This window comes from Mus musculus, chromosome 17 (genome assembly GCF_000001635.26).
Source record: "Mus musculus strain C57BL/6J chromosome 17, GRCm38.p6 C57BL/6J".
NCBI lineage: Eukaryota > Metazoa > Chordata > Mammalia > Rodentia > Muridae > Mus > Mus musculus.
This window is the reverse complement of record NC_000083.6, coordinates 21346798-21599845: the sequence shown is the minus strand read 5'-3', so window position 1 is coordinate 21599845 and position 253048 is coordinate 21346798. Positions and strand designations below refer to the sequence as shown.

The 253048-nt window shown below is 39.8% G+C and overlaps 6 protein-coding genes, 2 long non-coding RNA genes and 2 pseudogenes across 26 annotated transcripts; 2 read left to right on the top strand and 8 right to left on the bottom strand.

The window, feature by feature from the left end:
• Positions 1-10521: 10521 nt before the first annotated feature.
• Positions 10522-34030, bottom strand: Zfp948 (zinc finger protein 948). Of its 3 annotated transcripts, NM_001357347.1 has the most exons (7): positions 32601-32868; positions 30719-30797; positions 25890-25989; positions 22389-22549; positions 16704-16816; positions 14940-15066; positions 11147-13141 (listed from the first exon to the last, which is right to left on the bottom strand). In NM_001357347.1, the coding sequence occupies exons 5-7, from the start codon at positions 16731-16733 to the stop codon at positions 11295-11297; spliced, it is 2004 nt and encodes a 667-aa protein (NP_001344276.1). In that variant the 5' UTR covers positions 16734-16816; positions 22389-22549; positions 25890-25989; positions 30719-30797; positions 32601-32868; the 3' UTR covers positions 11147-11294. The 3 variants fall into 3 exon arrangements, with proteins under 3 accessions (XP_030105719.1, NP_001344276.1, NP_001002008.1); XM_030249859.1 differs by lacking the exon at positions 22389-22549 and having other exon boundaries at positions 10522-13141; positions 30719-30830; positions 32601-34030; NM_001002008.2 differs by lacking the exon at positions 22389-22549.
• A 2453-nt stretch (positions 34031-36483) lies between these two features.
• On the bottom strand, positions 36484-66121 carry Zfp52 (zinc finger protein 52). Of its 2 annotated transcripts, none has more exons than XM_011246426.3 (5): positions 65666-66121; positions 61176-61273; positions 44771-44861; positions 42585-42711; positions 36484-39797 (listed from the first exon to the last, which is right to left on the bottom strand). In XM_011246426.3, exons 3-5 carry the CDS (start codon positions 44798-44800, stop codon positions 37780-37782), a joined length of 2175 nt encoding a protein of 724 aa, XP_011244728.1. In that variant the 5' UTR covers positions 44801-44861; positions 61176-61273; positions 65666-66121; the 3' UTR covers positions 36484-37779. The 2 variants fall into 2 exon arrangements, with proteins under 2 accessions (XP_011244728.1, NP_653098.2); NM_144515.2 differs by lacking the exon at positions 65666-66121 and adding an exon at positions 64013-64307 and having other exon boundaries at positions 37245-39797.
• 9330136K24Rik (RIKEN cDNA 9330136K24 gene) lies at positions 63968-71650 on the top strand. The gene is made up of 3 exons (NR_131123.1): positions 63968-64023; positions 65375-65418; positions 69275-71650. It is a non-coding gene; the product is annotated as an RIKEN cDNA 9330136K24 gene (long non-coding RNA).
• Zfp53 (zinc finger protein 53) lies at positions 66645-110912 on the bottom strand. Of its 6 annotated transcripts, XR_003952122.1 has the most exons (8): positions 110581-110911; positions 108530-108620; positions 99544-99635; positions 94739-94865; positions 90942-91859; positions 77171-77254; positions 71780-71906; positions 66645-69569 (listed from the first exon to the last, which is right to left on the bottom strand). XR_003952122.1 is itself a non-coding variant. In XM_030249809.1 (7 exons), exons 2-6 carry the CDS (start codon positions 108588-108590, stop codon positions 71818-71820), a joined length of 1287 nt encoding a protein of 428 aa, XP_030105669.1. In that variant the 5' UTR covers positions 108591-108620; positions 110581-110911; the 3' UTR covers positions 66645-69569; positions 71780-71817. The 6 variants fall into 6 exon arrangements, 5 of the variants coding, with proteins under 5 accessions (XP_030105669.1, XP_030105666.1, XP_030105667.1 ...); XM_030249809.1 differs by lacking the exon at positions 77171-77254; XM_030249806.1 differs by lacking the exons at positions 66645-69569; positions 71780-71906; positions 77171-77254 and adding an exon at positions 103563-103664 and having other exon boundaries at positions 85670-91859; positions 110581-110912.
• An 8313-nt stretch (positions 110913-119225) lies between these two features.
• Positions 119226-126032, bottom strand: Gm52290. Its single transcript, XR_003952268.1, has 2 exons — positions 124719-126032; positions 119226-120154 (listed from the first exon to the last, which is right to left on the bottom strand). It is a non-coding gene; the product is annotated as a predicted gene, 52290 (long non-coding RNA).
• Positions 126033-134254: 8222 nt separating this feature from the next.
• Zfp51 (zinc finger protein 51) lies at positions 134255-149472 on the bottom strand. Of its 3 annotated transcripts, none has more exons than NM_009558.4 (5): positions 149425-149472; positions 147319-147409; positions 143458-143549; positions 138059-138185; positions 134255-136474 (listed from the first exon to the last, which is right to left on the bottom strand). In NM_009558.4, exons 2-5 carry the CDS (start codon positions 147344-147346, stop codon positions 134376-134378), a joined length of 2346 nt encoding a protein of 781 aa, NP_033584.3. In that variant the 5' UTR covers positions 147347-147409; positions 149425-149472; the 3' UTR covers positions 134255-134375. The 3 variants fall into 3 exon arrangements, with proteins under 3 accessions (NP_033584.3, NP_001295252.1, XP_030105614.1); NM_001308323.1 differs by having other exon boundaries at positions 149439-149472; XM_030249754.1 differs by lacking the exon at positions 149425-149472 and adding an exon at positions 149139-149416 and having other exon boundaries at positions 134266-136474.
• Positions 149473-164461: 14989 nt separating this feature from the next.
• On the bottom strand, positions 164462-176619 carry Zfp54 (zinc finger protein 54). 7 transcript variants are annotated; one of them, NM_001379356.1, is made up of 5 exons: positions 176285-176602; positions 172475-172514; positions 172018-172109; positions 169525-169651; positions 164688-166443 (listed from the first exon to the last, which is right to left on the bottom strand). In NM_001379356.1, exons 3-5 carry the CDS (start codon positions 172045-172047, stop codon positions 164843-164845), a joined length of 1758 nt encoding a protein of 585 aa, NP_001366285.1. In that variant the 5' UTR covers positions 172048-172109; positions 172475-172514; positions 176285-176602; the 3' UTR covers positions 164688-164842. The 7 variants fall into 7 exon arrangements, with proteins under 7 accessions (NP_035890.2, NP_001366285.1, NP_001366286.1 ...); NM_001379357.1 differs by having other exon boundaries at positions 176529-176602; NM_001379358.1 differs by having other exon boundaries at positions 175057-176351.
• A 23961-nt stretch (positions 176620-200580) lies between these two features.
• Positions 200581-216139, bottom strand: Zfp677 (zinc finger protein 677). Of its 3 annotated transcripts, XM_030249620.1 has the most exons (5): positions 215826-216139; positions 207295-207385; positions 206544-206670; positions 201332-203006; positions 200581-201247 (listed from the first exon to the last, which is right to left on the bottom strand). In XM_030249620.1, the coding sequence occupies exons 2-5, from the start codon at positions 207322-207324 to the stop codon at positions 201175-201177; spliced, it is 1905 nt and encodes a 634-aa protein (XP_030105480.1). In that variant the 5' UTR covers positions 207325-207385; positions 215826-216139; the 3' UTR covers positions 200581-201174. The 3 variants fall into 3 exon arrangements, with proteins under 3 accessions (XP_030105480.1, XP_030105479.1, NP_766074.2); XM_030249619.1 differs by having other exon boundaries at positions 200581-203006; positions 215826-216138; NM_172486.2 differs by having other exon boundaries at positions 200581-203006; positions 207295-207380; positions 215826-216098.
• On the top strand, positions 204729-205768 carry Gm18519 (predicted gene, 18519; annotated as a pseudogene).
• On the bottom strand, positions 223498-225208 carry Gm18269 (predicted gene, 18269; annotated as a pseudogene).

Below are 253048 nucleotides of genomic sequence, written 5' to 3'. Positions count from 1 at the left end.
AATTGTTGCTCCCTTTTATTTTTGTTGTTAGAGTTGGCATTCTGTTCTTGTGGCTGTCTTCTTTTTGGTTTGTTGAATGATTACTTTCTTGGTTGTTCTAGGGCGTGATTTCCGTCCTTGTATTGCTTCTTTTCTGTTATTATCCTTTGAAGGGCTGGATTCGTGGAAAGATATTGTGTGAATTTGGTTTTGTCGTGGAATACTTTGGTTTCTCCATCTATGGTAATTGAGAGTTTGGCCGGGTATAGTAGCCTGGGCTGGCATTTGTGTTCTCTTAGTGTCTGTATAACATCTGTCCAGGCTCTTCTGGCTTTCATAGTCTCTGGTGAAAAGTCTGGTGTAATTCTGATAGGCCTTCCTTTATATGTTACTTGACCTTTCTCCCTTACTGCTTTTAATATTCTATCTTTATTTAGTGCATTTATTGTTCTCATTATTATGTGTCGGGAGGAATTTCTTTTCTGGTCCAGTCTATTTGGAGTTCTGTAGGCTTCTTGTATGATCATGGGCATCTCTTTTTTTATGTTTGGGAAGTTTTCTTCTATTATTTTGTTGAAGATATTAGCTGGCCCTTTAAGTTGAAAATCTTCATTCTCATCAATTCCTATTATCCGTAGGTTTGGTCTTCTCATTGTGTCCTGGATTACCTGGATGTTTTGAGTTAGGATCCTTTTGCATTTTGTATTTTCTTTGACTGTTGTGTCGATGTTCTCTATGGAATCTTCTGCCACCTGAGATTTTCTCTTCCATTTCTTGTATTCTGTTGCTGATGCTCGCATCTATGGTTCCAGGTCTCTTTCCTAGGGTTTCTATCTCCAGCGTTGCCTCGCTTTGGGTTTTCTTTATTGTGTCTACTTCCCCTTTTAGTTCTAGTATGGTTTTGTTCATTTCCATCACCTGTTTGGATGTGTTTTCCTGTTTTTCTTTAATGATTTCTACCTGTTTGGCTGTGTTTTCCTGCTTTTCTTTAAGGGCCTGTAACTCTTTAGCAGTGCTCTCCTGTAATTCTTTAAGTGACTTATGAAAGTCCTTCTTGATGTCCTCTATCATCATCATGAGAAATGTTTTTAAATCTGGGTCTAGATTTTCGGTTGTGTTGGGGTGCCCAGGACTAGGTGGGGTGGGAGTGCTGTGTTCTGATGATGGTGAGTGGTCTTGATTTCTGTTAGGAGGATTCTTACGTTTGCCTTTCGCCATCTGGTAATCTCTGAAGCTATCTGTTTTAGTTGTCACTGTTAAGAGCTTGTTCTTCAGGTGACTCTGTTAGCCTCTATGAGCAGACCTGGAGGGTAGCACTCTCCTTAGTTTCAGTGGGCAGAGTATTCTCTGCAGGCAAGCTCTCTTCTTGCAAGGCAGGTACCCAGATATCTGGTGTTCGAACCAGACTCCTGGCAGAAGTTGTGTTCCACTCACTAGAGGTCTTAGGATCACGTGTGGAATCCTGTGTGGGCCCTTGCGGGTGTCAGGCGACTCAGCTGGCAAGGTAGCCCGGGGCTCTAGTGGAGTGGAAGGGGGTTTGTGCCCCAGATCAAGCCCGGGTAGCCTGCTTCCCTATGTACCGCAGTCTCAAGTTCCGCGAGATTGGATTGGGGCAGGCGCTGTGTTCCACTCACCAGAGGTCTTAGGGTCCCGTGGGGAGTCCCGTGTGGGCCCTTGCGGGTGTTGGGCAAGACTCTGCTGGCAAGGTAGCCCGGGGCTCGAGTCATTCTCTTTGTTTCTAATGATTGATTTCAGTCCTGAGTTTGATTATTTCCTGCAGTCTACTCCTCTTGGATGTGTTTGCTCCATTCTCTTCTAGAGCTTTTAGGTGTGCTGTTAAGTTCCTTGTATAAGATCTCTCCAATTTGTTTTTGAGGGCACTTAGAGCTATGAATTTTTCTCTTAACACTGCTTTTACAATGTTCTATAAATTCTGAAATGATGTGTATTCATTTTCAATGAATGTTATAAAGTCTTTGATTTATTTCTTTATTTCCTCCCTGACAAAGTTATCATGGAGCAGAGAGTTATTCAGGTTCCACAAGTATGTGGTCTTTCTGTTGTTTTTGTTGTTATTGAAGTCTAGCCTTAGTCCACAGTGATCTGATAGAATGCATGGTATTATTCCAATCTTCTTATATCTGTTGAGGCTTGTTTTATGTCCAATTATATGGTCAGTTTTAGAGAGGGTTCCATGGGGTGCTGAGAAGAAGGTATATTCTGTTTTGGGGTGGAATATTCTGTAGATACCTGTTAAATTTATTTGGGTCATAACTTCTGCAAGTTTCACTGTGATTCTGATTAGTTTCTGTTTCAGTAACCTGTCCATTGGTAAGAGTGGGGTTTTGAAGTCTCCCACTATTATTGTGTGGGGTTCAAAGTGTGTTTTGAACTTTAGCAAAGTTTCTTTTACAAACGTGTGTGCCCTTGCATTTGGGGCATAGATGTTCAGGATTGAGACTTCCTCTTGGTGGATTTCTCGTTTGATGAATATGAAGTGTCCTTCCCCATCTCATTTGGTAACTTTTGGTTGAAAGCCTATTTTATTAGATATTGGAATGACAACTCCAGCTTGTTTTTTGGGACCATTTTCTTAGAAAACTTTTTTCCAGCCTTTTATTCTGAGGTAGTGTCTGTCTTTATTTCTGAGGTATGTTTCTTGTATGTATCAGAATGCTGGATCCTGTGTCTTTTTATTGGAAATTGATTCCATTTATGTTGAGAGATATTAAAGAAAAATGATCGTTAGTTCCTGTTATTTTGTTGCTAGAGGTGGTATATGTAGATTCAATCTGAATATACACTCAAGAACAGCAATTTAATGGCAAGGTCAAGCAAATTATGCCTGCCATGTTCAGCAATCCACAGTGTGCTTAAATCTTTAGTATTAGGAAGCAAGTATTGTTTAGGATTAAGAACCAAAATATAAGTCTCTTCCAAATCCACACATTTATAAGAAGTTGTGGAAACTACTTCATGTATTTCAATATGCATTTTATAACCATGATCAAAGGAAATGTGACATATCCCACAAATAGCATATGTAGCAAATGAGCCTTCATGCAATAATATTTAAGAATATTATTAAGGCTATATAACAACTAGGTACCAATGTATTTTTTTGCTCATGTGTCACAGTGAAAATATTTTCAAAATTACAAGTCATAAGTCCATGTGTAATATTTGCCCTAAAACGGGGGTGGAGTATAGGAAGGACAGATTTGAGAAAAGAGCCATAGGAGATATGGAATTATGGAACTATAGTATATAGCCATAATCATAACGACAGTCTGGTGAGGGCACAATAATAAATAAATAATAAACAGGATAATAACAGGGCAGGACAAAGGACCCAGAAAGAAAATGAGAAAGCTATGTTTATTTAATATTTAACAAAGAAGGCAAAAAGATACATCTCAAAAATATAGTCTTCTCAACAAATGGTGCTGGTAAACTAGATCCAATAGGAGAATAAAACTAAATTATTATTTCTGACTTTGGATAAAAATCCATTCAAAGCTGACCAAATACCTTATGAAAAGCCAGACACACAGAATGCTAAAAAAAAACCATAGAGAATATCCATCAGGATACTGGGATGGGCAAGAACTTATTGAACTGAAAGAATGCCAACAGCACAGGAATTAACCTCAAGTATCAACAGATGGGATGACATGAATTTAATGTTTCTGTCCATCAAAGGGAATAATTAGCAGGGCACAGAGACACCCACAGAATGGGAGCGAATCTGTACGAGTGACACTCTCGATAGGAGCTCGTATCCAGAATTTTCCAATAATTACAGAAATTAACTTCCAAGGGAACAAAACTGACAATCAACAAATGGGCAAATGTACTGAACAGGAACTTTGAAAAGAGAAAAACAAGCAAGCAAGCAAACAAACAAACAAAAAACCAAATGCAAAAAGGGTTCAAAATCCCTAGTATGCCATCATAGAAATGTAAAATGAAACCACTTTGATATAGTGCGTCACCCCATGCAGAATGGCTGTCATCAATTAACCTGATAAGAAATGTTAGACAAGAATGTGATACGCTTATTCACTGTGTGTGTGTGTGTGTGTGTGTGTGTGTGTGTGTGTGTGTTGGTTATGTTTGAAAATTAATTCAGCTACTGTGAAAATCAATTTAAAGATTATTTAAATATTTAGAGATTTAACTATTAAATGAGCCAGCTATTTCAGTCCTAGGAATATATCTAGAGAAGTCCACAATCTGCCCTAAAGATACTTGAACCCCATGCATACAGTTGCTTTATCCACCATAGGAAAGAATTTGAATCAATCTAATTGTCTACCAAGAGATGAATAGATAATAAAAATGGTATACATATATATATATATATACACATATATATATATATATATAATATTATTCAGCTAAAGAGAAAAATGTAATCAAATTTTGTAGGAAAATGGTTGGACTTAGAATGTGTAATATTAAGTGAGGTCATATGCAGAATCTAGCCAATAACATATCTATATGGAAACAATGCATATATAAGCACTATAGAAAATGGAAAAAACGGAACAAGAAAGGTTAAATACCAGGGGTAGAGATAGGTCTGAATGCATGTAATGGCCACCAGTTATGAAAAAAGGATATAAAGCTAATTGCTTTTCTAGTTCTTTTACAGGTTTTTTTTTTTTTTGGTGGTGGATCAGTACATAAAAATATAATCAATCTTGCAAACTTTATATGCCTCAACACAGGGGAACGCCAGGGCCAAGAAGTGGGAGGGGTAGGGGAGGGGGGAGGGTTTGGGGGATTTTGGGGTAGCATTGGAAATGTAAATGAAGAAAATACCTAATTAAAAAAAATAGTCAATAGTAAAAACAGAAAATCACATGTGAGGCTCCAAAGCGTCTTTACTTTAAGTACATAAAAGTACATTGAGTTGTATAGTCTGCAGGTTGGTTAATTTATGAATGTGATTTTTGTTTCTTTGTTTCCAATGTGTTTTAGGATAAAGTTTTAAAAAATTAGCAGAAGCACAAGATTAAAGGCGTGCAATGTCTTAAAATAGAATATTTTTAGAAAATGAGTGGACATGTTACATAAAGAATCAGCCATTTTTTGCATTTTCTCTTCCTTAATTTTCTCTTTCAGGAATAATAAATAGCCAGCTTGTGGCCCTTTACTATCAAGGAGGCAAAAATAAAAGACAAAAATTAATACAGAAAGATGTTAAAGAACTATGTCAAACCACATGAAAAGATCCAAGAAATAGAATACTACCTGGTATCTGGTTAGTGATCCCAAAGCCAGGAGAGCATGGGATGACATTTAAAACTTGGAGAGAAAACCACCATCAATCACATTGTTGCACTCAGAAAAATACTCTCTCAAAACTGATGGAGACATAAGTGTATTTGAAGACGGTCACAAATCAACGCAATTGATTTCACGTAGTAAGTTAGAGGTCAATCATACACAGAAGAATCAGAGGAATTATCTATGAAAACAATGAAAATAGCCACTCACAGCAAAGAAAGCAAACCACTAATTCTCTCAGAAAAGGAAAAATACTATCAATCATCCACCTAGCAACAACAACAACAACAAAAATTAGCAGGAAATAAAAGGCTATATGAGCAAACAACATCCACTCTGAAAATCATTACAATCTCCAGTTAAATAAACAAACCCTCAAGTTAAATAAATCTAGCACATGTTGAAACTGTTCCACTTCTTCGATTATCATACTCCACAGATACCTTATCACTCAAGTTCATTGCTGCTAAATTCACAATAGCTACAAATTGAAACAACCTAAATGACCTTCGCCTGACAAATGGGTAGTAATATGGTACATACACACTATGGAATACTATTCAGCTGTTATGAAATTTTAAAGCATGAAATGAGCTCTGCAGATCATTCATAAATGTATGATCATTCTATGGTCAGACCTAGAAGAGTCCTGAGTGAGCTAACCCGGACCTAGAAAGACAGGCATTGCATGTTCTCTCTAATAGGAAGTTCCTAGCTCCAAACCTTCAGATGTGAGTACACTAAATGGAGTAACTGCAGTAACTAGAAAAGTAAAAACAGATCATGGTGGCATGTGGGGGAGTAATAGACAGGCAATAATAGGGAACAAATAATTCAAAGGGGAAAATGGAAAAACTGGCAGGAATTTAATCATAGAGCAGGGACAAATATAAATACACACAAAAAAGTATGGTAAATAAAATAAGAATATCTAAAAATGTAATAATGAATCATATTATTATCCAACTATGAAAAATGCCTATAAGACACAAAAATCTATGCAGACATATACATTTAGAATATGAATAAAAACTTCCTGTCTTGGATGATAATGTTCTATACAAGAGCTATAGATGTTTTTTCAAAATTATTAACACCAGGCATGAGAAGAATGCTTTCAAATAGTTGGTCACAGCTGTCCAAGAGATTTCCAAAGCATTACAGGCTATTGTTGCTCATGGTTTCCTCCTGGAGGAAGAAGGTGAGTCTCTTTTTTTGAAGATGCCATGCACTTTGGGTGCAAAACCATGGGACTCAAGATGGATCTAAATGTAAAGCATCCTCCTTGGGGACTGTCATGGTACCAGAAGGCAACATGCAAGTTTCCTATGGAGAGAGCCAACCAACAGTCCTACCCAGCTATGACAGCTATGAACCACAATGATGATCTGCACTGCGTGATAAGCCAAGGCTGCAAGAGTGGCATACATACCATGGTGGCAACCAAACCTTCTAATAGGCCTTAAGACCTCAACAACAGGTATATCACACCTGGTACTGGAAACCTAGACATTATCCCCTGGACTTATGAAGTCATGGATCTTGGAGAAGAACCTACAACCAGTGATTTATAAATCACCATAATCCCAAATAGCATTCTACATATTTATCCTAATTCCCATATATAAATGTACTCCTGACCCCTCATCAAGGAAAGTTCTTTCTGGAACACATGAATATTATACAGAAAACTACAGTCAGTCAAAATGCAGAGCTCTGACAGTCAGTCTCAACTGACACATAAGTAACACAAGTCCTGCATCTAAAGTTCACAGATCACCGAAAAAGAGGGCTTAGGGCATGTTTGGGGATGGTGGTGGTGGTGGTGGGGAGGGGAGGAAGATATTTTAAGGGCCAGAGGAGCAGGATGTTTGCTCCGAGATTATGTCTCCTAGAAATGTCAGAAAATGCCTGAAATCCTAAAACCGTGATTGTCTAAACATGAACAGAACAAGGACAACACCAAGAAACATGCTAACATAGAAGGGATAAGCTCACTTGGCCTCAATCCTAGTTAAACATTAAGGAATTCAGTGGAGAATTAGTTGGAGAAATAGTCTTCCCAAGAAAATAGAAAATTGTATGACTATCCAATACCAACTGCTCATCCTAAAAACATACAGAATGAGTAGCTTGTATTTTTATCTTAAAAACTCCACACAAGGTCTTCATGGTTAAAAAGCATTGACTGCTTTAAAAGATGTCTGGAGCTCAATTCCTAGCAACTTCATGGTGGCTCACAACCATCTGTAATGGGATCTGATGCTCTCTTCTGGTGTACTCAAATATATAAAATAAATAAATTTAAAAAAAACAATCCACACAAACATACAACAATTAAAGGAGAAATTATTAAAAATAATTAATGCATGAATAAACTGAAAAATGTGTAAATTCTACATAAAAATGATTACAAGGCATTAGACCATTTTCTATTATTGCTAATGAACATAAATAACAATTAATATGGGGATAGAGAGATGGCTCAATGGCTGCCACTGTCTAGTGTTCTTGCAGAAACCCAAGCTCCATAACTAAAATCCACATGTGGTTCCCAAATGCCCATAACTCCAGGTCTAGAATGGATATGATGTAAGCAAAATACTCATCTACATAAAACATAAATATCTAAATGGGAAATATTACAATGCTTGAGCAATTCCAGTGTAATTCCAGATGACCAGTGTAAGACAGCAGCAGACCCAGAACCTGTCCAATAGCAATGACCAGGTGAATGCCACTAAAATAATACCAACACATGTTACACACTAGACAGCCTCTTCAAGCAGTAGTACTGGGAAAAGTATCTATCTGCATATAAAAATATGAACATGAGTCCAAGTCTCTCACCATGCAAGGAATCAAAGACCTTCATGTATGACTTGAAACAGTGAATCCTGCAGAATAACAAGATAATGACACTTGATATAAGAGCAGGAACTGACAAATAGTACTGTGTACAATTAAAATATCCAGCGTAATACCGATAATTAATGTTTGAAGAGACAAACTAGATAAAAAAGTAGATAAATGTGTTAGCTTTCTACAGTATGATGGATAAAACCTATCAAAATTATAGAGGAAGCAAACAATAATGTAATCAATAATTATGCAAATTAATCAAACAGAGCATGCTCAAGAGCAGATGAAATGTTCAATATCTACATATTAAAAAGCTCTACATTTTAGGTTATGATACAAGGCAAATTTACTATACAGGTTCCAATTTTGCATAGTCAGTGTCCACTCAGAAGTTCCTAAACAATAATAAATGTATGTGTTTCAGTAATTTAATGAAATGTAAATGGATAATAATCTCTAAGCCAAAGATGTAAACTGTTTCAGAAAATAGAAAAAAGATAACAACAACAACAACAACAACAACAACAAAACCCCACAAAGTGAAAGCTAAGATTAAAAATATGTTTTCTACCAAAAATTCATTTCATATTGACAGATACAAAATACTGAGAAAGAAGGAATCTTTTTTAAATGCCATGAATTTGGAGTTCAGTAAAGACTGATGATCATAATTATACCAGTGACAGAAAATTAAGACAAAAGTATTAATATACAAAATAAGAGTACTAGCAAATGGTCCATTAGATAGCAAGTTCTTGACCAACATGGGTGCAGGTTACAAAACCCAGAATGCAGACATCTGTAACAGACTACATAAAACATGTGAAAACAGGCACACTGACCATGTGCTTCTCAAACATGAGGAGACAACTGAAGAGCTGCTGAATAATTCCTATTAAAATCTTATTTGCATGTTTTACAGAAAGTAATCCTGAAAGTCCCAAGGAGCTGCACAGAGCTGGAAAATGCGAAGAGGATCACACCTAGAGGTGATCTCACAGTATATTACAATCACAGCAATGGAAACCACTTGGAATTGTCATGACAACAGACAATAGGAGATATTCATGGGAAAACAGGATAGACAGTGTTTAACTATCTCCAAATATGGTTCCTGATTCCCATCAAAAGTCTCTTGGCATTATTTTCAAGAACAGAGAAATGAACACTAAAAAGTAGAAAAGGTGCTAGTATACCAAAAAGCTCCAAAAAACATTAAATATCACATCTAGAGGTATTAATTTTTATAATTTTATAATATATTAAATCATAAAAGTGAACACCATTTAATATTAGTATGCTTACTCAAGTAAAATTTTATCTGAGGTTTGGACTGGAAAGAGAGTGTGGGGCCGGGGTGGGGGCCCAGGGGGAGGGGCTGCGATAGAGCTGTAAATAAACTACTAAAGAGAAATAAAAGTTTAGTTATAAATGCTAATGTTTACAACCATACCTATGTATCTTGCAAAAAATATACTTTCACTGTGAGTCTCCAGGTATAAGAGGGGAGTTAGAGTGGATGAATGCAAATTTCAAGAGCTCTTTCTTTTCACCTCAAAAAAGAGAAGGGGTTTGCAAATAACAATAGATAAATTCAAATGTTCTACTACAGTATTCTAATAAGAATATTTGGCAATTAGAACATAAAAAGATCAGGATTAATCCAATTTATGTGAGCTAAAAGTTAACGAGAAGGGAAAACATCCACAGCAGAATTCCAGAGCCAGCTTCCTGATGAACAGAAGAGAAACCAATCACACCGTGAGCATCGCTGACTGCTGACTTTCCCAGGATGCCCTGTGCAGCAAGCTCTGTTACCGGTAGTTTTAGCTTCCCTCGAAGTCTCCGTGTCCTCTGACCCCAGGTCTGCATCACTCGATTCCCCACGGTGCAGACCAGAGAGCTCTGGAATGGAATAGGTTGTTGGCACTTCTGGCTTTGGCTCTTTGTCCAACTACCAAGGCCTCCCACATCTGGTTCATAGCTTCTGTTCACATCATTCCTCTAACTCCTCCCAATTAGAAGAACTTTTTTCAACTCCACTTAATATCTAACATCCTCCCACCTTGTTTCTAGGTGAGTATCTCTGTCCTGAGGAGACCCCTCTCTTCTATTCAATCTCAGGCTGCCTTCCACACAGCCCTAGCTGTCATGAACCCACTCTGAACAGCCTTCCGTATGACCACTGCCAGCCTAGACCAGAACTGTATCCTGTAGGACCTGCACCCACTATCTGATCCTGACCCTGGGTTCTGAATCTTTCAGATCCAAGACAGACATCCTAAAACCAGCCTCTAGGCCACATACTTCAAACCAAACAGTAAGAGGCTAAATTGAGAAGCCAGAGTCCCCAACACACAAACATAAGAAATCAAAACCAAATTCTGAAATTCTGAAATTTTTACTTCTGGACAGACATTCAAAGAACTTGGATTTTCAAAACACAAATAAGTGTCTCAAGAAGTGGTCAGGCCTTTGCTAACAGCCTAGAGTACAATGCATCCTGCAGTGCTCTGCTTTACCGCGATTGGGTTCTTGTCATTTTACTAACTCAGGAGTTTGTCTTCTGTGACTCATGCACAAGGTGCTTTTCTTTTTTCTTTGTTTTTGTTTGGTTGGTTGGTTGTGGTTTTTTTTTTTTTTTTTTTTTTTTTTTTTGGTTTTTCGAGACAGGGTTTCTCTGTTTAGCCCTGGCTGTCCTGGAACTCACTTTGTAGACCAGGCTGTCCTCAAACTCAGAAATCCACCTGCCTCTGCCTCCCGAGACTCATGCCTCTTCTAGATGTAGAAAATAAATAAAATACATGGTTTTAGTCCTAATAAAGTCAGTTACTCCATACCATCTCTAGCTTAGGGAACAAGGAGGAAGAAGCAGTAGTTAGGAAATAAGAAGGGAAAGAGGAGGAAGGGGTAAGACACACCATTTTCTAGACTCCATACAACTATTGTAATCAGTGCAGGCCAGGCATTCATGAACATAGAAAAAGAAAAAAAAAATCTTTCCATGCAGTTACATTTACAGAATTTTTATTTTAATATAAACTTTGTTACATTTTTAAAGACTTCAATCTTCATTACAGGATTTCACAAACTTGTTATCTTTGTGAGTCTACTACTTATTCCCTTGTGATTTGTAAGCAGGGAACACCACATAAATGTTATGTCATATTATTTACAACAGTATGTTTTTCTCCAGTATGATTTTTCTGATGTTTTCTAAGATTTGAAATACACACAAAGGCTAAGTCACAGTCTTTGCATTTGTAAGGTTTCTCTTCAGTATGAATTCTCTGATGCTTTCTAAGAAGAAAGCACTCAGTAAAAGATTTGTCACATTCCATACATTTGTAAGGTTTCTCTCCCGTATGAACTCTCTGATGTCTTTGGAGATGTGAGTACCTGATAAAAGATTTGTCACATACAGTACAATTGTAAGGTTTCTCACCAGTATGAATTTTCTTATGTGTTCTAAGAGTTGTGCCTTCACGAAAAGATTTGCCACATTCCGTACATCTGTATGGTCTTTCTCCAGTATGAACTCTCTGATGTATTCTAAGAGTTGCTCCCGTTGTAAAGGACTTGTCACATACTGTACAATTGTAAGGTTTCTCTTTAGTATGAACTCTTTGGTGTGTTCTTAGATATGTGAGCTGGGTAAAGGACTTGTCACATTCTACACATTTGTAAGGCTTTTCTTTAGTATGAATTTTCTGATGTTGTCTAAGAATGGAGTTTCTAGTAAAAGATTTGTCACATTCCTTACATTTATAAGGTTTCTCTCCAGTATGAACACTCTGATGTCGTCTAAGAAGTGAGTTATGAAGAAAGGATTTTTCACAATCCTTACATTTGTAAGGTCTCTCTCCAGTATGAATTGTCTGATGTTTTTGAAGATGTGAATACTGGGTAAAGGATTTGTCACAGTCTCTACATTTGTAAAGTGTTGCACCAGAATGGATTTTGTAATGCCTTCTAAGTTGTAATAATTCAGTAAAGGACTTACCACATTCTTCACATTCATAATCTATTTCTGAAGAATGAGTTTTTTGATGAATTCTAAATAATTCATAGTGGGGAAAGGATCTGTCACACTCACTGCATTTGTACGGGTTCTCTCCAGTATGGAGTCTGTGATCGCTTTTAAAGTGTGAAAGCTGATGCAAGTCTTTACCACAATCTGGGCCAGTATGTTTCTTAGCTCTATGAGTTTTCTGATGTCTCCTGAAACTGGAACAGTGGGCAAAGAATCTGTCACACTCCTTACATTTGTAAGGCTTTTCTCCAGTATGCATTTTCTGATGGCTTTTAAGTGCTGACAACTGAGGAAATGATTTTCCACATTCTTTGCATTTGTAAGGTTTCTCTCCAGTATGAAGACGTTGGTGTGTTTTAAGAGTTGTACACTGGGCAAAGGATTTGTCACAAAAGTTGCACTTGTAGGGTTTCTCACCAGTATGAATTCTCTGATGTATAGTGAGGTTTGCGGAGGTACTGAAGCATCTCTGGCATTGCCCACACTGGTATCGTTTCTCTCTATTGAAGATTGCTTGTTGCATGAGACTGTGTGTAGAGCTGAAATGGCCACCATGTTTTTCCTGTCCCTGTTCTTTGTTTGCACTGTTTGTTCTCTGATCTTGAGCAATGCTGGAAGATTTGAGACTGTGTGTAGAGCTGAAATGGCCACCATGTTTTTCCTGTCTCTGTTCTTTGTTTGCACTGTTTGTTCTCTGATCTTGAGCAATGCTGGAAGATTTCTCACAGTCTTTATATTCACAACGTTCTTCTCCAGTGTGCACGCTTTTAAGTCTATCTGGGTTTGAAGAGTCAACAGAGGCATCCTGGTCATTACAGCATCTGTAGTTGTTAGAGGTTTCTGTAGTGTCACTTGTATTATAAGGTGCACAGTTGGTGGGTTCATGAAGCATTTCACCAAGTTCATTACACTGACGAGACTCCTTTTCAGTCCTCACATGTTGATGGACAGTATCACGTACAGAATATTTCTCTGAAAATGAGTACAATTCAGATCAATAGGGCTTGTTCCCAGATTACACATGTGATAAATGTCTGTCTCTGTAAGTTCCCCTTTAAGATAATTCAACCTGCAACTATTTAGAACAGAGCTCCCAGTAGTTGACACTTTTCATTCACTGTAACTGTATATAGTTCTTCAGGTGACAAGCTGCTTTTGTGAGGATCTATACAGAAAGATCTATACATGGGTCAGTGATTTCTAATACATAACTCATCTTTACTGAAAATGTCCAACTTGGCATTCTCTGAATTGTGTAAAAAGTTTAATCTAATCTCAGGCTCACACTGTTTGTACCTCATTTGCTCCTGGCAGGTAACCAGGTCTACTCTGCACACAATAATCCATGTTTTCTGTGAAGAAACCTATGACCAATGCTAGAATTTTGGAAAAAAATACAGATGTCTGAGACAGTGCTGGGCTCAGTACATGAGAAGAACACAAAATAGGGGAAATATAGGAATGAATTCTCAACTACTATTTCCAATTACAATCTGCAGCATATTGTGGGAGAATTTTCAGTTTGCACATCTTGAGTTCTTCTTACAAGTAAAACAATGTCAATTGCAATGATGGCTATGGAACTTTAAGATATGGGTGGAAACAGTATGTGCTACTGAATTTCTGAATGAATCTTCAAATCAAAATCAAGGGTACATGGCACCTCTAAAATGGTAAATGAAAAAAAAAAAGTAAATATCATGGAAATGTTTTCTTTTACTTAACAGTTCTTTTTGTTCCCCCCTGATTCTCTGGAAATTCACATCACGCACCCCAAGTCCACTTGTTTTCAGAACCTTCCCAATCTACCTTGCACCTTTGTAACCTACACCTCAAAAGACAATAAAAAATAAAACTTAAAATTAAAAAAAAAATCTAGCCATTGCTCTGGCCAACAATCTGCTCTTGTATCAACAGTTTTACTTGCAAATATTTGTGGCAATGAGTCATTGGTCTGGTTCTAGGTCTCTGGCTTTTTCTACACCACCAATTCTGGACCCTTGTAGAGGCTCCTCTTAGATATCCTGCTGTTGTCATGAGTCACTGAAATCCTGCAGCTTTGGTTCAATAGGACTGGCCCCTCCACATGTTCCAGCAGTTCATAAATGGGGTAGATATTGGGATGAGCTAAATCAATGTCGTGAAACTTTTCCTGGGTAGTAACTAAGGTAGTCGGCCCTCCAGTTCTTCTGCACACACATGCCATGTAGGCCAGCCCTCCTCTGCTGCCTAGGTGAGGAGCAGGTAAAGCTCTCCCAAGTAAAAGTCTAGGTTGCACCACCAGGAGGTTGCTGATAAGAGGCAGAGCCAGCTTAGAAAGTCCCTAGGACATCAATATGGCCTCAGGGAGCAGCCCAGACCACAAAAATCCATATGGCCTGTAGTGACACATGGGCTGCAGACATTGATACAGACCCATAGTGCCAGTGGGGCCACAAACCAAGACAAGGCCTAGATATCACCATGGCCTCAGGTGACAGGCAGCACAGGCCTCTCACATCAGGCTGTTCCTTGCTGCAATCAGATCTCCACTTCCAGTTCTTCATAGTGCACAAACACTATGCTTCCTTTGTCTCTACTTTCTCCAGCTCATAGTTGCTCATAATAGTGGTGCAATCTGGCTATCTTGGAAAATTTCTTTTTCACTACCTAGACTTCTGGTTTGTTTGTTTGTTTTTTTTTCCATGGCTGCTTACTAGAGAGTTTACAAGCTATAAAGTCAGTAGTTACAAAGGAAGAGTTAGGAACTGTAGAAGAAAAATGTTCTTACCCACAAACACCAGGTTGCTATAATTCTCCACCATCACGTCAATGTACAAAGCCCTCTGAGCAGAGTCCAGGCACTCCCACTCCTTCTGGGAGAAGTCCACGGCCACATCTCGAAATGTTAACAGATGCTGAAAAAAAAGTTACACTTTGACTAGTGTTACAAGGTAGAATGCTTTCTTGGATATACAGAGACAGAATGTAGATGAGTGAAGAACATTGTTATTGGACACCATCAAAAAATTAAAAAATTTTTAAAACAATCAAAAAATGATTTCCAGTATAGTTAGTCACATTCTGTAGTGAATGTTCAAACTCTGTGAAAGGAGGATGACATGTTTTATAAGTAGTATCCAAGAAACAAGACACAAATTTAAAATATTGACATAGTTATCTACTTCTTATGTATTCTGAACTCATGTGCCCCAGGATCACAATGTTCCTGTCTCAGGACAGGTCATGATGAGGAATGTGCTTTTAAATGCTCTGCCTGAAGATCATCCTAAAATGCATACACTGAGTCAATCTTCTCTGTATTTGGGCCTTGACATAATCTATTCTAACAGGCTCAGGTATGATTTTTAAACTATAATATTTAACACCACATGATTAAAAAGCAAAGGGGTAGGTATGGAAGGCAGAACTCATGAGTCCTTTTTAGGCAAAGAATTATGTTATTTTTCCACAGTAGCAAGCTTGTTAAGAATACTACATATTGATAATTTTAAGGGTAACATATAAATCAACTATATAGAGACAGAGATAGAGATAGAGATAGAGATAGAGATAGAGATAGAGATAGAGATAGAGATAGAGATAGAGATACAGATAGATAGCTATTGGGACCACTAACAAGCAGATGGAAAAATCTGCCTTAGCCGCATTTAACATGATAGAAACTTTTCCTGAGCATGTAAAAGAGCCATCTTAGACAAATAACAATTTCAGAACCCTACAGCTGCAAGGTAGGATTGAATAGCTATCATTCAAGTAAAAAGTAACTAGAGCAAAACCACGATGAGAGTATTTTTTTCATATCAAATGTCACTAACAACTTATTCACATCCATCAGTCAATGCCCATAAGACATTTGTAAGGATGCATTCCACATAATTCTACACAATGAGGTCAAGCCCAAGTGTTCTGCTAGGTGGGATGTTGTCTGAGATACAAACAAAAGAAAAGAAAAAAAGTAAAAAATACTGATCTCTCTACTCTGGAAAGTTACCACTGAACTTCTTAGACAAGTGTGTGATTCTCCTGAGATAAACAGATATGAGGTGCTAACAAACATGTAGACACATCAACACTAACATGATATTAAACACCAAAGAGAAATAAATACAAGTAAAATATAATCTCAGCCTACACTCAAGAACATCAGTTTCATGGCACAATTAAGCCACATATACCTGCCATGAAGGTAATGACCACCTGTTATAAAAAAAAGCTAAGTGCTTTCCTTCGTTCTACTTCTGTCACAAATTTTTTGGGGGTCTGGTGTTGGATTAGTACACAAACATATATTCGATAGTGAAAATATAAAATCACATCTGAGGCTCCAGAGCTTCTGTTCCTAGTGAATATTGATTGCATAAAAATGCATTGTGTTGTCTAGACTCTAGGTCTGCTGAATTGAAGTTTGTGATTTTGTTGGTCTGTTTATAACAATTTCAAAATAAATATTAAAAAATTACCAGGAGCAGAAAATTAAGGTCTTGTATCCAACTACAACACTTTTAGAAATAGACTGGAAATTACTACTGACCTTGGACATGTTTACTGGAGATTTAGCCATTTCTTTCTGTGTCTCTTCTTTGATTTTCTCTTTGAGGAAGAATGAATAGTTGGCTAGTGGTCCTTTAATATCAATGGGTCAAACTGGAAAAGTAAAATTAATACTGAATGTTGTTAAAAAAAAATCAATGGGAGATCACATAAAAAGGCCCAAGCAACAAAATACTACCTGGTGTCTGGTCAGTAATCCCAGAGCCAGGCGAGCACGGAAAAATATTTAAAACTTGGAGAGAAAAACACCAGCAACTATATTATTGCACTCAGAAAAATATTCTCTCGAAAGAGGGAGACAGAAGTGCATTTGAAGATAGTCATGAATTAACACAATTCATTTTACTAAAGCAGCATAGCACATAATAAATTAGAGGCAACACATACACAGGAGAATTTGAGAAATTATTTAGAAGAACATGGGAAATAATACATTTCATATGAAGAATAGATGAATACAGGAGAATAGGGAAGTAATCAACCAAACTCAAAGGTGCAAGCCATTCTTTCTCACATTAAAGAAAGAAGAATTCTACAAATATTCTAACCAGCAACAACATTTAAAAAAAACATAGGGAATAAAAACACTATAAACAAAATAATAGCCATTCTATAAATCAATATAAAGAATTGTCAGTTAAATAAACAAACCCACAGGTTAAATAAATCTCGTATGTAACCCAGTTCTTCTACTCCTTAGAATATGCTCAAAGGGCTCAACACCCTACTCCACAGATATGCGCTCAACATTGCACATTGACGCTAGAGTCATAACAGGTACCAAATGGAAGAACATAAATGTCCTCCAATTGAGAAGTAAAAATGTATATGTACACTAAAAAATATTATTGAAGTGTAAAGAAAATTGAAGTCACGACATTTGCAGGTAAATGTGTGGACTTAGTACAGATCACACTGAGTGGAATAAGTCAAACCCAAAAGACAGATACTGCATGTTCTCTTTCATAGAAAGTTCCTCCCTCCAAATCTTCAAATGTGAGTTCACAACCTGGAATAACTGCACTAACCAGAAAAGTAAAACTGGGAATGAACGATCTTAAGGAGAAAATGGAAAAAGTATGAGAGGCATTTATTTATAGAGAAGAGCAAGATATAAACACAGCAAGAGTAACATAACAGAAAAGATTTCTAAAAACTCATGAGAAATTATGGTATTATCCTACCATAACATATGTCTACCATACATATCAGTCTGGGAAAGCATACACATGTGAAGTGTAAATGAAACTTCCTTGGGCTGACAATGTTCTCTACACAAGCCATATATTTTCTACCAAACCACAGTCACACCACTGATTGTCAACAGACCACAAAATAAAAGACAACAGTTTGAACATTCCTGCTGGTGCACAACTTTAATGTGAGCACTGAAGAGATAGAGGTGGGTGGAAATCTGTGAATTCCAGGTCAGCTTGGCCTACATGGTGACTTCTATGTAACGGTTTGGCCATGTGTCCAAGTGTCCATGAGCAGAATGCTTTTGTTGAATCAGGAAGACAAGAAGATTGCAGATGCTTTTTTGATATAGTTGAGTTATCATAATTATTCACAAGATGCTTCATAATATTATTTCTATTATATGATACCTTTTAATTTTGTTCCTATCTCTCTTCCTTTCTTTCTTTTTTTCCTCCAAAACAGGGTTTCTCTGTGTAGTCTGGCTGTCCTTAAACTCTGTAGATCAGACTGGCAGAGAACTCCAAGATCTACCTGCTTCTGTTTCCTGAATGCTGGGATTAAAAGTGTGTGCCACCACCACAAACTGGTTTATAACATCCTTTCTAACTGTGAAAATACTGTGACCCGATTCCCTCAAAGAACATACTGTGATTTCCAGACTCTAATTTACAACATTAAGAACTCAGTACAAGACACATTTCTTTTTTCTTTTTTTCCTTTTTTCCCTCCTTTTCTTTCTTTCTGTCTTTCTTTCCTTCCTTCAATCCCCCCTCTTTCTTGTAGTTACTTTTTTTTTCTCCTTGATTTTTGAGACAGAGTCTTACCATGTAGCTCTGCCTGTCCTGAAATACTACATAAACCAGGCCAGCCTACAACTCATTGAGACCCAGCTGCCTTTGCCTCTTGAGTGCTGAGATAAAAGCAGAGCCTCATCAAATCTGGTTGCACACTTCTTACAACACTGTATTTACATCACAGATTACATACGTTTCAGATGGAAAATTAATGATGGATAGACAGTTTACTTTTAAAAGTTAGTATTTACATCCATACCTGTAGAACTCACAAACTGTATTTTAGATTCAATTAAATTTGCAGGAGTTCCTTTCATGACTCCTATCTAAAAGCTCTCAGGAAATCCAAGTCCCTAGGTACATATGCCACTCTCTTGAATAGGGAAGTGGTAGATCACAGATATTATAATGGATGATTGTAAATTTCAAGCTTTGTCCTTTCCACCACAGCAAAGAGACCGCGTTGCAAATATCAACAGATAAATTCAAATATTCTACTGGTTTATTCTTATAAGCATATCTAGCAGCCATAAGATTGATTTAGAAATAGTATTATTCCAGTTAATATTATTGAAAATTTATTGACAGCAAAAATTTAGAGAGCTGTCATCTTTATGAACAATAGAGAAAATGATCACTCTCTCCTCCCTTCCTGCCTGTTCCTGTAGTTCCTCTGATCTAGGAGGCTCATGGACCCAGTGCATCTATTCCCATCTATATGGTTGCAGACTGCTGAGTCTCCCAGGATGACCCACTTGGCACCTGCAGCTTAGGGAAGTGTTTGGTCCCGAGGTACCCCTACTCCCCCACCTCCTACCCCCACCCCCTCAAGTCCTCTGCAGTCAGGTCTCCACTATATGACTGCCCACGATGCAGCCCCCCCCCCCCCAAGAGCTCAGTACAAAATCAGGTTCTTGATACTTCTGTCTTTGACTCTTTAGTCCCACTGCCTATGAAAAACACACATTGTTTCCCAGTTTCCCTGGCTTCATTCCACTAACCCCACCTACACTATACCCTTCCTCTAAACTAGGCCAATATGCCACAGGGAGACTGATCCCTCCTACTCAGTTTCATGCTTCCTTCAACACAGGTTCAGCTGCCAAGCTGCCCTGTACTTGCTCTGCACAGCTGCGTGCTTGCTCCCAGCCTAGACTCAAGTGGATTGGGTAGGATGCTGCATCCCATTATCTGACCCCCATTGTGAGTTCTGAATCCTCAGATACCAGATAGGCAACCTCAGACCTTTATCTGACTATCAGCCTCTCGGTCACATACTGGATACCAAACAACAAAAGGCTAAAATCAGGTGCCAGAGTCCCATCCCCCAAAAACAAACACGAGAAGAAGGGAAAGGGAGCAATCTCATGTAGCCAGTGGTTGGCCCACAGCTATCAGCCCAGACCTGAACTCATCCCACTGTACTACTTTCACCACTAGATGGCGGTCTTGTCAGTAAACTAAGAAACAAGTTACACTTCTGTGACTCGTGCAAAAGTGAGAAAAAAAAACACAGTTTCTTCCTCTCTCTCTCTCTCTCTCTCTCTGTCTCTCTCTGTCTCTCTCTGTCTCTCTCTCTCTGTCTCTCTCTCTCTCTCTCTCTCTCTCTCTCTCCCCCCCCCCTTTCTTCCTTTCTTTGCTTCTAACGGAGTGGTAAACACTGAAACTCTTGGCTGTCCCAGATGCATAAAATAAGTAAGGTCTCAAAAAGTCACCTACACCATTCATCTCTAGCTGTGGAAACTCCAAGGAAGAAGTGGTTATGCAATAAGAAGGGAAAGAGGGGAAAGGCTAAGATACACCATTCTCTCGACTCCATACAACTATTGTAATCAGTAACCAACAACAACTGGGCTTTATCTGTACTGGCCTCACACAAGACCACAGTCATTCTAGGAAAGGGAACAACAGCTCACTTTACCTCTCAGACATTGGCTATGGATAGATTCAAGGAGAAGAGTCATGGCCTTTAGTTGTTATCCTGTGCTGAGCACATCAGGCTCCAAACCCACAGTCTCACAAATGGCTCTGGTTCTGAAAGAACCTAGTGGGGAAACCCCCACTCAACTCTCGATTCGGCGTGCACCCAAGAATCACAAACAGAACAGAACGCCTTGATGTAAATACACGAAGTAGTTTAATGACAGAGCTCCGGACCAACATGTATCTCACACAGGAGATAACAGATGTAGGCCCCAAGGCTCAAAAGTTAGGGGTTTTTATGGAAGAAAAAGGGATAGGGGTACGAGGAATTTCAACAAAGGTATGGGATTGGCTCATTCAATCATTAACAGAAAGATTACATGTCAGCAAAAGGGCATCAGGACTTTGTTCCTGTGGGCTGGGGGCTTATCTTTGTTCACATAGCAACTAGTTGATGTATGACTTTACCCCGCGTCAAGGGGCAATAGACAGAGGGGAGGTTCCGGCCAGATGGTGTTGACTCAGACAAGATAGCCCTGCTTGTGTCCTTGCATTCCTTCAGTTCATCTCTGGATTACAAGCAGTATGAATAGAGATGAACACAGTAGAGTGACTGTTGGAATTGTGGACCAGGATAGTGGAGAGGTAGGAGGTAAAAATGGGCAGTATTAAATGTGCCCATACAAATGCACATACACACATACACACACACATTCTGCATCCATATGCGTATGTTACACACATATGTATGTCAGTGTTAAATAGCTAATGATAGAAGTTTGAGAGGACCATTCATTCATTCAAGACAGGGTTTTCTGTGGAAATGTGTGTTTAAAGGCATGTGCTACTATGCCCAGCTCAAATACTGCTTTTCTTTTTTTCAGATTTATTTTTTTTATGCATGTAAGTACACTGTTGGTGTCTCCAGAGACTCTATAAGAGGCCATCAGATCCCATTATAGGTGGTTGTGAGCCACCATGATATTAAAAACTAGAGAATCGCTGGGCAGTGTTGGTGCATGCCTGTAATCCCAGCACTTGGGAGGCAGAGGCAGGCGGATTTCTGAGTTCAAGGCCAGTCTGGTCTACAGAGTGAGTTTCAGGACAGCCAGGACTGCACAGAGAAACCCTGTCTCAAAAAAACAAAAACAAAAACAAACAAAAAAACCAAAACCCAAAAAACTGGAGAATCAACTTTTGAAGTCAGTCTAGATGCCCCGATAAATAAATGAATAACTGAAAGAAAGAAAACTTCTATGTGACCTAATTACAGCACTAATGTGTGATATTATTCCTGTGGAAACAAGAACAATCATCTACTTATCCCAGATAAGGAAATAATAATAAATCAATGTTGGGGAACCAACAAAGTCCACCTTAACGAACCAGTGTGGTTTCTTTTTTAGTCGTGTTGTCTGCATTTATGTCTGTGTATGATATGTGTCCCTCGTCCTCGCAGAGGCCAGGAAAGGGCATTGTAGATTCTGGAGTTGAGCTGAGAGATTGAGCGCCCATGTGAGGATGCTGGGAAAATAAAGTGAATCTTCAAAGGAACACACAGTATTCTTAACCCCTGGGTCATTTGTAAAGCCCAGTGGATTACTGAGTTTTATTGGGGTGACTTATAAAAACGTGGGTGAGGGGGTTTCTGATAGAAACAGAAAGGATTCAATGATAGCTGCCACCTGTGAGAGTCATGGATAATAAAGATGGAAACCTGGGGATCAGTGCAGTTCCATGCATCTCACCTGAGTTGAGAAGTGATCTAATAAGCCACTTCCTCCATGAGCGTGCCTTGTGCTCCAGAGTCCAGGCAGCTTGACCAGTGTCTGCTTCATGGCTGGTCTGAGCATCTTCTGTAAAACTCATCTTGTATGACCCTGTCAGCGGTCCTTGCCAATTATGTAAGCTTGAGGCAGAAAGGCGATAGTGAATCTTGCCAGTTTCTGAGACTTCCTAAAACTATTAAGTTTCCTATTTCTGAGCATTGGGGAGAGTCTCTATAGGTTGGACAGTTCATGGCCCATTCACTCCCTAGCCTTTAAGGCATCCAGTTAATTTTCCTTTCCTATAACACCCTATTTTTCTACAGAGTATCCTTCAACATGAAAAGGTTCAACCTTAGAGAACTCTGATACACAGTAACCTATCTTGGTTACTCCCTATCAAATCCAGGGAGTTTCTATCTTACCAATGATCATTTGCCCATCATGTTCTTCTTGCTTTATTCACAATGTCTAGGCCTGCAATCAACTCAGTTATCCATCACCTGACACATAGGCAAATAAAAATTTTTTATAAAAATATGATATGTATCTATAGAACATGGTATATTATTCAGTTGTAAATAAAAATGAAAGTGTGAAATCTGGATGTAAATGTAGGCAATTGGAAAATATGGAGACTTCTGCCAACTAATCCCCAACAGTCAAACAGCACACATTTCCTCTCATATGTGCATCTTAGCTTTAATGTTTCTGTTTTATTTGTTGAAATAAGACTGCATGTAGATGCTAGGAAGTTAGAAATGGACCAATAGAGGGAGACTCAGAAAGAAAGAATGGATAGTAGGTTATGGATGATATGAAATTAGAGAAGGCGAATACTGGGGAAGAATGGTTCAAGTACACAGTGAAGTAGTGGAAAGGAGAAAGGGCTGCTGAGTGGTGAACCCAAAGGAGACGTCTATAAGGAAGATACATAGGCCCCTATCATTTTGCAAACAAACTAAAAAATTTATAATGACAGGATGGTATCACATGTGACATGAAAGAACTGGGCATAAAGTAAAACATGTTTTAAATATGAAACGGGGGATGGGGCAGGAAGAAAGGAGGAAGAATGGCTGGAGTAACCAAAAGGATATATGAAGTTTTATGAAATTTGACTATTTTACAAGTTAAAGAAAATATCACTTATAAGCCTTTTTGACAGAAGTATCCCACATGGGTAAATGATGCTCCTTCCAGACAACAGGGGTACTGAGTGAAACTCTCTACCAGGTACCTATTATCTGCCTAAGATTACTAGTCAAGGAGTCTCCAGAGGCACTCCAAACAAAAAAGGCCATTGCCAGTCCTTTTGCTGGCAATCATAAGTACATGGAGTTGCTGAAGACACCTAAAGCTTTGGGTTGGAGATACTGAGAGTACAATCTTGAAATCTATATCCTTCACTATCAAGTTACTGGGTAACAAGTATGCATTGGAGCTATACTGGCATGACTGCTTAAGAGTAGCTAACCTCTCTCTTGACCAAACTTGAAGCCTGAGCTAGAGATGAATTCATGCCATGGCCAAAACCCAAGTCTTGGAAGTATAAATCCAAGGGCACAACTTATTGATGTTTTCTTAACAAATACATTATTAACCTGCCATCTAAATATTCAGATTTATAATTAACAGTTTGCACTACTTTCCAGTCTGGTAAAAGAACCCTCCTCTTCTTGTAGGAGGTGGATAATGAAGAGACCCATAACTGTGCAGAAAGTACTAAGAACGAGGAATTGTGTAAGATAGGACCGATTACCATTTCATCATAGTTAGCAGAGGATCCTCTAGTCTTGTTTACCTCAAGGGGTGTGGGGAGGACTGGCTGTTAATGGCAGCTATACGATTTTTAATTTAGAGTATTGGTTAATACTTCCCAATTTTTCTTCTGTAGTGTAAAATGAATTTCTTTATACCTTCAGAGATTTCTTCCTTATTTTTTTAACCACTTTGGTTTTTCTTGCATGGGATTTTTCTGTGTAGTCCTGGCTGTTTTAGAATTTGCAGTGTAGACCATGCTCACCTTGAACTCAGAGATCCACTTGCTTCTGCCTCCAGAGGGCAGGTACTAAAGGTTACACCAGGAAGCCCAGAATAATTGGGGATTTTTAAGCTCTGTCTGAGCATGCCTGTGATGTCACATACATATCTCATCTACATCTTCACACTTTCTTATCTTCTTACTATTTGTAAGGTTTGACTCTACTATGATGATTTTGAAGATGAATGAGAAATGATACTTTATTAGAGTACTTTTATGTGTTTTCTCTCTTGATGAATTTCTTTTACGTCAGCAATTTCAGCACTAGATAAAGGCTTTGTTGAATTCAATGCACTTGGTGGGTATAATTTTCAATGGGAAGCAAGACTTGGAGATTATATATGACATACCTTTATATGGATTCTCAGAAGTATGACCTTTGTGATTTACAACACAATTAGAAGTCTTTAAAACTTATTTAATTACCTTTTGTCATTATTATTTTTTGAGATATGGTGTATATATAGTTCATTCAGGGTATCCTAGAACTTGCTATGTAGACCAGAGATCTTGCCTTTGCCACCCAAATACTGGAATTAATGATGTGTCCCACCTTGCCTAGAATTATGAACTTTTGATGCTAAACAAGATGAATATTTTTACTACAGCTTTTCCCAGGAGCTAGAGAGATGGCCTAGTGGTTAAAACCACTGGCTGCTCTTATGGAGAGTATTGGGATTCACCTCCCAACACACATAGCAGTTCACAACTCCCTTTAAGCATAGCACCAAGGGATCTATCTGATGCACCCTTTAGTCCCCACAGGCATCAAGCATGCATGTAGTACACAGTAATACAAGCAGAGAAGTACCCAGACACACACACACACACACACACACACACACACGAGAGAGAGAGAGAGAGAGAGAGAGAGAGAGAGAAAGTAACTTCACACAGTTCAATTTGCAAATCATTGTTTTAACTGAGACTCATATTTTCTGAGGTTTAAAGGCTAATTAAAGGCTTTCTCATGTTTCTTATTCTTATGGTTTTACTATGAATATCATGGGATTTATAAGCAGAGAGCATACTGGATAAATGCTATGTTACATTATTTAGAATGGTATGTTTCTCTCTAGTGTGCTCTAAGGTGAGAGCACCTAATCAAAGATTTGTCACATTCAGTACATCTGTAAGTTCTCTCTCCAGTATGAACTCTCTGATGTGTTCTAAAACATGAATCTTGGGGAAAGAATTTCTCATATTCCATACCCTTGTATCAAATCAAATGAGAGTCTCTAGACTTTTTGTTCCCAATGACTAATGTAACCAATATAAAATTTCATTCAGTTGGGTAGACTGGGTCTGATTATTTTCAGTGTTTGATTCAAATGTGTTTTATAATAAAGTTAAAAAACAAATTATCAGAAGCAGAAAATTAAGGTTTGTAGTGCTTGAAAATATAACATTTCTAGAAAAATGTGGACATGACCACTGACCTGGGACATGTTTACTGGAGAATCAGCCATTTTTTTTTGTTTGTTTGTTTCTCTTCTTTAAATTTCTCTGTCAGGAATGATGAATAGCCAGCTTGTAGTCCTTTCATGTAAGGGGTAAAAAAAAAAAAAAAAAAAAAAAAAGAAAAGCAAAAATCAATACTGAAACCTATTAATGAACAATGTCAAACCACATTAAAAGATCCAAGCACAATAATACTACCAGGTATCCTGACAATGATCCCAAAGCCAGGAGAATATAGAACAAAATTTGAAGGCTGGAAAGAAAAATCACCGACAGCCATACCGTTGCATCCAGAAAAATAGTCTCCTTAAATTGATGCAGAGATAAGTGCACAGTCACAAATATAGTTTCAAGATAGTCACAAATCAACACAATTCACTTCCCTAAAGCAGCATAGTACATAATAAATTAGAAGCAAGATTTACACAGGAAAAATAGAAATATTATCCATGAGAACACAAGAAATAATAATACATTGCCTGTGAAGAAGAGAAATATGGGAGAACTGGGAAGTAATCATCCATGGGTAAGACAGTCAACCTCTAATTACCACAGAGAAGGAAGAATACTACCAACAACCCAACCAGCAACAACATAAACAATAGAAGCATTGGGAATAAAAACACATGAAGAAAAAAATGTAGCCACTATGGATATCAATATGGAGAGTCCTTAATTAAATAAGCAAACCCTTAAGTTAAATGAATCTAACACATGACACGGTTCTTCCATTCCTTGGAATATGCTCAAAAGACACAACATCCTACTACATAGATACATGCTATACCCATGTGGCTCACAATGGCTACAAATCAAAACAACCTAAATGACCTTCAACTGACAAGTGCATAGTGAAAATGTAGTACATGTACAATATGGAATACTATTTAGCTGTTATAAAAATTCAAAGCATGAATGAGCTTTAGAGGGAAATGGGTGGACCAAGAAAAAAAAAAATCACACTGAGTGAAGTAACCCAAAACCAGAAAGACAGATATTGAATGTTCACCCTCAAATGAAGTTCCTAGCTCCAAACCTTCAGATATGAGTTCACAACATGAGCAATTGTTGTAACCAGAAAAGTAAAACAGACCATGGTGGGATGAGGGGGAGTAATGGATAGGTGGTAATAGAGAACAAATGATTTGAATCAGGAAATAGAAAAACAGGGGCAGGGATTTAATTATAGAGAAGGGAGATGGTAAAATAAAATAAGGTTGTCTGAAAGAGCAATAAGGAGTCATATTATTATCCAATTATGAAAAAACTGCCTACAAGACATAGGAGTCTGTGTAGACATATCCACTTAGCGTTTAAATGAAAACTTCCTATCTGGGCTGATAATGTTATACACAAAAGCTAAAGATTTTTCTAACAAAACTACCAACACCAAGCATGAGAAGAATGCTTTCAAATTGTTGGTCTCAGCTGTCCAAGAGATTTCTAAAACATTATATGCTATTGATGTTGCCCTTGGTTCCCTTCCAGAGGTAAAAAGTGAGTCCCTTTTGTTGAAGATGCCCTGTACTTTGGAAGCAAAACCATGAAATTCAAGATGGAGCTGAACGTAAAGCATCCTCCCTGGGGACTAGCTCTCGTGGTACCAAAAGGCAACATGTAAGTTTACAAAGGAAGGAGCCAACCAACAGTCCTACCCAGCTATGACAGCTATGAACCACAATGATCTGCACTGAACCATAACTCAAGGCTGCAAGTGTGGCATACATACCTTGGCGGTAACCAACACCTTCTAATTGGCCTTAAGACCTCAACAAGAGTGAAATCATGCCTGGTATTGCAAACCTAGACAGTATTTCCTGGGCTTATCAAGTCATGGATCTTGGAGGAGGAGGAGAACCTACAACCAGTAATTTACAAAACCACCATAATTCCAAATAGCATTCTACATATTTATCCTAATTCCCATATATAAATGTACTCCTGACCCCTCATCAAGGAAAGTTCTTTCTGGAACACATGGATATTATACAGAAAACTACAGTCAGTCAAATTGCAGAGCTCTGATGCTCAGTCTCAACTGACACATAAGCAACACAAGTCCCGCATCTAAAGCTCAGGGGTCACTGAGAAAGAGGGTTTAAAGCAAGTTAGGGTTTGCAGGAAAGGAAGTTTTTTTTTTTTAATCAAAATAATTTATTTAATTCTGTGCTTTTCAAATGTCTGTCTAGTTTGTCAAATATTATAAATATTTCATTCAAATAGGCCAAAACCCCAATATCCTGAAAACTGTAAGAGACCCTAGGTCCTGAGGGTGTTCGATGCCCCAGTGAAGGGGAATGCCAGGGTGGTGAGGCAGGAGTGGTTGGTTGGTTGGGGGAGCCCCCTCATAGAGGCAGGGGGATAGGATAGGGGGTTCCCGAAGGGGAGACTTGGAAAGGGGAAAACATTTGAAATGTAAATAAGGAAAATATCCAAGAAAAAAATAGGGGGAAAAAAAAAAGAAGGAAGATATTTTAAGGGCCAGAGGAACAGGATGTTGGCTCTGAGATTGTCTAAACATGAGCTGACAACACCAAGAAACATGCTATATGGAATGGAGAAAACTCACTCGGCCTCAACCCTAGTCAAACACTAAGGAATTCAGTGGAGAATTAGTTGGAGAAATAGCCTTTCCCAGAGAATAGAACATCCAATATCAAATGTTCACCCCTGAAAACATACAGATTGAGTAGGGTGTATTTTTATGTTTGAGAATCCACACAAACATACAACAATATTTAAAGGAAAAATTATTTAAAATAATAAATGTATGTTTAAATTGAAAAATGTGTACATACCACATAAAAATGATTAGAAGGCTTTAGACCATTTTCTCTTATTCCTATGCACAAAAATTACACTTAATATAGGGATAGAGAGATGGCTCAGTACTTTCACTGTTTACTGTTTTGTAGAAATCCAAGTTCCATAACTAGGATCAATACATGGTTCCCAACTGCCCATAACTCCAGGTCTAGAATAGATATGATGCAAGCAAAATACTCATATACATATGACATAAATATCTAAATGGAAAATAGTACAATGCTTGAGCAATTCCAATGTGATTCCAAATGATCAATGCAAAAGTGCAGCAGATCCAGAACCTGTCCAGTAGCAATGACCAGGTGAATGTCACCAAAATATCATAAACATGTGTTGCAGACTAGACAGCCTCTTCACACAGTAGTACTGGGAAAAGTATCTATCTGCATATAAAAACATGAACATGGGTCCAAGTCTCTCCTACCATACAAAGAATCAAAGACCTTCATGTAGGATCTGAAACAGTGAATCCTGCAGAATAACAAGGTAATGACACTTGATACAAGAGCAGGAACTGACAAATAGTACTGTGTACAATTAAAATATCCAGCGTAATACTGAGAATTATAAAGCTTGAAGAGACAAACTCTCCAGTAGATAAATATATTAGGTTTCTACAGTATAATGGATAGAAATATAAAACCTATTAAAAATTATAAAGGAAGGAAACAATAATATAATTAATAAATATGCAAATTAGTTGAACAGACCATACTCAAGAGCAGATGAAATGTTCAATATGTACATAATAAAAAGCTCTACATTTCAGGTCATAAGAAAATGCAAATTTGCTATACAGAGGTTCCAATTTTGCATTGTCAGTGTCCACTCAGAAGTTCCTAAATAATAACAAATGCACTTGTTTCAGTAATTTAATGAAATGTACATGGATAATAATCTCTAAGCCAAAAATTTAAACAGCATTTCAGAAAAAAAAGAAAAAAAGGTAACAACCAAAAAACTCCACAAAATGAAAGCTAAGGTTAAAAATATGTTTTCTACCAAAAATTCATTTCATATTGACAGATACAAAACACTGAGAAAGAATCTTTTTTAAATACTATGAATTTGGAGTTCAGTAAAGACTGATGATCATAATTATACTAGTGACAGAAAATTAAGACAAAAGTATTAATATACAAAATAAGAGTACTAGCAAATGGTCCATTAGATAGAAAGTCCTTGACCAACATGGGTGCAGATCACAAAACCTAGAATGCAGACATCTGTAACAGACTACATAAAACATGTGAAAACAGGCACACTGACCATGTGCTTCTCAAACATGAGAAGACAACTGAGGAGATGCCGAGTAATTCCTATTAAAATCTTATTTGCATATTTTACAGAAAGTAATCCTGAAAGTACCAAGGAGCAGCACAGAGCTGGAAAATACGAAGAGGATCACACCTAGAGGTGATCTCACAGTATATTACAATCACAGCAATGGAAACCACTTGGAATTGTCATGACAACAGACAATAGGAGATATCCATGGGAAGACAGGATGGACTGTGTTTACATGTCTGCAAATATGGTGCCTGATTCTCATCAAAACTCTGTTGGCATTATTTCCAGGAATGGTGAAATTGACACTAAAAATTAAAGAAGGTGTTAGAATAATAAAAGATCCAAAAATTATTAAACATTACATCTGGAGGTCTTAATTTATAATTTTATAACATATGAAAATCATTGAAATGAAAATCATTTAATATTGGTATGTAGATCAGTGATATGCGTGGAATAAGGACAGCATCACTCACACGCACAGTCAAGTAAAATCGTATTGCCACCTAGCATCAGTTCTTCTGAACAAAGTCTTCTCACTTCTACAATAGGATAATCCTGAAGAGATTTTTGTCAGTGGAAGTCTCCAGAACTATTTCTAGTGAAACAGAAGGCGGCAAAACTGATTTCATGTCCCACTTCCACATTCACTTGAATCCCTTACCATCCCTTCACCAATCCTCCAACATACCTGGATCCTTAGCTACTGTGTTCTCCCTCTCCACCTTCTAGGTTTCCACAGATAAGCAGGTCTGGGTGATCAGCGAACCCTGTACATGAGAAAGTGATTCTTCAAAAAGCACCTGGATTTGTAACATAGTACTGTGATCAGTAGGTTAAGAGAGGATTGCACAATGATCCCCCCCAATTCTCATGCAGTTTCAGAATATTGAAAATATTTAGAAAGCATTTTTGGTTAGCATAAGTTGAACCTCACTTCTATTTATAGATCAGTGAAAGCTGGTGGGCAAAAATGAAATGGAATGATATGGATGAGAATATTATATACTAGGGAGGTCGTTATTTATCCTGGACTAAAAATGATGGACGCCTTATACCCCCAAAGGGATTAAAAATCCTTATACCCCCAAAAGCTTGCAAAATAAAACACCAAAAACCCTGAGGAGGAGCAAGGGAGGCTGGAAGCAAACTATTCTCACCCATACAAACCAGACGGCTGTAATTCTGCAACATCCAGTCTCTGTACAAAGCCTCCCCAGCATGGTCCTGACATTGCCCCTCCTTCTTGAAGAAGTCCACAGTCACACCAGTGGCTGTGAACTGACCACAAAGTACAAAACAGCAGTAAAAATATTTGTCTTGGTTCACACCTTTAATCCTAGCACTCAGGAGACAGAGTTGGGTGGAACTCAGTGACTTCCACTCCAGCCTGGTCTACAAGGTGAGTTTAGTCCAGATGTAGCAACAGAATGGGCTCAGGGATCAAACACAGCAAACAAAAGAACTAAAAAATTACAGTTTGGTTGTATGTCCATAGAGTCCTTTACTAGAAAGGAGACAAAAGACTACTATTGACATTTTTCTAATATAGAAGAGTTAATTTTTCAAAAGACGCTTTATAGTTTTATAGTTTACAACAATACGTTTCATTCGTGTTTTCATTTTTCTTCTCCCGTTTCCAATAGACGGGATTTCTCCATAGCCCTGACTGTCCTTAAACCATGTCTGTATACCAGGATGACAAGGATCTTCTAGACCTACCTGCCTGTTTCCCAAGATAGGGATTAAAGATTTGTGCTTATAATGTCCTTTCTAACTGTGAACTGTAACAGATGTGCAGCTTAGTTGTCATGTGGGCCCTGTAACAACTGGAGCAGAGCCTGTCTCTGACTCTGTTGTCTGCCTTTGGATTCCTTTTCCAACTGGGCAGTCTTGTCTAGCCTCAATGGTAGATAAGCCTAGTCCTACTGCAACTAGACTGGCTGAGCCACTGGACTCCTCCCCTTCTCTGAGGAGAAATGGAGGAGGAAATTGGTGGAGGAGAAGCAGGAGGAATGGACTGGGAGGAGAGGAAGTGGGGGGAGGGGTGGTGTTTGCGATAGAAGTGTAAAGTAAATAAATTAATAATGAGAAATAAAAGTTTACTTATAAATGTTAATGTTCACAACCATACCTATGTAATTTGCAAAAATAAAATATTCTTTCAGATTATTTGCAACCACTCCTTTATATATAGTATCTAAAAGATATCCGGGGATGCCAAGTCACTGTAAGTCTCCTGGTAAAACAGGCCAGTTAGAGTGAATGAATGTAAATTTCAAGAGCTTTTTCCTTTTAACCTGAACAAACAGAATTGGTTTTCAAAAATCAATACATAAATTCAAATATTCTACTACAGTATTCTAATAGGAACATTTGGCATTCAGAAGTCAATTTAAAAAAAAAAAAAAAAAAAAACAGGATTAGTCCGATTTATGTGAGCTAAAAGTTCTCGACAAGGGAAGAAAGACATCTACAGCAGAATTCCCGAGCCAGGTTCCTTAGAAGCAGAAGACAAACCGATCACACCCTGTTCCCTTCCCGCCCTTTTCCAACCCCACAGCTCCTCTGACCTGGGCGGTTCCAGGGCCGCCTGGCTCCGGTTCTCGCCGCTTTGCGACTGATTGCTGATTCCTCCAGGATGCCCCGCAAGGCACCCGCGGCTGCCTGGAGTTTTAGCTTCCCACGAAGTCCTCTGTGTCCTCTGACCCCAGGTCTGAACCACGCGATTCCCCACGGGGCAGGGCCGCGAGCTCTGGACCTGACAGGTCCTTGACACTTCTGGTTCTTCGTCCCACGTTTCCAGCCTCCCACACCCAGTTTCCAGCTTCCGTTCACGTCACTGCCCTAACTCCTCCCACTGGGAATACTCCTCCCACTCGGAACACTATGTTTTCCACCCCCACCTAATGTCTAACAACCTTCCACCATGTTTCTGGGTGAATATCCCTGCCCCGCGAACACGTCCCTCCCACTTTGTCTCAGGCTTCCTGCCATACAGCTCCAGCTGTCAGGCTGCTTCGGACCCGCTATGCACAGCCTCCCAGTGGCCACTGTCTGCCTAGACCAGAACTGGGCCTAATAGGACGCTGCACCCCGGTATCTGATCCCCATCCTGGGTACTGAATCCTTTAGATGCAAAATAGCCTAAAACTAGCCTCTAGGACACATACTTCATACCAAACAATAACAGGCTAACTTGAGAAGCCAGAGTCCCATTCCCAACACACAAACATAGGAAGCCAATACCAAATTCTGAAAATTTGACTATGGTACAGACATTCAAAGAACTTGGATTTTGAAAAAAAAAAAGAAAGGTGTCTAAAGAAGTCAGTAGTCATCGTTTTGTCATCAGCATAGGGCTGAAGTCATCCCGCACTGTACTGCTTTCACCACTAGATGTCATTTTACTAACTCAGAAAGGCATTTGTCTTCTGTGAGTCATTCACGAGGCTCTTTTCTCATGACAGATTTCTGGTGGATGCAGACTCTTGGCTAGCCCAGTCGCAAAAAAAAAAAAAAAAAAAAAAAAGTAAAGTACGTGGTTCTAGTCATAAAAAAGTCTGTTACTCTATAACAACTCCAGCTCTGGGAACACTGAGGAAGAAGAGTAGGTTAGGAAATAAGGGAAAGAGGGAAAAGGGCTAAGACACACCATCCTCTAGATCCCATACAACTATTGTAATCAGTAACCAACAGCAACTGTCCTTCCCTGCACTGGCCTCACACAAGACCACAGTCAGTCTAGGAAGTGGAACAGCTCTCTATATGTTGGCTATGGATAGAGTGTAGAAGAATCACTGCCTTTAGTTGTCATCCTATACTGAGCACATCAGACTCCAGCAAGGTCTCACAAATGACTCTGGTTCATCTCAGTGATCCCAGGCAAAAATGAATGGAGATGAACACAGTAGAGTGACTGTTGGAACTGTGGACCATAGTGAAGAGGTAGGAGGTGAGAGTGGCAGTATTTGAAGTGGGCACAGAAACACACAATGCTGTCATGTGTGTGTGTCTGTGTTTGTGATATATCTAATAATAGAAAAGGGGGGGGGGTATTTATTCATCCATTCATTATAGACAGAGTTTCTCTGTGTGTACCTGTGTTTAAAAGCTGGTGCTAAGCCGGGTGTGGTGGCGCACACCTTTGATCCTAGCACTCGGGAGGCAGAGGCAGGTGGATTTCTGAGTTAGAGGCCTGCCTGGTCTACAAAGTGAGTTCTAGGACAGCCAGGGCTAAACAGAGAAACCCTGTCTCAAAAAAACAAAAACAAAACAAAACAATACAAAACAAAACAAAACAAAAAAACGGTGCTAATGTGACCAGATCAATTGTTTAATTTTAACACCAGTGTGAGATTTCTTTTTGGTTGTATCACTATGTGGTGGGATTTTTGTTTTTTGAGACATGCTGGCCTGGAAGTCACTGAGATTAGCGTTCCCTGCCTCTGGAATGCTAGGATTGATTCAAGGCATACTCCACCATGGCAGGTTCAGTATCTCGTTTACTATCAGGTAATAGAGTTTAAGAGTCTTGATTGTTGTGTGTGTGTCAAGAAATATTAAGTGTTAAGCTGATTTGTTGTTAGTTCTTTGGAGTTCTGATAGACTCCTGTCATTCTACTCATGGAGTTCTTTTAAGGATGGCATCTTATAATTGCTTCAGTCCCATTGTTTCTCTTAGTTTTATTTATATTATTTATTTCACATTGTTTATATTTGGCATGTTATATACATCATTTCAATTAGAGTATTCTATTTAGTAAAATAGAAGTCTTTAATATCAGTAAACAGAAGATCTTATTAGCACATTTCTATCAAGTTAGTTGAGCCTTTACCTTGCGTAACTATCAGAACCTTATGAGCTGGGCAGTGGTGGCATATGCCTTTAATTCAGGCACTCAGGAGGTCTCTGTGAGTTCCACATCAGCCAAAGTTACACAATTGAAACCCTGTCTCTACAAACAAACAAACCAACAAGCCAATCAAACACATAAGAAAACAGTATGTATAGTCAGGCAAGGTCTTGTAAGCCTTCAAACCAAGCACTCAGAAGGCAGGAACAGGGGAACTCTGTGTTCAAGGCCCCCCTCGTCTAAATAGAGAATCTAGGACATCTTGCAATACACAGAGAGATCCTGCCTCAAAATAAAACAGACTCTTCCCTGAGGAGGAGCTTGTATGAACCCAGAATCAGCCTGCAAGCTTCCAAAGCAAGAATCTAACCAACAGTCTTACTCAGTTATGATGCCGATAAACCAAATCAACAATCATCTTGGCAGGACAACTCTAAGGGTGCAGTAACAACAAACTCATGTTGGTGGTAAACAACAGCTCTCTAGTTGGATTTAAAACACTCTTAACAAAAGAAAACCATGACTGGTACTGGAAACATAGCTACCTACTCAGTGCTGGTGAAATCAGGAATCTTACAGGAGACCAACAACCACCACTTTACTAAAGCAGCATAATCCCTAATAAAAATCTAAACATCTTTTCCTTGTACCAACAAATAAATGTAGGCTTCTTCCCTCATCAAAGAAACTTCTCTTTCAACAGAGACCACTACAAAAAAAAAATCCACAACAAATCAAAATGTAGAGTTGTGAAGCCCATGCCTAATGGATACATCTACAAAACACTTATGCATCTAAGGCTCAAGGAATATTTTTGAAGATGGGTATCAATAATCACGAGGCAGAAGACCAGGAAGTTTGCTGTGAGGCTGTTTCTCCTAGTAATGCCAGGAGCTTATCCATAAAATCTCAGCCACACAACTGTCCAAACAAGAGCCGAACAAGCACAACAACAATGGACATGCCAAGGTGGATGGGAAAAGCCCACAAGGCTGAGCTCAATTTCTACAGAGTGTACTACAGGCAACTGACAATGCTGGGAACAGGAGTCTCCCTCGGGGAGAGCATACCAACTAGTTATCCAAACCAAATGGTCAGCATTGGAAACATATACACAAGTAGCATAAGACAGACAGAAGAGGTCAGATTTAAGAATATATATGTATATTAATTATACATGTTGAAGTCTGTTTCTCTAAACTGGTTCCCTGGCATTACTTCTTATAAATAACTATAGGCATTTTGCTTCAGGCCTGCCATATTCCTAAGACTAAAAAAGAGAGCAGCCTGACTATAAGACACAGAACAGATAATTTGGCTCTGAGTGAGGTCAAGTTGACCATACATCCTGCTATGGTCAGAGGTTTGTCATCATATTTTGAGAACTGCTCTCCTTGGAAGGTTCCACAGCTGCATGGAGCCTTCACTCAGGGTCAAGAAAAAAAAGGTCAACTTGAACTGTTATGCCTGAGTTACTAAAGACAAGCAGAAAAAAGACTGATCACCCTACAGATACCCTGTATCTGCTTATGAGCTCATTATGTTTTTTTCTTTATATAAAGTGAGCCTGGATAATGTACAGACACGCAGATTTCAGCTCTCCAGTCTGAAACTTTTGCCACGATGATCAGTTTAATTGTGTACAATAAACTGTACATGTCTGACTGAGATTGGTGTTCATGTGGTTTGTGGGACAACTCCTGAACCCCAGCAATACATATCTTATACATACATACATACATATTATGCATACAATCACAATTAATAAAACGAGAAGCCATGACCTTAAAAGAAAGCAGGGAAGAATATATGGGAAAATTTGTCAGTAGGAAAGGGAATGGAAACATTTTGTATTTACACTAATATCTTAAAATTTTACAGTACAAAAAAAGCAGAAAAGATAAAATAAATGAAGGAAAAATATTTCAACAAACCTAAAGAAAAACTAAAATAAACAAAACAGTTTGTAAACTTATCAGTGAAATATATAAAAGAACTCCTATAAGCTACCATGCTGCCATAGCTACAGTGGCCATCCATCATCAGGACTAGAAATGATAATTCCTGTTGGCATAAAACAAGTGGTCAAATACTGCTGAGGGAATGAAAACCAACAAATCAACTTTGAAAAATCAGTGTCTATATTCAAAGAGAGAGAGCAGGCAGAAAGAAGGAGGGAAGGGAAAAAAAGAAAGGAAGGAAGGGAGAAAGAGAAAGAAAGGAAGGAAGGAAAAGAGAGAAAGAAACCTTTACATGGTTTATCAGAAGTATGAACTATATGATGTATAGTACAATTGCATATCTTTGTCAAAATTTTAACATTATTGCATGTTGTCCTTACTATGATTTTTTTTTTTTTCTGAGAAAGGGTCTATGTAGTTCGGGAAGTCCTGGAACTGGATTCACAGTGATCTCTGTCTTCTGTGTGCTGTGATTAAAGGCATGTACCATTTTACCTGTCATTATTATGAATGGTTGGATGTTGAATAAGCTATATGTTTTTGTTATAGCTTTTCTCAGGGATGGCAGAGAAGGCTCAGTAGTTAAGAGCACTGGCTGCAATTCCAGAGGATAAGAGTTCAATTCCCAACATATAAACAGCTACACACAACTGTATATAATGCCAACTTCAGGGGATCTGATGCTCTCTTTTGGCTTATACGTGCGCCAGGCATACATGTAGTACACAGAAATACTTACAGGCCAGGCATACATATTAAAAGAAATAAAAAGCTTTCCCCACAGTTACATTTGCAGAATTTTATTTTAATATAAACTCTGATTCATTTTGTAAGATTTCAATCCTCATTAAAGGCTTTAACCATCTAGTTATGTTATCTTTATGTTGCAATCACTTATCTCATTTGATTTGCAAGCAGAGAATACCAGATATATGTTATGTCACATTATTTACAAGGGAATGTTTTCCTCCTGTATGAATTTTCTGATGTCTTCTCAGATTCGAAATCCACATAAAGGATACGTCACAGTTTTCGCATTTGTAAAGTTTCTCTCCAGAATGAGTTCTCTGATGGACTCTAAGATAGGAGCACCTAGTAAAAGATTTGTTACATTCTTGACATTTGTAAGGTTTCTCTCCAGTATGAATTTTCTGATGTGTTCTAAGATTCGAAATCCACAGAAAGGATATGTCACAGTCTTTGCATTTGTAAGGTTTCTCTCCAGTGTGAATTTTCTGATGTCTTCTAAGACTTGAAATCCACAAAAAGGATATGCCACAGTCTTTGCATTTGTAAGGTTTCTCTCCAGTATGAATTTTCTGATGGTCTCTTAGAGTTGAACACTGAGTAAAGGATTTCTCACATCCTCTACATTTGTAAGGTTTCTCTCCAGTATGAATTTTCTGATGTCTTCTAAGACTTGATATCCACATAAATGATATGTCACAGTCTTTGCATTTGTAAAGTTTCTCTCCAGTATGAATTTTCTGATGGTCTCTAAGATATGAGCACCTTGTGAAAGATTTGTTACATTCCTGGCATTTGTAAGGTTTCTCACCAGTATGAATTTTTTGATGTGTTCTAAGATTTGAAATCCACAGAAAGGATATGTCACAGTCTTTGCATTTGTAAGGTTTCTCTCCAGTATGAATTTTCTGATGGACTCTAAGATTTGAGCCCGTAGTAAAAGATTTGCCACATTCCTTACATCTGTAAGGTCTCTCTCCAGTATGAACTCGCTGATGGACTCTAAGATTTGAGAACCAGGTAAAAGATCTGCCACATTCCTTACATCGATAACGTCTCTCTCCAGCATGAATTTTCTGACGTATTCTAACACTAGAAATCCGGAGAAAGGATTTATCACAATCTTTGCACTTGGGAGGTTTCTCTCCAGTATGAATTTTCTGATGTTGTCTAAGATTTGAGTGCTTAGTAAAAAATTTGTCACATTCTGTACATCTATACGGTCTCTTTCCAGTATGAACTCTCTGATATGTTCTAAGATATGAGCACTTGGTAATAGATTTGTCACATTCCCTATATCTGTAAGGTTTCTCTCTGGTATGAATTTTATGATGAGTTTTAAGAGTTGAATTCACAGTAATAGATGTATCACATACCTCATATCTGTAAGGCTTTTCGGCAGTATGGATTCTGCAATGCCTTTTAAGATGTGATAATTCAAAACAGGACTTACCACATTCTTTGCATTCATAATGTATCTCAGGAGAATGAATTTTCTGATGCCATCTTAATGATGCACAGTGGGCAAAGGATCTGTCACACTGCTGACATTTGTAAGGCTTCTCTCCAGTATGCCTTCTCTGATGGCTTTTAAGTGCAGATAACTGCACAAGTAACTTTCCACCTTCTTTGCATTTGTATGGTTTCTTTGCCGTATGCAGTGTTTGATCTGTTTTAAGGCTTGACCACTGATTAAAGGATTTGCCACAAATATTGCATTTGTAAGGTTTCTCTCCAGTATGAATTCTCTGATGGATACTGAGGCTTGAGGTGGTACTGAAGTATTTCCTGCAGTGCCCACATTGATATGGCTTTTCTTCCATGTCAACTGTTTCTTGCATGAGACTATATAGAGAGCTGAAATGGTCATCATGTTCATCCTGCTTGTGCTCTTTCTTTTCAGTGTTGAGTCTTTGATATTGCCGAATGTTGGAACACAAATTGAAAGATTTCTCACAGTCTTTAGATTGGCAAGTGTCTTCTTCTCCGATGTGCATACTTTTGTGTCTATCTGCGTTTGATGAGTCAACAGAGGCATCCTTCTCATTACAGCATCTGTAGTTGTTAGAGGCTTCTGTAGTGTCACTTCTATTATAAAGTGCACAGTTGGAGGGTTCATGAAGCATTTCGTTGAGCTCATTACATGGACAAGACTCCTTTTCAGTCCTCACAGGTTGATGGACAGTATCACATATGCAGTAGTTCTCTGAAAATAAGTACAACTCAGATTAATAGGGCTTGTTTCTAGATGACATTTGTGATAAATGACTGTCTTTATAAGTGAGGGTAAGAAATTAGCTTTGGAATGGAACTCACTCACTACATATATCTAGTACATGTGTCTCTATTTTTAATCTTTTTTCCTCAGAAATGGATGAAGACTTTCATCGAATCTTAGGGTCATAGTGTTTGTACTTTCTAATGTACAGCAACAAAGATTACTGTTCCGGAGTCACAATTACTTTTAAGATTGAAAGTTATTAAATAGCATCAAAGGTTTTGGTTTTTTACTTTAAAAAAATGAAAGGCATTAGATTACTCAAGAGTAATGAATATAAAGCAAATATTTTGCCAGATATTCAATGCTATAGATCTTTTGAGGGCTTTCATGGGCAGCTATTGCGCATGTCTTTTCCTCCATTGTCTGGGTTCCACACCCTGCTGTATTTCTTAACTTTCCTTATATGGTTATTCTCAAGTCTAATCTCTACCAACTCTTAAGATTATTTTCCAGAAGGATATCTCTGTATCCTCCACTGGAATGAAAATCAAACATGTAATATGAAGACATATAAGCTAGCAAGGCAATTACAGAATAATCCTACTTCATGGACTTACATTAGACTTATAATTTGTAAAATTATTCCAATCTGATGCCAACATAGTCAAGTAAAATTGTGCATTGTACTAGTATTAACTCCCCATATTCAGGTCTAATGAGTCACAATGTCTTCTAAGAGTTACAGTGGGCAGGATGCATGTTGAGGACAGGAGACTGTAGTAAGTGCAAGGATCAGGAGTCCTTTGAAGAGAATTAAGTACAGTAAAGGCAGTTTCAGCTCTTGCTTTCTCTTTCACTTGAATCCTTCACTGTTGTCCTGCTCATTCACTTGCCCTCCCAGATTTTGGCTACTACATTTTCTCAACCTTCCAGGACAATCTCATTTGCCCCAGATAGATGATCAAGCCTACTCTGCATACAATTTATCCAATTACTCTGTGAGGTTGTCCACAATGCATGCTATAACTTTTAGCAACAATACAGACATCTAACACAGAACTGTGCAAAGAACATGAGAAGCATATAAATTAGAGGAATCTACTAATGAATTCCCAATTATTATTTCCAGTCAGAATCTCCAGCATATTCTAGGAGAATTTTCAGTTTGCATATCTTGAGGTTTTCGTACAATTAAAACAATGTCAAGGAGGCTGGAGGCATGGCTCAGTGGTTAAGAGCACTGATTATTCCTTTAGAGGTCCTGAGTTCAATTCCCAGCAACCACATGGTGGCTCACAACCATCTGTAATGGAATCCAATGCCCTCTTCTGCTGAGTCTGAAGACAGCTACATGCTGAAGATGAGCTACAGTGTACTCATACACATAAAATAATAAATCTTTTTAAAAATGTCAATTGCAATGATGGTTATGGAGCTTTAAGGTATTGGTGGAAATAGTATATGCTACTGAATATCTTAGTGCATCCTCGAACTAATATCAAGGGTGCATGACACCTCTAATAATGAAAATGAAAAGAAAAAGCTAAATACCATCAAAATGTTCTTTTTTTTCTTAACATAATTTTTCCTGATTCTTTGTGAATTTCATATCATGCACCCCAGTTCCCCTCATTTACCAGTCCTTCCATATCTGCTTTCTACCCTTGTAAGCACCTCCTCAAATGAAATAAAACATAAAATTTAAAATAAAATAGTCTGGCCATGCCTTGGGACAACGGCCTGCTCTTGTATATACTGCAGCCTTCTCTCACACCTAGTTCAGTTGTTGCTGCACCAGTGCTATACAAGTACTGTACCTGTCCATTTACAAGTCCACTCTGCCATTACCTATTCAGCATAGTGGCATTTGAAGCTGTGGTATGTCACACTGTACACACTTTTGCACAAACAGTTTTCCCAGGAAAATGTTTGTTGCAATGAGTCATTGGTCTGGTTCTAGGTTTCTGGCTTCTGCTACACCATCAATACTGGACCCTCGCCAAGGCTCCTCTTGAGTAACCTGCTGTTGCCCTGAGTCATGGAAATCCTGCAGCTTTGATTCAGCAGGACTGGCCCCTTCACGTGCTCCAGCAGTTCATAGGTGGGGTACATATTTTGGTGGGCTAACTTAAAGCCCTGAACCTGATCCTGGGTGGTAGCTGAGGTGGTCTGCCCATCAGCCCTCTTGCACCTATACTATCAGGATCATCTCTCCCATCCTCAAGTCACAGCTTGCACAACCATGCAGTAGCTGACGAGAGGCAGGACCAGCTCAGGGAGCCCCTCAGTCATCAACATGTGCTCAGGCAGCAGCCCAGACCACAGTCATTCGCATGGCCTTTGGTAACATGGACTACAGATAATGACACAGACCCATGGTACCAGTAGGGCCACTGACCCAGACATGGCCCTCGGCAGTGGCAGTATGGCCCAGACATCACCATGGCCTCATGTGGCAGCACAGGCCTCTCACATCAGGCTGTTCCTCACTGAGCTTCCATCTTCAGTTCCAGTTCTTCTTCCGAGAGCACGAATCACTATGCTTCTCTTTGTGTCCGGTGTCTCCATCACATGCTTACTAGCTCATAGTAGTCACACCCTCTGGCTGTCTTCTGCTAGCGTTGGCAGCTGAACCTCTTGGAAAATTTCTTTTTAATTATTGAACTTTGTCTAGGCTTGTTTTTTTCCATGACAGCTTAATAGAGTTTACAGCCTATAGGGCCAGTACTTACAAAGAATGAGTTAAGAATTGTACAACCAAAATGTTCTCACCCACAGAGACCAGGTTGCTATAATTCTCTACCATCACATCAATGTACAAAGCCCTCTGAGCAGAGTCCAGGCATTCCCATTCCTCTTGGGAGAAGTCCACAGCCACATCTCGGAATGTCAACAGACCCTGAAATAAAAAATTATTGTTCAACGGTGTGCTACAGGGTAGGATGCTTTTCTGGATATAAGGAGACAGGATGTAGATGAGGGAAGACTATTATCATCAAAATAATCAAAAAATTAAAAAAAATCAAAACGTAGCCGGGCGTGGTGGCACATGCCTTTAATCCCAGCACTTGGGAGGCAGAGGAAGGTGGATTTCTGAGTTCGAGGCCAGCCTGGTCTACTGAGTGGGTTCCAGGATAGCCAGGGCTACACAGAGAAACTCTATCTCAAAAAACCAAAAAAATAAAAAAAATAAAAAATTAAAAAATAAAAACGATGATTTCCAATATAGTCATATTGTATAATAAATGATCAAACTGTGGGAAAACAGGATGACACAATAGTCTCACAAGCATATCCATGAAACAAGACACATACTTAAGATATGGGCATGGTTATCTATCTGTTACGGGTGTCATATTCTGTAGATTGCTGTCTGTATGCAGGTGAGATCAAGTGAAATATAAGGCTAGAGCCTGTGATTGGGCAATGAAAAAAGAAGGTGGGGCTAAAAGTTTTAGAGAGAAGGAGACAGAGGAAGGGCAGAGAAAGATGGAAGAAGACAACCAGATCCTGAAATAGCCATAGGTAGCTATGGATATCATAGAAGAGCAATAAAATAATTTAGGGCCCATGTCCAGTCTAGGTGGGCAGCTTTTATCAATATCACTTGAGTTTTGAATTCTTTGAGTGGGCATTTTGGTGGTTGAGAATTTACTGTTATAAATCTGACTAATAAATTACAAGCCTCTGGAGTCTTAATTATAACGGGTTAGGGGTTTAGAGCCAGCGGCCACCAGGCCCAAGATGGCCTGGGAAAATACAAGCGGTTAGGCAGCAGTGAATGGTGGGAAACTGGGCTGACTGCTGCATGGGGATAGCCATGGGCGTGGCTAGCCCGCGATGCTGGCGAGTAGCTGGCATTAGTTGTTTTTAATAATTACATGCTACAATATTCATGTCCCAAAGGATCACAATGTGCATGTCTCAGAAGCACAGTCATGATGAGGACATGTGTTCTTAAATTTTCTGCCTGAAGATCATGCTAAAATCCAGACATTGAGTCAATCCTATCTCTATTGGGTCTTACCTAATCCTATTCTAACAGGCTCAGGTATGATTTTTAAACTCAACATGCAATGCTACACCATTAAATAGCAAAGGGGTAGATATGGAAGGCAGAACCCATTGACTTTTAAGCAAAGCATTTTGATATTTTGCCACAGTAACAAGGATTGTAGTAATGCTACATACTCACAAGTTTAATTGTAACATAAAAATCAAGTAGCCTACCAAATTAATTTTTATAAGACTATTTGGGCCACTAACAAGCAGATAAGAAAATCTGCATAAGATACACTTAATAAAATCTAAACTTGTTCTAAGCATATAGAAGAGCCAACATAGAACAATATCAATTTCAGTACACTGCAACTGCAGGGTAGGCATGGAGTGCTGACATTCAAAGTGTCTAGAGCAAGGCCATAATGAGGGGATAGTTTCTCTGCATCAAATAACAGCTTATGCACATGTCAGTCAATGCCCACAAGACATTTGTATGGATGAATTCCACATAATTCTACACAATGAGTCCAAGCCCAAGTGTATGCATGTGGGACACAAAAAAGAGTAAATGAAAAGGAGTAAAAATACTGATCTCTCTACTTTCAGAAATAACCAAGATTGTAATTCTCCTGGGATAAAGAGATATGAAGTGCCAACACACATGTAGACACATCACCACCATCATGATTTAAATACCGAAGAGAAAGACAAGTAGAATATAATCTCAGTCTACACTCAAGATCATCCGTTTCATGGATGTAATGACCACTCATTATGAAAAAGGACATAAAGGTAATTGCTTTTCTTGTTCTAATTCCTTCACAGGTTTTTGGGGTTTGGTGGTGAATCAGTTCATAAAGATAAATTTTTAAAACATCATCAGAAGCAGAAAATTTAAGGTTTGCAATATATCAAACTATAATATTTTCAGAATGAAAGTGGACATGACCACTGACCTGGGATGTGTTTACTGGAGAATTGGCCATTTCTTCCTGTTTCTCTTCTTTGATTTTCTCTTTGAATAACAATGAATAGCCAGATTGTGGTCTTTAGTACCAAGGGGTCAAAGAGAAAAAGTAAAATTAATACTGAATTCTTTTAAAGAACAATGTCACACCACAAGAAAAGACCCAAGCAATAGAAAAAAACCTCGACTCTGGTCAATGACCCAAAGCCAGGAGAGGATGGAAAGACATTTAAAACTTGGAGAGAAAAATCACCATTAACTATATATACTGTTACATCAGAAAAATACTCTTTCAAAACTAATGGAGACATATGTACATTTGAGGACAGTCATGAATTATCACAATTCATTTTACTAAAACAGCATAACCTATAATAAATTAGAGGCAAAACATACACAGAACAATTAGAGAAATTATCTATGAGAACATAGGAAAGAATACATTTCATGTGAAAAAGAGGTAAGTACAGGAAAACTGGGAAGTAATCATCCATGCTCAAGACGGCAAACCACTCTCACAGTAAAAAAAGAAGAATACTATGAATAATCCGGTCAACAACATTATAAAAAACAAAATCATAGGGAATAAAAATGCATGGCCAAAAAACATAGCCATTCTGGAAATCAATATAATCTGCAATTAAAAAAATATCCTCGGGGCTGGTGAGATGGCTCAGTGGGTAAGAGTACCCGACTGCTCTTCCAAAGGTCTGGAGTTCAAATCCCAGCAACCACATGGTGGCTCACAACCATCTGTAACAAGATCTGACTCCCTCTTCTGGAGTGTCTGAAGACAGCTACAGTGTACTTACATAAAAATAAATAAATAAATCTAAAAAAAAATATCCTCAAGTTAAACAAATATATCATGTGACCCAGCTATTCCACTCCTGTTAGAATATGCTCAAAGGACTCAACATCCTACGCCACAGATATGTGTTTAACCATGCCCATTGCTGCTATATTCATAACAGCTACAAAATGGAAGCAACATAAACGTCCTTCAACTAACAAATATAAATGTATATATGCAGTATAAAGTATTATTGAGCTGTAGAGAAAAATGAAATCATAAGATTTTTCAGGTAATGGATGAACCTAGAAGAGATCATCCTGAGTGGAGTAACACAGGCCCAGAAAGACAGGCATTGCATGTTCTCTCTCATAGGAAGGTCCTAGGTCCAAATCTTCAGATGTGAGTTCACAACCTGGAGTCACTGCAGTAGACAGAAAAGTAAAACCAGACCACGGTGGGATGTGAAGGTGTAATAGGAGATAACAGAGAACAAGTCATCTTAAGGGAAAATATAGGAGAGGGGTTTTATTATAGAGAATGGATAAATATAAACACATAAGAAGGAGAAAAGTAACAATAAAGATGTCTAGACATCATAATGCTATCCATCTACCATAAAATACCTACAATTTAAGTATGTGAATGCATATATACTTGGAGTTTAAGTGAAAACTTCCCCATTGGGCTGATAATGCTCTCTACAAGGGCCATATATTTTCTAACAAAACCTCGAAGAAGTGCAAGGATCCTGCTGGGCCTGGAATGAGTTGAAGTGGGAAACAGCTTCAGTTGTAGAAGCAGCTTTAAAGACTGATGGTCTCCAGCTTTTTAAGACTGATGGTCTCAGAGGGAGCTTTAAGGACTGATGAGCTCCGGCTTTTTAGCTCTCTAACTACACTGAAGGCTTGATGATAACTTCTAAAAAAAAAAAAAATCCTAAAAGCTTTGCTCATACTGAGGGTTAAAAACCACTGGCTTGGGCAATTAACACCTGTAGCCTAACAGCAGGGGATTAAGTAAAGGATTAATTGCTAGGGCATTTTTTTCTCTCTTGCCCAGAAGGGAGAGAGGTTTGGGTCAATAAACTTTTATTGTACCAGGAGAAGAGAGTCATGCTACCAAAAGGAAAAACTTTCATACAAACAAATATGCATAAATTCAGATACAAATTTATACACCTCCATGCACACCAGCTGGGACCATCTACATCCTTATCTCTCTCTCTTTTTAATGTCTTTTAAAAAAATATTTATTTATAATATTTATATGAGTACACTGTAGCTGTTTTCAGACACACCAGAAGAGGGCATCAGATTCTATTACAGATAGTTGTGAGCCACCATGTGGTTGCTGGGAATTGAACTCAGGATCTCAGGAATAGCAGTCAATGCTCTTAACCACTGAGCCATCGCTCCAGTACCCCATACTTATCTCTTAATTACATACTTACACACCCAGATCCATACTTATATATGCATATGAAGCAAAAGACAAATCACCAGTGCAGAAAGAACTCACTCATTCTGGATGAAAAATGAGCTCCAATCTTTACTGCATAGAGAAAGAAAACGCTTCTACTGTTTTATTGCTAAATGAATTAAGCCCAAGTCTGTAAGAAGAAAGCTTTGTCCTCTTTAGTAAGACTAAGTCTGCCTTGCTATCATGAAAAGACCTGTTCTGTCCCATGGTGAGGAGAAGCCTGCTTGCTCTTTCTGCTCTCTGGGCAAATTCTTCTTTTTTCCTCTTTCCCTCTGCATTCTGCATATTGATTTCTTAATTTTTAAATTTGACTTATAATTTCTAAGTTATTCCACTGTACATTCTCCTTCTAATCTTTTTCTCTCCTTCTGCTCTGATGTAACTATGCCCTGCATGTAATCCATTCCTAGTCCTAATACTTATTCTAGGAGAATAGATAACATGGATTTTCCAGGCATCCCATTTTACAAACGTTCACTAGAACATCAATCATAAATTCAAATCATAAACTAAATAAGAAGTTTACAACAGAGATGTTTACATGCTTATCCATTAAGAGGAATTATCTGACTAAACATTCATTATCTGTCACTAGTGCTAAGGTTCTTGGAGACTTAAAGACTATACTAAGTTAGCATAGAAGTTTTGTATAGATAAACCTAGTCAATATTTTATCTTCTGACCTTGCACCCACAATAAGTTAGTTCCCTTTTTTATGACCTTTGGTTACTTGTTTTACAACTTCTTGGAACAAGCTCTAATTTGTAAATGCCTGCTTTCTTTCTCAGAAGCAATTAACTGGTGACACTTGAAGACTGGCAGAGTTCTCATTGTAGTTTTGACATCAGAAAGGACTTAATAGCAGTCCTATTATGAAAGGGCTTGATAATTACTAATATAATTTTAGGAATTCTTGTAGAATCATAATTAAGAATTGAGAAATTATCTATTTGTCTATGTTGCATCAGTACAAGACAGGTCATTTTTATTATTCTGAAGAAATCTATTCAAAAGGGTGAGCTAATACCTAGTGGTTTTTATACAGATTTAATAATAACAAGAAAAGCATATTAAGAGTCTGAACAGGTGAGAGGGTGCGCCAGAGAACCTGACAGCTTCTGGAACAGGCGGAAGCACAGAGGCGCTGAGGCAGCACCCTGTGTGGGCCGGGGACAGCCGGCCACCTTCCGGACCAGAGGACAGGTGCCCGCCCGGCTGGGGAGGCGACCTAAGCCACAGCAGCAGCGGTCGCCATCTTGGTCCGGGACCTGCCGAACTTAGGAAATTAGTCTGAACAGGTGAGAGGGTGCGCCAGAGAACCTGACAGCTTCTGGAACAGGCGGAAGCACAGAGGCGCTGAGGCAGCACCCTTTGTGGGCCGGGGACAGCCAGCCACCGTCTGGACCGGAGGACAGGTGCCCGCCCGGCTGGGGAGGCGGCCTAAGCCACAGCAGCAGCGGTCGCCATCTTGGTCCGGGACCCGCCGAACTTAGGAAATTAGTCTGAACAGGTGAGAGGGTGCGCCAGAGAACCTGACAGCCTCTGGAACAGGCAGAAGCACAGAGGGGCTGAGGCAGCACCCTGTGTGGGCCGGGGACAGCCGGCCACCTTCCGGACCGGAGGACAGGTGCCCGCCCGGCTGGGGAGGCGACCTAAGCCACAGCAGCAGCGGTCGCCATCTTGGTCCGGGACCCGCCGAACTTAGGAAATTAGTCTGAACAGGTGAGAGGGTGCGCCAGAGAACCTGACAGCTTCTGGAACAGGCAGAAGCACAGAGGCGCTGAGGCAGCACCCTGCGTGGGCCGGGGACAGCCGGCCACCTTCCGGACCAGAGGACAGGTGCCCACCCGGCTGGGGAGGCGGCCTAAGCCACAGCAGCAGCGGTCGCCATCTTGGTCCGGGACCCGCCGAACTTAGGAAATTAGTCTGAACAGGTGAGAGGGTGCGCCAGAGAACCTGACAGCTTCTGGAACAGGCAGAAGCACAGAGGCGCTGAGGCAGCACCCTGTGTGGGCCGGGGACAGCCGGCCACCTTCCGGACCAGAGGACAGGTGCCCGCCCGGCTGGGGAGGCGACCTAAGCCACAGCAGCAGCGGTCGCCATCTTGGTCCCGGGACTCCAAGGAACTTAGGAATTTAGTCTGCTTAGGTGAGAGTCTGTACCACCTGGGAACTGCCAAAGCAACACAGTGTCTGAGAAAGGTCCTGTTTTGGGCCTTCTTCTTCGGCCAGGAGGAGGTCCAAATACAAGATATCTGCGCACCTTCCCTGTAAGAGAGCTTGCCAGCAGAGAGTGCTCTGAGCACTGAAACTCAGAGGAGAGAATCTGTCTCCCAGGTCTGCTGATAGACGGTAACAGAATCACCAGAAGAACAATCTCTAAACAGAGTCAACTATAACTACTAACTCCAGAGATTACCAGATGGCGAAAGGTAAACGGAGGAATCTTACTAACAGGAACCAAGACCACTCACCATCACCAGAACCCAGCACACCCACTTCGCCCAGTCCAGGGAACCCCAACACACCTGAGAACCTAGACCTAGATTTAAAAGCATATCTCATGATGATGGTAGAGGACATCAAGAAGGACTTTAATAAATCACTTAAAGAAATACAGGAGAACACTGCTAAAGAGTTACAAGTCCTTAAAGAAAAACAGGAAAACACAATCAAACAGGTAGAAGTCCTTACAGAAAAAGAGGAAAAAACATACAAACAGGTGATGGAAATGAACAAAACCATACTAGACCTAAAAAGGGAAGTAGACACAATAAAGAAAACTCAAAGCGAGGCAACACTAGAGATAGAAACCCTAGGAAAGAAATCTGGAACCATAGATTTGAGCATCAGCAACAGAATACAAGAGATGGAAGAGAGAATCTCAGGTGCAGAAGATTCCATAGAGAACATCGGCACAACAATCAAAGAAAATGGAAAATGCAAAAAGATCCTAACTCAAAATATCCAGGAAATCCAGGACACAATAAGAAGACCAAACGTACGGATAATAGGAGTGGATGAGAATGAAGATTTTCAACTCAAAGGTCCAGCAAACATCTTCAACAAAATTATTGAAGAAAACTTCCCAAATCTAAAGAATGAGATGCATATGAACATACAAGAAGCCTACAGAACTCCAAATAGACTGGACCAGAAAAGAAATTCCTCCCGACACATAATAATCAGAACATCAAATGCACTAAATAAAGATAGAATACTAAAAGCAGTAAGGGAAAAAGGTCAAGTAACATATAAAGGCAAGCCTATCAGAATTACACCAGATTTTTCACCAGAGACTATGAAAGCCAGAAGAGCCTGGACAGATGTTATACAGACACTAAGAGAACACAAACTGCAGCCCAGGCTACTATACCCAGCCAAACTCTCAATTATCATAGAGGGAGAAACCAAAGTATTCCACGACAAAACCAAATTCACGCATTATCTCTCCACGAATCCAGCCCTTCAAAGGATAATAACAGAAAAAAACCAATACAAGAACGGGAACAACGCCCTAGAAAAAACAAGAAGGTAATCCCTCAACAAACCTAAAAGAAGACAGCCACAAGAACAGAATGCCACCTTTAACAACTAAAATAACAGGAAGCAACAATTACTTTTCCTTAATATCTCTTAACATCAATGGTCTCAACTCGCCAATAAAAAGACATAGACTAACAAACTGGCTACACAAACAAGACCCAACATTTTGCTGCTTACAGGAAACTCATCTCAGAGAAAAAGATAGACACTACCTCAGAATGAAAGGCTGGAAAACAATTTTCCAAGCAAATGGTATGAAGAAACAAGCAGGAGTAGCCATCCTAATATCTGATAAGATTGACTTCCAACCCAAAGTCATCAAAAAAGACAAGGAGGGACACTTCATTCTCATCAAAGGTAAAATCCTCCAAGAGGAACTCTCAATTCTGAATATCTATGCTCCAAATACAAGAGCAGCCACATTCACTAAAGAAACTTTAGTAAAGCTCAAAGCACACATTGCGCCTCACACAATAATAGTGGGAGACTTCAACACACCACTTTCACCAATGGACAGATCATGGAAACAGAAACTAAACAGGGACACACTGAAACTAACAGAAGTGATGAAACAAATGGATCTGACAGATATCTACAGAACATTTTTCCCTAAAACAAAAGGATATACCTTCTTCTCAGCACCTCATGGTACCTTCTCCAAAATTGACCACATAATAGGTCACAAATCAGGCCTCAACAGATTCAAAAATATTGAAATTGTCCCATGTATCCTATCAGATCACCATGCACTAAGGCTGATCTTCAATAACAAAATAAATAACAGAAAGCCAACATTCACATGGAAACTGAACAACACTCTTCTCAATGATACCTTGGTCAAGGAAGGAATAAAGAAAGAAATTAAAGACTTTTTAGAGTTTAATGAAAATGAAGCCACAACGTACCCAAACCTTTGGGACACAATGAAAGCATTTCTAAGAGGGAAACTCATAGCTATGAGTGCCTTCAAGAAAAAACGGGAGAGAGCACATACTAGCAGCTTGACAACACATCTAAAAGCTCTAGAAAAAAAGGAAGCAAATTCACCCAAGAGGAGTAGACGGCAGGAAATAATCAAACTCAGGGGTGAAATCAACCAAGTGGAAACAAGAAGAACTATTCAAAGAATTAACCAAACGAGGAGTTGGTTCTTTGAGAAAATCAACAAGATAGATAAACCCTTAGCTAGACTCACTAAAGGGCACAGGGACAAAATCCTAATTAACAAAATCAGAAATGAAAAGGGAGACATAACAACAGATCCTGAAGAAATCCAAAACACCATCAGATCCTTCTACAAAAGGCTATACTCAACAAAACTGGAAAACCTGGACGAAATGGACAAATTTCTGGACAGATACCAGGTACCAAAGTTGAATCAGGATCAAGTTGACCTTCTAAACAGTCCCATATCCCCTAAAGAAATAGAAGCAGTTATTAATAGTCTCCCAGCCAAAAAAAGCCCAGGACCAGACGGGTTTAGTGCAGAGTTCTATCAGACCTTCAAAGAAGATCTAACTCCAGTTCTGCACAAACTTTTTCACAAGATAGAAGTAGAAGGTATTCTACCCAACTCATTTTATGAAGCCACTATTACTCTGATACCTAAACCACAGAAAGATCCAACAAAGATAGAGAACTTCAGACCAATTTCTCTTATGAACATCGATGCAAAAATCCTTAATAAAATTCTCGCTAACCGAATCCAAGAACACATTAAAGCAATCATCCATCCTGACCAAGTAGGTTTTATTCCAGGGATGCAGGGATGGTTTAATATACGAAAATCCATCAATGTAATCCATTATATAAACAAACTCAAAGACAAAAACCACATGATCATCTCGTTAGATGCAGAAAAAGCATTTGACAAGATCCAACACCCATTCATGATAAAAGTTCTGGAAAGATCAGGAATTCAAGGCCAATACCTAAACATGATAAAAGCAATCTACAGCAAACCAGTAGCCAACATCAAAGTAAATGGAGAGAAGCTGGAAGCAATCCCACTAAAATCAGGGACTAGACAAGGCTGCCCACTTTCTCCCTACCTTTTCAACATAGTACTTGAAGTATTAGCCAGAGCAATTCGACAACAAAAGGAGATCAAGGGGATACAAATTGGAAAAGAGGAAGTCAAAATATCACTTTTTGCAGATGATATGATAGTATATATAAGTGACCCTAAAAATTCCAACAGAGAACTCCTAAACCTGATAAACAGCTTCGGTGAAGTAGCTGGATATAAAATTAACTCAAACAAGTCAATGGCCTTTCTCTACACAAAGAATAAACAGGCTGAGAAAGAAATTAGGGAAACAACACCCTTCTCAATAGCCACAAATAATATAAAATATCTCGGCGTGACTCTAACGAAGGAAGTGAAAGATCTGTATGATAAAAACTTCAAGTCCCTGAAGAAAGAAATTAAAGAAGATCTCAGAAGATGGAAAGATCTCCCATGCTCATGGATTGGCAGGACCAACATTGTAAAAATGGCTATCTTGCCAAAAGCAATCTACAGATTCAATGCAATCCCCATTAAAATTCCAACTCAATTCTTCAACGAATTAGAAGGAGCAATTTGCAAATTCATCTGGAATAACAAAAAACCGAGGATAGCAAAAACTCTTCTCAAGGATAAAAGAACCTCTGGTGGAATCACCATGCCTGACCTAAAGCTTTACTACAGAGCAATTGTGATAAAAACTGCATGGTACTGGTATAGAGACAGACAAGTGGACCAATGGAATAGAATTGAAGACCCAGAAATGAACCCACACACCTATGGTCACTTGATCTTCGACAAGGGAGCCAAAACCATCCAGTGGAAGAAAGACAGCATTTTCAACAATTGGTGCTGGCACAACTGGTTGTTATCATGTAGAAGAATGCGAATCGATCCATACTTATCTCCTTGTACTAAGGTCAAATCTAAGTGGATCAAGGAACTTCACATAAAACCAGAGACACTGAAACTTATAGAGGAGAAAGTGGGGAAAAGCCTTGAAGATATGGGCACAGGGGAAAAATTCCTGAACAGAACAGCAATGGCTTGTGCTGTAAGATCGAGAATTGACAAATGGGACCTAATGAAACTCCAAAGTTTCTGCAAGGCAAAAGACACTGTCTATAAGACAAAAAGACCACCAACAGACTGGGAAAGGATCTTTACCTATCCTAAATCAGATAGGGGACTAATATCCAACATATATAAAGAACTCAAGAAGGTGGACCTCAGAAAATCAAATAACCCCCTTAAAAAATGGGGCTCAGAACTGAACAAAGAATTCTCACCTGAGGAATACCGAATGGCAGAGAAGCACCTGAAAAAATGTTCAACATCCTTAATCATCAGGGAAATGCAAATCAAAACAACCCTGAGATTCCACCTCACACCAGTGAGAATGGCTAAGATCAAAAATTCAGGTGACAGCAGATGCTGGCGAGGATGTGGAGAAAGAGGAACACTCCTCCATTGTTGGTGGGATTGCAGGCTTGTACAACCACTCTGGAAATCAGTCTGGCGGTTCCTCAGAAAATTGGACATAGTACTACCGGAGGATCCAGCAATACCTCTCCTGGGCATATATCCAGAAGAAGCCCCAACTGGTAAGAAGGACACATGCTCCACTATGTTCATAGCAGCCTTATTTATAATAGCCAGAAACTGGAAAGAACCCAGATGCCCCTCAACAGAGGAATGGATACAGAAAATGTGGTACATCTACACAATGGAGTACTACTCAGCTATTAAAAAGAATGAATTTATGAAATTCCTAGCCAAATGGATGGACCTGGAGAGCATCATCCTGAGTGAGGTAACACAATCACAAAGGAACTCACACAATATGTACTCACTGATAAGTGGATACTAGCCCAAAACCTAGGATACCCACGATATAAGATACAATTTCCTAAACACATGAAACTCAAGAAAAATGAAGACTGAAGTGTGGACACTATGCCCCTCCTTAGAAGTGGGAACAAAACACCCATGGAAGGAGTTACAGAAACAAAGTTTGGAGCTGAGATGAAAGGATGGACCATGTAGAGACTGCCATATCCAGGGATCCACCCCATAATCAGCATCCAAACGCTGACACCATTACATATACTAGCAAGATTTTATCGAAAGGACCCAGATGTAGCTGTCTCTTGTGAGACTATGCCGGGGCCTAGCAAACACAGAAGTGGATGCTCACAGTCAGCTAATGGATGGATCACAGGGCTCCCAATGGAGGAGCTAGAGAAAGTACCCAAGGAGCTAAAGGGATCTTCAACCCTATAGGTGGAACAACATTATGAACTAACCAGTACCCCTGAGCTCTTGACTCTAGCTGCATATGTATCAAAAGATGGCCTAGTCGGCCATCACTGGAAAGAGAGGCCCATTGGACACGCAGACTTTGTGTGCCCCGGTACAGGGGGACGCCAGGGCCAAAGGGGGGGAGTGGGTGGGTAGGGGAGTGGGGGTGGGTGGGTAAGGGGGACTTTTGGTATAGCATTGGAAATGTAAATGAGCTAAATACCTAATAAAAAATGGAAAAAAAAAAAAAGAATATAATCAAGACAGAAGTTGGCCAATAAGGAAACATAGCAAAAGCTCTGTAAAAAAAAAAAAAAAAAAAAAAGTAGAAGGTGGTGTCTCCTGCCACCCCCACCCATGGTCACTGTCCAGGGGACTTCAGCACAACAGAATAAGATATTTTGTAGGGTCAGCTGGGCAGGGAGAAAAGAGGAGTAGGAGAAACATTGAAACCAAGTGACTTCCCTTCTAGAACGTGCTTCGCCCTCCTACCCTCCTGGAGGCTCCTTGACTGAAGAAAAGTGAGCAGTTGAATTTCATTTCCCTATACCCAGTTTCTTCCAGAAGCACAAAAATGAACACACAGGACAACACCTCTGTACACCTTCTTTTATTCACTCGTGTGTTCTGACATCTATCCATCCGAGTTGTTGTCTGCCTCTATAATCACTCTTTTTTTTTTTTAATTTATTTATTTTACGTATGTGAGTACACTGTAGCTTGCTCAGCCCCTGCTCACTCTGGCCCAAAGATTTATTTACTATTATACATAGGTACACTGTAGCTGTCTTCAGACACACCAAAAGATCTCATTACGGGTGGTTGTGAGCCACCCTGCGGTTGCTGGGATTTGAACTCAGGACCTTCGGAAGAGTAGTCAGTGCTCTTACCCACTGAGCCATCTCGCCAGCCCTCTATAATCACTCTTGATTGTTACACTCCTGCATGCCATTTTACAAATGCACCAGTTATTTTTTCCTGGTATCTAAGGTTTGGGTTATCTGTAGGTTCTTACAGACAGTGTTGCCATAAGCATTCTTATGTCTTTTTAATAAACATTTTCTAAGAGAAGAGGAGTAGGCTAGTGCAAGCTCTGTAATACCAGCTTTCAGGAGGCCTAGGCAAGAAGATTGCCACAGTGCAGGACACCATCAAACCACCACCACCACCACCTCCACAATAATCAAAGAAGATAAAAAAAGCATGCATATGCATTGTTAGTTTAGTATGTATGTAAAGGTACACATATGTGCATATCTGTATACATGAGTGATATTGTCAGAACAAAGGAAATAATTTTGGTAAATGATGCCATCGCCCTTAATCTTTGCCAGCAGTCACTTTTGTTAGTCTTTACAACTTAAGCTCATGTGGAGTATGCAGTGGCCCCTTCTTCTTGTTTCCATCTATCATTGCTCAGATGTGGCTGAGGTCTATTTTGGGCTATTTGATCCATCTTTTCAATAAAACGATTACACACAAAAAAAAAAAAAAAAAAAAAAAAGAAAAGCATATTAATAGCAGGAATCTTTCCTCAAATGTAATCTCCTTGGTCTTGCCTAATTTCTTAAACAGAATTCCAATGGCTCATATTCTAAGATCAAGAATTGATAAATGGGACCTCATGAAACTGGAAAGTTTCTGTAAGGCAAAGATCATAGTCAATAAGACAAATCGGCAACCTACAAATTGGAAAAAAAAAATCTGTACTAAACCCACGTCTGATAGAGGGCTAATATCCAATATATAAAAAGAACTTGAGAAGCTAACCACCAAAAAATCAAACAACTCAAACCAAAAATGGGGTATAGAATTAAACAGAAAATCTACAACAGAGGATTCTCGAATGGCTGAGAAGAACATTTAAAGAAATGTTCAAAGTCCATAGTGGTCAGAGAAATGCAAATCAAAATGACTCTGAGATTCCACCTTACACCAATCAGAATAGCTCAGATCGAAAACATAGGTAGCAGCAAATGTTGGTGAGGATGTGGAGAAAGAGGAACACTGTTCAATTGCTGGTGGGATTGCAAACTGGTACAACCACTCTGGAAATCAGTCTGGAGGTTCCTCAGAAAACTGGAAATAGATCTACCTGAAGATCCAGCTCTACCACTCTTGGGCATATACCCAAAAGATGCTCCACAATGCTACAGGGCACTTGTTCCATTATGTTCATAGAGGCTTTGTTTCCAGAAGCTGGAAAGAACCCAGATGTCCCCCAACAGAAGAATGGATACAGAAAATATGGTTCATTTACACAGTGGAATATTAGTCAACTATTAAGAACAAGGACATCCTGAGTTTTGCAGGCAAATGGATGGAACTAGAAAATAACATCCTGAGTGAGGTAACTCAGACCCCAAAAGACAGGCATGGTATGTACTCACTAATAAGTGGATATTACAAAAAAAAAAGTACAGAATACTCAGGATACAATGCACAGAACTCAAAAAGGTTAACAAGCTAAAGGGCACAAGTGAGGATGGCTCAATCCCACTTGAGAAGGAGAAGAAAGCAATCACAGGAGGGGGAGGGAGGGACTTGGGTGAGAAAGGGGACAGGGAGGGGAAGAGGGGAATTTGATCAGGTGGGGGGGAACAGCACTGAAGCACTGAGAGCCAGCAGAAAAAATGGAAGCAGGCAACCTCGGGAGGTGGGGGGGGGGGGGCTCCAGAATGTATCAGAGACCTGGGTAGTGAGAGACTCTCAGGACTAAAAGGGAGGGACCTTAGATGAAATGCCCTACAGTGGGGAGTGGGAACTTGTACAGACTACCTCCAGCAGGAAGACAGGGCATCAAGTGAAGGATGAGGTTGCCATCCCACAGTCAAAAACTCTGACCTGTAAGTGTTCCTGACTGAAAGAACTGCAGGGACAAAAATGGAGAGGAGCCTGAGGAAAATGAGGTCCAGTGACAGGGCCAAATTGGGATCCAGCTCAAGGGGAGGCCCCAAGGCCTGATACTGTTACTGGGTCTATGGAGAGCTCCCAAAAAGGGGCCTATCATGACTGCTCTCCGAAAGACCCAACAACCAGCTGAAAGAATCACATGCAGATATTTATACCCAACCAATGGACAGAAGCTGCTGACCCCTGTGGCTGAATTAGGGAAAAGCTGGAAGAAGCTGAGGAGGAGGGTGACTCTGTAGGAGGACCAGCAGTCTCAGCTAACCAGGATCCTGGAGACCTCTCAGACAATGGGCCACCAACCAGGCAGCATATACCAGCTTATATGAGACCCCCAACACATATACAACAGAGGACCGCAGGGTCTGAGCTCAGTCAGAGAAGGTGCACCTAACCTTCAAGAGACTGGATGTTCCAGGGAATGGGGAGGTCTGTTGGGGTAGAGGTGTGGTGACATCCTCGTAGAGAATGGGGGTGGAAGGTGGAAGGAGGTATGGGAAGAGGAACAGTCAGAGGGTGAACTTGGAGGGGGGAAAAATCTGGACTGTAAAAAAGGATTAAATAAAATTAAAAATAAAAGATTTGTGATTTTTTAAAGATTCTTATAAGATTACTTTTAAAGATAAAACAATTAATTTTAAAGATAAGAAAACAATTAATCCTTTCTTTGTAACTGTAAATTGCTGCCTACCCCTAAAAGACACTGGCTGAGAAAACTTTCTTGCATGCTCACACTTTGTTCATCTATAACAAGTTGCTTAGTTATGGAACAAACACTGGTTCTTGAGAATAATCACTCCCTAGAAGAAAATTAGAACGCAATCATATTGTAATTTTCTACTGCTTGGAAGATTTTGCTGGGATATGTAAACTATGGGAGAAAAAAAATAAAGTAATTGGGACCTTATTCCATCCCTCAAATCTATATACATGTATATGTGTAAAGTTTGTGTGAGAGTATATTGGAACCTTGTTCTAGCCATCAAAATTGTAAGTATGCATGTGTAAAGTTTGTATGGGAATATGTTGGAACTTTATTCCATCCATCAAAGCTGTATGTATGTAAATTATGTAAAGCTTCGGTGAGTGATTGTTGGAAGGTGTATGTGTATATTATCTATATATCTGCACGTGTGAAATGCTTGGAGCCTGCTTGTTGGAACATCATTTGTTCCACCCATCAACTGTTTACATATATGTATATGTGCATATATGTGTATGTGTGAAATGCTTAGAACCTGCTTCCTGTAGCTTTGCCCCAGCCATTCAATGTGTGAATATTTATGTCTGTCCATCCACCCACCCACCTTTGCTTCATCCACTAAATGTGTGTGTATATGCATGTGTGTGTGTGTGTGTGTGTGTGTGTGTGCATGCGCGTGTGTGCATGTGTGTACACCTCTGTGAATTTTCTCTTTCCTTTTCTTTCTCGCTGGCCCCTAAGAGTTAAAGAGTTCAGAGTTTTTTCTTTGGCACAAGGAGTGCCAGCTCCAGTTAATATAGCTGTGTACCCCGAGAGAAAAGTCTACTGAGTAAGTTCTCTAATTTTTGGCTGCCATGAACAGCAGCCCTGTCGGTATCAGGACCAACACCTCAACCCTCTGTCAGCCCCTCCTAGTGCTGAACCCCACCCATGTCACTCCTGGATGCCTGCCTCAGTTTATGCCCTATGAATGTGAAAGCTGGTCTTTCACATCCTAGACATTTTTTTGACAATTTTTTATAAAAAAAATCCATTTCATATTGTTGGGATCCAGGAGTTACCCCACAAAACAGTCTAATACTGATCTCAGTTAAACAGGGATGGTTATTGAACGCACACTCCAAGACTGATCAACCAGGGTAATAGTTCAAAGCTGTGCACTGGACATTTCTCAGGACCAGTTTATAAAGAATAAAACTGCAAGCATCACATTGAGCTCATACACTTGGAATGGATGGTGGAAGTGCTACCTGGTTGTTAGCCCTGACTCAAGCCATTTTGTACATAAGAGTTCGTATTAACCTTTAATTTGATGGGTCCTACATGAAACATTATAGTTGTGGAATTTCTTAAGATTAACAAACCTCATAAAATACAGAACACATCAGGCTTTCTGGTCAGCATGACCCTACTTGGAGTCAAGTTATTTTCTACATCATTGGCTGGCAGGCATATTACAGCAACAATATGAAATACCTGGCATGTATGCAATAAAATGGCCACAGCTATGTTAGGGGGGCAGGTCTCAACAATATTTAATGACACAAGATATATATTTTTTGAAACAGTAGTCTTAGCTGTCCTGGAACTCACTCTGTAGTCTAGGCTGCCCTTGAACTTATAGATATCTGCCTGCCTCTTCCTCCAAAGAGCTGGGATTCAAGGCTTGCACTGACACCATCTGGCCTAATTTTTTTTTTTAATGTAATGACTATAGACAGCAGTAAGAAGACTGATGATCACAATTATACTAGTGATAGAAAATCCAAGACAAAAGTATTAAAATACAAAATTACAAAATAAAGAGCATTAGCAAATGATAAAATGGACCATTAGACAGAAATTCCTTGATAAACATGGCTGCATGTCACAAAACCCAGAATGTAGACATCCCCAGCAGACATAAACAGGAGACTACATAAAACACGTGAGAACAGGCGCATTGACCATGTGCTTTACAAACCTGGGAGGACAACCTAGAAGAAGGTTTGTCTTCCTAGAAGCCACTCAATTCCTATTAAAATCCTACTTGCATATTTTTAAAAAAGTAATGCTGGAAGTACCAAAGAACAGCAAAGAGGTGGAAAACACTAAGAGGACCACATGAAGAGGTGATCTCACAGTATATTACAACCACAGCAATGGAACCACATGGAATTGTCATGACAACAGACAGTAGGAGATATTCATGGGAAACTGCCTATCATGTCTGCAAATATAGTTCCTGATCTTATCCAAAGTCTGTTGGCATTATTTTTAGGAAGAGAAAAATTAACGCTGAGGGTAGAAAATATGCTAGAATACAAATTTTCAGAAAACAATAAATGTGCCTAAAGTTATTAATTATTATTTTATAATACAATAAAACCACTAAAATGAACGTCATTTAATATTGGTATGTAGGCCTAGGTGATCAGTGTAAGGACAGCATCACTCGCACTCATAGTCAAGCAAAAGTTTATTGCCTCCTAGTATCAATTTTCTGCAGAAAGTCTTCTCATCTCTACAATAGGATAATCTTGAGGAGTTTTTTGTCCGTGGAAGTCTCCAGAATTATTTCTAGTGAGACAGAATTCGGCAAAAGTGACTTCATGTCCCACTTCCACATTCACTTGAATCCCTTGCCATCCCTTCACCAATCCTCCAACATACCTGGATCCTTAGGTACTGTCTCCTCCCTCTCCACCTTCTAGGGCTCTTTGTTATGTTTCACAGGTGAGCAGGTCTGAGGTCTGGGTGTTCAGTGAGCCCTGCACATGAGAAAGAGTTTAAAGAGAAAGCCCCTGTTCTAACAAAGTACTGTGCTCAGTAGATAAAGAGAAAAGAAATGAAGACTCTACAGTGACCCTGCAAGTGTCAGGCAATGTCATAATACTGAAAACATTTAGAAGCATTTTCAGTTAGCATAACTTGAACCACACTTCCATTCACAGCTCAATCAACTCTCAGGTGCAGAAATGGAGCTGAATGATTGGAATGAGAATACAATACATCAGTGATGAACTTCTCATGGACTAAAAATGATGGAAGCCTTTTACTTACAAAGGAACTCACACAGAGAAGAGAAAGAATTTCCTGAAATCTGTCTTTGTTCCTGTGAGGATTTCACCTTTCTCTGTAGAATGTGAGACTCATCCACACAAATCTCACATACCTGCAGTCTAATTTGCCAAGAACCCTAAGGAGGAGCAAGGGAGATAGCAAGAAAACTATTTTCACCCACAGAAATCAGAGAGTTCCAATTCTGCAACATGCAGTCTGTACAGAGCCCTCTGAGCAGAGACCAGGCATTGCCCCTCCTCCTGGGAGAAGTCCACAGTCACACCACTGATTGTCAACAGACCATAAAATAAAAGACAATGGTTTGAACATTCCTGCTGGTGCACAACTTTAATGTGAGCACTGAGGAGATAGAGGTGGGTGGAAATCTGTGAATTCCAGTCCAGCCTGGTCTATATGATGACTTCTACATAGCAATTTGGTCATGTATCCATGGGCAGAATTTTTTTTTTTTGAACCAAGAAAAACAAGAGGATTGCAGAGATTTTTTTTTCTGATGTAGATGATCATAATTATTCACAAGATTGTTTCTAATATTATCCTATATTATAATACCTCTTAACTTTGTTTTTGTCTCTTTATCCCCCTTCCCCCCAAACAGAGTTTCTCTGTGTAGCCCTGGCTATCCTTAAACTCACTGTGTAGACCAGGCTGGCAAAGAATTCCAAGATCTACCTGCCTCTGCCTCAGGAGTGCTAGGATTAAAGGTATATGCCACCACAAACTGGTTTATAAAATGCCCTGTCTAGCTGTGAAAATACTGTGACCGGATTCCCTCAAAGAGAATACTCTGATTTCCAGACTCTAATTTACAACATTAAGAATTCAGCAGAGGGGTTGGAGAGATGGCTCAGCAGTTAAGAGCACTGACTGCTCTTCCAGAGGTCCTGAGTTCAATTTCCAGCAACCACATGGTGGCTCACAACCATCTGTAATGGGAATCCAATGGCCTCTTCTGGTGTGTCTGAAGCCTGCAACAGTGTACTCACATATATAGAATAAAAAAATATTAAAAAAAAAAAAAACTCAGCAAAAGTGTTGGGGTCCAAGAGTTGCCCAACAAACCACACAAACAAATCCTGATCTCTGTAAGCCATCTGATCCTTGATGGTTTTTTGAAGGCACAACCTAAGACTCATAAGTCAGGTAGTAGACTTCAGGGGCTGAGCAACTACACAAATATCTTTTCCTGTAAGCTTATAAAAGGAGGAAAAAAACCCAAAGAACAGAAAGCACAATGAGATCACATTCAGGTGCAGGAAGGGCTCTGCTCTGACTCAAGCCATTTTAGACTAACAGTTCATGTTGACCTTTAATTTGATAGGTCCTACGTAAGGCTTTGTGGAAATTCTTAAGATTAACAAACCTCAAACAGAACATAACAGGATACGTGATCAGCATGACCTTGCTCTGAGTCAAGTTATTTTTCTGTGTCAGTGACTGGCAGGCATGTTACAGCAACAATCTGAAATAGCTGGCATGCATGGAACAAAATGGCTACAGCTATTCTGAGATGGGGCAGACCTCAACAAGAAGACACATTTTTTTTTCTTTTTCTTAGCTGGCTTTCCTTCCTTGATTGTTTGCTTTCTTCCTTTCTTCTTTCCTTCCTTCATTATTTATTCTCTCCTCCTCTTTTTTTTTTTTTTTTTTGTAATTATTTTTATTGTTTTGTTTTTTGAGACAGTGTCTCACCATATAGCTCTGGCTGTCCTGGAACTCACTATATAGCCTTTGCTCCTGAGTGCTGAGATAAAACGTGAGTGTCACCAAGCCTGGCGCCACTCTTTTCACAATTTGCATCACAGATTGCATACGTTCCCGATGGAAAATTAATAGTAGATAGACAGTTTACTTTTAAAACTTAATTTTTACATCCATACCAGTAAAACTCACAACAAACAGTACAATCAAATTCATTTAAGTTTGCAGGAGTTCCTTTCGTGACTAAAAGCTCATGGGGAATCCACCACATGCCACTTTCTTAAATAGAGAAGTGGTAGAATACGGAAGTTAGTATGGATGATTGTAAATTTCAATAGCTTTGTCCTTTCCGTCATAGCAAAGAGAGCTGCGTTTTCAAATATTAACTGATAAATTCAAATATTCTACTAGATCAGCCAGAAGGTCAATAAAAAGAAATAGTATTATTCCAGTTAATATTACTGAAAATTTATCGACGAGGGTCTGACATCCACAGCACAATTTTGAGAGTCGTTATCCTTATGATCAGAGGGGAAATTGATCCCGCTCTGCTCCCCTCCCACTCCTGCCCATTCCCCAGCCCCGCCTCAGCTCCTCGGACCTGGAAGGTTCGAGCGCCTCCCTCCCTTGTCCCCACCCCCACTCCCACTTCCTCTCCCCCATCCCCCGCTGCTGCCTCTGCCAGCTGCTAAACTGCTGACTCTCCCAGGATGCTCAAAAGGTACCTGCGGTATAGGTAAGTTTTCCGGTTCTGCGAGCCCCGCCGTTTCCTCCATACTCAGGTCTCCACCACGCGATTCCACACTGTGCAGCCGCTCTACCCCTCAACCCCAACCCCAGCTCAGTCTTGTACCGGATTCTTGACACTCCAGACTTTGACTTTTTAGTCCCACTTCCCAAGCTAACACACCTTGCTTCCTAGCTTCCCTGGCCTCAGTCTTCTAATCCCACCCACACTACACCCTTCCTCTACACCCAGCCAATGTACCACATCTTCCATCCTCTATTTCTGGGCGAGTGGGCCCGCCCAGCGGAGACCGGCCCCTCCCACTCTGTCTCAGGCTTCTTTCTGCCACAGCTCTTCCCTTCAGGTTGCTCTGCACAGTCTCCCCACACTCTTGCAGCCAGTCTAGACCAGAACTATATCTGGTAGGACCCTGCACCCCGATATCTGATCCCCATAGTGAATTCTGAATCTTTCAGATGCAAAACAGACAACCTAAGATCCCCATCTCACTATCATCCTCTCCACCACATACTGCATACCAAACAACAGGCTAAATTCGGATGCCAGAGTCCCATCCCCAAAACACAAACATGAGAAACCAAAACCAAATACTTCAATTTTGATTTGGAGAGAGACTTTTCAGGAACGTGGATTTGGGGGAGGGGGGAGGTTGTCTCAAGAACTCAGTGGTCAGTGTTGGGGTCCAGCAGTAGCCCTACATGCCACACAAACCCTGATCTCAGTCAGACAAGGACAGATAATTGGATGCATACCCTAAGACTGATCAGAATTTGGGGGCTGAGCTACAACCACAAACACTTCTCAGGACTGGTTTAAGAATGAAAAAAATCACAATGCGCTCATATGCAGGTGCAGGAAGTGCTGACCTGTGGTTTTCTCTGACCCAAGCTATTTTTGCTAGCCAGACAGAGCAGTTCTATCTGACCTTTATTCTGATTGGTCCTAAGTGGAGCATATAATTTTCAAAGTTCTTAAGATTAACCAACTTCAGAACACACAGAAGATAACAGGGTATGTGGAACACGACCCTGCTCTGAGTCAAATTATTTTTCTGTGTCAATGACTAACTGGCATATTACAGAAACAATGTGAAATAGCTGGCAGGCATGGAACAAAATGGCTACAGCTATGTTACAGGGACAGACCTCAACAGTCAGGACTGAATTCATACTTCATTGAACTTCTTTCACCACTAGATGGCGGACATGTCATTTTAGTAAAGCAGAAACAAGTTTGTCTTCATGATTCCAAAAGTGCTTTGAGATAAAACCTAGAACTAACTCTCTCTCTCTCTCTCTCTCTCTCTCTCTCTCTCTCTCTCTCTCTCTCTCTAGTACAGTGGTGTACGCAGAGAATCTTGCACGTCCCAGATGCAGAAAATAAGTAAGGTTTGTGGTCCCAACCCTAGAAAAGTCAGTTTTACAATCCAATGTCTAGCTCTGAGAAGCATGGAGGAAGAAGAGATGGTTAGGAAATAAGAAGGGAGAGAGGGGGAAAGGCTAAGAATTCCAAGTCTAGAGTTCTCTAGACTCCATACAACTACTGCAATCAGTAACCAAGAGCAGCTGTCCTTGCCTGCACTGGCCCCACACAAGACCACGGTCAATCTAGGAAAGGGAAAAGGCTTTACCTCTCAGGCATTGGCAATGGATAGACTGTAGAAGAAGAATCACTGGCTTTAGTTGTCATCCTGTGCTGAGCACATCAGGCTCCTGAACATAGCTTCAAACCCACAGTCTCACAAATGGCTCTGGTTCATCTTAGTGGGTGCCAGGCAATATGAATAGACATGAACAAAGTGACTGTTGGAACTGTGGACCAGGATAGCAGAGAGGTAGGAGTGAGAATGGGCAGTATTTGAAGTGGGCACAGAAACACACAATGCTGTGATATACATGCATTTTATCTTTGTGTGTGTGTATGTGTGAAATAACTAATAATAAAAAAATCGGGGCATTCATTCATGGTAGACAAGGTTTCTCTGTGTGAACCTGTGCTTAAAGGCCCGTGATAACATACCTAGATCAATTAAAAAAAAATCAGTGTGTAATTTCTTCTTAGTTCTAACAGTATCTGATGGATTTTTTTTTTTTTTTTTTTTTTCAGTTTTGAGGGCCAAGATGGCCTTGAATTCACTGAGATCAGCAGTTCCTGACTCTGGAATGCTAGGATTAAAGGCATGCTCCAACATGTCAGGTTTATTCATTATCTGGCTTAGTATCAGATAATAGAGTCAGGAAGTCTTGATATTTTTGTGTGTGTCAAGAAGTATTAAATATTAGTCTATTTGCTGCTCTTCAAAGTCCTGATAGAATTCTGTCAATTTGGTCCTGGGCTTTGTTTTGAAGATGTCATTTTATAATTGATTCAGTCATATTGCTCCTCTTAGTCTTGTTTATAATATTTGTTTCATGTCATTTATATTTGGTATGTTATATGTGCCTGAAAACTCATACACCTCAACTAGAATATCCTCTCTAGTACAATAGATGTCTTCAGTGTCAGTAGATAGAAGATCCACTTGTTAACTCATTTCTATCAAGTAAATTGTGCCTTTACCTTGGGTAACTATCAGGACCTTATCAACAAGGAAAGACACAAGGACAGGATGAAAGACTCAGGCTCTGAAGGCCAATCTTATCTTTATTTTAATCTTTGGGCAGAGGGCATGGAGAGGCAGAGGCTGGAAAAATTTAGTCTGAAGCCCTCCTGGGTTGCCTGCCATCTTAACATAGTATATTGTCTTATTGTAGCTCTGGGAAGGTGACTGCCCCGGTGGTTGTTCTTCTCAGTGGGCTGAGTGTGGCAGGATGGTGTCCACTCTCTTTACAACTTAGACTACATCAGTTCAGATCGGGAGCGAGCACTTCTGGCAGGAAGGGTAGCCATTTACTGAGCAAAATGAGTGACCAGGAGGCCATTCTACGATCTGGTAAAGGGAGACATCGGCCTCTCCTGCTTTTGTCCAAGCTTGAAGCTCTGCTCTTTGGGAACTCATGTCCTCACTTATGGAGATCTAGGTTAGGGCCGCGGGAGTCTTAGACCATTCTAGGGGCCGTGGACCCTTGTGTGCGCCGCTCGGCGGAAGGGGAGAGAAACGCGCCTGGGTGAGCCGCGGCTAATCGAGGGGTCGGGTCAGATTCTTTGTGCCCCGCCGCCTGCAGGGAGAGCCCCACACTGGGGTTTGAATCCCCGAGGAGCCCGGGCGCACCACAGCATCTTGTTGGCTGGCGCCGAGTAACTGGGCTCCTCTCCTCTGCCTGCGCAAAGCGGAGCGGTGCCACTCGGGTCCCAGGTTTTCCCCGCTGCCCAGGGCGCCGCGGTGGCCGGTAGGCTCCCCAGCGGAGTGACTGGGCCCCCGCCCCGGCGAGGCCCCACGGCCTTCCGCCCGAGGTGGGCTCAGCCCCGCGCGACTTCCCGCCGCAGCTGCGGGACACCAGCACCTAGGCCCGGGACTCTCAGGCTCCCTAAAGTAGCGAATCGGTCTGGAAAAGAAAGAGTTAAGCCGAGAGGCTGGGTGGGTCTTCAAATCGCTACAGCGTCAGTCCCTCAACATTCCTTAAAGTGACACACACAGAACAGACAACTATACAGCAGCTAAAACAAACAGGACACTTCCGCTCTGTCCTTCACTGACATTAACACCAGGGGCACTCTGTACCCCAGAATCTTTGGAACGACGCCTAAGCCCCCTTGGCTAGGATGTACCAGGGTGACCACCGCAGCCGGATTCTACATCCTCTTTTGCTGTTTCTTGCCAGGTAATACAGCTTTTTAGGCCTCTTCAGAACAGAATTACAGAATTATTCAGAACAGGATTATTACAGTATCACACAAGCACACATGGATAGACTCACAGACTCAGAGATAACCAGTGCCGAGATTCTCCAGGGTTGGGTCCTGGTGGCCTTGGAGTTCCAGGCCAATGCACCAAAATGTTGTGCCAGGAAGAGTTCATGAACCCCAAATGGCCACCAAGGAGCTGTTTCTGTTGGGTCTCTTTATTTCAAGTTTGGATTTGGGCTCTCCTCCAACCCAACCCTGACAAAGCAGGACCAGAAAGGAAGGCAGAGCAGCGTGCGCCACCACACCCGGCCAGAGCAGACTCAAACCCTCAGCAGGACAAGGTTTTATAAGGAATGGGAGTAAGTGAGGGGGCGTCCAGCCTAACAAATATCTAACTGAATGTCTATTGTAAGCTGACAGGTGGGTGCTCTGAAGCAAGATCATGAACAATCCCAAAGGGTCTGAAAGTACGTCTGAAAAAATCAGACTAATCTTTGATTAACTGTTGCTAGAAAGTAACTCTGGCCAAGGACAAACCATGGGGTCCTTCCTGGTACTTGGATGCAGCTTGGGTTCTGCTGCAGGTCAAGTTCTCAGGCTTTTTTATCTTTATGTTGGAGGCCGGTCCCAAGATAGAGTAGGTTTGGCCTTTCACTAGAAACAAAAACATTACCTCAAATGAAAAGTATCTTTTGGAGACTTTCCTGGTCTACTCAAGTCCTGTGTTGTTGTTCTTAAGAAAGATGGTGGTGAAGCCATAATTCGACCCTTATTATCTGTCCCAAAGTCAAGTGCTTCTTACCCAGCATGCAAACTTTACTCCTGCTGGTTTAAGGGGGTAATTTAAAATGAGCAGCCTGATCCTTCACCATCACTATGGTAACCACCATTGCTGCTGCAACAGGAGGGAGGTGAAGGGGGAGGGAGGGTAAGGATAGGGAGGCACGTGGAGCCCTATGGTCAGTGCAGTGAAGGGAGAGTAGGGAACCCAGCTCTCCCTGGGAGAACACAGGGAGTTCAGACAAATTTGAACAAATTTTTGTTTTAGATTCCATGGCACCCATCTTCCCAGCGTTTGCCAGAGATCCCAACACTCTAGAATTGCCTTCCCAATTGATAGTCTGGGATCAAACCAAAAGTGTGTTTGTGGGTGGTAGCCTCTGTATCAGAGGTTCCCCCAAAACAAACACCTGGTCTTTCTTCACATGGCTAACTCTGGTGCTACCCTGACTCAGCAGAGAAATCGAGGATTTGTCACAAACATTGCACTTGAAGGTTTTCTGTCCAGTATGAATTCTCTGATGGACAGCGAGGCTTGAGGGGTTACTGAAGCATTTCCTGCATTTTCCACTCTGATGTGGTGTCTCTCCAATGAAGATTGTTTGTTGCATGAGACTGTATGTAGAGATGAAGTCACCATCACACTCTCTTTACCTGTGCTCTTTCTCTTCAGGGTAGCATCTCTGATCTTGAGGAATGTTGGAAGACAAAGTTAAGGATTTCTCACAGTCTTTAGATTCAGAAGGTTCTTCTCCAGTGTGCCTGCTTTTATGTCTATGTGGGTTTGATGAGTCAACAGAGGCTTCCTTGTCACTACAGCATCTGTAGTTATTGGAGGTTTCTGTAGTGTCACTTCTTTTATAAAGTACACAGTTTGGGGGTTCATGAAGCATTTCACCAAGCTCACTACACTGACAAGACTCCTTTTCGGTGTTCACATGTTGAGGGACAGTATCCCATGTACAGTCCTTTAAAAACAAATCAGATTAATAGGGTTTGTTCCAAAATTAAACATTTGATAAATGGTTGTCTCCATAAGCTCTTTCTTACAATAAGTCAACCAGCAACTACTTAGATGTGTTTCTTTTACTGTAATTTTATGTATTCCCACAACAATGGCCTGACAGCCTTCAAGGGTCTGTGATTTACAATAGATATCTCATCATTATAGAAAATGTATACTGGCTCAAGATGGACCAAATAATTGAGGAGTTAGTAACTGGTTTTGGGGTGGAGCTCAAATGGCTGATTGTACTTAGAATACATGTTTCTATTCAGAAACTGGTGACAAATTTAATGAAATCCCAGGTTCACAGTGTTTGTACTCAATAATACACAGTAACAAAGATTACTGTCCGAGCCGGGCGTGGTGGCGCACGCCTTTAATCCCAGCACTCGGGAGGCAGAGGCAGGTGGATCTCTGAGTTCAAGGCCAGCCTGGTCTACAAAGTGAGTTCCAGGATAGCCAGGGCTACACAGAGAAACCCTGTCTGGAAAAACCAAAAAAAAAAAAATTAAAAAAAAATTACTGTTCAAGAAATCTAAATCTTTCTACTACTTACTTAAAAGCATCAACACATTTGTCTGTTTGGTTTTTTTTTTATTGTTTTGTTTTTGTTTTTGTTTTGCTTTGGTTTGGTTTGGTTTTTGGTTTTTTGAGACAGGGTTTCTCTGTATAGCCCTGGCTTTCCTGGAACTCACTCTGTAGACCAGGCTGGCCTTGAACTCAGAAATCCACCTGCCTCTGCCTCCCAAGTGCTGGGATTAAAGGCGTGTGCCACCACACCTGGATGTTTTGTTTTGTTTTGTTTTGTTTTTTCTTTAAAAAACACACTATATTATTGAAAAGTAATGGAAGCAAAGCAAGTATTTTTCAGATATCAGAGACTTTAGAATACAGAGCCTAGATTATTTGAGGGAGGGCTGTCAGGTGTAGCGATTGCTTATTTCTTTCCTACACTGTCTGAATTACATATATTGCCAGATATCTTTATTTTTCTTATATGGTTATTCTCAAGCTTACTCTGTACAATAATTCTTGAGATTATTTTCCAGAAGGGTGTTGGTGTATTCTCCACTAGAAAGAAAATGAAGGATGTAATATGAAGACATGCATGCAAAAAAAGTAAATCATGGGGGCTGGAGAGATGGCTCAGTGGTTAAGAGCGCTGACTTCTCTCCCAAAGGTCCTGCGTTCAATTCCCAGCAACTACATGGTGGCTTACAACCATCTGTAATGGGATATGATGCCTTCTCATAAGTCTGAAGACAGCTATAGTATACTCATATAATTACAGAATGTTACTTTGTGGCTTCATGTCAGACTCATAATTTTGTAAATTATTCCAATCTGATGTCATCATAATCAAGGAAAATTCCATTTTGTACTAGTGTTAAGTTGATAATTCAGGTGCAATAAGGCACAATATCTTCAACTAGTTACAACAAGCAGGATACATCCTGGAGGCACAATATTAAGCTAAATGATTGGGAATCATTTCAGGTGGAATTCAATGTAGCAAACATATTTTCAGCTTTTGCTTTCTCCTTCACCTGAAACCTTTACTATTGTCCTACTCATTCACTAGCTCACCCTAGTAGTGAACCAGATGAGGCTACTCTCTCTCTCCTCTCCACATTCCATGGTAAACTCAATTGGTCCAGACAGGTAACCAGGTCTACCTTGTATACAAAAATCCACATATATTCTGTGACCCATGCAATGATTTTTTTTTTTAAAGAATACAGATGTCTAACACAACACTATGCTCAGTCCATGAAGACAACACCAAGTAGAGACATCCAGGAATGATTTCCCAATTCTATTTCCTGTCACAATCTTAAGTTTTCTTGGGGAGACTTTTAAGTGTTTATATGATGAGTTTTTCTTCTCACAATTAAAATCCTGTAATTACAATTATGGACATGGAGCTGTAAAACATGGAGTTAAATATTATATGATAGTATGTTTCTTAATGCATTGTGAAAACCAAATAAAGGTTGCATGATTCCTCTAGAATGAGAAATGGAATGAATAAATCATATACCCTGAAAAAGCTCTTTTTTACTCTCAAACTTTCCCAGTCTCATGTTGTTTCCAAATAGCTTAATAGAGTTTACTACCATAAAATCAATATATAGAAAGAAGATGGAAGTTCTACAAGCAAAATTTTCTTACCAACAGAGACCAGGTTGCTGTAATTATCCAACATCACATCAATGTACAGAGCCCTCTGAGCAGAGTCCAGGCATTCCCACTCCTCCTGGGGGAAGTCCACAGCCACATCCCCAAATGTCATCAGACCCTAAAACAAAACAAACAAACAAAATATGTAATTTGACTATGTGTTATGGGGCAGTGTTTTCCTGGATATAAAGAGATGGGATGTAGATGATTGAAGACAGTTAATCAAAAAGATGATTTTAATACAGTCACACTCTATAGTATATGTTCTAACTCTTTAAAAACAGATGACACAATAGTCTCACAAGCATATCCATGAAAAAACACATACACATTTAAGGACTGGATACTGTTATCTAGCTGTTATGGATGTTGTCTTTATGTCTCACAGGATCACATTGCCTCAGAAATCAAATTCGTGATAAGGAAATGTGCTTTGAAATGCTGTTCCTGAAGATCATGCTAGAATACTGACTCTGAATCAATCCTGTCTGTTCTTCATCCTTATAGGTCTATAATGATATGTCTTCATGCTTATATGTCTTAAACATCCCAAGCTCCGTTGGGATGTTTAAACTCTAGGTCAAATCCATACCATAGAATTTATGATTGACTTTATAGGCAGCGTTTTGTTTTTTTCCCACGGTATCAAGAAGCATAACAACACTGCATACTGTAAATTTAACATTAACATATAAGATCAAGAAGCCATGAAATACATTTTATGAGAATATTGGGCCACTTCCAAGCAGACAAATAATCCATATCATCCACATTTGGTATAATCCAAAGTTTTCCAAAAATATGCGCATAAACCAACTTAGACAAATAACAATTGTATAAGTTTTGAAGAATATTTCATTCCCAAAGAGTTATAAAAATAGAGGATAGCCCCAAAACACATCAAGTAATATTTAGGTTGCAGTAATTGTGGATGTATTGAGTAGTGACATGGGCTTCCTGGGAGTAAATGACTGTACTAATATAGCCACAAATTGTGTGAGAATTATACTGACTTCTCAGTATTTTTTAAATATAGCTCAGAAAAATGTTTCAGGAGAAAATTTGAGCTATTGTGTCTGAATTTTGTAGTTCTTTTTTTTTTTAAGATTTATTTATTTATTATATGTAAGTACACTGTAGCTGTCTTCAACACGCCAGAAGAGGGCATCAGATTTCATTACGGATGGCTGTGAGCCAGCATGTGGTTGCTGGGATTTGAACTCTGGACCTTCGGAAGAGCAGTCGGCACTCTTAACCACTGAGCCATCTCGCCAGCCCCTGAATTTTGTAGTTCTTAATGTGTTCTTTTTGATAGGTATGGTGTATTGTCTAACAGGATTTTAGATCAGTAGTGTTTATGATTCTTCTTTCCTTTCTCTGAAAGTACAGAGATGTGGTGACATATTCTGACTATGAGTCTGGGATAGAAATGAAAATCTGCAGTCCAGAATTCATTTCCAAAATTTCCACTTTAACATACTGCAGCTTCAGGATAGCTGTCACTCTCATAAGAACTGACTAGAACAAAGAAACCATGAGGAATGCTCTCTCTGCATCAAATGTGATGCCTTATGCACACCTCAATGCACTCCAGATATTTTTAACTGATGCATTCCACATAATGCTATTCCACAGAAGGAGGCCCAGCCAGAAAGGGCTGCATAATTGTATCCTGTTAGGCAAAAAGAAAAATGAAAAATTCTGATCTCTCTAGTTTGAAAGGTTACCATTGAGCATCCTAACAAAGTAAATGATGTGAGAAGCAATTCTCCTGAGACAAACACATGGATACAGCATCACTGTATGAAATTAAACATCAAAGAAAAATACAAGTAGAGTAAAATCTGAATCTACACACAAGAACATCAATTTCATGGCAAGATCAAGCCAGATAGGCCTGCCATGTTCAGTACTCTACAGTGTGCTTAAATGTTAATATGAGCATTATAGTATTACTTCATATTAAAAAACCAAAATATGTCTCTTTTAATTACACACATTGCTAAGATTTTGTGACACCTGTTTATGTGTTTCAATATGCTCTGTCTATAACTATGATTCAAGGAAATAAGAGTCCACAAGTGCCAGGAGCCCACACACAATAATATATAAAGACATAGTCCATCTTCTGTAGCAATTAGGCAACAACATTTTTTTTTCTTCATGAGTCAATAGTTCAAGTGAAATATTTGCCCTAGGGAAATGAATAATCAGGGAAGGATAGAATGGAGAAAATTTTCTAAGTATGGATTTATGGTATTATATTATAGAATTGGAGTTATAAGGACAACCTGCCATGGGCATAGAAATAGAATGGAGGATAACAGAATAGGGCAGAGGACACAGAAAGAAAGCCATATAATTATGCTTACTTAGTACAAAGGAGGCAAAAGAATACATTACAAAATTTGGCCTCTTCAGCAAATGATGCTAGCAAAACTGGATCTAGCAGAAATATGAAATTAGATTCTTATCTTTCAACTTACACAAAAGTCTATTCAAAACTGATCAAATACCTTATTTAAAACCAGAAACCTAGAAAACATAGGGAATACCCATCCAAAAAAAACTGGGATAAGAAAGGACTTGTTGAATAGACAACAGCACAGGAACAATCCCCAAATATGAACAAATGGAATGGCATGAATATAAAGTTTCTGTTCATCCAACGGAATAATCAGGAAGGCACACAGACTCCTATAGAATGGGAGAGAATGTGCACCGGCAACACTCTGGGTAGGGGCTCATGTCTAGAATTCACTAAGAATTATAGAAACTAAATACCAAGGAAATAAAACTGCCAATCAACAAATGAGGAAATGAACTGAATGGACCTTGAGAAGATGGAAATAGAAATGGCCAATAAATGTTGGAAAAAGTGTTCAAGATCCCTAAAATGCTATCAGAGAGAGTACACAAATTAAAACTACTTCAAAATAGTGTCTCACTCCAGGAAAAATGGCTGCCATCAACCAATTTGACAACTAATGATAAAGACAATGTAGAAATAAAGGAACTTTTATCCTTCTTAGAACAGAGAACAAAATACCCATGGAAGGAGTTACAGAGACAAAGTGTAGAGCAGAGACTGAAGGAATGATCATCCAGAGACTGCCCCACCTGGGGATCCATCCCATATACAATCACCAAACTCAGATACTATTGTGGATGCCAACAAGTACTTGCTGACAGGAGCCTGATATAGCTGTCTCCTGAGAGGCTCTGCCACTGCCTGACAAATACAGAAGTGGATGCTCACAACCATCCATTGGACAGAGCACAGGGTCCCGAGTACAGGAGCTAGAGAAAGTAACCAAGGAGTTGAAGGAGTTTACAGTCCCATAGGAGGAACAACAATATGAACTAACCAGTATTCCCAGAGCTCCCATGGACTAAACCACCAACCAAAGTGGTGGGACTCATGGCTCCAGCTGCATATGTAGCAGAGGATGGCCTAGTTAGTCATCAATGGGAGGAGAGACCCTTGGGTCTGTGAAGGCTCTATGCTCCAAGGGAAATGCCAAGGCCAGGAAGCAGGAGTGGGTGGGTTGGTGAGCAGGGGGAGGGGGGAAGGGGTAGTGGGAGGTAGTTTTTGTGGGATAACCTTTCCTAAACCAGGAAAGGGGATAACATTTGAAATGTAAATAAAGAAAATATCTAATAAAAAAATTAAAAAATATTAAAATAAATAAGGATTTTTTTATTCACTGTCAGTGTGTGTGTGTGCATGTGTGTAAATTAACATACACAAGTTGAAATCAGTTTGAAGAATATTAAAAATTAAAGAAAAATGTATGAGCTTGAAATCTCACTCCTGGGAGCATACTCATAGAACCCCACATCCCACCCTAAGCATATTTACACCCAAAGGGTATTTCTGATACTTTATTCACCAGAGCAATTTATTGGAATCATACTATTAATCAATACATGAATGTATAATGAAAATGATATGCATATAAAATGGAAATCTATTCAGGTGGAAAGGAAAATGTAATACTTTTCGGGAGAATGGTTGGACGTAGAATGTGTAATATCAAGAAAGGTCATATATTATCAGAAAGAAGAAACTACTTTTTCCATCATATGTAGTATCTGGCCAATAATACATGTGGGTACAGTAAAACATGGAAAAAAGAGAACAAGAAAGGTTAAAAATCGGGCTGGTGAGATGGCTCAGTGGGTAAGAGCACCTGACTGCTCTTCCGAAGATCCGAAGTTCAAATCCCAGCAACCACATGGTGGCTCACAACCACCCGTAATGAGATCTGATGCCCTCTTCTGGTGTATCTGAAGACAGCTACAGTGTACTTACATATAATAAATAAATAAATAAATAAATAAATAAATAAATCTTTAAAAGTTCATCCAAAAAAAAAAAAAAAAGAAAGAAAGGTTAAAAATCAAGGGTTGAGGTAGAACTGAATGCAGTTAATGAAAACCAGTTATAAAAAAGTATAAAGCTAACTCCTTTTCTAGTTCTAATACCATCACAGGATTTTTTTTGCTTTTGTCTTAGATAAATTCATAAAAAGCTGACACCATTGCATACACTAGCAAGATGTTGCTGAAAGGACCCAGATATAGCTGTCTCATGTGAGACTATGCCGAGGCCTAGCAAACACAGAAGTGGATGCTCACAGTCAGCTATTGGATGGATCACAGGGCTCCCAATGGAGGAGCTAGAGAAAGTACCCAAGGAGAAAGTGCCCAAGGAGCTAAAGGGATCTGCAACCCTAGAGGTGGAACAAGATTATGAACTAACCAGTACCCCGGAGCTCTGGACTCTAGTTGCATATGTATCAAAAGATGGCCTAGTCGGCCATCACTGGAAAGAGAGGCCCATTGGACACACAAACTTTATATGCCCCAGTACAGGGGAACGCCAGGGCCAAAAAAATGGGAATGGGTGGGTAGGGAAGTGGGGGGGGGGGAGGGTATGGGGGACTTTTGGGATAGCATTGGAAATGTAATTGAGGAAAATACGTGATAAAGAAATATTAAAAATATATATATTTTTGTTAGTGAAAACATAAAATTAAATGTGGGACTCCAGAGCTTGTGTTCCCAATGACTATTCTATACTCAGTTGTATAGTATTTGGATCTAGTTCATTTCAGTGTGAGATTTTGTTTCCAACATGCTTTATTTATAATTGAGTTAAAAATTAACAGGAATAATTAAGTTAAAATTATCAGGAATAGAAAATTAAAGGATTGTAATGTCTGAAAATATAACATTTCTAGAGAAGAAGAAGAAGAAGAAGAAGAAGAAGAAGAAGAAGAAGAAGAAGGAGGAGGAGGAGGAGGAGGAGGAGGAGGAGGAGGAGGAGGAGGAGGAGGAGGAGGAGGAGGAGGAGGAGGAGGAGGAGCCACTACTGACCTGGAAAATGCTAATTAAAGAATCAGCCATTTTTTCTGTTTCTCTTCTTTGAGTTTCTTCTTCAGGAACAATGAACTTGCTGCCCTTTTATATCAAAGGTTCAAAAAAAAAGCAATAATTAATACTGAAAGCTGTTAAAGAACAGTTTTAAACCACATAAAAAGATCCAAGCAACAGTCCCATATCACCTAAAGAAATAGAAGCAGTTATTAATAGTCTCCCAGCCAAAAAAAGCCCAGGACCAGACGGGTTTAGTGCAGAGTTCTATCAGACCTTCAAAGAAGATCTAATTCCAGTTCTGCACAAACTATTTCACAAAATAGAAGTAGAAGGTACTCTACCCAACTCATTTTATGAAGCCACTATTACTCTGATACCTAAACCACAGAAAGACTCAACAAAGATAGAGAACTTCAGACCAATTTCTCTTATGAATATCGATGCAAAAATCCTCAATAAAATTCTTGCTAACCGAATCCAAGAACATATTAAAGCAATCATCCATCCTGACCAAGTAGGTTTTATGCCAGGAATGCAGGGATGGTTTAATATACGAAAATCCATCAATGTAATCCACTATATAAACAAACTCAAAGACAAAAACCACATGATCATCTCGTTAGATGCAGAAAAAGCATTTGACAAGATTCAACACCCATTCATGATAAAAGTTTTGGAAAGATCAGGAATTCAAGGCCCATACCTAAACATGATAAAAGCAATCTACAGCAAACCAGTAGCCAACATCAAAGTAAATGGAGAGAAGCTGGAAGCAATCCCACTGAAATCAGGGACTAGACAAGGCTGCCCACTTTCTCCCTACCTTTTCAACATAGTACTTGAAGTATTAGCCAGAGCAATTCGACAACAAAAAGAGATCAAGGGGATACAAATGGGAAAAGAGGAAGTCAAAATATCACTTTTTGCAGATGATATGATAGTATATATAAGTGACCCTAAAAATTCCACCAGAGAACTCCTAAACCTGATAAGCAGCTTCGGTGAAGTAGCTGGATATAAAATAAACTCAAACAAGACAATGGCCTTTTTCTATACAAAGAATAAACAGGCTGAGAAAGAAATTAGGGAAACAACACCCTTCTCAATAGTCACAAATAGTATAAAATATCTTGGCGTAACTCTAACTAAGGAGGTGAAAGATCTGTATGATAAAAACTTCAAATCTCTGAAGAAAGAAATTAAAGAAGATCTCAGAAGATGGAAAGATCTCCCATGCTCATGGATTGGCAGGATCAACATTGTAAAAATGGCTATCTTGCCAAAAGCAATCTACAGATTCAATGCAATCCCCATCAAAATTCCAACTCAATTCTTCAACGAATTAGAAGGAGCAATTTGCAAATTCATCTGGAATAACAAAAAACCTAGGATAGCAAAAAGTCTTCTCAAGGATAAAAGAACCTCTGGTGGAATCACCATGCCTAACCTAAAGCTTTACTACAGAGCAATTGTGATAAAAACTGCATGGTACTGGTATAGAAACAGACAAGTAGACCAATGGAATAGAATTGAAGACCCAGAAATGAACCCACACACCTATGGTCACTTGATCTTCGACAAGGGAGCTAAAACCATCCAGTGGAAGAAAGACAGCATTTTCAACAATTGGTGCTGGCACAACTGGTTGTTATCATGTAGAAGAATGCGAATTGATCCATACTTATCTCCTTGTACTAAGGTCAAATCTAAGTGGATCAAGGAACTTCACATAAAACCAGAGACACTGAAACTTATAGAGGAGAAAGTGGGGAAAAGCCTTGAAGATATGGGCACAGGGGAAAAATTCCTGAACAGAACAGCAATGGCATGTGCTGTAAGATCGAGAATTGACAAATGGGACCTAATGAAACTCCAAAGTTTCTGCAAGGCAAAAGACACCATCAATAAGACAAAAAGACCACCAACAGATTGGGAAAGGATCTTTACCTATCCTAAATCAGATAGGGGACTAATATCCAACATATATAAAGAACTCAAGAAGGTGGACTTCAGAAAATCGAACAACCCCATTAAAAAATGAGGCTCAGAACTGAACAAAGAATTCTCACCTGAGGAATACCGAATGGCAGAGAAGCACCTGAAAAAATGTTCAACATCCTTAATCATCAGGGAAATGCAAATCAAAACAACCCTGAGATTCCACCTCACACCAGTCAGAATGGCTAAGATCAAAAATTCAGGTGACAGCAGATGCTGGCGTGGATGTGGAGAAAGAGGAACACTCCTCCATTGTTGGTGGGATTGCAGGCTTGTACAACCACTCTGGAAATCAGTCTGGCGGTTCCTCAGAAAATTGGACATAGTGCTACCGGAGGATCCAGCAATACCTCTCCTGGGCATATATCCAGAAGATGCCCCAACTGGTAAGAAGGACACATGCTCCACTATGTTCATAGCAGCCTTATTTATAATAGCCAGAAGCTGGAAAGAACCCAGATGCCCCTCAACAGAGGAATGGATACAGAAAATGTGGTACATCTACACAATGGAGTACTACTCAGCTATTAAAAAGAATGAATTTATGAAATTCCTAGCCAAATGGATGGACCTGGAGGGCATCATCCTGAGTGAGGTAACACATTCACAAAGGAACCCACACAATATGTACTCACTGATAAGTGGATATTAGCCCCAAACCTAGGATTCCCAAGATATAAGGTACAATTTGCTAAACACATGAAACTCAAGAAGAATGAAGACTGAAGTGTGGACACTATGCCCCTCCTTAGAATTGGGAACAAAACACCCATGGAAGGAGTTCCAGAGGAAAAGTTTGGAGCTGAGATGAAAGGATGGACCATGTAGAGACTGCCATATCCAGGGATCCACCCCATAATCAGCATCCAAACGCTGACACCATTGCATACCCTAGCAAGATTGTATTGAAAGGACCCAGATGTAGCTATCTCTTGTGAGACTATGCCGGGGCCTAGCAAACACAGAAGTGGATGCTCACAGTCAGCTAATGGATGGATCACAGGGCTCCCAATGGAGGAGCTAGAGAAAGAACCCAAGGAGCTAAAGGGATCTGCAACCCTATAGGTGGAACAACATTATGAACTAACCAGTACCCCGGAGCTCTTGACTCTAGCTGCATATGTATCAAAAGATGGCCTAGTTCACTGCCAACCATTGGACTGAGCACGGGATCCCGAATGGGGTCCCCAATGGAGGAGTTAGAAAAAGGAATGAAGGAGCTGAAGGGGTTTGCAACTCCATAGAAAGAACAATAATATCAGCCATTTAGACTTCCCAGAGCTCCCAGGGACTAAACCACCAACCAAGAAGTACACATGGAAGTATCCTTGGCTCCAGTCCAGTCATATATGTAGGAGAGGATGGCCTTGTCAGGCATCAATAAGAGGAGAGGCCCTTGGTCCTGTGAAGGATCGACACCCCAGTATAGGGGAATTTGCGAGCAGGGAAGCAGGAGTGGGTGCGTGGGGGAACACCCTCATAGAAGCAGGGGAAGGGGGGAAGGGTTTCCTGGGGTGGGAGAACCGAAAAGGGGACAACATCTGAAATGTAAATAAAGAAAATATCTAATAATTTTTTTTTAAAAAAGAGTATACCATATGGGTTATACAATAACAAATGTTCATCCTTGAAAACATACAGACTGAGCAGGCTGTAATTTTATGTTTAGGAATCCACACAAACATACAACAGTAGTAAAAGAAAACTTATTAAGAAATAGTAAATGCCCATGTAAAGTCAAGGTTTTTGATCATCTAAATAAAAAAAAAAAAACTACAATAAAAAACTGAACAGGAATGGCTTCATATCATTTTCTATCATTATTACTCATATAAATAAAACTTAATAGGGCGCTAGAGAGATGATTCAATGGTTTTGAGCAACTGTTATTCTTCTAGAGATATTTCAACAAGAATGGAACAGAAAATAGAAATTAGTAAAGGGAGAGAGAGAAAAAGAAAAAACGAACAAAGAAACAAACAAAAAATTTAAAATCCCTGAATGAACTAACCAAACGTATGTAAGGTCTGTACAATGAAAACTTTGAATCGTGGAAGGAACTGAAAAAGACACTAACTAGAAAATGAAAAGATACCTCACACAGACATAATGAGACATAGTACTGGGAAATCTGGAAGCTCAAACTCCACGACACTGTCCTCAATATACTTCACAGTTACAGTAAGGAGAGCCTAGAATTTATATTGATGCACAAATTCCCGGGTACAGAAAAACCTCAGGAATATGTTACAATGCTCATGTAGTCCTAGTGCGATTCCAGATCAGCTCAATGCGGTAGAGCAGCGAATCCAGAACCTGCCCAAGAGCAATGACCATGGGAATGCAACCGAAACACCACAAATGTGTTGCAGACCAGACAGCCTCTTCAAACAATGGTACTGGGAAAAGTGTCTATGGGCATATAAAATATGAACCTGGGTCCAATTTTCTCCTATCATACAAGGAATCAGACTTTCATGTGTGATCTGAAACAGTGAATCCTGTAGATTAACAGAAATAGGCAACACTTGATATAAGAACTGACTGACAAAATATACTATGTAAAAATTTAAAATTCAGGGAAATAGTAAAATTAAGTATGAAGAGATAGCTTATCCAGCAGATATATTTACTTTATGTGTTTATAGTATCTATATATTATATTTATTATATTATATTATATATGGTATAGTATAGTGTAGAATAATGGACTAAAATCCAGAATCTATTTAAAAGCAAATAAAAATATAATCAATAAATAAGTATATTCTGCTTATTTATTTTGCTCAGCATCTGCTGGAAGGGAAAATGTGCACATATTAAAAAGCTCTGCACATATTAAAAAGTTCATAAGATATAAAAGATATATAATATAAAGAGATTCCAGTTCTACCCAGTCAGTGTCCATACTCAAGTTCCTACACAATAACAAATGAACTTCTTTCAATTAATATTCCCTATACTAAACAGGTAAACAGACTACACTACGCAAAAAAGAAAAATGACAGCAGATATTAAAAGATATTTTCTACAAAAGATTTCATATCTAAAGATAAAAAATATTGAGAAAGATTTCTTTAAATGCCATGAATATGGGGTTCAGTAAAGATGGCTAGTGATCATAACTATAGTAGTGACAGAAAAGTCAAAAGTATTAACATACAAAGCAGAGAGTATTAGGAAATGGTAAAGAGTCCGTTAGATAAAAAGTCCTTGATCAAGAAGGGTGCATGTCACCAAACACAGAATGCATATATCCGCATCAGACAGAAAACAGAAAAATATGTAAAACCTAAAAACTGGTACATTGCCTCTTGTGCTTTTCAGACATGACTAATATCTAAAAGTTCTACAGGGATGCCAAGTCACTAAGTATATATATATATACCCTGGGAGTTAGCGTGGATGAGTGTAAATTCCAAGAGCTTGGTCCGTTTCACCTCAACAAAGAGAACTGATATTCTCTTAGAATATTCTAATAAGAATATTTTGGTAATCAGAAGATCAAAACAAAAAACAAGCAAACAAACAAAAACCAGGATTACTCCACTTTATATGAGCTAAAATGTATCCACAAGGGAAGACATCCACCGCAGAATTTCAGAGCCAGCTTCCTCAGGAACAGAAAAGAAACTGCTCCTTCCTGTTTCCTAGCCCAGCAGCTCTGGTAGCCTGGCTGCAGTTCCAGCTGCGCTGCTGATTGCTGACTGACTCTCCCAGGATGCCCCGCGGCACCCGCGGCACCCGCGGCAGCCAGGAATTTTAGTTTCCCCCAAGTCCACCGTATCTTTCGACCCCAGATCTGCACCACGCGATTACCCACGGTGCAGGACCGCGTGCACGGGGGAAACCTGTCGAAGCGACTTCTGGCTTTGGCTCTAGGTAAAACTTCTCAAACTTCAGTAATTTAGCGTCCCAGCTTCCACCCACGTGTTTCTCCTAATTCCTCACACTCTACACAGTTCCCCTACACATCTCCATTAAGTCGAAAATCCTCCCAATGTGCTTCCGGATCTCCGATCTCCAAATATGTTTCCGGGTGAGCATCTGCGCCCCATCAGAGACCAGTCCTTCCCACTTTGTCTCAGGCTGCCTTTCACACAGCTCCAGCTTTCAGGCTGCTCCGGCTCTGCACAGCCTCCACACACTCTTGTGAGAGCGCCGACCACAAGTGTTTTTGGAAGGACGCTCCACCCGGTATCTGAGCCCCACTCGGGGTTCTAAACCCTTTAGATAAACGACAGCTCCCACCCCCGCCCCACCACCACCAAAACTGGAGCAAGAGCTGTCCCTGAATTAGTTGAATGCCTGTGGATTCCTTCCCCTAACCCAGTCGCCTTGTCTGACCTTAGTCAGAGAGGATATGCTTAGTCCTGCAGTGATTATGTGCTGGGCGGGAGGGGCTGGGGGGCGCTAGTGAATACAGGTGTGGTGGGAATCCCTCTTCTCAGAGGAGAATGGGTGCGGGGAGGGGAAAAGCTGCGAGGGACTGGGGAACTGATTTGGGTAAGGTGAATTATAAAAAAGACAAACAGCCTAACGTCTCCACTGGACTACCAACCTCTGGCTTATATATTTCATACCAAACAATAATAGACTAAATTCAGAAGCGAGAGTCCCATCCCCAACACACAAACATTAAAAAGCCAAAACAAAATACTGAAATATGAACTTGGGGAGAGATATTTAAAGAACTTGGATTTTGAAAAGAAGTAAGTGGTAAGGCCTTTGCAACAGCCTAGGGGTGAATTAATCCCGCGCTGTACTGATTTCCCCAATAGATGGCGGTCTTGTCATTTAAGTCTTCTGTGACAGCGATGCTTTGAGAGGAAAAAAAGAGAACGTTCTGTTTTCCTTTTTTTTTTTAAATGGAGTGGTGAATGCAGCCTCTTGGCTGTCGCAGATGCAGAAAATAAGTGAAGTATGTGTTCCCAGGCCTAAAAACGTCAGCTACACCACCCCATCTCTAGCTCTGGGAACAAGGAAGAAGAGGTGGTTAGAAAATAAGGGAAAGGTTAAGACACACCATTCTCTAGACTCCATACAAGTATTGTAATCAGTAACCAATAGCAGCTGTCTTTACCTGCACTGGCCTCACACAAGACCACAGTCAGTCTAGGAAAGGGAACAACAGCTCCCCTTACCTCTCAAACATTGGCTATGGATAGATTGTAGAAGAGTCACTCACTGTCTTTAGTTGTCATCCTGTGCTGAGCACATCAGGTTCCAATACATAGCTCCAAACCCAGTCTCACAAATGGCTCTGGTTCATCTCAGTGGATCACAAGCAATATGAATAGAGATGAACACAGTAGAGTGACTGTTGGAATTGTGGACCAGGATAGTGGAGAGGTAGGAGGTGAGAGTGGGCAGTATTAGATATGCCCATATGCACACACACATTCTGTGTATATATTCATATGAGTATGAAACAGCTAATAATAGAAATGGGGGCTCATTCATTCATTTATTGAATGTAGACAAGGTTTTCTGTGTAATCCTGTGTTTAATGGTATGTGCTACCATGCCCAGCTCAAGTTTCTTTGAAAAGACCACATGAGTGTGGAATTTTTGTTGTTGTACCAGTATCTGGTGGGATTTTTGTTTGATAATTAATTGGTGTGTTTGTCCATGAGGGAGACATTCCACCATACCATGATCATTATTTAGTTAAATGTAAAGGAATAGTTAGAGTAAGGAAGTCTTGTTTTTTGTGTGTGTTTCAAGAAGTATTAAATGTTAAGTAGCTTTGCGGTTAGCTCTTCTTTGCAGTTCTGATAGAATCCTGTCGATCTAATTGTGGGGTTAATTTCAGGGTTACATTTTATAATTGCTTAAGTCACATTGCTACTTTGTGGGGAGCCGCCCTCACATTCGCCGTTACAAGATGGCGCTGACATCCTGTGTTCTAAGTGGTAAACAAATAATCTGCGCATGTGCCAAGGGTAGTTCTCCACTCCATGTGCTCTGCCTTCCCCGTGACGACAACTCGGCCGATGGGCTGCAGCCAATCAGGGAGTGACACGTCCTAGGCGGAGGATAATTCTCCTTAAAAGGGACTGGGTTTCGCCATTCTCTCTCTTGCTCCTGAAGATGTAAGCAATAAAGCTTTTGCCACAGAAGATTCCGGTTTGTTGCGTCTTTCCTGGCCGGTCGCGAGAACACGTGTAAGACTACTTATCATCTTGTTTATATTATTTATTTCATGTTATTTACATTTGGTGTCTTATATGCACCTGGAACTTCATCTATTTCAAGTTAGTGATTTTATGCAATAGAAGTATTTAATGTGAGTAGAAATAAGATCTACTTGTTAACTCATTTCTATCAAGTGGGTTGTGCCCTTACTTTCTGGAATTGTCAAGACATTAAATCTTGGCAGTGGTTGTGAAAGCCTTTAATCCCAAGGACTCAGAAGACAGGCAGTCAGATCCTGTGAGTTCAAAGTCAGTCAAGGTTAGACCCTGTCTCTTCAAACAAACATACCAACAAACAAAGTAATCAGAAACAGTTACGCTTCATTGGGCAAGGTCATGCAAGCCTTCAAACCTAGAACTCATGAGGTAGAAACAGGGCAAGTCTATGTTCAAGGCCAGCCTGATCTACATACGGAATCTAGGCCAGCTAGTAATACAGACAGACCCTATCTCAAAATACACCAAACTCCTCTCAGAGAATTAGCTTGTGTGATACCAGAAGAAGCATGTAAAGCTCTAAAGGAAGAATATCATGAACAGTTCTACCCAGCTATAATGCCTATGAACCACATTGATGATCACCGTGTCAGGATAGCTCTAGAGGTTCAGTAATGGCAAGTTCACCTTGGTGAAAACCAACAGCTCTCTAATTGGACTTAAGATATTCATAACAACAGGGAAACTATGACTGGTACTGGAAAGCTAGCTAACTTCTCACTGCTGGTGAAGTTACGAATCTTGGAGGAGAACCAACCACCACCAATTTACTAATTCAGATTTGTTCCTAATAAAATTTAAATATTTTTTCTCATATCCACAAATAAATATAGTTTTCTTCCCTCAGTAAGGAAATTTTCCTTCCAACAGAGAGACCACTACAAAAAAATCTACAACTGCAAAATGTAGAGTTGTTGAGCCCACATATGATGGATATATCTACAAAACACTCATGCACCTAAGGCTCAAGGAATATTTTTGAAGATGGGCTATTAATATTCAAGAGGCAGAGGATCAAGGAGTTTGCTGTGAGATTGTTTCACCTAGTAATGCTAGGAGCTATATCCATAAAATTTCAAAATCATGACTGCTCAAACAAGAGCTGAACAAGCACAACAGCAATGGACATGCCAAAGTGGATGGGGAAAAGTCCACAAGGCCTCAATCCCTATGGAGTGTACTACAGGCAACTGACAATGCTGGCAGCAGGAGCCTCCCTCAGGGAGAGAATACCAACGAGTTATCCAAAGCCAAATGGTCAGCATTGGAAACATATACACAAGTAGTATAAGACAGACAGACAAGGTTAGATTTAGGAATATATATGTTATACATAAATTATACGTAATACACTCATACATATTATACATACAATAATAATGAAATGACAAGGCACGAATTTAAAAGAGAGCAGGAAAGAATATATGCAAGAATTTGGCAGTAGGAAAAGGAAATGAAGCATGATGTAGTTACACTATTATTATAAAATTTTACAGTACAAAAAAAAAAACAGAACAGAAGTAAAACAAACACAAGAAACCCAGACAAAAATAAAAAAGTTTGTAAAATTATCAGTGGAATTCAGACAAGGATTTCTTTAAGCTAACATGCTCCCCTAATTACAGTGTCCATCATCAGGAATGTTAACGACTCTTGGCATACACATGTGGGAAGGAGGCCAATACTGCTGGGGAGTGAGAACTAGAGAATCCACTCTGAAAATCAGTGTATATATTCTCAAACAAAGAAAGAAGTCTGGGTGTCACAGGACATAACTAACATGTGGCACTATTCCTGTGGAAACAAACACACACATATACTTATCCCAGATGAGGAATCAATGACAAATCAATGTTGGGAACCAACAGAGTTCAACTTGGGGCACCAATGTGGTTTCTTTCTATTGATGTTTCATCTGCATGTATTTTGGCGAACTATGTGTGTTCCTGGTGCTCACAGAGTCCAGAAGAGGGCACTGGATGCCCTGGAGTTAAGGTTACAGATTGAGTGCCCATGTGAGGGTGCTGAGAACTCAGAGTGAGTCTTCTGAAAAAGCAGACAGTGCTCTTAACCACTGAGTCATCTCTAAATGTCAGCGGACCAGTTAGTATAATGTGTGACTTACAAGAGTGTGGGTGAGTAGCTACTGATAGAAACAAAAAGGACCGAGTAACAGTTGCTTCACCCTGTGAGGGTGGTGGCTAATGAAGCTGCAAACCCGGGGACCACTGCATAGCTTGCAGGCAGCTCACCTGAGGTGGGAGGTTTGTCTTTGAGGCCACTCACTACATCCTCCAGACAGCTTGACCTGTTTTGTCTGATTCAGGCAACTTGACTGGCTGGGATCTGCTTGATGGCTGGTCTGAACATGTTCTGCGAAGCTCATTTTGTCTGATAGTGTCAGAGTCCATACTGATTATATATGCTTGAGGCAGGAGGGCACTGGTGAATTTTGCCAGTTTTGGGGACTTCCTAAAGCTGTTAAGTCATCTTTATCACCTTTAGTTTCTGGTGATTTTTTGTAGGATAGAATGTATCATCTCCCATAAGAACATCCATTTATTTACCTCTGTTTTAATATCCTATATTTTAAGGAACTTCTTCCAAATTGGAAGGTTTAATCTCAGTAGAAGCTGATGCATAACAATCACTTCTGGGCACAACCTCCAAGGACTCTCCATCTTTACCAAGGAGCACTTGCCCATCATGTTCATTGTACCTTTATTCACAGTATCTAGGCAATGGAATCAACTCAGATGTCTTTCAACTGACACATGCATAAATAAAACTGTGATACTTAGGTACAAAGGTGTATTACTCAGGTGTTAATAAAATGAAACTGGGAAATCTGGAAGCAAAAGTACATTTCTGAAAATTATGATGAGTGCTGCTGCCTAGTCCCAGCAGGCAAACATCACATTTCCACTCATGTGCATCGTAGCTTCAAACTTTTGTTTTGTGTGTCCTAGTGAGACTTCATGTGGAGGCCAAGATGCTAGAAATGCACCTGTCGTAGAGGGATTCAGGAAGAGAGGGTGGATATTAGAATATAGGTGATGTGAAAATAGAGTGGGAACACTGGGTACATAATGACTTAAACATATAGTGGAGTGATGGGGAAGAAAGGGGGCTGCTAAAGCTCCACTCAAATGAGAGATCCATGAATAACTACATGGAACCTTACTGTTTCGCATCCCATGTAAAAACATGTAATCAAAGGGGAGAGCAGGACACATGTGCTATAAAAGATTGGGGCATTGGACAATGTGTAATGTGTTTAACTGGAGATGAGGACAGGAAGAAAGAAGAGTGGGTGGGTTATCCAAAGTAAGGCTTTATGAAAAAGCCTTATGAAACGCCACTATCTTACAGGTTATATAGGAAATATGATTTTAAAGCCATTGAGCTGCTGTGTCACACTTAGTTAAATAATGCTACTGCCAGATGCCAGGGCTATTAAATGGAGCTCTCTGTACCAGATATTTCTATCTGCTTAGGACTTACTCCTCAAGGGGGGGGGGGTCACAGAAGCACCCCAAACAAAACAGGTCATTGTCAGTTCTCTTGCATGGCCGTCCTAAGCACATGGTGCTATTGATGACATCAAACACGTTGGTTTCGAGACAGAGAACAATCTTGAACTTACCAAGAAACTCTCCGAACTGGCTAGCTTTTGTAGCATTACAAGGTCTAGTACAGGCTGCTGGAAGAGAAATGATGTCATGGTCTTGCCCTTGAACCATGTACCCTAAAGTACCAATTCACTATCCAAGATGTGTGAACTCATACAGATGCACCTACCTCTATGTACAGAGCATTGCGATGGATGGTGTGGCATCATCGCATCCTTAGCCTTTGAGGTATTTCTAAGCTGTATGTCAGCATTCCAGCTATCACATGCACAGCCTATCTCATTACAGTTTGCCTCTTTCTTGATATTTGTAAGGGTTAACTCTATTATGAAGATTTTGTAAGTGAATGAAAGATGAGAATTAAAACATTTTCCTTCATGATGAATTTTCTTTAATCTCTGCAATTTTAGCACTATTTTGTAAAGCATTTGTGCAATTCAAAATATTTGTGTGAGATGTAATTTCCAAAGAGACATGGGAATTATATAAAATATACTTTAACATAGTTTCTCAGAACTATGAACTTTGTGATATACACTTTAATTACATACATGTTTGCTAATTGCTAATGTTATCATATGTTATTCATATTTACCATTTTTTTATTTTTATTTTTAATTTTTTTGAGACAGGGTCTATATAATCCTGGCAGTCCTGAAAGTCACTATGTAGACCAGGATGAACCCAGACTCAGTGATCTGCTTGTCTGTGTCTTCTAAGTGCTACAATTAAAGTCATACACCATCTTGCCTGGCATTATTATGAATGGTTAGATGTTACATAAGTATTTTTGTTATAGTTCTTTCCAGGGATGGGAGAGAAAAGTCAGTGGTTAAGAGCACTGGTTGCTCTTACAGAGAACAGGTCCAATTCCCAACATATAAATAGCTACACAGAACTAGGTGTACTGCCAACTTCAGGGGATCTGATGCTCTCTTCTGGCTTCTACCCACACCAGGCATACATGTAGTGCACAGAGAATACTTCCAGGCCTGGCAAACATACACATTAAAAAAATAAATAAAAAGCTTTTTCCACAGTTATAATTACAGAATTTCATGTTAATATAAACTTTTATTTTTTTTTTAAATTTAAACCTTAACTAAAGGCTTTCAAAAGCCTGTTATTTTTATGTTTCTATTATTTATACTGTTGTGATTTTTAAGCAGGGAACACCAAATAAATGCTATGTCACAATAGTTGCAATGGTATTTTTTTCTCCAGTATGAACTCTCTGATGTCTTCTCAGATTTGAAATCTGGATAAAGGATATGTCACAGTCTTTGCATTTGTAAGGTTTCTCTCCAGTATGAATTTTCTGATGTGCTCTAAGATATGAGCATCGAGTAAAAGATTTGCCACATTCCTTACATATGTAAGGTCTCTCTCCAGTATGAACTCTCTGATGTGTTCTAAGATGTGAGTCCTGGGTAAAGGATTTGTTGCATTCCATACATTTGTAAGGTTTCTCTCCAGTATGAATTTTCTGATGTATTTGAAGAGTTGAACACTTAGTAAAAGATTTGCCACATTCCTTACATATGTAAGGTCTCTCTCCCGTATGAACTCTCTGATGTATTATAAGATTTGAACGCTGGATAAAGGATTTGTCACATTCTCTACATTTGTAAGGTTTCTCACCAGTATGGATTTTCTGATGGGCTCTAAGAGTTGAACACTCAGTAAAAGATTTGTCACATTCCTTACATCTATAAGGTTTCTCACCAGTATGAACACTCTGATGTCTTCGAAGATGTGAGCACTTGGTAAAAGATTTATCACATTCCCTACATTTAAAAGGTTTCTCTCCAGTATGAATTTTCAGATGTGTTTTAAGAGTAGAATTAACAGTAAAAGATTTATCACACACCTCACATTTGTAAGGCTTTTCACCAGTATGAATTCTATAATGCCTTTTAAGATGTGATAATTCAAGAAAGGACTTACCACATTCTTTGCATTTGTAAAATTTATCTAGAGAATGAGTTTTCTGATGCCTTCTATATGATGCATAGTAGGTAAATGATCTGTCACACTCATTGCATTTGTAGGGCTTCTCTCCAGTATGGAGTCTGTAATGGCTTCTAAGGTGTGAAAGCTGATGTAAGACTTTGCCACACTCTGGACAACTACAATGTTCCTCAGCCCTATGGGTTTTCTGATGTCTCCTGAAACTGGAACAGTGGGCAAAGGATTTGTCACACTCCTTACATTTGTAAGGTCTCTCTCCAGTATGAATTTTCTGATGGCTTTTAAGTGCTGACAACTGAGGAAATGATTTTCCACACTCTTTGCATTTGTAAGGCTTCTCCCCAGTATGAAGTCTTTGATGTGTTTTAAGATTTGTGCACTGGGTAAAGGATTTGCCACAAACACTGCACTTGTAGGGTTTCTTTCCAGTATGAATTCTCTTGTGTACAGTTAAGCTTGAAGCGGTACTGAAGCATTTCCTGCATTTCTCACATTGGTGTGGTGTATCTCCAATGTAGATTGTTTGTTGCATGAGACTGTACACAGAGCTGAAATCATCATCATATTCTCCCTGACTTTGCAGTTTGTTTGCAGCATAGAGTCTCTGATTTTCAGTAAGGTTGGAAGACAAACTTAAAGATTTCTCACAGTCTTCAGATTTGCAAAGTTCTTCGCCAGTGTGTGTGCTTTTATGTCTATCTTGATTTAACAAGTCAACAGAGCCATCCCTGTCCTTAGAGCATCTGTAGTTATTAGAGGTTTCTATAGTGTCACGTCTTATATAAAGTGCACAGTTGGTGGGTTCATGAAGCATTTCACCAAGCTCATTACCCTGACAAGACTCCTTTTCAGTCTTCACATGTTGATGGACAGTATCACTTATGCAGTAGTTCTCTGAAAATAAGTACAACTCAGATTAATAGGAATTGTATCCAAATGACACTTGATAAATGGCTATCTCTGTAAGTTCTCTATTAAAATAAGTCAACTTGAAACTATTTAGAATAGATCTCCCAGTAGCTGACCCTTTTAATTCACTGTAGCTGTATGGCTCCTCACAAAAACAGCATGCCAGCCTTCAATATCAGTGATTTCTAATAGAAATCTCATCTTTACTAAAAATGTCTAACTTGGTACAAGATGGAACAAACAATTCTAAGTATGTAATTAGCTTTGGGATGGAGCTCACTCAGTGATTATATTTAGAATACATCTCTATCTTTTAATTTTTTTTTCAGAAATAGATTAAGACTTTAATCCAATCCCAGGCCAACAGTGTTTGTACTTTGTAATGTATGGCAATGAAGATTACTGTTCAGACAACCCATTTCCTTTTTTTTATTTTATTTTTTTTGGTTTTTCGAGACAGGATTTCTCTGTATAGTCCTGGCTGTCCTGGAACTCGATCTGTAGACCAGGGTGGCCTCGAACTCAGAAATCCACCTGCCTCTGCGATTAAAGGTGTGCGCCACCACGCCCGGCAACCCATTTCCTTTTAAGATAAAGGTGTACTGAAAACCATGAAAGGGTCTGTTTCTTTTCTTTAAAAGAAAAAAAAACAAAGGGTGTTAGATTCTTCAAAAATAACGGATGTCAAGCAAGTATTTTGCCAGATATCCAAAGCTCTAGATCATTTGAGGCAGGGTTTTCACAAGCAGCTATTGCTCATATCTTTTCCTCCATTGTCTGAGCTCCACACATGTTTCTTAACTTTCCTTATATGGTTATTCTGAGGCCTAATCTGTATCAACTCTTAAGATTATTTTCTAGAAGGATATCTCTGTATCCTCCACTGGAATGAAAATCAAACATGTAATATGAAGACATACAAGCTAGCAAGGCAATTACAGAATAATCCTACTTCATGGACTCACATTACACTTATAATTTGTAAAAGTAATTCTAACCTGATGGCTGCAACATTGTACTAGTATTAAGTTCCAACACAGGTCTACAGGTCTAATAAGTCACAACAACTTCTAAGAGGTACAACAGGCAGGATGCATCTTGAGGACAGGAGACTTGAGGACAGTAAGTGCAAGGATCAGGAATCCTTTCAAGTAGGATTGGATACAGCAAAGGCAGTTTCGGCTCTTGCTTTCTCTTTCACTTGAATCCTTCACTGTTGTCCTGCTCATTCACTTGCCCTCCCTGGTTTTGGCTACTACAATTATCAATCTTCCAGGGCAACCTCATTTGCTCCAGGCAGGTGACCAGGCCTACTCTGCATACAATAATCCATGTTTTCTGTGAGGAAACCTACGACCGATGCTAGAATTTTTAGAAACAATACAGATGTGTGAGACAGCGCTGTGCTCAATACATGAGAAGAACACAAAATAGAGGAATCTAGGAATGAATTCCCAAGTACTATTTCCAGTCAGCATCTCCAGCATATTCTGGGAGAATTTTAAATTTGCACATCTTGAGTTTTCCTTATAATTAAAACAGTGTGAACTGCAATGATGGCTTTGGAGCTTTAAGACATGGGTGGAAATGGTATATGCTACTGAATTTCTGAGTGCATACTGGAACCAAAATTAAGGGTGCATGGCACCTCTAAAATGAAAAATAAAAATACTAAATACTATGAAAATGTTCTTTTTTTTTTTCTCCTTAACATTTTTTTTTTTTACTGATTCTTTGTCAATTTCACATCATGCACCTTAATTCCACTGATATCCCAGTCTTTCCACCTTTGTAATCTACCCCTAAAAATAAAAGAAAAAATGTAAATTTAAATTTAAAAAATTCTCTTTAACCTTTATGGAAAACTATGTGCCCTTGTATCAACTGCTGTCTTCTCTCACTGCTGTGCATGTACAAGTCCACTCTTCCAACACATATTTGTCATAGTGACATTGGAAGCTGTGGTTTGTCACACCATATAGCCTTTTACCCAAACATTTTTAACTAGAAATGTTTGTTGCAATGAGTCATTAGCTCGTTCCTGGCCTTTGGCTTCTCCACTGCCACCAATACTAGACTCTAACCTAGGCTGCTCTTGGATATACTGTTGTTGCAATGTGTTATGAAGATCCTGCAGCTTTGGTTCACCAGGACTGGCCTCTTCGTGTGCTCCAACAGTTCATAGATGGTATACATGTTGGGGTGGGTTAACTCAAAGTCCTGGAACTGAGCCTTGGTGGTAGTTGAGTTGGCCTGCCTACCACATTTACTGCACCCATGCCAAAAGGGCTAGCTCTCCAGTGCAGCCTAAGCAACAGATGGGGTCAGCTTCCCCATGCTCAAGTCACAGCCTGCTCTACCATGTGGTGGCTGATGAGGGGTAGGGCCAGCTCAGGGAATCCCTCAGTCATCAACATGGACTAAGGCAGCAACCAGACAACAAACATCCACATGGCCTCTGGTGGTAACATGGGCCACAGACATCCACGTAGACCCCTGCTGCTAATAGGGACATGGACCCAACATGGTCATGGATATCACTATGGCCTTAGGTGGCAGTGTAGGCCTCTCACATCTGGCTGTTCCTTACTATGGTCTTATCTCAAGTTCCACTGCTTCTTCATAATGCACAAACCACTATGGTTCTCTTTGTCCCAGTCTCTCTACCATGTACTTGCTCATACTAGTGGTGTCCTTTGGCTGTCTTCTGCCCAAATGGGCTAGCAGACATCTTGATAAAGTTCTTTTTTACTACCAAACTAGTCTTCTGGTTTTTCCATGACACCTTAATAGAAAGTTTACAACCTATAAAGTCAGTACTTACAAAGAATGAGTTAGGAATTGTACAAAAAGAATATTCTCACCCACAGAGACCAGGTTACTGTAATTCTCCAACATCACATCAATGTACAAAGCCCTCTGAGCAGAGTCCAGGCATTCCCACTCCTCCTGGGGGAATTCCACAGCCACATCCCCAAATGTCAACAGACGCTGAAAAAGATTATATTTTGATTTGGGATTACAGGATACTTTTTGTTGTTACTTATATCCAGGATACTTTTCTGGATATGAGGAGATGGCCTGTTGATGAGTGAAGACCATTATCATCAAACATCATCAGAAAAGAAAAAAAAAAGAAGATAACTTTCAATATAGTCTCTTTCTATAATGGATTTTTTTAAAAGATTTATTTATTATGTACACACAGTTCTGCCTGCATATAGGCCTGTACACCAGAAGAGGGAGCCAGATCTAATTATAGATGGTTTTGAGCCACCATGTCATTGCTGAGAACTGAACTTGGACTTGTAGAAGAGCAATCAGTGCTCTAAACCTCTGAGCCATCTCTCTAGCCTATAATGAATTTTCCAACTGTGAAAACAGGATGACACAATAGTTTAACAAGCAATCTTCATGAAACAAGATTCACATTTAAGGTCCGAACATGGTTGTCTATCTGTTATGTACACAGTATACATATCTCAACAGAACAATTTGTGATGAGGACAAGTGCTTTTTAATGCTTTGCCTGAAGATGATCCTAAAATATAGACACTGAGTCAATCTTGTCTGTACCAGGTCTTACATAACACTATTCTAACAGGCTCAAGTATGATTTTTAAACTCTAGGTATAATGCCACATCATTAAATAGCAAAGGGGTATGGAAGGCAGAACGCATGACTGACTTTTTTGGCAAAGAGTTTTTTTTTTCCATAGTAGCAAGGATTGGAATGGCATTACATACTGACATTTTTCTTTCTTTTTTTTTTTTTTTAACTGTACCATATTTAAAAAAAAACAGTAGTTTGCTCAATTAATTTTTTAAGAATATTTAGGCCACTAATATGAAGAAGGAAAATTCTGTATCAGCAACATTTAATATAATCTAAACTTTTCCTAAGAAAATACAAAAGCCACCATAGACAAATAACAGTTTCAGTACACTGCAGCTGCAGGGTAGGCTTGGAGAGTTAATATTCAAACAAAGTGTCTAGAGCAAGGCCATCATGAGGGATAGTCTCTCTGCATCAGATGTAACTGCTTATGCACATGTTAGTCGATGCCCACAAGACATCTGTATGGATGCATTCCACATAATTCTACACAATGAGTCTAAGCCCAAGTTCTCTGCACAGCGGGATGTTGTTTGTGCAAAAAAAAAAAAAAAAAGAAAAAAAGAAAAAAAAAAAAGAAAAAAAAATACTTATCTCTCTGCTTTGGGAAGTTACCCCTGAGCTTCCTAACCAAGTGAGTGATTCTCCTGAGACAGATTATCAGGTTCCAACAAACACGTGGACAAATCACCACCATCATGATATTAAACCCCAAAGAGAAATACAAGTAGACTATTATCTCAGTCTATACTCAAGAACGAAGCTTCATGGCACAATTAAGCCACATATGCCTGCCATTTTTAGCACTCTACAGTGTGCTTAAATCATTACTAGTAGGATCCAAGTTTATTTATGATTAAGAATCAAGATGCTCCAGTACAGGGAAATGCTGGGCCAGGAAATGCTGGGTCAGGAAGTGGAAGTGGGTAGGTTGGGGAACAGGGCGGGGGTGGGGGGGGGGATAATAGGGGACTTTGGGGATAGCATTTGAAATGTAAATGAAGAAAATATCTTTAAAAAAAAGAATCAAGATGTCTTTTTTAATTCCACACATTGCTAATACATTGTGACAACTATTCCATGTGTTCCAATATGCATGTTTCGGACCACGATTCAAGGAAATATGACAGATTCCACAAATAAAACCTGCACAAGCTCTCACTCCATCCACTATACCAAATTGATATCAGCATACTTTTTTGTTAATGTGTCAAAGTATTTTAAAATTACAAGTCACAAATTCATGTAGAATACTTGTCCTGAAAAATAAAAAATCTTGGGAGAAAGAAAGAGAAAAGTTCTATAGGTGTAGATTTTGGGTATTATACTGTATAGCTGTAGTCATAAAGACAGCCTGGTGTAGTCATAAAATAAGAAAGGAGTATGACAAAATAGAATAAAGGACCCAAAACTAAAATTACAAATGTATGCCTATTTTAAAAATCTCAAAAATATGGTTCTCTCAACATATTGTGCTGCCAAAACTAGATCAAGTAGTAGAATAAAATTAAATTCTTATTTTCCATTTTGTACAAAAATCCATTCAAAGTGGAAAACCAGACACACAAAAAAGAAGCCTAGAAAATAGAGGGATTACACATCAGGATATTGGGACAAAAAAGAACTAGTTGAATAGAAAGAAAACTAACAGCACAGGAAGTAACCACAAGTATCAACAGATGGCAGGACATGAATATAAAGTTTCTGTCCATCAAAGGAAATAAGCAGAAGATCAGAAAGGTACCCAAAAAATGGGATAAAATTTGTAATGGCATCATTGTGGACAGATGCTTTTTTTCTTTTTCTTTTTCTTTTTTTTTTTTTTTTTTTTTTTTTTTCCTCCAGAGCTGAGGCCTTACGTTTCCTAGGCAAGCACTCTACCACTGAGCTAAATCCCCAACCCATGGACAGGTGCTTATATCTAGAATTTACAAAGAATACAGAGATAAACTCCAAGAAAATAAAACTGCCAATGATCAAATAGGCAAATATACTAAATAGACACTTTGAATGGATAGGAACACTAATTACCAACAAACATGGAGAAGGTGTTTAGGATTCCAAAAATGCTATGAAGGGAATAAAATTAAAACCACTCTGAAATAGTGGCTCACCCCAGGCAGAAGGGCTGCCTGTCATCTACTCTGACAACAAATGTTAGTGAGAATGTGGAGAAAAAGGAAGCCCTACTCATATTGGTGTGTGTGTGTGTGTGTGTATGCCATTATAAAAATCAGTTTAGAGATCATTTAAAAAATTAAAGCTACAACTAATCTATAATCCAGCTCTTTCCTTCTTGGTAGCATACTGGAAAATTCTACCCCACACAAAAGAGATATTTCTATACCTATGGGTTGCTGCTTACCATAGAAAAGTATTGGAATAAACCTAATTGTCAACAGATAAATGGATAATGAAAATGTTATACATATAAAATGAAATACTATTCAGATGAAGAGAAAAATGTAATAATTTGCAAGAAAAGAAACAGATGGACTCAGAATGTATAATATTAAGTGAGGACATACTGGTAAGAAAGAAGAGATGACATTTTCCTCATAGGCAGAATCTAGCTTATAATATGTATAGGCTTCAATTTTTCAAAACTTACTTTAATAAGGGTTATTAAATGCTTCAAACTCCCTTCTAGCACACTAGCCACCAGAGGAAACAAACAAGAAAGATTAATAGAAAGCAGGGGTTGTGGACATGTTTAGAAATAGTTCTTTGGGGCTATTCCAATCTTCATTGTCAGCAGTCCAGTCCACTAGCAAAACACCAACAATAATCAGCAGCAGCTGTCCAGTCCCCTCACAAGCACCACTCACAAATCAGCAACTGCAGTTAAATACAGAAGAAACAGCAAGGCTCTGCTAATCTCTGACAATTGGCCTGAGACCACGGATGCCACAAGAAGCTGTTGGAATATCACAAGTTGTTTGGCCAGTTATTCTCTACAAAGTCATAATGAACATAGATAAGCAATGTGATACAAGGCAAACCAATATAGGAACATCATCAGCAAAGACCAGTGAGGCTGAGTAAAGCAAACCAAGGCCAGAGCCTCCTCTCACTGTCTGTGGGGTCATATTTATATTCTTTCTAAACATCACACATCCTCTCATGCATCTGCTTCACCAAGACATTCTCTCACCTGTGTCTGCTTTTATTATTATTATTATTATTATTATTATTATTATTATTATGGTGTTTTTGAGATAGGGTTTCTCTGTGTAGTCCTGGCTGTCCTGGAACTCACTCTGTAGACCAGGTTGGCCTCAAACTCAGAAATCCACCTGCCTGTGCCTCCCAAGCGCTGGGTTTAAAGGCGTGCACCACTACCGCCTGGCTTCCTGTGTCTGCTTTAGGAAAACATCCTTAGTGTCTGCTTCAGTAAAATATCCTCTCACCTATGTGCTTAAGTAAAACATTCTTTTTAATGTCTGCTTCAGCATTCTTTAATATGTCTGCTTCAACCTTCTTTCATGTGTGTCTGCTTCTGTAAAACAACCTTTCACCCATCTGCATCAGCAAAACATCATATGATATAACTGAGTTTCCAAAGAAACCAGAATTTCCACTTCTGATATGTATGGATGGAAACAATGCACATGTGGGTACTGTAGAACACAGAGAAAAGAGAACTTGAAAGGTTAAATATGGGATTGAGTTAGTACTGAGTGCAGGTAACAGTCACCAGTTATGAGAAAGGATAAAAAGGACATAAAAAGATATAGAATTTTCTAGTTCTAATTCTGACACAGGTATTTTGTTTTTTGGTGGTGGATCAGTTCATAAAGACATATTTGATTGTGAAAACATAAAATCACATCTGAGGCTCCAGAGCTTCTGTTACCAAAGAATACTGTAACTGCAAAAAAGTGCATTGACTTGACGAGTCTCTGAGTTCGGTGAATTGCAATGTGATTTTCTTTATCCATTTGTAACAATTTTCAGAACAAAAATTTAAAAATTTTCAGAAGCAGAAAATTAAAGGCTTGCAATGTATCAGACTATAACATTTTTAGAAATAGAGTAGACATGGCCACTGACCTGTGACATGATTAATGGAGAACCAGCCATTTCTTTCTGGGTCTCTTCTTTGATTTTCTCTTTGAAGAATAATGAATAGCTGGCTTGTGGTCCTTTAATATCAAGAGGTCAAACAGGAAAAGTAAAATTAATACTGAATGTGGATAAAGAACAATGTGAAAACACCCAAGTAACAGAATTCTATCTGTGTCTGGTCAGTGATCCCAAAGCCAAGAGAGCATGGAAAGACATTTAAACCGTGGAGAGAAAATCACCATCAACCATATTGTAGCACTCAGAAAAATACTCTTGGGCTGGCGAGATGCTTAGCGGGTAAGAGTACTGACTGCTCTTCCAAAGGTCCTGAGTTCAAATCCCAGCAACCACATGGTGGCTCACAACCACCCGTAGTGAGATCTGATGCCCTCTTCTGGTGTGTCTAAAGACAGCTGCAGTGTACTTATTTATAATAATAAATAAATCATTAAAGAAAAAAAAAGAAAAATACTCTCTTGAATTTATGGTGACTTAAGTGCATTTGAAGCGAGTCAAAAATTAACACAATTTGTATTACTAAAGCAACATAGCACATAATAATTTAGAGGTAAAACATATGCAGGAGAATTAGAGGAATTATCTATCAGAACATGGGAAATAATACATTTCATGCAAAAAATAGATAAATACAGGAAACTTGGAATGTTCAAGACAGCAAACTACTCTTTCATACAGTAAAGATAGAAGAATAATACAAATAATCCAGCCATCAACAACATAAAAAACAAAATCATAGGGAATAAGCACACTATGAACAAGAACAGGTGCCTACTCTAGAAATCACATAGCTGTTCCATTCGTTGGCATATGTTCAAAGGACTCGACATCCTACTCTACAAATACATGTCAAATGATGCTATATTCATAACAGGTACAAAATGGAAAAAATGTAAATGTCCTTCAACTGACAAACTACAATGTACATATAAACTATGGAATATTATTTAGCTGTATAGAAAATTGAAATCATATTTGCAGGTAAATGGATGGGCCTAGAAAAGATCATACTGAGTAGAGTAATCCAGACCCAGAAAGACAGACACCGAATGTTCACCCTCAAATGAAGGACCTAGCTCCAACTCTTCAGATGTGAATTCACAACCTGGAGTAACGCAGTAACCAGAAAAGTAAAAACAGACCACGTTGAAATGTAGAGGAGTGACAGACAGGCAATAACAGAGAACAAGTGATCTTAAGGGTAAAACTGAAAATGTATTAGGGGTCTTTTGGACAGATATAACTTTAGAAGGACAGTAAAATAACAGTAAAGATTTCTAAACAATCATAAGACACCATAATATTATCCATCTACCACAAAATGCCTACCATACATATAAGACTATGAATGTATATACATTTGGAGTGTGAAGGAAAACTTCCCATAGGGCTGATAATGCTCCCTATAAGAGCCATATACTTTTTAACAAAACCACCAACTAGAAGCTTGCTTTGAAGTTGCTGTTACAACTGTCCAAGAGACTCCCAATACATTACACACACTATTACTATTGTCCATGGTCATCTCTCAGACATAGAAGATGAGTTACTATTGTTGAGAAGCCATGCACTTTGGACATAGATCCCAGGGGGATTCAAGAGATTGATCTGACACTAAAACCTCCTTTCTAGGGACTAGCTTACTTGGTAATGAATACAACATGCAAGCTTACCAAAGAGGGAGCTAACCTGCAATCCTATTCACATAAATAATGCTTAACTGGCATCAAGATAGATGGCTCAGTGGTTATGAGTTCCCATTGTTCTTGAAGATACCTGGGTTACATCCCTAGAACCCAATGTGTGGCTCCCAACTCTTCATAACTCCAATACTAAGATACACATGATTTACAGTCATTTTTGTAGGCAAAAATATGCGAAAAATATATGAATCTAACTTTAAAGAAACTGAATAGCAGATAAATGTTAGTAAGATAATGGAGAGAATAAAAACTCTGTAAGTGGAATATCTTGGTTTCTCCATCTATAGTAATTGAGAGTTTTGCTGAGTATAGTAGCCTGGACTGGCATTTGTGTTCTCTTAGGGTCTATATGACATCTGCCCAGAATCGTCTGGCTTTCATACTCTCTGGTGAGAAGTCTGGTGTAATTCCAATAGGTCCACCTTTATATGTTACTTGACCCTTTTCCCTTACTGCTTTTGCTATTCTTTCTTTGTTTTATGAATTTGGTATTTTGATTATTATGTGATGGGAGGAATTTCATTTCTGGTCCAATCTATTTGGTGTTCTGTAGGCTTCTTGTATTTTCATGGGCATCTCTTTTTTTAGGTTAGGGAAGTTTTCTTCTATAACTTTGTTGAAGATATTTACTGGCCTTTTAAGTTGGGAATCTTCACTCTCATCTATACCATTATCTGTGGGGAATTGCAGGCTGGTATCCAGTCGAGCTGAGGTCTGAACCCCAATGGTCATAATTCACCTACATGACAAGGTAAGCACTCCCTCAGGCTCCTGAAACTCTGGCCCCTGCCTAAGTTACTGCCCACCACAGCCCCCACTAGAAAAGCATGGTCAGTAGTCATGTAAGCAATGGCCCAAGCTTCTGACCTTCAGGCTAAACTCCTCCCCAGTTACCTAGCAACAGTGAAGACCATAAAAAGGGGTGCTCAGCCCCCACCTCACTCTCTTACTCTCCGCTCTTACATCTTACCCCTCACTCTCACCCTCTCTCTCCCCTTCTCTCCCCTTTTTGTCTTCTCTCTCCTCTTCCCTTTCTCTTTGTCGTCTCCTCTCCTCACCTCTCCTCCTCTTCTCTCTCTCTCTCTCTCTCTCTCTCTCTCTCTCTCTCTTTCTCTCTCTCTCTCCTACCTTCTCGGCATTTCTATGATAAAGCTCTTAAACCATAGACAGTCTCTGCTCCTTCAAGGCCCGCTGCACACTCTGGTTGGTGTTGGGAACTTCTTCCCCCATTCCCTCTCTCCCACAACCCTGGGGCTCTAGCAAGGTAGCTCTGGGGGGGTGTCCCTGGTTGGGGGCTGCTCCTTTCTTCACTCCCCCCAACCCCCGCCGCCTCGTGGGTCAGGCATGCTCACCCGGGGCCGAGTGGAAAAGCTCTTGGCAGTCTCCCCGCATCCACTTGCCCAGAGTACAGGAACTCTGGCTGGACATGGCATATTTTTCCTCCCAACTTTTCTGCAGCCCCCATCCCCCCACTTTATTTTGTTCCCAGTAATTATCCGTAGGTTTCATCTTCTCGTTGTGTCCTGGATTTCCTGGATGTTTTGGGTTAGAAGCATTTTGCATTTTCTTTGACTGATGTGCCAATGTTTTCTATGGTAGCTTTTGCACCTAAGATTCTCTCTTCTATCTCTTGTATTTTGTTGATGATGCTTGCATCTATGACTCCTGGTCTCTTTCCTAGGTTTTCTAATTCCAGGGTTGTCTCCCTTTGTGATTTCTTTATTGTTTCCATTTCCAGTTTTATAACCTGGATGGTTTTGTTCAATTACTTCTGTTTAGTTGTGTTTTCCTGTAATTCTTTAAGGGACTTTTGTGTTTCCTCTTTAAGGGCTTCTAGCTGTTTACCTGTGTTCTCCTGTATTTCTTTAAGGGAGCTATTTATATCCTTCTTGAAGCCCTCTATCATCCTCATGAGATGTGATTTTAAAACAGTCTTGCTTTTCTGGTTTGTAGGGGGTAGCCAGGGCTTGCTGGGGTAGGAGAACTGGGTTCTGATGATGCCAAGTTGTCTTGGTTTCTTGCTTATGTTATGCCTTTATATGTTACTTGACAATTACTACATAGCAATAGTAAGGAAAGTGGCATGGTATTGGTATAAAAATAGACTGGATGATCAATGGAATCAAATTAAGGACCTAAAAATAAATCCACATACCTATGGACACTTAATTTTTGACAAAGAAACCAAAACCATACGTCATAGTTAGGGTTGTACTGCTGTGAACAGATACCATGACCAAGGCAACTCTTATAAAGGATAGCAAACAATTGGGGCTGGCTTACAGGTTCAAAGTTTCTGTCCACTATCATGAAGTTGGGAGCATGTCAGGATCCAGGCAGGCATGGTGCACGAGTAGCTGAGAGTTCTACATCTTCGTCTGAAGGCTACTAGGAAAAGACTGGCTTTTAGGCAGCTAGCAAAGGTTCTTAAAGCCCACACTCACAGTGACACATTTCCTCAAACAAGGCCATACCTCCTAATAGTGCCACTCCTAGGCTAAGCATATTCATTCTACTCCCTAGCCCCTGTAGGCTTGTTCAAACACTTGAGTCTGTGGGGGCCTTACCTAGCTATAGCATAATAAAAAATACATTTAGTTCAACTTCCAAAGTGCCCACTGTCTATAGCCTCAACAACATAAGTTCAGTCTCTTCTGAGATTCATTCAATCACTTAACTGTAATCCTCAAAGCAAGACAGAAAACTATCTTGGCAAACTCCAAACTCTACATCACTATCTCTAATGTCAAAGCCCTCTGCAGTTCTCCAACTTCTTTTTTATCTTTGTTGATTGCATCAAACTTCTTTCTCCTGGACTGGTTACACTCTCTCCTAGCAGCTTTCCTTTGCAGATAACCCAATGCTCTGGCAACCTGAACATCTTGGGGTATCCAAGGCAATTTCAACCTCACAGCTTCTTGTTTCAATGTTTGGGATCCACACATGATCTTCCGGATTCCTGTAAAGAGGAGCTGGTTCACATCTCCAGCTCTGCCCTCTGTATCACTACTGAATCTGGTTGACTCTACTCCACTGCTGCTGCTGTTCTTGGTACTGATATCTCCAATACACTGGGGTCTTCTGCTACAATTAGGCTTCACCAAAAGACTTTCATAGACTCTTCATGATGTGAAGCCTCAACTTCTTTACATGATCCCTTCAGTCTAGGATTGTAAACTACAACCGAGGCTGCATCTTCACTAATGGCCTTCCTTGGCTTTCACTGTGCCAAATCTCAGCTGCTCTCCATGAACCCTTCATCCCTTAAAACCAGTACCACCTGGGTGATTCTTACACATTACCAAGTTCAGCTGCAGCATGAGGTACAGTCTTGGCTATCTCTGGAACACAACGTCTTGGTTCTCTCAGAAAACATTTTTCAGAGATTTTCACCTCAATGAGGCTGGTCTATTCTTTTTTTGTTTGTTTTGGTTTGGTTTTTCGAGACAGGGTTTCTCTGTATAGCCCTGGCTGTCCTGGAACTCACTTTGTAGACCAGGCTGGCCTCGAACTCAGAAATCTGCCTGCCTCTACCTCCAGAGTGCTGGGATTAAAGGCGTGCGCCACCACACCCAGCTTGGTCTATTCTTAATCACCATTAATTTCTTAGCTCCAGTTAACCAACACCAATTGTTCCTGTAGTCCCTTCTATTCACTTGAAAGCCAGAGCCACATGGCTGAAGCTGCTGAGTTCTGCTTGCTGGAGCTGGAACATGGCCTCCCTTATTCTACTACCAACTTTCTGTTTTCCACCCCCTCACTGCCTAAGATTGGCTCTCTTGAAACTTGCTCGGTAAGTTGACTTTGAACTCAGAGATCTGCATGGCTGTCTCCTGAACACTGGGACCAAAGGCATGTACCAACACACCTGAACTTAGGCTTTTTACTGCTTGAAACTTGTTCTATACCAGGCTGGCCTCTAACTAGGGAATCTGCTTCCCTTTGTGTTCATGTGTATACCACCATGCTTGGACCTAAGCTTTTCAAGGCCATTGTTCCTAAGATCTGGATAAAAAGCCTGTGTCTTCCAGCCTCAATATCTGGAACACAAGTGTGCACTCCATTTCTGGGTTATAGTTCATTCCAGATTAAAAGTCCAATCTATTCCTATTTAACAGCAAACACAAACAATAAGCTTTTAGCTGGGTGGAATCATGCCCTTAGGTCACCACTCCCTTCATCTCTTTCTCTCCTTGAACACGATTCAGCTCCATTTCACTTGCTGGTACCCCATTATTACTTGAACCACACATTGTGTATTTTCTCTTTTCTCAGCTTGCTACTTTTCATTAAAACAGTCTTCATAAGACTAAACCAGAGAACAACGGTCTCTGCTGGGCTCTTTTGATGCTTCCTTTGTCAATGCAATTAATATAAATCTCTTTACTTTAGCTTCAGGTAGACTATTCAGACAAGGGCAAAAAGCAGCCATATTCTTCACCAAAATACCACAAAAAGAGTCTGTAGGCTACATATTGAAATTCTTCTCCACTGAAACCTCTTGGGCCAGAACTAATCACTCAGCAACAAAGTCTTCTATATTCCTACTAGGATAGTCCATTAAGCCCCACTTAAAGCATTCCACTGCAAATCCCAATATCCACATTCCTCCAAATAAAAACATGGTCAGGTCTCTCACAGCAGTATCCCAGTTCCTAGTACCAACTTCTGTGTTACTCAGGGTTTTACTGATGTAAATAGACACCATTACCAAAGAAACTCTTTTTTTCTTTTCTTTTCTTTTTTTTTAGACAGGGTTTCTCTGTGTAGCCCTGGCTGTCCTGGAACTTACTTTGTAGACCAGGCTGGCCTCAAACTCAGAAATCCGCCTGCCTCTGCTTCTCAGGTGCTGGAATTAAAGGTGTGCACCACCACTGCCCGGCTCCAAAGAAACTCTTGTAAGGACAACATTTAATTGTGGCTGGCTTACAGGTTCAGAGGTAAAGTCCATTATCCTCAAGGCAGGAGCACAGCATTATCCATGCCAGCATGGTGCAGGAGGAGGCTGAGAGTTCTACATCTTCATTTGAAGGCTGCTAGGATATAACTGGCTTCCAGCCAGCTAGTTCAAGGGTCTTAAAACCCACACCCATGGAGACACACTTCCTCCAATAAGGCCACACCTATACCAACAAGGCTATACCTCCTAATAGTGCCATTCCCTGGGTCAATCATAGTCAAACGACCAGACTTGATGTACCATGGGGTAGTGATAGTCCTCCTTATCAGAGGAGAAAGGGAGGAGAGGATGGGGGAAGGGGTATCACCTGTATGAGGGGGTACTTGGTGGAGGGGGGCTGATATTGGTTGTAAAGTAAATAAATAAATTAATTTTAAAAAAAAGAATGAGGTATATTATTGTGAAACTTGCTGTATATGTGAAAGTGATTTATATCTTCATTTCAAATAGCATTATATTTAAACTTCCCACAATAGCCTTCAGAGAATTAGAATTCTAAGAGAAACCCAGAATTTATATTGACCCAAAAATTTCCTGGGTACAAAACAACCTCAGGAAGTTGTTGAAATGCTTTAGCTATCCCAGTGTGATTACAGATCAGCCCAATGGAGTGGAGCAGCATACCTTGTACCTGCCCAATAGCAATGATCATGTGACTAAAACCAAAATCCCTCAAGCGCGGGTTGCAGACTAGACAGCCTCTTGAAACAGTGGTACTGGAAAAATTATCTATTCATCTATAAAAACATGAACCTGGGTTTAAGTCTCTCTTAGAATCACAGACCTTTATGTATGATCTGAAACAGTGAATATTGCAGAGTAACAAAAAGAGGAAAACACTTGATATAAGAACAGCGACTAACAAACAGTATTGTATAAAATGAAAAACATCCAGGGAAATAACAATAACTAAAAGTATAAAGAGACAGAATACACTGTAGACGCACTCGTTAGCTACCTATCTACAGAACAATGAATAAGAATTCAGAATCAATCAAAACATTAGAAAGGAAACAAATGATAATATAACCAATAAATAAGCAAACGAATTGAATCCTCCATGCTCAACAGCAGCTGAAGTGGCCAATATGTACCTATTAAAAAGCTCTACATTACAGGCTATAAGATCCTGTAAATTCAATATACAGAGATTCCAATTCTGTCTAGTCAGTGTCCACACTCCTGTTCCTAAACAATACCAAATGTATCTTTTCAGCAATTTCTTGAAATGTAAATGGATAACATTTCCTAAGCTAAAGATGTAAACAGTATTCAAAAAATTGAAAGCGGAAATTAAAATATTTTTTTCCTACCAAAAAATCCATTTCATATCTAAAGATACAAGATACTGAGCAACAATATATATGTGTGTGTGTATATATATATATACACACACACACATATATATATATGTATATATATATATATTTTTTTTTTTTCCAAGACAGCATTTCTCTGTGTAGCCATGGCTGTCCCAGAACTTATTTTGTAGATGAGGCTGGCCTAGAACTCATTGAGATCTGCCTGCCTCTTCCCCAAAAGTGCTAGGATTAAAGGACTGCACTACCACAATCTGGCCTAAAAAACCAATTCCTATTAAAACTAATTCCTATTAAAAACTCTATTTTCATATTTTACTAAAAATAAACCTATAGTACCAAGGAACAGAAAAGAGCCAGAAAGAAATATCTCACCTGGAGGTGATCTCAAAGTATATTAAAAATAGAGCAATGGAAATCACTTAGAGCTGTCAGGACAACAGACAATAGGAGATGTCCATGGGAAGACATAACAGACACAGTTTAATAGTCTGCAAATAATCTCTTGATTCTTTTTTTTTAATTCTTATCAAAAATCTCTTGATTCTTATCAAGAATCTCTTGATTCTTACCAAACCTCAGTTGGCATTATTTTCAGAATGAAGAAAATATAGAGAATGTGCTAGAATACCAAAAGATCAGAAATTCTTAAAACAATAAATAAACCTAGAGGCATTAGTTTTCATCATTCTATAATATATTAAAAACACTGAGATGAAAACTATTTAATATTGGTATGTAGACATGATCAGTGATGTACATGGAATAAGGACAGCATTATTCACATGCACAGTCAAATAAATTTTTATTTCCCTTCTAGTATCAGTTCTTCTGTAGAAAGTCTTCTCACTTCTAAAATAGATAATCCTGAATTATTTCTAGTGACACAGAATGTGGCAAAACTAATTTCATGACCCACTTCCACATTCACTTGAATTCCTTGCCATCACTTCACCAATCCTCCAACATACCTGGATCCTTAGCTACTGCCTCCTGTCTCTCCATCTTCCAGGTCTCTTTGTTCTGCTCCATAGGTGAGCTGGTCTGGGTGATCAGTGAGCCCTGCACATGAGAAAGAGATTCCTCAGAAAGCACCTGGATTTCTAACATGTGCTCAGTAGGTTAAGAGAAACGAAATTGAGGATTCTACAGTGAACCCTTCCCACTGTCACATAGTGTTGGAGTACTGAAAATATTCAAAAAAATATTTTCAGTTACCACAACTTGAACCACACGTCCAATCACAGCCCAGTTTAATCTCAGAGGCAGAAATGGACCTGAATGACTGGGATGAGAATATTATATACTAGTGAGGTTCTAAATTTATCCTGGATTAAAAATTATGGAAGCCTTATACTCACAAAGGAACACCCCAAAGAAGAGAAAGCATTTCCTGAAATCGGTCTTTGTTCCTGTGAGGATTTCACCTTACTCAGTAGAATGTGAGACTCATCCACAGAAATCTCACATACTTGCAGTCTAATTTGCCAAGAACCCAAAGGAGGAGCAAGGGAGACAGCAAGAAAACTATTTTCACCCACAGAAATCAGAGTTCCAATTCTGCAACATGCAGTCTGTACAGAGCCCTCTGAGCAGAGACCAGGCATTGCCCCTCCTCCTGGGAGAAGTCCAGAGTCACACCACTGATTGTCAACAGACCACAAAATAAAAGATAACAGTTTGAACATTCCTGCTGGTGCACAACTTTAATGTGAGCACTGAGGAAATAGAGGTGGGTAGAAATCTATGAATTCCAGTCCAGCCTGGTCTACAATGGTGACTTTTCCATAACAGTTTAGTCATGTGTCCATGGGCAGAATGCTTTTCTTGAACCATTAACAAAACAAGATTGCAGATATTTTCTGATGTAGATGAGTTATAATTATTCACAAGATTATTTCTAATATTGTCATATACTATAATTAATGCCTTTTAATTTTGTTTCATTCTCTCTGTCTCTTTCTTTTTGCTGCAAAACTGGGTTTCTCTGTGCAGCCTTGGGTTTCCTTAAACTCATTCTGTAGACCAGGCTGGCAAAGAACTCCACCTGCCTCTGCCTCTGGAGTGTTGGGAATATAGGTGTGTACCACCACCAAATGCTGTCTAACTGTGAAAACCCTGTAGCCTGATTCCCTCAAACAGCATACTGTGATTTTCCAGGCTCTAATTTGCAACATTAAGAACTCAGAAGAAGACAAAAAAAAATTTTTTTTGTCTGACTTGCCTGCCTTCCTTACTTTTTTTCTCTCCTTCCCTCCCTCTTATCCATCCTTCCTTCTTCCTTCCCCTTGTTTGTCTTGTTGTTGTATTTATATTTAAGTTTTTGGAGACAGGGTCTCACAATGTAGCTGTGGTAGTCCTGGAACTCACGATGTAGATCAGGTTGGCCTACAAACTCAGTGAGATCCATCTGTCTTTGTCTCCTGACTGCTGAGATAAAAGATGAGTGTCACCAAGCCTGGCGGCACCCTTTTCACAACGCTATATTTACATCACAGAGTGAATACACAGAGTTTTAGATGAAAAATTAATGGTGGATAAAACGTTGACTTTTAAAAGTTAATGTTTACATCCATACCTGTGGAACTCACAACAAATTGTACTCTTAATTAAATTTGCAGGTGTTCCTTTCATGACTAATATCTAGAAGCTTTCATGGAATCATAGTCCCTAGGTCCATATGCCACTCTCTTGAATAAGGAAGTGGTAGCACACGGAAGTTAGTATGGATAATCGAAAATCTCAAGAGCTTTGTCCTTTCCACCATAGCAAAGAGAACCGCGTTTGCAAATATCAACCGATAAATTTAAATGTTCTACTAGGTTATTCGTAGGAGAATATGTGGAGGGTAGAAGATCAATTAAAAATAGCACTATTCAGTCAATATTATTGAAAAATGTATCGACGAGGGTAAGACATCCAACAGCACAGTTTTGAGAGCTGTCATCTTTATGAGTTGCGGAGACATTGATCATGCTCTGCTCCACTCCCGCCCGTTCTGCAGCCCCGCAGCTCCTCTGACCTGGAAGGTTCCAGGGCCGCCAGGCTGCTGTTCCCGCCGCGGCGCTGCTGACTCTCCCAGGACGCCCCGCCTGGCACCTGTAGCTTTGGGGGTTCACGGGTCCCGCGAGACCCCGGCCGTGTGCTCTGCAGGCAAGTCTGCACCACGCGACTCCACACAGTGCAGACCCTAGGCCGGAAACGCGTTCTTAACACTTTAGGCTCTGACTATTTAGCCTCAATTCCTTAGGCTCACACACATTGCATCTCAGTATCCCTGCTGGTCACTCCTCTAAACTCGCCCACTCCACACCCTTCCTCTACACCCAGCCAATGTGTAACATCCTCCCATCCTCTGCTTCCGGGTGAGTGGCTCCGCCCCACGGAAATCAGTCCCTCCCACTCGGTCTCAGGCTTCCTCCCACAGATCCAGCTGTAAGGCTGACCTGGCCTTGATCTGCACGGTCTTCCCACCTGCTTGTTGCGAGCCTGGACCAGAACTGGATCTGATATGACGCAGCATCCCGGTATCTGACCCCCATAGTGAGTTCTGAACCCGTCAGATACAAAATAGGCATCCTAACACCCCCATTGGACTATGAGCCTCTGGGCCATATAATATATACCAAAGAGCAAAACAGGCTAAATTCAGATGCCAGAATGCCATCTATTAAAATGCAAACGTGAGAACTCAAAACCATATACTGCAATTTTGATTTGGGGAGAGACTTTTCAGGAACGTGGAACATAGTCTTCGTTTTAAAATAAAGAAAAATCCTACCTGATAAACAGCTTAAAGGAAGAAGCCATTGAAAAGTCCTACCCGCCTATGATGTCTATGAACCACATCAGTGGTCCCCAGTTACCTTTGCATAATTTTAGTTTAATATAAATTGCGGTGTTTTAAGATTTAAACTTCATTAAAAGCTTTTGCAAGTTTCTTAACTTTATGTTTCCATTACTTACACAGTTGTGATTTGTAAGTAGACCTCTGGGGAGTTAACATTTTCTTATACTATAATTGCATGGATTTTCAGAAAAACCAAGATGAAACAAATAATTGAGAAATCAGTAATCAGCTTTAGGGTGCAACTCAGAGTACATGTTTCTGTTTTTAAATATTTTTTCTCAGAAATTGATGAAGAAGAATTTAATGCACTCAGATTCACAATACTTGGGTAAACTAATGTACCATAATGAAGATTACTGTTTTGATGACCCAGACTTTGTAATATTAAAGGCTCCATTTAAAACATCAAAGGCCTTTTCTTTCTTTCCGGGGGGTGGGGGGAAAAAGAGAGAGAGAGAGAGAGAGAGAGAGAGAGATAGAATCACTAGATTCTTCAAAAGTTATTGATGTAAAGCAAATATTCTGCCAGATGTCAGAGTTTCTAGATGATTTGAGGCAGGTCTGCAGTGGACAGCTATTGCTTATTTCTTTCCTCCATTGTCTGAGTTCCACACACTGTTGTGTTTCTTAACTTTCCTTTTACAGTTATTCTCAAGTCAACTCTCTACAATGACTCCTGAGATCATTTACCAGAAGGGTATCAGTGTATCCTCCACTGAGAAGAAAATGAAGGATGTAATATGAATGAATACCTACATATAAGGAAGGCAATTACAGAACAATGCTACTTCATGGACTCACATTAGGTTTATATTTGTAAAAAAAAAAAATTCCAATCTGACATCAGCATAGTCAAGTAAATTTTGTTTTATACTAGTGTTAAGTCACTGTAATTCAGATACAATAAGGTGCAATGTCTTCTAACAGTTACAACAGGCAGGACACCTGTTGTGTCCTGCTCATTCACTTGCCCACCATGGTTGTGGCTATATCATCTCCATGTTTCTGGGCAATCTCATTTGCCTCAGACAGGTGACCAGATCTAACTTGAATGTAATAATCCATGTGTTCTCTGAGGTAGCCCATGACTAATGAAAGAATATTTAGAAAGAACACAAACGTCTATCACAGTACTGTACTCAGTATATGAAGAAAAGACAGAATAGAGAAATCTAAGGAATGATTTTCCAAATTCTATTTTCTGATCAGATCGTCACTATATTTAGGGAGAAATTTCTGTTTGCATATCTTGAATTTTTCCTCACAATTAAAAAGTATGTGAAATGCAATAATGAAATGGAGCTTTAAGGTATGACTGCAGCAGCTACAAAACTTGTGACCTACCATCTGTCCTGCCCACAAGATGGCATGGCAATGGTGGAACAGAAATTATGGAAGTAGCCAACCAATGTCTGATTTGAGTTAAGGCTCACTCCAAAAGGTGAAAGTCATACCCAACCTGCCTGCATAACCAAGGACCAGAGCCTAGACAGCCCAGAAACCTAGGATAAAACAAACACTAGTCATGTAAAATGAGAAATAGAAGTATGAACAAAATCGACTACTAATTCTGTTGTGCTGTACTAATAGATCAGTGCTTTATTCAGTCATCATGTGAGAAGATGTCTACAACTGCAGATGGGAACAGATGCAGAAGCCCAAAGTCAGACATCAGGAGAAGAGAGAGTCTACATGGAGGTCTCCATCAAATGCTTCCCCTCAGAGCTCAGGGAACCGTAGAGAGGATGAGGCAGAAAGAGTGTTAACAGCCAGGAGAGATAGAGGACACCAGGACAACAAGACCCTCTGAATAAGCAAGTGCAAGTGAACTCACAGGGACTGAAGTAGCAGACACAGGGCCTACACAGGTCTGCACATATATACTATATCTTTACGCTTAGCATTATTATATGACTGCTGAATGTGAGGACAATGAGGAAGAAGAGGTGGTTGGGAAATCAGAAGGGAAAGACATGTCATTCTCTAAACTCCATACCATACAACTATTATAACCAGTAACCAACAGCAAATGCACTTACCTGCACTGGCCTCACAGAACACCACAGACTAGGAAAGGGAAAAGGCTCACTTTATTTCTTAGATGTTGGCTATGAATATACTGTAGGAGAAGAATCATTGCCTTTAGTTGTTATCCTGTGCTGAGCGCATTAGGCTCGAGCACACATCAGGCTCCAAACCCACAGTCTCACATATGGCTCTGGTTCATCTCAGTGGATCACAAGCAATATGAATAGAGATGAACACAGTAGAGTGACTGTTGGAATTGTGGACCAGGATAGTGGAGAGGTAGGAGGTAGATAGGCAGTATTTGATGTATACTTTCCCATGTGCACACAGACACACACAGACACACAGACACAGACACACACAGACACACACAGACACACAGACACACACACACACTGTGTTATACATTTATATGTCGGTGTGAAATAGACAATAATAGACAATCGGTGGGAGATATTTACTCGTTCATTCATTCATTCATTCATTGTAGACAAGGTTTCTCTGTATAAACCTGGGTTTAAAGGTACCTATAATCAACTCAATTTTCTTTTAAATTACCACATCAGTCTTTAATTTGTTTTTAGTTGTACAAGTATCTAGTGGGATTTATTTATTTGTTTATTTTTGTTTTTGAGAAATCACTAAGATCAGCCTACCTCTGCCTCTGGAATGCTAGGACTAATGGGATGTTCCACCAAGCCCAGCTCAGTATCTGCTTTAGCATCAAATAATAATTAGAGTCAGGAACTGTCTCATTTTATGTTAAGAAGTAAGTCAATGATAAGTCATATTGCTTTTAGTTCTATGTAGTTCTGATAGAATTCTGTGGACGTGGGATTATTTTAAGGATAGCATTTTATACTCCTTCAGTCACATTGTTACTTGTAGTCTTGTTCTTATTATTTATTTCATATTGTGTGTTATATACATCTGAAACCTCATCTATTTCCATTAGAGTTTCCAGTTTAGTGCAATAGAAGTCTTTAATGTCAGTAGATACAAGCTCTAATTGTTAACTCATTTCTAGCAAGTAGGTTGTGCCTTTACCTTGGGTAAACTGTTAGGTCATTACAAGCTGGGCAGTGGTGGTGTACTCCTTTAATCAAAGCACTCAGGAGGCAAAGGCATGTAGATCTCTGTGAGTTCAATGCAATCCTGGCCTACAGAGTGAGTTTCAGGTCAGCCAATGTTACACAGTGAAGGTCTATCTCTACAAATAAATAAGCACATAGGAAAATGGTATGTGTAAGGTATGGGTAATGTCATTCAAGCCTTCAAATCCAGCACACAGCCGACAAAAACAGGGAAAGTAGGTGTTTAAGGCCAGCCAGGTCTACATACAGAATCTAGGACAGCTGGCAATACAGAAGGAGGCCCTGTCTAAAAAGAAAGCCAATTTCTTCCAGAGGAATAGCTTTTTATGATATTAGGCTCGAGGAATATTTTGCAGATGGAATAGAAATATTCTAAGAGGCAGAGGATCAGGGAGTTTGCTGTGAGATTGTTGCTCCTAGTAATACCAGAAGCTGTTGTAGATTTTGATTAAGAGTCATGTCTACTCCTGACAGTACCCCATTCATGGTTCAAAGGAGACATTAAACATCATAAACTCTATATAGAGTTACTGCAGTTGTGACAAGGTAGCCACTGGGCAAGAACTGCCCTAATTCATTTATAGGCAAAATACTGTCTAGGAAAGGACACAAGATATGGGATAGTTGACAGCTTAGCTGTGCCAAGACAGAGCAAGCTAGTCCTCAAAAAACCTACTTTACTTAGGAATTACAAAATTCCTACTTTACTGAAAAACTCATGATTTACATTTTTTACAGCTCAATAATATTTTATACATTGCTGTAGAGATGGCTCCGTGGTTAAGAAACTGCTCTTCCAGAGCCATATATTTTCCAACAAAATCACCAATGAGAAGCTTGCTTTTAAGTTTTTGGTTACAGCTGTCCAAAAGACTCCCAATACATTACATGCCATTGCTTTTGTTCATGCTTGCCTCCCAGATGTAGAAGGTCAGTCCCTATTGTTGAAGAAGCCATCAAGAGATGAATATGACATTAAAGACTCTTCCCTGGGGACTAGCTTTCACGGATAGAACAAGAAGGCAACATGCAAGCTTACCAAAAAGGGAGCCAACCAACAATCCTACTCAACTATGACACCTATGAACCAGAACAAGCTGCCCTGCATGAATACCCTAAAGTTACAAGAATGGCAACCACACCCTACTAGCAACCAACAGCTTCTAATTGACTTAAGACCTTCTTGACATGAAGGAGACCATGCTGAGGCCTGGAAATATAGGTAGTTTCCCCAAGGCTAGTAAAGTAATGTATCTTGGAGGAGAAGCTACAACAACTACTTTACTAAATCAGAATAAACCCTAATTTCATTCTAAATATTTACCCTACTTTCCACACATATATTTTTTGTTTTTGTTTTGTTTGTTTGTTTGTGTTTGTGTTTGTTTTTTTTTTTTTTTTTTTGAGACAAGGTTTCTCTGTGTAGCCCTGGCTGTCCTGGAACTCACTCTGTAGACCAGGCTGGCCTCGAACTCAGGATTCCGTCTGTCTCTGTCTCTCAAGTTCTGGGATTAAAGACATGTGCCACCACTGCTCAGCTCACAGATAAATTTAATATTCACCTTCCATCAAGGAAATGGAGATAATTGCAGAAATCCACAATCAGTCAAAATGCAAAGCTATAATGGATATTATAACTGATACATAAGCAACACAACTCTGGCATCTAAGGCTCAGCCATCACTGAAAAAGAAGGGGCAGGAATATTCTAAGAGCCAGATGAACAGGTTTGCTGTGACATTTCTCCTAGAAATGACAGAGAAGCTACATACATAAAATCTTTCAATCATGGCTGTCTATACATGAAAGCTTACTAGTCTTCAAGCCTAGTCAAATAATGAGGAATTCTGAGAGCCAGAGAATTAAATTTCCCAGAGAATAGTATACCATATGGTTATTCAATACCAAGTGTTAATATCTGAACACATACAGACTGAATAGGCTGTACTTCTTTGCTTAGGAATTCACACAAAAATACAGCAACAATGAAAGGAAAGGTTGAGAAATAGTAAATGCCCATGTAAAGCAAAGATTTGACATCAATTACATAAAAATGACCAAAATGTGGGGTTTTTGTCATTTTGTGTTATTGCTACTTATATAAAGAACACTTTATAGGCAACTATAGAGATGGTGCAATGGTTATGATTGCCTGTTGTACTTGTAGAGACCAAAGTTACATTCCTAGAACCCACAGTGTAGCTCCCAACCCTTCATAACTCTAGTACTGTGGGACCGTGAAAGGCAGCCTGTTTTCTAGTTGAGCTAGGATTAAACCCCGGAGACCCAGCAGATAACTGTAAGGGATGGAAGGCCTGTTTGCCATGCTTCCAGACACTAGGCTCCTGACACAAGGCCCCAGCTCCATAATTCTGTGGCCATCAGTCAAGTAGGGCAATGCCCCAAGGTCCTGGTATTCTGTCTGGACCCCACCCCACAGTTACCTGCAACAGCCAGGTAGGCCTGCCCACTATAAAAGGGTCTGTTTACTCCCTCCTCCCTCTCTTGCCTCTCACTCCCTTGCTCATCCTCTCTCTGCACTCCCTTCTCCCCTCTCTCCACGTGGCCATAGCCAGTCTCTACTTCTCTAGTCTCTCCCTCTCTCTGCCTTTCTACAGTAAACACCTTAAAACCATGGATTGCCTCTTCTCATCATGTTCCACTGTGCTGGAGCAATGGAGCAGATTCTCCCCTAAAGATCTGTGCATCTAATCTCTGGTTTAGGCCTCTGAGCAAGACAAGGACTCTAGTCCCCATGGGGCCCAGCTGGATTTCTCTTCTTCCACCCTTTTCCCTTCATCCCACAGGCCCCCACTCCATTCTCAGCTCTTTCTCTGCATTCAGCGAAGTCTGTGGTGCCCAAGAGCTAGAACCTGCCATCCCCAGCCTCCATGCAGGCCAGTTAAGCTTTCCAAGTCCACCTTGCTCAGTGACACCGGACACCACTTTTAATCCACATTACTAGGATGCACATGATCATTAGCCATACATTCAGGCAAATCACTCAAAGTACTCAGATATCTAAAATATATGAATCTAAATTTAATGAAACTGAATATAAGATAAAAATTAGCAAGGGGAAAGAGAGAGAGAGTGAGAGAGAGAGAGAGAGAGAGAGAGAGAGAGAGAGAGAATAGCAACTCTTTGAAGGAAGCAAACGTAGGTGAAAGTTGTCTACATGAAAATTATGATTCCTTGCTTGTGTTATTTTGGTGATATTAACATGGTCATTGCTACTGGATATGTTCAGCGTCTGCTGCTCTACTGCATTGGGTTGATCTAGAATCACATTTTCTTGGGTGTGTACTGCACCCAGAGAATTTCTAGGTCAATTTAAATTCTAGGTTTCTCATTACTAATTTTCTGAAGGTTATTTTTGGGAAGTTTAAATGGTATGGTGTTTTAACTGAAAATATAAACCACCTTCAAAAATACTGCAGATTTTACAATAATATGTCCCATTATATTTCTCTGAAATACCTTTCCATGTGAGTGTCTTCAAACAGTAGAATTGGGGAAATTATCTATCCACATATAAAAACATGAACCTGGGTCCAAGTTTTTCCTAACCATACAAGTAATCACAGACCTTCATGTATGAACTGAAACAGGGAATCCTGCAGAGTAACAGAAAGGGGCAACACTTGATACAAGAGTAGTACTGACAAAGAGTACTGTGTATAATTAAAAGCATCTGGGGAAATAATAATAAATAAAAGTATGAAGAGACAGAATATACCATACATACATTCACTGGTTATCTACAATACAATGGATTAAAACACAGAACCAATTGTGATGGTTTCTATATTCTTAGACCAGGGAGTGGCACCATCTGGAGGTGTGGCCTGGTTGGAATAGGTGTGTCACTGTGGGTGTGAGCTTAAGACTCTTACCCCAGTTGCCTGGAAGTCAGTCTTCCACCAGCAGTCTTTGGATGAAGATGTAGAACTCTCAGCTCTGCCTGGGCCATGCCTGCCTGGATATTGCCATGCTCCCACCTTGATGATTATGGACTAAACCTCTGCCCCAATATAAATGTTTTTTATAAGACTTGCCTTGGTCATGGTGTCTGTTCACAGCAGTAAAGCCCTGACTAACACACCGATCAAAAAATTACAAATAGGAAAATGATAAAATAATCAATAAATAAGGAAATGAATTGAACAGACCATTGTCAAGAACAGACAAAATTCTAGTACATTATATTAACATATGTCATATATATATATATATATATATATATATATATATATATATATACATGTATGTGTGTGTGTGTGTGTGTGTAATTTTGCACACTGAAAGTCCTAGGAACAGCAAATGCATTTCTTTCAGTGATTTCATGAAATGTAAGTGGAGAGTATTCTGTAAGGTAGAGATGTGAAGAGACAATAGCGCGCGCACACACACACACACACACACACACACACACACTCACACACTCACACACACACCCCAAAAAACTAAAACCAAAACACCCAAAAAAATGGCAGCTGAAAATAAAACATGCTTCCCCCCCCCAAAAATGAATTTCATTGCTAAGGATACAAGATAGTGAGAAAACAATTAAAATTAAAAAAAAAAAACCCTCACTGTGAACTGCAGTAAAGTTATATATCATAGTTATAGTAGTGATAGAAAAATCAAATAAAACTGACAAAATACAAAATAAAGAGTTTTAGCAAATGATAAAATGGTCCATTAAATAGAAATTTATTTGGTCTAGATGTGCATTTCATTAAACCTGTAACACAGACATTGACAGCAGACAGAAAACAGAGCAAAACATAAAACATATGAAAACTGGACCATTGTCTCATGTACTATCCAAACATAAGACAACCTAAAAGGAGGCTAACCAATTCCTATTAAAATCCACAATTTTATAAATTTTAAAAATACAGCACAGAGCCGGAAAATATGAAGAGGATCACACCTAGAGGTGATCTCACATTATATTACAATTACAGCAATGGAAAAGATTTGGAATTGTCATGACAACAGAAAATAGGAGATATCCCTGGGATGACAGGATAGAGAGAGTGTACCTGTCTACAAATATAGGTCCAGATCTTATCAAAACTCTGTTGGCATTATTTTCAGGAATGGAGAAATTAACACTAAAGGTAAAATACATGCTAGAATAACAAAAGTGCCAAAATTCAGAAAACAATAAATATACCGAAAGGTATCAATTTTCATCATTTTATAATACATTAAGATCATTGAAATGAAAACCATTTAATATTTGTATGTAGACACGTTGAGTGATGTGCACGAATAAGGACAGCATCATTTGGATGCACAGTCAAGTAGAAATTTGTTGCCTCCTCATATCAATTCTTTTATAGAAACTTTCATTTCTACATACCTATTCTTCAGAACTTTAATAGGATAATTGTGAGATTTTTCTCAGTGGAAGTCTCCAGAATTATTTCTAGTGAAACAGAAAGTGGCAAAACTGACTTCATGTCCCACTTCCACATTCACTTGAATCCCTTGCCATCCCTTCACCAATCCTCCAACATACCTGGATCCTTAGCTACTGTCTCCTCCCTCTCCACCTTCTAGGGCTCTTTGTTATGTTTCACAGGTGAGCAGGTCTGGGTGATCAGTGAGCCCTGCACATGAGAAAGAGATTCTTTAGCAAGCACCTTCATTTCTAGCACAGCACTGTGCTCAGGAGATAAAAAGAAAATTCTACAGTGATCCCCCAGTTCTCATGCAGTGTCAGAATACTGAAAATATTTAGGAAGCATTTTCAGTTAGTGTAACTTGAGCCTCACTTCTAGTCACAGCTCAGTCAAGTCTCAGGGGCACAAATGGAACTGAATGATTGTGATGAGAATACGATACACTAGAGAAGTTCTCAATTTATTATGGACTAAAAAAGGATGGAAGCCTTATACTCTCAAAAACTCAATTGCAGAGTAACTTGCCTCTTCCTGAGGAGAAGCAAGGGAGGTTGGAAGCAAACTATTCTCACCCACACAAACCAGACTGCTGTAATTCTGCAACATCCAGTCTCTGTACAAAGCCTCCCCAGCATGGTCCTAAAATTGCCCATTTTTCTGGGATATGATCATGGTCTGACCGGTGGCTGTGAACTGGCCACAAAATACAAAAGAACTGTTTGAATAGTTGTCCTTGTGCACATCTTTAATCCAAGCCAGACAGAGCAACACAATGGGTCCAGGTCTAAAACACAGCAAACACAACAACCAAAAATAACAGTTAGTGTGTCCATGGACAGAGTGGTTTTCTTTATCCAAGGAGACTAAAGACTATTGCTGATATTTTTCTGATGTAGAAATGTTACACTATTATTCATAAGATGCTTATAGTACTATATATATACAAGAATCCTTTTAATTTTATTTCTTTTCCCTTCTACCTTTTGTCTGTGTGGCGCTGGCTGTCCTTAAACTATTTCTGTGTATGAGGACAGCAGGAAACTCCCAGATCTATGTGCCTGTTTTACAAATGTAGGGATAAAGGCCTGTGCCAACATCATCTGGCTTATGGTGCCCTACTATGAAAATACTGTGACCTGATACCCTCAAATAGCATACGGTACTTTTCAAGACTCTAGGATTTCAGCACAAAAAGACACTTTTGTTCTTTTTTTCTTTCCTTCTATTTTGAAAAAAGACAGTGGCTCACCATGTAGGTCTGACTATCCTGAACTCAGTATGTAAACCAAGCTGGTGTCCAACTTCCTGAGATCTGCCTGTCTTTCCCTTTGATGAGATTAAAGGTGTGTGCCAACAAGCTTGATGCATTTACATAAGGACTCTCTATTTATATACAGATGAAAAATTAATGGTGGATAAAAAGTTTACATTCAGATGTCAATGTTTACCCTAAAGAGGCCAAAGCAACAGGACGACTCCATCTTGTCAATGAAAGGAAATAAAACTTGAGACCTGTGATTCATGTAATGTATGTCAAATAGCCCAAAGAGTTGTTTGTGAGCTTTGAAACCTGGGGCTGAGAACATAGCAGAACAGACCAGGACATGCCCGGGCAGGCCCATCGCCTCCCTAGCTCCCACCCCTCTGACCTAAGTTAAATGTTAACAGGCTGCTGATGTTTAAATGGACCTGTAAGACCCCCGAAGGGAGACCCTCACTCAAGCCTCGGGATGTGGCGCGGACCCAAGAGAGACGAGGAGACTGAAATGGCGTACACACAAAGCTATTTAATAAAGCGGGGGGGGGGGGGGCGGGGGGAGCCAGCGCGCTGGGGCCGAGACTCGTACACCTCTGCATAGGGTAGAGGAGTCTCGACGAAGACTCAAATTTTTCACAAGCTTTTAAAGGCAAAAACCACAAACTGGGAGGGGGAATGGGGAGGGAATAGGGGAAGTTTAACAACCACAAGTTTACTCAACCAAAGAGTCATATCCTGTGTTTGGCAATACATCTGGCCTGTTGAAACATTCTGTGGTTGTTCCAGAAAATGTTTTTCTCAAGTATGTTTTCCAGATGGGAGGGGGTGGGCTCCGAGGTAAAAAGTTCATGTTCTCACAAGAGGCCAGTAATTTTCCATTCTTCATTCACCACTTCTTCTTGTAAGTAATTCTAATCTTAGAATTTCAGAAGTCTATATCTCTATGTGGAGAATACTGCATTTACTCTATCTTTAACATGTGAACAAAAACAGAATAAGGCGGATTAGTAAACAGAACTAGGCAGGGACCCTTCTAGTGAGGCTTGAGGGTCTCAGCATGACGCAGGTGTACGCAGATCAGATCTCTGGCTGGAACTGGTAAGATGTCCTTGGGGTACCCAGCTCGTTCACTGTAGCCAGTTGTGACCAGACTTCTTTCTGCACCACCTGTAAGCCTTATAACTTAGTATACAGATCATTATTATAACAACATAGGTTTAAACACATTATTTAAGACAGTGATGGGCATAGGAGCCCCATAAAGGATCTTAAAAAGAGTAAAACTCAAGAGGGAGTATTCTCAGTTCTAAATAGGGCAAGGGGAAGGAGTACCAAGTAAGTCTGTGCCAGTCTCTAGGATTAATTTTGTCAAGGCCTGTTTAGAGTTTTATTCATTATTTCTATCTGTCCTGAGTTCTGAGGTCTGTACACATAATACAATTTTTATTTGACCTCTAAATACTTGGCCACACCCTGGCTTACCTGGGCAACAAAGGCAGGACCATTATCTGACACTATTGCTTTTGGCACTCCGAACCTTGGAAAATTTTTAATAATCTTCTTGATGACTATCTGAGCAGTCTCAGTTTTACAACGAAAAGCTTTTATCCATCTTGAGAACGTTCACAAAAACCAGAAGGTATTCATACACATATTTTTTCCAGTAAAGTCTATTTTTCAGTAGGTGCCAGGTCTGTCTTCTTATGAGAGGACTAGTTTTCTTTCTTCAGTTTTTACTATTTTATACAGGGTTTTTTTTTACCAGTCTTAATTTGTCTATAACTTGATAGTCTTCAGACTGTCAGGATCATTGCTCTTTAGGATGCCTGGGCGGTTAGATTTGCCATCTGATTTTTTTTAGCCACAGCATCTTAGGTCTTTCTCTGCTGATGTCAACAGCTCTCTTTGTCTGTATATTGCTCTGTACAGTGGCAAGAGCATACCTGCTGTCCGTGTAGACTTTTCTTTTACCATTTATAGAGCTTGTATTAAAGCCACAAGTTTGGCTTTTTGGGCTGAAGTTCCTTTAGGGAGGCTGCTGGCCTAGATCACTTGCTTTCTGTCCATCACTGCACTGCTGTCCCCGCCTTTCGCTTACCCTTAACCTCGAGGCTACTGCCATCCGTGTACCAGCTCAAACTCTCAGGCCAAGGCTGATCTGATCCTTCAGATCATTTCGAGTATGAGTTCCTTCTGCCAGAATGTCAGCACAATGATGAGTAGGTGAAGTCTCAGGCAGTAGTGAGATCGAGGATAGCAGGGGGAGCGAAGGTCACTCGTTCAGTCAACAAAAAGCTCTGACAATGTGTCCATCGGTCAGGGGAACAGTTGGATAATGCTTTCAAGAGCGTTAGTCAGCCATCGGTCATGGGGGCTGAACCACACTTTCTAGGACATGTGCCAAGTTTTGTCTCAGAGTCAATTTATCTGCGTCCTTGACCAGAAGCCACTATGTGCAGACAAGCAGGCCATCCTACAGCCACCAGGTCTAATTTTTTACAAGTATGTCACAGGTCTTTTCCAGGGTCCCAATCTCTGAGTAAGAACTTCTTTGGCAATACCTTTGTTCTCAGTCACATCTAGGAGTCCCATAGCTGGGGATAACATTAGGGCAGTCTCAAGAGCATCCAAGGCCATCTAAGATTGTTCTTTTTTTTCTCTATACGAAGGGCTGTTTATCTCTTTAATTAAGCAAACCTGGAATCCACAATCTGCAAAAGCCCGCAGTGCCCAGGAACTTTTTAGCTTGTTTTGCACTGGTCGGTGGAGGAGTATGAAACACAGTCTCTTTTTTAGCTGCTTTAACAGGTAGGCCACCGGACTCTTCTAAGGACTCAACTTCTGTGTTAGCACCCCTTTTGTTATCTCTTTACTTTTAGTCACGAACAGGTGAAGGGTTTGATCATGAGGGGGGCTCCTCTTCTTTTTATTGGGGCAGTCTCTCACCCAGTGCTTTTTTCTTTACAGTAAACACATTGATCTTTAGCCAAAAGCTTTCGTTTGTTGCCAGGTACTATCTAAGTTTTCTAATTTTTCTGACTTTTGTGACCAGCATTTTATTTTTCTTATCTTTCTGTCTCACAGCACAGCTCTGATTCTGACTCTGGTTTCTGTCTTTGTCAGCCTCATGTTTCTTTATCTCTTTTTCTTGTCTGACTCTTATTTACTGGTTCCTCTTTTAAATATTTCTCATTTAGAGTATCTCTCTCATTTCAGACCTCTCTAATCTCTTTCATCTTTATTTTTACCTCTCTTCACTGTTAACCTATCTCTTCTGGGTCTGCTGAAGATTTGCTTTTAGCTCACTTCTTTGCAGACCTCTATCTTTCCTTTGTTTCTCCTCCTCTGCACTTTCTTATCTACTTACACTAACTTTCTTACCAACTTACCCTGTTCTTCTCTTAACTTTTGTAACTTTCTGTTACCTTGTTCAGATTGTTGGGACACTTTCTAGTCCCACAGAGACGAGACCCCCATCAGAGTCTGGCAGTTAGACTCACAGGTGCTCCTTACCTTGGACAGAAGCCCCAAGTGGGCGGATGCCTCCCTCACTGGAGCTTGGAACAGACTCACTGTCAGCAGCTCAGGGAGGGGTCGCCTGAGAAGAGAAAACACGTGGGGCAGGGAAGGGAGTGCAGCTCTCACAGCTGGCTGTATCGGGCCACTCATATCTCAAAGTGAAAGCAGTTTTTCTGTTTATAAGAGACGGGGATGTAAGGGACAGGGGAATGAGAAGCAATCAGGGAAACCTGCTGAGCTCTTGGCCAGCCACTCCCACAGCCTCCTCCTCTTTTTCTCTTTAGCAGTCACGACATCCAGGGCCACTGACGTTTCAGGGACCACTCCTCATTTGCTCCGGATTTCCGAGCTCATTTCTCTCTAGGCTCCAGGTCCATGGGCGGGACCACTGTGACCCGCTGGCTGCTCTCTGGAGTTGGAGTGGGAGGCAGGGCAGCTGAGGATCTGAAAGGAAGTGGTCAGCATAGGGATCTGACAGGATTCTTAGGCTTATTTCAGAAGGCATAACTAAAAAACAGTCGTCAGTCATTAGTCCAAGTCCGAACACAAAGAGACACAAAAGACACACACAGAAACCGTTTTTCAGGCAACCACTATAGAATCACAGTACCACAGAAATGACAAACACAAGCAAGACCAATACAGGGCATCTTACATGCGATTTCCAGAGAAGCTTACTGTCACTATGACCAACCCAAATGGACCTGTCTCCATGGGAAGGCCCCAGAACCTGAGACCGGCCTAAAACCAAACCAAGATAATCAGTCAACTCCTTGGGACCAAGACCAGACCTGAAACCAGACAAACCAAAAACAAAACAGAATCAGAAGGTGGTCCAATGATGGACACACAAGTGAACAAGACACACAGACACACAGACATACAGACAGGGAGGGATCTCACTTTACCTCTGACGTACAGTGTCTGTGTCTCATGACAAAAACCACAAACAAAAACAAGATAGCAACAGAGAAAAAGAAGACACCAGTATCTCTAAGCACACTTGTCCACGCCTGGACTTGTACAACCAGCCAAGCGAAACGCTATTTCCTGACGGGGTCGGATTCCACATCGACTCCCTTCCTGATGGGGTGGGATTCCCTGTCCACTCCCGCTCTGGCAGAGAGAACACCCTCTCTCCTTTACTCTGCCAGGCAACAGCCAGGTCCTCCTGACTGTTCCATACCCTGGGCACTCTCTCCAGGACTCACTTCGATGCTCAGGCAGCAAACCTTTTGTGATGCAGGAGGGTAGGTGAGCTACCACAATGTCTGAAGGAAGGGGTTCTTAAAGGAAAATAAAACAGTAAGTGGGGGTTTCTAAGTCTTGACATTACATGATTGGGTAAGATGTTTATGGGCAAATTGACTTTTGAAGAGGTTGGCCTGTTTTAGGCACCAAGTCTGCTAATGGCTCTAGCCCCGCCATCTGGAGAACATTTGGACACTAATTAATAGCTGCTTCGGAAGAGGAGCGACTAGCGCCCCTCTTGTTCCCCAGGAGGTGTTGCTAGAGTTGCTAAGGGAAAATATGCAGGAGAGAATGTAGTAGGGCAAGTAGCTCCCTGCAGGAAAGTATGCAGGAAAAGGAAAGTTGCTAGGCAACACCATGTCCTTTAGGCAGAAAAGAATGTCGTAGGACCAGTAATTCCCAGCAGCTGTCTCACCTTGGGACCTTATTCTCTGTCTAAATAGGAGGTCTCTGGACCTCCAATTCGGTTTCTTAGTTTCTCAGGGGTCATTTTGGAGTTAGTGCTCTGTGACTCATGCACAAGGTGCTTTTCTAATCCAACAGAATTTTGGTAGATTCAGAAACTCATGGCTTTCCTAGATATAGAAAACAAGTAAAGTATATGGTTCTAATTCTAAAAATGTCAGCTACACCATCCATCTCTAGCTCTGGGAACACCAAGGAAGAAGAGGTGGTTAGGAAATAAGAGAAAGGAGGAAAGGCTAAGCAAGATACACCATTCTCTAGACGCCATACAACTATTGTAATCAGTAACGAACAGCAGCTGTCTTTATCTGCACTGACTTTACAGAAGACCAGACAGTCTGGAAAGGGGAAAAGGCTCACTTTATTTCTCAGACATTGGCTATGGATATATTGTAGGAGAAGAATCATTGCCTTTAGTTGTTATCCTGTGCTGAGCACATCAGGCTCCAGCACACATCAGGCTCCAAATTCACAGTCTCACAAATGGCTCTGGTTCATCTCAGTGGATCACAAGCAATATGAATAGATATGGACACAGTAGAGTCACTGTTGGGATTGTAGACCAGAATAGTGGAGAGGTAGGAGTGAGAGTGGGCAGCATTTGATGTGTGCACACAAATGCACACACACATTCTGTGTGTATATACATGTATATGTGAATGTGAAATAGCTAATAATAAAAAGTTGGGGGGGGTTGTTCATTTATTCATGCAAGTCAGGCTTTCTCTATGTAAAAATGTGTTTAAAGGCATGTGGTACTATGCTCAGCTCAATTAAAACAAAAAAGACTACATTAGTATGTAATTTTTTGTTTGGTTGCACCAGTACATGGTGGGAATTTTTTTTTTTTTTTTTCGAGACAGGCTGGGGTTGAACTTGCTGAAATCAGCCTACTCTGCCTCTGGATAGCTAGGGTTAAAGGTATGTGCCACCATTTCCAGCACCTTATCTGCTTTAGTACCAGATAGTAGACGCAGGAAGTCTTGATCTTTTGTGTCAAGAAGTAGTAAATGTTAAATAACTTTGCTGTTAGTTCTTTGAAGTTCTCATAGAATCTTGTCGTTCTGCTCATGGAGTTATTTTTAAAATGGCATTTTGTAATTGCTTCAGTCACATTGTTTGTTAGCATTTTGTCTAAGCTCCACCCCATAGTTGCCTGGCAACAGCCAGGTATATGTTACTCACTATAAAAGGGGCTGTTTGACCCCTCCCCTCTCTTTTGCTCTTGCCTTCTTGGTCCCCCTCTGCTCTGTCCTCTTGTAATATCCAAAATGAATTCAAGACCACCCAGTACTTTCCCCCTTTGAAAAGGACTTTACAAACTGTACTAGCAGGCCAAGTGCAGAGCCAGATAAGGAAGCTGACTAAACAAATGCAAAAACATAGTTTTAGCGGTCAAAATAATTAAGCCTGCAGCTGCCAAAATAATATTAGCTGTTCTCAGAAAGACAAGCATAACAAAAATAACAGTTCTCAGAAGAATTCTCTTACCCCTGTCCCACACTGAATTCTGAAAAAAAAAATCACAAACTACCCTGACCTTGTTGATAGGTGTGACGTTAATAACTGTGACGTTAATAGCTGACCCATAAGTTCAAAATGTACCATTGCTTTGCTGACCAAATCATAATAACCCACCATGGGGCAGGCAAAGTGAGTCACTAGGCCAGAGATAGTCACTATGCAAACCAACCAATGCCTGAAAAGGTTACTTGCTACACCAATTAGAATAAGCCAGCTACCCTGTTGTCCAAATCCCTTACAAAAGTATAAAAAGTGTGTTATTTCTTTGTTCTGGGTCTCTCCAATGGCTTGTGTGCTGAGGAGGGTCCCCAACATGTCGGAACAATAAAAATTCTCTTGCAGATTGCAGCGATGGCAGTCTATGTGGTCTTTGTGAGTGAGGGTCTTTTGACACACTTCAACACTCTCTCCCCTTCTTCCCTCTCTCCCCATTCCCCTCCCCACTCTCTTTCTATGTGCTCATGGTGGGCCTCTGTTCCTCTACTCTGTCTGCCTTTCTGTCTCTACTACCCTCTCACATACCACCAACAAGATATGATATACATTATCATTCCAAAATTTCATAGTGGGGAAATACTGGACCAACACAAGACCAAAAAAACAGCAGGTCAAATGCCAAACTGTGTCTCCATGTATGATGTCCATCTTCTTTCACTTTGCTGACTATTACAAATTCTGTCTCTTAGGTTGGTTCTACTCCCTGTTAGCTGTAATCCTTATCATGTATCCCACAGCTCTGGTATCTCTAATATCTTGGGGTCTCCAAGCCAACTACAACATCACAGCTTCTTGTTCCAGTGTCTGGGATGCACATATGATCTCCTTGACTGCTCCAAAGGGCTTGGGTCACTTCTCCAGTTCTGTACTCTGGAGCACTCTAGGTTCTGGTTGACTCCACTATATTGCTGCTGCTGTTCTCAGTGGTCATCTTATGGTACTTGCATCTCTAATATGCTGAGGGGTCTTTCACTGAAACTAGATGTGGTGGTTTGATTATGCTTGGCCAGGGAGTAACACTCTTAGGAGGTGTAGCCTTGTTGGAGGAAGTGTGTCACTGTTGAGGTGGGCTTGGAGAGACCCTCCTCCTAGCCACCTGGAAGACAGTCTACTCCTGGCTTGCTTTGGACGAAGTTGTAGAACTCTCAGCTCCTCCTGCACCATGCTTGCCTGGAAGCTGCCATGCTCTTGCCTCGATGATAGTGGACTGAAGTTCTGACCCTGTAAACTAGCCCTAATTAAATGTTGTCCTTTATAAGAGTTGCCTTATTCAAGGTGTTTCTTCACAGCAATGAAAACCCTAAGACACTACACTTCACCAATAACCTCTCATAGGCTCTCTTCAGAGTGTCAAGCTTAAACTTTGCACAGTCCGTTCAGTACTGGGCCATCAACTGCAACTGAGGCTCCACTTTCACCAATGCTCTTTCCTGGATGCACAACCCTCAGCTGCTCTTCATGACCCTCTCATGCCCTCAAAGCAAATATCATCTGGGTGACTCTAAGACATTACAAGTCCAGCTGCAGCATGTGGTACAACCTTGCTTGTCTCTGCAACACAGCTTTTCTGTGCTCTCAGAAAACACTTCCCAGATTTCACTTCTGTAAGACTGGTCTCTTCTTAATCAACACTAATTACTTAGTTTCATCATTGTCTTAGTAGTCTCCTTCTACTTTTGACTCTAAAGCCAGAGCCACTTGGCCAAACCTGCCAAGGTCTGCTGCTTGCTGGGCTCCCTTTGTTCTATTACATCCCTGAGTGTTTAAACTTAACTGTCCTGGAATTTGCTCTGTAAACTGACTTTGGACTCAGAGATCTGCATGTCTATGTCTCCAAAATTATTGGATTAAAGTCATAAATCACAATAACTGGACTGAAACTTTTTTTTTTTTTTTTTGGTCTGGAACTTGCTCTGTTCCAGGCTGGCCTTGAACTCAAGATCTGCTTGCTTCTGTCTCCTGGGATTAAAGGTGTGTATCACTACGCCTGGGCCTAAGCTTTTCATGGCCACAATTTATCAAGATCTGGATCAAATGTGTGTATCAACCATTTCTGGATTGTGGTTCATTCCAGATTAAAAGTCCAAATGAAAATAATGACCAAGTAATAATAATACCTAACATGATATAAATATTCCTTGTTCAATGTTGAATGCATAGCCAATAAGCTTAGGTGGACTGGATCTTGCCCCAAAGTCACTGTCTTAGTTAGGGTTTTACTGCAGTTAACAGACACCATGACCAAGTCAACTCTTATAAGGACAACATTTAATTGGGGCTGGCTTATAGGTTTGGAGGTTCAGTCCATTATCATCAAGGCAGGAGCATGTAGGGCAGGCATGAAGCAGAAGGAGCAAAGAGTTCTATATCTTCATCAGAGGCTGGCTTCCAGGCAGCTAGGATGAGAGTCTTAAAGCCCACACCCTCAGTGACACACATCCTCCAACAAAGCCATGCCTACTCTAACAACGCCACACCTGCAAATAGTGCCTCTACCTGGGCCAAGCATACCACAAACAGCATACTCACATTTCCCTTATTTTATCTCCTGTAACACAGGATTTAGCTCTGTTGAACTTCCTGGTCACTTTTAATCTTTGAACCATAAGTCTTGAATTTTTCCTTTCTAAGCTTGTTATGCTTCATCAAAATGTTCTTCATGAAAGTAAACTACAGCACAGAGTCTGTAATGTTTTGAGACCTCCTTTGACAATGCAATTATTTTGACTCTCTTCATCTTAACCTGAGGCAGACACTTCAGACAAGCAGCCACATTCTTCACCAAAATGTCACAACAGTGTCTTGCCACATACTAAAATTCTTCTCTGAAACCTATAGAGCCAAGCTTCCATAGTTGTGCTCATCAACAAAGTATTCCATATTCCTACTAGGATAGCCCATTAAACCCCACTTAAAGCATTCTACTGATTTTCAAATCCAAAGTCCCCAAATCCACTTTTTTTCTTTCTTTCTTTTTTGTTTTTTGTTTTTTTCGAGACAGGGTTTCTCTGTGTAGCCCTGGCTGTCCTGGCATTCACTTTGTAGACCAGGCTGGCCTCGAACTCAGAAATCTGCCTGCCTCTGCCTCCCGAGTGCTGGGATTAAAGGCATGCGCCACCATGCCTGGCTCCAAATCCACTTTCTTACAAACAAAAGCATGGTCAGGCCTGTCACAACTATAACCCACTCCTCATACCAACTCCTGTCTTAGTAAGAGTTTCCATTGCTATGAAGAGACACATGATCAATGCAACTCTTACAAAGGATACTAGTTGACTGGGGCTGTCTTAAGGTTTGAGTCCATTATCATTATGGCAGGAAGTATGGCAGAATGCAGGCTGACTGGTTCATCTGCACTGGGCAGAACTTGAGTTAGGATTTCAAAGTCCACTGCAACAGGAACTCATTTCCTATAACAAGGCCACAATTCCTAATAGTGTCACTTCCCATGGGCTTAGCACATTCAAACTGCCACATATCATTTTGTTTTTTCTTAGAAGGGGTTTTTCTCTGTAGCCCTATCTCTTAAAATATGCACTATAGACCAGGCTGACCTGAATTCAGAGATCCACCTGCTTCTGCTCTAGATAGCTGGGAATAATGGTTAGTACCACTGAGCCCAGAACCCTTGAAGACTTCTAAGCTTGGTGTGAGGATGCCCATGATGTCATATGCACAGCTTATCTATCTCTTTAGTTTCTTACCTTCTTACTATTTGTAAGGTTTGATTCTAGTATGATAATTTTGAAGGTGAATGTAAGATGAGACTTTATTAGAGTACTTTTTGTGTTTAATCTAATGATGAATTTGCTTATTTAACAGCAATTTCAGCATTAGATAAAGGCTTTGTCAAATTCAAAGCAGGTGGTTTGTAATAACCAATGAAGAGCAAGACATGTCCCTCAACAGAGGAATGGATACAGAAAATGTTGTATATTTACACAATGAAGTACTATTCATCTATTAAAAACAATGACTTCATGATATTCTTAGGCGAATGAATGGAACTAGAAAATATCATCCTGAGTGAAGTAACCCAGTCACACATGGTATGTACTCATTGATAAGTGGATATTAGGCAAAAAGTTCAGAATACACATGATACAACACACAGACCTTATGAAGCTCAAGAAGGAAAACCAAAGTGTGGATATTTCAGTTTACTTAGAAGGGGGAACAAAATAATCATGGGAGGTAGAGGGAGGGAGGAGCTTGGGCGGCAAAGAGGAGGGGGAGGAAAAAGGGGGGCAGGACCAGGTGTAGGCAGAGACTTGGAAATGTACAGAGGGTCAGGAAATTAAACAGAGAGATATGTAGCAGTGGGATGGGGAACTGAGGGTAGACACCAGAAAGTCCCAGATGCTAGGAAAGCAAGAGGTTCCCAGTATCTTATAGGGATGACATTAGCTGAAATATCCAACAAAGGGGAGATAGAACCTGTAGAGACCATATCCAGAGGTTAGGCATGCTCCACACTTCCAGTTGAATGATGGGGCCACCCACACATCTCAAAAATATTAACCCAGAATTGCTCCTGTCTAAAGGAAATATAGGGACAAAGAGTGGAGCAGAGACTGAAGGAAAGGCCATCCAGAGACTGCCCCACCTGGGGATCCATCCTATATGCAGCCACCAAAACCAGACACTATTGCTGATGCAAAGAAGTGCTTGCTGACAGGAGCCTGATATAGCTGTCTCCTGCGAGGCTCTACCAGAGCCTGACCAATACAGATGCGGATACTTGCAGTCAACCATTGGACTGAACACAGGGATTCCAATGGAGGAGTTAGGGGAAGGACTGAAAGAGCTGAAGGGTTTTGCAACCCCATAGCAAGAACAATATCAACCAACCAGACCACTCAGAGGACACAAGGACTAAACTACCAACCAAAGAATACACATGGAGGGACCCATGGCTCCAGATGCATGTATAGCAGAGGATTACCTTATCTGGCATCAATGGGAGGGAGGCCCTTGGTCCTGTGAAGAATGAATGCCCCAGTGTAGGAGAATGCTAGGGTGGTGAGGCAGGAGTGGGAGAGTAAGTGGGGGAGCACTCTCACAAAAGCAGGGAGTGGGGGGATGGGATAGGGTGTTTGCAGAGGGAAAACAGGGAAGGGGGATAAGATTTGAAATGTAAAAAAATAAAATAACCAAAAAAGATAAAAATTAATAAATAAGAATACATGAAACTGAAAAAAATGTGAATACAGATTAAAAAAAAAAAAAGAGCAAGACAGGGGCTGGAAAGATGGCTTAGCAGTTAAGAGCACTGACTGCTCTTCCAGAAGTCATGAGTTCAATTCTCAGCAACCACAAGGTGGCTCATAACCATCTGTAATGAGATCTGATGTCCTCTTCTGGTGTGTCTGAAGACAGCTATAGTGTATTTATACCCATATAAATAAATAAGTTTTAAAAAAGCAGCTGTTTTCCTCCCTCCTTTCTCTTGTTCTTCTCTTGCTCTTGCCTTCCTCTAGCTTTCTCCCGATTCCCTTTTCACCTATATGCTCATGGCCAGCCTCTACTTCTCTACACATACTCTCTCTCTGACTTTCTCTGCCTCTACTATTCTCTCAACTTCCCTCCCCATGCTCTGAATATACCCTATTCTATACTATACCTTCAAGTGGCTGGTCCCTCAGCAGTAAAGGATGCCTCAGCATAGGCCCACCAAGCCACCCCTTCCCACATTCCTGACTACACATCCACCAAACATATCCCCCTTCTCTTCATCTTTTTATAAACACATCATATGGCATACCTTTATATGGTTTCTTAGAAGTAGGAACTTTATGAATCACAGCAAAATTAGAAGTCTTTGACACATATTTAATGGCATTACATTTTGTCATTATTATTTTTTGATAGGGTATATGTAGTTCAGGCTGTCCTGGAACTATTTAGACTAGGATGGCCTCTGATTCACAAAGATCTTGCTTTTGCCTTTTGAGTACTGAGATTAATGGTGTGCACTACCTTACCTGGAATTATGTATTTTTGGATGTTGAACAAAGGCTTTATTGCACCTTTTCCCAGGGTCTAGAGAGATGGCCTAGTGGATAAAACCACTGGCTGTTCTTTCAGGGTATTGGGTTCAATTCCCAACACACATACACACACACACACACACACACACACACACACACACACACACAGCAGTTCACAACTGTCTTTCAATCAAGCATCAGGGAATCTTAGGTTCCATCTGAGGCCTCAGGCATGCATGTAGTGCAGAATAATAAAACCATATGTGCGTGTACACACACACACAGAGACAGAGAGAGAGAAGCTTTTGACATAATAGGCAAATTTTTATTTTAGCATTATTTTATGAGATTTAAAAGTTCATTAAAGTATTTCCCATGTTTCTTATTCTTATGACTTATAAGCAGATAGAATACTGGATAAATACTATGTTACATTATTTAAAAAGGTATGTTTCACTCCAGTATGAACTCTTTGATGTCTTTTAAGATTTGAGTCCTGGGTATTGGGTTTGTCATATTCCATACATTTGTAAGGTTTCTCTCCAGTATGAATTTTCTGATGGGCTCTAAGGTAGGAGCACCTAGTAAAAGATTTGTCACATTCGGCACATCTATAAGGTTTCTCTCCAGTATGAACTCTCTGATGTGTTCTAAAATTTGAGTTATGAGTAAAGGACTTGTCACATTCCATACATTTGTAAGGTTTCTCACCAGTATGAAGTTTCTGATGTCTTCTGAGATTTGAAATCTGGCTAAATGATATGTCACAGTCTCTGCATTTGTAAGGTTTCTCTCCACTATGAATTTTCTGATGTTCTCTAAGGTGAGAAGACCTAATAAAAGATTTGTCACATTCTGTACATCTGAAAGGTCTCTCTCCAGTATGAACTCTCTGATGTGTTCTAAGATGTGAGACCTGGGTAAAGGATTTGTCACATTCTATACATTTGTAAGGTTTCTCTCCAGTATGAATATTCTGATGTGCTTTTAGAGTTGAACAGCTAGTAAAAGATTTGTCACATTCCTTACATCTGTAAGGTTTCTCTCCAGAATGAACTTTCTGATGTGTTCTAAGATATGAATTATTGGTAAAGGATTTACCACATTCTATACACTTGTAGGGTTTCTTTCCAGTATGAATTGTCTGATGTATTCTAAGAGTTGAGCAGGTAGTAAAAGATTTGCCACATTCCTTACATTCATAAGGTCTCTCTCCAGTATGAACTCTGTTATGATGATTTCTAAGATATGCACGCTGGGTAAAGGATTTGTCACATTCTCTACATTTGTAAGTTTTCTCTCCAGTATGACTTTTCTCATGTTCTCTAAGAGTGGCGCTCTCATGAAAAGATTTGTCACATTCCTTACATCTGTAAGGTCTCTCTCCAGTATGAACATTCTGATGTCTTCTAAGATGTGAACTATGAATAAAAGATTTGTCACATTCTCTACATTTGTAAGGTTTCTCTCCAGTGTGGATTTTCTGATGTGTTTTAAGAGTTGTGGTCGTAGTAAAGGACTTGTCACATATCTCACACTTATAAGGCTTTTCACCAGTGTGGATTCTGTAATGCCTTTTAAGATGTGATAATTCAATAAAGGACTTACCACATTCTTTGCATTCATAATGTATCTCTGGAGTATGAGTTTTCTGATGCCATCTTAATGATGCATAGTGGGTAAAGGATCTGTCACACTCATTGCATTTGTAAGGCTTCTCTCCAGTATGGAGTCTGTAATGTTTTCTAAGGTGTGAAAGCTGGTGAAATTCCCTGCCACATTCTGGACAACTACAATGTTCCTCTGAAGTATGGATTTTCTGATGTGTCCTGAAATTGGGATAATGGGCAAAGGATTTGTCACATTCCTTGCATTTGTAAGGCTTCTCTCCAGTATGCAATTTCTGATGACTTTTAAGTGCTGACAACTGAACAAATGATTTTTCACATTCTTTGCATTTGTAAGGTTTTTCCCCAGTATGACGTCTTTGATGTATTTTAAGATGTGTGCACTGGGTAAAGGATTTGTCACAGACACTGCACTTGTAGGGTTTCTCTTTAGTATGAATTCTGTGATGGACAGTGAGGCTTGAGGAGGTATTGAAGCATTTCCCACATTTGCCACACTGGTGTGGTTTCTCTTTAATGTAGGCTGTTGGTTGCATGAGACTGTATGCAGAGCTGAAATAGTCATCGTATACTTCCTGTCTGTGCTGTTTTGCGTTGTAGAGTCTTTGATCCTGACTAATGTCAGAACACAAAGTTAAAGATTTCTCACAGTCTTTAGACTCACAAGGTTCTTCTCCAGTATGCGTGCTTTTATATCTATTTTGATTTGACGAGTCAACAGAGACATCCTCGTTGTTACAGCATCGGAATTTGTTAGAGGCTTCTGTAGTGTCACTTCTATTATAAAGGGCACAGTTGGAGGGTTCATGAAGCATTTCACCAAGTTTATTACCCTGACAAGACTCCTTTTCAGTCTTTACATGTTGATGGACTGTATCACATATGCAGTAGTTCTCTGAAAATGAATATAATTCAGATTAATAGGGCTTGTTCTATGATTAAACATTTGATAAATGACTGTCTCCCTATGTTCTCGCTTAAGTCAGACAGCAACTACTTAGACATGTTTCCTTCATCGTAATTTTATGGATTACCACAAACATATCCTGACAGCTTTCAAGGGTCTGTAATATATAATAGACATGGCATCTCATGGAAAATGTTTGATGGCTCAAGATGGATCAAATACTTGAGTCAGTAATTACCTTTGGGATGAAGCTTACTGACTGATCGTCTCTATTCAAAAATTGATGAAAAAGAGTGTAACACAATCCAGGTTCATAGTGTTTGTGTTCAACGAAATGTACAGTTCAGAAGACCCCAATCCTTCTAATATTAAAGGCCTACGTAAAATCAAAGGGTTAACATTTTTTTTTCTAAAAATACCATAACAGATTTCTCAAAAATAATGGAAGCAAAGAGAGTACTTTGCCAGATATCTTGAATACAGAGCCTAGCGTCTAGATCATTTGAAGTAGGGCTGTCATGGGCAGCTATTGCTTATTGTTTTCCTCCATTGTCTGAGCTACACACTGCTGTGTTTCTTAACTTCCCTTAGAGGGATGTTCTTAAGCTTACATAGGACACTGCTTCTTGGGATCGTCTTGCAGAAAGGCTTCTTCTGTGTTTTCTCCATAGACGAAAATGAAGGATGTAAAGGAAGGCAATTGCAGAATAACGCTACTTCATGGACTCATGCTACACACATAATTTTGTTAAGTAAACAATCTGATATCAGCATAGTCAAGTAAAATTGCATTTTATACTAGTATTAAGTGGCCACAATTCAGGTGAAGAAAGTCACCAACGTCTTTTAACAGTTACAATGAGCAGGATGCATCTGGGGCGAGGATATTATAATAAGCTAAATGATTGGGAATCATTTCAAGTGGAACTGAATGCAGAAGAAGTATTTTCCTTCTTGTTCTCTTTCATGTGAATCCTTCCCAGTTGTTCTGCTCACTTACTAGCCTACCCTAGTTATGGCTCCTCTCTCCTCTCCACCTTCCAGGGAAAACTCATTTGCTCCAGATAGGTAACCAGGCCTACAGTGTATACAATAATCTATGAGATTTGTGAGGTTGACCCATGCTACAATTTTTAGAAAGAATACAGATGTCTAAGACAGTACTCTCCTCAGTACATAAAGACAACACAAAATAGAAGAATCCAGGAATGGATTCCCAATTGCTATTTCCTGTCAGAATTGTCACCATGTTTAGGGAGAAATTTCATTTTGCATATCTTAAGTTATTTTTTCCACAGTTAGAACCATGTAATTATAATGATAAACATGGAACTCTAAGAGATGAAGATAAATATTGCTGATTACATTGTGGAAACAAAATAAAGCATCCATGAGAGTTCTAAAGTTCAAAATGGAAAGCAAATATCAAATATCATGAAAAGTTCTTTTCTACTGTCCAAATTTTTCTATTCTCATGTTGTTTCCAAAGAGCTTTAACAAAGACTTTTACTGTGTATAAAGTCAGTACATATAAAAGAAGAGTTGATAGTTCCTAAAGCAAAATGTTCTCACCGACAGAGACCAGGTTTCTGTAATTCTCCAACATCACATCAATGTACAGAGCCCTCTGATCAGAGTCCAGGCATTCCCACTCCTCCTGAGGGAAGTCCACAGCCACATCCCTGAATGTCAACAGACCCTGAAACAAAAAAAAGAGTGACCATGTGATGCTGGGCACAGTGCTTTTCTGAAAATAAGGAGATGGAATGTAGATGAATGAAGACCATTACTCAAAGAGATGAGTTCTAATATAGTCACACTCTATAATTAATGGTCTACCTTTGTAAAAATAGGATGACATAATAGTCAGAAGCATATCCATGAAACAAGACATACATTTGATGATTATCTATCTGTTATATAGACTTTATGTCTCATAGAACACAGTGCATAATCTAATAACTAAAAGGCACAGAGACAGTATCCAAATTAACAAAATCAGAAGGAATAGGGAGACATAACACTGAACACTGAGGAAATTAAAAATATTATTAGGGCTTACTTTAAAACCCTGTACTCTACAAAACTAGAAAATCTAAGTGAAATGGATGATTTTCTAGATAGATATCACTTATCAAAGTTAAATCAAGATCAGGTAAATTGTCTAAATAGTCTGATAAGCCCTAAGGAATTAGAAGCAGTCATTAAAAGTCTTCCAACCTAAGAAAGGGCAGGGCTAGATGGGTTAAGCACAGAATTCTACCAGACTTTCAAAGAGCTTATACCAATACTCCTCAAAACTATTCTACAAAATAGAAACTGAAGGAAGATTACCAAACTCATTCTATGAGAGCACAGTTACCCTGATACCTAAAGCACAGACAGACTGAAAACAACAACAAAACACAAAAATGGGTTTCATATCAATGTCCCTTATGAACAATGATGCAAAAATATTCAGTAAAATACTTGCAAACGGAATTCAAAAAAACATTAAAAAAAAACCCCACCACGATCAAGTAGGCTTCATCCCAGGGATGCAGGAATGGTTCAATAATGCACCATATAAACAAAGTGAAAGAAAAAAATCCACATGATCATCCCATTAGATGTCTGCTGGTAGTAGTGACTTGCATGACAGGCCTAGAAACCTGGAAGCAATCCTGAGGCAAAGAGTTTCACGGAAACTTAGCCTCCTGGAACCGTAGTATCCTGGATAACGAATGCTCCAAACTTGTCCTTGTAAATGTATCTGTGTGCTTCCCTTCAGTATTGTTTTATTATAGGTCCCTCCAAGCAATGACTTGCCAAATACTTAAGCAAAATCGAACTTTGCTTCCTGGCCTTCACCAATGTCCTAGGTAGTCCTTGAGCTGACCCTGGGCTTGGAATTCAGTAAGAATGTTACCTATTTAGAAACATTCAGAATTGCCTCTAGTATTGTAAGAGAGATAGAGGAACTAGAATATTGCATTATTCATGAGAAGGTTAGCTAGAGCAGAACTCCCTAATTAGAACCATGGCTTGGGTGTGAAAGCCCTTGCCCCCAGAGTGTAAAGACATCATACCTGGCTTCTAAGAATATAGCTGACCTTAGATAGAACTGACTTTGTCTCAGTTGTTTTATTGCCCAGTTCCTGCCAGTCTTTATGTTTGCATTCCTTTGTTTTGTGTAAGAGTCATTAAGCATCAGGTAACCTCATTGTACCTTGGCTGATGTGTCACCTAACTTCCCTATTTTCTTCTGTATTAAAAGTCTGATGCTTGATTTGACAAATCACATTCAGATACAGCACACTCCCTTGTGGCTGTGGCTGTTTGTCACCCCTCTGCGCCAACTCCTTGCCTGCCTGTCTGAGACCCTGATTTCTTCCACAGATTGAGGGAGGCCAACTGAGGCTGGTTGGCGGCAGATGTTGAAAAGGCCTTTGACAAAATCCAACACCTCTTCATTTTAAAAGTCTCAGAACGACCAGAGGTACAAGGAACATACCTAAACACAATAAAGACAATGTATAGCAAGCCAAGAAATAACATCAAATTAAATGGAGAGAAACTTAAGTAATTCAGTAAAATTGGACATATTCTCTCTGTATCTCTTCAATATAATACATGAACTTCTAGCTAGAAGAATAAGACAACGAAACGAGATTAAAAGGATACAAATTGGAAAGGAAGAAGTTAAAGTATCACTAGTCAAACATGATATGATGGTATACATAAGTGGCTCCAAAATCTCTACCAAAGAACTACTACAGCTGGTAAACACCTTCAGAAAAGTGGATAGATACAAATTTAACTAAAAAAAAAAAAAATCAGTATCCCTTTCTTCTATAAACAATATATGAGCTAAGAGAGAAAGCAGGGAAACAATACTTTTCACAATAGCCACAAATAACATAAATATCTTGGTGTAACTCTAACAAAGCAAGTAAAAGACTTGTATGACAAGAACTTTAAGTCTCTGAAGATATTAGAAGATGGAAAGGTCTCTTATACTCATGAATCAGTAGTGTTAATGTAGTGAAAATGGACATCTTGCCAAAAGCAATCTACAAATTTAATGTAAGTTCCATCAAAGTTCTAACATAATACTTTACAGACTTTGAAAAAACAATTCTCAACTTTCTATGGAAACACAAAAAACCAGGCCTGGTTAAGCAATCCTGTACAATAAAGGACCTCTGGAGGTATCACTAACCCTGATTTCAAGCTGTGCTACAGAGTAATAAAAATTACATGGTGTTGGTATAGAAACAGACAGTTTGATCAATGGAATCAAACTGAAGACCGAGAAATAAACACACATACCTATGGACACTTGAATTTTGACAAAGAAGCCAAAACCATAGAATGAAAAAAAAGAAAGCATCTTTAAGATGTGATACTGGTCTAACTGGATGTCTGCATGAAGAAGAATGCAAATAGATCTGTATCTATCACACTGTATAAAACTTAAGTCCAAGTCGATCAATGACCTCAACACTAAGTCTAATAGAAGAGAAAGTGGAAATAGTATGGAACTCATTGGTACAGGCAATAACTTCCCGAACAGAAAGAACATCAATGGCTCAGGCACTAAGATCCACAATTGATAAATGGGACCTTATGAAACCGAAAAGCTTATGTAAGGTAAAGGAAAATGTCAATAGGACAAAATGGTAGCCTACAGATTGGGAAAAGATCTTCATTAACCCTACATCTGGCACAGGGCTAATATACAAAATAAAGAAAGAACTTAAGTAGTTAGATACCAACAAACCAATAACCCAATTACAAACTGGGGTACAGAGCTAAACAGAGAATTCTCAACAGCAGAATACTGAATGGCAGAGAAACACTTAAAGAAAAATTCAATGTACTGAGTCATCAGGGAAATACAAATGAAAACGACCCTGAGATTCCACCTTACACCCATCAGAATGGCTAAGATCAAAAACTCTAGTTACAGCTAATGCTGGCAAGGATGTGGAGCAAGATAAACACTTCTCCATTGCTTGTGGGAAAGCAAACTTTGCCTTCAGAACAAGATGTTCAACTCTCAGTTCTTCCTGCACCAAGCCTGCTGGGAGCTGTCATGATCATGACTTGATGATAATGGGCTGAACATCTAAATCTGTAAGCTGGACCCAATTAAATGTTGTTCTTATAAGAGTTGCCTTGGTCATGGTGTCTGTTCACAGCAAGAGATCCCTAACTAAGACAGGTATGTACTCATTTATATGTGGATACCAGCCATAAAGTACAGGATTACCAGGCTACACTCCACAGACTCAAAGAAGCTAAACAAGAAGGAAGACCCAAGAAAGGATTCTTGATTCTCAGGAAGGGGGAATAAAATAGTCATAGGAGCCAGATGGAGGGAGGTAACTGTGTGGAGGTGAGATAGGGAGGGGATTGGGGGAGGGTCAGGATCTGGTGTGGAGAGAAAAGGAAGAGAGAGCCAGAGGGCAGGGAGAATGAATGGAAATCAGTGACTGATGAGGATGGCGGTGGGGGCATCTATAAAATGTGACAGAGACTTGATATGGGGGAGCCTCCCAGGAGTCTATGGGGGTGACTTTAGCTAAGACTCTTAGCAATGGAGATATGGAACCTGAATTGGCTACTTCCTCTACCCAGACAGAAACCCCAGAGGAGTGATAAGGACATTAATGTACCCACAAAACTGTAGACACAAATGTCTGCAAGAAATTCAGGGATAAAGATGGAACAGGAAATGACCAACCAGTAACTGGCCCAATTTGAGACCCATCCCATGGCCAAACACCAGTCTTAGACATCTATTAATGATACTCTGTTATGTTGTAGACAAGAGCTTAGCATAAATGTCTTCTGAGAGGCTTCACCCAGCAGCTGACTGAAACAGATGCAGAAATTCACAGCCAAACATTGGACTGAGGTTGGGAAGAGCTGGGAGAAGGACTGAGGGATCCTTAGAGAATAGAAACTCTATAGGAAGACAGAGTCAATTAACCTGAACCCCTGGGGGCTTTCAAAAACTGAACCACCAACCAAAGAGCATACACAGGCCCCCTGCACATATATAGCAGATGTGCTGCTCAGTCTTCATGTGAGTCCTCAAACAATTAGCACAGGGGCTGTTTATAAATCTGTTTCCTGCCTGTAAATCCCATTCCCCTAACTGGGCTACCTTGTCTGGCCTCAGTGGGAATGGACCGGACTAGCCCTGCAAAGCCTTGATGTACCAGGGTGAGGGAAAAGTCCCAGGAGCATTCTACCCTCTTGGAAGAGAAGGGGAAGGGGGATGGATGGAGGGACTATGTGATGAGGGAAACAGGAGTGGGGATGCAGCATTTGGGATCAAAAGGCAATAAATAAATAAGGTAATGCGAAAATGGAATACTATTCAACCAATGAGAAAAATGTAATAAGAAGTTGTAGAAAAATGGCTAGGCTTAAAATGCGTAATATTAAATGAGGTCATACAATGTCAGAAAGAAGAAACCACATTTTCCCTTATAGGAATATTCATATTCATATCATATGAATAATTTAGCCAGTAATATATCTATACAGAAACAATGTACATGTGAGCACAGTAGAAGATGGAGAAAAAAATGAAAAGTTAAATATGAGGGGGATGAGGTAGAACTGAATGCAGGTAGTGAAATGCAGTTATGAAAGATATACTAAGTTGACTGCTTTTTTTTAGGTCTAATTCTGTCACTGGTTTTTGGGGCTTTGGTGATAGATAAATTCATTAAAATATATTGTATATTGAAACTATTAAATGAGTGTCTCTAGAGTTTTAGTTCTCAATGACTAATGTAACCACATATAATTTCAATCAGTTCTATAATCAGTCTGGTTAATTTCAGAGTTTGATTTTGTATGTGTTGTCAACATGTTTTATAATCAAGTTAAAGCAAATTATCAGAAGGAGAAAATTAAAGGTTTGCAATGTTTGAAGATAAATTTCTAGAAAAAAAGTAGACATGACCACTGACCTGGGGCATGTTTACTGGTGAATAAGCCATTTCTTTCTGTTTATCTTCTTTGAATTTCTCTTTCAGGTACAATGACTCTCCAGCTTGTGATGCTTTCATATAAGGGGCCAAAAAAGAAAAGCAAAAATTAATACTGAAAGATATTAAAGAACAGTTTTAAACTATATTAAAAAGACCCAAGCAACAGAACACCACCTGATGCTCAATCAGCAATTCCCAAATCCAGAGCAGCATGAAAAGACATCTAAAACTTAGAGAGAAATCAACATCAACCATGGTGCTGCACTCAAAAAAGTTACTTTAAATTGATGGAGACATAAGAGCACTTCAAGATTGTTACAAATGAACAAAATTCAGTTCCCTAAAGCAGCACAGTACATAATAAATTAGATGCAAAATCTACATAAATAGAAGAGAAGAACTATCTAAGAACCTAAGAAATAATACACTGCATGTGAAGAATAGTTAAATACAGGAGAACTGGGAAGTGATCATCTATGGGCAAGACAGGAAAACACTAACACAGAGAAGGAATAAGAATACTAGCAATATTCCAAACAGAAACAACATAAAAAAACAAAAAACCAAAACCAACAAAAACAAAAGCATTGGGAATAAAAACCCCATGAACAAAAAATGTGCCCACTGTGGCTATCAATATGGGGAATCCTCAATTAAGCAAGTGTAGGAGATGAGACAGCAATTCCACTCCTTGGCATATGCTCCAAACACTCAAATCCTACACCAGAGATACATGCTTACTCATGCTCACTGGTACTATATTCACAACAGCTACAAAATGGAAACAACCTAAATGTCCTTATCTGAGGAATGGAAACTGAAAATGAGGTAAATATGCACTATGGAATATGATGGAGATGTAAAGAAAACTGAAATCAAGAGATTTGTAGGTAAATGGATAGAACTAGAAAAGATGATTCTGAATGGAGTGACCCTGACCCAGAAAGACAGATACTGCATGTTCGCTCTCATAGGAAGTTCCTATCTCCAAATTGTCAGAAGTGAGTTTATAACCTGGAGTCACTGCAGTAACCAGAAAGGAAAGCGAGACCTTGGTGGGATGTTGGGGAATAATAGAGAGGGAAATAACAGGGAAATGTGATTTGAAGGAAGAAGTTGAAAAACCACGGCAGGGATATAATTATGGAAAAAGGCAAGACATAAACATAGAAGAAATAGGGTAAAATAACTGTAAGCTTGTCAAGAAAGTCATCAAGAATCATACTGCCAAATCCATCCACCAAAAACGTCTATATAATAATATAATCAATAAAGAAGCATATGGATTGAACAGACCATGCTTGTACTGGCTGGTTTTGTGTGTCAACTTGACACAGCTGGAGTTATCACATAGAAAGGAGCTTCAGTTGAGGAAATGCCTCCACGAGATCCAGCTGTAAGGCATTTTCTCAATTAGTGATCAAGGGGGAAAGGCCCCTTGTGGGTGGTGCCATCCCTGGGCTGGTAATCTTGGGATCTATAAGAGAGCAGACTGAGCAAGCCAGAGGAAACAAGCCAGTAAGTAACATCCCTCCATGGCCTCTGCATCAGGTCCTGCTTCCTGACCTGCTTGAGTTCCAGTCCTGACATCCTTTAGTGATGAACAGCAATGTGGAAAGTGTAAGCTGAATAAACCCTTTTCTCCCCAACTGCTTCTTGGTCAGGATATTTGTGCAGGAATAGAAACCCTGACCAAGACAATGCTCAACAGGTGCTGGGGGGGGGGGCAAATGTACACATATTAAAAAGCTTTAAGTGTAGGTCATGAGATAATGTAAATTTAATATACACAGGTTTCCATCTTCCCTAGATACTACCCACATTCAAATTCCTAAACAATAAATGCATTTCTTTCAGTAATTTCTTGAAATTAAGTAGGCAATATTCTCTATGCTAAACATGTAAACAGATTACAGCATTCAAAAAAGGAAAATGACAGCAGAGATTAAAACATATTTTCTACAAAAATTTATTTCATATCTAAAAATACAAAATACCAAGACAGAAGGAATCTTTTTTTAAATACCATGAATATGGACTGCAGTAAAGATGAGATGACCATAATTACGCTAGTGAAAGAAAAATCAAGACAAAAGTATTAAAATAGGAAATAAAGAGTATTAGCAAATGATAAAATGCTCCTAGATACCAAGTCCTTGATCATCACAAGTGCATGTTACAAAACCCAGAATGCAGACTGTCGTGTCAGAACTCACTGGCAGGAGTCTATCTGTCCCTAAGGGCAAGTGAGGATTAAAGAAAGGGGAGGCAGAAAGATGATACAGAGGTAAGAGATCGATTCTGGAGGAGTGTTAATGAATACTGAAGCAGCCCTGAGTGTATTTTGCATAACCATTTTATACTCCACAAGCTAGCAGGAACAGCTGGTGACATCTACACAGTAGATCTCATCCATTGGCCTCCCTGTTCCTTTCACCAAGGACCATAGCATCATTCATTCCTTGCCTTGAGCCTGAGGTGAATGTCCTCCTAACTTTCTACGCAACAGCAGGCCAGGAAAGCTTGACAGCAGACCCTGACCTGCCTTGACAGAAAACAGGAGACTGCAGAAGATGTGAAAAGTGGCACACTGCCTCACGTGCTTCTCACACATGAGAACACAACTGAGAAGGAGGCTTCTCTTCTCCAAGACGCCAAGCAACTCCTATTAAAATTCCACTTGCATATTTTACAGAAAGTAATCCTGAAATTACCAAGGAGCAGCACAGAGCTAGAAAATAGGAAGAGGATCACACCTAGAGGTGATTTCACAGTATATTACAATCACAGCAGTGGAAACCACTTGGAATTGACGTGACAATAGACAGTAGAAGATATCCCTGGAAAGACAGGATAGACAGAGTTTACCTGTCTGCAACATAGTTCCTGATTTTCATCAAAACTCTGTTGGCATTATTTTAAGGAATGGAGGAATTAACACTAATAGGTAGAGAATATCAGGGCTGCAGAGATGACTCAATGGTTAAGAGCACTGTCTGCTCTTCCAGAGGTCCTGAGTTCAATTCCCAGCAACCACGTGGTGTTTCACAGTGATCTGCAATGGGATTCGATGCCCTCTTTTGGTGTGTCTGAAGACAATGACAGTGTACTCACATAATATAAGACAAATAAAGAAATTTAAAAAAAAAAAAAAAGAGAGAGAGAGCACTGACTGCTCTTTTGAAGGCCCTGAGTTCAAATCCCAGCAACCACATGGTGGCTCACAACCACCCGTAATGAGAGCTGACACTCTCTTCTGGTGTCTGAAGACAGATACAGTGTACCTATTTATAATAATAAATAAATCTTTGGGTTGGAGCAAGGAGGGCCAACCAGAGCGCATGGGACCAACTGGAACAAGCAGAGGTCCTAAAAATCCAATTCCCAACAACCACATGAAGGCTCACAACCATCTGTACAGTTACAGTGTCCTCATATACATAAAATAAACAAATCTTTTAAAAAAAGAAGAGAATGTGCTAAAATACCAAAAGCTCCACAAATCATTAAACATTACATCTAGAAGTATTAATTTTTATCATTTTGTAATACATTAAAATCACTGAAATGAAAACCATTTAATATTGGTATATAGACATAATCAGTGATGTGCATGGAATAAGGACATCATCACTCACATGCATGATCAAATACATTTTTATTGCCTCCTAGGATCAGTTCTTTTGTAGAAAGTCTTCTCATCTCTACAATGGTACAGTCCTGAGGAGATTTTTCTCCAGAATCATTTCCAGTGAAACAGAACGTAGCAAAATGGATATTGTGTCCCACTATAACATTCACTTGAACCCCCTGCCATCCCTCACCAATCCTCCAAAATACCTGGATCCTTAGTGACTGTCTCCTCCATCTACATCTTCCAGGGCTCTTTGCTCTGCTCCACAGGTGAGCAGGTCTGGGTGATCAGTGAGCCCTGCACATAAGAAAGAGATCTTCAGCAAGCACCTGCATTTCTTGCACAGTACTGTGCTCAGTAGATGTTATGCAGTGTCAGAATACTGAAAATATTTAGAAAGCATTTTCAGTTAGTGTAACTGAAAACTCTCTTCCAATCACAGTTCAGCCAAATCTGAGGGGCAGAAATGGAACTGAATGACTGGGATGAGAATATTACACACTAGTGAGGTTCCAAATTTATCCTGGACTAAAAATGATGGAAGTCCTATTCTCCCAAAGGAGCTAATGCTTGCAGAGGACTTGCCACAAAACCCTGAGGAGTGAAAGTACAGTCCTGAGGAGATTTTTCTCAGTGAAAGGCGGCTGAAGCAAACTATTCTCACCCACACAAACCAGAATACTGTAATTCTACAACCTCCAGTCTCTGTACAAAGCACTCCCAGCATGGTGCTGACACTGCCCCTCTTTCTGGCAGAAGTCCACAGTCACACTGGTGGCCGTGAACTGACCACAAAATACAAAACAACAGTTTGAATAGTGGTCCTGGTGCACACCTTTAACGCTAGCACTCAGGAAACAGAGTCAGGTGTAACTCAGTGACTTCCAGTCCAGCCTAGTCTACATGACAGGATGAGTTCTGGGCCAGACAGAGGGACACAATGGGTTCAAGCCACAGACAAAACAAACACAGGAACTAAGCCAAACTAAACCAAACCAAACCAAAAAACAGTTTGTGTTCATGGACAAAGTGGTTTTCTAGAACTAAGGAGACAAAATACTTTTGCTGTCTTTTTTCTGATATAGAAGAGCTAAAGTAATTATTTGAAAGATGATTTATAGTACCATCATATACAATATAATACCTTTTCTGTTTTATTTCTTTTTTCCTTTTCCTTCTCCCTCTTCCCACTGACATTTCTCTGTGGTTCTAGCTGTCCTTAAACTCCCTTTATGTACCAGGGTGGCAAGGAACTCCCAGATCCAATTGCCTCAGTTTCCTAAGTGTAGGCATTAAAGGCTTGTGATTAAAGGATTAAAGGGTTATAGGATACAGGGATTAAAGGATTAAAAACTGGTTTATAATGTCCTTTCTAACTGTGAACTGTAGCAGATGTGCAACTTGGTTATCATGTTGGTCCCCTAACAACTGGAGCAGAGGCTGTCTCTGACTCTGTTGACTGCCTTTGGATCCCCTTTCCCTAACTGGGCTGCCTTGTCTAGCCTCAATAGCCTCAGTGCAGTGCCTAATCCCACTGCATCTTGATATGCCAAGGAGGGTGGATATCCACAGGAGGCTTTCCCTTCTCTGAGGATAAAGAGAGGAAGGTGTAGGATAGGGGGAGGAAGGTAGTGGAGGAGTGAGAGACTAGAAGGAGAGGAAGAAGTGATGACAATCACTTCTAGTTATATTTACAACTATATCTACGAAACTCGCAACAAATATACGCTGAGATTCAGTTACATTTCCAGCCATTCCTTTCATGAGTAATAGCTAAAAGCTCTCTGGGGATGTTAAGTCACCAAGTATGTCCTGGGTATAACAGTGGAGTTAGCATGGATGTAAGTAAATTTAAAGAGCTTTATCCTTTATCTCAACAAAGAGAACTGGTTTGCAAACTTCAGTAGATAAACTAAAATATTCTACTATTCTACTATTTTGAATATTTTGGCAATCATTTGGTCAATGAAAAACACATCAGGATTATTTCAGTTTATATGCACTAAAATATATCGAGCCAGCTTACTTATGAACACCAGAAAAACTGATCACGCCCTGCTCTCTTCCGGCCCCTTCCCAGCCCCGTAGCTCCTTTGACTTGGGAGGTTTCTGAGCTATGGTTCCAGCTGCTGTGCTGCTGACTCTCCCAAGATGCCCCGCGCGGCACACGGCTGGCCGGCGTTTTACCTTCCCCTAAATTCCTCCCCGTTCTGCTATCCCAGGTCTACACTACGCGATTCCCTACGGTGCAGGGCCGTGAGCTCTGGACGTGAACAGGTCGTTAACACTTTTGGCTTTGGTTCTCAACTTACCTGGCTTCACTCACCTAGTTTCCCAGCTTCCGCTCACGTCACTCCTCTAACTCCTCCCACTCAACACTTTTCTACACTTCCTGGTAACGTCCAATGTGCTTGCACCCTCCGTTTCCGGGTGAGTGGCCCTGCCCCGCGGAGACCCGTCCCTCCCACTTTGTCTCTGGCTGCCTTCCACACAGGCCCAGCTGTCAGCTCGCCCAGCCTCCCCTCATGCTTGCTGCTAGCTAGACCAGAAGTGGATCTGGTAGGACTTTGCACCCCGATATCTGACCCCCATAGTGAGTTCAGAACCATTTAGATAAATGACCGGAAGCCTAACACCTCCTGGACTTCCAGCCGCTGGAATACATACTTTGTACCAAACAACAACAACACAGGCTAAATTCAGAAGCCCAAGTCCCATCCCCAAAACACAAACATGAGAAGCCAAAAGCAAATCCTAAAATTTTGACTTGGGAGAGACTTTTAAAGAACTTGGAATTTGAAAAGAAATAGGTGTCTCAAGAATTCAGTGGCTCTTTGCTATCCGCCCAGGGCCGAATTCATCCTGTGCTGTACTGATGTTACCACTAGATGGCGGTCTGTCATTTTACTAACTCAGAAAGGAGTTAGTCTTGTGATTTATGCTTAAAGTGAGAAAAACCAATTCTTTCTTTCTTTCTTTCTTTCTTTCTTTCTTTCTTTCTTTCTTTCTTTCTTTCTTTCTTTCTTTCTTTCTTTCTTTCTTCCTTCCTTCCTTCCTTCCTTCCTTCCTTCCTTCTCTCCTCCCTTCCTTCCACCCCTCTATTTATTTATTTATTTATTTATCTATTTATCTCTTTCTCTCTTCCTCCCTCCCTCCCTCCCTCCCTTTTTTCTGGAGTGTTGAATGCAGAGACCTTAACTTGCACAGATGCAAAAAATAAGGTATATGGTTCTAGTCTTAATATAGTCAGTTACTAGTTAGTTCATCTAGCTTGGTGAACACCAAAGAAGAGGTGGTTAGGATATAAGAAGGAAAAGAGGAGAGGATGGGCTAAGACACACTATTCTCTAGACTCCATACAATTATTGTAATCAGTAACCAACAGCAGCTGTCTTTATGTTCACTGGCCTCACACAAGACCACAGTCATTCTAGGAACTGGAACAGCTCACTTTACCTCCCAGAGGTTGGCTATGGATAGATTGTAGGAGAATAATCACTACCTTTAGTTGTCATCTTGTGCTGAGCACATCAGGCTCCAACACATAGCTCCTATCTTACTGGGTCCCTGGCAATATGAATAGAGATGAACACAATCGAGAGGTTTGTTGGAATTGTAAATCAGAAGAGCAGAGTTTTAGGAGTGGAATATGTACTTTATATCAAAAGTATACCAAAATATTGGGCAATACTTGATGTGGACATACAAATGCAATATGCAAGTGTGAAATAGCTAATAATAGAAAACTTGGGGGAGGTCATTCATTCACTCACTCATTCATTTGAGAAAGGTTTTCTTTGTGTAACACAATTATTAATGAAGTGTGCTACCATGCCCAGTTCAAAAAACATTTTTTTAAAAGAAACATATTTATTTCTTTTACATGAGTGCTCTATCTACATGTACACCTGCATACCAGGAGAGGGCATTGGATCCCATTACAGATGGTTGTGAGTCATGATGTGATTGTTGGGAATTGAACTCAGGATCTCTGGAAGGCTACACAGTGCTCTTAACCTCTGAGCCATCTCCTGAGCCCCTCAAAGTTGTTTTTAAATTACATCAGTCTATAATTTCTTTTTAATTGTATCAGTATCGGGTGGAGGACTTCTATTTGTTAAATTGTTTGATTGTTTTTGTTTTTTATTTTGTTTTTGCTTTTCAGAGCCAGGCTGTCCTTGAACTCACTAAGGTCAGCCTACTCTGCCTCTGAAATGCTAGGATTAATGGGATGGTCCACCAAGACTGGCTCAGAATCTGGGTTAGTATCAGGTAATAGTTAAGAGTCAGGAAGTTTTTCTCTTTTGTATCAATAAGTGGTAGCTGTTAAGTCACTTTGAAATTGGTTTTTTGAAATAAAATCCTGTCAATCTTGTTGTGGGGTTGTTTCAAAGATGGCATTTTATGCCCAACAGTGGGTAGGGGGAACTACCTCCAGTAGATAGAGGTGGAGGGACAGGCTTGCTGACCTTCAGTAAAAATTTTTGACCAAGAACTGTTCCTATTTAAAAGGAATGCAGGGGCAAAAATGGAGAAGACCGAAGCCTAGCATGGCTCTCCTCTGAGAGGCTCTACTAGTAGCTGATTGAGACAGACACAGGATAGCTTACACCTGACCATTGGACTGAAGTTGGGGGGAGGGGACCCTATAGTTGGATTAGAGGAAGGATTGAAGAAGCAGTTGGGGAGGGCAAACCCATAGGAAGACCAGAAGTCTCAACTAACCTGGACCAAAGGGAGCTCCCAGAGATTAGCCACCAACCAGGCGGCATATATGGGCTGGTCTGAGGCTTCCAGCACATATATAGCAAAGGATTGCCTGGTCTGGCCTCAGTGATAGATGTGCCTAGTGAGGCCCCAGGGAAAGGGGAGGTCTGATTGGGGGGAGGACCCTCTCAGAGGCAAGTTGGAGGAGAAGTGGGATAAAGAACTGTGGGAGGGGAGACCACGGAGCAGGGGCGGGGGAGTAATGTCTGGAATGTGAATAAATAAAATAATTTGTTTAAAAGGTGGAATTTTCTAATTGCTATGTGTAGTCACATTGCTATATGTAGTCTTGTTAATATTATTTATTTCATGTTGTTTACATTCGATATGTTATATGTCCTGGAATCTCACCTATTTCAATTAGATTTTCCAGTTTAGTGTAATAGAAGTCTTTATTATCAGTAGACGTAAGATCCTATTGTTACTCATATTTTAAATGTTGAGCCTTTACCTTGGGTAATGGTGAGGACATTACAAGATGATCGGTGGTGGCACACAACTTTAACTCCTCCCTGAGGAGGCAGAGTCTGACAGATCTCTGTGAGTTCAAAGCCAGCCTGGTCTACTGTGTTTCAGGTCAGCTAAAGTTACACAGTGAAACCCAGTTGAGAGAGAGAGAGAGAGAGAGAGAGAGAGAGAGAGAGAGTTATGTGAAGTTATGTGTACATGTAAGCCTTCAAACCCAGCTCTCTGGAGGTAGAAACAAGGGAATACCTGAGTCCAAGCCCAGCCTGGTCTATATAGAGGGTCCAGCCAGGTGTTAATACACAGATAGACCCTGTCACAAAGTAAAGCAAACTCTTTCCTGAGGAATAGCTTTATGGTACCAGAAGTACCATTCAAGATCTAAGTACTGCTAGACAACAACTGCGCATTCTGGTGTTTACCATAGATGCAGTGATTCTACTAGAATCCCAGTACAGACATGCATGTGTGCAATAACACATTAGAAACAGGCCATGAATTTGAAAGAGAGCGGTATGGTATTTGGGAAGATTTGGCAGGAGAAAGGAGAGAAAGCAAATGATCTAATGATAGGATAAACTCAAAATTAAAAATGTAAAACCAAAAACAACAACAACAACAACAAACAAACTTAAACACATAACAAAGCTACACTAAAGCCAAACCAAACAAGCAAGTTATACACCTCTCAGGAAAATGCAGACTAGGACACGTTAAACTTCTATGATGCTCTACTTACAGTGTCAATTATCAGGGGTAGAAATGATAGCTAATGTTGGTTATAAATATGGAAAAAGGAGGTTTCACACTGCTATGAGATAAAAAAAAAAACTAGAGAATCAACTTTTGAAATCAGTCTAGATGTCCACCCCCAAATAAACGAATAAATGAAAGAAAGAAAACTTCTGTGTGACCCAGTTATAGCATTGATATGTGACACTATTTCTGTGGAAACAAGGACAAATATCTACTTATCCCAGATAAGTAATCAGTGACAAATCAATGTCTGGGAACCAACAGAGTCCAATTTGGTGAACCAATGTGGTTTCTTTTTCAGGGATATTGTGTGTGCATGTATGTCTGTGAGCCATGTGTGTTCATAATGCTTGCAGAGGCCAGAAGAGGGCATTGGATCCCCTGGAATTGAGAATACATAGTGATGCCCATTTGAGGGTTCTGGGAATGCAAAGTGAGTCTTCTGAAAGAGCAAACAGTACTCTTAGTCATCAAATCATATCTAAAGCTCATCAGTGAGATTTATTAGGGGGACTTTGAGTGTGGGTGAAGGGCTACTTACAGAAGCACAGACTGATTGACATCTGCATCACACTGTGAGGGTTATCTAATGAAGCTGCAAAACTGGGGACCTCTGCACGGCTTGCCAGAAGCTCACCTGATGTAGGAAGTGTGTCTTTCAAGCCACTCACTAACTCCTCCGGGCAGCTTATCCTGTCTTACCAAGTTCAGGCAGCTTGATTGGTACCTGCTTCATGGCTGGTTTGAGCCATCATCTTCTCTGACATCGTCAGCAGTCCTTACTGACTGTATATGCTTGATGCAGGAGGTCACTAGTGAATCTTGCCGGTTTTTCAGACTTCTTGAGGGTACTAAGTTGTCTATTTCTGAGCAATGGGAGATTCTCTAGAGGATGGACAGTTCATGTCCCCTCCATTCACTTGCCCTAAGACATCCAATTAATTTCCTTTAAGACACTATTTTTAAAGTGGTTTCCTTCATCATGATAAGGATAATCTCAGAGAACTCTGATATGCACTAACCACTCCTGGGCATGAAATCCAAGGACTTTCTATCTTATCAATGAGCACTTGCTCATCATACTCATTGCTGCTTTATTCAGTGTCTAGACAATGGAATCAGCTTAGGTATCCATCAACTGACACGTGTGAAAATGGAAATGTGATACATATCTGTAGAGCATTGTAAATAAAAATGAAAGCGTAAAATCAGGATGCAAATTTAAGCAACCTGATAACATGGTGACTATGGAGGCTGACTGGTCCTCAACAATCAGCAAATGTTTCCTCTCACATGTGTGCCTTAGCTTCAACATTTTGTTTTGTTTGTCAAAGTAAGACTGTATGTAAAAGGTATGCAGCTAGAAATGGACCATCAGTGGGAGATTCAGGAAGAAAGGATGGACAGTGGAATACAGGTGATAGGGAATTAGATAGTGGTAGTACGACTGGCTGAGAGGAGCAGGGGCTGCTGAAAGGTCAAACCAAAGGAGATGTCCATGGGGCCCCTTTCATTTTTCAAATGAAGTTAAAGATGTGTGTGTGTGTGTGTGTGTGTGTGTGCAATGAGAAGAAAATGGAACATGTGATATAAAAGAATAGAACAGCCGGGTGGTGGTGGTACACGCCTTTAATCCCAGCATTTGGGAGGCAGAGGCAGGCAGATTTCTGAGTTCAAAGTCAGCCTGGTCTACAAAGTGAGTTCCAGGACAGCCAGGGCTACACAGAGAAACCCTGTCTCAAAAAAACAAAAAACAAACAAACAAAAAAAGAACATTCAATAATGTGCATTAAATGTGAAACTGGGGATGGGGCAGGAAGAAAGTAGGTGGCATAGCCAAAAGCACAGATGAAGTTTTATGAAATCTAACTAGCTTACAAGTTAAAGGAAATATAATGTATAAACCTTTGAACAGAGGTGTGCACATGGGTAAACAATGCTGTTCCCAGGAACCAGGACTTTTAAGTGGATCTCTCTGTACCAGATACTAGTTATCTGGCTAGGATTTACTAGTCAGGGAGGCTCCAGAGACACTCCAAAAAAAGGTCATGCCAGTGTTCCTGCTAGGTTTGGAATTGTGTATTTTGAGATGTTGAACAAGGAAAGTGTTTCCAAGGGCTAGAGATATGGCCTAGTGGTTATAAACACTGGTGTTCTTTCAGAGCATTGGGATTCAATTCCAAATACACACACACACACACACACACACACACACACACACACACACACACACACAGAGAGAGAGAGAGAGAGAGAGAGAGAGAGAGAGAGCGAGAGCTCAGGACCATCTTTAACTACAGCTTTAGGGGAACTGATGCCCCTTCTGTCCTCCACAGGCACTAGGCCTGTGTAGTGGACTGTGATACAAACATGAAAGCACACACACACACACACACACACACACACACACACACACACACATACACACACACAAACACTGAAAATGAAAATCTTTTCACACAATTCCATCTACAAAACTTGATTTTTAACATAAATTCTGTGATACTTTGTGAAATATAAAGTTCATTTAAGGTTTTCCCATGTTTCCTTTCCTTATGCTTCTATTATGTATTCTGTTGGGTTTTGCAAGTATAGAGAATACTGAATAACTGCTATGTCACATCATTTAGATCAGTATGTTTCACTCCAGTGTGAACTCTATGATATGTTCTAAGATGTGAGGCCTGGGTAAAGCATTTGTCACACTCCTTGCATTTGTAATGTATCTTTCCAGTATGAATTGTCTGATGTGTTCTAAGAATTAGCATGTAGTAAAAGATTTGCCACATTCATTATACACATAAGGTCTCTTTCCAGTGTGAATTTTGTGATGATGACTTCAAAGATTCTATCACAAAATAAAGGAAATTTCTCCCTGAGGAATGTTTTTTTTTTTTTTTTTTGATAAAAGAATCAGCATGCAAGCTTCCAAAGAAGGAATCTTACACACGGTCCTACCTGAGTATGGTGCCTATGATCCACATCATTGATCATCTTGGCATGATAAATCTAAGAGTTTAATAGTGGCTTTTATGGTCCAATTACTCACCCCCAATAGCTATCCATCTTGTTCCATGTCTGCCGGCTACTTTATATTGTTGCTATAACATGCCTGCCAGTCATTGACACAGAGAAGTGACTTAAGGACAAGCTGACCACATCCCCTGTTTTGTTCTGTATGTTCTGAATGAGGTTTGCTAATCTTAAAAAGTTCCATAAAGCTTTACATAGGATCCATCAAATCAAAGATCAATATGAACTATATGTCTAAAATGTCTTGAGTCAGAGCATACTATTAGGCAGCCCTTCCTGCACCTATGTAGGAGCTCACTGTGGTTTTTCTGACTGACACCGAAGAATGCTATTAAGAAGCCAAAATGCTATAATACACATGTTGTGTTATCTCAATGTTATGAAGTTCCCCTGTTCACCACCCATACACTACCACGTTACCTTACTCGGAGCAATCAGCTTAAAGGTTAGCTGATAATATTTACCTAGAAAGCCAGCTGCTCCCCTCCTTGCCCTTTAAACTTTTGAACTTGTGGTTTTCCTAGAAAAAGCCTAATCTGAGAGCAGACTAGTACCAAAATTGGACTTCCGAGTCTTTCTGGTGGTCCTGAATGTTCAGTATCAAGGAAGGTGTGCATTCAACAAACTATTTTTGCTTAATTGAGATCAGTATTTATATGGTTTGAGTGGAAAGTCCTGAATCACAACAGTGGCAGGCTCACCTTAGTGGTAACTATCAGGCAGAGTCTCTAGTTGGATTTAAGACACTTTTAACAAATGGCAAATGACTTGTCCTGAAAAATCTAGCTACTTCCTCAGTGCTAGTGAAGTTATGAATCTCGGAGGAGAAACAACAACTAACATTTTATGTATTAGTCAGGGTTCTCTAGAGTCACAGAACTTATGGACAGTCTCTAGATAGTAAAGGAATTTATTTATGACTTACAGTCGGCAGCCCAATTCCCAACAATTGTTCAGTCGCAGCTGTGAATGGAAGTCCAAGGATCTAGCAGTTACTCAGTCTCACGCAGCAAGCAGGCGAAGGAGCAAGAGCAAGAGCTAGACTCCCTTCTTCCAATGTCCTTATATTGTCTCCAGCAGAAGGTGTAGCCCAGATTAAAGGTGTGTTCCACCACACCTTTAATCCCAGATGAAAGTTGTAGCCCAGATTAAAGGTGTGTTCCTTAAACTCGGAGATTCAATCTTCTGGAATCCATAGCCACTATGGCTCAAGATCTCCACACCGAGATCCAGATAAGGATCTCCAAACCTCTAGATAAGGGTCACTGGTGAGCCTTCAAATTCTGGATTGTAGTTCATTCCAAATATAGTCAAGTTGACAACCAGGAATAGTCACTACATTTTACTAATGCAGCATACTCCATAATAAATATCTAAGCATTTTTCCTTGTACCCACAGACTTAGCCTTTACCCTTCATCAAGGAAACTTCTGTTGTCAACAGTCAGAGTCTACTATGAAAAAAAAAACCACCTAATCAACATGCAGAGTTTTGGAGCACCGGCACAGTGGACACTCTCTTCAAAAACTCCTGCATCTAAGGCTCAAGTAACATATTTGAAGAGGGGGTAGAAAGATTGTAAGAGCCAGTAGATTATGAAGTTTGGTGTGAGACTGTGTCTCCTAGTATATTAGTCAGGGTTCTTCAGAGTAACAGAACTTTTAGAATGAATCTGTCTCTGTGTACATGTACATATACGTATAAATATTCTTGTTGGAATGACTTACAGGTTGTAGTCCACCTATTTCAACAATGGATGGCCCTGAACAAAAAGTCCAAAAATCCAGTAGGTTCTTAGTATACACTCCTGGGTGTTTCAGCTAGTCTTCAGTATATGCTGGAATCCCAAACAATAAGATCCAATTTCAGTGAAGGAATGGCAAGATGAGAACAAGTGGGCAACAGCAAAAGCTTTCTCCTTCCTTGTCCTTATGCTTCTGGCAGAAGGCATGGCCAGATTGAATTTATATCTTCCTGAATTAGATTTGGATCAAAGGCCTGTGCCTTCCCCTTCGAGATCTGAATCACAGGCCTGTGTCTTCATACCTATAGGGTCTGGACTAAAAGTAGAATCACCCCCCTTAAAAACAAGTAAAAATAATCTCTCAGGTGTGTCCTTAAATTTTGTATTGTAGTTTATTCCATCCAGATGAAGTTGACAACCAAGTATAGCCATCACACCTACTAATGCCAGAAGCTGTGTTTATAAATTCTCACCAACATGCCTTCCTAAACGTGAGCTGAAGAAAACCAAGGACAAGGGGTATGCCAAAGTGGATGGGGAAAAGCCCACAAGGCCCAAATTCTACACACAGATTACTACAGGCATCTGAGAAATGCTGGGAACAGGAGAATAGTCTCCTCCAGAAAGCACACCAACTTGTTATTCAATACCAAATGCCCAGCCTTGAAAACATACATATAAGTAACATTATATGGACTGAGTAGGTTATTTAGGAATATATATATATATATATATATATATATATATATATATATATATACATACATACATAGGTGGGTGTTCTGAGTTACATGGGACAATCAAAGACAGAGCATCACTCAAGACATAGTGTCACTCAAGGATGAATTAAAGCCTTTCTGGCAGCAGGAACATCCAGCTTTTGTGGACTGAACTTGAATAACCATGCAAAATCATACTTATTGTTACAGAAAAGTTGTGTGTGTTTGTGTGTTTGCAAACCAACTTCCTCATACCAAAACCCTTGATCTAATATATGTTTTGTAAAGGAAAGCACCAAACCTGTGCAACCTTAGACCTTATGGTACACTGTTTGCAGTACCCAATAATACAAGAAGTTTGAGGTGCGCCATGATTATCTTTTGAGCAAAGTCATGCAAACACTGTATAGCTCCTACAGAAAAAACAAACCATATATATCACAGAAAAAAATCAGTTTCACATGGATTTCTTAAAATTCTAAGTACCTCTAGAAAACAACAGTTCATTCTGACGTTTACCGTAGATACAATGATTCTGTTGGAATTATACACAGACATGTATGTACGTAATAACAAGAAATGAAAAAAGAGGTCATGAATTTGAAAGAGAGCAGGGAGGGTATTTGGGAGGATTTGGCAGGAGAAAAGGAAGATTAGAAAAATTTGAATCATATAATAAATTCAAAATTGAAAATGTAAAGCAAATGTGGCACTGTGGAGCATGTCTTTATTCCCATCATTCAGGAGGCAGAGGCTGGTGGCTATATGTGGGTTCAAGGACAGCTTTATTTACAAAGTGAGTCCAGGACAGCTAGGGATCTCTGAAACAGTGAGATCCTGTCTGGAAAAATGAAAAAGAAAAAAAAAAGAAAAGATAAAAAAAAAGTAAAACAAATGAACATACAATAACCACAAAGCCAAACTAACACAAAGCAAACAAATGTTAGCCCCATCTCAGGGAAATACAGAATAGGGTTTTTTAATCTTCCATGTTACTCTAGCTACAAAGTCAATAATCAAGAATAGAAATAATGGCTAATGTTGGCAGAAATGTGGGGAAAGGAGGCCATACACTGTTATGAGATCAAGGTCTAGAGAATAAACTTTTGAAATCAGTCTAGATGTCTGCCCCCAAATAAATGAATAAATGAAAGAAAAGTTCTGTGTGATCCAGTTACAGCATTGATATGTGACTATTTCTGTGGAAACAAAGACAAACATATACTTTCCCAGATAAGAATGCAATAACAAACCATTATTTGGGAAGCAAAAATGTTCAACTTGGTGAACCAATGTGATTTCCTTTTAATGGGTGTTTTTCTGCATGTAGTTCTGTGTGCCCTGATGCTTGCAGAGACCAGAGTAGGGGATAAGATACCCTGGATTTGAAGTTACAGAATGAATGCCTGTGTGAGGGTGCTTGGATTTCAAGGTGAGTCTTCTGAAAGAGCAGTCAATACTTTTATCCACTGAGTCGTCTTTAAAGCACAATGGACTAGAAAGTTTTATTGGGATGACTTACAAGAGTGTGGAGAGGAGCTACTGATAGAAGCACAAAGGCTTGAATGACAACTGCAAAATTCAATGAGAGTGATGGGTAATGAAACTGCACATGAAGCTGGAGATCACTGCACAGCTTGAAGGCAGCTCACCCGAGGTAGGAAGTGAAAACTGAAGCAGACACAGGTGAAAGAATGTTCTGCTAAAGCAATCACATGAAAGAACACATGATGGAGTCTTCTCTAAATGAAACACATGTATTGGTCCACCTTACATTGTGTAGTTGAGCTACATTTGTCAGGACTCCATAGAGAGAAATGCACCAAAAAACTTTTTTAAAAAAAAAAAGATTTACTTATTTATTATATGTAAGTACACTGTAGCTGTCTTCAGACACTCCAGAAGAGGGAGTCAGATCTCGTTACGGATGGTTGTGAGCCACCATGTGGCTGCTGGGATTTGAACTCCGGACCTTTGGAAGAGCAGTCGGGTGCTCTTACCCACTGAGCCATTTCACAGCCCACCAAAAAACTTCTAATGGCATGCTGCAGCTTCATGCCACTTCCATGGACTTGGGCCGACAGACTCACATGGAGTTTGCTAAGACTCATGGACTTAGGCAAGACATGTTGAAGAAAGACCCGTGGAGGACACATGATGTTTGGAGGGAGTATAAATAGGTCTCAATGGAAAGTGACTGAGGCTTGTCTGGGCTTGCCTGTAGAGCTAACTGTGCAACACTTGTTGGTCTCCAGTCTTCGCTGACCTTTGCTTTGCTGAGACAGGCTCAGCCAAGAACTTTTCCTGGCGGTCCTATTAACAGGCCCTAGTCTTTCCTGCTGATTCATGCTGATTTGGCTGAGGCCTGGGCTATTCCTGCTAGGTTGTGCCACCACTGCTGATTTGTGTTTGCTATACCAACTCAAACGAACTGGACTACTGGTATATCTGTGAAGTGTTTGTGAGGGGATTGAGCTGTAGCTGCTGATCTAAACTGCTGATTTCTTGACAACACATATGGGATTCACTTCAAAGAACCATTTCTAAACAGCACCACTTTGCCCATATCGTTTTCTTTCCACTACCTCTGGTGGGTGATGGGCTAGAAGGGAGGTTAAAGTGTTAAAGGTTAAAGAACCACCATTAAAGGTCCAGGACAGCCAGGGCTACTCAGAGAAACCCTGTCTCGAAAATCAAAAACAAACAAAAAATAGGTATTGAAAAAAACTAAAGTTACAGGGAAGTGTCTTTCAAGCCACTCACTAACTCCTCAGGGCAGCTTGTCTTGTATTTTGTGGTTCAGGCAACTTGACTGTTGTCAGCTCCGTGGTGATCTGAGCATCTTCTGTGCAATGCATTTTGTCTGACAGTCTCAGAAGTCCTTATATATGGTTGTAGCAGGAAGACACTAGTGATTCTTGCCAGTTTCTGGGACTTTCTGAAGCTATTAAATTGTCTATTTCTGAGCTTTGGGAGGTAAGTTATAGGATGGACCATTTCCTTCCCCCTCTACCTTGCTGCTGTAATGGCATTTTAACACCCTATGTTTTAAGAAGTTTCCTTCAAAACAAAAGGGTTAAACTTCAAAGAAATCTGATACCCAGTAATTACTCCTGGGCATGAAACCCAAGGACTTTCCATTGTTGCAGGGTGTTTGATCACATCATTAACCCTAAGATTGTGAACTAGAAAAACCTTGCCTTGTTGTACTGTGGCTCAGTGTTAACACACACCTTTACCAACAGCATTCTGTTTATTGTCAACTAGTACTTGTTGTGTAGCTCAGCCCTAGAACACATTTTTCAAGAGCTAAATAACGTCTACCTTAGGTCAAGATGTAGAACAAACAAGCAGTTGCCAGGGAGTGAGCATAGTGAGGTAGAAAGGAGGGACGTTGTGTTGGAAGGTATTTAAGACAGCAATGGAAGCCAGGCGTGGTGGCGCACGCCTTTAATCCCAGCACTCCGGAGGCAGAGGCAGGCGGATTTCTGAGTTTGAGGCCAGCCTGGTCTACAGAGTGAGTTCCAGGACAGCCAGGGCTACACAGAGAAAAAACCCTGTCTCAAAAAACCAATATATATATTTATATATACAGCATGGAGAAGGAAAAGAGCTTTTTCTTATGGGACATCGGTGGAATAGGAAGGTCAGCTGATTGTTTTCTCTGCCTCTGAGCTTGCAGGCTTTCACACCACGCTCTGACTGGTGTGTCTTCATTTGGTAAAATTGAGTGGCTGGTATTTTTGTGTTAAAAACAACATTCCATCTTACCAAGTAGCACTTGCCCATCATGTTCTTGTTGCTTCATTCACTATCTAGGCCTTGAATCAACTCAGATATCCATCCATCAATTGACACATGTGTAAATGAAAATACGATACATATCTATAGAACATGCTATATTACTCGATTGTAAATAAAAATTAAAGTGAGAAATTAGGATGTAAACATAGACAAACAGAAAATACAATGAGTACTTCCACCTGGCCCCCAACAGCCAAATAACATATGTGGGTTTTAATTCAAAGTTTTTCTTTTGTTTGTTGATGATTTTGAAAGTGAAGATGAGACTTTACTATTTTGTGTTTTCTTCATAATGAATTTGCTTTGATATCAGCAATTTCAGCACTAGGTAAAGGCTTTGCAAAATTAAACTTGAGTTTCCAATGACGAGCAAGACATGGAGATTTTATACGCTATACTTTTTTTTTTCTCAGAAGTATAAACTTTGTGATGTCCAGCACAATTAGAGCTCTTTGTCATATATTCAATGATATTATATTTTGTCCATTTTATGATTTTAAGACAAGTTATATGTAGAGAAAATCTCCTGTACTGTATGGAAGCAGAACTTCAATAAAAAAGCTGATGGCTTATTAGCAATAGGCAGGAAATAAAAGATGGGAGCTGAGCTGGAAATGTCTGGTTTCTTTGGAGACTCAGTTGTGTCATGTGATATTTTTCTGGAAAGTGTCTTCTGAGAGGCTGTTGAGGCAGACATGTGGGAGGATGGTTTGCTCGGAATAGACATGTGGTGTTGTTCTGGAAGCTGCCTAGAAAAGGGGCATGAGCTATTTTGCTAGAGCTGATGCTTGGTGTTTGGAAAGGTATAAATATAACCCAACAGACAGTGAATGACACTGGGGTATTTGTTTGCCTTTTCTTTTTCACTGATCATTTGTTGAGACTTTGTAGAGAGAAATGCACCAAAGAACTTCTGGTGGTGTTCTGGTGGCTTCTTGCCACTTCTTTGGTCTCAGGGGGCTGATTGGCAGAGCCTTGTGTTTTCTTCTGATTTAGGAATGGTGGTTGCAAGTGAATGGAGTTACTGCTGCTGATTTGTGTGAACTGCTGCTATTATGACATTATATAAAGATTAGAATCACCCCAAAGAACTATTTCTAAACAGGCCTAAGCCCTCTTTTGCCCTATTAACCTTTCCTTTCCACTACCTATGATGGGTGGTGGGCTGGAGGTTAAAGTGTTTGAGAATGCTTACTAAAGTAGGTTTTGAAAAATAAAAGTCTCCAGGGACCTCAGATAGAGAGATTGGAACTCTGGGAGTGTCTTAGTCAGGGTTTCTATTCCTGCACAAACATCATGACCAAGAAGCAAGTTGGGGAGGAAAGGGTTTATTCGGCTTACACTTCCATGCTGCTGTTCATCACCAAAGGAAGTCAGGACTGGAACTCAAGCAGGTCAGGGAGCAGGAGCTGATGCAGAGGCCATGGAGGGATGTTCTTTACTGGCTTGCTTCCCCTGGCTTGCTCAGCCTGCTCTCTTATAGAACCCAAGACTACCAGCCCAGAGATGGTCCCACCCACAAGGGGCCTTTCCCCCTTGATCACTAATTGAGAAAATGCCTTAGAGTTGGATCTCATGGAGGCATTTCCTCAACTGAAGCTCCTTTCTCTGTGATAACCCCAGCTGTGTCAAGTTGACACAGAACTAGCCAGTACAGGGAGGTAGTCACAGGTGTGAAAGATCCACCTTGGACGATAAGGAGACAGACATATGAAGATGAGGAGAGGTAAACTGCCATGCAGCATATAAGGAATATAATGAACAGGTTATATAATTTCAGAATTAGTCAAGGAACATGCCAAAGCTTATGGTCTAGGCATTTATTTATAAATAATTAAGTCAAGGAGTCACTATTTCAGGAACAAAGAATCTGGGTATAATAGCTCATGGTTATAGGTATATGTAGGTCTGGCTGTCCTGGAACTATGTATACCAGGATAGCCTCTGATTAACAGAGATCATCTTTGACTCTGACCACTGAGTGCACAACCATGCCTAAAATTATGAATTTTTGGATGCTGAACAAGACAAATATTTTTATTACAGCTTTTCCCAGGGACTAGGATAAAAGCACCATCTAGAGGTTAAAAGCAACATCTGTTCTTAGAATGTATTAGGGTTCAATTTCCAACATACATATAACAGCTCACAACTGTCATTAAGTCCAGCTTCAGGGGATCTGGCCTCCATAGGCACCAGGCATACATGTAGTGCACAGAGATGTAAGCAGCAAAGTGCACACATATAAGCATCCACACACACAAAAGAAAAAAAGAAAACAAAACGGTTTTCATATAATCACATTTGGAATTTATTTTGACAAACTTTGTGATAAATTGTAAGATTTAAAACTTTATTAAAGGCTTTCCCCTGTCTCTCATGCATATATTTCTATTATGTATAATGTTGGGATTTGAACACAGAGAGAATACTGGATGAATGCTATGTCACATTATTTACAATTTTATGTTTCTCTCCAGTATGAACTTTCTGATGTCTTTTAAGATGTGAGTATTGGATATAGGATCTGTCACATTCCATACATTTGTAAGGTTTTTCTCCAGTATGAATTTTCTGATGTGCTCTAAGAATTGCACATGTAGTAAGTGATTTGCCACATTCCTTACATACATAAGGTTTCTCTCCAGTATGAACTCTCTGATGTGTTCTAAGTTGTGAGGCCTGGGTAAATGATTTGTCACATTCACTACATTTGTAAGGTTTTTCTCCAGTATGAATTCTCTGATGTACTCTAAGAGTTGAGCCCCTAGTAAAAGACTTGCCACACTGTTTACACGTATAATGTCTTTCTCCAGTATGAACCTTCTGATGTCTTCTAAGACTTGAGTAGTGGTTAAAGAATATGTCACAGTCCTTGCATTTGTAAGTTTTTGCTTCAGTATGGATTTTCTGATGTCTGCTGAGACTTGAGGACAGAGTAAACCATTTGTCACATACCTCACATCTATAAAGTTTCTTTCCAGTATAAATTCTTTGATGTCTTCGAAGATGTGAGTACTGTGTAAAGAGTTTGTCACATTTTGTACATTTGTAAGGCTTCTCACCAGTATGGATTCTGTAATGAGTTTTAAGATGTGATAATATAAAAAAGGACTTACCACACTCTTTGCATTTGTGTGATTTCTGTAGAGAATGATTTTTCTTATGCCTTCTAAAGAATACATAGTGGGGAAAAGATCTGTGACACTCATTGCATTTGTAAGGCTTCTCTCCAGTATGGAGTGTGAAATGACTTTTAAAGTGTGAAAGCTGATGAAAGACCTTGCCACAGTATTGACAACTATAACATTCCTCTGCAGTATGGATTTTCTGATGTCTCTTCAGACCAGTACGGTAGGCATAGGATTTGCCACATTCTTTACATTTGTACCTCTTCTCTCCAGTATGCCTTTTATGATGACTTTGAAGTGCAGACAAATATGAAAATGACTTTCCACAGTCATTGCATTTGTAAGGGTTTGTTCCAGCACGAAGTCTTTGATGTGTTTTTCGATGTTCTTTAAGACTTGAGCACTCAGTAAAGGATTTGTCACAAATATTGCACTTGTAGGGTTTGTTTCCAGTATCAGTTCTCTGCTGTACCCCGAGGCTTGAGGCACTACTGAAACATTTCCCATATTTCATACACTGGTGTGGATTCTCTCCAATATAGATTGCTTGTTGCATGAGACTGTGTGTAGAGATGAAATGGTCATCATATTTTTCCTGTCTCTGTTCTTTGTTTGTACTGTTTGTTCTCTGATCTTGAGCAATGCTGGAACACAAACTGGAAGATTTCGCACAGTCTTTAGATTCACAACGTTCTTTTCCAGTGTGCGTGCTTTTAAGTCTATCTGGGTTTGATGAGTCAAGAGAGGCATCCTGGTCCTTACAGCATCTGTAGTTGTTAGAGGCTTCTGTAGTGTCGCTTCTATTATAAAGGGCACAGTTGGAGGGTTCATGAAGCATTTCACCAAGCTCATTACAAGACTCCTTTTCAGTCTTCACATGTTGACAGACTGTATCACATATGCAGTAGTTCTCTGAAAATGAGTACAATTCAGATTAATAGGGCTTGTTCCAAATTTAAACATTTGAGAATGTTTTACTATGTTCATGTTCTCTATTAGAAGTACTTAGCATAGAACTCATGGAAATTGACATATTTCTTTCACTCTAATTGTATGAATTCTCAGAAAAACCGAGTAATAGTCTTCAAGGCAGATAAAACAAGTAATTGAAAAATCAGTATGTAGCTTTGGGATGGGGCTGAGTGACAGACTATATATAGAATATATGTGTCTATTTTTAAATATTTTTTTCTCAGAAAGTGATGAAGAGTTTAATGCAATTCAGGTTCACAACACTTGTGTAAACTAATATACAATAAATAAAGATTCCTTTTCAGGAAACCCAATTTGTTGTAACATTAAAGTCTTAGTTAAAAGCATCAAGGGATTTTTTTTTCTAAGAGGGAGAGAAAGATTGATTCTTCAAAAGTAATTGATGCAATCTGCCATATATCAGAGGCTCTAGATGATGAGTGAAGGCTATAATGAGCAGCTATCGAATATTTCTTTCCTGCATTGTTTGAGTTCCACACACTGTTGTCTGTCTGTCTGTCTCTCTGTCCTCTAGCTGTCAATTTGATTGGTGTTTATTTATTTACTTACTTACTTTACACCCTAATTACAATGTCTACCCCAACCCTCTCTCCCAGAGTTCCCCCCCCCCATTTCTCCTCCCCTTCAGCTCTGACAGAGGAGAGGACCACTATTGGTTATCTATCCCATCCTGGAACATCCACTGCTATGTTTCTTAACTTTCCTTATATAGTTGGGGTTTTTTGTTTGCTTGTTTGTTTTGTTTTGTTTTGTTTTGGTTTTGTTTTTTTGTTTTTTTTTTGAGACAGGGTTTCTCTGTATAGCCCTGGCTGTCCTGGAACTCACTCTAGACCAGGCTGGCCTTGAACTCAGAAATCCACCTGCCTTTGCCTCCCAAGAGCTGGGATTAAAAGCGTGCACCACCACCGCCTGGCCACATAGTTGTTTTTAAGTCAACTTTCTACACTGACTCCTGAGATCATCTTCCAGAAAGGTGTCTGTGTATCCTCCACTGAGAAGAAAATGAAGGATGTAATATGAATGAATACCTACATATAAGGAAGGCAATTACAGAACAATGCTATTTCATGGACTCACATTAGGCTTATAATTTGTAAAATTATCCTAATCTGATGTCATCATAGCTAAGTAAAATTGCATTTTATACCAGTATTAAGTCACCACAATTCAGGTGCACTAAGGCACAATGTCTTCTAACAGTTACAATAGGCAGATGCACTGTAAATTAAATGATCAGGAATTCTTTCTATTTGGAACTGCATATAGAAAAACATTTTCAGTTCTTTCTTTCTCTTTCACTTGAAGCCATCACTGTTCTCCCGCTCATTCTTTTGTCCACCCTGATAATGGCTACCATATCTTCTCCCCATATCAGGGTACTCACGTTTGCTCCAGACAGGTGACCAGATATACCTTGAATATAATAATCCATGTGTTCTGTGAGATAGCCCAGGACCCATGCAAGAATTCTTAGAAAGAACATACACATCTAACACAGTACTGTGTTCAGTGTATGAAGAGAAGATAAAATAGAGCAATCTAAGGATGATTTTCCAATCAGATCTTTAATATAATTGGGGAAAATTTTCTCTTTGAACATGTTGAGTTTTTCTCACAATTACAAGTATTTCAAATGCAATAATGATATGGAGTTTTAAGATATGGCTGCAACCATCTACAAAATCTGTGACCTACAATCTGTCTTGCCCACAAGATATGCCAGCAATGGTGGAACAGATACTGTGGGAGTAGCCAACCAATATCTGATTCGACTTAAGGCTCAATCCATAAGATGAAAGTCATATCAAAACTGCTTGCATAACCAAGAACCAGAGCCTAGACAGCCCAGAAACCTAGAATAAAATCAAGTACTACTTGTATAAAATTAAATATAGAAGTATGAACAAAATGACTCCTCATTCTATTCTGCTGTACACATAGGTCAGTGCCTTATTCAGTCATCATGAGATGCAGATGGGAACAGATGCAGAGGCCCAGAGTCAGACATCAGAAGGAGAAAAAGTCTTCACGGAGGGCTCCATCAAATCCCTCCCCCCCAGAGTTCAAGGAACCACGAAGTCGAGGCAGAAAGTGTAAGAGCCAGGTAAGATGGAGGATACCAGGACAAGACCCTCTGAATTAAGTAGGCAAGAGCAAATGAACTCAAGGGACTGAAGTAGAAGGCACAGGGCCTACATGGGTCTGCACCTGGTCCTCTGCATTATATACTATAGAGTTCACCTTAGTATTATATGACTCCTGAGTGTGAGAATGAATGGTTCTCTGATTCTCTTGCCCATTCTTAGGAATCCTTTACTTCTGTTGGGTTACTTTTTCTTATTTCAATATGATGGATTTTGCTTTACATTATCATATGTTATTTTGTTAGTCTTGTTATCTCTTAAAACCATGTTCTTTTCTTTTTTTTTTTTTTTTTTATTTATTTATTTATTTATTATATGTAAGTACATTGTAGCTGTCTTCAGACACACCAGAAGAGGGAGTCAGATCTCGTTACGGATGGTTGTGAGCCACCATGTGGTTGCTGGGATTTGAACTCTGGACCTTCGGAAGAGCAGTCGGGTGCTCTAACCCACTGAGCCATCTCACCAGCCCCCTCCATGTTCTTTTCTAATGATAGAAAGTGAGTGGATATTGAGGGGAGGGGAGCATAGGAGAAACAGTGAGTAGTAGAGGGAGGGAAAACTAATCGGGATGTATTGTATAAGAATCTGTTTTCAATAAAAGGGAAAAAAGATATGGTACAAATATTACACATTACTGAGTTTCTGAATACACACTGAAACCAAACTGAAGGGGGCATGAGTCCACTAAAATGAAAACTGAAAAGAAAAAACAAACACCATGATAAAGTTTTTTTCCTACTACCAAGCATTCCCTAGTTGCCTGCTGTTTCCAAGACAGCTTAACAGAGAGTTTATGACCTATAATGACATACAAAGTATCAGTTGGGAGTTCTTTAAGCAAAAATGTTCTCACCGACATATACCAGGTTGCTGTAATTCTCCAACATCACTTCAATGTACAGAGCCCTCTGAGCAGAGTCCAGGCATTCCCACTCCTCCTGGGAGAAGTCCACAGTCACATCCCGGAATGTCAACAGACCCTAAAACAAAACAACAAAAAAATTTAATTTGAATATGTGATATATGGGAGAGTGGTTTCCTGAGTAGATAGGGACTTAAATAAATTTTGGATGTAGATGACCAAAGACAGTTACTTAGTCAGGTGATTTCTAACATAGCTACACTCCATAATACATGTTCTAACTCTGTGAAAACAGGGTTAAACAATAGTCTCACAGCATATCCATGAAACAAGACAAACATTTCAGGTCTGGACATGTCTAAGTATCTGTTATACTACTGTGTTTATGTCTCACTGCATCACAGTGCACATGTCTGAGAAGGAAAATTCATGACATGGAAATGTGCTTTGAAATGCTGTACCTGAAGATCACCCTAGAATACTGACTCTGAATCAATCCTGTCTGTACTGGGGCCTTGCATGATTCTAATCTACAATGCTCGCTTGGGATGTCCAATGTACATCATTATGGAGTTAAGAGGTAGATATGGAAGGAAGAATATATGATTGATTCATTGTGGAACAGTTTTGGCTTTTTTCCCCCACTGTAAGGAGGAGTGAATCAATACTACATACTGGCTATTTTAACATTAACATAAAAAGCAAGTAATCTATGGAATTAATTTTAAAATGTTTGAGACACTATCAAACAGATAAAAAAAAAAACTGCACCATCCTGGTGATACTGGGATGGGCAAGGACTTATTGAATAGAAAGGACACCAACAGCACAGGATTTAACCCAAGTATCAACAGGAGGGACAATATGAATGTAAAGATTCTCTCCAATAAAGGGAATTATCAGCAGGGCACACAGACACCAACAGAATGGGAGAGAATCTGTACCAGCAACACTCTGGATTGTGGCTAATATCTAGAATTCACTAACAGTTACAGAAACCAAGGAAATAAAACTGGCAATCTAAGAACACCACAGTGGACACTGAGACTTGTTGTCAGCCCATGGGCACAAGGCACACATGAAACTGTTTGAGGTATGAAGCTGTTTCTTTCTTTTTTTTTTAGATTTATTTATTATTATATGTAAGTACACTGTAGCTGTCTTTAGACACACCGGAGGAGGTCATCAGATCTCATTGTGAGTGGTTGTGAGCCACCATGTGGTTGCTGGGATTTGAACTCAGGACCTTCAGAAGAGCAGTCAGTGCTCTTACCCACTGAGCCATCTCTCCAGCCCCCGATGAAGCTGTTTCTTGTAGACTTCTTGTTCAAGTACTGTTGGAAAGCTATGTACAATTTACTCAGTGTAAGCAGGAGTCACTTATGAAAACAATATAGCATTACATACTTGCCTGTCAAAAAATAAATAAAAATAAAACTGCCAATCAACAAATGGGCAAATGAACTGAAATCAGACACTTTGAACAGAAAAAAACACAAATGGTCAATAAATGCTGTCATAGAAATGCAAAGCAAAACCACTTTAATTAGTGCCTCACCCCAGGCAGAATGGCTGTTAATCAGTCTGACAACAAATGTTAGAGAGACTGTGGAGAAAAAGATACCCTAGTCACTCTTTGGGTGAGTGTGTGTGTGTGTGTGTGTGTGTGTGTGTGTGTGTGTGTGTGTGTTGATGTTTGAAAATTAATTTAGCCATTGTAAAAATCAGTTTGGAAATTATTCAAATATTTAGAGATGGAATCATATTATTACTAGCTATTACAATTCTATGGATATATCTAGCAAAGTCCACACCCTACTCTAGAGATATTTATACCCCGTGCATACTGCTGCCTTATCCACCATAGGAAAGAATTCGAATCAATCTAATTGTTAGTCCACAGACAGATGGATAATGAAAATGGATACATATAAAATGAAATACTATTCTACTAAAGAGAAAAATATAATCAAAATTAGCAGAAAAATGGTTGGACTTAAGTATGTGTACTATTAAGTGAGGTCATATGCAGAATCTAGCCAATAACATATCTATATGAAAACAATGTACAGAGGAGCACAGCAGAACATGCAGAAAAGAAAACACAAAAAGTTTAAATATTAGGGATTGAGGTACCACTGAATGCAAGTAATGACCACCAGCTATGAAAAAGAATCTAAAGATAATTGCTTCCTAGTTCTAGTTCTGTCACATGTTTTAGTGGTGGATCAGTTCATAAAGATATATTGAAAACATAAAATCACATCCAAGGCTCCAGAGCTTCTTTCCCAATGACTACTATAACTGCATAAAAGTGTATTGAGTTGTATAGTCTTTGGGTTGGTTAATTTCAGTATGTGCTTTTGTTTGTTTGTTTCCAATATTTTTTTATGATAAAGTTAAATTATCAAAAGCAGAAAATTAAAGACTTGCAATGTCTCAAACTATAACAGTGTTAGAAAAAGAGTGCATATGAACACTGACCTGGGACAAGTTGACTGAAGAATCAGCCATTTCTTGTTGTTTCTCTTCTTTGAATTTCTCTTTGAAGAATAATGAATAGATGACAAGTGGACCTTTAATATGGAGGAGTCAAACAGGAGAAGTAAAATTAGTACTGAATGTGGATAAAGAACAATGTCGTACCACATGAAGAGATCCAAGCAACAGAATATTACCCGGTGTCTGGTAAGTGATCCCAAAGCCAGGAGAGCATTGAAAGGCATTTAAAGTGTGAAGAGAAAACCATTATCAACCATATACTGCATGCAGAAAATATTCTCTCAAAATTAAGGAGACATAAGTATATTTAACACAATTGGATTTCACAGTACATAGGATATAGTAGCAACAGGTCATAGAAAGTTACAGGTAAAGTATATACAGGAATTATCCATAAGGCAAATCAAAATAGCCACTCATAAAAAAGAAAGCAAATTACCAATTCTCTCAGAGAAGGAAGAATTCTACCAATAATCCACCTAGGAAGAACATAAAAAAAACCTATGAGCATCAAAATCTAACCCCTCTGGAAATCATCATGGAGGATCCTCAATTAAATAAACAAATCCTCCAGTTAAATAAGTCTAGCACATGACCCAGATGGTTGACTCCTTGATATATGCTCAAAGAACTATACATTCTATTCTACAGATACATGCTCTCTCATGTTCACTGCTGCTATAGTCACGATAGCTACAACTGGAAACAACGTAAATATCCTTCAACTGACAAATGGATAGTGAAAATGTGGTACATGTACACTATGGAATATTACATAGCTGTTATGAAAACTGAACTCAGATTCTCAGATAAATGGATGGACCTAGAAATGATTATACTGAGTGAGCTAAGACAGACCTAGAACGACATTGCATGTTCTGCCTCATAGAAAGTTCCTAGCTCCAACCCTTCAGATGTGAGTTCTCAACCTGAAGTAACTGCAGTAACAAGAAATATAAAAGCAGATCATGGTGGGATATGGGGGAGCAATAGACAAGCGATAATAGGGAAAAGTGATATTAAGGGGAAGAAGGAAAAACAGGAGTAGGGATTTAAGAAACAAATATAAACACAAAAAATACGATAAAATAGCGAAGGATGTCTGAAAAGTAAGAAGGAATCATATAATCCAACTATGAAAAGTGCCTGTCTGTATATACACATATATTGAGTATATAAATGAAAGCTTCCCATTTAGGTTGATAATAGTCCCTATAAGAGCCATAGATTTTTTTTAAAAAATAAAACTACCAATACCAAGCTCCTTTTAGATTATTGGTCACAGTTGTTTAAGAGATTTCCAAAACATTATAGGCTATTGATTTTGCCTTTGGTTCTCTCCCAGCAGTAGATAGTGAGGCCCCATTGTTAAAGATGCTATCAGATTCATATACAGAATCCAGGTCTCAAGTTAGATCTGACATTAAATGGTCCTCCCTGGGGACTAGCTTTCATGGTACTAGAAGGCAACATGCAAGCTTCCAAAGGAGAGAGCTTACCAACAGTCCTACCCAGCAATGACACCAATGAACCATAACAATGATCTGTACTGCATTATATCGCAAGGATGCAAGAGTGGCACACATACCTTGGCAGTAACCAACAGCTTCGAATCGGACCTAAGACCTCAATAAGTGGGAAATCACACCTAGTACTGGAAACCTAGACAGTTTTCCCCAGGGCTTACCAAGTCATGGACCTTGGAGGAGAAGCTACAACCAATAATTTACTAAGCCAGCATAATCCCAAATAGCAGTACTCTATATATTCATCATAATTTTCATATGTAAATGGTCTCTCATCTTTCATCAAGGAAAGGTCTTTTTGGAACACATGGAGATTATACAGAAAATCACAACCAGTCAAAATGCAGAGTTGTGATGCTCAGCCACAGCTTACACATAAACAACACAAGTCCAGTATCTAAGGTTTAGGGATCACTGAGAAGGGATGGCAGCAGAAGAGTGCATTTTAACAGCAAGAGGAACAGGATATTTGTGCTAAGACTGTGTCTCTTAGAAATGTCAGAAAAGGGGCTGGTGAGATGGCTCAGTGGGTAAGAGTACCCGACTGCTCTCCCAAAAGTCAGGAGTTCAAATCCCAGCAACCACATGGTGGCTCACAACCATCTGTAACGAGATCTGACTCCCTCTTCTGGAGTGTCTGAGGACAGCTACAGTGTACTTACATATAATAAATAAATAAATAAATCTTTTAAAAAAAAGAAATGTCAGAAAAGCTACATTCTTGAAATCTTACAAACATGACTGTCTAAACATAAGCTGAACAAGGGCAACACCAAGAGACATGCTGATAAGGCAGGGAGAAAAATCACTAGACCTCGATTCTAGTCAAACACTAAAGAATTCTGAGAATTGGAGAAACAGTCTTCCCCAGAGATAGTCCACCATGTGGCTCTCCAATACATCCCTGAAAACATACAGACTGAGTAGACTGTATTTTTATGTTTAGGAACTCACACAATCATACAACAATAACTAAAAGAAAATTATTAAAAATCATAAATGCCTATGTAAATTGAAGATTTTGCATCATCTACATCAAAGTGATTAGAATGGTTTTATACCATTTTCTATTATTTATACTCACATAAATAACATTTAAAATGGGGTGGAGAGATAGCTCAACAGTTAGCTGTGCCTGTTGTTCTTGCTCCAAAAATCATTAAACACTACATCTAGAGATTAATTTTCATCATTTTATAATACATTAAAATTGCTGAAACGAAAACCATTTCTGAAGATCTGATCAGTGATGTGTATGGAATAAGGACAGCATCACTCACATGTACAATCAAGTAAAAGTTTATTGCCTCCTAGTATCAATTCTTCTGTAGAAAGTCTTCTCATCTCTATATTAGGATAATCCTGAGGAGATTTTTCTCAGTGGAAGTCTCTAGAATTATTTCTAGTGAAACAGAATGTGGCAAAACTGATCTCATGGCCCACTTCCACATTTACCTGAACCCCTTGCCTTCCCTTGACCAATCCCCCAACATACCTGGATCCTTAGCTACTGTCTCCTCCCTGTCCACCTTCCAGGTCTGTGTTCTGTTCCACAGGTGAGCTGATCTGGATGATCAGTGAGCCTGTACTTGGATTCCTAGCACAGTACTGTGCTCAGTCAATAAAGAGGAACAAAACTGAAGACTGTACAATGATCCCCCAAATGCCATTCAGTGTCAGAATATTGAAAAATATTTAGAAAACATTTTCAGTTAGTCTAGCGTGAACCTCACTTCCAATCACAGCTTCTTGAAAACTTATGGGTAGAAATGAAACTGGATGATTGGAATGAGAATAATATACACTAATAAAGTTCTGAACTTATCATGAACTGAAAATGATGGAAGCCTTTGTAGCTTGATCATGGACTTTTTTTTTCTCTCTCTCTCTCTTTCTCTTTAGGACAGCAGCTTGGCCACTTTCTGACCCAAGGGGCTGGAAATGGCAGTTATGGCCCTAAGAGAAACCTGGGGATGATGCTGGGGTAGGAGGGGAGGCTAGTCATTTCAGTGCCTCCAGGGCCTTAAAACCTGGAAATCCCTTCATTACTCAGTGTTAACAGATTACATTGTTCCAGCTTTAATGACCAAGCAATACTTCAGGACCCACTGTTCTTTTCCAGTACGTCATTTCACATGCTCCAAAGACACTATAAACACCCATCCCTCTGCCTAGCCTTCCAACTCTCTTCCCTTTCAGAGTAGCTGCCATTCTGTTTATCTGCAATATATCTCTTGCACGATGTTTGTTGTGTGGTGTGACTTTGTTGTATTGCTTTTGCTCCTGACTGCAAAGATGCCCTTGCTCTTAAAAATTCCTTACATGTTCCTTTCATTACTGATAGTTAAAACCTCTCCGTAGGTGCCAAGTTCCCAGGTATACAAAGAAATTAGTGTGGACTAATGTAAATTTCAGGAGCGTTGTCCTTTCTATCATAGCAAAATAACAAGAACAAAACAAAAACAACAACCAAACCAAACACGTTTGCCAATATTAACAGATAGTTTCAAATACTCCACTAGAGTACTTCTATAAGAAAAATTTGCCAAGAGAATAAATGGAAAAAAAATCAGTATTCATCAACTTAGTATGGTCTAAAATCTATGGGCAAGGGCAAGACATGAAGAGCAGAATTTTGAGAGCTGTCATTTTTATGAGTAGCCGAGGAAATATCTCACCCCTGTCTGATTCCTTCCCTTTCCCAGCCCCTTAGCTCCTCTAACCTGGTAGGTTACAGCCCTCCCCCACTGGGCTGTGGTTCCACCGGTTGGGCTGCTGCCTGCTGACTCTCCCAGGATGCCCCGCGCGGCACCTGAGGCTCAGGGTAGTTTTTTGCGTCCCCTTGAAACCCTTCTTGTATCCTCTGACTCCAGGTCTGCATCACAAGATTCTCCACGGTGCATGCCAGCGAGTTCCTCGAGGAAGACGTCCTTGCCACTTTTGGGTTTGGCTCCTCAGTCAACTTACCTAGGTTCACTAAAGAACAGTCCCAGCTATCACGCCACTCCTCTAATCCCAGCTCCATTCAACACACTTCCTCCACACAACACACTTCCTCCACACCCATATACTGTCCCCAACGGCTGTTTCCGGTGAGTGGCCCCACCCCCCCGGAGACAGGTCCCTCCCTATCAGTCTCAGGCTGCGGTCCACACAGTTCCAGCTGTCAAGCTTCTCTGAACCCGCTCTCCACAGACTCCCCACAAGTTTGCTGTCAGCGTAGACTAGAACTGGATCTGACAGGACGCTGCACCCGGATATCTGACCACCATACTGAGTTCTGAACCCTTCAGATAAAAGATAGCCTTACACCTCGACTTGACTACCAGCCCGTGAGCGACAAACTTATCCCAAACAATCCCAACACACAAAAATGACAAGTCAAAACCAAATCCTGAAAATTTGACTTGCGGAGAGACATTTAAAGAACTTGGATTTTGAAAAGAAATAGGTGTCTCAAGAAGTCAGTGAATTTATCTTGAGCTGCATGGCTTTCACCACTAGATGGTGGTCTTGCCATTTTCCTAATTCAGAGAGGAGTTTGTCTTCTGTGACTCAAGATAAAAGTGCTTTGAGATAAAACAGACTGTACTAACCCAGCATAATCCCAAAGAATAAACTAAACATTTTCTCTCCTGCCCACGAATAAGCTTAGTCTTCACCCCTTATCAAGAAACTTTTCTCTACTACAGAGACCACTGTAAAAAACTACAGTAATCACAATGCAGAGTTGTGATCATTATGGGGTAGGTCATTATGAATGTTTTGTCTACATTGCCCACTATAATAACTATGATCACCTTGTCTCTGGTGATTCGATGCTGCCACCTGGCCTTTGTTACCTTGGGGCAAAATTAAATCCATTACATTTAATTCATTCAATTGAGTAGCAGTATCTCCAACCCTAAGGTCTGGCACAAGGAAAAGGGCAAGAACAAAACTCTTCAAATGTGCTGTTGCCCCTCTCGCCAGTTTTTGTCCAGAGATACTAAGAGCAACAAGCCAGGCAAATCAGTTTTCTTATTTCCCTCCAAATTGTAGAAAACTTCGTGTACAGGGTCACCTAATTCACACCAGTCACAGTTGATGAATCAAGATAATCAAAGGCATTTGCATATAGTTTCCACCACTGGCCTCCTATATTCTCCAAGCTCCCAGGGGAGAAAGTATCTGGAGAAATTTCAGGAGTTGAAGGTGCCTAGTGAATTAGAAGATGCTGACAAATTATTAAACGGATTCCAGATTCTTAAGACATTCATTCTTATACTTCTGCTCCTCTAGAACCAATCCTGGTACCAACTTGTGTCTTAGTTAGGATTCTCTAGAGTCACATAACTTATGGAATATCTCTATATACATTAAGGGGATTTATTGTAATGACTTACAGTCTGTAGTCCAACTAACCCAACAATGGGAAGCTGTGAATGGGAAGTCCAAGATTCTAATAGTTGCTCAGTCCCATGAAGCTAGTTGTTTAAGCTGGTCTTCTATGGAAGTAGGTTTCAACAGATATGCTGGTGAGTGGTTGAAGAAGAGTGAATCTTCCTTCTTCCAGTGTCCTTATGTAGCCCTCTAGTAGAAGGTGTGGCCCAGATTAAAGGTGTGTACTACCACGCCTGGATCTGGGACTTGCTTTGTTCCAGGCCTAGAACTCTGCCTGCTTCAGTGTCCTGGAATTAAAGGTGGATACTACCTTGCCTGGACCTAAGATTTTCATGGCCACTATGCCTCAAGATCTCCATTTTGAAGATCCAGGTCAGAAACCTGTCTTCCAGCTTCAAGATCTGGATCACAGGTGTGCATTCCATTTCTGAATTGTAGCTCATTCCAGATGTAATCAAGTTGACAACCAGAAATAGCCATCACAGAGGTCAAACATGGCCCTGGGATGGAGAAAAAGAGAATAAATTTTTGCAACTAGGCCAGCACCTCGTCATCTAGGGCTCGGAGTCCATGGACACCGCCAAAGTCCCCAGAGGACTCTCCTCTCAATCTTAGGATCACTGGTGAGTGGAACAAAACATCTGTGCCAATCCAATCGCACAAGACCTGAGACAGCAGAAGGGAAACATAAAACTAGTTTGACCAGGGGCACAAGTCCGTTCTGGCTGGCACCAGCACCGAGTTGGCGGACATGCCCTCAGTCCCCAGAGGACTCTCCACGCTATCTTAGGATCACTGACCAGACAGCTTTATGGTCCTCAAAGGAGATACCACTTCCAGGCACTATAACACACCTAGGATCTTAGGACAACAGGATCCCAGGATAACAGGAGCTGGGTCACACCACCAGTATTTCAGGGTCTCAGCGGAAGCTTGACTGGCAAAAAAACTCTGACACAGCCAGAATCTCAGGTTCACAGGAGCCCACAATAAAAATATCACAGAGAAAGCTGGACTCTGAGCCGTCCTGAATCAACTGGGGTTATAGGAACGACAGGCTCCAATCAGATATATTAAGGGCAGCAAGCACTTGAGATAATCAGATGGCAGGAGGCAAGCATAAGAACAGAAGCAAAAGAAACCAAGGTTACTTGGCATCATCAGAACCAAACTCTCCCACCTTAGCAAGTCCTGGATACACCATCACACCAGAAAAACAAGACATGGATCTAAATTCACTTCTCATGATGATGATGGAGGACTTTAAGAGGGAAATACAGGAAAACACAGGTAAACAGAAGCCTTTAAAGAGAAAACACAAAAATCCCTTAGAGAGTTACAGGAAAACACTAACAAACAGGTGATGGAATTGAAAAAAAAAAAAACCATCCAGGATTTAAAAATGGAAGTAGAAACAATAAAGAAAACCCAAAGGGAGCCAACTCCGGAGATAGAAACCCTGGGAAAGAAATCAGGAACCATAGATTTGAGAATCAGCAACAGAATACAAGAGATGATAGAGAGAATATCAGGTGCAGAAGATTCCACAGAGAACATGGACACAACAACAATCAAAGAAAATGCAAAATGCAAAAAGATCCTAACTCAAAACATCCAGGGAATCCAGGACACAGTGAGAAGACCAAACCTATGGATAATAGGAGTAGATGAGTTACAGGAAGACACTACGAAACAGGTGATAGAATTGAACAAAACTATCCAGGATCTAAAAATGGAAGTAGAAACAATAAAGAAAACCCAAAGGGAGACAACTCTGGAGATAGAAACCCTAGGAAAGAAATCAGGAACCATAGATGCGAGCATCAGCAACAGAATACAAGAGATGGAAGAGAAAATATCAGGTGCAGAAGATTCCATAGAGAACATGAACACAACAATGAAAGAAAATGAAAAATGCAAAAGAAATCCTAACTCAAAACATCCAGGAAATCCAGGACACAATGAGAAGACCAAACCTATGGTTAATAGGAGTAGATGGATATGAAGGGTTTCAACTTAAAGGACCAGCAAATATCTTCAACAAAATCATAGAAGAAAACTTCACATACCTAAAGAAAGAGATGCCCATGAACATACAAGAAGCCTACAGAACTCCAAATAGACTGGACCAGAAAAGAAATTCCTCCTGACACATAATAATCAGAACAACAAATGCACTAAATAAAGAGAAAATATTAAAAGCAGTAAGGGGAAAAGGTCAAGTAACATATAACGGCAGGCCTATTAGAATTACTCCAGACTTCTCACCAGAGACTATGAAAGCCAGAAGATCCTGGACAGATGTTATACAGACACTAAGAGAACACAAATGCCAGCCCAGGCTACTATAGCCAGCAAAACTCTCAATTACCATAGATGGAGAAACCAAAGTATTCCATGACAAAACCAAATTCACACAATATCTTTCCATGAATCCAATCCTTCAAAGGATAATAATGGGAAAACATCAATACAAGGACAGAAACTATGCCCTAGAAAAAGCAATAAAGTAATCCTTTAACAAACCTAAAAGAAGACAGCCACAAGAACAGAATCATACCCCTAACAATAAAAATGACAGGAAGCAACAATTACTTTTCCTTAATATGTCTGAATATCAATGGACTCAATTCCCCAATAAAAAGATATAGATTAACAGACTGGCTACACAAACAGGACACATTTTGCTGCATACAGGAAACCCATCTCAGGGAAAAAGACAGACACTACTTCAGAGTGAAAGATGGAAAACAATTTTCCAAGCAAATGGTCTGAAGAAACAAGCTGGAGTAACCATTCTAATATCGAATAAAATTGACTTCCAACCCAAAGTTATCAAAAAAGACAAGAGGGGCACTTCATACACATCAAAGGTAAAATCCTCCATGAGGAACTCTCAATTCTGAATATCTATGCTCCAAATGCAAGGGCAGCCACATTCATTAAAGAAACTTAGTAAAGCTCAAAGCACACATTGCACCTCACACAATAATAATGGGAGACTTCAACACCCCATTTTTATCAATGGACAGATCGTGGAAACAGAAACTAAACAGACACAGTGAAACTAACAGAAGTTATGAAACAAATGGATTTAACAGATAACAGAACATTTTATCCTAAAACAAAAGGATACACCTTCTTCTCAGCACCTCATGGTACCTTCTCCAAAACTGACCCTATAATTGGTCACAAAACAGGCCTTAACAGATACAAAAGTATTGAAATTGTCCCATGCATTCTATCTGATCACCATGGACTAAGGCTGATCTTCAATAACAACATAAATATTAGAAAGCCAACATTCACATGGAAACTGAACAGCACTCTCCTCAACGATATCTTGGTTAAGGAAGAAATAAAGAAATTAAAGACTTTTTACAGTTTAATGAAAATGAAGCCACATCATACCCAAACTTATGGGACACAATGAAAGCATTCCTGAGAGGAAAACTCATAACTCTGAGTGCCTCCAAAAAGATACTAGAGAGAGCATACACTAGCAGCTTGACAGTACACCTAAAAGCTCTAGAACAAAAGGAAGGAAATTCACCTAAAAGGAGTAGACAGCAGGAAATAATCAAACTCAGGGCCGAAATCAACCAAGCAGAAACAAAAAGAACTATTCAAAGAACCAACCAAACCAGGAGCTGGTTCTTTGAGAAAATCAACAAGATAGATAAACCCTTAGCCAGACTTACTAGAGGGCACAGGGAAATCATCCTAATTAACAAAATCATAAATGAAAAGGGAGACATAACAACAGATCCTGAAGAAATCCAAAACACCATCAGATCCTTCTACAACAGGCTATACTCAAAAAAAAACTAGAGAACCTGGATGAAATGGGCAAGTTTCTAGACAGATACCAGGTACCAAAGTTAAATCAAGATCAGGTTAATGATCTAAACACTCCTATATCCCCTAAAGAAATAGAAGCAGTCATTAATAGTCTCCCAACCAAAAAAAGCCCAGGACCATATGGGTTTAGTGCAGATTTCTATCAGACCTTCAAAGAAGACCTAATTCCAGTTCTTCTCAAACTATTCCAGAAAAGAGAAACAGAAAGGTACTCTACCCAATTCATTCTATGAAGCCACAATTACTCTGATACCTAAACCACATAAAGATCCAGCAAAGATAGAGAACTTCAGACCAATTTCCCTTATGAATATTGATGCAAAAATACTCAATAAAATCCCCATAAACTGAATCCAAGAACACACCAAAATGATCATCCATCATGGCCAAGTAGGCTTCATCTCAGGGATGCATGGATGGTTTAATATACAGAAATCCATCAACGTAATCCAGTATATATACAAACTCAAAGACAAAAATCTCTTTACACGCTGAGAGAGCATTTGACAAAATCCAACACCCCTTCATGATAAAAGTCATGAAAAGTTCAGGAATTCAAGGCCCATATCTAAACATAATAAAAACAATCTACAGCAAACCAGTAGCCAACATCAAAGTACATGGAAAGAAGCTGGAAACAATTACACTAAAATCGGGGACTAGACAAGGCTGCCCACTTTCTCCCTACCTACTCAATATAGTACTTGAACTCCTAGCCAGAGCAATTCGATAACAAAAAGAGATCAAGAGGATATAAATTGGAAAGGAAAAAGTCAAAATATCACTATTTGCCGATGATATGATAGTATATATAAGTTATCCTAAAAATTCCACCAGAGAACTCCTAAGCCTTATAAACAGCTTCAGTACAGTACCTGGATATAAAATTAACTCAAACAAATCAGTAGCCTTTCTCTACACAAAGAATAAACAGGATGAGAAAGAAATTAGGGAAACAGCACCCTTCACAATAGTCACAAAAAATATAAAATAACTTGGTGTGATTCTAAGGAGGTGAAAGATCTGTATGACAAGAACTTCAATTTTCTGAAGAAAGAAATTGAAGAAGATCTCAGAGGATTGAAAGATCTCCCATGCTCATGGATTGGCAGGATGAATATAATAAAAATGGCTATCCTGCCAAAAGCAATCTATAGATTCAGTGCAATCCCCATCAAAACTCCAACTCAATTCTTCACTGAGTTAGAAAGGGCAATTTGCAAATTCATCTGAAATAACAAAAAACCTAGGATAGCAAAAACTCTTCTCAAGGATAAGAGAACCTCTGGTGCAATCACCATGCCTGACCTAAAGCTGTACTCCAGAGTAATTGTGATAAAAACTGCATGGTACTGGTATAGCAACAGACAAGTAGACCAATGGAATAGAATTGAAGACCCAGAAATGAATCCACTTACGTATGGTCACTTGATCTTTGACAAGGGAGATAAAACCATCCAGTGGAAAAAAGACAGCATTTTCAACATAATGGTGCTGGCACAACTGGCGGTATTATGTAGAAGAATGCGAATTGATCCATTCCTATCTCCCTGTACTAAGGTCAAGTCTAAGTGGATTAAGGAACTCCACATAAAACCATAGACACTGAAACTTATAGAGGAGAAAGTGGGGGAAACCCCTCAAAGATATGGGCACAGGGGAAAATTCCTGAACAGAACAGCAATTCTTGTGGTGTAAGATTGAGAATTGACAAATGGGACCTCATAAAATTGCAAAGCTTCTGTAAGGCAAAAGGCACTCTCAATAAGACAAAAAGGCAACCAACAGATTGAGAAAGGATCTTTACCAATCCTAAATAGATAGAGGACTAATATCCAATATATATAAAGAACTCAAGAAGATGGACTCCAGAAACCCCATTAAAGTGGGGTACAGAGCTAAACAAAGAATTCTCAACTGAGGAATATCGAATGGACGAGAAGCACCTGAAAAAATGTTCAACATCCTTAATCATCAGGGAAATTCAAATCAAAACAACCCTGAGATTCCACCTCACATCAGTCAGAATGGCTAAGATCAAAAATTCATGTGACAGCATTTGCCTGGGAGGATGTGGAGAAAGAAGAACACTCCTCCATTCTTTGTGGAATTGCAAGCTGGTACAACCACTCTGGAAATCAGTCTGGCAGTTCCTCAGAAAATTTGGTATAGTACTACAGGAGGATCCCCCAATACCTCTCCTGGGCATATATCCAGAAGATGTTGCAACTGGTAATAAGAACACATGCTCCACTATGTTCATAGCAGCCTTATTTATAATAGCCAGAAGCTGGAAAGAACCCCGATGTCCCTCAACAGAGGAATGGATACAGAAACTGTGGTATATTTACACAATGGAGTAATATTCAGCTATTAAAAGCAATGAATGTATGAAATTTCTAGACAAATGGATGGATCTGGAGGATATCATCTTGAGTGAGGTAATCCAATTACAGAAGAACTCACATGATATGCTCTCACTTATAAGTGGATTTTAGCCGGGAAACTTAGAATACCCAAGATACAATTTGCAAAACACATGAAACTCAAGAAGAAGGATGAGCAAAGTGTGGACAATTATCCCCTTCTTAGAATTGGCAACAAAATACCCATGGAAGGAGTTAAAGAGACCTAGTTTGGAGATGATACCAAAGGATGGACCATCCAAACACTTTTCCACCCGGGGTCTATCCCATAATCTGCCACCAAACGCAGACACTATTGCATACGCCAGCAAGATTTTGCTGAAAGGATCCTGATATAGCTGTCTCTTGTGAGGCTAAGCCAGTTCCTGGCAAACACAGAAGTGAACTTTCACAGTCAGCTATTGGATAGAACACAGGGCCCCCAATGGAGGTGCTAGAGAAAGTACCCAAGGAGCTGAAGCAGTCTGAAACCCTATAGGTAGAACAATATGAACTAACCAATATCCCCCAGAGCTTGTGTCTCTAGCTGCAGTTTTAGCAGAAGATGGCCTAGTCGGCCATTATTGGGAAGAGAGGCCCCTTGGTCTTGCAAATTTTGTATGCCCCAGTTCAGGGGAACAACAGGGCCAAGAAGTGGGAGTTGGTGGGTAAGGGAGCGGGGGTGGGAGAGGTTACAGGGGACTTTCGGGATAGCACTTGAAATGTAAATGAAGTAAATGCCTAATAAAAAAATTGGAGGAAAAAAAAAATAGACACCTTTGCTGCAGATGAACGTTTTTACACAAGGTAACCTTGGTGAAATAAGAAAGTACACTAAGGTGAGAAAGACTGGACCTCTGTCCAAAAAGGGATTTTTATCTTCCTTTTCAGGACATAGAGGGCTACACAGTTTTGGTTTCTGTCACGGTATACAATTAAGAGTGGGTCCATTATTGAGAATTTAGCAGTTTCTCCAGATACAATGACTGCCCTTTTTTTCCATCTGCATTTTTTAGTGTCTTTAGCTTTCAGTTTTATAATTTCTATTTGGATTCTTTTTGTAACTTTTTCATCTTCAGAAGATATCACATTTGTTTTGAACAGAATTCAGAATTGTGTATGATATAATTTTTATAATAGTTTAAAATTTTAAATTAATTTTTTCTTTATGGTTAATTAAAAAATATTAGTATATAATTTCCCTTCTTTCTTATCTCTGACCAGTCACACTTTCTCTGCTTCCTCTCAAATTCACAGGTTTTTAAATTGTCAAGAACGCATATACAAATGAATAAATATATAATTACAACCAGAAAAATTTTTATTGCAATTAGTCTAGATCTTTAAAATTAGTCTTTAAAAATGAATAAATGCAGGAAAAGTACTCTGTGATCCAATTTCAGCACTGATATGTGACACTATTCCTCTGGAAACAATGACAATCATCTAGCTACCACAGATAAAGAACCAAGGAAAACCAAAGTTGCGAATCAATAAAGTCCAACGTGGTGAACCAGTGAGAGTTCTGTTAGGGTTTTTCTTTAGGGATGTTTTCTCTGCATGAATGTCTCTGCATCATGTGTGTTCCTGGTGCTGGCAGAGGACAGCAGAGGGCATTGGATACCCTGGAGTTGAAGTTACGGATTGAGTGCCCATATGAGGGTGCTAGAAATTCAAAGTAAATCTTTGAAAGAACAGACAGTGTTTTAAAGAACTAAGTCATCTCTAAATCCCAGTGGAGCAGTGAGTTTTACTGGGGTGACTTAAAAGAGTGTGGGTGAATGGTTACTGATAAAAGTACAAAGGACTGAATGACATCTGCATCTCCATGTGAGGATGCTATCTAATGAAGCTGCAAACTTGGTGATCACTGCACAGCTTGCAGACAGTTCACCTGAGATAGAAAGTGTGTCTTTCAAGTCACTCACTACCTTCTCCAGTCATCTTGTCCTGCGTTGTCTGTTTCATGGCTCGTCTGAGTATGTTTGGGGAAGTTCACCTTGTCTGACCGTATCAGCAGTCTTTACTAATTATATATGCTTGAGGCAGAGTGTACTAGTGAATCTTGCTGTTTTCTAGGAGTTCCTGAAACTATTAACTCATCTATTTCTGAGCTTCAAGAGCTTCTTTGTAGGATGTATTATCTCAAGTCCCCTCATTAAATTGCTTTACCTCTCTTTTAATGTCCTCTGTTTTAAGGGACTTCCTCGAAGTTGGAAGGTTTAGTCTCAGAGGATGCTGATATACAATATCCCCTCCGGAGCATAACTTCCATAGTCTTTCCATTTTATCACTTGTCCATCACATTCTACGATCTTTTGGGTTCAGACTCCATCTTAGAAAACCTGGCCTAAGGTAAGTTAACTAACAGACTGGTACCTCCACCAGTCTTAAGGTTACTCTCCAACAAGATCTATGTCTATCATCAGTTTCCAAATTACCTTCCAACAAGACTTGTATCTAACACCAGTTTCCAGTTTATCTGCTGTCTTAGTCAGGGTTTCTATTCCTGCACAAAGATCATGACCAAGAAGCAAGTTGGGAGGAAAGGGTTTATTAATCTGACACTTCAACATTGCTGTTCATCACCAAAGGAAGTTGGGACTGGAACTCAAACAGGTTAGGAAGCAGGAGTTGATGCAGACGCCATGGAGGGATGTTACTTACTGGCTTGCTTCCCCTGGCTTGCTCTGCTTGCTTTCTTATAGAACCCAAGACTACCAGCCGAGGGATGGCACTATACACAGTGGGGTCCCCCACCCATTGATCACTAATTGAGAAAATGCCTTACAGCTGGATATCTTGTGGAGATTTCCTCACCTGAAGCTCCTTTTTCTGTGATAACTCCAGCCTGTGTCAAATTGACACACAAAATCAGCCAGTACAATTGACCCCTTGTCAACTTGACACACAAACACATCACTATTAAGCTTCAACCCCTACTTTATTGCTCATTCCCAAGATATAAATAATTTTAAAAGTCCCACAGTCTTTACATATTAAAAGTTCAATCCCTTTAAAATATCCAATATCTTTTAAAATTCAAAGTCTTTTAAAAATTCTCTTAACTGTGGGCTCTACTAAAATACCTTCTAACTTCAAGAGGGAAAAATATCAGGACACAGTCACCATCAAAAGCAAAAGCAAACTCCAACTGTCCAATGTCTGGGATCCATTCATAATCTTCTGGATTCCTCCAAGGGCTTGAGTCACTTCTCCAGTTCTGCCCTTTGTAGCACACACCTTGTCTTCTAGGGTGCTAGAAATTCAAAGTAAGTCTTTGAAAGAACAGACAGTGTTTTAAAGAACTAAGTCATCTCTAAATCCCAGTGGAGCAGTGAGTTTTACTGGGGTGACTTAAAAGAGTGTGGGTGAATGGTTACTGATAAAAGTACAAAGGACTGAATGACATCTGCATCTCCAGATGCCTGTACTTCACTGCTGCTGCTGTTCTTGGTGGTCATCTCATGGTGCTGGCCTCTCCAAAACACTACAACTAGGCTTCACCAATAGCCTCTCATAGGCTCCCTTCATGGTGCATGACCCCTTAAGTCCTGGGCCATTTGCAACTGAGGTTGAACCTTCACCAACGGCCTTCCATGGCTGCTCACAGTGCCAAGCCTCAACTTCTCTTTATGATCCCTTCATGCCTTCAAAACCAGTACCACCTGGGTGACTCTCACATTATCAAGTCCCACTGTAGCAAGAGGTACAACCTTGGCTATCTCTGGAATACAGCTTCTTTGTGCTCTCAGAAAATACTTCCCAGAAGATTTCACCTCAGTGATGCTGGTCTTTTCTTAATCACCACTAATTTTTTAGCTCTAGCTAACCAGCCTCAATAGTTCTAGTAATGCAAAGGTTTTACTTTAGTAGTTCTGGTATCTTGTTGTTTTTGTTTTTTGAGACAGGGTTTCTCTGTGTAGCCCTGGCTGTCCTGGAACTCACTTTGTAGCCCAGGCTGGCCTCGAACTCAGAAATCCGCCTACCTCTGCCTCTGCATTCCGAATGCTGGGATTAAAGGCGTGCGCCACCATGCCCGGCTGTTCTGGTATCTTGTTAATCACAGCTGATTCTTCAGCCCCAGCTAAACAATACCACAGAATCTTCACAATCATAATAGCAACAGCCCTGGTAAGAGTCTTTAATTTTCCCTCTGAAATTTCACAAGGCAGGCTTCCATCGTTTGCCCTGTTCTCAACATTATCTTCCAAGCTCCTAGAGAACATCCCACAGAGCTCTTAACATCCCAATGGCTCTTCTAGCTCAAAGTTCCAAAATCCTGCCACAGTCCTGATCAAAAACAAACAAACAAACAAACAAACAAACAAACAAACTACATGGTCAGGTTGTCAAAGGAATACCCCATTATGCTGGTACCAATTGTAGTGGCTATTCCTGGTTGTCAACTTGACTTTACCTGGGAGTGAACTACAATCCAGAATTGGAAGGCTCACCAGTGATCTTAATCTGGAGGCTGGGAGATACAAGTTTCTGACCTGGATCTTGGCATGGAGATGTTGAGGCATAGTGGCTATGAATCCTAGAAGATTAAGACAGAGATCTCTAAATTCAAAGTCATTCAAAGCAAGTCCCAGATCCAGGCATACACCTTTAATCTGGGCCATATCTTCTGCTGGCAACATACATAAGGACATTGGAAGAAGGAAGGTTCACTCTCCCTTTGTTGCATGCTTTCTTTATGGGACCGAACAACTGCTAGATCCTTGGACTTCCATTCACAGCTGCTGTTAACCATTGTTGGGGAGTTGGACTACAGACTGTAAGTCATCAACAAATTCTCTTACTATGTAGAGACTACCCATAAGTTCTGTGACTCTAGAGAACCCTATTACACTGTCATCTGTGTTCCTGTGGTTTGTGGAGTGATTCCTAGACCACACTTATACTTTCTGAGTACTTATACTTTCCAAGGAGAATACATCACATGGTTTTTCAAGCATCTTTATATTCTAAAATTCATCATAAATAAAATGAGAAGTTTCAGCAGGGATGTTTACATGAGTTTCCATTAAAACTAGTATTTAAGTAAACATTCATTATCTGTAACTAGTTTCACATGTTCATTAAAGTTCAAAACAGTAATTCTTATGTCATAAGTTAGCACAGTTTTGTCAAGAGGCAAATCATTTACCTTGTGTCTCATTAGTTTTTAAGTTTTTCATAGATAAATCCAGTCAATATTTTAATTTCTCTTCTTACACCTACAATAAAATTGTCCATTGCCAGTTTATGACCATTAGTTATCAGATAATGGTTTCACAGCTAGGCTAAAGGGAATGTTTTCCCTGATCATAAATTTGTTCCAAGCCTGTTTTCTGCAATTAGTTTGTGACACAGGAAGGGCTACAGAAGTCTAGTTGCTGCTTTTTATATAAAAAGCTCAAAATTACTTGTATAAATTTAGAAATTCTATAGAATCAGTATTAGGAATTAGCATATCATTAATTCATCTACATGGCGTTACTACAAGAAAGTGTATCTTCATTGATCTGCAATGAATCTGCCCAATAGTGTGGGCTAATGCCTAGAGATCACTATACTATTTAATAATGACAGTAAATATGTAACTATAACAAGAATCAATTCTGAGATGAGATCTCTACCTGCCTTGCAATTTGGAGTTCACCTATCACAGATCATACAATCAGATGGGCCATCTCCAGAAAGGTCACTTGCATGTCTTTAGCCTTTGCTAGGTGGCTCTGAACACAGCAAGAGATCAGAAAGAACTAAGAATGGGTAAGTTTATTAGCAGCAAGTCTCAGAGGCTGAAAACATTTTAGGCCTAGATTAGATCATGGGAAGGCTAGAAGCTTCCAGGTCTAGACCTAAGTTGGCACACAGAGTCAGTAAGCTTCATAGTTCACTATTATTACCAGGAGAATAAAAGTTACTTTTACATATTATAGAATTTTTGTGGGCGTTTTCTTTCATGATGAATTTTATTTTATGTCTGTGATTTTAGCACTAGGTAAAGTATTTGTTAAATTGAATGCATTGGTGGAGAATTTCCAATGAGCGGCAAGACATGGGAATTATATATGATATACCTTTTTATGTGTTACGTTTCAACCCTGGTTCAAGAGGCTGTGGTATCTATTTCATGTATCAAAGTGGACCTGGCATCCAGGTTCTTGCAGCAATTCTTCTGTTTCTACCTGTTACAGGCCATTTCAGGCATACCCTGCCCTCCACCCTCAACTAGAGGCTAGACTGCCCTTCTGCAGAGGCTCTTCCCTATATAATCCATTTTGGTTACCCACCCATTTTGTTTCCTTTTGTACATTTCACCTTCTGGCTGCACTACTTGGTTCCCTCAACTTCCTCTCCCACTCTACAACATGGTTCAGGGGCATGAGCATTCTGGACACCCCCAGATGTGTCTGCTTCTGGTTATGCTCTCTCACAAACCAATAATAAACTCTCTTCTCCACCATATCTAGGTTTGGTCACACCCTTTACTTTTTTAAAATTAAAAAAAAATTTAAAAAAGTTTTTTTCCCACTCATCTGGTGCCAAAACCCAGGAATGACTCCCTCCTAAAGGAACTCGTCTACTCTGAACAAAACTTCTGATCTGACTCTTAACTAATCTTTTAAGACTATTGTATGAACAGTTTTTATTTCTGTATTGATTTGTGAACTCATTTGGTGTGGTTAAAAATCTGTAAAATTTAGCTTTAAACTTACAGCAAACAACTTATAATTAAATACTATACATATAAATTTTAATTTGTGACAATATCTTATTTATGTAATTCAACTTTTATCTAGAATATACTGTATCTATAACTTAGATTTAACTCTTCTTTAGGAAAACAGATATTTTAAACTGCAACCATATTGCTTTCCTCCATCTTGGCTGATTACCTTCAAGATCTAAGTAGCCACATAACTGGCAGCCATCTTTACTAAAGGTAAAGAGTACCTGCCATTTGACTTCATCATCTTAAGATGACCATATGGCATAAAGTAACAATTATAAAACTTCTTAGTCCACTGAGCCCTTAGTTTATTATGGTATCTCCTTTCAGACTTGCTGGGGGGAGGGGAACATGAGTCGATCCATAAACCACACAAACACCAATCTCAGTCAGACAAAAATGATTTATTGACTGCACATCTTAATACTGATCAGATCAGGGACATAGTTCAGTGGGGGCTGAGGCTATGACAACAAACATTGCTCAGGGGAGGCTTATAAAGGAAAACACCACAAAACCCACATTGAGCTCATAGGAAGGTACAGGAAGTGCTGCCTGGTGCTCAGCTCTGACTCAAGTTATTTTAGACATAAGAGTTCATATGAACCTTTAATTTGATGGGTCCTATGAAAAGCTTTGTGGAATTTCTTAAAATTAACAAACCATAGAAAATACAGAACATAACATGGTATGTGGTCAGCATAACCTTGCTGAGTCAAGTTATTTTTTTCTGCATCAATAATTGCTAGGCATATTACAATAACAATATGAAATAACTGGCAAGCATGTAACAAAATGGCTACAATTGTGCTGGAGGGGGTGGGGCAGATCTCAACAAGATTAAAAAAGCAACAAATCTCAAATATTGTGGGTTAGTATGGATTTTTGTATGATGATAATTTAAAACATACAATATATGTGATTCAACTGTGATTTACAGCATACTTCATATGGGGGATAAACTTTTTAGTTATAAATGTCTGTTCAGATTTTAAAAAGCTGATTTATGATATATGTCTAACTACTTATGTCTTTGCTAACTGTTTAATAATAAGCTGCTAGAAAATTTAGAAAGGTAACATGTTTGATAAGTATGATATATTTGATAAATATTTGTTTGACAAATAAGGTGTATTTGATAAATTTGATAATAACGACTTATAAATTCCTAAGTTCTACTCAGATTCATAGTGATATATGTCTAGCTTCTCTGTCTTTGATCACTCTAAGCTTTAGATATTTGGATGAATGATATCATACAAAACCAAACTGTAATATTCTATAAGGGTGTGTCTGGTATCCCAAGAAAATTCTTTTCCTGAGAAAATTCTTTTTAGACAAAAGTCCCTATTTGCTAAGGGCCTTGGGTAAAGTATCTGCTTCCTAAAAAAGTGAGGCATTCTCCTTATTTCTGGGAAGAGGAACTTGAGGTCCTTCCATCAAGGTAAGACTGCAGAGCCTATTAACTTGCCAAGGTCAGTGCTAGCCTCTAGACTCCCTCAGTACCTGCTTATAAGCCCCACCCCAGTTTACAGCATTGGCAGTTTGAAATAACTGCTTTTTATTTTCACCCAAGGAGTGACTATTTTTTTTTCTGTGTCCTTTTTCAGGATCATAAAGACATCAGTCTCCTATGGATCTTATCCATGATTAAGAATTTTGTTTTGGTACTAAAAAAGCTTCAATTCAAAATTGTTATTTTCAATGAGCAAACTAAATAGGAGTAAACCTGAAAAATTCTAACCTTATACAACCTATTAAGTAGCTGTTAAGGATAATTCAGACATGCAAGGGAATGGTCAGTCACTATATGTGATGATTTATTTATATATGGTCCAGACAGTGGTACTAGTAGAAGGTGTGGCCTTGTTGGAGTAGGTGTGTTACAGTGGGTGTGGGCTAAAGACCCTCACCTTAGCTTCCTGGAGATCAGCTAATATGGACTGAACCTCTGAACCTGTAAGCCATCCCCAATTAAATGTTGTCCTTTGTAAGACTTGCCTTGGCCATGGTGTCTGTTCACAGCAGTAAAACCCTAAGACACCATATAAATGATCAAATCGTTTAATGTGTTCAGAAGTATACTTGTAGCCATGCTAAGTACTAAGATAGTTAATTACAGGAATAAACTTTATTTAGCCTCCTCTATATGTTTTCAAAGTTAAGCCTAAAGTAAGCAACTGGAAAGAAGCAAACTTTTTCTATTTAGATAAACTCAATAAACGGTCCTCAAATGCTTCAGAGATCTGCTGAATATGTCATTTAAAATGTTTTATAAAAAAGCTTTTCATGATATAGAGAAAAGTCAGTTCCCAGCAGCATCGCTAGTCTCCTTCAAAGAAGATAATGGGCACAGAATAACATCAACTGGAACTTGTTTTAAATGTGGCAAAACTGGTCATTGGACAAAATAATCATTGCTGCTGGCAGCACACTCTTCAATGAGTGGACAAGGAAGACAACGGGAAGTTGACTACACTGCTTTGCCTTGACAAGATACAACAGTCCCTGTAAGTTCCTACTACACAGGAAAGTCTGTCAGATCTTCTAGTTGTGGCAGCCAAAGACTTATTATCCCTGTACTTGCCATGGAGTGTTGAGGGCCATGCAAGAGGAACAGCAAAAACAGTTTTAGAAACCATGGGATGCAGTCCACAGTTTAGCACAACCACAGTGTTTGTACCTCAGAGAGTCAGAGCATGATACCTACATGCCCTGAGGACTTAATGCTGTTGGAGAGTTTTGCTCTGCTTGTTCTCCTCAAACCCCTCTTAATGTAAGAATTGCATGAAAATGCTAAGGGGGCTTTCACTGGGCACTTAACAGTAGTAACAGTTGTTGATCGTTTTCAAACATTGCTGCTAGAACAGATTGAATCATCAATCACCATTCTTGGAAAGATTTGAGAGGGAAACTGAGAGCAATGACCATCATCCATGTAAAAATTTGAAAAATAGACTGTTAGTGAAGTTAGATGCTGTTTTAGTAGTTTTGATATAGAAAAACTTAGTGAACAATTTGAAGTTCAGAAAACACACCCTTAAATAGTTGAGCTAGGGCTTTTTTAAGGTCAGGGAACAGGAACAATGGCAGCCTAAAGAGCACTGACATAACTTGTTCGTTGAAAGTGGACTGGTACCGGGTGGTGATGGTGCATGCCTTTAATCCCAGCACTTGGGAGGCAGCAGAGGCAGGCGGATTTCTGAGTTCAAGGACAGCCAGGGCTATACAGAGAAACCTTGTCTCGAAAAAAACCAAAAAACCAAAAAAAAAAAAAAAAAAAAAGGACTTGTGATCAAGGTGATGATTAATTTTTTGTATTCCTTTTGCCCTCAGCTACCTGATGTGACTTAATACATTGTTCCATCTATGAAATGTGTATGCATGTGTGTACATAAAGTGGTTGGAACTTGCTTCATCCACCAAGTGTGTGTATATGCCTCCTCGACATTGTTGCAGACCCCACATCCCAACCTTGGATCTCTGAACATACTGTTGGAGCTAGTTTTCGACCATGGAGGAATCTAGGGTGTCCAGGTAGTTAGTAAGTCACTGCCATTTTTCATAGAACTGAAAGCTCTTGTCTTATTCTGGTGAAGGTTATCCTGCTCAGGTCTCTGGCCTTGATGACTAGGCTAGGGATAGTGTTGTCTGTTTACCAGTAGCACCCAAGGCTTCTGAGTCTCTTTCTAGTAAAAAAGGAAACTTCAAGCCACACTTTCCTAGGCCTCTAGCTGATAAAGACAAACAGTTTACCTTGCTATCAGAATCTAGAAAAAGGCAAATTCACAAAATAAGTTTTACTACTCCTCTATTTAAAGGAATTTGCCTTATATTGACAGCTGTCAGTGTGAGACCCCCAATTTAAAGCGTTTCTCCCTGGAAGGTAAAGCCCCTGGACGTTCCCCAAGCTTGTTTTCCCTGATCTCTAAAAATACAGCCCGAAAGAAGCTCTTTGTTCTCTATAGCCAGCAAAAAGTCTTTTTGTTTCTGTGCCTTACAGCCAGAGATGCAATGATTGTGGGGAGACCTACCTAGCCAGGTGCTTGCTTGGCTCCCTATGCCAAGGACACGGAGATAGATTCCACAGAGAAGAGCTACAACTCACTCCCCACATATCATGCCTTGTTATTTTACCAAGGACACCCGCCAGAGATGAGCTGTAGCCAAACTACTCCCAACTCCTCCCAATTCCTCAGCTAGCTGTTAAAAGCCCCCTACTGTTACCGCTCAGGGCTGAACTCCCCTGCCCTGCACAGCAAAAGGAGTTCGTCCTCAGCTAGCTGACAGTAAAGCCTCTTGCAGTTTGCATCAGGTGTGGTTTTCTCTAGAGTTATTGGGGTGCCAGCTAGCTCATTACAGGACTTGAGCTGAGGTCTCCCCAGTTTCGGTTGTCTTACATCAGTAAACCACCATCTATGTCTCATGGTAAATAATTGGGGAAACAATGATTTAAGGTATATAAAAAGAATGAAAAATACTTCAGATTTCTTTCCCTTGCTATGACTATTATATGAAGACTTCAAAAGTTCAGTTTTCACATTAACCAGTAGAATTCTGATAAGCTATCAATCTACCTCAGGGAAATCTTGTTAATATTATCATAGTCTCAGGCTCAAGGTTTTAAATTTCCTTTGGTTGTCTTCTAAGTCTAGACTTAAAAGTGCTTCTCACTGTGCTAAAGACATTTACACACATCCATTTTTATTTTCTTTTTTATTAGATATTTTTGTTATTTACATTTCAAATGTTATCCCCTTTCATAGTTTCCCCTCTGAAAATCCCCTATCTTCTCCCCACTCACCCTGCTCCCCAACCCACCCACTCCCACTTCCTGGCCCTAGCAGTTCCCTATACTGGGGCATAGAACCTTCACAGGACCAAGGGCCTCTCCTTCCATTGATGACCAACTAGGCCATCCTCTGCTACATATGCATCTAGAGCCATGAGTCCCTCTGTGTGTTTTCTTTGATTGGTCGTTTAGTCCTAGGGAGCTCTGGGGCTACTGGTTAGTTCATATTGTTGTTCCTCCTATGGAGCTGCAAACTCCTTTGGCTCCTTGGGTACTTTCTCTAGCTCCTTTACTGGGAACCCTGTGCTCCATCTAATGGATGACTGTGAGCATTCACTTCTGTATTAGTCAGGCACTGGCAGAGACCCTAAGGAGACAGCTATATCAGGGTTCTGTCAGCAAGCTCTTGTTGGCATCTACAATAGTGTCTGGGATAGAAGAAAGAATGCTAAATGCCTTTAACTTAAATCATTTTATGATAGCTTTTACTATGACTCAAAGGTATGCATCTACTGTTTTTGTTTTCTACAGTGTGAATTTCACTACAGATTACAAACTGTACTAATACTAATGTATTTAAATTTACCTCTTTTAAAAAACTTAAATTCTTGTAAGCTTCAGGTAGTTGGCTTGGATCACCTCACACAAATCAAATGATCTGCAGATAAGTACTGTCAATTATTGGCCTGTTTCCCCACCTGCCTATTCCTGAGGGTTGGACCTTTCTTTGGTCTTGGGACACCCTTCCCCATCTACCAGGGCCTAAACATTTCAAATGTATACCTAAGAAAAAACTGAGCCTTATTATTATTTTTTAAAGATTTATTTATTTATTTTATGCATACAAGTACACCAACCTTGATCTCTTCAGACACACCAGAAGAGGGCACCAGACCCCACTACAGATGGCTGTGAGCCCATGATGTGGGTGCTGGGACTTGAATTCGGGACCTCTGGAAGAGCAGTCAGTGCTCTTAACCGCTGAGCCATCTCTCCAGCCCCAGCCTTATTATTGATGTTGGTCTTAGGTGCCACAGTAGAGAGAGAAGCTCACCAAGATGCTAAGCTTTTATTTTGACAAAGGAACAGAAGGGCTTTGTGATGGTTTGTATATTCTTGAACCAGGGTACCATTTTGAGGTGTGACCTGGTTGGAGTAGGTGTGTCACTGCGGGTGTGGGCTTAAGATCCTCACCCTAGTTGCCTGGAAGTCAGTCTTCCACTAGCAGCCTTTGGATGAAGATGTAGAACTCTCAGCTCTGTCTGCGCCATGACAGCCTGGATGCTGCCATGTTCCTACCTTGATGATAATGGACTAAACCTCTGAACCTGTAAGCTAGTCTCAATTAAACGTTGTTTTTTGTTGTTGTTGTTGTTTTTTTTTATAAGACTTGCCTTGGTCATGGTGTCTGTTAACAGCAGTAAAACCCTAACTAATACAAGCTTCTTGGAAAAGACTGGCACCCTGCAAGCTCACTACAGTTATTTTATTCAATCATTACACAACATTAACTGGAACTGAGAAAGGTTGCAACTACAGAAGTTATTTTGCCCTTGCTGCCCAAGAAAGCTGACAACCTACACAAATCTCAGTGCCTTTTGGTTATAGCTTGTCAAAAACCAAAAGTAAGAACTCCACATTTGCAAGGAGGGTCATAGGATCAAGGTTTGTGCAGCTGCAAGCTTCCTTTTAGTACTAAGTGTGCTTTTCAGGGAGATATTTCTTCAAAGTTCAGTCAGCCTCAAAGCAATTCTCAGCTGGTTATTACCCCAAACACAGCGAAGGCTTTGGTGAAACACTGCATTCAAAGCCAGACACAAAGGCTTTACTATATATTTTGAAAGATCCTGGCAGAATGTAAAAGGACACAGAAGCCCTGAAATTGGCAAGATAGACGTCAGTGTTAGCACAACTAGCTTCACTGATTTAGAAAAATAGAGGTGCACAATGCTCTGGCCACTCCTTGAACCTGTGTGTCTGCCAATGTTCTGACCAGGTGTGTGCCCACTGCTGCACCTGCACCAGACTCTTTCCTTGTACCCCTCCCATACCCATTTCTTGAGAATAGACATTGTTTAGATCTGGAAATCCCCTACTCTCCCCTTTCTCCTTTCCCCCCTGAGGGCCTATAAAAACTGGGACCTCTTTCCCCTCGAGGTCGACTCCTCTACCCCTGTGTGGGATATGAGTCATCCCCAGAGCTCTGGCTTTCCCGAATAAAGCCTCATGTGGTTTGCAACAAGCTCAGTCTATCGTGAGTTCTTGGGCGTCCGCTATTGTCCTGAGGCCTGAGTGGGGGCTCCTCTCGGAGTCTTTCAATTTCACTTAAATTCAAACAGAAAGGCTTTACTTTATAATCACTACACCCTATAAACACCTTAACTTTACCATCTCCCCCTAATATGTATCTCATTCAGTAGAGTTCCAACCAATTAAAGACTGCAAACTGCCCCAACTGATGCTTTCATGTCCCAAGCCCCAGATGTTCCTGCAGAGCCCGGACAGTCAATGAAACAGAATGCTTTCCCCAGACTTGGTCGACATTTCAACCTTTTAACCTCAAATTATGTCCCAATCTCAGAAGAACAAAGTAACAAACCATCATGTCACCTCTTATTTATTATCAAGAAAAGGCTAGGACATTAAGTTTCAAGCCTGGGTCAAGCAGCAATGGTGGCCATGTCACATATCAAAGGAGACTTGGCCTCCAGGTCCTCTCAGCAATTTTTTCAGTCCCTACCTGTTACAGGGTATGGATGGCATACCACACCCTCTACCCTGAACTCTCTAGCCCAGGAGTTGGACTGACCTTTCCCCCAGAGACTCTTCCTATATAATCCAGACATTTTGTATCTTTTTGTACCTTTGGCTTCCTTACTGCTGTACTTAAGTTTCCCTCTCTCCCTTCCCTTTCCACTCTTCACATTTGGTTTAGGGTCATGAGCACTCAGGATTCCCCTAGATGTGTCTACCACTGGCCATGCACTCATATCTGTAATATACTTTCTCCTCCACCATCCACAAGAGCAGTTATATCATCTTCCTTCCTTCCTTCCTTCCTTCCTTCCTTCCTTCCTTCCTTCCTTCCTTCCTTCCTTTCCTCCCTCTCTCCCTTCCTTCCTTTTTCTTTCTTTCTTTCTTTCTTTCTTTCTTTCTTTCTTTCTTTTCTTTTCTTTTCTCTTTCTTTCTTTCTTTCTTTCTTTCTTTCTTTCTTTCTTTCTTCTTCTTCTTCTTCTTCTTCTTCTTCTTCTTCTTCTTCTTCTTCTTCTTCCTCTCTCTCTCTCACTCTCTCTCTCTCTCTCTCTCTCTCTCTCTCTCTCTCTCTCTCTCTCTCTCCATTCATTCAATATTGATTCTGAGGAGCATGGAATTTGAGGAGCTGCACGAAGGGTAAAGGTGAGACTTCCAGGTCCCAGGAGGAAGGCGAGAAGCAGGGCTGGGGATGGGGCAGGGTGAGGAAGAGAAAGGGTTTTTGCAGCCATGCATTGGGAGAAGAAAGCAGGAGTCACGTAAGGCCTTGGGTTACCTAAGGCCTGCAGTCTCAGCCTCAGGCAGGGCTGAGTCGGTTGGCTGGTATTAGCTGGTAAGATTAGGGCTGGAGATTCTTTGCCCAGTAACTGTGTTCTCTGACAAGTTCTAAAATAATAAAGCTGTCAGAAGTGTTTTTCATCCTCAGGCAAAGGCAGAGTGGTAGCTGTCCTCTTGGCAAAGCTAGGTGGGGAACAAAGAGAAGCGAGAGGGAGCTGCTCCTGTTTTTTCTGGGTTGGGGGATGGTTGCATTCAATCCGGGAAGGATGAAGCATGTTTTTAAAATTACACACATGAGTGCTAGGATTAAAGGTGAGCACCACCACACCTGGCATTATTTTGAATTTGTGGATATTGTAGATTTTTTTTATTATAGCATTCCCCAGCAGCTGGAGAATTGGCTTAGCAGTCAAGAGCACTGACTGGTTCCTCTTCCAGGGAATAGGGGTTCAGTTTCCAACATACAAATAGCAGGTCACAACTGCCGATAACTCTGACTTCAGAGACTCTGATATCCACTTCTGCCTTCCATGGGCAGTAGGCATTCATGTGTTGTTACGCCCAGTTCTCGGGAATCCCAGAACACCAGGAATTGTGAGTCCAATGTAAGAACAAACAGTTTTTATTACACTAGTCTGACTTGGATTGCAAGCCTTTCCCACTCTGCAGGTTAGGAATGCCATGCTGGCATCCAGGGATTTGGAGTTGATAAGGGAGTGCCATCTGTCAAACCTGATCAAATTTGTTCAGACAGCAAGGCGGAATGGTGCAGCTGGAAAGGAACCTTCCTGACCTTGGAAAAGTAACTCAGGGTGCTATCTATACAAGAAGCTAGTTTAATTTTACAAACTGGTCACAGCTGTCTGGGAACGCTTAATTGCCCCTCTCCCATGGTCCAAGAGTGGGCTTTTTGTCATCTCAAGGATATTGGTCACTGCTTCCTTCAAGGGCAGGAGCCATCTGCATCTGGTTATCAATGAAAGGGAGTGTGAGTTTTGGTGCCACAGAAGCTAGATATGCTGCTTTGCATCTGTTCTCAAGGGTGGCATCTGCCCCATCCCCTGGGGGGCCTTCAGGGGGAAGGGAGTGCTACCATGAAAGGGGAAAAGGGGAATTGCAATATTCTGTCGCCAGGCTGGGCCCTCTTTGCCCTCTCCAAAGGTCAGAGGCATCTATGAAGGAAGGGGGAACGGAAGGAACACTAACTTCTCTAGCCCAGTGCAGAGGCAGGAAGTGCAGAAGCAGGCTTCCTGTGTCTCTTCAGTGTACAGACATACAGTCAAAATACCTATATACATTAAAAACAAAAAACAAAACCACGGGTCACAGAATTTGCAGAAATTTATTTAAATATAAACTCTTCGATACTCTTCTATGATTTAAACTATTTTAAGGATTTTACAGATTCTTTATTGTTATGTTTACATTATGTATAATGTTGTGATTTGTAAGTAGAGAATATAAGACAAATGCTATGCCACATTATTTAAATTGGTGTTTTTCTTCCCAATATGAGTTTTATGATGTTCTCCAGGAGTAAAGCACTTATAAAAAGATTTGTCACATGCCTTACATCTGTAAGGCCTCTTTTCAGTATGAACACTTTGATGTCTTTTAAAATATGAGTGATTGGTTAATGATTTGTCACAGTCCATATAGTTGTTTCTTTCCAGTCTGGATCCTATAATGTATTTTAAGATGTGACAGTTCAATACAGTACTTACCACATTCTATGAATTTGTATAATTTCTATGAAGAATGAATTTTCTGATGCCTTCTAAATGACGAATGGTAGGAATAGGACCTGTCACAGTCATTGCACTTGTATAATTTCTATGAAGAATGAATTTTCTGATGCCTTCTAAATGACGAATGGTAGGAATAGGACCTGTCATAGTCATTGCACTTGTATAATTTCTATGAAGAATGAATTTTCTGATGCCTTCTAAATGACGAATGGTAGGAATAGGACCTGTCACAGTCATTGCACTTGTATAATTTCTATGAAGAATGAATTTTCTGATGCCTTCTAAATGACGAATGGTAGGAATAGGACCTGTCACAGTCATTGCACTTGTAAAGCTTCTCCCCAGTATGTCCCTTGTCTTCATGAATTTTCTGATGTCTTTTAAGGGTTGATAACTGAGGAAAAGACTTTCCACATTTTCTGCATTTGTAAGGTTTCTCTCCAGTATGGAACTTTTTATGTGTTTTAAGGGATGCACACCAGGTGAAGGATTTGTCACAAATGTTGCACTTGTAGAGCTTCTTTCCTGTGTGAATTCTCTGATGTTTTATAAGAGTTGACTTCTCAGTAAAGGATTTGTCACATTCCTTACATTTATAAGGCTTCTCTCCACTATGCAAATTCTGATGGCTTTTAAGGGATGACCAGTAATGAAATGACTTTCCACATTCTTTGCATTTATAAGGTTTCTCCCCAGTATGAAGTCTTTGATGTGTTTTAAGATTTGTACATTGGTTAAAGGATTTGCCACAAATGTTGCACTTGTAGGGTTTCTCTCCAGTATGAATTATCTGATGTGTTCTAAGACTTGACTTCAGAGTAAAGGATTTGTCACATTCCTTACATTTATAAGGCTTCTCTCCAGGATGCAAATTCTGATGTATTTTAAGGGATGACATGTAAGGAAATGCCTTTCCACATTCCTTGCACTTGTAAGGTTTCTCCCCAGTATGAAGTGTTTGATGTGTTTTAAGATTTGTACAACTGTTAAAGGATTTGCCACAAATGTTGCACTTATAGGGTTTCTTTCCAGTATGAATTCTTTTATGCGTTGTAAGTGTTGACTTCTCGGTAAAAGATTTGTCACATTCCTCACATTTGTAAGGTTTCTTTCCAGTATGCAAATTCAGATGTTTTTTAAGGGATGAGGACTGAGTAAATGCCTTTCCACATTCCTTGCACTTGTAAGGTTTTTCTCCTGTATGAAGTCTTTGGTGTGTTTTAAGATTTGCACATTGTCTAAAGGATCTGTCACAAACATTGCACGTGTAGGGTTTCTCTCCAGTATGATTTCTCTGATGTTTTATAAGAGTTGACTTTATAGTAAAGGATTTGTCACATTCCTTACATTTGTATGGCTTCGCTCCAGGATGCAAATTCTGATGGACTTTAAGGGATGACAAGTAAGGAAACGACATTCCACATTCTCTGCATTTGTAAGGCTTCTCCCCAGTATGAAGTCTTTGATGTGTTTTAAGAGTTGTGCTCTGGGAAAAAGATTTGTCACAAAGGTTGCACTTGTAGGGTTTCTCTCCAGTATGAATTCTCTGGTGTACAGTGAGATTCGAGGAAGTACTGAAGCATTTTCCACATTTCCCACACTGGTGTGGTTTTTCTCCAATGTAGTTTATTTGTTGCATCAGTCTGTGTGTAGAGCTGAAATGCTCATCATATTCTTCTTGTCTGTGCTCTTTCTTTGCAGTATAGAGTCTCTGATCTTGACTAATGTTGGAACGCAAACTGAAAGTTTTCTCACAGTGTTTAGATTCGTACGGTTCTTCTCCAGTGTGCGTGCTTCTGTGTCTATCTGCGTTTGGTGAGTCATTAGACACATCCCTGTCACTACAGCATCTGTAGTTTTTAGAGGTTTCTATAGTTATACTTGTTTTATAAAGTGCACATTTGAAGTGTTCATGAAGAATTTTGCCAAGCTCATTATACTGACAAGACTCTTTTTCTGTATTCACATGTTGATCAACAGTATCACGTATACAATAGTTCTCTGGAAAATGATATAATTCAGATTAATAGGGATTGTTCCAAAATTACGTATTTGATGAATGACTGTCTGACAACAATCTCTCTTAAGGTAAGTCAAACAGCAGTCATTCAGAATAAAGCTCTCAATCCTCTTATTTCATTATAATTAAATGGATTCTGACAAAACCCATGACAGCCTTCCTGGAAGATGGCCCATATAATTGAGGCATCAGTAATTAGCTTTGGGATGTAGCTCACTAAGTGGTTATATGTAAAATCCATGCTTGTATATTTAAATTTTTTTTTCAGATGGGGATGATGAAGAGTTTAATTCAATTCCATGTTTATAGCACTTGCACTTATTAATTTAAAAAATACTACTGTTTAGAAGACACAATTCCTTCTAAGATTAAATGTTACTTAAAAGCATGAAGGTTAGCCGGGCGTGGTGGCGCACGCCTTTAATCCCGGCACTTGGGAGGCAGAGGCAGGCGGATTTCTGAGTTTGAGGCCAGCCTGGTCTACAAAGTGAGTTCCAGGACAGCCAGGGTTACAGAAAAACCCTGTCTCGAAAAACCAAAAAAGAAAAAAAAAAAAAAGCATGAAGGTTTTTTTCTCCTAAAATAAGTATGAGATCTTTAAAATAATGGACAGAAAACAAGAATTCTCCCAGATAGCTAAGGCTCTTTGACCATTTGAGACAGGAATTATTTCAAACAAAACCAAAAATCAAAACAAAACAAAAAACTGTAGAGGGTCGGGTAGCTATAGTGAGGATACACTGTATGAAAAAAGAATCAATTTAAATAAGTAAAAAAAAAAAATTGGATTGGGTCTGCCTGAGACATAGCCAGCACACTGAGTTGCCCACAAGTATATTGTCCTCTGACCTCCATTGTCTGGCTGTGGGCTTGACCTACCATACCGTGGAGACTTGTAGGACCCCAAGAGCCTCCTGGTCCCCTGAGGAGGTGTGCAGGGAGCCCAGAAACAAGCATCTTCGAACCCACTTCCACCAATCCCTTGTCAGCTGGGTTGACCTGGGGAACAGCTAGCATAGTAAACTGTGTACTGCTCTTTGACCTCCATTGTCTGGCCTGAGGCTCTCCCTACCTTCCCAAGAAGTTCTGCTGGTATCAGGATCATCCAGTCAACACAAGAGAAAACCAGATGGTGAAAGGACAGCATAAGGTCACAATCAACAAGTGCCAGAACAATATGGTACCACTAGATCCCAGCTATCCTGGGACTCCTAGTGGAGGGAAGGGTATACCAATCCCCGACACTATTAATGATACTTTGTCATGCTTGCAGACATCAGACTAGAATAACTGTCCTCTTGAGAGGTTCCACTCAGCAACTGACTGAAACAGATACAGAGACCCATTAGCAATCATTAGATTGAGCTTGGGAAGGCTTGTGGAAGAGTTGTGGGGAAGGACTGAAGAACCTGGAGTGGATAGGGACTCCTCAGTAAGACCAACAGAGTCAAATAACCTGAACTCTTGGGGGGCTCCCAAAGACTGAACATAGTCAAAGTGCATACAAGGACTGATCATAGGTCTCTACTACACATGCAATATGTGTGAAGCTTGGCCTTTATGCATGTCCTCCAACAACTGGAGCTCGGGCTTACCATACTCTGACTTTGTTACCGGCCTGTTGATCCTGCTTCCCTAACTTGGCTGTCTTGACCGGCCTCAGTAGGAGAGGATTTACCTAGCTCTGCAGTAACTTGAGGTCCCAGAATTCCTTTTGCAATAACAATAGCAGGTATCGCTTAAGTTTTTGCCAAAACAATTTATATGCAAAAGGGTTTTCTACAAGACAACAATTGTTGCTTAGACATAGCCAATAATTTGGACAAAGACTGTGAAGATCTAAAGATCCTTGCTTTTCCAGTCCCTGCCGAGAGAAAGAGGCTTCCTGTGCAAATGCCCTCCAGGGTCCAGAGGTCTAACCTGTGAAACTGCCACTAATTTCTATGGAGGGAACACTTCCCAACATGGAGGCACCTGCCATAAAGACCCTGAGCACAGTGTCTGTATCTGTGTGGCTGGATATGCTGGAAGGTTCTGTGAGACAGTGTTTCCAGTTCCTATGATAATGGAGCAGTGTGCCAGGATCAAATCAATGGCTACTCCTGGTTCAATGTGCCTGGATACTAAGGCAGGCATTGTGGCTTGGAAGTGGATGAATGTGTTGCTGAATCCTGCATAAATGAGGAAAATGCTTCAATGAGACAGAAAGATATGTGTGTGTCTGTACTCAAGAGTGAACTGTGTGTTGGAAATTGATGACTGTGGATCCCCAACATGTCTACATGGTACCACGTATCAGGATGTTCTTGGAGCTCACTTCTGTGACTATAAACCTGGATTCCTTGGAGACCTCTGTGAATTCAACTTTGATGAATATGCCAGTCAGTCATGTGTCCATGGAGATCTGTGTGTGAACAGAGGAAACAACTACAACTATGATTGCATAGGGAGTGGATTCACAGGGCCACATTGTTAGACTTTGATGCCTCTTTTTTTGGTCAAAGCCTTGTCACACTGACAGAACATGTGAAGGCACTGTTGACAACTATACTTGTTACCTGGATAAATAGGTACCCTGTACAAGACAGACATAAATAAAGGCCATAGCAACTCCTGACAATTCTGGGGAGCACGTGCTGAGCTGTCCTCAGAGGATTAATAGGGACACATTGCCGGCCTGCTTTCTTCCTTCAACTACCTTGGAGCCTCAGGCTATGTTTGAATCTGTCATCCTGGATTCACAGACTGGAGCCTAGCATAACTGTCATTTGAGAGGCTCCTCCCAGCAGCTGACCAGAAGAGATGCAGAGACACATGGTCAAACAGTAGACCGAGCTCGGGAAATCTTGTCAAAGGGTTGGGGAAAGGATTGAGGATTCTGGAGATTATAGGGACTCCTCAATAAGACTAATGGAGGACCCTTAGGAGCTTCCAGAGACTAAATCATCAACCAAAGAGCACACGGGGCTGGACCTACTCCCTCTCCTACACACATGTAGCAGATGTGCAGCTTGGCCTTCATATGGTTCCCCCAACAACTGGAGCAAGGACTTACCCTAACTCTATTGTTTATGTGGATCTTGTTCCTCTAACTCGGCTGTCATGCCTGGCCTTAGTGGAGGAGGATATGCCTACTCCTGTAGTGACTTAAAGTGCCTGGGTAGTTTGGTACTCAGTGTGTGTGTGAGACCTCCCCTATCTCAGAGGCGAGGAGGAGGGTTGGTGGAGGGAGAGGAGGCCTTGTGAGGGGAGTGCTGTAAAGAGAGGGGGTGCTGTGATTGTAATGTGAGGTGATTAAATAAATTAATGAAAAAGAGAAAAGATAAAACAAAGTGTGTGTGACACCTATAAATGAAAGATGGAAAGAAAAACACCCAAATACTATAAAAAAGTTATTTTCTACTACCAAACTGTCTTTAGTCTCCGATTGCTTTCAAGCCAGCTTAACAGAGCTTACAACCCATTAAGTCTGCACATATAAGAATGAGGTAGGAATTCTACAAGCAAAATGTTCTTACCCACAGAGACCAGGTTGTTGTAATTCTCCAACATCACATTGATGTACAAAGACCTCTGAGCAGAGTCAAGGCATCCCCACTCCTCTTGGGAAAATTCCACAGCCACATCTTTGAATGCCAACAGACCCTTAAAAAGAAGAGTACAGTTCAACCAAGTGAGTTTGATATAGTGTTTTCCTGGTTATAAGGAGACTTAAGGAAATTAGGGATGTAGAGAAGCAAGGACAATACTCAAAAGGTAATATAGTCACATTCTGTTTCACAGACTCTGCGGAAGAAGGATGACACAGTAGTCTCACAAGCCTATCCACGAAACAAGATGCACATTTAAGGTATGGACATTGTCTTAGTTTAGGTTTTACTGCTTTGAAGAGACACCATGACCAAGGCAACTCTTGTATATAAAGCTAACTGTTTTCCTAGTTCTAGTTCTGTCACACTTTTTTGTTTGTTTGGTTGATTTTTTTGGTGCTGGATCAGTTCCTAAATGTATACCTGATAGTGAAAACAAAATCACATCTGAGGCTCCAGAGTTTCTGTTCTCAATGACTACTCTAACTGCATAAAAGTGTACTCAGTTGTATAGTCTCTGGGTTGGTTGATTTCAGTATGTGAATATTTTGGTACAATATTTGTTTGCAACTTATCTTTTATATAATGCAGGGAAAAATTTCAGAAGTAGAAAATGAAAGGATTTCAATGATTTCAAATATAACATTTTTCCAGAGAAATAATGGACATGAGCACTGACCTGAGACATATTTCCAGGAGAATCTGTCATTTCTTGCTGTTTCTTTTACTTGCATTTGTCTTCAGTAAGGATGAATAGTTGGTTTGCTGCCCTTTCATATAAAGGAGTCAAAAATGGAAAGCAAAACATAATAAGTGCTGTTAAAGTACAGCATCAAAAACATGAAAAGGCACATGAAAGCACAGAACTCTATCAGGTGTCCTGTCCAGCTAATGATCTGAAAGTCAGGAGAGCATGAAATGACATTTAAAGTTTGGACAGAAAAGCACCATGGCTGCACCCGGAAAAAAGTCTCTTAGAATTGATGTGGCCATAAGTACATTTGAAGATAGTCATGAACTGACACAACTCAATTCACTAAAGCAGTGAAGTGCATAGTAAATTAGAGGGAAAATGTACACAGGAGAATCAGAGGAATTATGCATGAGAATATTACAAATAATACATTTCATGTGAAGAATAGATAGATTCACAAGAAGTAGGAATAACCATCCTTGCTAAAAAAGAGTAAACCACTAATTCTCACAGTAAAGAAGAATGCTACCATTAATCCAACCAGGAACAACAACAACAACAACAACAACAACTATATGGAATAAAAACAGTATAAACAAAAAAAAATCTAGCTACTTCAAAAATCAAAATGGAGAATTCTCAATAAATAAACCCTTAAGTTAATAAAATCTAGCCCATGGGCAGAAGTTCTACTCCTTGGCATATGTGGGGAAAGTGGACCAGAGGAATTGGTAGGGAATGGTGGATGTAGAGCATGCCCATTCACTGGAAATCTAAAAAATTGAGATTAGAATCTCATCCTGAGACTGGCTGGAGTGGGCCTAACTCCTTGCCTGTTCCTATGCCTGCCTCAGAGTACATAACCCAGAGCCCGGCCCCCAACCAGGTAGTCACAACTAGTTAATCACTAGCACAGCACCTGTGCTAGTGAATGACTAGTTGTCATGAGTATTTCTCCATGTTAATGGCACATCTCAGTACTTTAGCTTTCAGCAAATGGCCTTTTTCTACCCTGAATATTGAAACCCTAAAAACTACATAACCCTTAGTTCACAGTGAATAAAGTGTTTACTTTTAAGCCCACTTCCAATAAAGAAATGAGAACAAGTTATGATCATCTCCGAGAGCTGCTTCATTAAAGATTGTTGGAGAAGGCCTTCACCTAAGGGAGCTGCATCACTAAGATTCTCAACCCCCCCAACCCCCACTAACTCCCAAATGGACCTTGATTCTGCTTTTCCTGGCTCTGCTTCACCCCCTTCTGCTCAGGCTGGCCATAACATCTAAAGCCCAAGAGGGAAGAGGCAAACTGCAGACCCCACCCACACCGACTTTGCCCTGCCCTCTCCCATATAGTGGCCCCGCAGTGGTGTACCAGTGATGATCAGGCAGTTGGTTTCTGGCCAACTGGAGAGGAGAAGTGGAACCAGGTAGCACAGGTATATGCTGAAAGGGCAGTGGCAGTAATTTCTGCAATGCCTCCAGGAATACGATACTGTTTTTGATTCACTATTTTCTTTGGCAGAGGCAACTCTAAAGGCTTCCATTTGGCCTTTCCAACCATAATAGCCCTCACTTTACAGTTCAGGGAACCAATATGAGAATTCTGCCAATTTCTGAGTATATCTATCCCAATTATACATTCTGGAACTGGGGAAATCACCACAGGATGTGTCTGGGGACCTACTGGACCTACTGTGAGTCGGACATCAGTCAAAACTCCATTAATCACCTGCCCTCCATAAGCCCCTACTTTAACTGGAGGGCCACAATGTTTCTTGGGATCCCCTGGTATCAGTGTCAACTCAGAACCAGTATCCAGCAGACCCCGAAAAGTCTGATTATTTCCTTTTCCCCAGTGTACAGTTACCCTTGTAAAAGGCCGTAGGTCCCTCTGGGGAAGAACTGAAGAAAGGGTAACAGCAAAACCTTTGGGTGTCTTATCAAGATCCTTCCTCAGCGGAACCTGGCCACCCCTTCATTCAAGGGGTTCTGGATCTGCAAACTGTCTCAAGTCTGGAAATTGATTCACTGGCCGAGATTGCTGTTTACCACGATCTAATGTAGCCTTTCTTTCATTTGGCTGTTTACCACGATCTAATGTAGCCTTTCTTTCATTTGTTTGAGAATTTTTCTGCTTATACAGATCAAACAAATATGCAGTAGGCTTCCTATGTATTTCATTCCTGGAAACACCATGATTGGTTAGCCAGTACCAAAGGTCCAACCGAGTCATGCCATTATAAATTTCACCTCTCCTGTGCTGACCATTACTGGGTATGTTATTATAAACATTCTTTTGTCTACGCTGTCCATTATAATAACTAGAATCACCTTGTCTCCGGCGATTCAATGCTGCCACCTGGCCCTTGTTACCTCGGAATCCAACTAAACCCAGTGAATTTAATTCATCTAATTGAGCAGAAGCATCTCCAATGCTAAGATCTGGCACAAGGAAAAGGGAAAGAACAAAACCCTTCAAATGTGCTGGTGCCCCTCTCACCAATTTGCGTCTTATAGAGCTGGGGAAAGGCATATCTTCTGGACCTTCCCATTGTGGACAATTATGCTTTACACAATATATCCACTCTAGCATTGCAATTTCCCTAAGTCTTAAAATCCCTTCATCAACACTAAGCCACGGAATATCAGGCATCTCCAAGTCATTTCCAGTAGGCCATCTTTTGATAAACACCTCAGCCAACCATTCAAACAAACTTTTGACACCTTTTTTTAACTATGCGAGCTTCCGTATTAAACCTAGAATCTCTACTCAGAGGACCCATGTCAATAAACTCAGCCTGCTCTAGTTTTATGTTCCTTCCACCCTTATCCCACACCCTTAAAATCCATTCCCACACATATTCACCAGGTTTCTGCTTGAATGAATTAGCAAACTCACATCCTACTCCACATACCCAGTACCCATGTTCATTGCATCAGATGTGAATTCACAACGTGGAGTAAATACAGTAACCCAGGAAAGAAAAAGATACCACTGTGGCATGCGTGTGTGTGTGTGTGTGTGTGTGTGTGTGTTAAAGAGGGAATTACAGAGTACAAGATATTTGAAGAAGGAAATGGAAAAACAGAGAAAGGATTTAATTTGGAGAAGCTACAGATATAAACACAGAGTAACAGTAAAATAACAGTAAAGATGTTTGAAACAGTTATAAGGAATCACACTTTTATCCTTCTAGTAAAAAATCCATATGCACATATATAAAACAGTCAAGAAATTAGACATCACAAAACAAATAACCCAATAGAAAAATGGGATACAGAGCTAAACAGGATTTTCCACAGAAGAATCTCTAATGGTCGAGATGCACTTAAAGAAACATTTAATCAGCAGGGAAATGCAAATAAAAATGACCCTAAGATTCCACCTTACACAAATCAGAATGGCATAAAAACATAATCATATGGAATAAAAACCCTATGAACAAAACACATTGCCAGTCTGGAAATCAAAATGGAGAATCCTCAATTAGATAAACCAATCCTCAAGTTAAATAAATCTAGCAATACCACAGAAATACCACATCTTGGCAAATGCTCAAAGGGTCATCTTTCTACTACACAGATATGTCTTCATCCAAGTTCATTGCAGACATATTCAAATAGTTTCAAAGGCAAACAACCTAAGAACACTTCAATTGATATGTGTATAGTGAAAATGTGGTACATATACACCATACAATATTATTCTGGTGTAAAGAAAATTGGAGGGCTGGTGAGATGGCTCAGTGGAGAAGAGCACTGACTGCTCTTCTGAAGGTCCTGAGTTCAAATCGCAGCAACCACATGGTGGATCACAACCACCCGTAATGAGATCTGACACTCTCTTCTGGTGTGTCTGAAGTCAGCTACAGTGTTCTTATATATAATAATAAATAAATCTTTGGGTTGGAGCAAGCAGGGACTGAGTAAGCAAGGCTGACCAGAGTGAACAGAAGTCCTAAAAATTCAATTCCCAGCAACCACATGGAAGCTCACACCATCTGTACAGCTACAGTGTGCTCACATACATAAAGTAAATAAATCTTTTAAAAGAATTGGAATCATGAGCTTTACAGGTAAATGGATACACCTAGAAAAGATCATATGAGTGACATAATTCAGTCACAGAAAGACAGATATTGCCATGGTCGCTCTCATAGGAAGTTCTTAGCTCCAAATCTTCAGAAGTGAGTACAACTAAAGTAAATACAGTAACCCAGGAAAGCAAAAACAAAAACAAACAAACAAAAAAACAAACCAAACAAAAAAACCCACTGAGGGGCTGGTGAGATGGCTCAGCGGTTAAGAGCGCCGACTGATCTTCCAAAGGTCCTGAGTTCAAATCCCAGCAACCACATGGTGGCTCATAACCATCCGTAATGAAATCTGAGGCCCTCTTCTGGAGTGTCTGAAGACAGCTACAGTGTAATTATATATAATAAATAAATAAATATTAAAAAAAAGCCCACTGAGGCATGTGGGGGAGTTATAAAGAGAATAACAGTGAAGGAGTGATTTGAATAAACAAATGAAAAACCATGGAAGGGATTTAATTAGGAAAAAGGGACAGGAAAGATGTTTCAGATAGCCATAAGGAAACATCTTTACATACATTGCAAAAAAGTCAATGATACATATACTTCTGTGTATGCATACACAACTAAAGTGTAAATGAAAACTTGGCATCTGGGCTGATCATGCTCCTCACAAGAGCCATAATTTTCTAATAAAACCACCAACTCCAGGGATGAAAGTCCTGCTTTAAAGTTGTTGGTCACAGCTGTCCAAGAGACTCCCAAAACATTATAGGCTATGGCTGTTGCCCATGATTGTGAGCTAGGTGAGTCCCTATTATTGAAGAAGCTGTGCACTTTGGACAGAGATTTCAGAGGACACGAGATGGATCTGACCTTAAAGCCTTCTGGGGACTAGCTTTCATAAGGCAACATGCAAGCTTCCAAAGGGGGGGGGGGCAACCGACAGTCCTACCCAACTCTGACACCTATGAAGCACAACAATAATTTGTACTGAAGCATAATCCTCCATGTGCAAGTATGGCATACATACCTTTGTGGCAACCAACAGTTTCCCACTTAGACTTAGGACCCCCTCAACAACAGGGAAACCATGCGTGGTACTGGGAAAACAGCCAGTTTCACTAGGGTTAGTGAAGTCAAGGATCTTGGTACAACCACTAGTTTACTCAATCACCATAATCTCTTACTATATTCTAAATATTTGTCCTCATTCCAACAGGTAAATGTAGTTGTTACTCCTCATCAAGGAAAGTTCATTTTGCAATCACGAAGATTATTACAGAAAACGCACTCTAGTCAAAATGCAGAGTTGAGTATGCTCAGTCCCGACTGATACATAAACAACACAACTCTTGCACTAAGGCTCAGGGATCACTGAGAAAGAGGGGCAGAGATACTGTAAGAGCCAGAGGAATAGGAGTTTTGTTGTGACATTGTGTCTCCTAGAAATTTCCAAAAAGCTACATGCATGAAATCTTACAAACATGGCTGCCTAAACAGGAACTGAATAAGGATATGCTAACATGGAAGGGAGCTAGCTCATTAATCTTCAAGCCTAACACTAAGGCTTGAATTTGAACACAAAAGGATTCTGAGAGGTGGAGAAATAGTCTTCCTCAGAGAATAGTACACTGTATGATTATACCAAGAGTTCAACACTGAACACATACAAAGTATGGATCTCAATACTCCACAACTACAATTCTAGAGTGCAAAGGATATATAGTTATTCATGCAAGAAAACATTCATATATATGCATATGTAATATGTAAATATAAATAAAAACTCTAAATATTAAATAAAATTAGGAAAGAGAAAGAAATTAATAGGTAGGTAGTTAGATAGATTGATTGATAGATAGAAAGAAACAAACAAACAAACAAAGTGTAATCCCTTGAATGAATTTTACTAGGCAAATGAAAGGTTTCTACAATGACAATATAATTGAATGAAGTGAAGAAAGTCAGTAAAATGAAAAATTGCTGAAGGAACTGAGGAAGATGTGAACTAGAACACAAATGTTTTACAAAAATTAAAGGGGCACATAATGTTGTGAAATATGTATTATTTCGGAAAGTCTTTGATATTGTCAGTTGAAACTGTGTAAAATCCAAAATTTCCATGGGAGTAGCAATAATTAAAAGTGTGAAGAGACACCATACACAGTAGGTATAGTTCTTTGCTACATATTTATAGTATAATGGATAAAAACACCTATCAAAAATTACAACTATGTATATTTATAGTATAATGAATAAAAACATCTATCAAAAAATTACAAAGGAAGCAAATTATAAAATAATCAATTAATAAGTAACTGAATTGAACACACTGTGCTCAACAGCAGTTGAAATGGCCAACAAAAACCTCTTCATAGTAGGGCATAGGATACTGTACAGAGATTCCAATTCTGCCTAGAAAGTGGCCACACTTAAGACCCTAAACAATAACAAATTCATTTATTTCAGTATATTTGAAATGTACATGGATATTTTTAAAGCAAATAATGTAAACAGAATACAGATCTAAATAAAGAAAATGACTGTAAAATATAAATTTTCTTCAATAATTTGATTTCATATCCAAAGATACAAGATACTATAAAAGAAGGTATTTCCTTTAAATGTATTGACTATAGACAGTAGTAAAATCTTACTTGGATATTTTATAGAAAGTAATCCTGAAAGTACCAAGGGGCAGCAAAGAGCTGGAAAACACTAAGAGGATCATACCTAGAGGTGATCTCACAGTATATTACAATCACAGCAATGCAAACCACTTGGAATTGTCATAAAAGACAATAGGAGGTATCCTTGGGAAGACAGGATAGACAGAATTTAACTGTCTGTAAGTATAGTTCCCGATTCTTATCAAAACTATTATTTTCAGGAATAGAGAAATTAACACTAAAAGTTAGAGAATGTGCTATAATACCAAAGCCCCCAATCACAAAACAATAAATACACCTAGAGGTATTAATTTTCATCATTTTATAATACATTAAAATCACTGAAGTGGAAACCATTTAATACTGATGAATGTAGACTGGATCAGTGATGTGCATGGAATAAGGACAGCATCACTCACATGCACAATCAAGTAAAAGTTTATTGCCTCCTAAGATCAGTTCTTCTGTAGAAAGTCTTCTCATCTTTACAATAGGATAATCCTGAGGAGATTTTTCTCAGTGGAAGTCTCCAAAATTATTTCTAGTGAAACAGAATGTGGCAAAACTGATTTTATGTCCCACTTCCACATTTACCGGAATCCCTTACCATCCCTTCACCAATCCTCCAACATACCTGGATCTTTAGCCACTGTCTCCTGTCTCTCTAATGTTCTAGGGCACTTGTTCTGCTACACAGGTGAGCAGATGTGGGTGATCAGTGAGCCATGTACATGAGAACGAGATTCATCAGAAAGCACATGGATTTCTACTACAGTACTGTGCTCAGTAGATAAAGAGAGGATTTTATAGTGATATAAATATTTAGAACTCATTTCCATTTAGCATAACTGGAAGCCCACATTCAATCACAACTCAGTTAAAACTGACGGGAAGAAATGGAACTCAATGATTGTGATGACAGCACTATACACTTGTGAGATTCTTAATATAGCATGAACCAAGCAAGACTTTGTCATGCAGGGATCACACAATGCACACTTGTTTTCCAGGACCCTGAAGATGAATAAGGGAGAGAGCAAGCAAAGTATTCTCACGTACAAAAACCAGATTGCTGTAATTCTGCAGTATCCAGTCTCTATATAAAAACCTTCTGACCTTTCAGAAGGCATTCCACCTTTTCCTGGAAGAAGTTCACAGTCACACCACTGTCAAGTATCAACAACAAAACAAAACAAAACAAAACAACAACCTACAGTTTGAACAGTTGTGTTAGTGCACACTTTTGGATTCTATTATATTTGCAGCCATTGCTTTTATGACTAGTATATAAACGCTCTCTAGGGATGCCAAGTCACCAAGTAAGTCCTTGGGTGTAACAGGAGAGTTAGGATGGATGAATGTAAATTTCAAGAGCTTTGTCCTTTTCACCTAAACAAAGTGAACTGCATTTGAAATATCAACAGATAAATTCAAATATTCTAGGTTATTTAATAAGAACATTTGGGAAGCTCCAGGTTCGATTGGCTGTCTTTTCCTGTGCTGCACTGCTGACTCTCCTAGGCTGCAGCCAGGAAACTGTGTCTCCTTTTGTTGTTGTTGTTGTTGTTGTTGTCACTGGGGCTCTGATCTTTAAAGAAGCTCTTCTAAACCCGCCCACTACAACCCCGGTTCTGGTCACGTGGCGCCCACAAACATAGGAAAGGACGGGGCTTTCTTTTCCTTAATTACTTTTGTAGACTCCACTCAACTTTTCTCTTTTCTCCCTCTTACTGGGCCAGGCAGTATCCCCGCCCCCCGGATAACCACCACCAAGACCCTAGTTTCCCAGCCCCGCAGCTCCTCTGACCTGGGAGGTTCCAGACCCGCCGGGCTACGGTTCCCCGGCTGAGCCACAGACTGCTGACTCCAGGATGTTCAAGGCATCTGCGGCATAGGGGAGTTTTTGGGTCCTCACAGGACCCCAACCTGTGTCTTCTATACTCAGCTCCGCACCATTCGATCTCACACGATGCAGACCTACAGCTCCTTCAGGTAATGGGCCCTCGCCATTTGGACTTAGCCTTTTCAGCTCAACTTGTCTGGCCTCACTCAGTGTACCATCTTTTTACTTCACACCTCTAACCACGCCCACTCTATACACTTCCGCAACCACCACCCAATGGACATCCACCTTCTATTTCCGGGTGAGCGGCCCCGCCCGTCCCCGTGGAAGACAGTCCCTCTCACCCCAGCCCTGGCTGTCTTTCCTTAAGGCATTTTTGCCTTAGGGAGGGTCATATCAGTATCTTAGATTTTGAAAAGATTGAGGGAAGTCAGTGGTCAGCCCTTTGCTACTAGTCCCGAGCTGAATTCATCCCGCGATGTACTGCTTTCTCCACTAGATGGTGGTCTTGTCAGTACTGATTCAGAAACAAGTTTGTCTTCTGTGACTCATGCTAAAGGTGCTGTGAGGTAAAACAGATTTCTGGTGGATCCAGAGATTTTCCTTGTCCCAGATGCAGAAAACAAGTAAGGTACATATAGCTCTAGTCCTAAAAAAAGACGTTAAACCAGCTCATCTATAGGTCTGGGAATACTGAGGAAGAAGAGGTGTTAAGAAATAAGGGAAAGAAAAGGAAAGACCATTCTCTAGACTCCATATGATTGTAACCAGTAACCAACAACTGTACTTACAAGTACTAGCTTCACACAAGGCCACAGTCAATCTAGGAAAACTAAAAGGCACACTTTTCCCCTCAGATATTGTCCAAGTGTTGCAGGATATTTGATCACACTGTGAATCTGGGATTGTGCTATCGTGTAGCTCTGCCCTTAACACACACTAATCCCTCTGGCTGGAATACAAACACACCCTTAGTACACCCCTTTAATCCCAAACAATGAAGGTAAAGTTAGTTTGTGGAAGGAAGCTCCCTTGTCTGAAAGTGATGTCTAATTGGTGGGTAGACATAGTGAGAAATCAGAGAAAGATCTGACAAAATAGGATATGCCCAACTCTCATGAGAAGAGGGAGGAAAGAGAAGATATGTAAGGGGCAGTAAGAGAGGAAGGAGGCAGTTTTTATCAGGAGAGTTTTACAGAGACAGGTTGAAGAGGGAACAAGCTACACACAGGTGAAGAAAGAACAAGCCAGAGAGTGAGAAAGAGCCAGAAGATCAGAACATATTCCCAAAATTAGTGTGAAGCCAAGTAGAGGCAATCAGTGGAGGCCAAGAAGGAGAGAAAGCTAGATTGAATCAGTGAGTTTGGAGAAGAGCTTGAGCCAGAACAGCTGAGAAGAACCAGCCAGCAAGAGATTAGAAAAAAACAAAAACAAAAACAAAAACTAAAAATGGTTGAGATTATTCAGCAGCAAGTCTCAGAAGCTGAATATATTCTAGGCCTAGCTTGGATTGTACAGAGGCTAGAAGCATCCAGGTCTAGGCCTACCTAGGTTAGTAGATGAAAGTAGTAAGTGTCGGAGACACCAATCACTTTGGTGAAGGAAAAATACATTCACAGGTATGTGTAGGCTCTAGGATTAGACTTGCTGCACATCAGGCTCCAGGACATAGCCCTTAAAAACACAGTCTCACAAATGGCTCTGGTTCATCTCAGTGAGTCCCAGGTAATATGACTAGAGATGAACACAACAGAGAATTTTTCGGATTGTGGACTAGAATAGCAGAGTGGCAGATGAGAGTGAGCAGCACTTCACACACACACACACACACACACACACACACACACACACACACACGAACACACACACACACACACACACACACACAGACACACACAGACACATGCACAAACACTGTGTGTTCGTGTTTGTGTGGGCATGTCTGCATGTGTGAAATAGCCAATAATTACAAACGTTAAATGACCACATCAGTCTGTAATTTCTTTTTAGTTGTATCATATATGGTTTTATATCAGATAAAACTGTCAAGAAGTCTTCCTTGGTTGTGTCAAGAAGTACTTTAAATAGCTTTGTGGTTAGATCTTCTTTGAAGTTTTGCTAAACTCCTGTCAATCTGCTCCTCTGGTCATCTTATGTGGTGGTGGTGGTGGTGGTGGTGGGAGGATTTTTGTTACAGTTTCAGTCTCATTGCTCATTGTTCTGTTTCCAAATAAGTGGAATAGTAGAAATAAGATCCACTTCTTAAGGCAATCCAGTGACTATCCCACCTGGGGTCCATCCCATATACAGTTACCAAACCCAGACACTATTGTGGATGCCAACAAGTGCTTGATGACAAGAGCCTGATGTTGCTGTCTCCTGAGAGGCTCTGCCAGTGTCTGACACATACAGAAGTGAATGCTCACAGCCATCCATTGAACTGAGCACAGGGTCCCCAATGGAGGAGCTAGAGAAAGGACTCAAGGAGCATAAGGGGTTGGCAGCCCCATAGGAGGAACAACAATATGAACTAACCAGTAACCCCAGAGCTCCCAGGGACTAAACCACCAGTCAAAGAGTACACATGGAAGAACTCATGGCTCTAGCCACATATGTAGCAGAGGATGGCCTTGTGGGACATCAGTGGGAGAAGAGGCCCTTGGTCCTGTGAAGCCTCTATGCCCCAGTGTAGGGGAATGCCAAGACAGGGAAGTGGGAGTGGGTGGGTTAGAGACCAGGGGGAGGTGGATGGATAGGGGGTTTTTGGAGGGGAAATGAGGAAAGGGGATAATATTTGAAATATAAGTAAAGAAAATATCTAATAAAAAAAGATCCACTTCATTACTCATGTCTATCAGTTAGGTTGCACAGTTACCTTGAGTAGTTGTCAAGACACAATAAGAAAAAGTTATGTATAGCTGGTTATGTTAGCTTTTAAACCTAGCACTCAGGAGGCAAAAACAAGGGGAACTCTAGGTCAAGGTCAAGGTCATCCTGGTCTTCATAGTGAGTTCAGACCGGTGGCAATATACAGAAAGAGTCTGTCCTAAAAGAAAGCAAATTCCTTCTTTTATGATACCAGAGGCACATTCAAACTGGGGAAGCCAATCAGCAGAGGTATGATGCCTATGAACCACATCAAAGATCACCATGGTACCATAGCAAGAACTCTAAGGGTGCAGTAGTGGCAAGCACACCTTGGTGGTAACCAACAGTTCTCTAATTGGTCTTAAGACACTGTCAAGAAAAGAAAAAAATCCAAGGCTGGTCCTGGAAACCTCACTACCTACTCATTGCTGTTGAAGTCATGAATCTTGGAGGAGAACCTAAAACCACTTTACTAAACCTTCACCAAAATCTAAACCTTTTTTTCCTTGTATCCACTAATAAGTATAGTCTTTACTCCTCATCATGAAACTTCTGTTTACAATAGACAGAGACCACTACCAAAAACTCACAACTAACCAAAATGCAGAGTTATGGAGGCCTGCTCAGTGGATAAATCTTCAAAATCCTCCTGCACCTAAGGTCCCAGGAACAGTTTTGAAGAGGGGATAGAAATATCAGGGAGTTTGCTGTGAGATTGTTTTTCCTAGTAATGCCAGAAGATACAATCATAAAATCTCACTGACATGAATGTCAAAGTGAGAGCTTAGAAAGAACAGCAGTGAACATCTCCATGTGGATGGGGAGGCATCCACAAGGGCTCAGCCCTGCACACAGAACCATGGGCATCTTAGGAATACTGGGAGCAGGAATCTCTCCAAATGATGAGGATTCTAATTGTTTATCCAATATCAAATGACCCACCTTAATGACATAATACAATTAACATGATATGGACTGAGTAGGTTATTCTTAGGAACATATATGTTATATGCATATATATATATATATATATATATATATATATATATATATATATATATATAGTTGTATAATGAAATAAATGGCCATGAATTGAAAGAGAGCAGGGATGGGTAGATAGGAGGATTTGGCAGGAGGAACAGAAATGGAGAAATATAATTATATTATAATCTTAAATTAAAATAGTAAGACAAAACAGAAAATTAACCAAAGCAAAACAAAAGGAAATAAACAAGCACCAACAAAAAAAAATCCAATGAAAACCAAAACAAACAAAGGGTTTTATAATAGAGTTTTGGGAAAAGAAAGCCAACACTTTAGTAAACTTCCATCTTACTATAGGCAGAATGGTCACCATCATGAGTAGAAATGATAACTAATGTTGATATAAATATGGGGAAAGGAGGTCATACACCGCTGACGAAGTGGGAACTAGAGAATCAAAATTAGAAACCACTATAGATGTTCTAAAACCAGGAACATATAAAAAAATGAAAACTACTGTGTGACCCAATTTCAGCACTGATGTGTGGCACTATTCATGTGGAAAAGATGATAAACATCTATTTATCACAGATAAGGAACCAAAGAAAACCAAAGTTGTGAAGCAACAAATTCTAACTTGGTGATACAATGAGGTTTCTGGGTTTTTATTTCGTTTACCAGGATGTTTTCTGTGCATTTATGTCTTTGCACCATGTGTGTGCCTGCAGTGACCAGAATAGAGAATTGGATGCCTTGGAGTTGAGATTACAGATTGAATGCCCCTGCAAGGCTGCTGGGATTTCACAGTGAGTCTTTTGAAACAGCAGACAGTGCTTTTAACCTCTGAGTCATTTCTAAAGCCCAGTGGACTAGTGAGTTTTATTGTGTTGGTTTGCAGAGTGATTGAGGGCTTATTGACAGAACCACAAAGATTCAATAATAGCTGCATAACCTTGTGAGGGTGATGGCTAATGTTTCTTCCTGGGGATCATCCCACAACTTGCAGGTAGCTCACATGAGGTTAGAAATTTGTCTTTCAAGCCACTTGCTACCTTCTCCAGAAAGCTTATCTTGTCTTGACTTGTCTTGTGTCTGCTCAAGGAAGCTTGAGTGGTGCCTGCTTCATGGTTGAGCTGAATATCTTCTGCCCATTAATCTTGTCTGATAGTGTCAGCAGACTTTATCAATTATATATGCTTGAGGGATGAGAGCACTAGTGAACTTTGACAGTTTCAGGGACTTCCTAGAACTATTGTCTATTTATGAGCTTTGGGAGATTCTCTGCAGGATTGAACGCATCACCTCCATTATAGAAGTGGTTCTCATGATATAGAAGTGGTTGTGTCATGATCCTTTTGGTACTGTATCTCATATCTGCATATCAGATATTATACTATGATTCATAACACCAGTTAAACTAAATTTATGAAGTAATAACAATAGAAATTTGTACTTAGGGATTGCTAGAACTAGAGGGAATTTATTAACGTGTCTCATCATGAGGAAGGTTGAGAACCACTGCCTCCTTTCATCCCTTTATCACTCTTTTAATATTCTGCATTTTAAGGAGATTCATCCAAGATTTCTCAGAGAATTCTGAAATACAGTAAGTGCTCTTGGGTATGCTATTAACTTCAGTATCTTCTCATCTTGATACTGAGCACTTGCCCATCATGTTCATTGCTGCTTTATTGACAGCACTGAGGAAATGGAATCACCATGGATGTTCATCAATGGACACATGAGTAAATTAAAATGTGTATTCGAGCATTCAAATTATTTTGTGTGTTCAAGAAAAGTTACATATGGCTATCATCTCTAATAAATGTCCAATCTCAGAATCAGCCTTTTCAGACCTCAAGGCAGAAACCCATTCTGAAGATGTATCAATAGTATGATATAGCAACAACTGAATGTATCTTAACCCTCCACAATCTATAAAATGAAACATATAATCTATTGTATGAGATTGCTCTAGGGTATCACCAAACATAATCTGTACTCTTAATAGATTGCATCTCTATGGGTTGCTATTGTGATTTCTTAAGCCTTTCTGGATCTTTCTCATCTGAAACCATCACTTTTGTTATTCTTGTCTGGTCCAGTTTGTCTGTTCTTTTGAAGGTTCTTTACTCTGACTTAAACAATAATTAAACATCTATCCTATGATCTCCAATCTAGCATTCCATATTTTAGCCCTCTTCTTATCTAAGTCTCTTTTAAACCTCTCTTAAAAAGGATACCTAAAATTGTAATCTTTACTAAAGAACAATTACTTAAATGCTGACAAGTGAAACAAAATCATACTGGATCCAGACACATTGTGACATTGCATTTTTCTCCATTTTACAAACAGAATGTGTAGCTGGCTTCTCTCTGGGGCTCAGCTAGCAGGCTGTGGAGACTGTTGGTTTTTGGCTGCACCCCCCTCTAGTTGGTCCCTTTCTCTGTATGATCATAGGCTTTTCACAGTTGGACCCTAATTCAGCCATCTAGGTCTCTCTAGTGAGCCTTCTGAGTGCTCTTGAACCCTGCTGTGCTTGAAGCTACTGTGCCCACAGCCTCTGGTCCACGAGAGGGTGAGGAACTGACTCTGCTTACTAAACTCTGCTGGCTTTACTACAAAGAGACCATTTCTCTTAAAGGAAATATGCTTGTGAAATGCATTCTGCTTCAGGTCCTTGGATCTATCTAGGAATGTGCTGTTTCTGCGGAATGCTTGTTCATGTCTTGCACCCAAAATGTTTTAGGCTCTAAGCCTGACTCTTTCTAAGTTAGGATTTTATTCCTACAGTGGATGCCATCTATAACCATGAGTTTTCCACCTACACCAATGTTCACAGAAATACCAACTGTGAGATCAAATTATTTATGAATAATTGCTTAGGCCATAAACGTGGGTTTGTTCTGCAGCTTCATAACTTTAATAACCCATTTCTTCTATTCTACATGCTGCCATGGGGTTAGTACCTCTCCTCAGCTTCATTCAACCATCTCCATCAGCATTTGGAGTGAAATTTTCCATTGCCTTACACTCTATCCCAGAAATTTGCTCTCTATACCAGAACTTCCACTTCCCTATTTCCTGCCTAAACTCATAGTCTTTTATTAATAGATGAAGTTTCCCTACCTTGCACAAAAGATTCCCACGACAATATATTTTGTTCTTATTATGATTTTTTTTTTTGAGACTGGGTTTATGTAGCCCTGCCTGCGGAGGAACTCAGTTTGTAGATCAGGCTGGACTTTAACTCATAGAAATCTTTCTGTCTCCATGTCCTGAGTGCTAGGATTAAAGGTGAGTACCGTAATGCCTGGCATCATTATGAATTTTAAGATATTGAACAAGATGTTTTTATTATACCTTTTGCCAGGGGATAGAGAAATGTGTTAGTGGTTAAGAGCACTGGCTACTTTTTCAGAGAACAGTGGTTTAATTCACAACTGATACACAGCAGCTCACAACTCCTTATAACTACAGCTTTAGGGAATTTGATACCTGGCTTCCACAGGCTGTAGGCATACATGTAGTGTACATACATATATACAGCCAAATTACCCATTTACACTAAAACAATAAATAAATAAATCTTTTTATACAGTTACATTTGCAGAAATTTATTTTAAACTCTATGATACTCTTTAAACATTTAAACCATCTTTTAAGACTTTCACAACTTCCTTATCTTTAGGTTTACACTATGTATAATGTGACTGGTAACCAAAGAATATCAGATAAATGCTATGTCACATTATTTATAACAGTAGTTTTCTTTCCATTATGAACTTTCTGATGTGCTTGAAGAGTTGCTTACTTAGTAAAAGATTCACCACATTCCTTACATTCTTTACATATGCAAGTTACTATCTTTAGTATGAACTCTGCAATGTGTTCTAAGATTTGAAAGCTGAATAAAGGATTTGCCACAGTCTTTGCATTTGTAAGGTTTCTCTCCAGTATGAATTTTCTGATGGATTCTAAGATATGAGCTCCTAGTAAAGGATTTGCCACATTCCTTACAGAAGCGATGTCTTACTTCAGTATGAACTCTCCGATGTTTTCTCAGATTTGAATACTGGGTAAAGGATTTGTCACAGTCTTTGCATTTGTAACTTTTCTCTTCAGAATTAATTTTCTGATGTTCTTTAAGAGTTGAGCACTTAGAAAAAGATTTATCACATCCCTTGCATTCATATGGTTTCTCTCCAGTATGAACTCTGTGATGTCTTCCAAGATGTGAATCCTGGGTAAAGGCTTTGTCACAGTCTATACATTTGTAAGGTTTCTCTCCAGTATGGATTTTTTGATGTGTTCTAAGAGTTGAGTTTGTTGTAAAATATTTGTTACATACCTCACATTTGTAAGGCTTTTCACCAGTATGGATTCTGGAATGTGTTTTAAGATGTGATAGTTCAAGAAAGGACTTACTACATTCTTTCCATTTGTGCAACTTTTCTAGAGAATGAATTCTATGATGTCTTCTAAATGAGGAATAGTGTCTACAGGTTCTGTCACATTCATTGCATTTGTAAAGCTTTTCTCCATAATGTCTTTTGTCAGTATGCATTTTCTGATGGCTTTTAAGGGCTGATAGCTGGGGAAATGGCTTTCCACATTCTTTGCATTTGTAAGGTTTCTTCCCAGTATGAAGTCTTTGATGTGTTTTAAAGACTTGAGCACTGGGTAAAGCATTTGTTACAATAGTTGCACTTGTAGGGTTTCTGTCCAGTATGAATTCGCTGATGTTTTGTGAGAGTTGACTTCACAGTAAAGGATTTGCCACACTCCACACATCTGTAAGGTTTCTCTCCAGTATGAAGTCTTTGATGTATTTTAAGATGTGTGTACTGGTTAAAAGATTTGTCACAAATGTTACACTTGTAGTTTTTCTTTCCACAATGAATTCTCTGGTGTACAGTGAGGATTGACACAGTACCGAAACATTCCCCACATTCCCCATACTGTCTTGGTTTCTCTACAACGTAGATTATTTGTTTCAAAAGACTGTATGTTGAGTCAAAAATGTCATCATATACTTCTTGTTTGTCTTCTTTATTTGCAGTGTAGTGTCTCTGATCTTGAATAACATTGGACGACAAGTTTATTTTTTATTTTATTTTTGTTTGTTTGTTTGTTTCTTTTTGTTTTTTTGAGACAGGGTTTCTCTGTATAGTCCTGGCTGTCCTGGAACTCACTTTGTAGACCAGGCTGGCCTCGAACTCAGAAATCCACCTGCCTCTGCCTTCCAAGTGTGGACAACAAGTTTAAAGACTTCTCATAGTTGCAAGGTTCTTCTCTAGTGTGCATGTTTATATGTCTATCGGGGTTTGATGAGTTAATGAAGGCATCTTTGTCATTATAGAATCTGTAGTTATAAGTTTTCTGTAGTTTTACATGTTTTATTACGTGCACAGTTGGAGGGTTCATGAAGCTTCTCACCAAGAACATTATATTGACAAGATTCTTTTTCGGTCGTTACATGTTTATGGACATTCCAGGCCCTTCAGCAGGTCCAGGCTGCTGTGCAGGCTGCTCTACCACTTGGACCATATGACCCAGCAGACCTGATGGTACTTGAGGTGTCTGTGGCTGATAGAGATGCTGTTTGGAGCCTCTGGCAGGCCCCTGTAGGTGAATCACAGAAAAGACCTTTGGGATTTTGGAGCAAAGCTCTACCATCATCTGTAGACAACTATTCTCCCTTTGAAAAACAGCTCTTAGCCTGCTATTGGGCCTTAGTGGAAACTGAACGTTTGACAATAGGACACCAAGTTACTATGCGACCTGAACTACCCATCATGAGCTGGGTACTATCAGACCCTACAAGTCATAAGGTGGGACACGCACAGCAGCAGTCTATTATCAAATGGAAGTGGTATATACGTGATCGGGCCAGAGCAGGTCCTGAAGGCACAAACAAGTTACATGAAGAAGTTGCTCAAATGCCTATGTTTTCTACTCCTGTTACAATGCCATCTGCTGCCAAGCATGCACCTATAGCCTCATGGGGTGTTCCCTATGATCAACTGACCGAAGAGGAGAAGACTAGGGCCTGGTTTACTGATGGCTCTGCACGTTATGCAGGCACCACCCAGAAGTGGACAGCTGCAGCATTACAACCCCTTTCTGGGACAACCTTGAAAGACACAGGTGAAGGGAAATCTTCATAGTGGGCAGAACTTCGGGCAGTACACATGGTAGTACAGTTTGTTTGCAAGAAAAAATGGCCAGATGTAAGATTATTCACTGACTCATGGGCTGTAGCCAATGGATTGGCTAGATGGTCAGGGACTTGGAAAGATCACAAGTGGAAAATTGGTGAGAAAGACATCTGGGGAAGAATTATGTGGATAGATCTCTCCAAATGGGCAAAGGATGTGAAGATATTTGTGTCCCATGTAAATGCTCATCAAAAGGTGACTTCAGCTGAGGAGGAGTTCAATAATCAAGTGGATAAGATGACCCGTTCTGTGGACAGTCATCCTATCTCCCCAGCAATCCCTGTCATTGCTCAATGGGCACATGAACAGAGAGGCCATGGTGATCGAGATGGAGGTTATGCTTGGGTTCAGCAACACAGACTTCCACTCACCAAGGCTGACCTGGCTACAGCTGCTGCTGAATGCCAGATCTGCCAACAGCAGAAACCAACACTGAGCCCCAGATATGGCACCATTCCTCTAGGTGACCAGCCAGCAGCCTGGTGGCAGGTTGACTACATTGGACCACTTCCTTCGTGGGAAGGACAGCGTTTTGTTCTTACTGGAGTAGATACGTATTCTGGTTATGGATTTGCCTTTCCTGCACGTAATGCCTCTGCTAAAACCACCATTCATGGACTGACAAAATGCCTTATCTATCGTCATGATATTCCACACAGTATTGCTTATGACCAAGGAACTCATTTCACAGCCAGAGAAGTATGACAGTGGGCCCACGATCATGGAATACACTGGTCTTACCATGTTCTCCATCATCCTGAAGCAGCTGGTCTGATAGAAAGATGGAATGGCCTTTTGAAGGCACAGTTACAGTGCCAATTAGGTGGTAACAGCTTGGAAGGCTGGGGCAGAGTTCTTCAGAAGGCAGTATATGCTTTGAATGAGTGTTTGATATATGGCACAGTTTTGCCCATAGCCAGAATTCATGGGTCCAGGAATCAAGAGGTGGAAAAGGGAATAGTTCCACTTACTATCACTCCTAGTGACCCTCTAGGAAAATTTTTGCTTCCTGTCCCCATAACTCTAGGTTCTGCTGGCCTAGAAGTTTTGGCTCCAGAGAGGGGAATGTTCCTACCAGGAGCTACAACAAACATTCCATTGAACTCAAAGCTCAGACGTCCCCCTGGTCATTTTGGGCTTCTAATGCCCTTAAACCAACAGGCTAAAAAAGGAATAACAGTGTCAGGAGGGGTGATAGATCCATATTACCATGGGGAAATCGGATTACCTCTTCATAATGGAGGAAAGCAAGATTATGTCTGGAATGTAGGAGATCCCTTAGGGCGTCTCTTAGTACTACCATGTCCTGTGATTAAAGTCAATGGGAAACTACAACAGCCTAATCCAAGCAGGATGACAAAGGACGCAGACCCATCAGGAATGAAGGTATGGGTCAATCCTCCAGGAAAAGAGCCAAGACCTGCTGAGGTGCTGGCTGAAGGTGAAGGAAATACAGAATGGGTAGTAGAGGAAGGTATTTATAAATACCAATTAAGGCCACGTAACCAGTTGCAGAAACGAGGATTATAAAGTAATATGAATGCCCCATTGTAAATTTACAAATGCGTTTGCGATTGTACGAGGGATAGTTATATCATGTTAGGCATATTCACAATCTTGTTATTGTTTCATGTGAACATGAGATATTATTTGTGTCAAGTTGACAAGGGGTGGATTGTAGTGGCTATTCCTGGTTGTCAACTTGACTATATTTGGAATGAACTACAATCCAGAATTGGAAGGCTCACCAGTGACCCTTATCTGGAGGCTTGGAGATAGAAGATTCTGATCTGGATCTTGGTATGGAGATCTTGAGGCATAGTGGTTATGGATTCCAGAAGATTAAATCTCCGAGTTCAAGATCATCTGGGATTAAAGGTGTGGTGGAACACACCTTTAATCTGGGCTACACCTTCTGCTGGAGACAATATAAGGACATTGGAAGAAGGGAGTCTCGCTCTTGCTCCTTAGCCTGCTTGCTGTGTGAGACTGAGTAACTGCTAGATCCTTGGACTTCCATTCACAGCTGCGACTGAACCATTGTTGGAAATTGGGCTGCCGACTGTAAGTCATCAATAAATTCTTTTACTATATAGAGACTATCCATAAGTTCTGTGACTCTAGAGAACCCTGACTAATACACCAAGATATAAGATACAATTTGTGAAACTCATGAAACTCAAGAAGAACGAAGGCCAAAGTGTGGACACTTTGCCCCTTCTTAGAATTGGGAACAAAACACCCATGGAAGGAGTTACAGAGACGAAAGGACGGACCATCTAGAGACTGCCATATTCGGGGATCCATCCCATAATCAGCCTCCAAATGCTGACACCATTGCATACACTAGCAAGATTTTGCTAAAAGGACCCTGATATAGCTGTCTCTTGTGAGACTATGCCGGGGCCTAGCAAAGACAGAAGTGGATGCTCACAGGTAGCTATTGGATTAATCACAGGGCCGCCAATGGAGGAGCTAGAGAAAGTACCCAAGGAGCTAAAGGGATCTGCAACCCTATAGGTGGAACAACAATATGAACTAACCGGTACCCCTCCCCCCTCCCCCCCTCCCCCGCCCCCGGAGCTCGTATCTCTAGCTGCATATGTATCAGAAGATGACCTAGTAGGCCATCAGTGGAAAGAGAGGCCCATTGGTTGTGCAAACTTTATATGCCTCAGTATAGGGGAAAGCCAGGGCCAAGAAGTGGGAGTGGGTGGGTAGGGGAGTGGTGGGGGAGGGTATGGGAGACTTTTTGGATAGCACTGGAAATGTAAATGAAGAAAATACCTAATTTAAAAAAAAAACAAAAAAAATGCAATAAAACTTAAGCCAAAAAAAAAAAAAAGTCAATCAGTCTGTCGAATTTATAAAGGCGTTACAATCTGGCTTGCCTTCTTCATATAAAGTTATTATAGATTTAAAAGTTTGTTTTTTTCCTTTGCATCTTAATAATTGTAAATGTTTTGCTTCTAGTGAGTTTGTAATAATTGGAAAATTTTGCTTCTAGGTATGGCTAAATATAGGTCTACATTATGTAAGAAATTTTTATCATTTCTGCTTCTATACAAGAAGCCAAGAGTTTGAATCTTTCAGTGTATATTGTTTTCTAAGTAGAAAGTATTTTATTAGCTAATGCCTCTCAAGAAAAGTTTACTTAAATTCTTAGCTGTCATTAAGCTAACCCTAAGCAGAGCTGCTTTCTTCTTACTGTAAACATTTATCTGGTTCCTGTTAATCCTTTTGAAGTCATTCCTTTGTTTCGCATCAGGTAACTTCTAAGTATTTTGCCTGCTGTGACTTCCTACCCCCTTTAGTTTCTGTATTTGGCTCCCGGCTAGTGGCTGCTGACGGCTACGGGGCGGGGCCTTTGGGCACGCGACTTTCCCTGGGCGTGGTGATGTGAGAAGGCACCAAAAATCAGGTAGTGAACTCAGGGGAGGGCCTTGCTTACCATTGCCTCTTGAGATTCTGCCCATCCCCGCTGGGGTAGCCGTATTTTTCCCCGTAAGACTCGGGGGGTGGGGTGGGGGTGGGGTGGGGGGCTCTGCTGCCAGTACCAGGACCTCGGAGCTACTGCTTGACATTGCAGCGGTGCACTGTCAATGTTGGTGGTGGGAGCGTCAGGCGAGAACGGCCCCGGTTCTGCTTAGCGTGCAAACACCTTTCCTTGGGGGAGGTGGCGGTGGCAGAGGCCACTAAAGGAGTCGCCAAAAAAGGCGCGCACCGCCTCTGCTTCAGAGATGCGGGGCTCAACAGTGGGTTAAAATCCAGGTTCCTTTTCAGAGTGGCTCCACACGGCATGGTGGCCAGCGTCCAAAGTTGGGCCCAAGACCGTGGAGCTGCGTGCGACAAGGCAGGTGGATGGGGCCGAGGTAGCACTCACCTCAAAGCACAGTTTCAAAAATCTATTAAAACTACTGTGGTGCTAATAAAGAATTGTAAGATATATTTGTGTATTTTGGAAAAACCTATAACAAAAATTGTGTCTTAGGAACCTGAAAAAGTGTCTGTTCTTGTCCCAAACAGCATTTAATTTGATTATTACAGAATATTAATAATTGATCTGTTGCATACCATCATTTAAAATAAGATTGATAATCAATATCCCAAAGATAAATTAATAATTGTTCTTATGCATGCTTCTGTATCTTCTATAAATTCATGCTGCATGCATCTCAATTATTGTGTTTAAAAACAACCCCTCTATGAGAAATAAGTAGATGTGAATTAGATCACATGCTTATTCTTTTGAGCTTAACCCTGCTTCAGCAGAGATAATTTAGTTGTGTGCTGTGGATCATGTTTTACAATGCTGAACAATCAAACCTTAATTTGTATATTAATAGTCAATATTATATCTCAGAGCTCACAATTGCTTAAGATTGTTTGTCCCTCAGATGCTATTAATTCTCAAATTTGTGATTGCTTATGCACCTCCAAGTCATAAGAAAAAAATGCTGTCCTTTTCAGAAGGCTGTTTTTAAACAATTAATAAATTGTTCTGTATTGCCTTGACATCTTAAAGCAATGCCATGCTAGATTTATATCTCAGGCAATCTATAGGTCCTACATATAAGATAGATTGGATGTATAATCTCGTTCTTTATATATTCAAAACAGTTATGGTTTAAGATAATATTTTAATATTCTTGGAAATTGTGCATGTCAATTTCTTAGGTATTAGCGTCCTCAGTTACTACTTGTTTCCACATAATAGTGTTAATTCTTGAGGACTTATACTTAATAAATTGCTACAAATAAATGCACTTATTTCTAAGTTAATAAATAAATAAATTATGCACATGTGACTTACTAATTTTTCAAGCTTTCTAGTTACAACCACTCTTTAAGAAAAACAAATGAAAGTGCAATTAGTCACTGCCAATGTTACATGAATACTAACTAAAACAGTCAAATATTTGAGATGTTTTGTCAACAATTATTAATTCTAAAGGACAAGGTATTGTAGAACTTTAAAACTCTAGATTCTTAAAAGATAAAGAAGGGGGAAAATATACCTCCCTGCATATTATTTAGTGCAATCCTGTGCACATTATTGAAATCATACTATTATTTTAGAATTTTGAAATTTGGATGTCAAAGAATTTAATAAATGCCTTATCTTACTTTAAAAGAATCTACTTATTGGCACATGGCTTGATCCTGAACCTTATTAGGAAAGGGAAAAACATAGGTTCTCTCCACAGAACACTGCAGAAGCATGATAGTTAATTCGTGTGACAGGCTGGCAGGTGAGTTGGCTCAGTGCTCTGACTGAAGTGACAAGGAAGCTAAATTGGGTACATGTTTTCGACCTATCCTTGCTTGCTATTTTTCTAGTTTGAACTAGTGAAGCTGCCTTGCTTCAAGCTTTTTAACTTTATGGCAAAAATAACACCAGAGACTGTATATTCTGACTTAGAAAGATTAGTCATATAATAGAGTCATAATGATTTTTCTCTTTTCTTCAATGTGACCAGTTATTCTAACTCAATCTTAGACTGGTCTAGTAATAATTCCAATATTAGAAATTCCTATTGAAGGTAGCTAAAATTCTTAATTACCTAGCAAAGTTAATTTGGAGCTCAGCCTCCACTTCCAGAGAATCTCTGGCCTTTCTGCTAATTCTTAAAGCCATCTTCCCCACACCAGGAGGCCAGAGGCTGAGCTTGGCCGTTGCTAATTTGCAACTGAATGGAGTAGCTGGACTTCTTCAAAGAAGCTTTTATACTGTTGCTTTTCACTGTCCCACCTTTGTTTTTTCAAGCAGGTCAGTTAACACCTTTCAGCCTGACTGCAGCGGGAGTAAAATCTTGCTTCCAACAACGCAGGTGGCAGCTATTATTATTGTCCATCAAGAAGCATTCTAGTACATATTATGGCTTTGGTCTGAATTGGGAGTATGGTGTGCTATGAGGGCCTGACAGTCAGTGACGGGCAACCAGATCACGGAATCATACCAATCCAAGACAGAGGTTCATGCTAAAAGGCCGTGGCTGTTGATAATACAACACAGAGCCATGTTTGTGTGAAATATAACACAAACTAGCTGCACGTAGCCTCCAGGACAGAATTGGATGGTTCAGGAGGATCTGAGATCCTAAGACTGGCAGGACCACCAGCCACCATAACTCCCAGGAAGGACTTTAGAGCAAAAATAAATTTTATGCCTCAGTCCAGTTTTGTTTAATATTATTTAAAGGCGGGAAATGTTACCTCCTTCCAGCCTAGCTAGGCTGGCTCAGACTATCCACCACTGAGGCGGAGCCACCTGCTGTGCTGCTTCTGATCCCTCTCCTTTGATTTGCCACTACCTGCTACCTGCCTGAGGCTGAAACGGTTCTCCAAGATCTTCTGGAGTTAACACCAAACTGTGACTTTTGCGGGTTCCTACTAAAAGGCTGATCTGACAACTTCAAAGGAACTTTGCGTGACTGGGAATGGGCCTCTCCTCTTCTTTATAAAGTGTGTTTGCCAACATTAAAGTTGAACCTTGATCAGAATATTGTCTTGGTTCCATTTCCCTCTCTACCCTCCTAGATTCCCTATTTTCTTTCAGTTCTGAGGTGCATCCCAGGCTCAAACCCAGACATGAGAGCCGCAGGCCGGCCCCAACAGAGAAAGTTAGAGAGAGGGGGAAGTACAGTCAGGATACATTGTATGCAAAAAGAACTCATTTCAATAAAAGGAAAAAATTAAATAAAAATGATATATGTGGCAATATTACAAGCTACTGAGTTTCTGAGTGCATCTTGGAACCTAATTAAAGGGTGCATGTTACCTGTAAGTGAAAATTATCCAAATACCATGAAAAAGTCCTTTTCTACTACCAAACTTTTCTTAATCTCCTGTTGTTTTCAAGACAGCTTAACAGAGTTTACAGCACATACAGTCAGCACATAAGGAATGAGTTAGCAATTCTACAACCAAATGTTCTTGCCCATAGTGACCAGGTTGTTATAATTCTCCAACATCACATCCATGTACAAAGCCCTCTGAGTAGAGTCCAGGCATTCCCACTCCTCCTGGGAGAGGTCCACAGCCACATCCCAGAATTTCAAAAGACCCTGAAGTAGAAAAAAGTACAGATTTGCCATGTGATTCAGAGACAGTGTTTTCCTGGATACAAGGAGACATAAAGAAATTAGGGACCTAGATGAGCAGAGACAATAATTCATAAAGTTGATTTCTAACATAGTTACACTTCATAATAAGTGTTCTAACTCTGACAACAGGATGATGCAATAGTCTAAAAAGCATGTCTATGAAACAAGACATACATTAAATGTCTGGACACAGTTATCTATCTTGTATGGATGCTTTGTTTATGTCCATCCCATAGGATCACAGTGCACATGATTCACAAGGGAAATTCATCATGAGCAAATGTGGTTTTAAATTCTGTACTTGTATACAGTACTAATATAGATCAAATCTTTATTTTTTATTGGATATTTTATTTATTTACATTTCAAACGTTATCCCCTTTCCCAAATCCTCCCCTTCAGAAGCTCCCTATCCCATCCCCCTCCTCCTGCTTCTGTGAGGGTATGCCCACCCCACTCCCACCTCCCAACCCTCAAATTCCCCCTACACTGGGGCACTGAGCCTTCACGGGACCAAAGGCCTCTTCTCCCATTGATGCCTGACAAGGCCATCCTCTGCTACATATGCAGCTGGAACCATGTGTACTTCTTGGTTGGTGGTTTAGACCCTGGGAGCTCTGGTTGGTTGATATTGCTGTTCTTTCATATGGGGTTGCAAACCCCTTCAGCCCCTTCAGCCCCTTCAGCCCCTTCAGCCCCTTCAGTCCTTTCTCTATCTCCTCCATTGGGGACCTTGTGATCAGTTCAATGGTTGGCTGCCAGCATCTGCCTCTGTATATGTCAGGCTCTGGCAGAGTCAGAAGACAGCTATATCAGGCTCCTGATAAAAACTTTATTAACAATCAAATACATACAAATTTAGAGAATGTAGTGATCACCCTTCAGGGTATGGATGGGTGAGTACTTATTGAATAGAAAGAACACCAACAGCATATGAACCAACCCCAAGTATCAACAGATGGAATGACATGAAAATAAAGTTTCTGTCTATTAAAGGAAACAATCAGCAGGGCACACAGACACCCACCGAATGGGAGAAAATCTGTACCAGTGAAGCTCTGGATAGGGCTTTGTATCTAGAATTTACCAAGAATTACAGACATTAAATACCAAGGAAATAAAACTGCCCATTAGCAAATGGATAAAGAACCTGAACAATCACCTTTGAAGCACAGAAAGATATTTGGCCAATATGTATTGCAAAAAGTGTCATGATCCATAAAATGCCATCAGAGATATGGAAATTCCAACTACTTTGAAATAAATAGTGCCTAATCTCAGGGAGAAGGGCTGTCATCAACCAGTCTAACAACAAATATTAGAGAGGATGTGGTAATAAAGGAAGAAATCTTATTCACAGTTTGTGTGTATATGTATGTGAGTATGTGTATATGTTTGTATGTGTGTTCTGCAAATTATTCCAACCATTATAGAAATAAGCTTGGAAATTATTAAAAAGTTGAAGACAGAACTAACATATAACCCAACTCCTTCATTCCTGGCCATATTTTCAGGGAACACCATACCCCACTTCAGACATATTCATATACCATGTTTTTTTTTTTTTTTTTGCTTCTTTATTTACCAGAGCAAAGTATTGGAATCAACCTAATTGTCTATTAACACATGAGTGTATAATGAAAATGGTATACATATAAAATGTAATACTATTCAGTTGAGGAGACAAATGCCATAAAATTTTGCAGAAAAATAGATGGGCTTAGAATGTGTAATAGTAAGTGAGATCATAGATTGTTAGAAAGAAGAAACTGCACTTCCCACTCACAGGCAGAATCTAGCCAATAGTATATGCAAATGGAAGTAAAGTACTTGTGGGCACAATAGAACATGGAGAAAAGAGAATAACACCATTTATAAAAAGGATATTTTCACAACTGCTAAATAATATTTTTAGTTCTAATTCTGTTACACGTTTTTTGGGGGGGAGTATTGGATGTTGTTATGGTTTGTATGCTTGGCCCAGGGAGTGGCACTATCAGAAGGAGTGGCCCTGTTGGAGTAAGTGTGTCATTGTGGGTATGGGCTTTAAGACCCTTATTCTAGTTGTCAGGGAGTCAGTAATCTACTAGCAGCCTTCAGATGATGATGTGGAATTCTCACCTCTGCCTGGATCATGCCATGCCCAGACACTGCCATGCTCCTGCCTTGATGATAATGGACTAAACCGCTGAATCTGTAAGTCAGCCCCAATTAAATGCTATTCTTTATAAGAGTTGCCTTGGTCATGGTGTCTGTTCCCAGCAGTAAAATCTTTATACAGTTGTGTATCAGTTCATAAAGATATATTCAATAGTGAAAACATCGAATTACATTTGAGGTTTCAGAGCTTCTGTTCCCAATGACTATTGTAATTGCAGAATGTGCATTAAGTTGTATAGTCTCTAGGGTGGTTAATTTCAGTATGTGAATTTCTTTTGTTGTTTGTTTGAACTTTTTTTCAATATATAATTAAGTGAAAGAATTTTCAGAAGCAGAAAATTAAATGCTTTCATTGTCTTAAAACATAACATTTCCAGAAAAATGGTGGACATGACCACTAACATGGGACTTATTTCCTGGAGAATCAGGCATTTCCTGCTGTTTGTCTTCTTTTAAGTTAGTCTTTTAGTAAGGATGAATAGCTGGCTTCCTGACCTTTCATATAAAGGAGTCAAAAAGGAAAAGCAAAATATAAAGAATGCTGTTAAAACATGAAAAGGACCCTGAAAGCAACAGAACTCTACCAGGTGTCTGGTTAGTGATACCAAAGCCAGGAGAGCATGGAATGACATTCAAAGCTTGGACACAAAAGCACCATCAACAATATGGCTGCACCAAGAAAAATACTCCCTCTCCACACGATCTTGGGATCACTGGTGAGTGGAACACAACATCTGTTCTAATCCAATTGTGCGGGACCTGAGAGAGAAGAAGGGAAGCAGAAAACCGGCCTGACCAGAGGCACAAGTACCTTCCAGTTGGCGCCAGCACTGGGTCACCTTGGGCACAGAATCAGCAGACACCCTCACAGTCCACAGAGGACAACTCTCCACACTACATTAGGATCACTGACCAGAGAGCTTTATGGTCCTCAAAGAAGACACCACTTCCAGGCACTGTAACACACCCAGGATCTTAGAACAACAGGATCCCAGGATAACAGGAGCTGGGCCACACTAGTATTTCACGGTCTCAGAGGAAGCTTGACTGCCAAAAACTCTGACACACCCAGAATCTGAGGTTCACAGGAGCCCACAATCAAAGGATCACATAGAAAGCTAGACTCTGAGGAGTCCTAAATCAACTGAAATTATTGGAAGGACAGGCTCCAATCAGATATATTAAGGGCAGCAAGCACTTGAGATAATCAGATGGCAGGAGGCAAGCATAAGAACAGGAGCAACAGAAACCAAGGTTACTTGGCATCATCAGAACCAAATTCTCCCACCTTAACAAGTCCTGGATACACCATCACACCAGAAAAACAAGACATGGATTTAAATACACTTCTCACGATGATGATGGAGGACTTTAGGAGGGAAATAAAGGAAAACACAGGAAAATAGCTAGAAGCCTTTAAAGAGGAAACACAAAAATCCCTTAGAGAGTTACAGGAAAACACTACCAAACAGGTGATAGAATTGAACAAAACTATCCAGGATCTAAAAATGGAAGTAGAAACAATAAAGAAAACCCAAAGGGAGACAACTCTGGAGATAGAAGCCCTAGGAAAAAATCAGGAACCATAGATGCGAGCATCAGCAACAGAATACAAGAGATGGAAGAGAAAATATCAGGTGCAGAAGATTCCATAGAGAACATGAACACAACAATGAAAGAAAATGAAAAATGCAAAAAAAAAAAAAACCTAACTCAAAACATCCAGGAAATCCAGGACACAATGAGAAGACCAAACCTATGGATAATAGGAGTAGATGAATATGAAGAGTTTCAACTTAAAGGGCCAGCAAATATCTTCAACAAAATTATAGAAGAAAACTTCACATAACTAAAGAAAGAGATGCCCATGAACATACAAGAAGCCTACAGAACTCCAAATAGACTGGACCAGAAAAGAAATTCCTCCCAACACATAAGAATCAGAACAAAAAATGCACTAAATAAAGAGAGAATATTAAAAGCAGTAAGGGGAAAAGGTCAAGTAACATATAAAGGCAGTTGTATTAGAATTATTCCAGACTTCTCACCAGAGACTATGAAAGCCAGAAGATCCTGGACAGATGTTAAACAGACACTAAGAGAACATAAATGCCAGCCCAGGCTACTATAGCCAGCCAAACTCTCAATTACCATAGATGGAGAAACCAAAGTATTCCATGACAAACCCAAATTTACACAATATCTTTCCACGAATCCAGCCCTTCAAAGGATAATAACGGGAAAACACCAATACAAGGAAGGAAACTATGCCCTAGAAAAAGCAATAAAGTAATCCTTCAACAAAACTAAGAGAAGACAGCCACAAGAATAGAATCCTAACTCTAATAACAAAAATGACAGGAAGCAACAATTACTTTTCCTTAATATGTCTGAATATCAATGGACTCAATTCCCCAATAAAAAGACATAGACTAACAGACTGGCTACACAAACAGGACCCAACATTTTTCTGCATACAGGAAACCCATCTCAGGGAAAAAGACAGACCTCAGAGTGAAAGGTTGGAAAACAATTTTCCAAGCAAACAATCTGAAGAAACAAGCTGGAGTAGCCATTCTAATATAGAATAAAGTTGACTTCCAACCCAAAGACATCAAAAAAGACAAGGATGGGCACTTCATACTCATCAAAGGTAAAATCTTCCAAGATGAACTCTCAATTCTGAATATCTATGCTCCAAATGCAAGGGCAGTAACATTCATTAAAGAAACCTTAGTAAAGCCCAAAGCAAACATTGCACCTTACACAATAATAGTGGGAGACTTCAACACCCCACTCTCATCAATGGACAGATCCTGGAAACAGAAACTAAACAGAGACACAGTGAAACTAACAGAAGTTATGAAACAAATGTATTTAGCAGATATCTACAGAACATTTTATCCTAAAACAAAAGGATATACCTTCTCAGCACCTCATGGTACCTTCTCCAAAACTGATGATATAATTGGTCACAAAACCGGACTTGACAGATATAAAAATATTGAACTTGTCCCATACATCCTATCAGATCACCATGGAGTAAGGCTGATCTTCAATACCAACATAAATAATAAAAATCCAACATTTACGTGGAAACTGAACAACACTCTCCTCAATGATATCTTGGTTAAGGAAGAAATAAAGAAAGAAATTAAAGATGTTTTAGAGTTTAATGAAAATGAAGCCATAACACACCCAAACTTATGGGACACAATGAAAGCATTCCTGAGAGGAAACTCATACTCTGAGTGCTTCCAAAAAGAAAATACAGAGAGCATACACTAGCAGCTTGACAGCACACCTCAATGCTCTAGAAAGAAAGGAAGCAAATACACCCAAGAGGAGTAGATGGCAGGAAATAATCAAACTCATGGGGGAAATCAACCAAGTGGAAACAAAAAGAACTATTCAAGGAATCAACCAAACCAGGACCTGGTTCTTTGAGAAAATCAACAAGATAGATAAACCATTAGCCAAACTCACTAGAGGGCACAGGGACAGTGTCCTAATTCATAAAATCAGAAATGAAAAGGGAGACATAAAAACATATCCTGAGGAAATCCAAAACACTATCAGATCCTTCTACAAAAGGTATACTCAAAAAAACTGGAAAACATGGATGAAATGGACAAATTTTTAGACAGATACCAGGTACGAAAGTTAAATCCATATCAGGTTAATGACATAAACAGTCTTATATCCCCTAAAGAAATAGAAGCAGTCAGTAATTGTCTCCCAACCAAAAAAACCCCAGGACCTGATGGGTTTAGTGCAGAGTTCTATCAGACCTTCATAGAAGACCTAGTTCCAGTTCTTCTCAAACTATTACATAAAATAGAAACAGAAGGTACTCTACACAATTCATTCTATGAAGCCACAATTATCCTGATACTTAAACCACATAACAACCCAACAAATATAGAGAACTTTAGACCAATTTTCCTTATGAATATCGATGCAAAAATACTCAACAAAATCCTCATAAACAGAATCCAAGAATACATCAAAATGATCATCCATCATGACCAAGTAGGCTTCATCCCAGGATAGCAGGGATGGTTTAATATATGGAAGTCCATCAATGTAGTCCACTGTATAAACAAACTCAAAGAGAAAAAAATCACATGATCATCTTATTAGATGCTGACAAATCATTTGACAAAATCCAACACTCCTCCATGATAAAAGTCATGGAAAGATCAGGAATTCAAGGCCCATATCTAAACATAATAAAAACAATCTACAGTATGCCAGTAGCCAACATCAAAGTAAATCGTGAGAAGCTGGAAGCAATCCCACTAAAATCAGGGACCAGGCATGGCTGCCCACTTTCTTCCTACTTATTCAATATAGTACTTGAAATCCTAGCCAGAGTAATTTGACAACAAAAAGAGATCAAGGGGATACAATTTGGAAAGGAAACAATCAAAATATCACTATTTGCAGATGATATGATAATATATATAAGTGACCCTAAAAATTCCACCAGAGAACTCCTAAATCTGATAAACAGCTTCAGTGCAGTAGGTGGATATAAAATTAACTCAAACAAATCAGTGGCCTTTCTCTACACAAAGGATACACAGGATGAGAAAGAAATTAGGGAAACAGCACCCTTCACAATAGTCACAAAAATATAAAATACCTTGGTGTGACTCTAACTAAGGAATTGAAAGATCTGTATGATAAGAACTTCTAGTCTCTGAACAAAGAAATTGAAGAAGATCTCAGAAGATGGAAAGATCTCCTATGCTCATAGATTACCAGGATTCATATAGTAAAAATGGCTATCCTGCCGAAAGCAATCTATAGATTCAATGCAATCACCATCAAAACTCCAACTCAATTCTTCACTGAGTTAGAAAGGGCAATTTGCAAATTCATCTGGAATAACAAAAAAACCTAGTGTACTGGCTGGTTTTATATGTCAAATTGACACAGCTGGAGTTATCACAGAGAAAGGAGCTTCAGTTGATGAAATGCCTCCATGAGATCCAACTGTAAGGCATTTTCTCAATTAGTGATCAAGGGCGAAAGGCCCCTTGTGGGTATGACCATCTCTGGGCTGGTTGTCTTGGGTTCTATAAGAGAGCAGGCTGAGAAATCCAGGAGAAACAAGCCAGTAAAGAACATCCCTCCATGGCTTCTGCATCAGCTCCTGCTTTCTGACCTGCTTGCGTTCCAGTCCTGATTTCCTTTGGTGATAAACAGCAATGTGGAAGGGTAAGCTGAATAAACCATTTCCTCCCCAAGTGCTTCATGGTCATGATGTTTGTGCAGAAATAGAAACCCTGACTAAGACACCTAGGATAGCAAAAACTCTTCTCAACAATAAAAGAACCTCTGGGGGAATCACCATGCCTGGCCTCAATCTGTATTACAGAACGATTGTAATAAAATTGCATGGTACTGGTACAATGACAAACAGGTAGATCAATGGAATAGAATTGAAGACCCAGAAATGAACCCACACACCTATGGTCACTTGATCTTTGACAAGGAAGCTAAAATCATCCAATGGAAAAAAGACAGCATTTTCAACAAATGGTGCTGGCACAACTGACAGTTATCATGTAGAAGAATGGGAATTCATCCCTTCTTATCTCATTGTACTAAGGTCAAGTCTAAGTGGATCAAGGAACTCCATATAAAACCAGAGACACTGAAACTTATAGAGGAGAAAGTGGTGAAAAGCCTTGAAGATATGGGCACAGGGGAAAAAAATTCTTGAGTAGAACAGCAATGGCTTGTGGTGTAAGATCAACAATTGACAAATGAGACCTCATAAAATTGTAAAGTTTCTGTAAGGCAAAAGACACAGTCAATAAGACAAAAAGGCCACCAACAGATTGGGAAAGGATCTTTACCAATCCTAAATCAGATAGAGGACTAATATCCAATATATATAAAGAACTCAAGAAGATGGACTCCAGAAATCCAAATAACCCCATTTAAAAAATGGGGCACAGAGCTAAACAAAGAATTTTAAACTGAGGGATATTGAATGGCTGAGAAGCACCTGAAAATATGTTCAACATCCTTAATCATCTGGAAAATTCAAATCAAAACAACCCTGAGATTCTACCTCACACCAGTCAGAATGGCTAAGAGTAAGAATTCATGTGACAGCAGATGCTGGCAAAGATCTGGAGAAAGAGGAACACTCTTCCATTGCTGGTGTGATTGCAAACTGGTACAAGCATTTTGGAAATCTGTCTGGCGGTTCCTCAAAAATTGGACATAGTACTACTGGAGGATCCAGCAATATCTCTCCTGGGCATATATCCAGAAGATGTTCCAACTGGTAATAAGAACACATTCTCCACTATGTTCATATTAGCCTTATTTATAATAGCCAGAAGCTGTAAAGAACACAGATGTCCCTCAACAGAGGAATGGATACAGAAAATGTGGTAGTTTTACACAATGTTGTACTATTAAATCAATGAATATATGAAATTCCTATGCAAATGGATGGATCTGGAGGGTATCATCCTGAGTGAGGTAACCCAATCACAAAAGAATTCACATGATATGCACTCACTGATAAATGGATTTTAGCCCAGAAACTTAGAATACCCAAGATACAACTTGCAAAACACATGAAACTTAAGAGAAGGAAGAGCAAAGTGTGGACAATTCGCCCCTTATTAGAATTGGGAACAAAACACTCATGGAAGGAGTTACAGGGACAAAGTTTGGAGCTGAGAGGAAAGGATGGACCATGTAGTCACTGCCCCACCCGTGGGGTCTAAACCAGAATCAGCCACCAAACGCAGACACGATTACATTATGCCTGCAAGATTTTCTTGAAGGGACCCTGATATAGCTGTCTCTTGTGAGACTAAGCCAGTGCTTGGCAAACACAGATGTGGATGCTCACAGTCAGCTAGTGGATGGACCACAGGGCCCCCAATGGAAGAGCTGGAGAAAATACCCAAGGATGTGAAGTGGTCTGCAACCCTATAGGTGGAACAATGATATGAACTAATCAGTACCCCCAGAGTTCGTGTCTCTAGCTGCATTTTTAGCACAAGATGGCCTATTCAACCATCATTGGGAAGAGAGGCCCCTTGGTCTTGCCAACTTTATATGCCCTAGTACAGGAGAAACACCAGGGCCAAGAAGTGGGAGTGGGTTTGTAGGGGAGCAGGGGCTGGGGGGTATAGTGGAGTTTTGGGATAACATTTGAAATGTAAATGAAGTAAATACCTAATAAAAATTGGAGAAAAAAAAAAGAAAAATACTCCCTTAAAATACATGGAAACATAAATACATATGCAGATAGTCACCAATTAACACAACTCCACTGAAGCAGCACAGTTCATAATAAATTGGAGATATAATATACACAGGAAAATCAGAGAAATTGTGCATGAGAATATGACATAAATTTCATGTGAGGAATAGGTATATGCAGGAGAACTGGGAAGTTATGCATTCTCAAGACAGCAAACCACTGTCTCAGTAAAGTGGTATGTAGTGTCTACTATTGGGTCCCACAAAGAAGAGGAGAGAATATAATCAGTGAGCTCATGAAACAGTAAAAATTGTGTTATTCAAACCCATTAAGTGGAGTTGCCAACAGACAAAAAGTATGGTTTTATGTGAAGAAGTCATGGAAACATGTTTTTCTTTGTCCTCGGAGGAAGGTATGTAAATTGGACAGGAATGTTTTAGCCTGATGTAAACCATTTAAAAATTATATTTAGAAGACAACCAATGAAAACTTAAAATCCCGAGCTTTTGATTGAGTAAAAATCATTCAGTGCTCCATCAAATCTATAACTTCAAAAATTTCAAGGAAATAAAAGCACAGTAAGGAAAAGAAACATGAAACATTCCTTATCTTTATATATCTTAAGTCATATTTGACATCCTTAGGATTTAAGTTTTTATAGTTTTAGACCTTTAATGGACTTTCAACCATTTTTTTAAAAAATAATTTATCTTGTTATTGACAACAGTCATTGCAACGTATATTCATTTAGTAACTAGTTGTGGTGGTTCTCTATCAGATCATCATGGACTAAAGCTGGTCTTTAATAACAACCAAAAGCAACAGAAAACCCACATACTCATGGAAACTGAATCCCTCTCTACTCAATGATAACCTGGTCAGCGAAGAAAAATGAAATCAATTAAAGACTTTCTAGAATTTAATGAAAATGAAGAAATAGCATATCCAAACTTCTAGGACACAATAAAAGCAGCACTGAGAGGAAATTTCATTGCACTGAGTACCTTCATAAGAGATTGGAGAGATTCTATCTACACTAGCAACTTAACAGCACATCTGAAAGCGCTAGAACAAAAGAAGCAAACACACCCAAGCCACATAGACTGCAGGAAGTACTAAAACTCAGAGCTGAAATCAGACAATTAGAAACAAAAACAATAATACAAAGAAGCAACAAAACTAAGAGCTAGTTCTTTGAGAAAATCAACAAGATCTATAAACCCTTAGCCAAACTAACTAAAAGGCATAGAGACAGTATCCAAATTAACAAAATCAGAAATGAAAAGGATGACTGACGTAACAACAGAAACTGAGGAAATTCAAAACATCCTCAGAACTTACTACAAAGGCCTATACTCAAGAAAACTAGAAAAATCTAGATGAAATGGATGTTTTTCTAGACAGATACCATCTACTAAAGTTAAATCAAGATTAAGTAAACTATCTAAACATTCCCTAAGGAAATAGAAGTAGTCCCTAAAAACCTCCCCACCAAAAACAGCTCAGAGCCAGATGATTTTAGTGTAGAATTCTACCAGACTTTCAAAGAAGACCCAATACCAATACTTCTCAAAATAGAAGTACTTCTAGTCCACAAAATAGAAACAGTAGGAATATTACCTAATTCATTATATGAAAACACAGTTATGCTGATAACTAATCCACACAAAGACTTAACAAAGAAAAAGAACTTCAGACCAACTTTTCTTTCTAATATTGATGTAAAATACTCAATAAAATTCTTGCAAACCAAATCCAAGAATACATCAAAATGATCATTTCCCATGATCAAGTAGACTTCATCCCAAGGATGCAGGGATGGTTCAATATATGGAAATCCATTAACCTAATCCACTATGTAAACACATTTAAAGAAAAAAAATCACATGATCTTCTCATTAGATGCTGAAAAAGTCTTTGACAAAATACATCACCTTTTCATGTTAAAGAAAGATCAGGAATTCAAGGCCCATTCCTAAACATAATAAAAACAATATACAGCAAACAAATGGCCAACATCAAATTAAATGGAGAGAAACTAGAAGCAATCCTACTAAAATTAGGGACCAAACAAGGTTGCTCACTCTCTCCTTATTTATTCAATATAGTACTTGACGTTCTAGCTAGAGCAATTTAGACAACAAAAGGAGAACAAGGGGATACATATATATATTGGAAAGAAAGAAGCCAAGGTATCACCCTTTGCAGATGATATGATAATATAAATAAGTGACCCGAAAATTCTACCAAAGAACTCCTACATCTGCCTGATAAACAACTTAAGCCAAGTGGCTGGATATAAAATTAACTCAAATAAATAAGTAGCTTTTCTCAACACAAATAAACTGAGAAAAAAATTAAGGAAACAATACCCTTCACAATAGTCACAAATAATATAAAATATCTTGGCATAACTCTAATCAACAAAGTGAAAGATCTGTATGACAATAACTTCAAGTCTCTGAAGAAATAAACTGGAGAAGACCTCAGAAGATGAAAAGATCTCCCATGCTCATGGATTGGTAGAATTAACATAGTAAAAATGGCCATTTTTACCAAAACCGATCTACATATTCAATACATTCCCCATCAAAACTCCAAATCAATTCTTCACAGAGATAGAAAGAGCAATTCTCAAATTCATTTGGAATAACAAAGACCCCAAGATGGAGCAAACAATTCTCAACAATAAAAGAACTTCTTGGGGAATCACCATCCCTGACCTCAAGCTGTGCTACAGCGCAATAGTGATAAAAACCGCATGGTACTGGAACAGAGACAGATAGGTAGATCAAGGGAATTGAAGATCCAGAAATAAACACACACACCTAAGGTCACTTCTTGATCTTTCACAAAGAAGCCAAAATCATCCACTGGAAAAAAGACAGCGTTTTCAAAAAACTGGTGCTCATTCAACTGGTGTTCTTGTAGAAGAATGCAAATCAATCCATTTTAACTCCTTGTACCAAGCTCGAGTCAGAGTGGATCAAGGACCTGCCACTAAAAAACCATATACACTGAATCAAATAGCAGAAAAGTGTGAAAGAGTCTCGATAACATTGGTATAGGGGAAATTATCTTGAACAGAAAAACCAATGGCTCAGGCTCTAAGATTAACAATTGACAAATGGGACTTCATAAAATCTAAAAGCTCTGTAAGGCAAAGGACACTGTCAATAGGACAAAATGGCAACCTACAGATTTGGAAAAGATCTTTACCAACCTTATATCTGATAGAGGGCTAATATCCAATATATACAAAAACTCAAGAAGTTAGACTCCAGAGAACCAAATTATTAAAAATGGGGTACAGAGCTAAACATTTTTTATCTGTGGAATCTCAAATGGCTGAGAAACATGTAAAGAAATTTTCAACATCCTTCGTAATCAGGAAAATGCAAATTAAAACACTCCGAGATTCCCCCTTACACTAATCAGAATGGCTAAGATGAAAAACTCAGGTGACAGCAGATGCTGGTGAGGATGTGGAGAAAGAGGAACACTTCTCCATTGTTGGTAGAATTGCAAGCTGGTACGACTTTGGAAATCAATCTGGTGATTCCTGAGAAAATTGGAAATAGCTGTACCTGAGGACCTATGTATATCACTCCTGGTATTATATACACAAAAGATGCTCCAACATATAACAAGTGTATGTGCTCCACTGTGTTCATTGCACCTTTATTTATAATAGTCAGAAGCTGGAAACAACCCAAATGTCCCATGACAGAAGAATGGATACAGAAAATGTGGTTCATTTACACAATGGAGTACTACCCAGCTATTAAAAATGATGACTTCATGAAGTTTGTAGGAAAATGGATAGAACTAGAAAATATCATCCTGAGTGAACCCAGACTCCAAAGGACATACATGGTATGCACTCATTGATAAGTGGATAATAGCCAAAAAGCTTAGAATACCCCACAATAGAACTCACAGATCATATGAAGTTTAACAAGAAAGGCCAAAGTGTGGATGCTTCAAACCAACTTAGAAGAGGCAACAAAATAATCACGGGGGGAGGGGGCAGAGAAAGGGAGGGACCTGAGTGGGGGAGGGGAGGAGAAGAAAAAAGGGGGAGAGGTAGGACCATGTATGGTAAGAGACAGCAGAGAAGTCCAGAGGGCCAGGAGAATGAATAGAAATAAGTAGAAGTGGGGATTGGGGAGCTTGGGGAACCACTAGACAGTCACAGACTCCATGGAAGAGAAAGGTTCTTAGGACCCAATGGAGATGACATTAGCTGAAATACCCAATAGCAGGGAGATAGAATCTGAAGAGACAATCTCCAATAAATAGACATGTCTCCCAGTGGAGGTAGCCCATCTAAATATTTTAATCCAGAACTGTTCCTGTCTAAAGGAAATGCAGGACAAAAATGGAGCAGAGGCTGAAGGAAAGGCCATCCAGAGACAGCACCACTGTGTGATCCATTCCATCCACAGACATCAAACCCTCACACTATTGCTGATGCCAAGAAATGCTTGCAGACAGGAGCATGGTATGGCTGTCTTCTGAGAGGCTCTGCCAGCACCTGACTAAGACAGATGCAGATACACACAGCCAACCATTGAACTGAGCCCAGGGACCCCAGTGGAAGAGTTAGGGGAAGGATTGAAGGAGCTGAAGAGGATTGCAACCCCATGGGAAGAACAGCAATATCAACTAATTGGACCCTTTAGAGCTTCCAGGGACTAAATCACCAACCAAAGAGTATCCATGGGCTAGTCCACTGCTCCCACTACATATGCCTTATTTGGCATCAGTGGGAGAGGAGGCACTTAGTCCTGTGGAGGCTTGATGTGCCAGAGAAGGGAGATGCTAGAGTGGTGAAGCAAGATTGGGTGGGAGGGTGGGGGAGTACCCTCTTATAGGCAAAGGGGAAAGGGATAGGATAGGGGGGATTCATGGAAGGGAGACTGGGAAGAGGGATAACATTTGAAATGTAAACAAATAAAGTGATTAATAAATAAAAAAGAAATAAAAGTTCTTGTTTTGCTAAGTTGTTAGCAAAAATTATTGGATGGATGTATAATTTGACCACACAACCGTCTATTAATGTCTCTTCACAGCAATGGAAACCCTAAGACCACCACCTATGTGATCAGAGATATGAGGATAAATTATAATCTAAATTACCATTAATCTAAATGTAAATTTAATCTAAATATAATCTAAATGTCAGTTAAAATAACAGAACCTAGTTCATAGTCACCACAGGCTCCTGAGGTCTCCATGTTGATGGGGGCAGAGGTCTTCATTCCTATGGAGGAGGAACACGGAAGGGAATGACCTCATCTTCTGTGGGCAAAGTGGGGCAATCAACTCTCCAGTGTCCTGCTTGTCCACAGTTCAGTCTAGGCTCTAGCAGTGAGCAAGACATTGAGATGGTCTTGCCCAGTGGATAGTGTTACCACTATCTGGGGGAGTCCTTTGTTTCTGTGTCTTTTGTTGGAAACCTTGGGGGTCATTATCAGGACTTGAAAGTTTCTGTCTATCATAGTAAGTTTAAATATCTTAAATGCCATACTCAGCAGGTCTCTGATAGGTAGCAGGGCTAGTATCTACTAAGCATATCTGAGTTAAACAGTCATTGACTGTATTTGGTTATTTGTTCATAAAACAGATGGATAAATAAGGCTTATTCCTGTAATTAATTACCTTAGTACTTAGCACAACTACAAATACAGTTCTGAACAATTAAAGAATTTGATCATTTATAGGGTGACTATTAACTTGCATTTCTTAATCATCCTTAAAAGTTTACAATAAAAATGATAATTTCTGAATTGAAGCTCTTTTAGTATCAAGTTAAGACTTTTAAACATTGAGATTGGGAACTTTCTTGATCCTTCCATGGTATATTATTATAGACCATAACAGTTTTCTGTATGACTCAGTTTGCCAGAAAATAGCTACAGCCTAGCAAGTATAAACGAGGAGGTTAGATGTATATATTTAAATGCCTGTTAGCCTAAATAGATTAAAGAAATCTTAGGTAAGGAGAGACATAATTTCTTTTTAATTTTTTTATTAGATATTTTCTTCATTTACATTTCAAATGTTATCCCAAAAGTCCCCAACACCCCTCACCCCAGCCCTGCTCCCCTACCCACTCACTCCCACTTCTTGGACCTGGCGTTCCCCTGTACTGGGACATATAAAGTTTGCAAGACCAAGGGACCTCTCTTCCCAATGATGGCTCACTAGGCCATCTTCTGTTACATTTGCAGCTAGAGACATGAGCTCTGGGAATACTGATTAGTTCATATTATTGTTCCACCTATAGGGTTGCAGACCCCTTCAGGTCCTTGGGTACTTTCTCTAGCTCCTCCATTGGAGGCCCTGTGTTCCACCCAATAGATGACTGTGGGCATCCATTTAATATTTGCCAGGCACTGGCTTAGCCTCACAAGAGACAGCTATACCAGGGTCCTTTCAGCAAAATCTTGCTGACATATGCAATAGTGTCTGCATTTGGTGGCTGATTATGAGATGGATCCCCCTGTTGGGACAGTTTCTGGATGGTCCATCCTTTTGTCTTAGCTCCAAACTTTGTAAATTCTTACATGAGTATTTTGTTCCCTATTCTAGGGAGTAATGAAGTATCCATGAGTTGGTCTTTCTTCTTCTTGATTTTCTTGTGTTTTGCAAATTGTATCTTGGGTATTCTAGGTTTCTAGGCTATTATCCACTTATCAGGGAGTGCATATCAAGGGACTTCTTTTGTGATTGGGTTACCTCACTCAGGAGGATATCCTCCAGATACATCCATTTGCCCAAGAATTTAATAAATCCATTGTTTTTAATAGCTGAGTAGTACTCCATTGTGTAAATGTACCACATTTTCTGTATCCATTCTTCTGTGGAGGGACATCTGGGTTCTTTCCAGATTCTGGCTAGTATAAATGAGGAGGAACAAGCTCTAACCAGAGACAACTATAACAACTAGCTTCAGAGACTACCAGATGGCAAAGACAAATATAAGAATCCTACTAACAGAAATCAAGACCACTCATCATCATCAGAACCCAGCACTCCCACCCCACCTAGTCCTGGGCACCCCAACACACCCGAAAAGCAAGACCTGGATTTAAAAGCATATCTCATGATGATGGTAGAGGGCATCCAGAAGGACTTTAATAACTCACTTAAAGAAATACAGGAGAACACAGCTAAACAGGTAGAAGACTTTAAAGAGGAAACACAAAAATTCCTTAAAGAATTGCAGGAAAACACGACCAAACAGGTGATAGAATTGAAGAAAACTATCCAAGACGTAAAAAGGGAAGTAGACACAATAAAGAAAACCCAAAGTGAGGCAACGCTGGAGACAGAAACCCTAGGAAAGAAATCTGGAACCATAGATGCGAGCATCAGCAACAGAATACAAGAGTTGGAAGAGAGAATCTCAGGTGCAGAAGATTCCATAGAGAACATTGGCACAACAATTAAGAAAATACAAAACACAAAAAGATCCTAACTCAAAACATCCAGGAAATCCAGGACACAATGAGAAGACCAAACCTACAGATAATAGAAGTTGATGAGAAGGAAGATTTTCAACTTAAAGGGCCAGCAAATATCTTCAACAAAATTATAGAAGAAAACTTCCCAAACCTAAAGAATGACATGCCCATGAACATACAAGAAGCCTACAGAACTCTAAATAGACTGGACCAGAAAAGAAATTCCTCCCGACACATAATAATCAGAACAACAAATGCACTAAATAAAGATAGAATATTAAAAGCAGTAAGGGAGAAAGGTCAAGTAACATATAAAGGCAGGCCTATCAAAATTACACCAGACTTTTCACCAGAGACTATGAAAGCCAGAAGAGCCTGGACAGACGTTATACAGTCACTAAGAGAACACAAATGCCAGGCCAGGCTGCTATACCCGGCCAAACTCTCAATTACCATAGATGGAGAAACCAAAGTATTCCATGACAAAACCAAATTCACAGATTATTTTTCCACAAATCCAGCCCTTCAAAGGATAATAACAGAAAAAAACCAATACAAGGACGGAAAGTATGCCCTAGAAAAAGCAAGAAAGTAATCCCTCAACTAACCAAAAGGAAGACAGCCACAAGAACAGAATGCTAACTCTAACAACAAAAATGACAGGAAGCAACAATTACTTTTCCTTAATATGTCTGAATATCAATGGACTCAATTCCCCAATAAAAAGACATAGATTAGCAGACTGGCTACACAAACAGGACCCAACATTCTGCTGCTTACAGGAAACCCATCTCAGGGAAAAAGACAGACACTACTTCAGAGTGAAAGGCTGGAAAACAAATTTCCAAGCAAATGGTCTGAAGAAACAAGCTGGAGTAGCCATTCTAATATCGAATAAAATCGACTTCCAACCCAAAGTTATCAAAAAAGACAAGGAGGGACACGTTATACTCATCAAAGGTAAAGTTCTCCAAGAGGAACTCTCAATTCTGAATATCTATGCTCCAAATGCAAGGGCAGCCACATTCATTAAAGACACTTTAGTAAAGCTCAAAGCACACATTGCAACTCACACAATAATAGTGGGAGACTTCAACACACCACTTTCATCAATGGACAGATCGTGGAAACAGGAACTAAACAGGGACACAGTGAAACTAACAGAAGTTATGAAACAAATGAATTTAGCAGATATCTATAGAACATTTTATCCTAAAACAAAAGGATATACCTTCTTCTCAGCATCTCACGGGACCTTCTCCAAAACTGACCATATAATTGGTCACAAAACAGGCCTCAACAGATACAAAAATATTGAAATTGTCCCATGCATCCTGTCAGACCACCATGGCCTAAGGCTGATCTACAATAACAACATAAATAATGGAAAGCCAACATTCACGTGGAAACTGAACAACACTTTTCTCAATGATATATTGGTCAAGGAAGGAGTAAAGAAAGAAATTAAAGACTTTTTAGAGTTTAATGAAAATGAAGCCACAACATACCCAAACCTATGGGACACAATGAAAGCATTTCTAAGAGGGAAACTCATAGCTCTGAGTGCCTCCAAAAAGAAACTGGAGAGAGCAAACACTAGCAGCTTGACAACACATCTAAAAGCTCTAGAAAAAAAGGAAGCAAATTCACCCAAGAGGAGTAGACGGCAGGAAGTAATCAAACTCAGGGGTGAAATCAACCAAGTGGAAACAAGAACTATTCAAAGAATTAACCAAACGAGGAGTTGGTTCTTTGAGAAAATCAACAAGATAGATAAACCCTTAGCTAGACTCACTAAAGGGCACAGGGACAACATCCTAATTAACAAAATCAGAAATGAAAAGGGAGACATAACAACAGATCCTGAAGAAATCTGAAAGACCATCAGATCCTTCTACAAAAGGCTATACTCAACAAAACTGGAAAACCTGGAGGAAATGGACAATTTTCTAGACAGATACCAGGTACCAAAGTTAAATCAGGATGAATTTAACGATCTAAACAGTCCCAGATCCCCTAAAGAAATAGAAGCAGTCATTAATAGTCTCACAGCCAAAAAAAGCCCAGGACCAGATAGGTTTAGTGCAGAGTTCTACCAGACCTTCAAAGAAGATCTAATTACAGTTCTGCACAAACTATTCCACAAAATAGAAGTAGAAGGAACTCTATCCAACTCATTCTATGAAGCCACAATTACTATGATACCTAAACCACAAAAAGATCCAAAAAATATAGAGAACTTCAGACCAATTTCCCTTATGAATATAGATGCAAAAATACTCAATAAAATTCTCGCTAACCAAATCCAAGAACACATGAAAGCAATCATCCATCCTGAACAAGTAGGTTTTATTCCAGGGATGCAGGGATAGTTTAATATACGGAAATCCATCAACGTAATCCATTATATAAACAAACTCAAAGACAAAAACCACATGATCATCTCGTTAGATGCAGAAAAAGCATTCGACAAGATCCAACACCCATTCATGATAAAAGTCTTGGAAAGATCAGGAATTCAAGGCCCATACCTAAACATGATAAAAGCAATCTACAGCAAACCAGTAGCCAACATCAAAGTAAACGGTGAGAAGCTTGAAGCAATCCCACTAAAACCAGGGACTAGACAAGGCTGCCCACTTTCTCCCTACCTATTCAACATAGTACTTGAAGTCCTAGCCAGAGCAATTCGACAACAAAAGGAGATCAAGGGGATACAAATTGGAAAAGATGAAGTCAAAATATCACTTTTTGCAGATGATATGATAGTATATATAAGTGACCCTAAAAATTCCACCAGAGAACTCTTAAACCTGATAAACAGCTTCGGTGAAGTAGCTGGATATAAAATTAACTCAAACAAGTCAATGGCCTTTCTCTACACAAAGAATAAACAGGCTGAGAAAGAAATTAAGGAAACAACACCCTTCTCAATAATATAAAATATCTTGGCGTGACTCTAACTAAGGAAGTGAAAGATCTGTATGATAAGAACTTCAAGTCTCTGAAGAAAGAAATTAAAGAAGATCTCAGAAGATGGAAAGATCTCCCATGCTCATGGATTGGCAGGATTAACATTGTAAAATGTAAACATTGTAAAAATGGCTATCTTGCCAAAGCAATCTACAGATT

What these genes read in the sequence shown, in the direction of transcription:
- Zfp948 (XM_030249859.1), bottom strand. Translation starts at nt 16,733, where the DNA reads ATGGCTAAATCTCCAGTAAACATGTCCAAG. An exon ending in CTCCAGTAAACATGTCCAAG is followed by an intron (nt 15,067 to 16,703) that starts GTCAGTAGTAAT and finishes CTTTTTTTTCAG; the next exon opens with CATCTGTTAACATTTCGAGA. An exon ending in TAGCAACCTGGTGTTTGTGG is followed by an intron (nt 13,142 to 14,939) that starts GTAAGAACATTT and finishes ACTCATTTTCAG; the next exon opens with AGAAATATTCTGTACGTGAT.
- Zfp52 (XM_011246426.3), bottom strand. Translation starts at nt 44,800, where the DNA reads ATGGCCAATTCTCCAGTAAACACATCCCAG. An exon ending in CTCCAGTAAACACATCCCAG is followed by an intron (nt 42,712 to 44,770) that starts GTCAGTGGTCAT and finishes TTTTTATTTCAG; the next exon opens with GGTCTGTTGACATTCCGAGA. An exon ending in TAGCAACCTGGTCTCTGTGG is followed by an intron (nt 39,798 to 42,584) that starts GTGAGAACATTT and finishes ACTTATTTTCAG; the next exon opens with AGAACTACTGCATATGTGAT.
- Zfp53 (NM_013843.3), bottom strand. Translation starts at nt 108,590, where the DNA reads ATGGAGCAGAACAAAGAGACCTGGAAGATGGAGAGACAGGAGGCAGTA. An exon ending in CTCCATTAATCATGTCACAG is followed by an intron (nt 94,866 to 99,543) that starts GTCAGTGGCCAT and finishes AATCTTTTTCAG; the next exon opens with CGTCTGTTGACATTTGGGGA. An exon ending in CAGTAACCTGGTCTCTGTGG is followed by an intron (nt 91,860 to 94,738) that starts GTGAGAATATTC and finishes ACTTATTTTCAG; the next exon opens with AGAACTACTGCATAAGTGAT.
- Zfp51 (NM_009558.4), bottom strand. Translation starts at nt 147,346, where the DNA reads ATGGAGGAGACAGTCACTAAGGATCCAG. An exon ending in GACAGTCACTAAGGATCCAG is followed by an intron (nt 143,550 to 147,318) that starts GTATTTTGGAGG and finishes CTTATATGAAAG; the next exon opens with CATCACAAGCTGGAGAGTCA. An exon ending in CAGAAACCTGGTCTCTGTCG is followed by an intron (nt 136,475 to 138,058) that starts GTGAGAACATTT and finishes ATTCATTTTCAG; the next exon opens with AGAACTACTGCATATGTGAT.
- Zfp54 (NM_001379359.1), bottom strand. Translation starts at nt 176,586, where the DNA reads ATGGAGCTGGGATTAGAGGAGTGGCGTGATAGCTGGGACTGTTCTTTA. An exon ending in CTGTTCTTTAGTGAACCTAG is followed by an intron (nt 172,110 to 176,528) that starts GTAAGTTGACTG and finishes TCCATATTAAAG; the next exon opens with GTCCACTTGTCATCTATTCA. An exon ending in CAGCAACCTGGTATATGTCG is followed by an intron (nt 166,444 to 169,524) that starts GTGAGAACATTT and finishes ACTCATTTTCAG; the next exon opens with AGAACTACTGCATATGTGAT.
- Zfp677 (XM_030249620.1), bottom strand. Translation starts at nt 207,324, where the DNA reads ATGACAGATTCTCCTGGAAATATGTCTCAG. An exon ending in CTCCTGGAAATATGTCTCAG is followed by an intron (nt 206,671 to 207,294) that starts GTCAGTGCTCAT and finishes CTTCTTTTTAAG; the next exon opens with GGTCTGTTGGCATTCAAAGA. An exon ending in CAACAACCTGGTCTCTGTGG is followed by an intron (nt 203,007 to 206,543) that starts GTAAGAACATTT and finishes ATCATTTTCCAG; the next exon opens with AGAACTATTGTATACGTGAT.